Source organism: Rhyacophila brunnea, unplaced genomic scaffold (genome assembly GCF_057557595.1).
Source record: "Rhyacophila brunnea isolate RB1 unplaced genomic scaffold, BYU_Rbru_1.0 scaffold_66, whole genome shotgun sequence".
NCBI classification, from domain to species: domain Eukaryota; kingdom Metazoa; phylum Arthropoda; class Insecta; order Trichoptera; family Rhyacophilidae; genus Rhyacophila; species Rhyacophila brunnea.
In genome coordinates, this window is record NW_028233335.1 from 1,751,537 (window position 1) to 2,039,894 (window position 288,358).

Genomic DNA, 288,358 nt, shown 5'->3' on the forward strand with positions numbered 1-288,358 from the left:
TAGAAATTAGATAATTTTGAGTTTCCTTGATTATAAAAAGATTAAAGAACACCCAAAGCCGTTCTTTAGATAAATAAACTCACATTGTAAATTCTATAACTGTTTTCACCATAAAACTAATTAAAAATCTTTGAATGATATTTTTTATAGTCAATAATTAATAAAAGAACCGTATATACGCTATTCACATAAAATTTATGAAAAAAAAAACAATATAAAAACAATACAATTTTTTTTATATGGTAATATAACTTTTGTTATTCGAACATTTTTAGGTAATAGGATTTTCATACTCTATCTAATTTATAGTCTAAGGCAAAAAGATCTGCTTTTTTGAGCGAATACGATAACTGAAAGAATATTTTTAGTATCGTATATTATCTAAGCCTAAAGAATCATTATTTCTGATTTTTTTTGTTTTAAGAAAACACAAACACTTCTGGAAAATGTAGCCATACTTTGTATATCATATATTTGAATATTATTGTTTATACATCTATAAGAATAGAATAAAAAAATATAATTTATTGCTGATATTTTGAAATTGTTCATTTAAATATCGTTTTATAACAAATATATTTTTTAATTTTTTGTTTTGATATTTAGTTATTTTCTTTGCTGTGTGGTGTGTATGTGATTTTTTTAATTTCTTTTATCAGTGAGATGCCATTTACGCCAATATAAATTACATGTATTTCAAATTTTTTTTTAATAGAGAAAAATCTGTTTATTTTTTTTTATTTTGTGTGATGTTTTGGGTATTTTGGCGGTGTAAGAGGCAATAAATCATTCAAAAAAAATGAATTTTTATTATATATACGTATTTATCATGCAATAAAAATCTATATTGGTGTAAATATAATAAAATTGAATATATATAAAAGGTATTTTTTTGATTTTTAACATATCAAATTACATATATTTTAATATTAAGACACTTGAGCTCATCACATTTGAGAGAAGGCGAGCAGTGATGGATATATATCAGGAAAAGGTGTCAAAAAAAGTATCAAGGAGTTGTGGAATGGTCCCGATACGCTGACTACATCAAAATAGATGGAATTAATAAAAAGAAACTTAATCCCACAAATAAATAAAAATTATTAATATGAGCAGCAAAACTTCATTTACATCAAAAAATTGGCATATATGACAATTGTAAACAAAATTTATATATTGGTTTCAGTATTGTATTTCTGGTTTAATTAGATTTTCTTGTTAAATAATACTATAGAAATTTTATTAAATCACAAATGAAATTCATAAACCATAATATAAATTTCAAATTATAATATATGCCAATAAATTTTGAAAGTAAATTTAGTGTCATGATTCTAATAGATTTAAGTAAATTAAATAGTCAGAGAAATGAAATTAATTAAAATAGAATATCACAAATTATGTGGTGTATATGATTTAAAAATCAAATCGGTGATCAAAAAAAAATACAAGAGCGTATCATAATAATAATTTTATCATGAACAAATGGCTTAAAATAAATAAAAAACCTAGTAGAGTATGTTATCAACCAGAAAAAAATCAAGAAAAAATATAGAAATTCAATACAACTTACAGTTTTTACAAAATAAAAATTATTGATCCAATATTTTTCTAAAATTAATAAGAAACTAGCGTTTTATCACTGAATAATGTACATAAATCACAATAAATGTTGTATATAAATTCACATTACCTTTTAAATATATGCTCCTATGTTCGGTAAAGAATTGCCTCTAAATTCTGTTTATTTTAATTGTACAAATTGGTGTGATTCAGTCTTACAAGTATTGTGATTGTCAATAAACTCAGTTTTCATAATATTTTTCACTCTTTATACATAAATCTATCCTTTTGCAATATATTATCTTCTATTTAACTTTTAAAATGGGCATCTGGATCAGTACACTCACACAAAATTGTTTACAGACCGCACATTTCTAATTGTCGTCTATTTAATTTGCGAAAACATTTTTATAATTTCAATATTTAATATATTGATATAACTTTGTATTTAAAAGATCTATACATTTCAAGCATTAAAATCTTTCTTTAGATCTAATTTAATTTAGAGCCTCTTAAATTAGCTGGAAATTCATATAATATTGTCTTATGTCTATCAATATCCCAAACAGAATATTAATTACATCACACACTTGATTTTTTTGTAATAATGTTAAAGATATACTATATTTTAATGAAATAATTTACAAATAAATGACAGTTGTGAATTTCAAATTTGCTAGAATTTATATTAAAAAGCACAGTTTATCTATTATCTTCGTATTAACAAAGATATTAGGAAAAAATTCATGTGTTTTTTTCCAATATGTTTCATCTTCTATAAATATATTTTTAATTACAATTACTCGATATTATTGTATCACATAAAATCCCAACATAAATGACATATTATATATCCAGCAATTTTTCTTTATTACAGTACACATTTATAATTTATATATGAAAGGCGCACTTTATTTTAGAATATCTTTTTTTGATGAAAAAAAATGTGTAGACTTTTCAAAAAAAAGAAATTCAAAATAAGTAGGCTTAAAATAAATTTATCAAAGTTTGAAATGAAAAAAAAATTATATACATTTAATATTTGATTATTCATATGCAGATGTTCCTTAATAATTTATTAGCTCTGAAGTATTGCTATTTGAACATTTTTTATATAATTATTTAAATTTCTGATTTTATACATCATCTAAAAATCTTATAGTGGAATAAGCTGGCGTAATCAAATTAATTTAAAAATAAAAATGAATCGCTTGACATGACTTTATTTTTATATTTACTTCAAAAATAAGGAAATAAATAATGAGTTGATTATCTTTTTTTTATATTTACTTCAAAAATAAATGTAAGTTCACTGAATTATGAATCGATTAAGGTTTTTTTTATATTTACTTCAAAATAAATGTTCGTTCGAAAAAAAATAATGAATCGATTAAGGTTTTTTTATATTTACTTCAAAAATAGGGGATGGGTTGAAAAACAATAAAAATAGTTTAATTAATCTACGATTGTAAAGTTGAATTTCGAAGGCTTGCGAAAATAAAAAAGCAAGGTTTTAACAAAATTATTATATTGTTTCTGATCCGAACGAACGATCAAATTCATTTTCAGCCTCGATATAGTCGTATGATTTAGCACCATCAATATAAACAGAAATTACATCTTGCATTTCCGCATAACTTATCAGAAACTTTCCCCATCGTACAATCAAATTATTATTATTTTGAGCAAACCTTTCGAATTCGATTGATTCGATTTTCTTAGGACTCAAAAAGTTAATTTTATTGACAATATTTTTAAGCCTGAGTTCTTCACTATATTTTTTTGGATCAGCAATAATTTGAGCAAAATCAGTAAGAAGGGGATTACAATTTTCTTCTCTATCATAAATAAAAATACCTTTCCCACTAAAAAGGTAAATAAATCGATTACTCATGGTGAAAGATTCTATTGGTTTATCATCAAACCATTTTTTAAGATTAATAATATAGTTATCAGATGTTATTTTATTTGAGCTTAATATTACTATTTGATTGGTCTTTTCTTGGTACCAAAAATCGATATTCTTCCTGCCAAAAGACTCTATTCGTTTTTCACAAACAATCTTTCCATCGCTATTAAATATAGAAACAAGGTCGTTCATTAATATTCCAATATACTCGCAATTGAATATTTTGAATTTCTCGAAATTATATGATGTTTCTATTTGATTATATTCATTAAAAAAACACATTCTATCATCTTCATTAATGCATAACATTTTTCTGGTTTTTAAAATACAGGCAGATCTACATTTATATACTAAAATATTGAATTCCATTTCTGTAGTAAAAATATTATAGCTTATACAAAATGTGTCTGATACCACCATAATAAAATTTGTATCATAAGAAAATTCTACAGATTTTATGTTTGACTCTATGTTCAGCCTATTTATAAAAGCTAGATTATTTAAATTGTGAATGTTTATAATTCTTTCGTCTGTCGTGTAAAATGCTATATACTGTGATTTTCTATCTATAATGAATTCCTCGAAGTCTGTTTTGACTATAGCTAGTTGCTCCATATTAAAATGGGGCCTTCTGATTAAATAAATTCAAGTATATTTTTAATTAAAAAATCTTGATATCATCTATGAATTCAAAAAGGTGCTGACAGAACTCGAATCACGAACCAAATCGGTGCATATATCAAAACTATATTATTGAGAAGAAGCATTTAACAGAAAAGAGGATATAGCCAAGAGTATAGATACGGTGTACCTACGGAAATTAAATCAAGTGTAGTCAGTCGAAAAAGTCTAAAATTCCAAATCAACCTATTTTCAAAATTACTTATGACTTCAAAGATACATTATGAAATATTTTAAGATGATGAGGGTGAAATAAGATACAAATACAACATTTTTATATAGTATTTCAAAGTTTTACTTGAAAAAACCAAATGCCATATAGCTTATTTGACCAGCTCGAAGTCACGGACCAGATTGATGCATATATCCAAACTATATGATTTAGAAGAAGCCTTGAACAGAAAAGAGGGTATATCCAAGAGTATAGATACGATGTACTCATGGAAAATCAATAAAGCATAGTCAAAAGAGAAAATCAAAATGAACCCATGATAAAAAGATATAGTGCTAAAAATTTTAGATCTTTATACTAAGTTAATGAACAAAGAAAATAAAAATTATTTGATGAAAGATCTTTTAAATGATTCGAAATTTAAGTAATTTTATAAAATCAGAGTTTTCGAGGATGATTTAGTTTCTTCGAAACATAAGATTTGCACGAATCTCAACCTTTCAATTTTTTAGAATGTAGGGTACATAATTTCATTAAAGTTAAAATAAAATTATAATAAATTAATAACATGGTATAATCACAAAACACCAAAAGATGTATTTAAAAGGTCGAAATTTCAGTAAAAGAAGTTCAGGCACAAACAAAGAATAATATTTTGGAAAACAATTAGGCTAAAGTCTTGAAAGAAGAAGATGCTTTACGGGTTATAAACGATGATGAGATTGAAAGAAGTATCAAGCAAACATACCATAAATAAATCCAAAGTTCTGCTATAATAAATTTGTATAGGTAAAAATCAAATTTAAAACAATAAATAAAGAATTATTAAAATCCATGTTAATATTTTCCAAAGAGCAATCTAAATAGCTTAAAAAAGTATTTTTTATTTATGGGCTTTATTTATAGTCGTAATTTTAGTTTTTGTTCTCTGACACAGCTTGCTTGATTCTCTGTACGCACAACGTATTTATACTTTTGGCCATCTTCTTCCATATCCCACCTTCTAAATAGCTTAAAAAAATTAATAAATAAAAAAATTGTAAATTGAATATAAAAAACAACGATGTCATTCCCAAATAAACTTAAAGATAAATAACAATATTAATTAACTGCAATTTATAAAATCTTGGATCAATTTCAATTTCATATCCAAACATTGTAGAGAGTTTATCCATTATGTTTTTATCATCTCTTTATTCTTATACAAAAAATACATATTTATGGTCGTTTTAAATTATTGAAATCACAAATTATGTATGATAATGCACTAAAACTGTTCAATTTTAATAAATTTATCATATAACGATATTTATAAACGTATTGCTGACCAGAACATATCGCATATTTTTTTACAATATTTATTATGGCCCTAGTACTCATTTTATTGACTTGCATATAAAATATTAATGATTATCAAGTTTAAAAAATCAAATACCCTAAACAAAAGTATATTAAAGTATTTAATTTATTAATATATTTCTTCCTAGAAATAAGACATATATAAATGATATTCTAATAGAAAAAAAGTTCTATGTTTAGTTTTATTAAATTTTGAAAAGAAAACCGTAATTAATAAAAAAAAATACACCGAGATATTTTCAAGAGATAAGTGTTTTGGGACTGTTGTAAATTAAAGGATTTGTAATTATTAAAGCCATTTTATTATAACCAAATAAAAGAATTTATAGAAAATCAATTTTTTTCGCTATATACGTTTAATAATAAAAACTAATCAAAGTTTTAATATTGATTTTAGATTTGTGTTTTAATTACTTGAATTTTTTTTTCAGAATAAACTTTGAATATCCAAAATACATTATACATATCGTGTCATATTTTTTTATTTGCAGTAATTTATCTTTCACAAAAATAAATCTATCATCTTTTATAAATATTAACAATATAGGCACATTTTTTTCATTTGAACAGCTTATATAAGATAAAGACATTATGTATGCAATCATATGTTAGTATTACTTCCTCGATGAAATCTATTTTCCTAATTTATTCGGCGATTCTGTGCCTTTAATGGATCATATTTGCTGGTCAAATTAGTAACAAAATCTTATAAATCATAAGCATATCAAATTTATGCTACCTATAAGTAGATTAAATGAAAATAAAAAAGCCTTTTTCTTATTTTATTCAAAAATTATAACATATAGAAGAAAAAAAGGCTAGATAAATAATTAAATAACAATAAATTCGGTTAAAAGATATTAACGAGCCTTCAAACAATAACCCAACCGATCTATTATTTATAGTACTTCTGTATAAATATAAATTTTTTATTGGCTCTTATTATATGTTTTTCGCCCCTTTGAATTTTAATGAAATCATGTCTATAAAAATTTAAAATTTGCGTATCTTAAAAAAGATTTAATGCCAAAAGTATTAAAAATGTAATATGAACCATATAAAATTACAAAGAAACTATAAATTTTTATGATACTGTCGGAATTAGTTTTGCTTAAAAACATACCCAAATTTATAAAAAAAATGTGATCTTAACCATGGAAAATTAGCGAATTTTTGTCAATAAGTATTTCTTTGTCAAAAATATCGATTTTAATATAACTTTAGACATCCAAATCAAAGAAATATGAACATAAAACATTTTAATAAAGTTTACATAAATATAAGCCATTAAACTAAATTGTATCAGAATCACAGAACAATTTTACTTCTTCCAGTACAAAAATAAATAAATTTTCTTTCTCTTAAAATGCTATTATTTGTAATATAAGTTACGCTGATTGAAATAGGTATAACTAGCCTTGATAACTTGACTGAAGTTGAGAATGAAAAATATAGGAAGTATGACATCTTGGCGAATGAACTTGGTTTAATTTACAAATGCAAAACAAGAATAATACCATATGTGATATTTTGGGATGGGGTTGTCACAAAATATCATAAAAAATATGTTAAGAAGAAAAATCCCGGACGAAGTAGAAGCATACATGCAAGCTCTCACACTCCACAAGACACTTGAACTCATCTCATTTGAGAGAAGAAGAGCAGTTGATGAAGATAGATCAGAGGAAGGTGTCAAAAGATGCATCAAGGAGTTGTGCAATATTCCTAACACGCTGAACACGTCTAAATAGATAAAATCGATAAAAAGAAAATTAACCCATAAATAAATAAGAATTTTATAATATAAGTATGATAAACATTTTTTTTTATGCAAGCGGATTAATACCCTGATAATCCACAAAATACAGAATCAAATATCCAAAGAAATATAAATTTAAAATATAACAGAGAAGAAACAAAAAAAATGTACACATTTTTTATTATTCTTTTAGCACTTCTAATATTTGATTTTGTTTTACCATAATCAAATATTTTATGATCACTTAAAATCTTCAAGTATCAAACGCATCCTAATTTATTCCACTTTCCAATAAAAACTTAAACATATTTAGTAGGCTGCCATATATATTCTTTATAAATTTTAAATTCGCATCGATATCGATATTATCTTTTTTAGTTTGAAGGCATAATATCAATCCAAAAACATTTTAAATACGGGATTTTAATGGTTCAATATAATTCTAATATACTTTGATTTATATGCATACAGAATTTTTTTCTATTTTTACCATTCGTATGTAGATATATAAATAAATCCAGTCTATAACTTATTTAATCTTTATCTCCATTTTATCCGCTTAAAACTATGCTTAAATATAAATTTATTGTTAATAAATTTTATATTGTAAAAGAAATAAATCTGTTTCAAAACTATAATTCATTTTAAATTTAATTGCAAAAAAAATTGGTAATTTTATTTCTGAAATCAAGAATAATTATCTTAAAAATATAAAAATTTTCAACATTTATACAGAATATATATTTATTTAGAAATCATTTACCCAATAAAAAAAATAAAAATTTCCCTTGCTTATTTGAAACTCCACATGAAAAATTTGTCGAATATACATGAATTTTAGCGATAATAACGCAATATTACACGCGCATTGTAGTAAAGACTTTTTGATACTAGCTCTGTTTTATCCTCTTGCAGTGATATAGTGCATATATTTCACAGAAATTATCCATTTTATTATACTAAATGAAAAGGTATGACGTCACAAAAAAAATTTTTTCAATGACATATTCATGATTAAAAAAGATTTATTTAAAAACATTCCTAATATAAAGTTGCACTAAATTTAAATGAAAATGTAAAGTAGAAAATTTTTAATGCAAGGATTGATATAAAAAAGAATTGTATAGAAAAAAAATATCTACACAACAAAAAAAGGTTTTGATGTTATTAATATAAGAGATAGCGCTCATGCAATTTTTATCTATAATCATGTGCTTATTTAGATAAATTATTTCTGCGGATTCGTAATGTATATTTTTAAATTAAGATAAAAAATAGAAACCACCATGGAAAACTATACTTAGAAAACAAAACAAGAAGTATTAAAAAATTGGTGCATTCACATTTCTCAATGTATTTTTTTTTATCAAAATTTATCCGTGAAAAGATTAAAAAATTTTTGTGAACCAAATGAATTTTTAAAGTAGTCTCGCTGCAAAATCCTTTAAAGATATTCGTTATATTCGATTTTACAGGATAAATATAATTATCAGTCCTTTTAAGAATATTTGAAAATTTAATTTCATATAATTTTGTTTCTTTCGGCTCAAATCCGAACAGTCCGCATCCTGTTGTTTTTACCTAACTAATTGTATTTTTATGAGCCCATAGATATGATAGAAATAATCAATACGCCAGATGACTGCATTCTAATGGGTTCTGATAGCTATATATTGGGGGGTTTACCAGCAAGTTGCTCGAATTATGACAAAAAAATTACACGGTAAATATTTTTTGGTTTGCAATGCATCTACATTGATTCCCGATGCTTCAAAAAAAATAAGCTGTGAAAGATAATAGGTTAAAAACATTATAATTTGCAAGAAAATAATGTTAACCTTAAATATAAGGTTCGGTTTCTTCTTACTATTCGTTTCGCCGCATTCTTTTGTTTAATAAAATCTATTATTAGATTTAAGTGAATAGAGATAGAAAAGCATATTTAATGGAAACTGAGAGTGATAAAGTTCTACTTAGGTAAAAAATCCATAGGCTATATATTTACAATTATAGACATGATCATGTAAAAAAGTTGCGTTATGCTATAATTTTTTTAGTTCGACATATGCTTTTGCTAGAATAAAATTTTAATTTTGTGAAATGTTGAATTACTCGCTTTATAGTTAAAAAGAACTATAATATAAAAATATGAGCCTAAAAAGGAAATAAAAATTTAAATAAAACACAAGTAAATAACGTTAACCCAAGATTTATAGTGTTAATTTAGTAAAAAAAACAACAAAAATAAATTTAAAATGCTACACTCATATATAAATTCATAAATTATCACATAAAATCTGTAATCCTTTTATACATCATGATTTATCAAAAAAAAACTTACGTGTCAATATAGAGTTATTTGAATCTTTTATAGGAATTTTGTAAGGGCGTATTTCTTATACAAAAAAACGAGAAACTAGACTAATGAAATTAATAATATCATCCATATAAAATTTAATGAACGTCAAGTAGAAAAATTCGTAAAAACTTTGAATAGACTAGATTAAATACAATTTTTTTAATAAAACTGATGGTTTGGGTCTTTTGAGATTGATAAAATCTTTATTATGAAATAGAATGAAGTGATGTGAAATAATTTCCCTGCTATTGAAGAAATTTTTTTTTCAAAAAATCAACGGCTATACTTAAACTGTATGAAAAGTAAAAAATATTACAAGCAGATATATATAATTTGGAAAATTAGAAAATGTAATTCAAATATTGATTAGATTGTAAAAACACACTAAAGAAGTAAATGATTTAATAGAGAATGTGATCTCAGAAATTTACATACTGATATCTTTAATAATATTAAATAAAAAAATAATTCAAGGATAATTTTATGTGTAGAATAAATACATGTTTACCCTAAAAATATAAAGCTATTCTAGACAAAAATTGATTTATTTGCCCTCCTGAGTATTATAAAGGCTATAATTTAACTTTTTTGTATTATTTAAAGTTTTTAAAAATTTTAATTTGATAAAGCCTTTTGAATACATAATTTTAAGCGCAAAAATGAACTTGTGGGATTATTACTGTAAGACAGATAAAAATGGTTATTTATCGTATAAATATTTGACAAAAAATTATTTTTATGTAGAAAAAAATATTATATGGCTAAAATAATACAAAAATTGCGTTACGACGACTAATAAATCATATTCTTCACTTAATATTATCGTTTATACTATTTGTGTATTCTTATATGTCACCCTATTGTATTGTGCATAAGTTCCTTATTTAAGGATAGTGAAAAATTTTTACCATTTACACATTCATACGCGTATGCTTATTCGAGCTGATTGAATTTTGGCGTTATATCTTGTTTTTTTATTTCTTTAAAGACAAATTTCACATCTTAAGTGAACTATTTTTAGATGGTTTTTTATTTTGGAAATTATTATTGCTATCAACAACAGTATTTTCGGTATGAATTTAAGTAATTAATTTTTATTAATATTCTTATTCACAGCATTGATCGTATTTTTTTAGTCTTCTATGATTTTGTAACTCTAGAAAAGTGTTTTATATATAATAACACAAATATAACTTTTTTGACCTGTAATTCGTATAAAAACCCCCTTCAGTGACATCTTGTGTAAATCCCCATCCTTATGATTTTTTTTGTGTATGTAAAACTGTTTTATTCAAGTTTACGCCTCTTTCGATGCTTTAAAGATGGTATGATAATGAATTTTTAGATTTATCGATTGTATGGATTGAAAAACCATTTTTTCGAAATACAATATATTTGGTTAAAGTATATTCAAAAAATGCATTCACAATCTATTTAAAATGAAATTAGGTTATCCAAAAAAGTAATATTTTTGAAAAAAATTGAGAATAGATTTAGAAAAGTATAATATCTGGGTAAGAAAAAGATAATATAATGTATTCAAGCTATTGGTTCAATTTATATGCAAGAAATGCTTATATTTTTACCCCTTAGTCAATTGCTTTTAGAACAAATTTAAATAATGTATGGGATTTTTATCTTCAGCACAGCGTTTCTACAGGCATATTTTTTTAAATATTTGTATTTTGCCGCTTTTCTTTATAAAAAAACAGATTATATATTTTTTACGGTAGAAAAAATCTGCTTATAAATGAATAAGGAAACTATATATACCTCGAAGTTAGATAACTTTTAATTTTAAAAAATATTAATATTGAATTTTAATTTTAAAAAATATTGATGTTGTATTATAATGATAAAAACATATTATAGTATGTATAATGATTATTTTTCATTTCATGATACTATTTAATGCAAAAGCTTATGATTTGAATGTAAAAACATAAGAAAACTAAAGTTTGCAGTTTCGTTTGAAAATAGATTGTATTATAATTTGAGTGGTATGTCAAATATTAATTTTTACTGATTTTTAACTTTGCAAAACTTTGAAAGATATAGAATAGGTCCTTTTATGGCACCTTAGTTGTAATTATTTTCACATTTTTAGCATGCGTTAGTTCTTCTTATAAGTCGTATTATTTCAATCAGAAATCTTAACTCTTTTTTTGAATGCTATAGTAACACTGATATAGGTTTTTCAGACTTTTTATTGTACAACTTATAGAAATTCAATTATAAATTATGGTAACATTGCCGCTAAATCTTGAGGACATATAATACTTCACCATATTTTTTTAAAATAAATAAATAGTTTAATGTAAGTAAAAGTAATTATAAAATATCTACTTACTTTTGGGTCACTAATATTTTGTAATCTTTAAATATCTTAAAACATAATATATCAAATGAGCACATCTTATCAATACTTTTGACAATATTCTCTTGTCATACATCGGCCTCTATATTTTCCTACCTTATATAACCTCCTTTCTAGCTTTTGTTTATAGGATTTGCTCGATTTTACTGTGTAAACTGTGAAAATACAATTTTTTATAAGCTAAGTTTATTTTTAGCTTTTCATATTTATTTTTCAGAACTTTAGATTGTCCTATAGAATAGATATGGCTGATAAAAATACCCAAAATAATAAATTAAAATTTTAATTAACGCATTCCTAGTCGAGACTTATGAGTTTTTGTGTTTTCCAGAATTCAGTTGTTTGGGTGTATGCTTATGCTTTAGCCGACATTATTAACCCCTAATAATACAAATTATGGTATTTTGTAACTAAAGTAATTCAAGCCATATCGTATTTCCATAAATTATGAATAATAGAAAAAATTATAGAATAATAATGAAAAACGCATTTGATCGAAAATCCATAGTAAAAATCCATATTTTTAAAACAATAATACCTAAGAACAATAATCTTAATACATATAATAAATATCTATTCCATTATTTTATGTAGATAAGGCATAAAAAAGCAGTTTTTATAAGCAAATTTACTTTTAAAATGTCCAAGGTTTGATTTTTTTTATTTTATGCAGATTAAATGTGTTATTTCTTGATTATTACATTTTAATTTAAACAAAGCCTCTATATAATATTTTTTAGTGTTGAAATCGTAAAATTTCATGCTTTATCGGTCCAAGCTAATTTTTTTATAAAAGCTGACTTTATGAAGAACTTTTTAGAACAAAGGTGATTCTAATGCGTCCCTATAATTATAATCGAAAAAAATTTTTTTACGCATCAATATGAGGCGTATGAATATACGGATTTTATACCAGTTTTAATAGATATTTTTTTGGTGTTAAATTTTCTTTTTAATGTTTGCTTTGTTTGTAATCTGAGTTTGCCTTCTATGTACTATATTTTTTAAACATGAAGCTAAATACATTTTCGTAATTATGATTATAGATTGTACATATTATATAATTGATAAATGTGTGTAAATACATTATAATAATTGAAATTTTCAATACAAAAATTTTTAAACTTTGGTTTTTAAATTCTGGGAGAATAATCAGATAGAATCTATAAAAGTTTTTATAATCATAAAAAACCAATAGTTAATTTCATTTCAGTCATATTTTTATGTGTCATACAAGCGATTTCATCAAACTTTATTCAGGACATAAATTGTTTTTCGCCTTTATAATTCCAATTTGCAATAAGATTATCTTATTTACTTGTGTATGATATTTAATAAACATACACAAGTAAACTGTGATCGATATTATAGAAAAATACCAAAAAATGAATTTAAGTTTGCTTATATCTTCTAGTGATGTTGTTTACCTTGCAAAAAACAATATTTATTATTACTGTGGTAATTAATTCCCAATATATCCGATTTAAAACGAAAAATATAATGCAAAAATAAATCCAACATTTAAAAATATTTCGTGTTACAGCTCGGTTTAAAAATAATAAAACGTTTATCAACTATTTAATTTGTATATCTATCCACTGTTTAGATAATATACATTTATGGTTCTAATATATACAATTTCTATCTACCAATTCAATTGATTTTTATTGATATGAAAATTTTGTAATTTTAAAAACCAAATATAAGGTTACTATAAAGAACAGACTCGGTAGATACTGCTTTTTATTACGTCATTTTGAACTCTTTTCCATACACATACTCGTATAAGAAAATATTGAATTTATTTTTTTACGTTCCTGTTAATTGAGCGTATGACACTGTTTCATTTGAAATAAATCCTTTTTAATATGCAGCATGTAGAATTTTAATTTCGCTTTATCCTTGATATACTAAAATAGATTATTCCATCTGGCCCTTTACATGAGTGAAAATAAATCCTATTTTAATATGCAGCATGCGATCTTTTGAATTCACATTATCCTTGATATACTAAAATAGATTATTCCTTTTGGCCCTATACATGAGTGAAAATAAATCCTATTTTAATAAGCAGCATGCGATCTTTTAAATTCACATTATCCTTGATATACTGAAATAGATTATTCTATTTGGCCCTTTACATGAGTGTCACTAAATCTATATGCAATTTAATTGTTGGAAACGTCGAAAAAATATTATTTACTGAGCGGCTTACACCTATTATAATCGAGATTGATACAAAAAATGAAGAAGCAATTAAAATGCACAAAAAAATTATGTCGACATTTCCCAATTATTTGATGTTCTATGAATCATTAGAGAATTTTAAATGCAGACAAGATATACATACGATGACTGTTGATTATTTCTATAAAGTTCATTTATCCAAGAGCTTTGAAACTATAACTTTTGACTATGAGTCAGAATTAAATCCTTTAAAATATCCGACTGTTAATTCAACCGATCTTGAGTTAAATCTAGATTTTGCTTACCAGTATGAAAATATTGTAGCTAATAGTGCGGTATATATGGAAGAAACTAACAGAAGTTTTACATCTTCTTTTGAATTGGCTAAATTACATTTAAAACATAAAGATTTTTCAATGGCAGAAAAATATATCAAGACAGGAATTGAAATGAGCAAGGTTCAATGCATTCCAAGTGGTATAAAAATAGCAAAAAAATTAATTCTACATATGAAATCTGGTATTTTATTATATGAAAATTGAAAATGACTAATATTAAAATGAAAAGGTGTAAAACACGATATACCAATGTTTAATTTATTAAAAATCAATATAAAAGTAATCTGATATTACAATGGAAAATATTTTAAGGCATATAGTATTTCAAATACCAATCTCTTTTTATATATAGGTTAAGTTGGAATGTAATAAGCATACATGATTAATTTCTCATGAAACAATATATATACTCTTGGATATATCCTATTCTCTTACATCTTCATCGATACCTCTCGTCTTTTCGAGACCTATATGTATTCAAAAATTATATTATATAAAAAATACCGATATTTTGATGGAAAAAATTTAAATGGTTTTCTCAGAAAAAAAAATTAAAATAAGGTGAATAGCTAAATTAATAAATTAAAAGTAAAAAATTTATTTTATTAACAAAGAATTAAAAATAGGATAACCCAGCAAATGTTCCAGATTAAAGTGTCTACAAAATAAAAAAACTTAATTACTACTTTTAAATCATAAAAAGAATGCATAAATGGCTTAATAAAAAAAAGATTATAAATTTTTTTATCTATTTTTAAATTATTAAAACATAAAAATGCTATCTAGTATTAAGAAAATCATGAATACACACAGAAGATAAATTTTAATACAATTTGACCATAACATGGATTATCTATAAATCAAATAAACCATATAATCACGAAAAAAAATTCGGGGAATAAAACAGAACGAGATGTTTTTGTTCTATAAAAAAGCATCGAATATTTTTTTATAAAAAAAAGAATTTATTAGATTGTTATCAGATTAATAAAAAGGCCATACATGATTTTTAATTGTAACTTTTTAGAAATTCACAAAATAAAAATTTACTTCTTATTTTAAATGCTTATATTTAAGCTTTAAGAAAAAAACATTTTCTAATGCTTTAAATAAATCAAAAAAAAATTTCTTAACGCTAAAAAAAATTGTTCTTATATTTTTTTTGCGCTATGATTTCTAAATATGAGCAATACATCGAGCTTTATATATTTTTATTTAACTTTACGGATTGGCTTATTTTTCAAAGAAGCTAATAGAATGTGTAATTATTTATATATTAAAAAATACGTCTTCTTTAACAAAGCATCATGAAAAACCCCCTTTTTTATATATAAAAAAGCAAATTTAAAAATACGGATAAAACATAAATACATTTGTTTTGCATAAGACACTTAAAAAATTTCTACTCGATTCTATACAAAACCTTTTGGCACACAATTATGAGTAGATTAAATTATTTGTAAATTTATTTTATTCGGCATAAATTTTTTCATTATCTAAACGCAACGCAAACTTATTGCCAATTCAAAACCTATTTATATAAAATAATATGCTGACGCAAGGCTTTAGTTTGCATTTTAGTGCGAAAATAGCAAATAAGTCTGTCGTTTAGACCATATTATATTACTATTTTTATCCAAAAATCTTTATATGTAATTTTCTAACTCAATATTATTGTTTGTGGGCATTTTCTAACTTCTTTGCAAATCATAATCCCTTAATATTATTTTATCGTGTTTTTAACGACATTATAAAATTTGAAGATGCATCATTTATGTCATGTATTGTATATATTTCATTTTTTAAACCACTTCTATGAAAACTAGCTTATTAATATAGTAACTAATGCTTAAATGTAAAATTTCCTTAAGAATGACCCTGATATTTTTTGTCGCATATAATAATTTACAATTATATTATCATAAAACTTGAACAAAAAAATGTAAAAAAAAATTATAAGAATGCATTTTGCTCGAAAAAAGCATGCATCAGCCATACACTACCCTTAACCATATATTTGCAGTATTTTATAAGCTAATTCTCATACAGATTAGATGATCGAAAAATCCATGCATTTAAAATTATGATCTTTTTTATATTTCTTTTTTCAGCTCCTTAAACCCCTTTGCAGGTCCGTCTTTTTGAAGGAATTTGAATTTAATGGAATAAGAATATTTATTAAATAATAGTATTTCTTATAACGTTACCATAAAAATACAGTATAATACCATTGATACTTATTATATTAATTATTTTTTTATGAATTAAAATTAATCAGAGTAGCCCTGCTTTTCGGTAATTATTAATTGTTGAGCGCAAAATAATTTTTATAAAATTATTAACGTTTTGATATGATCATTGAAATTTTGTAAAACTATCAAAAAAGATATTCTTACAGATATAACGATATGTAATTATTTTTAATATTTTATTGTGTGATTGATTTGTCAAAAAACAGCTATCGAAAAATTAAAATATTAAAAAAAATAAGATCCATTACTTTATAAACAGTAAATAATTATTTTTTATTTTAGATTTAAAAATTTTTTATATCTTCGAGACATAAAATAATAGCTAAAAATTTCAATATCTTCAAAATGTGGGCTTTAAAATAAAAAGATTTAAAAAATGTATTGCGTTTTATATCATAATTCATTGAACATTAAGTATATTTCTAAAAAATTAAAAGCTTATTGGTAGATTCTAAAGCAGTTTAATCGTTATTTGCATTAATACTTTATATATTATCTAAAAATATGTATATAGTTAATGAAATTTATCAATATATAAAGAGAATCGTATAAATATATTGTTTATACTATTTTCAATCCGAGTTTTAACTCTAATATTACTATGCACAACAGATATAATGTATTTTTTTGTTCTAAAATCAAAAAATGGTTTATAATAAAACTATAGAACATCCACGTTTTATTTTATAAAAGTTGCATCGAACAAAAAAGTATTCTTACGAGTAATTTATTCTCAAAAAATCCAGATGCATATATTATAATCTGAAAAATAATGAAAACTTAATTCATTCTAAAATATAATTTATGAATTAAAAAGTATTTTAAGCCTTTAAGCGCATGTCTATAAATAATAAATAAACAGTTTATTGTATTGAATAAACAATAAATACTATAGCGTTCTATTTTCTTTATTCACTGTATAAAAAGAAAGCTTTCGTCAGCGTGTATTATCCAAAAATTTACAAATTATATTTGTTTATATTATTTTATATATCTATTTGCAAATATTTTACGGGTAAGGTTTTTTTTCATATGAGAAATAATGATATGTATATTCTGTCTTGTATGTTGAATTAAAAATGTGTATTTTAGTATATATACATTTATATATTAATAAGATGATCGATCAAAAAAAATTATAGCTGTAGATTTAAATATACTTTAAGTTAATAAATCTTGTTTTCTACTATTTTACACCTTTAAATAAATTGAAACCCATATTATACTAATATCTAAAATACGTGCTTTACATATGTCTTTTTTTTAAGTTCAAGAAGAATTTACACATTAAAACCTTTAAAGACAATCAAAAAAAAAAATAGAGAACTTCAAGTTTGTGATTTTTAAAAATTATATTCTAGCTTGAATTTTAATAGATTTATATGATTTAGTGCAAATAAAATTATTATTGCAGAAATCAAAATTTTCTTGAATATAAATTCTTGTGTTTTAGTTTTTTTCTGTTTCATAGCTAAAAAGCATAGTATTTTCATTAGAAAATCATTAAAATATATGTAATTTTATATATCAGCCAAGACAATACATCATAACTTGAATTTCACTATTATTTAGGTAATTGCGTATTTACATTTAAAAGTATTTAAATCATATCTAATTTTTTCATCGTTATATTCTATTAATATAAATTATTTTTAGTTTTTTTATGCTCTTATTCTCTTCTAAATGTCAACTTTTTATGATATTTATCCTCAAAAAAACACAGATAATACCCAAGTTATTTTATAACTCTTATTATGAGGCTGAAAAATTCTGAAATCGTTAGAGTTTTTTAACGATTTTATTTATTGATCATATTTTTTCAAGCAATTTATATCTAATGACAATCTTTTAATTCAAAACAAAGAGTTCACATTAAAAATGATGTCAACTTATTAAAATCACATAAGTATGAGCTGTATTTATTAAAAATAATAATATAAAATAATAAAACAATTTATTACTCATCAATATTTTATATAAACCTTTGTATCATAAACCTTTTTATAACAAATCATATATTAGTACGAATTTAACTATTATTTGTAAATATATTTTCAGATCTTCTCTTAAAAATTCACCACGTTAAATCGAGATTTGTTTTCATTTTTTTGTTGATTTACTTATCCGACGCGATGAATAAGCTATGATTTTTCTTAAGATATATGAAAATATTACGAACATCATATCTACAGAATGTATGATACTAAAATTCAATATCTATTGATAAACTTTAAAGGTTTAATCTATCCTTTACCACAGTTTTGCGATTATCTGAGAGATTTTAAAACACTAGTTTGCAATTTTAGATATTTTTGGTAAATAAATTACCACAAATAAAAATTTATCATGTTTCCCTCAAACCAGATCTACAACTTTCGAAACACAGTTATTATTTATTAAATTATTCATTTTTTATTATCATGATATTAAAAATAGCAAAATTGGTAGAAGAAATGTTATCTTCAAAATACTAGGATTTCTTTAGCTTACAAATCTGTTGAATGATTGGTATGTACTCGCCTTGATTTTCATAATGGTGTCTAAAGTATTTTGTGAATACACAAAAGATCCACTAATAATATACTAAAAAATGTTTACCGTAAAAATAATGCGTCTATTATTTCACGAGAGTTATAAGTTACATTATACGAAATTAAACTAGACTATTTTTTTATCCTCGATGGTGTGAACTTTTCAAGTAATTCAATCATAATAAATTGCAGTAATATGTTTTGTGAACAAGAATGATCAGAAAAGGAATACTATACCCCAATAAAATTAATTGTAGATTGAACGGTTTGAAGACCACAAAAGCTTATGACTCAAAATCCATCATTTTTGGATTTATCAACCACTATTGCTAAATTATTCACGTAAAAGAAGTTTTTAAATTGAAAATTTGTCACATAACTGCAAAATATAAAAGTTTTTATTTGAAGTGATTTACATTTCACAGATATTGGTTCTAGAAACAAACTTGTGTATTATCACATCAAAATATTTTTTTATTCGCTTGAGCACAATAAAATTGATTTATTTATATGTAAAGTTTCTTTTATAAAAATTTTATCTATTTAGACGTAGTCAGCCCATTGGGAATATTATATAACTCCTTGATGCATCTTTTGACACCTTCCCACTGATCTGTCTTCATCAACTGCACTTCTTATCTCAAATGAAATGAGTTCAAGTGTCTTGTCAAGCTATTGCACATACAATGTATTTTATATAAACCTTTTTCTAACCTATACTAATATTTATTTATTTATATATATTTTTTTTTATTTCTAATTTATTTTTGTTCTGCAGTGTTTTTGGGAAAGGTCGCTCTTGAAATTAAGCATTCTTTTTTTGCTGATAAGCTTCTTCAATTTTTTTTATTACTGCGCTTTTCTAGGGAATATTAATCGAACATAAATAATGTAGTTACAACCCTTCGCTTATTAATAGTTCATGACCAAATTATTCAATTATTTTTATATCCCTATACCATTCTAAAAATTTATATTTAAAAGAAGTTTTTTAAAGATTTTGCACATATATTGGGTAACACCTATTAAAAAAATACTAGCCATGAAAGTTTCCCATGGCAAATAATGGCTCTTCAATATAATCAATATCCTTTATTTTAGTTGTTATGTTGAAATACAGATTATTTAGGACTGATCCCCTTAATTATCATTATATCCAACATTTCCAATAGCCTGCTTTCTAAAGGCATCGGCCTGTGCTTGTTTATTTTCAGCGACTTCAGCAGCAGCTCTAGCTACTCTTCTACTAGCTTCGGCATCAATAGCAGCTTCTTCTGAAGCTAGAGCATTCCTCCATCCCTCGTTGGCTTCTTTCTGCATTTCACTTGCAAGAGCTAGATTCTGTACGTTTTGAGTTTCAATTTCATCGGCGATCTCGTTTTCCAACGCTCTCTGGGCTACTAACCTTGGAGCTGGATTCAAACCAGTTGATGGTAAAAGCTCAATAAGAGACGAATTTACAATATAAGCTTTCAATATCAATAAATAAACTTTTAAATATGTCATTATAATTATTATATTATATTTCTTAAATTCTTAAGTAAAATGTGAAACACGATATGGTATCTTCCTGTTTGAAAAAATATAGCCCATCCTTTGTTTTATTTAGAAATCAGATGTGCTTATATTCGATGATAGCATGCATTATAAGATCGAAAAATGTATTTATGATATTTATTTTTTATCATAAAATAAAATATACATAGATGCTTTTCATCACATTTCTTCAATTTTTTTGAGATTTATTAAATATTGAGATAACATCCTCCTAAAATTTCAGTCGAAACTACCATTATTTTATAATGTTTATTAAAAGAATACACAAAATTGTTGTTTTTCAGGAAACGTCAATAATCTGCCAAAAAAATATAAATTAAATCCAGGAATCATGGAACAAATACATTCTGAATCTAATACACCATAGTTAGATAAAAACCTAGATACTTTAAATAAAGTATATTTGTCTTGCTATAAACTCTTTCCATTCATAAATAAATTTTTTTTAACGCCTAAAAGTATTTATAGAAATTTATTATGTGGTTTTATGTTAATAAAACAAAGAGATAATAAAATTATCGCACATATGCATATTTTACATACATGAGTTCAATTTTCTTCTTTCTAACGTGCGAGGAAAAATATAAAAATATATTTTAAGCTTAAATAATATTTATCAAATTTATTATTAAACTTTAAAATTCAGTTGAACAAAAGAAGTGCAAATTCATTGATCAATATATAAAAAATTGCATTTTTTTTATTGAATAGAAACAAATTCCTAATAACTGAATTTTAATTTAGTCCAGCATTTCTAGAAACCCTTTAATTATTTATAAAATGCAGTTACACTATAGGAAACCAGTCCCTATACCATGTGCAATTTTTTTAAAGATTGCAGGTCATTAATATATAGAAAATTTTGAAAAAATTTACATATTTTTTTATATAGTAAATACCCCCATATTTTCTGATCTATTTTTTGGTACATTCTCAAAGGCATTTTCATAAGCTTGGATAAGTTGTTCAATACTAGTTGTAAAAACTAGTAAGTTCATAATTCAATAAAGGATTCAAAAATTATGAGAAGATTAAAGCCAGTAAATGGCCTTCATTATTGTGTATTCTATATAATTTATTGGTCGAAAAGAAGTAAAAATTACTAAGATAAACCGTACCCTTAAACGTATATCAAAATCTATTTTTAAAATGTAATTAATTTATAGGCCACCTAAATTTGCATAGATATCCGACTTCATGCGTATTTATTTTTGGTGTTACGAAACCCGAAAATATTTTTATAAGCTGAAACAGAAAAAAATAAGCAAAGTGAGCATCTGCAAAAACAAGTAGTTTTTCTAGATTTGATAACGTATTTTTTAACACAAATTATATTCAAAAATTATTCAAAGAAAAATATAAAAGATATCTAATTATAGAAAATATTAGCACCAACTACTTAATATATTCTATAATATATACATATTTTTCTTTTAAACCTTTTCATCTGGTTTTATTGAAAGAAATCTTGTATCTCTTATTTTTCTAATTTAATAAAACAAAAATTTGTGACATATTACGAACGAATTATACATAGAAAAGTTTTTTAAAATAAGAATTCGGCTTATGATGAATCAAAAAATATTGAAAATTTTTCCAAAAAAAAAACTGGAATAATACAATCGACGTCGGCGAAAAAAAATGCAAAAATGATGTTCTAGAAATATTTTTAGTAAATTTATAGTTTAGTCCCTATTCAGTTTAGCTAAATAATTATTTCAGCAAAATTCTCTACAAGTATCAAACGAGACTTATATTTTTTAAAATTACAGAACGTAATAGGGTTATTTGCAAGATTTCTCCGATTGTTAATACAAAGTAATTTTTTGCTTTTTAGATATGTATTATATCAAAAGCCATAGAATTATGAATTATTCAGCTAAAAAATCTTTTTTTTCTTGAGAGTGTGACAATCTCTATAAATACAAGTATGTGGTATAATTATGTGATTTTTAAAGGGTTAGTCTTGAAACAAAATATTATTTCTGATTCATGGGTAACATGCTTATAGACTAATCAAAGAAATCTGCTCGTAAAAAATAGATAAATTTAAATTAGATACATTAAAGTAGAATTATTAATATGATCACAAAAATTTTTGAAAAAATATAAAAATTATTATAAAATACATTAATCGTATAATGAAAATACCATAACAAACAACTTACTCTGTATTTCAATAAAAGTTAAAATTAAGCTAGAGAAATCTTTTAAAGTACAGCATTCGAAAAAATATGTTAGACTTTACTACTTAAATTGTAAAATCAAAAATATATCATGCATACTTTTTATTTTTAAGAAAAAATCGTTCACTATTTTATCACGCCTGACGACTTACTATAAAAAATCACCAATAAATATAGATAAAAAATGCTGTATAGTTTAAGAAAATATTTTTTTAGTCTAAAAAGGTTTTAAACATTCCCAATGAAAATCTAATACAACATAAGGTTTTTTGAACCATTATAATGCTGCTGATTATAATCGGGAACCCATCAATCACATATATCTATGAAATCATCACACCTTCCTTGAATGATATGATTATAATGTGTTTCAACGCAAAATTATTTGGAAATGAGTTTTATAAAATTTAAAATGTAAAATTAAGATCTTAAGATAAGTAAGATCTAGATTTCGACAGTAAGAGATATATTTCATATATATAATATTCCAACCACAAAATATGTAAAACTAACTTATATAGATTGCATTTTAGCAGAGAAGAACATTTAAGTTTATATTAGGAAGCCAGCGTTTCTAAATAAATATTCATAAGCTAAAATGTAGTACTTATAAAAATAGTAATACAAATGGCAAATAAATAGGGTATCGTGTATCTAATTTGAAACACAAAACAGTAAAATATTTTTTTTATATTATGATATATAATCTTTAGATAAACAATTGAGTTTTAGAATTAAATATAAATCTATGATCACCTTAAAAAATTTATGCATACAAAAACCAGATATTTCCTTTCTTTTATACAAGGCTTAGTTCTTGTGACAACCAAGAGAGGCGAGAAGCCCAAGAAAGATAGGATATATTATCTCACCGAAAGAAGTGATCAAGATAAATACACACCAGAAATGCTCCTGGAAAAAATAGTTGAAGAGGATGTCAAAGAATTAAACAAAAAAATTCATGATAAAGCTTTAAAAGAAGCTTATTTCGATAAAATAGCAGATGAAGCATACAGGAACGTAGCCGTACGAGAGACACTACGGGATTCTTCTTACAGTCCAGCTTTAAATGCATATATTGTTAGCAGCATAAAAAAGAAAAAAATTGTTGAGGCTGCGATAAAAAGCAGCATCAATGAAGAGAAGGCAAAAAGCGACACTTCAGTGAGTTTAGTAATCTAGTAAAATAATAAACCTGATATATAAAACACCTCAACTGATTAAAATTTAATACCTTTTACATATACACCCCTTTCGCCGATTTATTTCTTAAATTATTCTTCATATATATATATTTAGAAAAGCAAAAAAAGTCTGAAATTATTTTTATTGAACAATCAAACACAATTTTATTCCTTGATTTTTATAAATTGATGATATTATATGTTGATGCGTCAGATTTTATGCGCTTCAGTTATTTAAAGCCAAAGAAAAATCATTTAAGCTAAATCAAAATATAAAAAAATATGTACTTAATTACTTATATTTAGGCAAATTTTATGCAATATAAAAGAAAAGACATGTTTTTTTTACAATTAAAATAATATTCAATATGTAATATCATTTTGAAAAATAAGATGAAAAGGTTTTTACGAAACCAGTAAATATTTTTCTTTTTAAATTATAATATTATACTATGATCACATTTTCATCTATTAACTGGATGGATAAATTTTTTATAGGATCAATTTAGATCCAAAAAAAAATAAACTTAAAATTATAGTTTTTATAATCCAGATGTAATAATTTTTCAAATTTTAAAATGCAAAAATCGTTATTACATAATGAAGGTTTTTTGAATTTTCTTAATAATAATACAATACATATAAAAAAATTCAATTATACAATTCCTAAAAATATGAATATTGTAAAATCAGAGCAATAATAACTATACTTTTAACCGTTATATCTTATTTTCGGAATTTTTTCAATATCCTAACTGACGTATTACAGATGATATAAAACTGATACAAAATCTAAGTTGTTGTTTTGTTATAATTAAACAAAATTACTTTCCATTTGGATATAAATTATTTTATCTAACCGCGTATTGCTAAATTCAAATTTTTTTGAAAATAGAACCATATCCTTTGAATTTTTTTGAGTGCCTATATCTATTTATTGATATACTCTATTTTTTTGATAACACAAATAGATGTCGAAGCTGCTATATGATAAATGTATATTTATATATTGTAATTAATATGCAAGAAACGCATGGATTTTGATAATTAAATTCTCTTATATGAAGGATTCTATTGAATCTAGTTTTTTAGAGTAACAAAATAGATTGGATGATGAGGCGTCATTTAACAAAAATTTATTTGATTCCTGTTATTCAAATATTTCTCTACAAGCAAAAGTTTATTCTTTTTTACATTTTCTTTGGAATGAATAGCATTCAGCTCTATTATATACGCTATTTATGTTTTCATGCACACGTCATAATATTCAGCAGTAAGATAATGCCTATTTTTAGTTACTGGGTTTAATCATTCATATTTATTCTTTCAACATCCTTTAGTACTTTACAAAGGCTAATTTATAATTGTTTGTAATTAAAAAAATTTATTTTGAAAAAAATAATCTACGGACAATTTTTTTTTTTATATTCTCAAATTACATATATTTAAAATGCAAGAATTATTAGAAATTTACACAGTTTTCTTTGAAAAAACTCAGTAGTGAACATATAAAAAATATATAACTTTACATTCTGCAGCTAGAATATCCCAATCATACCCTTTAAAGTCAGAATCTTCTACATTTTGCATTTTTCTAACAATTTACATAAATAATTATTAGTTTTTGCGTTTATATCACGGAATAAATATATAACTTTTTTATTGAAAATATATATAAATATTGCACGTTTTGCATTAAATTTTCAAGATAATGATTAGCTAGTTTATATGAATACTAGATGGAGAAATCTTTCTAAAAATACTAAAAATTTCCGTAAAAATATTGTATCTAAAATATTTTGGTAATTTTATTTGCTTTACATTTAGTATGATATTATTTTGAATAATTAATATCATTAAAATAGGTAACTCGAACCAGCTACAGTATAGGACTAACAAATATGTTTTAAACTGTGGTAATAAACATAATCTAAACAATATACATCGAATTCTTGATATAGCAGCAATATAATATATTTTATGAGATAAAATCGAATGCAATATGGTATAAAAGCTTCAATACATCACATTAGAATTAATTTTTTTGAACTACAATAATTTTAAAGTATTATAAAGATAATCAAACTGAATAAACAAATGAAAATGATATAAAAAAATATTTATTGGTTATTTCACAATAAAAATATTCCAAGTGTTACATAGACAATTAAAATTCATATAAACGGATATATTTTATTGTCATTATCTTTTATAACTTAGAAAAGCGTAAGATTCTGTCTACTTATGACATGAGTCAACTTATTTTTATCATATTACTTTCAAAATACTATCCATAAATTTTTTATCAGGCATAAGTACCAGGGCGTTGTTTTTGCGTATTGTTTCGCTTTTGTCTGTATTCTTAACTTTATTATGCGCCATGTACGGTGTTCAGGGACAAAATATAGCACTTAAAAAAATATAGTAATTACTTGTATGCATATAAAAAGCGATAGTGTATTCGTAAGTAATATTTAATTTTTCATAGTTCTTTTATACAAACTCCGGGTATCCGCTGTTGTAAATTCTGTTTTTAAAAATTTATCGTAGTTATTATTTGTAAAAAATACGGATCGATCATGCGAACCACACATGCCTAGTTTAAATTGCATTTCAGCCTAGAATTCTGGGTTTTGATTCCTTTAAATTTCCAGATCAATTTTTTTAAAGATTTTCTACATCAACGTTATTTCTTAATTATCTTAAGAGCCTAGGATACACAAGATGATGACTTAATATTGTCTTTACTGCAATAATGACACTAAATTACTTTGCATCTGCTAGCTAGGCAATATCCAATTTACGCGTCTCTATTACACATTTTAATTTCAAATTTTCTTAGAATTTGTTTTTTAATTTTACATTGAGCAACATCTCGAGTCTTTATTTCGATTTATTGTACAATATAGGACATTTTTTTAAAAAATATTCTTTATATTGTAATATGACTTTCTTTGTGTATTTATTGTATTTAAAATAATTCAAATCGTACAAAAAAACCAAATATTTCTTCATAAGTTACATGTGCACTTTTATTTCTTTACATATGAAATTTTTTTCTGACTAATTGATGTTATTTTTCTAATTAGTGATATTTGACTTAGTACAAATTAATGATATCTATAATTTATTTTTTTCTTTAGTTTTACATTTATTTTTTCTTTGCTAGAATTTTTATTGTGTGACTATAATTTCAATATGCATTTTAAATATAATAAAAGATCAAATATTAATTTATAAATTTAAATTGAGATAGTATGTTGATCGATCAATTATTATATCATAGAACAGATTTTATATGCATAAATTGATTATTCTGTAATTTTTTATTATTAAATTAAATATAATGATAGAAGTGTAAAAAAACCCTTTATTTGTACGTTCTTCATTATTTTTAACTATTTTTCCACCCTTTAGTTTTATTTTAGCAGGCAGATCGCCAGATAAAGATCCTCTTGTAAAATATTTCAACTCTTGGATTAACAAGTTTTTGATGCAACAAACACATGATTTTCTGAGTAAAAACGTCCAAATACTGTGACTATTTTGAGCAAGTCTAATATCAATAATAGAAACTAGAGGTAACATTTCATATGAATAGTCTGTTGATATAAATCTTTTAATCATAAAAAAAATATTAAAAAAAGATTTATGGAATCTTAAAATTAAAGGCACAAAAACTATTTACATGGAAAATTTTGAAAAATTTATTTTTAGTATTAAAATAATAAATTAGATTGATTTTTTCTATTTACGCTTCTCGCTTCATTTGTATTATGTTTTTATTAACTTTTATAATATCGTTTTGTAAAATTATACGTAATCATTTAGCCCACTGGTGTGCCTATAACAGTTATTTTTATGCGAAAATATACTGTTTTAAAACTTTGCGAGATTAAATCTTTGTAAAAAAGATCTTCTAAGATCTACTTTGAATTTAATCAATAGAAATCAGATTAATCAACTAGGTTTTTTTTTATTAATTAGAGTTATATAAACCAATTTTTTTGAAAACTTAGTAAAGTTATAAAAATATTTTATTCAAGTATGCGTTTTGATGACATTTAGATACAACTTTGTTTTACATAAGAGGGTTGTTTTTAGAAATATAAAATATTGAAATTTAAAAGGCCCTAAAAACCATAAATTATGATCTTTGCGTATTTAATTAGTATCTGTTGTAAAATTAAATTTTTTTTAAGATTATGCAATAATTATTTTTGCCTTTAGTAAATTTATATTTTAGGTTTCTTTTTATAATTCATTAGAAATAAATACATGTTGCAGCGGTAGTGGTATGAACTGATCATAGAGTAAAGCATAAATTTGATTATTGAAAGACAATTCTACTATTAACATGCTTATATATGGCTTTGTTTTAATAATATAAAAGAATAATTGCCAAAATTTTATAATATAAACTCATTTGTAAACAAAGAACTATATTTTGAGACATTTGAATGTTTGTAAAATCTGAAGTCAGCCGTCAATTTTTTTTTTGGGAATTCACTTTACATAGTATTGAAATAAAGTCTATAAATTAATATAGGCATCAGAGTGAGCAAATTATGACTCAATTTGCTATACTAAAATCATCATTAATTTAAAAGAAGTATAAATAGCGCTTAAATTTGAGTTCTTATTATTATAAATGGGTTTTAATGTTAGAACTCTCAAAATAATTATTGATAACTTATCTAATATGTTTAAAGGAAACTATAAGCGATTTTATTTTTTTTAAGCTTTTTCCTCTGACATAGAACAAATCATAACAAATTGCAAAGGATTTGGCGATAATTTTTTTCCAAATAAATTTAGAATTTTTGTGGATCCTAATAGTGATTAAAACCGGATGGTGAGAGTTGATGAATCACACGATAAAATATACAAAGAAAGTTAAAAGGCAGATGTTGTGGGTCTTAACGAAGAAAAATAAGATAAAGTGCATAAACGAAACTTTTTTATATATAAATGAATAATTTTTGAATCCTTTAGATATTTAATTGCATTTTAATATAGGTCTATTGCACGCGTGGTTTAAAATTATTGAAATGATTTACTAGATTATAAAAGTTTATAGCTTAGCTTTGTTTTTTTACTATTTTAATTAGGAATGAAACTATAGGATTGTATGTTTTTCGCAGAACTAAATTTTTCTCTTCAATACAGTTTAATTTACCATTTAATCCACTTATTCTAGATTATATTTCTAGCTAAATAAATACCAATTACGTTTATTCTAATCAACTAATCTAGTTTTATTACTATGCTTGTATTATAATTTGCATGAGTTAGTGCATTTTTATATCAAATCTAAATTTCTATATAATTATAATCATCAAGATCATGATTTTTATCTGAAAATATATAAATAAAGTGCCTTCTTAGGAAATCAAGAAATATAAAACAATATATAAATATATAATATTTTATTATAAAATTTCACTGTATATCTATATATTTGTATTTTTACGGTTTGTACAAAATAAAAAATTTTGAAATTTTTACGTCTCTCATAACACTGCATACTATTTGTAAGATCTAAAAATTTGATCGTTTGGAATCTAGTTCAGAGCATTTGTATTGCATTCATTGGCTTTAAAAACCTTTAAAGAAATGTATATTTTTAGTGATAGATATTATAGAAATCACCTGTTTTTAAAAATATTAATTATCGATGATATGGTTATATGATTACAGACTATTTTCATTTATGTTTTATACATTTTTTAAATTATTCTTGGCAAAAAAATATAATTCACCTAAAAAACAACGAAATACGAATTCTGTTTATGCTTTAAGTAAATGGAAAAAAAAATTTTTTTAGGTCATGGGAGAATTTAGCCATAAACCCAGATCTACTTTTATTTTTATGTTCTTAAGCAATATTTTAAGAATGTTATACGTAAAATCGTTTCATAGCTACTTATTATATATTTTTTCCTAGTTTTATAATTATGAAGGATGCTTTTTTTCTAAAATAAATATTCCATACCATAAAATATACACAAAAAAGATTTTCTTTGGTAATATGTACTAACAAAACTTTTTATTTTATCTTTCAAACACATTAAAAAAGCGATTAATTTCATTATGAATTAATTTTATGATTTAAAAGTAAGAATACTCATAAATACAATATCTGTTAATGATAATCATGAATAGTCCAAAAAAATATAAAAGCAAATATGTCGAATCAAATTATTACCTTAGAATACCTTTAATCGATATCAAATGTGCGACCTCTATTTTTATAATTAAAAGTAATTTTTCAAAAAGCATAAAATTACACCTAAGAGCCTTTATCGTATCGTTTTTCTAAAAATCTTGGAAAATATTGTATTATATAAAAAATACAATGTTTATTTTTTACAGAAAGACCATATTTATAGAATAATATCAATCATTTGCCTCTTAGCTTTATAAATAACGCAAAACCTGTTTTATGCATCTGATAGATCATAATAATACAAACAGAAACAAATTACAATCTAAATTATCTTTTGAAAACTTAATGAGTAAAAAAAAATATTTTCATTTTTTAAAGGGAAAAAATGTATGTTTGCTGTAAAATGGTTGTTTAAAATAAATTTAACCATTCAAAATTATTATTCATAAGAACCTTTTGTATTATTAATACAATATATAGAAGCAATAATAAATTTACAGGCCTTTCATAAAACAATCTATAGCGATCTAATAAATTAAAATTCTTTATATTTTATCTATCTAGATTAATATATAATTGTAATAAAACTTTCGAAGCATTTAAAAAATAATTTTTATTATATGTTCAATATGTTATTGATTTTACGGTACTAAAAATTTTTGATGGTCATTGAGTTTTCTTGTTTCATAAAAAAGCTAATAAAAATTCAAGACTACGAATAATCGATGTACATCTTTATTTTGTTGCAGGCTATGATGAATAAACAACCATTCGAGGATAGTCCGATGATTATAATTCCAAAAGACGCACCGAATCTAAAACTAAATTACATAAATGATTTAAAAAGCTTTGGATTAGTTGATTCGAGCCAATTCAGCACAGCCAACGATGTCGCAATAATAAGTGAAGCTACAAAAGACAAATACTATATAACAGTTGGGAATAATAAATTATGTTTCAGTTCTTCTTTTATGCAATTGAAGGTTTGTGAAAAGGATTATGCTAAAGGGCGAATATGGAAAATACAAAAGAAGCAAGGAAATTTTTATGTTATTTATTCTAAAAAAAAGATCAATCCAATAAAATCAGGAGAATTTTGCTTGACTTTTTCAGATAAAGTCAAAACAGGGAGATTGAAAGTAGAAGTTTGTAATTTAAAAAAAGTTAATAGTTCACAATTGTTTGAAATTCTGCCGTATACTTCTAAAGAAAAACCTAATGAGAAAAAAGTTGAAGATGTTACTTTTAAAGGTGTGCCACAAAATGTAGACAAGATAGAAGAGGTATGTATGAATGATACAGTACCGACCGAAATTCTGCGCCATACGGTTTCTAATTCTGAGAACGATCTACCAGATACAAATAAAGTGCCAGAAAATAAGGATGAACAATCACCTATGATTCAAGACAGAGAACCAAATTTTAGTAACTTCCCGGATGAGACTCAAGAACAAGAGCCTAGACTTCAAGAAGTTCAAAATTCCATGAATAATTCACCATCTATAAACCCAAATGAAAATGTAGATGATAGATGTGAGTGTGGTCGAAAATTTCCACCAGAAATTTTAAACAAGCTTAAACTAGTTGCAGATAAAGGTAATAACCATGATAATAGCATTAAAGAAAACCATAACAATCCAACAGTACCTATTAATTCAAAAAATATGGGTAACAATGATTTGGTAAATGATTTTGATCCGGAAGATTGGGACGATGCAATAAAAATGGAACCAGAAAATTTAAAAAATCTTGATGCGAAATGTGCCCTTGTTAAATCGAAGAATTTGAAAAATTAAAAAAAAAGAATTATTATATAGTTTTATGTAATGAATATAGAAAAATATTTTGTATAAGGCATCAACAAAAAAAATTTATTTAGGAATGTGATATTTTTGCCAGATAAAACTTGTATTTCATTATAATTTTAATTGCTCAAATTTAATTTTAATAAATAAATACACGAAAAACTACTCAAACAAGAAAGTTTAGCACCAATATATTTTTATTATATTTAATAACAGCAAAAAATCCAAACCATTGATTATATTGATTCTCGTGAACATTCTCATTATATTTATGTATATAAGATATGGGATGCAATATTAAACCCGTATAATTAATAGATTCATACTTTTATGTTTGTTTTTATATATTCATAAACCCTGAATCGAACTTATATGAGTTTTATTTTAATTTTATTCTGATTTTGTACTATAACTAGAAAATGTTGAAACTGTATCACAAATAAAAATAATTTTTTATATTTTTTAGAATTTTTTTTATTGTTTCAAATTAAGATTACTTGTGATTAACATTTTAAGCCCTACAATCGAATTCAAATACGCGTTAGTTCATAAATTGTACCTTTATATTATAATTTTGATGCATATGAAAGAATAAGCATTGAAAAAAATATTTGAAATGATAAAAAAATAGAACTTAGATCTAAATTTCTTTTTTTGAGAATTTCAATTCGTTCAAATTGTTTCAGCACATGTCTATCATTGCCTACTTAACAAGCAGTCTACCATACCATCCTATAAATATTAAAATTATAGAAAAATGCAATAAATTGTAAAATTAAAATTTATTAATTTTTAAGGAATGTATTCTACGGTTTTTTTTACAGAGTACGCATATAAAGCTTATTTTACCAGCTTATCAATGTTTATTTATATCTAATTCTATTCCAAACAATCATTTATACACGTTTAAATTAAAGGCATAATAATTTAATCCCAATGAATAAATAAAAATAATCAAGATTATCGTAAATAAATAAATTTTTTTCTATTTTCTGTTAGGATTTTTAATTATGATAATTTAATAAAAAGATGAATTTGTATTTTTTTTCACTAGAAGTACATTTTTAAGAAAATATTCGTTTTAAAAGCCCCAATAAGTTTGTTTTTTTATGCAATTGTTTACGTTTTGGAATATATATTTAATTGTGCTATATACATGGTAAATTTGGTTCTGAAAAATATGGAGAAGGTAGTTTTAAAAAAATTTTTTTATTTGCGTTGATGAGATCACAAGTTTTGAGAACATTAATTCATAGTAATAGAGACTTTTTTAACTTGCAGTTGGGTTTCGTGATTAAGTCGGCTATTTTGAAATCATAAATAAGGATCTATATGCCGAAAGCTTAATTTCACCGTGTGCTGGTCTATATTTGTAGAGTAAACCCTTGTAACTAGGCGTAAATATTACCATCTTGATAATTTAAAAATTTCCTTGCAGAGGGTTAAATTAAACTAAATAAGTTAATTGAAAAGCATAATTCAAAAGTTTTTGACACATAATTTTAGCAATAATGGTTTTAGTTTAAATTTGTTAAGCCCCTGGACAAAAAAATCGCAATAAAATGAATGGCATTAAAATTTTTAAAAGAAACACAAGGTAATCTTAATTTTTATATTTTATATATACAAATTATAAAAAGGCGAACCTTTTATGTATTATAAAACAAATATAACCTCAGAATCAATGAAAAGACACCATAATGAATTTTATCATGTCAAAATTATAAATTTTTGCAATAATAGACGCTTATTACAATTGATTTGTGTCAATATGCCTTTAACGTTAATTTTAGAAGCAAAAAAAAACATTTCGGTTTTTATATCGTTTCGAATTATAAAATAACAGGAAACCTAAAAGAAAATTAGCTAAAAGGTTTTAATCACGGCTTTTATGAAACTGAAAATATAATTTATGTAAATTTCAGATTTGAATACAATCCCATAAACAATAGCAAAATAAATGTTCGTGTTAAAGGGAACTGAAAAGTGAGATCGCGTATTTCACATTACAAAACTTTCTGTTAAATTAAACTATTTATTTTTAAATTGACACAGAAACTAAAATTAACTTTTTTTTTAAAAATATTATATCAATGCAAAAAAATAAGAAATATTAATATTTACATTTTTTAACATAAGTAATATAATTTTCACAATATTTATGCTTTTTTTTACATAAAAATACAATATATACCAAATTGGTGTTTTCCTATTATTTCCGCACGTATATTGATTGTTTTTGTCATCCGTTTTATAATAAATTAAAGCATGCTTATTTCCCAAATATACTATTGATAAATTTAAATTGGTTTATTAAAACACAATTTTTCTTTTGAATCGTTTATTGATTTGGTGATTTTTTGCGCGAAAAAATAGAAACTTTATTTAAGGTTTCTGTGTTAATAAATAGTCGCAATCTGGTAATTAAATTTAATTAGAAAAACATTTTATGTCTTGTTTTTTTTCTAACTAAAGAATTTGAACACTAAAATTCATTTTGTGTTATTATTATATAAATAGTTTGCAATTTTATTTCGGAATGGTAACGAAAAAAAAATTCCTATCCGATTATAATATTTAAATTATGTGCTAATATATAATTCTAGATAAACTACGCAAATTATAGAAATAAATTATAAAATATCAATCTTTAAACAATATTAAAAAAAAGCAGTATGGTTTATGAAATTATTCAATATTAATTTGATAAAAATTTTCTAAAGATATTAAATTTCTTTTTAAGAAAAAAATTTTCGATTTGAAATTTATATAATCTTGTTATATATTAAGTTATGTATCTAAAAGCTAATATTTAGCCTTTTTTTTATTTTACAATGATATATTTTAGTTATATTTATTATTTAAATTTTTAAAAATATTTAGATGTTATGTTTTTTTTTGAATCTTTAAACAAAATTCCGAAGCTATAACATATTTATATTATAAGATGAACCCGAGGATTGACTAAGATCATAGGACAATAATATGGGAAATTACATCTTAAGCACCAATTTATTTGGAAAAAAAACACGTTTAAAATCATTATAATTAGTTTTTTTTTCTCATATTAATCAATTTCCAACAATTTAAATATTTTATAAAAGTAATTTTACACGTAGAAAAATGTGTTCTTGTTCATTTAAAAATATAAAAACGATAAATTAATTTTTTTTTGTTTAAAAAAATCTTAAATAATACCAACATGACTGATTTAAAATCAGAATATAAATACTGTGTGTAAAAGGGCGATATTATATATATTAATTTATATAAAAGGTGATTTGGGCAAATCAAATATGCCTATAAAAAATCAAAAATACCCCATAAATCATATGTTAAAAATCCAATAATTGAAAAATTTAACACTGTTTTTTTATATGTTTATTAGGCTTTTTGCAATTGAATATTATTCAAGCAAAACTTAAGATGAAATTTAGGTCAAAATTGGCAGAAACTTCTTAAGAACATAATCTTTTAAATCTACTCAACGACCTTCTTGATTCTAGACTTATTAGTAAAAAAAATAAAAAAAAAATTTTGAATATGAAGAAAGCATTTAAGCCGAATTTTTAAAAGAAAAAATACAAATTAATCAACCAGTATAATATAGCTTGGTATAAGTATGTAATCAGATATTTAAGTGTAATATTATATAAAAAGATGGAACAATCGTTTCAATTCACCATAAAATAATTAGAGATTTTACAATTTAATGATAATTTAACATTAATTTATTGTTTTTGAATTTCTGCGATAAACATCTTCTCATCAATTTTTTTATATATTTTAAAATTATCATTGTCCACATTTTCTTTTTTTTCAGCAACATACATCGGAACATTATTTTTGACTGTTTTCAATGCCCACATTTTATCTCCAATTTTCAAAAAATAACTACCATCTTTGAATTTAATAATTCTTGAATTTGATATTGTCCCATTTGTACGGATTTCACGACAAGACACCTTAGTAACACCTTCTTCGTAAATTTCGTTGCTGAAAACTAACCATCTGGGAATTTTAATTATAACCATTATGGTGGGTTCCAAAATATCTATACTAGTCATTTCTTTTAATAGCCCTATACATCATTAACGGGATGGTGGGGTCAGAAAATATCACAAAATATTTATTGAAGTTTCTGGAATCTTAACAAGAGCATATATACACGCACAACATCGGGATTAGAATAAAATACTGCCCAATAAGTCTCTAAAGAAGAAGGCATATCGTAGAAGATCATAAATATGAAGAGGATGAAAGAATTATGATTTAATCCATTATATATTGCAGTAAATGACTATTTACATAAATTTAAATATCTAAAAACTATACAGTACCATAAATAAATACATTTCGATAAATAATTCCTTTTGATGTTATTCATTACATACATATAATATTCACAAGCTCATATTCATTAAAAATTTCAATTATATTCACGTTCGATTCGTAATATGTGTTTTACAAATAAAAAAAATCCTTTACTATTATATCCAAGAAGATATATAGGCTACTTAAGGGAAATTTATTGGACAGGATTTATCCATATTTATTTAAATTTTCTTGTATTCAAATAACATGATTTTTTTTATGTGTTAGTTTTATATTTAAACTGTGGATTTTTCACCAAGTACCAAAAAATTAATAGTATTATTTATGTGTTAATTTTGGTTTATAATTTTAGATTTTCTCTTTTGCGCATAACGGGGTTTATTTTCAGTGAATACATCAAATCTAAACTATTATCATATATATTCTCGATATTTCCGATCTTATGGCATTTAAATTTAAAAATTGATTTTTAAAAGGTTATTTATTGAAGTTTTATAAGGGTCTGCCAATTAAGTGCGCCTTTTAAACACCAATCAGCTTGTAATTAGCTATAATGAAATGATTTAAACCAAAAAAGCTATGATAGTAATTATTTATATCATATAATCGAACGAATGAGATAGGAAGATGAAAAAAACCTTTTCGTTCAGTCAAACTGGCAAATATAATTTAAATATAAATAAAATAATAATTTGAATTGATCTAATATGTGTTTTAATGACAAAAAGGTATTTACCTAGCACATTATAATGAATAACATAAGAAGAATAATTTTTACGAAAGGAATATCTTTATTTATTACATTTTTAAGAGTCGTTCAATGTTTTAGGATAGTAATACACACGGTTTTTTATTTAGGTATATTATAAAAGAAGTTATAATAAAAGGAAAATATGATGATAACGTTAGATTCAAATAGCATAAAATGCAATAAAAAAAGAAAAATATATAACAGAAGATAAAAAAAGGAAAATGATAATATAACATAAGATTCAAGTACCATAAAATATAACTAGGTGGGTCATTTATATGATAGAAGAAGTCTTGTTTCAAATGCAAATGATAAAAATCAAAACAAATAAATTTATAGTGATCTATAAAAATCTATTATGACAATAATCTAAAATTACAAGACTTAATATATTTTATAATTTTTTTACAAATACATTTGAGAAGCTAAATTTATATTCTACCACGAAAAGTTTTTATACTTTTATTTATTACCCCCTCATTTACAATCTTGAATAAAGCCAATAACAAATATTTCTGATTGTAATAGAATTCCCTTTTTTCCTGTATGATTCAGCTATCCGCTAACACCTTTATCTTTGAGTTTTAGGGTTTTGTATCAACAGAATTCCATGAAAGATAGACTTTTATTGCCTTTCATTTGTATTTATGCTCCTGAGATTATATAATATAGCATATATTTTTATTTGCAATTTAGTACTATTGACTAATAAGTTTGATGGTTCCTATTCCTAATAGAAAAAGTGGATTTAATTTTTATTATATACAATAATTTCTGGTCAATCATGTATAATTGTTGATATTAACTAGACGATGAGAGAAGAAGAGCAGTTGATGAATATGATTCAGGGGAAAGGTGTCAAAAGATGCATCAAGGAGTTGTACAATATTTCAAATGTGCTGACCATTTCTAAATTGAAAAAAAGAAAATTAACCCACAAATAAATAATAATTTGTAATAACACGTTTTTAATCGTTTGAGACAGAAAGGCTGCTTAATAATTATTATGATTACCTAATCTATGAACTTATATACTATACATATAGTATTTTAGAAAATCACATGGCGATAAAGATCAGAGTTTAAAAAATTAACTAAAAAAAAATAAAATTCGATTATTAATTTTTCGTGTATACAAAAGAAATGATGGTATAAAATGTCATATTAAAAACATATTAGGCGTAAGAAGATGATATAGTCGTGATTTTTATTCCAAACCATACCAATAGAGATAAATTTTTATAGAAAAATTTAAAGATAGATAAGAATATACAAGTTTTAACTAATATCTGTTCTTTAAATATTGATATCAAGAATATATGAAATATTTTATGCTTAGGCAAAGCATCCACTCACAAAAACAAATAAATTTGACTTCAATAGTAAATTTTAAGATATTTTAGTTTCATCTTGCCAAATTAATGACATCTAAAGGCGGTTTACTATTTTTTTATGTCATGATCCCCATTTATTTATTTTCATCTTATTAAGATAAATTTGATATATAATTTATCAGAGGAAAGTTGTAATTATATTGAAAACCAATCGATATACGCGCCAACCGATTCAATAAAAAAGTTTTATATATTAACTATAAATTAAAGAGAAAAAAGGAATCTCGATAATATTTTGACTTTATTCAAAGTTTTACATCAAATAAGACAACCATATAGTGTTTAACAAAGATATTGAGACAGCTAATAGTTTAAAAATGCTTTAATATCATATAATATGTAGAATTTTCAAAAAAAAAACAAATTTACCCTTGATGTAACATTTTCTTTAAGACTCAAGTAATCGTTAGCGCTTTCCTATAGAATCGAACCGCCGTTATACGCAGACATTTAGCACCAATTTACACATTATAAATGTTTATATTAAAAATATATCAAAAACACTTTTTTTATCATAAAATAAATTTTGGTTATATAATTATCTTTTGCTTTAAATAAGTTAATATGATAAATAAAATTTCCACATGATAGGAAAAGTATTAATCAAAGAACAAAATAGCACTAAGTATAATTTTCCTCAATAGAATATAGTCGAAGAAATTGAGCAGATTATAAATTTTATATAATTTTAAACATTTATTCAAAATCGCGCAAAAAAAAACATGGTTTTGATATTTTTTATTGTAAAGAAACAAAAAAAAATGCAAATTAAAAGTAAAACACACAATTAGTATATTTGCGCATTCCAAAAAATATTTTACAACATTAAATAATAAAATTTTATAGTCCATTAGCTTATTATACTGCCTTATAATGTAAATTATCTTTTTTTTTTGCCTAATATCCAAAATACATTGATATTTGCTGTTTTTATTATTATTTTTCACGTTTGTGGTATATTTAAAAGTTCAAGAAGTATCTAATGCAAAAAAATATGTTAAAAAAACTAAACACATATTTTTCTAATTAAAGGAATGATCGTTTTCATACATCACAGAAATAAATAATTAAATAAATGTTTATCTTGTAAAGATTTTTAACATGATAAATTGATTTTTTTATAACACAAAAACTTAACAATTCAGATATTATGAAACATTTACATAAAATAATATATTTAGATACATGATTTTTTATCGAATAATTCGTAATAAAGTTTTAAATGTCAAGTTCGCATTTTTTTATTTATCTATTAATTCCATTCTTAAAACAAAAAAAATATATTATGATAATAACGCACACATTTTTATTTGTTTTAGATTATTTATGCCATACAAATATGATGCACAAGAAAGATTCCTTAAACAAAATGGAACTGACACAGAATCGCTTTCATTCAGCAGGCGCGATTTATGGCGGTGGAATGCATAAAAAACATGCTGCTAACAGAAAATTCTATCATAAAAATGGACCTAGTGAGAACGACTCAAATATTTATGGTGAAAAAAACCCATACGACAACTCATCCTTTAATTATCGCCCATTCAGTAGTAAATCTATCGGGTATTGTCCTTTATGTGGATATGGAAGTGTAATGAATCGCTGAGATAAGAGAACGGTGCGCAATTTGTGTTATATCCGTGAAAAAATGTATCTGCTCAAGTTATATAATTTAAAAATTTTTATGTATTTTCTGTTTAGTTTTATATTAATTTTACAAAAAAAAGCGTCTTTTCCTCCCCTAAATCATACTTGTATAAAATTTGTTAATAGAATAAAATCTAGTAAACACCTTTTGATTTTATACACATAACTTAGAATTAGATACATCATAAGTTGATTTTTTGTAAACCTTTTCATAATAAAAAAACTTAAATACATATTATATTATTTCTTATATCTTGTATTTCATCTATGTAATCTAAAAAATTGTATGTTTAAGTACAGGAATTTGTCTCAAAATTAATTTATACCTAAGCATAAAGATTCGAAACAGTATTTTTTTTTGATGAAATAAAGTTCTGGTCAAGGAGTTATAATATTAAAAATAAAATTGCGAGGAAAACTAAATATAAAGACTGTTTTCATAAAAAAAATATCTCGAAATTCGTACTGACTATTATTCACTTTTTATAGCCTGAATATAATATAGTTTTTACTAAAAAATTGATACTTTTTATATATTTTTACTGAATTATTGACTGATATATTATACTAGAAAGAATGTATGAAAATGAAAGTCATATTTTGCAAGTTTTATGCACAATAATGAGTTTTATCGTGCAGCTTTTTTATATATAAAATATTGTTTGCATTGAACCTAAACAAAAAAACAAAATTACAGTATTTCTTGATTTAGAATAAGATAAATTAAATTAATATTGAAAAAGGCGTTCTATTGCTTTCCGGAAATATTTTTATGCAAAAAACATGAGAACAACCTAGATTATATCCAAGAGCATAAAATAAATCAATTAGTGATGGAGAAACAGGTAAGGCTATATTCCAGATAAAATAAGTAGTAAAGAAAAGAAACAAATCAAAAGTAACAAAATAGTAAAAAACATAGATTAGTGGCTGTAAAGGTATGCAGAAGTTTTATTAAAGATTATAAAATCTGCGATACAAAGCGGGCTCGATAGAATTTCAATACTACATAGAAAAAATAAAATATACAATTTAGATATTTAACTCTTATGAAAAATTAATCATTATTCCCATTGATTTCTGTTTGTAAATACAAGTATCACAATTATTCAAAAAATATATAATTATTCACAACATTATATCTGCTACTTTTTTTGAAAGAAATGGGGATTTCATGCTTTTCATATATTGAGAAAAACATATTTAAGAATCATTCTAGATGCTCTTAAAACGAGCCTAACTTGGAATTTAAATGATATTTAAATTAAATGTTTTAGGTTTCTTTTCATGATATTAGTGTTTAAGAATGATAGTTCGACCATGTATAAAACCAACATAATTCGCCCTTTTGGCAGTTTAAATTTTATTTTCTGCAAACAAACAGTATTATTTTTCGTATTAAAAAACATAAATCAATTTAGGTGAGTTACTTTAAATGTAATTTTTTTAGATATTAAATAAGTGGTCTTTTTAAATTTTTATATAAAGTTCAAAAGTAATTTAAAAACAATTATAACCAGATAAAAACAATGTAGATTAACAGAAATGTGATAAGATTACACAACCAACTCACGGTTTCATATCTAATTCGACCCTTTATATATTCTATATAAAAGAAATATATATCTAGTATTCTTTTTAAAAAATAAATTTAGAGAATTAGAATATCTTTCTTCACATAAATACATTAAAAGTTAAAGATTCAAGTACAGCAAAGAATCATAATATCGATCACCCTTTCAGATCAAGAAAAATTGCTACATCACTCGTAAATATATAACATGCTTATATAAATTATTAAACATCAGCAGAAATTTGTTGAAAAAGACTTAATGTTAATACACATTTTGCAATAGTTAAAACAATAAAAAATATCTTATTTTATTTAATTACGAACAAATAAATGAGTATATTTCTATAAAAAATCATATTTTTATTGTAATAATTTATTTAGTTGAGTACTGTAGATTTATAAAAAAAAACATCAATTTTTTTATAATGAATATTGAAATCTTGATAAATTGTTATGAGTTTAAATCGTTGCACAAGTTTTCATAAACTTTAATAATGTTGTTTTTTAGATTTTGTTTGTGAAAAAATAATAATATACACGCATATCTGGTAAAACAGTTTTCTTGGTTATTATATCCTACATTTTATATTTTTAAACTTGAATTTGTGCATTTTTCACTGTTGGAACTTAAATTAAGTATCTTCTAAATTATATCTATCCTGTAATTGCATAGAAAGTAAGCGTGAATCCTTTGAATATTCTTTGTTTACAGAAAAAATTCCTATTTTTTTTTAATTTCTGTTTTGAAATATCAGGTACACACCGAAAAATAAAATCATTGCAGGATCAAATATTTTTTTATGAAGAATATCCTGATACGAATCAGTTTAGCAAATTGAAAAATGTTTTTTTGTTAAGATCGTTGTATAACTTTTTTTAAATCAAACATTCGTCATATAGAAATGTTAAAAGTTTTACCATGACCATTAATTTTACCAACCTAAAATATAACTACTGTACATAGATATTGAATTGTTTTGAATCTGAAATGCACTTTTTATTAGAATTACAGCATATGAATCTAGAATCAATTCTTAAATTAAACACAAAATTATGATTTTTAAAACATAGATATGATTAAAATTTCGATGCATATATCCTCAAAGTTTACTAAAAAATAAAGAAGAAATATGAGGATTATTAAATAGACACAATGAAAAAGAGAAATAATTCGCAATATCTGCATTTTAACTCCACTAAAAAACCAATGACTCTAATAGAATAAAAGGCGTTATATCTTCAATTTTTATGTTTAGACTGTTATTTAAAACTGTTTATTGAAACAAATTTACTTTTAAGGGTGAAATATACAATTATAAATGCAAGAAAATTGTAAGTGAAAGGTTTAATTTGTGGATATTTGAATTTAAGATAAATGTAACAAAAAACACCCTTAAAAGCGATCAAGTGAAGTTTTACCTAAATATTAATTAAAAATTTATTACCGGAATAAAATAGATAAAGATGTTACGGAGGATTTTATAGATATTTATAGGGAGGATGTGAAAAAATTAATTTGAATAATACCATAATTAATTTCATGATGTAATTACATGAATAAATTTTCGCTTGGTTACAAAACAATAAAAATACCAGCTAAAAAATTTGTGTGTGTAAAAAGACAAAAAATGCAGGTTTTAAGGAAAAAAGATAGATTTGTCAGCATTTTAAAATAAAATTTATAGCGACATTTTTTTTATGGTTTAATTTTAGTTTTGTAATTTTATATTTTTGTTTCAAGCTCAACATATATGATATACTAAACAAATATCATATTTATGCTCTTATATATTTTTTTTTCTCTTATACTTCCTTATTTGGTACCTCTACTCTTTTCAAGACCTATTAGTTCAAGAGAGGAATTACTAAAATATAGAATATTTTTTCGAAATGAAAATTAAAGCTTTAGCTAGACACAGGTTATACAAAATCATGTACATGTTTACACTTCTAAAAAATAAAGAAGGCATATGACTTCTTAAAAATATAATTACACATACATGCAATTTTCACTTTTAGTAAATTTTTTTATGCAGAAATAAAAAAGAATAATCTATGAAAACTAAAACGACGAATGTTTATGCCTTAAAGAACGATTAAATACAATTGACACACATTTTTATATATAATCTAAATCATTGTGATCTCATATTTTTTGCTGAAAGCATTTTAAAAGCTTAATATTTTATAATACGCACATAAAGCTTATTTAAGTGTTCTTGTGTATTTTTTATATTATAAAGTTTATCCAGTAAGTTTGAAAAATAAACTACAAATAAAAACCGTGTAATATATAGAGGGTTTTTCGAAATAAAAGAATAAGAAAAGGGTATAAAAGGTTTATCAATAAAAGTAGTTGTACATTTGAATGTAAATATATTTTGCTGAAAGTAATGTTTACATAATTTTTGTGCATATGTTTTGGAAATGGTCCTGCAAGAGCAGATATAAAATTGATAAATTTATAAATATTGTCGAATAATTTCTGTAAAAAACAGCGCAATAGGCATACATATTATATAATAAACGTGAAAAATACAGTAATTATAATAAGAACTCTTTTAGATATAATTTTATTTATAAAATTACAGCTCACAAAGGAAAATTATTGGCTAATATGAGCCTGTGTTTAACTTTCTCAGTATATTGCAATTTTTTAATGTTTGGGATCAATATACATTACACTATTATGTGGGCAAAAATTATTAAAATACATAATCATCACAAACCCCATGTATATCCTATATATTTTATATCAATTATAGTAAATAAGAAAATTAATATAAAAAACAACTATTTACGATATCTATCGCCGATATATTTTAAGTGTTGAATGTATTTTCAAGAAAGTTAAAGTTATTCGAAGTGATTTGTGCAGCTAATACCAGAATTATATCATAAATTATATAAGATATTCAAATTTCTTATTTAATTTTTAATAATTTGGATATTATATTACCAATTATTCATGCAGAAAAAATTATTATTCTTTATAAATGTGTTAGTTGCATTTCAAATGTTTGCAATAGTAAATCAATTTTTTTTTGCATATATATGATACCTTTTTTATATATTTAACAATTAAACATGATTTTTAAAAATTTGCTCATATTCAGCCTTACACGAAATGCCTAAAATTGACAATAACCATTGATGAACGAAAATATAATGAACACAATAAAGAGTCGCAATTTTTTTTTAAAGTATAGAGAAACCATAATTTACGTTATAAAAAATTGTTTCTTTAATAAATGAAAATAGAAAATAAATATTTTACATTGTAGTATTTCCGAGATGAGTTGATCGGCAATGAAAATCGTGGATAAGAAATACAAAAAGAAGACATTAAAAATAAAAAACTACTTTGAACAGAACTCTGCATTGTTTATAAGTCAAGAAAGTAGTAAGTAGCAAAACAAAAGGTTTTAAAAAAATAGATCATATTAAAATTATAAAAGTCTATAAATTATGTAACTAAGTACACCAAAACATGATTTATGGAATAAAATTTACAAATTAAATATAAAGGTGTTAGAATGAGTAAAGGGTATAAGTAATAATTTCTTTACTAACAAATAAATAAATGGAATACAGTAAAATCAATAGATATATATTAAAAAATTTGATTTGAGTCTTGATTCTAAGATTCGATTTTTCTGCGATAGAAAAGTAAAAAATATCTTCACTTTTTTCTTGATCGTTAGACTAGAAACTAAAGTTATTGTTTTTTTAAAAAATTACAACCAATTAAGAACCATTAAAAAGATGTAATTTAAGACCATAACTACTATTTAAACTATAATCATAATGGTAAAAAGACAATTACGGGTTTAAAAAATATTATGCTTTCATTTTGAACTTTGAAAATTAGTTTTTATTTTGAAAACCGAATTTAATCATGTCATGATTAAATTATATGATTTAAAGGTCTTCAACATTACACAAATACGTTCTATAACATATCTTAATAGATTTTCTATAATATTGTAAAAAAATACATTCATAAGACCACTTTTACATGAAAATAGACTTAAAGGCGACATTTTAGATGTATCAAATAATGCTAGAAACTTAAAAGATCAGATTATTTTACAAATATTTGTGCAGCGTAATATCTATAATCATTTCCATCAATTATATTGTAAAAAATTTCTATGTAATTTTTAAAAAAAATTATTAAAGAAAAGATGCATTGAATAAAATTGTAAAATCTATGGTACTGTAAGTAGTGTTAATCAATATTTTTATATAGTGCAGTAAAAGAATTGCTTCAATATGATTAAATAGCAAAAAATGGAATTTCCCATAAATAAATATTATAGAAAATTTAAGGTTATTTTTTATCTATATTATTGTGATAAATATCAATGGATTTTGTTTAATTTTCCCTTTTAAATAAATTTGTTGCAATAAACAAATATATAATTTCAGGTGATTTTTATTTTCAATCTGATTTTTGCAATGTTTATATAATAAAATTTTAAGTACGGTTATTTTTTAAAATAATAGTAGTGATAATAAATCATAAACCTTTTATATGTAATGTAATTAGACCTTTTATAATAATAAACATTTATATAAATACAGTGAAGAGCGAGAATAGGGCTTTATTAAGATATAGTTCCATCAGAATTCACTTCAATAGGTAATCCTAGCACAGCAAACTCTTTAAAGAACCGACTTACATTTTTCCAATCAATAATATTCCAAAAACTAGAAATATAATCCATTCTCTTGTTTTGATACTTTAAATAATAGGCATGTTCCCAAACATCAAGCCCAAGAAAAGGAAACAAGTCATTTTGATACATAATAGGATTATCTTGATTTTGTGTATTAGTAACCACGAGTTTTTTGCTAGTAGTATCATAGCATAGCCATGCCCATCCAGATCCAAATACACCAACAGCGGATGCATTAAAGGTTTCTTTAAGTTGATCTAGACTCCCAAAATCGTCTTTTATTTTCTGGTGAAGAGAAGTAGAAATATCCTTTTCACTACTTTTTGGATTTAAAAAATACCAAAAAAGGCTGTGATTGTAATGACCGCCCATATTGTTATGTATTTTTATTAGTGAATCCTCTTTTGATCGACCTTTATTGTCTTTAACTATGTTTTTAAGGATATATACTAGTGTTTCGTTATTTGTGTAAATTTCCTTTTTTTTAATCTCGGCGTTCAAATTGTTAATATATGCTTGGTGGTGTTGCGAATGATGAACGTTCATTGTTTGTTCATCAAAATATGGCTCAAGTGCTGAAGTACTGTATTGTAATTGTGGTAGTGAAAACATTTAAGGGGCATACGAAATTATAAAAGTATGGACGAGAAATAGGCCATAATTATAAATATTATTTTTTTGTTTATGTGCTAAGTTCCTTTTTTTCAAAATCATCTATTGAGACTTAGTCAGCCTAAAGGGCGACATTGCACAAGTCCTTGATATAATTGAAAATATAATTAATGAGTATATAAATGTAATGACTTGCGATGAGGTGGTTACAAGATTCCATAAATTTATGCTAATGGGTTAAAAAGCACTGCTAGTAGAAGCATGAATGCTATCTTTCACATTATAAAAAACACCTGAGCTCATATTATTTGACAAAAGAGAAGCAGTTGACAAAGATAGATCAGGCGAAGGTAAAAAAGATGCACTATGGAATGAATAAATATTCCTAATAGGCTGTTACATCTCAGTATAGGAATAATAAAAAGGAGAAAATTAACCCATACACAAAAAAAACGAAATATATATAATTTAGGAGTGTGTGGGATAGCAATATAAGAAATATCATTAAATTTAGGATATATTAAAAAGGAATATAAAATAGATTTAATGGGATACAAATACAAAAAATGACATTTAATCGAGACCAGAATTAAAGGTTGGTACATAAATGCTGGCACTACCATTTACAACGTGATTTTATGACAATAATACCGGTGACAGGAAAATAAAGGAATATGTGTTATACTATATTTGAGACTGCCATACATAGAAAAAAAGGTTGATATGATAATTATCATGAAACCATGAGGTAATATCATTTATAAGAGAAAATTTTGAATTAAATTCATGAATAAAAATTATAGATCACGAGTAATTGTTTTCATGAAATTCCCTGTTCTATATAAGACATATGAAGTAAAAGATGATGAAATAAATAATATAATTTATATGATCTATAAATTAAAAACAAAATTTAGGAAAGGAAAAATTATAATATTACTTTTACAAAATAAGAAGATTTTCAATTAAAATTAAAATACACTCTATATTTAGAAATAAGTAATTTGTAAATTATTCTTTAATATTTTTATCGTTTTCGGAATTGATTAAATTCATAATGTTTAGGCTTGAAAATTGTATCATTTTAAAACGACGAACATTGAACTATAATCCCACATACTCTTTTATGAAAATTGCAGTTATATTGCATTAAAACATTTATTTTATGACAGGTAATAGTTTTTAATTTTGTGTCAGCCTTTAAGACTTATAATAAGCCGTTTGATTATGTTTCAAATCGAAAATTTATGAATGTTTTTTTACAATTTTTTAGAAGGTTTCGCATAACCAGCTTTTCAAGCAATCTTAACTATTGAATTTTAAGTAAAATACAAAGATACGACAATTTCTTAAAACCCATAACAAATTTTTTTGTTGTTAGAAAAATACATTTTAATTCTATGTTTCCATAAAGATTTGGTTACAAAAGTGTAATTCTATTATCTTCAAAGTATCTGGCGGTAGTAATTATCTTTTTTTATATAATATCATATCTATATTTAATAAAAAAACAATTACTGTAAAAATTGCTTCTATTTTTTATTTCCTTATTTTGCATAAAACAAAAAAAGATAAATATATATAATATACTAAGAATCTCATAAAAATTTGATAAAAGTGGCGCTATAATCAACCAATCTACTTAATATTGCATATAAAACTTACATATAAATAATTTTTAAATTTATATGCTGCTATAAGTTTATCCCCCTAAGCACGAAATCGGATTTCGGAAACGATTACTGTCTTATGTGAACCTTCAATATACGGCACAAATTTGTAAAAAGATAATAAAATTCAATATCGAGATTTTTTAATTTTTAAAATAATTCTAAACGTAAACAGAACAATAATATAACATAAAATTCTAATTGAATTTACTCATTTATATATGTTTTACTTCTATATATTATAGGAAGTTTGCATTATATAATTAATAAAAAATTTCTTACCTGCTGCGTCTCTCCGTGCGACTCCCCCAGCACTTCTTGTCACTATTAATCACCGTGGATTGGCCTTGTCTGATAGGCTGCTGTCGTTATGTGGAGGGAATGAGATAATGTTTACTGTTCATCGCTAAGATATACCCGCTACAACTCCACTCTACACTTATATATACCCTTGCTGAACGGTGTGGATACGTTTTCCATGCTGGAGGCACAGTTCAACGGCTTATACGGCAACCTCCTATTTCATGGCTTGCCAATGTCTTATGGTTTATCTTTTATTTATCACTGGCTGCCATCTTTGGTATGTTTCTTAAAAGTAAATATGTTTGGAAATCAGTGGGGGGTGTTGAAGTGGAACCCGCGACCCCTCACTGGGGCCCGACTTGTAAACCACACAACCATACCACCCTAAGATAAGATAACATAAATAATAATAATTATTATTATTTGTGTTACATTAATAACTGTGGGAAAAGAATAATATATGACACTCATAGGTTTTTAAACTATAATTGCAATCATTTTTGTTCAATTAGTTTTTAAAGCTAAAGATGGAATATAAAGGTATACATAATTTTATATTATTATACCGATTACAAGTAAATTTTTGTAAAAAAGTTATAATATACAAAATCCAATTTTTAGAATTATTAAGTAAATTTTTATGAACAAAACTTTCGCAAAATTATTGTTATTTATAATTTAAAAAGCCTAAATCATAAAAAATATATAAAGTATTAACAGTATAATGAATTAAGTAAAATGATTAACTATACTAAATTATAAGTTCGTTTGAAATTCTTTAGTTGTTCGTTTAAAAGGGATGATTTGAAAACGATTTCGTAGTGTGAATTAAAATAATATATAATAATTTAAACATAAAAATATTTTTTTTTAAAATGAATACATATATTGTAACTTGGGACGGGGTGGTGACACAATATAATTAAAGGTAACTCGAAAACTCGTATTTGCGTAACCGATAATTCCATATATACAAACGTTGGGATGAAAAAAAAATCTTAAATTAATAGATCTTGAAATAGGAGAGGGTTTGAAGAAGAATTCGGTGATAAAAGATATGAGAAAGTATAAATACACTGTGTGCACAGAAAAAATAAGCAAATTATTCTCGAGATATAAAACCTAAAATAAAAACTATGGTTATATTATTAGTGAAAATTTGATGCAAAAATGTTGAATATAAATATAATCCTTCTGTTTTCGTATATTTAAAAAATAAGCATTTTTATTTACACTAGCAAAAAAAGCAAGATATGAAAAATATAAAAAATTAAGTATTATACGATTTTTTGATATATTAAAAGCTTTTTAACTCCTTTTTAGTGGTATTTTTAAATTTAAAATTACAAAATACAATTTATTTTAGTAAATGACTTGGTAAACAATGGTTTCGTAATATTTTTTTATCAAAAAACATAATGATAATATATTTTTTTAAGTCTATTGGTTTTTAATCTTTATCCATTTTTTACGCTATTTGAAATATCACAACAGGTACAAAAAATTAAGGTTCTGAAAGATAAAATATACTCTTTGTGTCTAGTAAAACAGGTGAAATTTTGTCGAAACTTGATTTTATATGTTAGAAATGTTTTTTTGAGTAATTAAAAATAACATGAGTGAAAAACATAACAGTAAGGATTTATATTTTTGATTTGATCACGCTTAATATTATAATACATACAGTATTTGTTTATATCATATTTTATACAATATTGGATTATCTTTAAGTCAATCTTAATAATATGCTAGTATTCTAATATTTAAATGTATTTATAAAACTATATTAATTTATGTAACAAAAAAATTATCATAAACAGCTAGTTTAAAAGCGTGATAGAATATTTATCACACTAAAAATATATAATTATTTTTGATTTACCAATCACATTTATAAAATAAAAATGATGCTGCAGCTGTAACAGAATTTATGTTATCTATATATGAGACAATATTTGACACGATTTTAACAAAAAAATATAATTGTTTGATATAGCACAATTGTAAGCAATCTAAAAATTTTTTACGATTCAAATCTTTAAATGAATATAATAACACATACTTTATCCACATAGTATATATAATATGTTAAATATATAAATAATACCAAAATATAATAGCGAGCAAATTTTTATAGAATAAATAAGCTCTAATGCATTGTTTAAGAAAAAATTATTATTAGAAATAAATAAAATTATCAATTCAATACAAAAAAAAATACAAAAAAAAAATTATTTCACAATCAAAAAAAACGAACCTTTGATTTTTTTTAAAATTAACTTTATCACTCTTTAGAAAATAACGTGAATAATTTAGTCAAAATCTAAGTTGCGATTTTATTATATACAGGTGTTTCGAGGAAGTCACTCATTAGATAATATGTAGCTTTAAATATATTTTTTAGAAAATTTTTATAATCAGCAGCCTTAACTTTCTCCCGCAATAAAAAAATCTGTAATAGCGGAAAAAATCTGTAAGTTACATTTTAATAGATTCTTACTATTTCTTATAACAAAATATATTGTTTTTTATTAATTAGGCTTCCGGACGAAAAAACTTAAAAAAAGATGAAGAAAGTGTGAATGAAATTAATAAGCACATTTGTTAATTTCAAATAAAAATTTATTAAAATACAATAAACATTATAGGATTAAACGCATATTTAAACATAATTCTTAAAGCCAAAAAAATCTTATTAAATGCTAGCAAATATTCAGAATTTATGTATTTGAGCCGCATATCGATTTTATTTATCTATTAATATACGAAAATCGTCATAGATGCATAGATCATATCAGAATCTAAAGACAAATGAATAATAAATAGGATAAAAAATTTAAACGATCAAAAATAAAATAGTGAATGTTTACTCTTTGACAAGAATATTTTATCTAAAACTATATATCTTAAATTATATAATTGTTTTTTTAGTGTCAAATTTGGATGTTTTGTCAGTATATATTTTGAACATTTTAGTGTTTTTTTTTGCATGAAAAATTTATGAGGGCTAACTCTTGTAAATATATGTTAAGAATATAATACATGAAACGTATTATTTAAGCGGAAAAGGTGTAAAACAACATCTACGCAAATATACTCATGCGCATATAATAATGATAATGGAATAATGACAAATTCAGAAAGTAAAAACACTTTTTGATTGATTTATATATGGGATCTTATGCTAAAAGGTGCAAAATTTACTTTTTTTAACATGCCAGTCAAATTTAGATACTACAAAAATGTCATATTAAAAACACAAAGCAATATGATTGCGCATAGAAAAAAAACCCCTTTACATTTGCCTAAATTTTGCATACATTTGTTACTTATATAATCAACTTTTGATTATCGTGGCCTGCAATACGTAATAAATTCATTTTTACTGAATTATTTGTAAATTTTGTTCATTGAATAGATTAAGACTGATAATTTCACGTAAAAACCTTTTCTAATATCATAAAAAGGAAAAACCTTGTTTTTATCGACTTTAAGACTACAAATCAATAATATTGTAAATCCTGGAATATTATTATATATTCCAATGCAAGTAATTCGATTTTTACAGATATTTAAATTTACATGGTTTTGAAATCACAAAACATATATTAAAGCTTTTTCTCTAATATACAGTTTTTAGCGGGATGTAAATTAGCGAATGAAATGAACATAAAAATATATAAATTTTAATAAAACATTTTACCTCTAAAAATTCACTATACATTTTTATATTGCAAATAAAATCGACCTTTACAAAGTAATATTTTTATAGACAAGACAAGTCTGCCCAAAACACACATATAATAGGTATTATGCAATATGTGATTTAAAGAACTTACAAAAGGGCTATATATATTTTAAACTTTATCTGATACAAATAAAATGTATTTTATCATATAATAACAGTTAAAAACTATAAACGATAGTATTTTTCGTTAAGACTATTTATGCTCTAGATTACACAATAAATATATATTTATTTGTATTTGTAATATATGATGTTGAATATTTAATCATTGATTAGAAAATAAAAATATGGATTTTTTCCTGTGATTATAATATTAGATTTACATTTTAATTCATAGGAATAAAAAGTAGATTAATTACCTCTTTACTTTTTATTGGCGAAAAGACAACATAAACAGCTACAAAAAGCATTAAAGAGGTAAAAAAATATAAAGATATTATTAACAAAGTTAGAAACTGTATATAGGTATAACACAAAATTTAGTAAAATTTAAAATTTTTATATTTAGGAAAAAGATGTATAATTCGATACGAAATGTGTAAAGACACAAATCCACGAGAAAATTTTACGAATGACAAATGAATAAAAATGTGAAGATGTTGTAAAATATTGATTTTTGCATGGCTTATAATATAAAAACCTTTTAAGCATAATGAAAAACTACCCATTAAATTTTTTTTAATGAAAAAAAATGAGTATGCTGCTTAAACACAAGTAAAAACAAAAAATCATTATATTAAATGCAAAATAACTTCTTTAGAACAGCTTTTTTTTAGTTATATTACACATGAGAAATCTAAATGCAGACACTACGAGAAATTTTATATTTGATGCCATAACAAACCAAAATATAAAAAAATAATTTTATTATAATTAATGAAATTACCCTAATATACACTTTATTTAACATTAGTCGGCCTAAAAAACATCAAATTTATGAAAATCTAATGCGAATACTGACAAGATCACAAGACATATCACGGGAACTGATTTCTGTATGAAAATATCTCCAATATTTAGATACATTTATGAATAATCAGAATATTTAATAAAATCACGGACAAATAGTATCAAAAATATTATTCTAAATAAATGTAACTCTAAAGGTTAAAATATAAATGAAATAAGATGAGAAATGACTGGCATTTGTAACCATTTTTAAAAAGTGAACTCTAATTCAAATATTTTTATTTCTTTCGAATATTTTAGTTTTTGCAGAAAAGTTTAGGTTTTTTTATAATTTTAAACATTAAATGTACCTCTTATAACTGCCAGAAATATTATTTATTCGATTTATATTAGAAAAGAGATAGTCCCGTTTAAGTTCTAAATATATGTTCAGACAAAATATTGTGTTGAATTTATCAAAAAGATAACCTATTGATGCAAGTTTGTATTACACATATAAAATTGGATAATATTCTATTAAAAATTGAAGATTTTATGTGAAAAATAAATTCTTTTTTGCAGCACATATCATAATGCGATTTTTATTTATAAACAGTTTTTTTTTCAACCACAGTTATTAACTGGATTTTATCGATAAGAAGAATATCTATGACACAATTCTACCACTTTTTAATGAGAATAAAACTTTTTTTTTTTAGAATTTATTATTTTCACATTACAATTTTATATACAAAAATAAAAAGCTTTAACAAATATATACTTACATTGAAAAAATTCAAATATATTGCAGGTTGCATTGAATGAGAAAGTTTTTTTTCTCTTATACAGAAAATCATTTATATAGACTTTAACTTGTGATTAGTTGACATCAACTTTTATATCACATAGTAATTTAATAATTAGAAAATATGAAACACATAAAAGATTAGAAATAGAACAGAAAAACATTTGATAATAAGATTTCGCTTTATCTATCATAAGCGCACTTTATATCTATAATTATGATAAAAATTTTTTTGACGGTTTCAGAAATTCATCTTATAATCGATTGGCATCGAAACTGTGACTTCTATAAGATGATTTACATTACCGTATTGATTTTACATATGGGCTATATGGAATTTAAAGAACAAACAGATTTTCTTATTCCAATTTCAAAGGTTTTTCCAGGTATAAATTGTGATGGTGGTGCTAAATTGAAAAACAAATTCTCAAAAAACAATAACTTTACACCCATAGCACAGTCTCTCGATAAAATTACACAAATACGTGATAAAAAGGGAAAACAACGAATATATGGAAAAGTTTTAAACAATATTTTCATTTATAAGAAGAAAGATAACAAGAATAGTGACAAAGAAGAAAAGAAAAACATCGAATTATCACAAAGCGACCAAAAATTTTTAACAAATCAAGGTTATACTAAAATGGAAGATTTAGATGACCAAAAAAATATTTCCAATGAATCCGATGAAAAATGGAATTCAAAAAATGATTATGCAGACCAGATGATAAAATATGAAGGCAGGTCTAACCCATACTTTATTTCAGAAGATAAAAGAAATAAAAGAGAGCATTTAAAAATTATGGACATTACAAAAGCATACAAAAGATCGTACAAAGGTGATTTTCGACGATCTATGAATAGCGATAGACTTCTTTTAAATTTTTATAAAAATTCTTCACGCTATTATAGATATATGAGGCGTCAAGAAAGAAATTTAAGGATTCTTAAAATTATTTTCGATAATTTTCAAGATTGAATAATTAAATAATAAAACAAAACCTCGAAGATATTTCACAAACCATTATAAATTTATGCATATTTAGATCTCTTTGAAATTAGACCCTTCTTTATATTATTACTAAAAGTATTGTAAAATATATATTATCCTCTACGATCAGAAATTATTAAAGTATATTTTATAATTACTGAAAGTCATATAAAATCAGGTCTTTTGGGAAATTTTATAAATTTAAAAATATTTTTTCTGCCAGTAAAAAGATAATAGCTGCATAAATTGATACTAGCAAACATTATAAACAAATTAATATATTTAATGCAAAAAGCGCGCATTAAAAATCATTAATATTACGAGACAAACGATTTTTGCAAATATAAAGTGTTATATGATGTCTATATTTTTTTTATCTATATAATTTTTTTCTAAATTAACTGCTAAATTATCAAAAATTTTCAAGAGGGTTCGAATATTTGTTTTAAAACATGAAATGAAACTATATGTTATTTTTCTAAAAAAAGATCCTTTAAAAATTTAAATCAACAAATTATGTATATTTTTATCGTAAAACTATATCTGAGGAGATCATAATACACAAATTCTTCTTTTGATATACAAGTAAGGTACTTATTTTTATTTTTTTCCACGCTAAATATTATAAAGACAATTTAATATAATTATTCTAATTTGAAAGATAACAATAATTGCTGCAATATATGTTTCTAAAATTTTTACTTCTGAAAATATATAAAAAAAGATTTTAAAGAGGATGTGATCGAAGACTGTAAAATTGTTTGCATATTGAGATATACAACATATTTAAAATATGTTTACATGGAAAACATAAATATGTGTTTAAATATAAATAAAACATTATTATTCTTTATCCATTGTTTTGTTTTCCCAGATATGAGGGTTTTATATTTTTTTATACAATTTGTCGAGCCTTAAATGTTTTTAAAGATTTTTTACATATCTCAAGTTATATTAATTTGTATGATATAACATAAATAAAATATGTCAATTTTCATAAGTAATGACCAATCGATAATTTCGTATTTCGAATTGGACCTAGAAAATAATTTTCGAGTCAGAATAAGGAATGTAAAATAAAGCCGATGTACGAAATTATTTTATTCTTTTTTTATCTATACAAATAGCTCTCCAAAAAGAGGCATCATATCTTTGCACTTAAAAAAATAAGTTTTAAATAATATTTTAAATAGAGTGACAATATGGTAATAACCATATAAAATATATTTCATTTAATGAGATTTTCGCTTTATCATCTAAAACTTTCGTATTTTTGAAACATTCTGGATTCATTTATAAAACTTCGCCTTAATGACAAGATAGCATAAAGAAGCTTTATATCGCAAAAAAATATAAGCGATCGATTATTACCATTTAATTTTAGAAAAAAAAAATTAGAATATTGTGAATTGAAAGTTCTTACATCAATGAGTCATTTGTTAAAAATAAAATGCAAATGAAGTCAATTTAATATTTTAATTTGCTTAAATTCAAATAAAATATAGTGTTGAATATATAATACCGCAGTAAAATCTAATTTAAAAAAAGACCTTGCTACAAAGCATAAGAAATACAGGAAAAAGAAATCATCAAAGTCTATAAAAAAAATAAAAAGATAAAAATATGACGGGTAAAACGTAAATTATAACATATCTATAAGAACAAAAAGTCTTAGAAGTCGTAATCTAATGCTTCGAAACCGTTTTTTACATAAGTTTAAAGCAAAAAAAAACAAAATATGGCTATATTAATGCAAAATATAAAAGTAGATCTTAATAAATAGCAGAAGTTTTTATTTATGAAATAAATTCTAAAAAATAACAAGAAGACTGATAAACATAATTGATAGTTCATTAAACAAACCAGAAAAATTTAATGTTCAATCTATTGTTTTAATCAAAATAAAGTGAACTAAATTAGTTTGTTGGAAATTTACGTAGATTAAAGCTTTTTTATACTTAATTTGAAAAAAAAGCAGTTTTTAGTTTTTTAAGTAGAATAGAATAAATAACAAAATAAAAAAAACGAATATTTATAAAATAATATATACTTTTAGGATATAATATTTTTATGACTAAAAATCAAATAATATATTCATGATTCATTGATTTAAAATAAATCGAAACCCCAACAAAATAGATCATAGTATATGCTACGTTTTATTGGGCAATTATATAATAATCATTCATTTCAGATATTTTATCGGCGATATAATAAATAACAAGAAACTTAAGTGTTGTTTTTCATGCATTTTCATTATATAATGGCACAATGTGGATTTGAAAAGATTTTAAAAAATCATAAAATCCTGTTAACATGTTCAATTTGAGCATATTTTTGGTTTATAACATCAGTCTGATTCTTTCTTTTCTTTTTATTTTTTAAAGCTGTATTCTGTTGCTATTTCAATCGTTTTATCATAATTACACAGAAAATATGTATGATATTTAAAAAATATACCTAAAAAGATTTATAATATTAAATATGATCATATATTTAACAAAATCTTTAAGATTGAGATGACCTAAGTAGTATGATCATGTAAAAGCTTAAAATCTAAATAGTTTTCTAAAATGTGTACTAAATTTTTAATTTTTTTTACATTTTTAACATTACATCATATACTTTATAATATTAGCCATAAAAAATTTTATGTGCATGGTTTTAATAGTGAATTATTCATTGCATAATTGAATGCCAGAAAGAAAATACAGTCTTATTTTGGAGATTGAAATTCAAATAAAAGTTTAACTTTAACAAAAAAATGCATCGAAGATAATCAAAAAAGCGTAATCTAAATTAAGTTTATTTGACACTGAAAAATAAACAAAATACATCTATAAAAAAACTTTATTGATGAATATAAGACATTGAATATATTTAATTTACTAATTTGACCCCATCTATCGAATCACAGTACATGGAAACATTTCTATTATACAAAATATGGCTTAAAATACACACAGTTGCGTTCAAAATATATGTGTGAATTTAGTGCGCCATGATCAAATGTATGTAAAAAATCAGAACGTTTTTAGTACTGTTGGTCAGCCCACTAGTGTTAAGTGTTTTCTTTGCAGCAAAAGCGGCAAAAAAATGGTTTGATAATTAATGTGATGGGGTCTTCTTTTGGAATTTCAGAACCATACAAAATTTCTAGTGAATTTTATAAACACACAACTAATACCGCATACACAGGTAAACAGAACATGAAAACCTATAGACCTTACTATATTGACAATTATTTATTTAAAAGCATCATATGACAATATAAAAAAATACAGGTAAATTAACGATAATTAGAGGTTCCTATTTATTTGTAAAATAAGATATAAAGGAGGTGGAAACATTATCAATAAGCGGGTTTAACAGAGGAACTAATTCTAATGATTTTAAAGCGGAAAAGATAATTATCCATTTATTTTTAATTTTTTGGTCGATCTGATCTCAAAATGATAACTGAATATTTTTATTAGATAATAAGATTTGAACTTTTAATTACCCCCATTGATACTTTTTCAAAAAAATTGGTATTTTTTTGAAATGAATTCTACATTTGTTATAATTTAGATTATTTTAGTGCATTAAATTTCAATTTATTAAAGGCATTTTTATTAAGAATTAATATTTTTTTCTGCAAATTTCAATTTTCTTGTATTGTATGCGTTGATTTCTGCATCAGTTGTAACTAAATCGATTTGTAGTTTTCTTTATATAACCTTCATTTATGTAAACATCTTCTGTAAAATTGGATTTTTAGAATCTTAATAATAAAGGTTAAATAATCATATTTATTAGGCTATACTTACAGAAATTTTACATAAAAAGAATTTTTCATAAGATCTATATAGTTTAATGACCGGATAATCACCCAATAACTTTTAATTTGTTATTTATCTGCGTTCGCATATAATTTTTTGTATATTTTTCAGAAAACCAAGTCTCTTGCGATTAAATTATCCGGTAGCATATATATAACATTTTATGCTGCCTAAAAGAAAAATACGATTTTTATCTTATAAAAAATACGTTTGTAATATATATTATATTATATTGTACTGTATCTACTCACTTAAATACAGTTTTAAGTTTCCTAGATTGTCATAATAAAACTTATATTGATTTTAATCGTCAAATTTTACCTTTATCTACCTAAATCTATTACTTGCGTATGTCTATAAATTATAATAGGTCTTCATGTATATACATGGGCTAAGAAATATTTATAAATGCATTTTAGAAAATTTAATTTGTTAATAAGCCCAAAAATCTTAAAATTTTATCTTACACCGGCATAAAAAATCTTTTTTATTATTTAACGATATTAACGTAAATTTTTTGGTATAACCATAACCTCTTATTAAATATTTTAAGGCTTTAAAAAATATATTTTTTTAATTTTAGCTAAAATAAATATATATTGTTATATAAAGCAATTTTTTCACGTTTTGCACTCTTTGTTAATATATGACGGTATGTTGCTTTAATTGTACAATGATTCACCTTTCTCAAATTATAGTGAACTGCGAGAAGATTTAATATATCTTCTCTATATTTTATGTAATAGGGCATATTTTATTTTCTCATTCGCAAAAATTAGTTCATTTATATATAAAGATCTATGTGCGATTACAAATAAATAGCCTTGAATATGTTTTTATACTTTCATTGAAAATTTTATCAGTTTTTTTTTTGTAAATAAAGTTAATTTATGTTATATAAATTTTCAGATAATATATAAATCACAATAATTACATAGAAAATGCACTATAAAACAATTAAAAGGGGCCAAAAAATTTATATAATACTTTTAAACGAAACTATAGTTGTGATCTGCAAAAAAAATATATCAAGCTTTTATACATATAATGAAAAATAGGTTTTAAGCAAAAAAATAATTTTTTGCGTTATTTATATGCAATAATTTTTAATTCGATCTTATAAGTTTCATGTTCAACATTATCTATACTATAATGATCTCAAATCGTTCAAAATTAATATTTATGCAAAAAGCAACGAAAAATTATCAATAAAATTTATAGCGATTTGTATCTGTAAAGAGTAATTTCAGGAGACATATTTATAAAAATAGTTATTATGTAAGAATTAAATATATTTCGATTCTATATGCCAAATTTTTTTTAATATATAAAGGAAAAAGTGTATATATTTAACTTTTTTTAAAATGCTGCCTTATTAAGTAAATTCTGATTTGTCTCAGACACCGATACAATAAAATTTTTATAGTTTGATTATAGTAAAAACTCTATACATGGTTTTTTTGCTTGATATTTCTAATTTAATATTTATATTTTATATATATTTTTTAAAATTTGTTTACTTGTATATGTCCGAAATTTATATAAATAACTATAAATTCAAATTATTTAAGATTTAAGCACATGCATAATATTTATATGATGGCTAATAAAGGCTTTACGCATCTGCATAGGCAAAAGAAAAGGAAGAAATAAAGATTAGAACGGAATATAAGTATCAAAAATTGCAAGTATAAGTTAGACATACAACTGCAGGTATTTTTATCTTTAGTTTTTAAATAACGTTTTTTTACTATATTTAAAAAAGTTATGTAAATGGTTCTATAAGATCATAATTTTTACTTTAATACATTAAATGATATTAAGCTAAAAAAACCTTACCATTTCGAATTCCTTATTTTCTATTATAACATACAACTAATTTTAAGAATATTGAGGTGAAATAAATACAGAGAAACAAAATCATATAATATTCAGATGATAAATATCATAAACTATGAATTTATATGAAAAAGTCCTTTAAATAAAATTTCCAAACAAAAACATATTATTTAATTATACTATATTTTAGTCAATTGCACATAAGTGTTATATGTATGTCGGTTAATAAAATAATAAGTCTTTCATTGTAAATTCAAGTAAACACTATCGAAAAAATAGCGCCATAGATCATACAAATATATGCAAAAAAAGTTGATCTAAGATAGAATCTTGCTTTCTATTTAGAACATATAACATTTTGTAGTAGTTATTTATGTACTTAGATTATTTTCATGTGGAAAGGTTTTACTTGTGAAAACATGAATTTATTAAGCTTATTCACAATAAGATGCCTTAAAAAATTAAAATAATGGGCAAAAATAAATTAATCACTATAATTGTGGTTTTATGTTTTGGCTTGAAGGCAATTTATTTAAAAATCATATTTTTTTATTGCCATAAATTCAAATAAATATTTGCCCTCTATTTTTAAGGAAAACTAAAGTTATCTTAAAGTTATTTATTATATATAATTTTTTGCATAATCATATCTCTGTATGCATTACCAGCATAGTAAAGTTATCTTAAAGTTATTTATTATATATAATTTTTTGTATATTCATATCTCTGTATGCATTACCAGCATAGTAAAGTTTTTTATTTTTTTTTGCTTGTGTTTGCGATCAATTATAAAAAATATCATTTGTTTATGGACATTGAGCTTTTTTTGTTTTTTACATCTTTAATTGCCCTCGAATTCATTTAAAAAATTATAAGTTGGTTATGTGTGAATTGGGTTAAAACATAAACTGTTGAATTTTATGTTAAATTATAACTAAAAAGCTGAATCTTTGTCCCGAATTCATTTGCATTTTATTTGTTAAAAAAATCAATATCTTGTGCAGCAAAGTAAATATATATATTTAAAAAAAAGGCATTAAATAGAATATAAATCACAAAAGTGTGTATTTTCCGAATTTATGTTTGAAAGGGTTAGGCTTTTTAGTAAATATGTAGATTTTTAATTTGTTATATAAGAATTTATGTAAATGATTTTTACTATTTTTTTTTGATTATGCTGTATAAAAAGCATCTATGAAGCTTACTAGTTATTAATTTTGCATATTCTAATATTTTCGATACATGAACTTGTGCATATTCACATTTACTTTGATCGGAACATCATCTAAAAAAAGTGGCACATCTTGGAGCATTTATAATTTCATATAAATTAAGTTAGGTTAACCAAAATATATGTATTTAATGGATGAAACTTCATATCTATTCATTTGATATTCATTGTCTTAAGAGACGTTTTTCCTAAAAAAAAGAAGTCAAAAAAAATAAATCAATGTATTTATTATTACTAACATAGATCGAATTGTCATATTTTTTTTTGATATGCGTTTTATTGTTAGTATAGATTTTATTTAAAACCTATTGGATAATTTATATCTTTGTCTTAATTCTCAAATTATGATGAATTTTATCACAGCTTTTATATAAATATGTGAAATCTTTGGATTTTCCACTTGATTTTGATTGAGTTTATCGTGTTTGTAAGATATAATATGCTATTTTATAAAAAATTTATATCTTATCATGACTTATTAACACTCTAATATATATTCTCGTTTTTTTAACGATTTCTTGCATACATTTCATGGTTTTCAGGGCATCATTGCACATTAACTCTTTTATTTTCTTTTTACGATTTTAAAAAGAGAAATAAAAATTTTTAAAAGAACTTTAACATTGGAGTTAGACCAAACATATAAGGATAACTTAATCAGCTGGATTATTGTCAAAGATTTTTAGATGGAAAAATATATCATTTTTAATCAGTTTTTGTTGCTCAGATATACACTTTTCTTGTGCGAGGTATAGAACACCTATGAACGTTTGGTTAGAATTTCATTGGCTGTTATACAACCAAGCATCAAATTCACAAATATATTATCATAAACGCGGACTAAAAGTAAATATACGTGTAATTTTATTTAAAATTTTAGAAATGCCTAGAATTTTAACATCCATGCACCAGTGGTTAAAAATAATCATTCAAGTGACATAATAACTTTAAAAATTTTAAATTATCTATAAAATGTGCTAATGTGTAAGATATAAATAAAAAAAAGTGTAAATAGCCATAACCAAGCATTTATATTTGTCACACACAAAAATTATAATTAATAATACGAAAAATACAAAATATTCTAATATGTGTAAATTTCGTAAATTTAAATTTATTAATATGCTAAAAATATAATTGTATTGGCTAATGCCTTATTTAGTTTCATTATTTCAAAGCAAAATATTGGTCTGATATTACACAATTTAATTAGTTTAAATTTATATTCTGTTTCAAAGTTATTTTAAGTATGCATATAGTAAGGTTATAATTCCTAGAATGTACCCTTATAGCAGATTTATTTCGTTTGGTGCAATAGTCTTGTTTTTGAAAAAAATATATGGAAGTAAAAATACCAGTATTGAGAAAAAGCAGGATATAAAAGATCCCAGCGCAGAATCTGATTGCAAATACGCTCAAGGTAAATCTAGAGAAAATTCAAACTGTTGGTTTGTTCTCGATCCAGGCACAACCTTTAAAGGAAAAAAAGCAAAATATATTGAGCGCCCCACTGCAAATGATCCCGTTTCATTAGTAAAAGATCGAGAAAACTCGTTTTTAGGACTTTTACATACAAATTTACCTTTAAAATCTGTAATGAAAACGACAAAAGGTTCTGAAACTATAATATTAAAGCAAAAAAAATAAAAATTATGATCCTTAAAAATACTTAAAATGCTAAAATAACGTGATAATAAAATAAAATGTTAATATAAACATAAGATTTTAATATAAAAACAAAAAACAAATTCTATATCGCATACATTTTATATCACGAAATACATAAATCGAAATAATAATCAAAATTTAGAATATAACAGAACATTTAATTGCTAATATATTAAGGTTATAAAAAAATTTCTTTTAAAATGACTATAACAATAATAATTATGCAGTAAAACCTTATTTTTTGCTACTTAAATATATAAGAAAGGTTTCGGATATTTATGAAAATCAAAATAGGTACGTATGCGCATGTTTTAGATTAAATTACTGATAAAATTTAATATATTAAAAATGCATTTTTTATATATCATAAATAACCAATACTGGTTTTATTTAAAATCAGATAGATAAATTCTATCAATCAAACAATGTTATTTTTTTAGTTGTATATTTAATTGACATCTTATTTTCCTATGAATATGAATAATTAGATACCTATGAAGATACTTGCAACCAATATCAGTAAAAAAAGCTGAAAATATAATATTTTCCTAATTTATGAACTTATCATATAATTTATCTGCCAGAATCACATGATACATATATATTTAAATTAAAAACAATGTTGATAAAATTTACGGTTTTATTTACTTTTAATAGATAAAAAAACTATGATTCGAGTTATTTAGATAATATGGATTTGTTATAAACACATAAGTTTTATGCTATCAAGAAAAATTGACTGTAAAAATGAAAAAAAATCTGAAACCATACGGTTCAAGAAGAAATTGAAAACTAAAAGAGAAAATAAAAGTGGTACAAAAATAAAAACGAATCTTAAATAAATAACACGATCTATCAGCTATTTTTGTGTATGATAAGAAGACATTCTTGAACAGGTTATTAATATAAGGAATAATCTATACTGATAATCTGAAGAATATTGATAATGTCAAGCTAAGAAAATACAAAATATTAATATATATTCACCCTTATTATCAAACGTAGAACTCAAATATTACCATACGTCATAACTTGGGATGGGGTGTTACAAAATATTATAAGTCGTATATCTAGGAGCTAGAAATACTAACTGAAGCTTAAACATACGCAATAATAATAATAGAATCATAATAGACTCTTATACAAATAAGTATTAAAAGAAAAAGTTACGTCGAGGAAGATTTTAAAGATGATGAGGTGGAAATAAGCATCAGCCAGATCTGTTTAATAGAGCAATCCAAAGTTTATCTAAATCAAGCATAGAAAATCTAAACATAATAAAAAACCAACTAATGCAAATCAATGATTATCATCCCCTATTTATTTTTTAAGTCATAATGCATAGATTTTTGAAAAAAAATTATAGCAAAAGATTGAAACATATTGAAAATATTTTACTTTTGAAGTAAGGAGCAAAAAGTTAGAAAAAGCAAAAGATTATTTATTGCAGTAAAAACCCAAAGCAGAAGTCATCTTTAAGGCAGGAGCCGTATGAGAAAAAATATTGGGGCAGAAAACGGTATGACAAAAAAAAAAGTTACAAATGATTGATTGTTTGTTCTAAAAGGTATATACATGCTAGTTTAGTTTTTTATTTTTTTTTGATATATATTTTTAAATAAAATCTTTATATTCTAACAAAATATGCCACACGAGATCAGTGTATTATACAAAATAACAAATAAAAATATTCGAATAGTCTTATTGAAAACACAAAGAAATATAAAAAATATGATGTAAATTATGCCATAATGTACATAATATTGTTGTATTTTTTTAATAATTTTACAATTTTCTGATGCTTTTTTTGTCTAATTTTACCGAAAAATTATATATTTATAAATTATTACTCAAAATATTCAAATATAAGATTTTAATGTCAATATGATGATTTATATATGATTCAAAAATATAGAAATCAAGGTATTTATATATATATGAAGATGAACATGATATTAGCAAAAATTAAAAAACCAATTTATTATTTATTTCTGTCTTTAAAGCCCGTAATAACAAATTTTTTTAATTTTATATTTTTTGTAATATTATCTTTTATAAACTTTTTAGCAAGGAAAATATTTTACAACCATATTATAATACACATAAAATAGTTTTGATACTCGAAGAATAGCATTCGAATGTAAAAAGTCACAAATATCATACTTACATTAATCGTTCATATATATGTTTGAGGGTAATATAACAAAGAGATAAAATATTTTAGCAGAAATAAATCAGCCTTATTTACCAGTATTTTATTTATATATTTATCCAAAAACTTAAAGTGTGTATAATATATATGAGAAACTTATCGTTTCGGAGCTAATATAGGCATATTTGAATGCATAATAAGCCTTTAAATATTATTTCGCTACGTATAGTATTTTTTTCATATAAAATAACGTATTCTAGACGCTGATTTTCCAAGTTAGACTCGCGGCTGAAACAGGAACAAGAAATATATATTTTTTTTTTATTTGAACTTTTGACAAAACGAATAAAAAGAATGCTTTGCTTCATTTGATGTAAAACTAGTTTTTCAATGTAGAAAATATTATCAGCGTTTTTAAGTTCATATAGTTACCCTTTAGTTCAAATAATGACAACACATTTTTATTTAATTTATAGTAAAATTTATCATGCTTTTTCAATGATACACATAATAATAAGAAATCACATAAAACTCTTTATTATAAGTTTAATAGCATCAGAAAGAATTTACTCTGACTAGTTAATTATATAAGACTAAAAGTATATCCATCAATTTATTCACGTGGAAAAAATAGAGGAATACACAAAAATTACATATTAAAGCCCAATATTTAGAATTTACACAATGATGTATTGTATAATATGCATAAATTGTTACACAGCTCGCTAAATAGAAAATTTTAATGACATAATTTTTTATCAAAAAAAATCTAGCTTCATGCGATTTATATAAACTAAAAAAATAAATAAAATATCAAAAAAAAATTCATGTATAGGATGTTTGATAATGAAATTTAAATTTCTGAAAATTTTTTTGTTTATATTCTTTGGATAGAAAAATTTGTAAATTATTTTAAGGATAATAAGATTAATATGATAAATTTAAACACTATGGAAATAATTTAGTCTAATAATCATGAAAATCAATAAAAAATTATGTATAAAACGCATGTAAAATACAAATAGTTTTACTTAAATTTTTTTCTACGACGATATACAATTATTGCAGATATTTAGACTATGGTGAGATTCTAAAAAATACATGATCTAATTCAAAAACACAAACTAAACGAAGCCAAATATATAAAATTTAGGATTAAGATAAAAGAAATAGACAGACAGCTCTCATAAGACGAGGAGAAAATAATATAGCCAAAGTATATATATGATGCACCTATTAGAAAATAATGGGTACAAGCATGAAGATATAATAGAAACAATAAATTCAGAATTCAAACCACAAAAATCTGCTGAACTTTATTATGATTTTAAAAATTTTTGCGAAAACAGGATTATAGAAAGCCCTTTAAGCCATTTACTAGTTTTAGAGCCCGAAAATAAGTTTTTATGTGTAAATTTGTTTGGTTACATATAGCTAGAAAATTCCGTTCAAAAATTTACTTTTAGATCGATCTAAATAGAATAACGTTGTATATAAGTTAAAGGCTTAAATTAAAAAATGTCTGTCTTATTTTTACAAGATAATTCTAGTCAGCATTATAATTACCTATAAAATTCACACAATTTATTACAGTATTCATTGAAATAGACAGAAATATATATATATAATCAATTTACGTTAACTGCATTTTCATAAAACTTTCAATTGCTCCCGTATCTTGCGTCAGTTTTTGATATTTATTTTTTACTTTTTTCCATAAATCTTAATGAAGCTATTTGAACAGGTTGTTATCGAGTTCAATAAATATAGAAAGTTTAACAACACATCTTAATGTATTTGTTTAGCAAATTTTAAGTCTTTGAAATGCTAAGCACACAGCAATATTCTAAAAACATTTGTAATCTTCAGGTAATATAAATTGCCTAAAGTTTGAATTACAAAATAAATTTATACTTTTTCGAATAAACGCAATCATTTACAAAAATAAATAGCAGCAAATACTAAATAAATTACAAAAATATTTTCTGATGCAAAATGGCTTGAATACTTTGAATATTTTTGCCGGATCTTTAATGCAAAACCAGAAAATTCACAGCAAAAATTCCAATTTTTTATGTATTATATAGATCTATTCGATTTGGTACACTATCATTACCCACCTTTTTTTAAAATACATAAAATTATCAAATTATAACTTAGTAAGAAGAATGAGCAGTTGAAATGTTTTATTTATTTTTAATCCCAATCTAAACATTAAAAAAACGATTTTTTTTGAATAAATGAAATAAAAAGAAAAATTAAGAGTACATTACTAAAAAAAACTGTATTTTATCATGACCAAAAGATATATCTTTCGGAGAAAATTACTGTTTTTTTTGGTTTCTTTTATATCGAGATAGGCACCGTAATCTGATACACAGACAAAAACTACATATCGTTCTAAAAATATTATTTTTAATTTTACTAGGACATCAAGGATCAAAGTAACATCTATTTCGCAGTCTAAGACACATCAAAGTCCTAGATAATATGTTATTGTATATATTTTTTACATTGCATTTGAGCTAAAATATGAGCCATGAAATAAATTGATCAAAACAAATATAAGAGAAGAAAAAGAGTTTAGAACAGTTATAGCTATCATCATATGAAGATTTATTTCCTTACAAAAAATTTTCGATTCTCATATATAAAAAGTTTTAATTATATCTTTTGGTATATCAGTATAGGTAAAGTCCGTTCTAATTTATATAAATAGACATATCACATATACTGGGTAAAAATTTACATTTTGCATTTTGCTATTGTTATATATATATTTTTTACAGAACTTTAATATTTTTCACATATAGAAAAACCATATATTTATAATGTTGTTTCATTTGTGGTAATTATTATTTTTATCAAAATTTTTATCTGTTCATATAGAAAAATCATATGCTCATCAGACGTATCTTTTAATTTATGGATATTTTCTTTCAAAATTTTCATATTATGTTCATATATAATAACCATTTTTTAATCCGAAACCTTTCTATATATTTATATAACACAGTTTTTTAAAAAATTTCTATCTTTAATCAAAAAATCACATATTACGTATTGCTAGTTTCATATTGTTTTAATATTTTTTATTTAATTTTATGCCGTCTGAAAAATAATATTACCTATCAATACGTTTATAGTAATTTATATAATATTTTTTTACAATTTTTTCTATATTTTTCTCCAAGAAAAATCATGTGACCCATTAAAACCATTCATATTACTCAATAAGTATGATTAGACCCCTTTCAATCGATTTATCTAAAGTAGAATCAATTAAGCAGGTAAACCCTTTATTGTTTCCGCTATTTTTATTATATAGTGATTTACTTGTTTTATCTCAATATACTAAGAAAATATATCACACATTAAAACGCTTCTATTAATTTTATTACTGGTAAAAAAGACATAAAATATTTATCCAACCAAATAATATCCCAAACTTCACAAAAAAGAACATATTCTAAAATACTCTATGTGACAGTTAATGCTTTATTACAACTAAATGTATCATATAGCAAAATTTTAATTGAAATTTGAAACGATAGAATATTTTTAAATATTCTAGTGGTTTTTTGTAATAGATAAGCAGTATAACTAGATATTTCATTTTATCAAAACATATGAATATTTTACTTGTTATATCCACGGTATACACGGCTATTTTGCGCGAATACAAAGATCCTTTATACTGGAATCCAACACCATACGGGACACATCTAGCCTCGGATGCAAATATTGAAAGATCAAAAATGTCCAGGATGGAAAGTCAGGAAGCCAGATCGAGGGTTGCCAATATTGAATTAGCAAGGCTACCTCAATCCCATGAGAATTATAATAGTAGTAGACCATTTGTGGGAATGATATAAAATATAATAAATTGAACAAATCAATTATTTAATATTGAACGAATGCTTAAATATTTAAAAATAAAAAAAAATATATTTAATTGATCAAATGCTTAAGAGATCATCTAAAATTACAATGTCAAAATTAACTCTTAAATAAAAAGTTGCTCTTCCTTTAATTGATCAATAAAAATATTTTTATTTTTTATGAACCTATACATGATAAATTAATTAAGAAATTAATTCATATTGGAAGCTTCATGTTTCAAGATTCTCTTTATATTTTTTTGTTTGTCAAAGACGTAATGTTGTGTCTTTATTATTTTCTGAGTTCTTTTATAGAGTTATTTAGATGTTCTGCATTTTTTAGTTCGGGTGATTTACTTAAAACAGCATTTCCAGGTTATAAATCATCGGCCCAATACTCTATGAATTCAGCTGGCCTAGGAAAGTCTATTCTTGGATCGGCTAGTGGACTTGATTCCGGCTCATTGGATGAGGCTAGCAAGAAAATTATAGCTTCTTCCGTCGCTAAACAAGCGGCTGCACGATCAGCATATAGCAAATACTCGAAATCATATGGTAGTAGTAGTTCATCATCATCATCTTATGGAGGTGGATATTTCGGCCAGGGAATGAATATGGCAGGAAGAACATTCGGAATATAATTATTAAATTAACTAGAGTTTTAATTCAAGCATAAATCGTATTATATGAAATTTAAAAAAATACCAGTTGATTAAAGAAATTGTTCTGTTCATAATTACATATAAAACGAAAACTAAACATAAAATCAATTTAAACAGCTATAAATAAAAAATAAACGGAATAATTCATTTATTTATCTTTTTTGTCAATTTCATTGTTAATTCAGAATTCAATAAATTTTCATTTCTTTTTATGGAAATGTAATACTATTAAGCTTTTTGAACTTTATGGCACCATATAATAATATATAAAGGTACATAACTGTTACATTGCACATTTTAATTCAATATATTATTAATTTATAGGATGTCTAAACATAGTAATAGTAAAGTAGTAAATGTATAAATTCTCTGCCTTCTGTTGTAGCATGTTATTAATATTATTTTCACTTTTTATATTTACCTTAGCATCACAGGCCCTAAAAGAAAAAAAAATCAATTCCGATAATTGTATTAAAGAAACCCAAGAAGAAAAAGCTGGCAAATATTCTCATGACAATTTTATAAAGACCCATGGATTGAAGAAAAAGGCAGACGAAGATAAGGGTAAAAAAAGTGATGATTTGAATCAGAAAATCGTGATTAGTAAAGATTTGGACCAACAAGAAAATTCCAATCCGATTGATGAGAACGAAATTTTTTTGGAAAGCATAAGAGTTGCCCTATACGATTGCTTTAATGCTTTTAATTAAATTTAATTAAACTGTAACCTAATAATTTTTGCATAAGAACACATTTTAAAAAAGAATTTATTTAATAAAAATTAAAAATTCATTTTTCCTTTTCAGACTTTTATCATATATTAATTTTATTTTATATATGAAAATAAAACGTTTTTAAAAAATATCGATGTAGTTATAAATAAAGATATATAAAAAAAAGCACTTTATATCTAGAAGAGCTAATAATATAAAGTGTTACAGGTACAAATTCTAATATAAAATCCCGATATTTATCCAATCATTACCACATGGAGGCCTTTTTCCTAGTTTTTAGATTACAAATTGGAAGCTTCTCTTATAAACGCGGATTTGTAAAATTTTCTCGCTTCAGGTTTTTTTAATTCGTCTTTCGGAAGTTTCTGTAATAGTCATTCGTCATATAAGTTTAAGAGTGTAAAAAAAATTATATTTACGATATAACAATCCTTTTTTCCTTATAATTTATAATGCTTAATTATAGACATCACTTTTCCCGTTTACATTAATAACCAAGCTAAATGTGATAAATTGGTAAACATACTTAAAACGCAATCATTGTCTCAAGACAATTTTTTTTTGCTATAAAAACGGGATATATTCTATATTTTTGAATCATATATGTTTTCATCTTTTCTATGTAATTCAAAATATTTTTAAAATGTAGTTCATGCACCGGCGGAAATCGATTTTTATACTTTAATACATAAAGTCGATCGAATTCACATAGTTAATACAAAAAAAATTATTTAGATCTATATTTCACACAGAGATTATATATAATTGCCACGCACAGGCAAACTATACGGTTTTCGAACAAAATAACCCCACATATATGTTAAATCAACTACTTTAACCATGTCAATTAAATTTTCAAAGAATATCTAGTTAAAACTTATATATTTAGTTTTAGAGTCGATTTTTTACAATTTTTTTTTGAAAGTGTGATTCCTTTGATAATAAAAAATTATACTGTAATTAGTTTATTCGTGTATCTTATAATAAATTACAGAAAAAAACAATATTTGTTTTACATCGGGCAATTAAATCTGAAAAAGAATTTTCCTGTCATATGATACCATTTTAGAACCATTTTTAATTTCAGTTGGAATGTAATAAGTTAGTTACATGACACATTCATCATTTATATCTTTAAAACACAAAAAGAATTTAAATTTTATTTTTAACATGAATGTCGTTAATTGACAAATGAAATGAAAATAAAGTTAAAAAAACCATGGAATTGAAAAAAATAAATATAAAAAACCAACTAACACCATAAAAAACAAGCTATTTGTAGCACCGAGAAGAAATAGTATACTATTACAATACTAGAATCTTAAATTATAAGTTTTCATATTTGTATTTTTTTGGCTAATCCAAGTCAGAATTAATACGTCTCGATTTATTGTTTCTTTTGGTTTTTTTAGATGACATGATTATTTTTGGACAGTAAATTGTAAATCCTAATTCAGATTTATTGCGTTTTGAATATTTTTAGTTTTTTTTGCATGTTTCTTGTATTATGATATTAATTGCACCGAAAACGAACCAAATAAAATTCGGATTAGATAGCTATTGAATACGTTTGGGATGAATCTTTTGTATTTGTTTTATAACCAAAAAAATATAATGGATCGCAAGTTGTTGTCAATAATCATGCTAAAATTTTTCTTTGCACAATTATAATACATCTGTTTCTATAGACTTATAAACAAAGAAATTGTATGTATAGGTTGTATGTGCTAAAAAATATTTTTGAATACACATATCTTGTAGGAGTTTTTTTAAATTGTATATTTTTTGCACTTATATCGCGTTTTTTTTAATAAAAACTCGAAAATTTGTACATTTTAACAAAATCATATAATAATACTAAATATAAAACAATAAAAAAATCTATTCCGAGACAAGTTATTGCAAACAAACAAACTTAGCACTATATACGACACTTGAACTTGTGCCATTTTGATACAAGAAGACATCGAAAATATAGACAAAGGTCGATTTAAAACGATCTAAAGGATTTTGGAAAATTCCTATTTGGCTAAAACTGTCTTAAAAAAATATAAAAAAAGTAATAAAGGTACTTAACCCAAAAATAAATTAAATTATAATCTCATACATTCATCTTTTATAATTCAAAATCCAAAAACAACATATGCCATTATAAAACAGTATATATATAGCAATAATATTAAACAAGGTTTTATACAGATCAGAAAGTATTGCTATGAATTTTAGTGTATTTTTTATGCATACTCAATAGAAAATCGCAAAAACTATTAAAGTTAATGATTACTGCTTTTAGAACGAAATATATTTTGCATATGTAGTATAGTTTGTAAATGAATTTATATGCATAAATTTGTTGTTTGTGTAAAGACAATATAGTGAACGGTATTGCATTCTGATATCGTCAAAATTTACAAAAAGTGCTCCTTATTATATAAATATGCTTTGTTAATTATAGTTATAGTAAATTAAACAGAAAAGTAAAGTTGTAAATAACAATCATGTATGAAAATTCATAGAAATAATCTTAAAGTACAAGATAAACTTATATACAAGCTATTTATTATTAGTGAGAATTACATTTGCCAAAAAAAGATTGAATAATTTTTTGATAGAAACTATCTTTGCGTTATATTTTCTATATGAATGCACTGTTCTGTGATATGATTTATCAAAACAAAATGTATCAAAAAACAGTATAAAAAGATTTTAGACAGCATCAATTTAACATATTGAGATCTCCATAAAATAGATATTTAAGTCATTCCATTATGCCAAATTTAAATCAATTTGTACAATTTCGATATTTTTCATAATTTTTAACTTATTAAAAATATTTATTCCAGTCTGACATGCGAAAAAAAGTAATTTAAGAATTAATAATAGCGATCTATAAGTAAAACTAAAAACCTTTTTCATAAAAAAGGCTTGTAAAAGCATTTGCAACTATATTTTCAAAAGAAAGATATATAAAAGTATTGTATCAGAATGCACCCTACATTAAAAAAATAAGATAAAAACAAGATTATTGCCAGTCTAACCATACGAGAATTCATCTTAAGAAATATAAATCAAAGAATATTAAGGTCTTGCAGTATTTTCGAATTTAAACCTGAAATTTACGATTAAGGATGTTTTTTATATTAAGCAATGAATATAATATATTCACAACGTATCTTATATTAACTAAAATTAAGTTTGCTTTATATATATTTTATATTGACAGATATTTTCTTTTTCTGCTTACTTTTTTTAAAAACCTCAAGATTTGTGCTATTTTGAGTCCCGTCATTAATATTATACTTGTTTTCATCTTTCAATATGTTTTAAAAAAATCAATCCAATTTATACAAAAAGATGTTCTTTACAAATAATAAAATAACTTGTTATGTTAAAAAGCGCTAAGAAATCGATATCCATGGATATAAATCCTATGATCCTACGTACGCATTAGACCTAAAATAAATTTATTTTTGTAAAAATATAAAGATGAACAAAAAGCTTTTTATGATTAAAATATACTTTTTTCACGTAGTTTGCTATATAAGAAAGCATAAATAGACAACAAAAAAAAACAGATAAATGTCTAGGAAAGAACGGCACATATGAAATAAATGAAACGCGACTATTTAATCTTAATAAACTCAAATATACAATATAAAGTTTATTACCGATAATTATAAGTACCAAAAACCGTCCTACTAATGAAAATCTTATTCTTTGTATTAAGTTGTATTAAAAACAAATATATTAAAGATAAATATTTTTTTATTTATAGCACGTTCTAGATTCAGAATTTCAATATTGCAAACAGGCAAGAAAAATTATTCTTTTAATATAGAAGTTCGGTTATTTTTACAAATTATCAAATTACGCTAGGCTGTATTTCTAACTTTCGCCTCATTTTATTATTAAAAAACAAGCTTTTTTTATTTATTCATCAAATACTATTTAGGATGTAAAAACTACGGTATTTGACAAACATTTAGTTCAATAATGTTTATTGAATAAATAAACATATAAAAACGCATATAATATTGATATTTTTCTTAAAAATCTATAGAAAACTAAAAATACAAGTAATTTCTTTACTATTCACAGAAACACTAAAGTAAATTTAAGGTGTAATTTAAAGATAAATATGCAAAATACTATACTTTCTAGTTGATTATTAGGCATGTATTATTATAAAATATTATAAAAAATCTTTATCAACATAAAAAACTGCTATAACGAATATAAAACAAAGGTATATTACATAAAACACAATTTTATAGACTCGTAAATTTTTTTTTCATAAGAAAAAAGGCAAAAAGGTTTTTTTTTCATATAAAAATTCAGCAAAAACATGCAACAGGTAATATGCATAAACTATTTTCCACTAGATTTCATATAAAAGAGTTCGCTATACTACGCAGTTACCTCATATAAATATAACTTTCCATGTTAGTTTACATCTCTATATGAATGGTTTTTATAATTAAAACATCTTGAAATATCAAATTTTAACGAGACTATCCGATAAAGCTTTTGTAAGTTTGCATATCAGTTTATAATTATTTTATATGTATTTTAATATGCAAATTGTAATATTAAAATCTAAAAAAAATTTCAACAAATTTGGGTTGTTTATGATTATAAACTTATTTATTTATATTTAATACTTTATTTAGAGGGAAATTTGTTTTGTATGTTTAATTATAATAAAGGATAAAAGATTGCATTGTTTACAGTAGTTTTTACCTAAATATCCAAAAAATACAATGAACGTGGTTTAAAGATTCTAAGGAAAGAATAAAAGGCCTTTAATATAATTTTATATATGGTAGTGGGCTGGCATATTTTTGAAATCATTATATTGAGTTTAGTTCATGAATATAATTTTTTAAAACAAATTTGAGAAAATTTATGCGCAAACACTATGCTCTTAGAATCGATTTTAAATTTACGAAGTTATAACAATCTAAATAGATATACCTTAAAACAAAATCTGTAAATTCAAACTAAATTGAGATATTTTGAAACAAGAAAAAAAGGTGTCAGTCTATTAAAAAAATAAAATTTTATAATGGTAAATGTCATTATTTTAAATCAACATACTGCTAAAATTGCAAACAATTTTTTTTTGTGTGTATGATTAATAGCAATTATAGAAAATTATATGTAACTAACGCTATTTAATTTAACAAATTTCGTGTAATATAAATAAATAAACCTTTTAGATTTTTTTATATATTTCCTTATCTTTCGAACGGTAAAATAATGTCACTTATATAACTTTGAGATCATAAAGTAACCATTGAAAAAAAGTAAATATATTCAACCAAAAATCCTTTATGTGTCATAAAAAACTTATATTTTTTTTTAGTTTATGGAAAAATGAATTTGTTTTATATCGGAAAAGATTTTATGCGCTAGAAATAGAGTAAAAAATAACTATATTTTTTATCATATAATGATATATGGATAAATAATAAACAGGAAACTTGAAAATACAGTAAACACACTTGCATACGTAGAAAACAAGCTTTATTCTCCTAAAAATGTATGAAAAAGATAAAATTACGCCAAGTCTATATATAGTAATACTACTAAGAAGTATATGTGTTTGCTATGATGATGGTAAAATAGCTTTGTTAACCATATATAAACTGAAAATACAAAGATTTTTTGTGAAAAACAAGTTTTTCATACAAAAAGTCGCAATAATATGCATTAAAAAATTTAATAAAACAAATTAATATCAATTTGAGCAATATAATAATAAAAATTGGTTTAATAGATTTCTAGTAACACAAATATAAAAAAATTTGTAAGCGCAGTTTTTTGCGATAGACTTTAATTAGATTAAATTATACGATACACAAAAAATAAAAAATTACAAACCAAAGATATGGAATAATCGCTAATTATAATATAAACTATCATTGAATTGTGATTGAAAAAGAAAATTTTTTTAGAAATGATGAAATTCAATAGATTAATAAAATTTATAAAAAATATGTATTTTCGACAATAATCTATTTTGATAATGTCCTTTTCTATATTATTTTTATAGTAGAAAAACTACAATAGAAAGAAGTACATATTTCATATAAATTACAGAAATCCACTTACAAAAGCTAGCACAATTAAAGATGTAATTATAATAAGGATGCAAATAATTTGAGTCGGTAATAGTTACGAAATTTTCTATTAACATTATGCGTTTATCTATATATAAAATTCTTGAAATATTTTTGAAAATAATATTCTATATAATTATAAATATTTTAATGATCCGTTAAACGGCATTATTGCTATATATAAAATAAAATAACAAAAACCCTTACATTCTTTATTATAATTAAGCAAAACTATTCAAAAGTTGTCTCCTAGAAAATTTTATGATTAGATGCGTATCAATATGCTTTTTGACAGACATTATAGCCTATACATAGTGTTCTATCTAATTTAAGAAATAAAAATTGTTACTTTTTTTAAATTTTATTCCAAAAAACTATTAGTTGATTATAACAAAAACAACCGTATTTTAACTGCATTTCATAAAATAAATTCATCTTTAGTATTTTCGAATATCGAATTCTAATTGAGAATTAATGTTTCTAAAATATTTATGATCTAAATTGATCATATGTACTTTAAATTTGAACAACTTATATTTAAAAATGTGATTTTTACTGTCTATTAGAAATTACTCATGTAATTGAATCTTTTATTTTCTATTTTATAATTATGTTTTACAAAGGTTAAGCATTATAATTAGATAAAAATAAATTAAAATAAGGATATAAATACGTTCTAAATTGATAATAACTCGTGATAAATTCTTTTTTTATATATATAAATAAAGCTGTAAATAAATTTATTAATTGTTAAAAAATTTTCGACAAACCATAAAAATAATTCACAAAATTAAAAACCGCTTAACCTTAGGTTTTTGCATTTCATATATCAAAAAAAGATTACAAGATAATCTTCTGCAATTCTTATATTAAAAATTTATATATATATTATTTTAGTTCATTTAAAGATAATATGCGCACTTGAATATATTCATTTTGTTATATAAATAATCCATATCTGAATAAGGCAATATTACGCAAAAATGACATTGAAAAATGATAAGATTATGGTTTTTTACATTCATGTATACAAAAAAGTATGATTTCTGCACTAAAAAAACTCAAATCAAAATTAATATATAAAAATCGTTTTCTATGCATAAATTATAGGTTTTTGTAATTTGAACTATTTCTTTTTTGACAGCGTAAATAAAAAAACATTAAATATATTTGTTTTGCATGTGTGTATTTTATGAACAATTAAATTAATTTTGCTAATTCTGGTTTTTTTATTAATTTTTTTAACAAAATTTATATTAATAAATATTTAGACTAAACTTAATGCAGGGAATTTATTTGAAGACATTAATGAACATGCAACATCACTCATAAATTACCATATAGAAGTATTAAAATTAGAACCTGAAAGAATCATTAACTTTGATGATAAGATAAAAGATATTTTAAACGAATTTTCTATTCACCTCCAGCCTAGTAAAAACAAAGATGTTATTTAAAGAGATATGAACTGGGACGTAGGCTATGTAATATTCTATTTAAAGTCGAGAAGATAATCTACCAGCTAAAAAATTTGCTTGAAAACAGTAAAAACAGTTCACCGAGGAGGGCTGCAATTTAAAAGTAGAAAAAGATAACAAGAAACATCTCACACTAATTATAGAATATCTTATAAATAAATATCATGTTGTTATCACCAATTCCGAGACACCGGAGAAAAAGCAGCAAGAAAGTCTATTGTGTAAAATAAAAGGAAAACCATTACAGCAAAAACCTTTTTAATCCAAGAATAATGATATGGTTGATATTGTTGGATTATCAAGATGATTTAAAAATGGGCAAAATTAAACCAAGTGAAGAAAGAAAAATTCTTTTTTATTCAAGGCAGAAATGTGTTTTTGGTGCGAGGATAAAATGCCCACATTGTAACGAAGCCATGAAAAAAATTGATAATTTTGCAACAAAATGCGAGGAAATGTTAGGGCATGATACACGCGAAGACACAATGAAATTGTAAGATTTCTTCATTTCCTCCTATCAAGACGATACAACTAGAAGAAAACTAAGAAGATAAGAACTCACTCACTACAAGATATCTGCAAAACGAAAATGCAGAAGTAAAAGTTGACTCCAGAATAAATACAGATATTTTAATCAAACAAAAAAAAGCAGATATTTAAATCAAACAAAAAAAAACCGATATTTTTTTATACGATAAAAAGAAAATATGATTACGCTGATTGAAATAGATATAACTAGCCTTGATAACTTGACTGAAGTTGTGAATGAAAAATATAGGAAGTATGACATCTTGGCAAATGAACTTGGTTTAATTTACAAATGCAAAACAAGAATAATACCATATGTGATGACTTGGGATGCGGTGGTCACAAAATATCATAAAATATATAGTTAGGAGTTAAAAACCCGGACGCAGTAGAAGCATACATGCAAGCTCACACACTCCCCAAGACACTAAAACGCATCTCATTTATGAAAAGAAGAGCAGTTGATGAAGATAGATCAAAGGTAGGTGTCAAAAGATGCATCAAGAGTTGTGCAATATTCTTAACACGCTGACTACGTCTAAATAGATAAAATCGATAACAGAAAATTAACCCATGTATAAATATCTCAATAAATATTTATATAACACAACGATCCTATAACAATTCGAAAGAATGCCGAGATCTGGCTGGCAAGAGTTCCTAAAGAGTCACAATGCTATTTTCAACTGTGATATGAGCATGACTGAAATGTAAACCAAATCATCATACGTTCTATTGGATAATTATGGGAAAATAAGACAAACATGAAGTTACAAGAAATAGAAACGAAAAGAAGAACACAAAGCGATGAAGAGTAAGACTATAAAACACAATGCCATTATATTAGCCTCGAGAAATCCAAAAAAACATTTCTGTGAGTACTAACAGACTTAGAAAATACGGACATTACAAACCTCTCTAGAACAAGTAAAATACCCTATACTAAAGTTAAAAGCGATATAATTGAAGGTTTGAATGAGCGGTTAATGGGCATATCATTAACCATCGCCCCCAAAAATGTGCGATATACAAAGATCTTACAAGCTGTCCAAAAGAGTTACAAAAAATTAACACTAAAATCTGTCCAGAAAGATTAAACTACGCATTAATAAAGGAGGAAAAAATAAAAAGGTATGATTAAATGAAAACAATGCACAAATACTACGTAAGAAACATTGGAAACTACAGAAAGTAAAACAAAGTACCTAAGAAAAGTCATGAGATAACAAAACAAGATACTTGACAAAAAAATGATGTTTTTGAAGTGATAAGTAATTATAAAGATAGTATAAGGACAATAAAATAACAGATAGAGCAATATGAAAAACGAAAAGAATTGTCAAAAACAAACTCCCAGTTCGAAGTCAACAGAAGACAATTTTATAGAACATTTACAGATACAGTAAAACCGATAATCAAGACAGATAAAGAAAATATTGTAAATTTCTGGTCAAATATGTGGACTAAAAGCATAGAATATTATACTTCGATACTTACCTGCGCATAAAGCGCTAGAAAACACACCACAAATGGTTTTTATCTGTGAAACAGAATTCTTTCAGATCATCAACTACCTGCCTAACTGGAAAGCTGCTAGATACGATAAAATATACAGCTTCTTCATCAAAAACATTACAAAATTACACCCAATATCATATGAAACAGTTAAATCAATATGCCTTAAAAACAAAGAGGTAAAAAGTTGGTTTTACTCGGGGATCACATACCTCATACCCAAACAAGAAGTGCTAAATGGATCGGAATTCAGACCTATAACATGCATGTCAAACTTATATAAATTGACAACTAAAGCTGTCTTAATGAAATTACAGAAAGACGTCGAATCCCGAAATCTACTATCAGAAAACCAACTTGGTATGGTCAGAAGAGTACAGGGAACTAAATAACAGGCAATGATAAACGTTGCAATAAACAGTGAACACATTAATGAATTACACGTAACATGGTTCGACAAAAAAAAAGCATTTGACTCAATCGACTCTAAGAGTATCTTCTGTCCTGCTTAAAAAATCTTAACATACAAGAATGCATGATTGTCTTTATATCTAAACTAACAAAAAACGAAAGTTATCTCTAAGATTTAACAATGAAGAAATTTTATAGAAAAAAATTGAAAAGGGGATTATAAAAGGGGAAAGTCTATCTCCACTACTGTTTGTTCTTTGTACGGATCCGCTAGCCGCTAATTAAATAAAAATATTTCATTAATATCTATAAACATCAATACGAAAGGATTTACAACTAATCATTATCTTTTCATTGACGATTTAAAGATTTTGGCGCAAGAAAAAAGTAACTAGAAACTAATGTCCAATGTGGCAACACAATTCTTCAGATGTATCGGAAGATAAATAAACGTGACCAAATCAGCTACTTACAATGTGAATTGCAAAAATATAGCCACAGAAATAGAAGGAAAAGATGGATATAAATATCTTGGGATACTGGAAGATTCCAAATCAGGAACTAAACCCGAAACGATGTCTAAAATTTGAAAATAAATGCTAGAAAGAGTTAATAGCATATTTAAAACAAAACTAATTGGTAAAAACATAATAAAAGCCTAAAAGAATATGCAATATTACTGATAAAGTACCACGTAGGTTTATTAAAGCTAGAACCTGAACTCTTTAGAAAGCTAGACGATGAAATTAGATGGATGCTAATAGAAAATGTAAAACATGCAACCATCTAATAAAGAAAGATTGATAATTAATTGAAATGAACTAGGACGTGGATTATAAAATATTGATTTTATATCGAAAAGAATGCTCTACCAACTATATATAACTCTATGCCAAGAAAAAGCACCATCAACCAGAAAAGCTGCAATATTGAAATTTGAAAATGAAAATGGGTCCGTCTATCCGTAATAAATTTTTCCTCAGAAAAAAATACGACCTCCTTGACATAGATCTTTTAGCGCTTGAATTTAAACCAAAAGAGTCTTTATTGTGTAAAATACACTGCAAAACACTGCACTAAAAACTCTTCAATGTTCATAAAAATAAAACGCTTGAAATATTAGGATCCTCAGAGTGGCTACAATGTGAAAATATCAGACCATTAGAGGAAGCAAGTTTATGTATTATTCAGGATAGAAACATATTCTTTGGAGAAAGATAAAGATGTCCGCACTGTAACGACTCTTTTAAAACTGTCAATCACAGAGCAAGCAGATGTTAAAAAAGGCTTGGTCATGACTTTACAAGAATACAATACGAGATTGTACGATGTCTTCACTTTATGTTGACGAGAAAAAATCAATATAAAAAAAAACCAAGAAAATCCGCAGAGTCTCTGTACAAGAAAAAATGTAAAATGAATTCGCGGAGATCAAAGAAGATACAAGAATAAAAACGGACATCAAGTATTCAAATGACAGTACTGATATTTTTTTATATGAAAATAAGAAGAACTGCAAAACTCTGATCGAAATTGGTGTGGCAAGTGTTGACAATATAAACATAGTTGAAAACATAAAATCTAAAAAATATGACCTGCTAGCATCTGAGCTATCATTAATATACAAATACAAGACAAAAATTATTTTATATGTTATAACATGGGTCGGTGTGGTGATACGATATCATAGAAGGTACCAGAAGGAATCGTTTGTCACGAACCAGGTTGAGGCATGTATTCAAACCTTGGAATTGAGAAAAACCATTGAAAAAATAGGTCTCGAAAGAAGGGGCATTGAAGAAGACTTTAAATAGGGAAAAGATAGCCGAAAGTATAAATACGCTGTGCATACAGAGAATATAGCAAGCTGTACCTGAGAACTAAAACTAAAATTACGACTATAAATATAACCCATAAATAAAAAATACATGTATGACACAATAAAAAACAATGTACATAACTGAAATATTCTCCACTTTAGTTTCTGTGCTTTTAAATAATTATTATGAACCTAGAAACAGATTATAATTTCTACCAAAGATTGTATTTTTAGAGATCCTTCATTGTCATATTTCTCTAATAAATACATATAATTTATTTAAATTATAATATTTCTTTTATGTTTTAAAAGTTTTAGTCATTTGTAAATATACAAAACATGACAAAGATGCGTATTTTTTTACTATATTACAATATTTAATTTCGTTATTTTACTTTTACTGATAATATATTCAATTTCGAAAAAATTTATTTCGTAAAACTAATTTTTTTTGAGTTTTACAAAAGTGAGATAATACTAATTAAAAATTTACCAAAATATGGATATTTTACACTCGAAGCAAAGATCGAAAATATAAAAATTATAAGTTGTTATACACATTCATATTATTATAAGCTTTATGTCGCACCTATAGATGTGATTTTTTAATTTATATGCTAAAAATCAAATTTATATATTTTTATACTAAATGAACGTTATTTTACACTAAGATTGTATATTATATCGGCAATTTATTTCCATAAAAATTATTCAAATAGAAAGATTTGCTCAAAATGCTTTAAAATTTACACCTCAAAATTATGATTTCAACATAATATATCATGTAAAAATCGGTATTTCACAATTTATTTATAAAAAAAAAACTTATCGGTGTATCATACAACTATTTTAGCTTCTAACTTCTCATAAAAATGGTATTTTATATTCTATTGCCTCGATTAAAAATTTTTAATCTTAAAATTTTGCCTTAATCTTTATTTGCTTAACGCATAAAATACTATATAGGTATAACCTTAGCATATGTCAATGTAGGCAAAACTTAATCCTTTGATTACAAAACTCATACGAGAGTAGATTATAATGTTTAAAAAAAGAAGAAATACCAAAAATAGCATATTGACATTGTTTAGTATATTTTTTTATAAAAACAACTTAAATTATTTATTATTGAAAAGTTTAATATTTACAGTAGCTCAACTCGCCACCAAATATAGTATTTTGGCACGAAAATATAGAAATTTTCTTATGTGTAATTTTGTTCGCTGTTTTTATGTCAATATTTGTATTTTCTAATTCTAAATTATAAACATGTAATAATGATTTAAATACTTGTAACATAAAAGTTCTATTTAGAATACTTATATTAATATGTTTTGTATGGTGAATTTCGCGAATTAATATTTTTTTAATTTGTTTGACAGTATAGAAATTCTGTTTTATATGTTAAATGAATTTATACAAAACACGATATTGTTTTAAAATATATTTTAATAAAAACTTTGCAATGAAATAATATGTTTTTGTTAGTTTTGATTTTTTCAATTTTACGTTTATGTCTAACAAGGCAGTACGATTTCGACCATGCAGTTTATGAACCGCTATCCGGAGATGTTCTTTCAAACATTCCATACATGGAGGAAGATAATGAAAGAATAGGAAAAGCATATAAGAATGAATTAGAATATGCAGATGGTAAGATCAAAGGTGCTGGCGCTACAAATTATGTTGGATATTAAAAATAATTAGTACTAGATTTATTTTTTAAAATAATTATCTTAGAATAAAAACGCAAGTCCCCTAATTTTAAAATAAATACTAAATATCTATAAATACGTTTTATCTATGGTATCTATTATATACTAGACTTATTAATCACAGTCACTGGTATTTCATCTTTAATAAAGCTTGCAAATAAACTCAACTCTTGTTATTGTAAAAAACTGTATCAAATATGCCCACTAAAAATATTTCAATATATATAAATCAATTTAAATCTAGAAAATGGTTTTGCAAATGATTTCTTCGTATATAAAATAGATAATTATTAAAATTTAGCATTTTAGAAAATTAAAACAAAGAGATAATTAATATTTTTTCTAAAATCAATCAAAATGCGAAGAGGTCTATTGCACAAAATTTTTATTTTTATAAGTAAAAAACGCAAGATATTAGTAAAGATTGTGCTTTAGTTTGATATATAAGAAACATATCAGTGATAATATAACATCCATATTTCTAAATTAAAAACCACGCAATATGTATTTCATGATTGTGCTTTAGTGTGATAAATAAGAAAAATTGTGCTGATATTTTGACGTATGATTAGTACATAGAAATCTATGCAATAAATACAGCATTATAATAAAACCAATATTTTTCAATGAACACAAAAAAGTACACACATATATATTATTCCACATATACATATAATATTATATCTTTATGTGTTTAGCGATCCGAAGATAACACTAATCAAATTCTTAATTTATATAAAAATTGTAAAAACATAAATATATGCGGTATTCACATGGTCAATTTTATTTTTGCCGATAGTTTTTATAATTTTTTTGCAACTGATTGATTGTAACACATAACAATTATTAAAGTGAAAAATAATCATATTATGCATAAATAGAAGATATTTTTGCCATATGCGTACATATTAGGCATTTAAACATAAAAATTTAAAAAATAATTTACGGTTAAAAACAAGTTATATTAATAGCTTATTTTAAGGATATATAAAAAATATAATTGCTGTTCCGGACTTATTTTATATAGCGACATCGTTTAAAATAGAGCTTATTAAGCACACCAAAACAACCACTGTGTTTTTATTTACAATATTTAAAAATGCATTGTGATTTTGATCCTTAATTTAGTAATGCTTTACCCTGTATGTTTTTATTTCTTGATCGAATTTTCACACCTAGAACATTATTAATTCTGTATCTATTTTCAAATTTGAATGCATACAAATTCTTTTGCCGAAAACAGTATAAATGTAATAATATAAATTTTTAGGGGAAACATATATATAATGCTTAGACTAATTTATATAAATTCCAAAAAAACAGTTTCAAAAGATTTTTGTATGTAGATGGTGATATTAAAATTTTTTTGTAGAAAGAGAAGTTATAACAATTTCTAGATATTAGATATTTATATCTAAAATAAAGAAACAGAAATTGCAAATAAAATAAATTGATACAATTTTTTGAGTATAAATATTATGGAATTCTCGCTAGGGCAGTAGCGTACACACACAGTCTAGAATGTAGTATTCTTTGATTTAAACGTCTTCAAAGAATAAGATATGCATTGAAGGATAATTAGGATGATGATGCTAAAAGAAGTATGTTGGAAAATGTTCTATTATGTAACCACCATCTTTTTTTAACAAATATAATGCGAAAAAATAGGATAAAGTCAATGATGCATAAGCTTTTAAATTATCATTACTTTTTTTAACAATACGAAGAAAATCAAATCTATTAGATCATGTGATTTCTTATGTTTTTAAGTTACATAGAAAACCACTTCACATAGATATATAAAAATATGTTACAAACAGGCTTTTTATGGTATTTTAACCCTTTTTGATCATTTTATCTATTCGAAATAAAATATTTTTTATTTTAATATCCGCAGGACATAGGATTGAGAAAAACTCTTGAACAGATAAATCTTGAGCAAAAACGAAATCGATGTAGGTAGTGTAGAGGAGAAGATTACATAAAGCTTTATAAAGTTTTCTCTAAATATTTTATCACATAATCTGCTTGAGAAAAAAATATTAAAAACAAAATTAACCCATAAAAAATAATTTCTAATTATCACTGTAAATTTTAAGATTCGTACTAAATTATCTTTTCTTATTTTAATCCAGTGTTTATTAAAAGTTTTCATACTTAAATACATGATGTGGATGACAATTCATCTCTAATATTAACCAATATCATGATCTGAAATTTTCACCGTATCATGCTTTTAAAAATCTTTAACAGTTTGATTTTGTTGCTTTACATATGCAAAAAAAAAGAATGTTTTCTAAAATGTTTAAAAAAGTATAATGGATTGAATAAACTTGAGAAGTATATTTTATATGATGTTAAACTAGTGATTTCGATGCATTTTATCCTGTTGATTATATATCCGATAATATTTATCTTAAAAATATGATGTTAGTAATAAATTACATGATAATCTTGCTATATAATCTTGATAGAGTATTAATTCATAGCGAAAACGTTCTGCTAAGTTGGCGGCTAGTATTTTTTTAATGTCTGTTTAGAACTTATTTTTATAAAAAAATCATAAAGTTAATTTAGTTATGTATGTCTATTTTCTGAAGTGATATTTTTTTTTAACGGTTATGCTGAAAACTTATTTACGATCAAATTGAGAATTATTATTTTTTGTTAAAGGTAAATTTTATCTCTGCGTTAAAATTACTAGATCTACAAATATACATAAAATAAAACTTGTATAATATATTAAAAATAACAAATATTCATTTAGATTTGATCAGAACACAAGCTGTATGTGTTTTTTTGACAAAATATAAGAAGAAAATATGCAATAGTACTGCTTTTTTAGTAATTTAATGATTCGATTAATTTTATTTTTCATTAATTTTATTTTAAAAAAAATTAATTTATATTTTATGATGTCAATGAGAATAAAATAGAAATAAATATGCTTACATAACTCGAATATAAAAAATAAATAAATAAATTACATATACAGTTTTAGTGTATGTTTCTAGTTCAAATATGAATTATAGAAAACATATAATTATACTAAAGAGCTGAAAATCAAAAAACGATGTGAATACTGCTTTTGTTGTGCTAAAATTATAATGCCATATGCAAATTTGTTATGTGTTTTATTCGTTTTGTTTATCGTTAAAAACATGTTACACATTTTAAATTAAAAAAAAACAATATTATATGACTTGATGGATAAAACATAACAATGGCAATCTTGTTGAAGTATGTCGACCCAGATAAAGCAACTTAAAATTTAATAATTATTACTATCGCTCGGAAATCTTGGATATAAAAAAATGAAAAAGACGCTAATTCCAGAAAACAAAAATATTATGATTTTGCATGTTTATGATCAAATAGATAACTATATCATTGATAAAGAGTAAATGTTGCAAAAGAACATGTTTTTTAACATCTAATAAGCATTTAACTCTGAATATATTTAATATAGAAATCGCGTAATTTACAGCATTTTTATATTGATTTAATAAAAAATTTAAAAATTCAATATTATTACTACTAGAAAATTATCGGTTGTTTCAATAAATTTTAAATTCTGTTATGTAGGATTTTTATGCGTTTTTGAGCACTATATGTCGTATTATACGAACAAATATAATAATAAAGCTTTAATATGTTTTTTTTTAACATCGCATAAAATTTAAATTTTTTATCACTTAGAAATATTGATTTTCTCAACGTACCCCCCACATACTGGTTTCTATTTCGTACCTCAAGAACACAGAGTACAAATTAAAAATAATATAAAAATACTTTCAAACCACTGTATATGATCTACTTTTTCATAAGTGAATTTTTATATCTTTTCTGCAAAACTCTTTGTATATATTTTACATATAAAATTACAGCGTTTATTTTTTATTATTGTGACTATCTTTGTAATGATTATCAATTTTTGTACAAAAAAAATTTTATGAAAATCGTAATTTTCATTTAAAATAATTTCTAAGTTGAATATATTTCATTGGTGGAGCAAAATTTTAGTATTTTATTGATTATATTTAAATTAAATCATAATAATATATAGGAAAACGGTTTAAAATATCAATATAGCTCATGCTGTTTTATTACTTAATAATTAAGAGAAAAAATAATTTTATTTTCTAATATTCTTATATTTAATCAATCATTTAATAAAAATCGCGGATACTGCAAATGTACATAGGCTAAAAAATGAATAAAATAAAAATAAAATCATATACTTTTATTGTCTTAATACTATTAAATTGTAAAAAAGTGTATTTCAATGCAAATAAATTATGAAAAGATGATCACATCGATTTCGCCATATTTTAATTTAACAAGGCCAATTTATGCATGAAAAATTTATGTTGCTACTCATATAATTAAAATACAAAAGCTATCCGATCAAGAAGGCGTTCATATAGTATCATCAATAAATTGCCAGTATTCGCTATCGTAAAGGAAGTAAAATAATTAATAGAAAGAACAAATAAAGACACAAACACTACTAATAACAAGACGTACAAGGTCTTCAATAATAACGCTTTAAAAAAATTTATAATAATAAGAAATAGAATTTATTCTGACAAAGATCTTTGATTACAATTCATTTTATAGAGTAAAGAAGTTCTTTCCTTAGAGTTTTTTGATCTAATATTTATATGATAGCTTTCTATAAACATTAAAAAAATATAATGTGCATTATAACCGAATGCGAAAAATATTTTAAAAAATGGCAATAATTTAAGTACTATTATTTTTTCGTTATACCTTTTAACTCAGACATAAAATATGGAAGAATATAATTATTTAATTATCGGGTGAGCCCATTCGTAAAGTCTAATATAGTATGAGCTGAATAGAAGCTATGATAAATACAACTATTGCTGAAAGATAACTTTTGGGATAAATTTAAGTGTATTTTCTCCTTGTAAAACCCTTTATATATGGTAACAAGCAGTAATTTTTTTATTAACACCTTTTTATATTATTAAAGTAAAATTCTTATATTATGATTATATTGTAAGTGCAGTAATTTACCAAGCTTTAGACAAATTTAAATTATCTCAGTATAAAAAAGACTCGAAAATGCAGTTTATAATATATAAATGCTTATGCATAGAAATTGTACTCCTAAAAGCAATGCTATGCTTATATTTTTATAAAAAATTCAATTTCGGAAATCTTAAATATCAAAACACAAAATAAAACATAACACATAATAAAAACAATATATATTCTAATTTTTACATGATATTTCACAACAGAATTTTTAAAGCAAAAATAAATAAAAACCGATATTATGGGAATTTCTATTATATTTTTTATAATGATGTCTTTATAATTTTGTAATCTTTATATATCTGATTTAAATTTTAAAACCGGCTTTTTTTAACAATTTAAAAAAATACACCAAATAAAAAAAAAAGTTTTTAGTATACACGGGTATTGTTTTTAAATGCCTAAATTAAAACTGTACATCTTTTGAAAATAAAATTTTTCTGATAATTTGCAATTTACAATAAATTATACATATCGTATAAACTTAAAACCATTGAGAAATAGACTTTGAGTCAATTTGTTTCTATATTCAAACCTAACACATCCTACTTTTGATTTTTTAAATTGCACCACAAATCTTCTTCAAATAAATTTTCTGGTATATTAAAAAAATTTTTAAGCTGTAAAATTTTGTATTATACTGAAAATTTTTAGAGAAACGTAATTTTTGTTGCAAAAAAAATTAAAATGGTCTATTTAGTACAAAAATACGTTATATTTTTCTTAAGTAATAGTATATAACTTCACATGTTCACCAGATTTTTTTAAAAATGATTTAGTGCAGATTTAAATATATAATATATAAGCGAGGATTTCATTCACGAGTAAATATTCATATAAATGCAATTCGTATATTATTTCTGAATTTTGTATTTTATAAATATTTTTATGCTTATTTAATTTTAAAAGATACAGTGGTATATCTACCAAACTAAATATAAATCAACGCAAAATTTTCTTCACATATCGATTTATATTATTATCGTATTCAAGTTTAAATTTTACTTATTTGCATAAGGCTCAATTGGTTCATTATTATACGATAAAAGCCTCAATTAGTCATGTAAGTTGTTAGAAAGTCTAACGGAAAATCCTAAAATCAAAAATTTCTAGTTATCAAAGCTAAATAAGATTTTATATTGCATAAATCACCCTTATCAAAATCATCTTGAATATTAGTACTTTACACAGAAAAAATTTACATACTTTAAGTTTTTACCTTTATTTCATATTTTTTTTCGTTCTTCTGTTTCTATATTTACCATAATTTTGTTTGTTAAACATTTAGTTTTGTAGAATATCAAATAATTTTTTTTAATCAAAGTAAATAATAAATATCATAGCCATCATACTTTGTTATTTTTCAACTAAAGAATTTTTATAGAAAATTTTGATCAAAATAGATTATATAATTTTATGATAATTAGGATCTAAAATATGTGTAACTAAAATGTGCTATATTTACTAATAAAGAGATATGCTTTATGTTTTGACTTCTGACCTTAAAGCCTACACTTACTTGCTCATTATCCAAGGTAATCAATTGTGGTTCGAAATTTGTAAATAAACAAAGCACAGTAATTTTATATAGCTAATTCATGTTTATACTCATAGAATATCTTACTCAAATTTATTCATTTAAGCATTTATTGCCATATTTTTTTATACGTATGTATATTTTTTTACACTGAAAGCTATACAAAAATAAAACATTTCGAAAAAAATATTAAGATTTACAATCAGTATGGTGTTTTTACTTCTATAAAAATTTAGTGTAGGCAACATGCAATATTAAAATAATATAAAGTCTATATAAAACAACTTAGGATCATCTAATTATTTTGAATATAAATAAGCTAAACTAATGTATAAAAGATTAAAAAAAATTATATATCTTTTATATAAAACTTTGTATCATATTCGGCTTCTAAAGCAATGATTCAAACTCGATTTGGAAACTAATAATAAGTTCACATTCTTTTTATGTATATATTAGATTATTTTAATAAACTTTATGTAAAAGATGTTACACTATGCAATATATTAATGATTTATATTATATTTTTCGTTAAAATCATTCTGATTGAAGCTTGAAAACGAAATGATCAAATAATAGATCTGATTTCTATAAGTAATCGTTATCCAAAAATCGCAAAAATATAGATAAAGGTAAACACCCGCTTTTTAAATAAATTATATGTCTTTGTAAATAACTAATTATACTTCCGGTCTAATTTATTCTTTTTTTTCGCATATAATATATGATTAGCAGTCATTTCTGTTTTGTTTTTTGTTTCAAATAATTTTATGACTGCCAAAAACACAATATTATAAATATTTTCAAAAAATATTCAATGGTAGTATTTTAGCAGAAAAATATCTATAAAAATTCCATTTCAAAAGGCATTCGAATATAGCCTTAATTTTTTTCGGTTTTTTTTGCTAAAATTATTCCTTATTTTTTGCGTTTAAAAAATTATGTTTAATGGTAAGACACGGGGAATAAGCGTAATTATCTATTAACATATGATTCACAAAAATACAAGACATTCATATAATTTGATATACCTTTAGGTGATCACGTCGAAATGAATAACAAAACAAGATATTCTCCATATATTTTTGATATATTTCCTTGTTTCAAAAAAAACTGATAGCATCATTATAGTAATTTATTTCCGATACGTATCTTTAGATTTTGACTGAAGCGCGAGATAGAAAATATTCTAGAATGGCTATTGTTTCGAATAAAATATAAATAATATGACAACAAATCGAACATGAATTTTTCTAGTATTTTATATTCATTTTCTTTTATCGCATACATGAGCTTAAAGTCAATCCATGAATATATGACTGATGTTAAGCTTAAAAATAGTAATTTCATCGACCCATTATCCCCATTTGCTTATGATGATACTTTAAGATATGGTGCAAGGTATCCAGGTGATTTACCGCTTTCTGATCCAATTTTTGCGCGTGAACATCCACTGGGACCTGAGATTCCGGTGCCATTACCGTATTAAAAGATTACTTACACTAAAAAGGTGTTTTTTCTCATTATTTTTTATACAGAAACTTTGAATAAATTATTAAATTGTATTATTGGTTCATAAATAATCGTTTAACCTGTATCGCGAATTGTTGGAGTAACAAGTGATCAGGAATATTTTACTTTTAAGAGTTATATCAAAAAAAATATAGTAAATTGCAATTTTATTAATTCAAAAGTACTTTAACTTTTTAAATATAAATCATGGATAAACTGTATGTGCAAAATCCAAACTCAAAATATTATGACAATCGTTACAAAATAAATTTATAAATCACTGCAAATTAACTAGAATTTATGCAGCTCGGAGTATAGCTTTTTTTTTAAATTGCCTTTTATAATTCAAAGATCAAAAAAATCAAAAATATATTACAAATTTTTGAACAATCTGAACCTGCTTAGAAAAATATTTTGTTTTGATGTGATACAAACTTGTTCTTTTAGGATTATCTTAGTTCCAGTGTTTAGAATTGTTTGAAAATCTACTCCATTGGGGGCAAGATTATTTAAATTCAATTTATGTATTAAAACCAAAAATTTCAATCTTAAAAACACAAATAATGACAAAAATATTTTTTTAATTTTTTATCGTTGTAATCATCAATTCTATATGTGTTTTTTTGTGTTATATATTATTTTGTGAAAAGTACAGATTTATATTAATATATATTTATTTTGTTTTTTTTAACAGATATAGAAAAAAATAAAAAAAAAGAAGAAAACAATATTAGTTGCAAAAATTTTAAAACCTTTGTATTCTTTTAATCCCAGAATGCTATCTCAATTTGAAATCATGCATTTCCTAGTTTGTCTTGATAGCAGATTCATCTATATTATTTACAAGTCACGCCAGTTTTTAACAAATATTATGTTGTAAGTCATTCCTCACGATTCGAAGAGTTCAAGTTGGGCTTCAAAGAATCCAACATAAACTAAACTATCAAAAATAACGATTATGCCTTCGTGTTATACGAGGATGTCTAAATATGATTTTTTGAAGTGAGAAACATTTCACAAAAATCATCATATCTACATTTATCATTCATATCGACGCAATAAAAGATTTGCGTCTTCATTTGAAGCAATAAATTATAATTAATATAATGTAAAGGTGTATTAAAATAAAGATAATATAATTTTTTTACGTTCCTCGTTTCTTGTTAATTAATTTGCAATTTTTTTAGATCAATTGTGCACTTTTTTATAGAACTTATCAGTTGATAATATACAAATTTGTACATTTATAAATCGATCATTTTAATAATATATTTGAATAGAAAACATAAAATTAATATGAAAACATTAATAAAAAATTCCATTCATTTGTGAAAAAACAACTACTTTCTTAGTCAAACGAGATAAAGTATAAAATGATACATTTTACAATGGTTTTTTTACAAAAATTTATTATTAGATTTTGTTTTACCCTTTACGTTAACTTGTAAGAAATAACTATTTATCTCTAAACTTTAAATAAAATTATATATTAAAAAAAGATTTGTAAAAAACTTGCAATATCTATATAAACAAATTAGGCATTATACACCCATTTATAATAACGTTATGCCGCAATATAATAAAAACGAACAATTTTTATTTTTGTATATTTTATATAATTTCTATTTGACTAATATATAAAACACGCTTAAATTTTTGAATTCTCCATCTTTTTTTAATGTAAAAGTTATATTTTTATTTTTTCCGTTTCAATTATTTCATGTCAATAGGAAAATCGTCATTTATAAATATGAATCTATTATTTATTGAAAAAATATATTTTTGCATATAAATGGTGTGATATAAGAAAATATATTTATTGGTATTTTATTAATCGGTTTAGATAATTTCAGGTTTAATTTTCTTATAAAAAAATATATATTAAATCTAAAATTTCTACGACAAAAAAAAAATTATAGTATAAAAAGCCGTAGTGAAAAAAATTATAAACTGACTTATTTCATTACCAATTTTCTTCTTCGCTAACTATTGATTTATGAAATTATAAAACTAGGTGAATCTTACTTTATTGACATGCGTCAAAGATACATAAATATAGTATTCGTGGGATTTTATGCCAAAAGTAATAATTTTACGATATTTTAGGTCATCATTATGCAATATAATCATAAATAAGCCTTACGCAGCAACACAATAGACAAACGCGAATATTTTTTTCATCCTGTTCAGAACACTAGCAACAATGCGATCAAAGGCAACTTAAGAAAAGATTTGATATAAAAGACACTTTCATAAGTATTTTTTTGATTTAACATCTATATGGTTATATAAAATACATAATTTACGGGGTATTTTTTGAACCATGATAACACATACAAACCATATAAAAATTGCGTTTTCTTGTCTAATAAGTGTAGAAATCACTAATAAAAACATAAAATTTTATTATATGAGGATATGGTGTTTAAAATTACATTCCTAAATCTTTATTTACGTAAAATAATCATTGAATCATAATTGAAAACGAGATAACTTGGTAAGGAAGATATTTTTAGGTTTTTCAATACATTTTTATCTAGTTACGAAAATAAAAAAAAATTTATATTATAGTAACAAAACTTAATGCAATTATAATACGGATAATATGCAAAAACATACAATGATAACCTTTTTACAGTTAAATGCACAAAAATGAATTTTATATTTTAAAACTTACATATGATGCAAGAATAAATAACCTGCTTTGATATTTAACAGTCTCACAAAAAGAAATAAATATTCATAATAATATAGATGACTTATAAGGTTTACAGTACTAATAGAATGGTAAACAACTTATAAACGGCTATAGATTTTTTAAAGAGTTTTTTAAACAAAGCCCGTTTATATTCTTGACAAAAAAAGGTAATTTTTATATCGTACGATAATAATCAAAACGAAATCTTTTTTCTAAATATTAACTACAAAAAAAAATATTTCTAGCTTTTTACCCTGTTTAATAATCTAAATTTCTACAATTTTGCAATCATTGATGATAAATTGAGTTACCATATATATATTGATTGATTATAATCAAAATAAATTAAAATATAAAATATTATGACATGAAAATAGAATATTTTTACTATATTTTTAAATTTATATAGAATACTCTAAAAGATCCAATAATGAAATAAAAAAAGATTGAAAAGCATATTTGACCTTATAAAATATATATTTATATTTAAATATGAGTTTTTAGATTCTGTAAGAAGCGAGATTCTGCTTTATTCAGGATAGAAACGTATTCTTTGAAGATAGATCAAGGTGCCCGCACTGTAAAGACTCAATTAAAACTGTCGACCACTTAGCAAGCAGATGTAAAAAAATGCTTGGTCATGACTATACAAGAAGACACAACGAGATTGTAAGATGTCTTCACTTTATGTTAGCAAGAAAATACAATTTCAAAAAAACCAAAAAAATCCGCAGACACTCTGTACAAGAAATAATGGAAAACGAATTCGCAGAGATCAAAGTAGATACAAGAATTAAAACAGACATCAAGTTATCGAACGACAGACCTGATATTTTTGTATATGACAAAAAGAAGAACTGCATCACACTGATCGAAATTGGCGTGACAAGTATTGACAACATAAACATAGTTATAAACGAAAAATTGAGAAAATATGACCTGCTAGCATCTGAACTATCATTAAAATACAAATGCAAGACAAAAATTATTCCATATGTTATAACATGGGACGGTGTAGTTACACGATATCATAGAAGGTACCTGAAGGAACTAGATGTCACGAACCATGTTGAGACATATATTCAAACATTGGAATTGAGGAAACCCTTAAATTAATAGGTCTCGAAAGAAGGAGGGGTATTGAAGAAGACTGTGGAGAGGAGAAGATAGCCGCAAGTATAAATACACTGTGTGTACAGAGTATCAAGCAAGCTGTGCCTGAGAACAAAAACTAAAATTACGACTATAAATATAGCCCATAAATAAAAATTACTATTTAGATTCTGTATATTGCTTTACGCCCCAATAAGATATGTTTTATGGGAAGTATAGTCTTAATTTAGCATTTTTATCTTATAACTTTTTTTTTATATAAAAACTTAGATGTAATTTAGTTTACGTAAATAACAATTTTATTCGATGAAATTTTCAAAATTAAATGAAACAAAATGTGATTATGCAAAATAACAATCAAATTGTTTTGATATAGTTTTCGTCTCTTCTAAATATTCTCAAAAGCCATAGTCTATTTACAGTTTCTTTTTATTCTAAACTCATCTATATGCTTTCCTACTTCAAGATATATATTTAACAAAAAATTGTAAATAATAAATGCAATAAATTAGATGTTATGATAAGATATACTTTAAAAATACATAAGAATTATGATTTTTGGCAAAGAAAATCACTTCAACAGTTTATATGTACAAAAAATATGTCCAGTCTTCTTTATCTTTAAACTACAGCTTAGAAAAAATAAATACCATTCTCAGACAAAAAATCGAGTTAAATTTTCTTATGATTATTATTCAAATGCAATTTTAAGATTTTTTCTTTGAGCTTAACTTTATTGATTTTCGCCAAGGAACAGCAACTGAATTCTATTGGTAATATTCATTTCGCTTATCTATTATACAAAACATATCTCATTAAATTACATTAAAGTTCACTAGTTTTTCTCATTGATATGGTTTGGGTATATGCTTCGATTTAAGTTGTGACTTTCATATCTCCTAAGTAATATTTTTAGTATTGTGTTTTCACTCTGACGTATGAAAAATATAAAAGTATGAATTTTATCATTAACGATGTGACAAGCTGAAAAAAATTCAGCACTAAATTATGAATGGTTGATTTTAAAATTTAAAAATTCGAAAAAAATCTTAATAAAATTCCTTTTGAAATTCTATCCATTTTTTAGGATAGAAATATTACTATACAGAATATAAAAAAAATACAAAATAAGTTTCTATTATATATAAAAATAATATTATATTTTGAGATTAAGTGAGTAAGAAAGAAATAATTTAAACATAAAAAAAAAGAAATATATAATATTTATATAAGGACTGATGATTATCTGATTATATGAAATATGAAACACTTTATCTTTTCTATTGGTGTTACATGATTTGATTGGGCCTCCAATATCTGCAGGATAATTATGTAAAAATCAAGTTTTATAGAAAATAAACCCGGAAGTCACAAATTTAATTTTCTTTTTTAACCAATCTGACAAAAAAAAATTGTAAAATTATCAGATAGGTCTAGAGTGTTTCTAAATGGGTCTGAAAATAACCTTTTACATATAAAACTTGAAAGAGAGTTACTACTTTTCTTTTTATTTAAAAGCCTATCTTATATAATAAATCATCTGTACTGCCTTGATAAATACTAAAATAACTTTTTTTTTAAGTAAAGAAAAATATGAAATACGAATTTTCTTTTTTTTCGTGTGCTCTTTCAACCAAAATATACCAGCTATTAAAACCCATCCTATACTTCTTTTCAATCTAAAAAAAAAACTTTGTTTCGTTAACCCAGCTAAATAAATCTTTTGACTTCTTATACTCTAATAATCAAGCAATAATAAGGATTTATTAGTGTTAGAATGTCCATTTATCAAACTATTAGAGTTTTTATTTTCCAAAAATAATGACAACAATCAGCTTTTATTAATGTTGAGTAAATTTAGCCAAACAAAACTATATGATCTTTTTAAGATAATTCATTTTAGAGTGTGTAAGTCTATTCAAAACTAAAAAAAAATAAAGTGTAATATTTAAATTACCTAAATTATATGATTTTTTGGTTTCTATTTGCACTATCTCTAATATATTTCAGTCGTGTGTGTTTTATTGTACTAGTAGGTGTCCATAATTAAAATTTTTACATTTTTAAAAAATTTGTACATAAATATTCTTATAATAATAGTAGACAATTTATTTTAAATTTTTGTGCTATTTTTTAGGCATTTAAGATAGCCTTTAAATGTGGTTTTTACTTGTTTTCGATATTATTATATTTATCAAGATCCACGAATCAGAAGAAATATTTTTAAAATTTATTATATGAGATTTCATAAAAAAATTTATAAATCCTAACTAGGAATTTATGCCAAATTTTATATCGGTTTGCATCTTATATATTTTCAGATATTTTATTTCCCTTATACATAATTTCATGATTTAAAATATTTACAATTTTTTATGGACATATGTTAAGTCATGATTTTAGAATACAAAAAAAAAATTATATTGATTCATTTATGAAAAATAAATTGCGAATTATATATTTAAATTAATAAAAAACGAAGTACTTGCTGTTAATCGAACAAAATTATTGCAATAATTAAGATTATAAAATATATATAATAAATCATGAGAGCTATGTTTTTTTGCTTAAATAGACAAAAATAATTATATTCATACATGGAAATAACCCATTACAAGATATTTCTACCAGAGATATAAATAAAACCAATATAATATTTGATTAAGAGGTAAAAAAATATGAGGTTTGTGAAAATTTATGAATTTACCATATCTACATTTTTTTACACCTATAACATCTATTTTTTTAAAAAGTTCACCTATAAATTTCAGGAAAATTTGCTTATGAGTCCTTCATTTTATCCAAAACCCCTACGATACCTACGGTTTAGCTTCGTTTAATCAGGAGTTATTGGAATGGAGTTTGTGAGATTCTATCTACTTGACTTTGCGGTTATTAAGTATGATCACTCTATATTTATACATAAATTTTTGGATACTGCAGGCTTTATGTAATGTTAGGTGCACATTTTGGCGCCATGTACAAAAATCTCAGAATAAAAGAGTTGTCTAGAGTGTAAAAATAATTGCGCATTCTACTTTTTAGAGATAATCATGTGGGTTTTTTTAGATAATATTCAAAATAATTCGGGCTGCATTTCGGTTATAACACAGGCTACTCATCAAAGCTTTTCTAAACTAGTAGTACCGACGGAAGTTTGAAATTCTATAAATATTTATTATTTTTATAATGTGAATATTATTTAGAATGATTTTGTAGTTGTTTGATAGAAAATAAAGTCTGTATTCTGCTTGTGTCAGATTCATCTATGATATCTACATATTTTTAATACAAATATTTGTCTCATGAGTCCATAAATTGTGTTTTTTTATTGTTATAAACTTGACCAATTTTTAATCGACCGAAAGTCATTCAAAACGGATATTGTAAATGTAGATTGAAAATTTGGAACATGGTTTTCTTACTATATAGATATCAAATGCAATCTATCTTTTACTATAAATACTATATAGAATTTGTAATTTTTTAAAATTTACAAATTTTAAATAAGTTGTTTAATGTAACAGGTCGATATTTAACGGGATTATCATGTTTATTCATAATATTAATAATAAATTTGATATAATATTCAACCAATTTAAATTATATATGGTTATTTTTTGAATTTAAAAAAGGATTTTTTCATCCGCGCTTTATGTGCATTGCTTAAGAATAATTATATGAATATAATTAAGAAAGTATTTATTACTCATTATTACACATAGATAATCTCTCTTGTCAATCCATGTAAAGAATAAACTTTAATTTTATCCGAATTATTAAGGAATACCTTTATGTTTTCATTCTTATATAATGATCTTTTATACAATTTTATTAAAAATTTTCGTTTTTCATGACCATGATTGCAATTTAAAATTTTACAGAGATAAAAATTGAAATTATGCTTAAATCTTGTAAGTGGGTGACAAATATAGGAAATTATGTGAAATAGAGGTTTTAATAATTGAGCTTTATAATAAAATATATTCTAGCCTAGTTAATAAATAAAAATATATAGCATATAACAAATTAAATTCGGCAAGTAAATTCTATTTAAAAACGGCTGTGCAATATTGGTATAGGAATGAAAATTATTAATTTGAATATTTATTAGTAACATTGTTATATGGTTTATATATGTCTGTGGCAAAATTTTGGTTTGAAATAATCATTATTTGTTTAATAAAATTTTAATAATTAATATTTATATAAATCATATATCACATCAATCTACAATTTATTTTCGATTCCTTATGTGATATTTTATTCATGAGTTAATTTTTGATTTGAAATTACTATTTCATAAGCTGATTGTATGATATAATCCTTTAATAAAACCTTTCCAATATTTTTCACTATCTCTTCCTCTGCTATTTTCTCATCGATAAACCTTCTTCGCACATGACTGAACAGTTCAAGAGGCTTTCAAAATCCTATATTTTGCATTTTCGATGCATACAAAAAAATTATGCATAAAATTTAAATGTCACATATATATTCTCAAGATTTAGAAGCAAGAAAATATGCCCAATAATGTATATTTCAGACGAGCATATATAATTATTTACGTGATTAGAACCATTTAAATTCCATTAAGCTTCATTTTTGGGCATAAATATTTAAATTTTAAACAAAAATTTTTAACAGGTGTAAAAGTTATAATTATGATATTTATAATTTTGATCTTTTATCATCAAATACTATTTTATTTCTTATATCACTCTTGTAATAAAGCATAAAGAAACATTTATATCACGTAAATATATAATAAACCTTGTAAAATTAACCGAAAATTATTATATATTGTTTTTAACATATATAACAACTATATTTTATGCGAATTCAACCAATGAGGAAACCGAACTCATTATATTTTATAAAATCTAGGTTTTATTCTAATATTTTTACCAGTGAATGAATATTTCTTAATAGTAAGCCCATGCCTTAATACATATTGGTGCTAAAAAAAGATCTTAACCACAAGATTTATTCACAAAAAATAAAAACAAGAAACAAAAAAAAATTCAGAATCGTCCTATATTTAAAATTCCATAATTAAAAAAAATCTTTATATGTTATACTATTTTTTGACAAGAAAGTATAGAAAAAACAATTTATGTCTATTATGTTCCTTAAATGGCAACAAAAATAGAGATGTATATATTCATCTGAAATTGCAATTCTCAATAATATGGCATATAATTTTTATATTGAAATTAATTGGATTTTTCATTATCTATGGTATATGTTAATACTTAGAAAATGCATAAATAGTACTATGATTTTTATCAACAGGAAGTAAGATATTTACCAAAAAAAATTTAAGAAGAATATATGTCTAGTATGTATAATAATTCAAAATTCTTTTTATTTTTTTTTTGATCAAAGAAACGAGTTTTATGTTTTTAGTAAAAAATGAATGAACAGCAAAAATCAAATGTATGTTATTTTTATCCATTTTTGCCGTAACTTAAATAAACTTATATTTGAAGCTTAGTTTCTAACATGAATTGATCTATATATAGTACAAAGTTACAATACACGATCAATAAATGTTAATTACTTTTTTATTTCATGTATTATAGGCCCCAATTGTATACTTTTTTTTGTGATGATATTTGAAATGATCTCATATATGCCGAATAAATTTTTTTTTATATGTTTTACTGCAATCTAAAGATTTATGAATATTAATTTTGAAATTAATCAAAATTTGATAGTTCAAATGAGATCAACAGTTTCTATTTTTTTTAATTAGTGGATATATGTATTCTTGCTTCTTAATGATTAATGAGTTTACAATTGATCTTATATTTTGCTGAAATACATATAATGATAAAAATGTAAAATTAAATACACTAGGATGTATTAAAAACATGAAATACACAGAATAGGAAAATTTCTAAATTATCAAATTATATTGTATTTATATATAATGACAACGAGAAGCGGATAATCTATAGTAAACATAAACTAAAATCAATATTTTTTGGTTGTTTATAATACAATTAAAAAATGTTTTGTGAGAGGAATATATCTAATATTCTTGAAAAAAAAGTTAACAGTGTTATTTATGATATAGAAGTGTTTATGAAAATATAATTTTCGCTTTGTACAGGCATAAAACGTATTGCTATAAAAGAAATTCAAAAGTCATCCAAAAAAATGATATATAAACAGAAAGATATAACAAATATTTATACTTGTAAAATAAATATTAGGTTTTCTTTAAAATCTCACATAGATATGGTCTTAAAATAAATATATAAAGTGAGAGAAAGTATTAGCGAATGCACACAGATTGTTTTTAATATAAAAACAATAATATTTTTGTAGTTTATAATAACTTCTATAAGTGAAATTGGATTTTTTTCAACGTTGATTTGATTTTTTCTATTTAGAATAATTCAAGCAAAACTGTTTATTACACATAGAACAGATTTAGTCAAAGCTATATAAATCTACACAAATTATGGTCTTTAATGCATTTTGCGCAAATAAACAATAGAATACAACAATTTTTTTGTTTGATCGCATTTTTTATACATATGATATAATATTTATGTTTTATGGGTAGTCTTATTTTCTGCGTACTTTTTTTTGGTAAAAATTTTTATTGCACTATAAATAATTCCGTCAATAGTCCTTGTGGCTTTAATATCTGGCAAATCACCGAAATTTATCTTCTCCTATTATTTTTTGTTTCGAGAATTACTGATGTTAACGCTTATATTTGCTCGTATTATATTAGTTTTATGTAAGACTTATCATATTTTGTATACAATTTTGCGTTAAAAGATCTTATTCTGCTTTATTAAATTATTTTAAAAATACAAATATGTGTTAAATATTTGTTTCTTTGTGGGTTTGTTCTTTTATTATCTTATTTACGCATGTGTAAAACTCATAAAGACTCTGTCAACATATTTTATTTCTAATTTTCATTTTCATCTTATTTATAATCTTGAGAAATTTATCTTCTAGGTAGAAAACCATAATATTTATATATACATATATTCTAATGATTGAGTATATGTTATAGATCCGTTGTTCTCTTTAATTTCTTTAATTCTAGCTTGATGTATTCTGTGAACACAACCTTATTTAGGACCTATTATACAAGACTAAAACTATAATAATTTATAAACATAATGAATCGCAAAGCTATAAAATAAAACCAGTTTATAGAAACTATCTTTTATGTATAGAAATTTAGCAAAAGGTTTTTTTTTTAATTGTGAAAATAAAATCAAAGCTGTCATTTTTTTACAAATAATTTAACAAACGAAATTCTTTAAATTAAATGTACATGAAAATTTATGGGGTTTATGATGATTGCATGTATTTTGGATAATCTTCAATAAAAAAATGTGGGAACCTTAGGCATAATTTATTTAATTTGATCAGCAAAAATAAGAATACTGTTTCTAAAGAGTTGTAAATAACTTATTTATTTTATTCAATTTATTTTTGATACATATTATCGAGATAAAATAGCGAGCATATGATTTACTGAATATAATCATGAAAAATGAATACCAGTGACATGTTGTATATATTTGCAACTTATTATTTTTGATCCTAGTTCGGTATTATTGGATCAACTATAAAAGTGTGTAATTTTTATAGAGAGGTTATAATCATAACTAAAGTCAAGATAAATGGTTTAATTTGCAGCGGAATCCCTGCAAAAAAAATCTCTTAGTATTGATCTAAAAATAATTTATTTTTTTTGTTTGATTGCCGAATGTATAAATTTTTTTTACTTGATTTTTTAAATATATTTCGCTGTTCTAAGATTAGGAAAATATATGCAATAAATATTCAAAATTTTTAGTTATACTATATTTTACCTATCTGCCGAACTAAAAAACGAATTTATATCTATACCATGTAATAGCAACGTAGGTGAACTATCGTAACAATCGTTTACAAGTCATATACCTTATAAGTAAACATTTTCTAGCTTTTTTAAAAATATTGTAGCTAAAAATTCAATCATCACCAGTAATTATATATATTATGTAGTAATAATGTCTGTTTTTTCTTCTTTAATATATTTGCTCTAATTTTATTGATGACTGATGATCTGCCAAGAAGTTATGTATAATAATGCCACATTGTAAAATCAATGTGTAAAAAATTTATATTTGATTTTTATTTTCTATATTTTGTATCACGCATAGGTCAAAAACCATCTTTAGTGATATAATTTTTTAATAAACATATGTTTTAAAAAAAAATAAACGCTTTTAACATTTTATATTTATTACAGGTTTGCATTTAATAACGTTAATTTATTGTTTTTGGGGTAAAATTTTTTTAAAAAAAAAATAAACCAAATTCTTATATAGATTTGCAATAAAATATATAAAAAAGGATTTATAGTAAAATACTGATATTCTCTTAACGAAACTTGTAAATAAATATTTTATAATGCGAAATGTTTTTTGGAGCATTGCCAATTCTTGATAAACTAAAAAAAATATTTGTGTTTATTATTTTTTTACATTTTTAAACTGTTTAATAATTTACCAAGTAGGGTAATATGACTAGCTTCGTACGAAATAACCTACTAATTTTTTTCTATTTTATTCATTTGTTTACAATATACATTTATCTGGACTTATTTTGCTATTCTATGAGTGGTTTAGTTTTATGACTTATAATTTATATTTACAAATTAGTTACATATCTTTTACACGAAAGGCATCGATCAATTACCAAAAGAGTAAATAATCACGCCTACTGCAGAGGATACTACAAACACCGTTAGGCCGACCAACAGTATAAGAAAGGTTCGGTTTACACCAAATACTTGATTATGGCGCTAAAGATTTAAATTATTTTTCGAAAACAAATAACAAGGCTAAAGTACATAAAAAAAAGATTGGGATGTTCTATAGCAGCATTGACCCTAAATGCGTGCTCTAACCGTAAAAATATATGCTATGTTATATGAAAAAAGAAGGTTTCATGTAAAAACAATATATATTCTATAAAGGTACGACTTCAATACTATTTCGATCTGAGACATGAATTTAGCAGTAAATTATATGATGTGTCTGCATTCTGATCTAAATCGATTATACCTTTGCAAATGCCATATTTAATGCTCCAAGAAAACATATTTAAAGATAGTAAATTATCTCTTTTTGTCTACAGCTATTCAGAATCTTATAAATTATCCATAAATTTTTATTTTATATAATCTTTATAACATTATTGTCCTTTTTTTTGTGAATTTTATATTTTCTTCTTTGATATTAACGATATTATATACAAAATGATACATAAATGATCAATCATATAATTTCTTATTAATTTAATCGTTTGAATATAATTTTATAATGTCTTATAAGATAAATTTTAACAATCCAGATTTTTATTGTAAAAATTTATGTCAAATCTCATATTTCAATGGAATTCTATAAAGTGAATCGTAATATTTATTCAATAGATTCAGGTAGATTAGAATCGTAGTATAAATCATCTAATTTTTACATGGCTTGATTATAAAACATAGAAAAAAACATATTCAGGCTAATAGCAATAACACAACATCTAGTAATCATTTTTAATTTAAATATTAATATTTTATATTTAAAAAAATAGAACACGCTTTAAACAAAATTCACAGTTGTATTTTTTACATACAAAAATGACAATCTTGAAATAAATCAAATAAAAACAGCGAATACAGAATCAAGAAATGGTAGTGATATATTGAAAAAATATACAGAAAAGCAAATTCGATCTAAACAAATTGAAATAAATAAATTATAATAAATCTTGTCATATATAAATCAGTTCTGCCCTTAGATTACCATATGAAATTAAGTTTTTAATGCCGTTTAGTATGTATATACTTGTTTAAACCATAATATAAGTACTATATTCAGCATGAATATTAACAGTTATTTTTGTAAATCTCAGAATTTTTCACGATGAACTAAAAATATGAAAAATTTTATTGTTTGAAGTGTTCTATATATAGATAAAAAGTATATCTAATATAATTATTTATAGAAACAGGAGTGTAACTAAGGAAATTAGAAGCATAATAAAATAGAGGTATTTCACGTTTAGTCGGAAAATGATATACATCACGAATTAAGTCGTAATTTATTTTAATTCCAAACTAAAAATCAATTAAAATTGTTCTTATTGCAAGTATTTAGTACAGTTGATTTAATTTAAGAATCAAAAAATAATTTGTATATTCTGCGACTTGAATGTCATAAATTTGGAAGAATTTCATAATTTATGAGTCTGATTTGTCAAGTATAAAAACTGCTTTAATAAACCAAAAAGAATAGAGTAACACATAATATGTGCCTTTCATGATTTGAAGCTAGTAAGACATGTGAACAGGAGTAAGAAAAAATTATTCTAAAAAGACTTGATTAAATAAGTAAAAAAATTACAAATACATCTTTATACGAATGAAATCATATTATTTAAATTTATAATCTTCAAATATATTTATACACGTTACATACACCATTTACTATACTTAAAAGTATAAATCGAAAAATAATTAAGAAATTTGTGGCTTAATAAATGACTTGGAAACTAAAAACGCGAAGTTTGATTTTTGAGCAATGATATATGAAGTTTTTTTTTGCTTAAGTATATATATAGTTGTATATATATAATGATATATGACTTTTTTTAAGATATCGCATGAGAAATAAATAAATCTAATCATTTATATAAAGGATTCGTTATAAATAAATGCTTTATTTTGATTAATACCTATATAGTAAAAAAACAAGAACAAAGAATATAGCTGTGATTCAAATTATTTCACCACCAAAGCCGATTTAAATCAGACTTCAAGGCGTTCTAAAAGGTTTTAAGGATAGATTGGCCATTTTTAAAAACATAACACAAGTCTGATTAATCTGAGACTTTTGTAAACCAGATAAGTAATGTTTTGTAAATGATTTTTAAAAGCTATATAATGACGTATGTTTTTTTATGTTATTACATAGGCATATAAATTTAAATTCTATATCTAAAACTTCTATAAAACAATATGTTATGAGAATGATATCGAAAAATCTCGATTATTTATAATATCAATTTAAAGGTAAATTTTATTTGCAATCATAAAGATTTTGTCATAGGAAAACAACACAGAATATTTTGAAAACCAAAAAGTTCTCAAAAAAATGTTTCTCATAAAACCGTATTTTAATTTATCAAGTAATCAGTTTAAAGTAGAGATTGATAATATTTGAGATAATTAGAACTAGAACAATTTATTATCGGCGATATTAAAACATAAAACATGATAGTTGAATCTGACGTTTCTGATGGTAATAAAACGACAATTCTCAAGTTTTTTATGAAGATTTATTTTTTATTAAATATACAATTAATTCTATTCATCAATGGTAATTTAGCATACTTCAAATGGCCATTTTATAGTAAATCGAAACCAGAGAACGCGTCACAAGAGCCAGAGAATAATGGTGATTCTAGCGAATCTAGTAGCTTTGCTTCCGAACTAGATAAATCAGCGAAGAAGTTCAGAGCTAAACAACTCGATGAAATACATAAAGCCAACAGGATCAATGAGGGTATGCTGGGTTAGATTATATCTGTAAAAAAATCGAGCAACAAATAAACATGTAATATATTATATTTGTATATCTTCTTTAGGTTTTTTTAAATTTATGTATGGTCTAATTTGTTTTTCAAAATTTGAGTTCATTCATGTAAAATCTTCGTGTGTGCTATAGGACATATTTTGTTGATATTTCTTCATTTCGATCATCTACATATCTTTCTTGCAGTTCAGATGGTTTAGACTTCTTATATTTAAGAGTGTTTATGCATCTTATTTTTTATTTGTATTTTCCTGGTTTGTTGGTATCCCGATTTATTACTGTACGAAATTTTGTTTTTTATGTATATTTCATTTCTTTTTTCGACGAACTTCACGATTTTTGCACAGTTTTTACGCTAAAGGCATTTTAAATATAAGAGAATATTTAACTCATTTTTATGGTAACAATTTTTATTTATTTTACGGATAAATTTTATATGATCAAAATAGTTTTTGTTCAAACACAACTTTATTGTTTCTCGGTCGGACAGCGTATTTATACTTCAACTATTTTCTCCTCTCTGAAGTCTTCTTTAATATCTCTCTACCGTTTAAGTTTTATAATTCAAGGGTAATTCCCATTCCCTATGTTTGTATTTATGCCTTAATCTATAACGTTACTCAAGCCTTTTCTGATACCTTCTATATTTTTGTGTTACCACACCATCCCAAGGTATAATAAATATTCATTTTATGATATTTATCAAATATATTTATATCTAATGGGACTTAAAAAAATTGCATCGATGTAAATTATCATTCTTTTAGTTTATTATTGTGATTTTAGTTTGATAAAATACGATTTGAAACTTTCCGATTTAGAACAAAAACTGTTATGTTTTTTTTAAAACCAGTTTACTAACATAGAACGAGATAATTTAAACAAAAAATTTAAATGGGAGTTGTAAAATATTCAATAAAGGTTGTCTAGGTCTCAAAAGATAGTAAAAATAAAAAAATGAAACTGAGATCGAAAATAGAAACTATATTATTCAATCTCTATACGTTATAAATATCATATTTTAGATCAAAATTAATTCTTACACGAATTTCATAAAATCTAATTTTTATGTAGAGAGAAATAAAAATTCGATATTAATAACCTCTGTAATCTATCCTGCTTGATGTGGTTCCGTACCAACTATAAATTTAATAGGATATAAAAAATGTTTTTCTATGATTTCTACAAATCCATAGGATTTTAGGAAGCATAGAGTATCTCTTAATGATTAAATAAAGCAATAATTTAGAAGAGAATATGATTTTCTAGTTAATATCTCTATTCTATTTGCGAAAATTAAAGCTATTTTTAATTGAATAAAAAATCAGTAAACAAAATTAACTGTCAAAAACTAGGAAAACCGTAGATTAAAAACTTTGTATTTACCAAACAATATCTTACAAAGTGATATTTAATGTCTATAAATCAAGCTGGATTAAAATATAGTATAGGAAGGTATGCTTTTATTTAAAATTTTTTTGTCTATAATTTCGATCACTGAAAAGCACATGGTGTGTTGTTATTATTGATTCAACTATGCATAAAATAAACATTCATATTATAAATGTATATAAATATTTTGTATTTAAATCTATATTAGATAAATAATATTTATGATTCAAGAGAAGAAATATAATAGGCTAAAGTCTTTTCCACACATTTTCGAGAAAGAAAACAAAACAAAATTACTAATATATAGTCACATTATTTAAGCTTCGAAAAAAAAAAATTTTCTTCTTTTTATTTATGCGCGCTATTATAAAATATGCGTCAATGTATGTAATATATATTTACTAAAATTTTATATATATTATAAAAATTTTTAAAAAAAGAAAATAATTTGAAAAAAGTACAATGTATTCAAAAGCAATCTGTAACTTTTTAGTTATCAATATATTTAATAAATAATGTAATTATATTTGATTTCACATGGTATATTCTATTGAAAACAGTGGTGTATCCTTTATAAATACACCGTTTTGTAACTGCTAAAATATATGAAGACAAATCCCAATTCCATGTTTGTTTGTATTTTTCTGCAAAATAAATAGAAAAATGTGATTCTATGATAACATTCTAGATTTTATAGTAAGGTTATGTAAACCCTAAAAAAATAAATGTAAATTTATGTGGATTTTTATGTAAATACCGTGCAAGTCAATTTCATTTGTGCATATGCAGAGAAATTAAACTAATCACACCAATTACAAAAAATACACTTACAGATGGTCATAAAAAAATATCTTTTACGATTATAAATGAATAATCTTGTAATTTTTTTATTAAATAACAGCATATACAGTATTTTTTTTTATAAAAGATTCGAATATAAAATTCGTTCTATAACCATTAAAAAATCTTAAACTGTTTTTTACTATAAAAAATAATTTTTACGTTTCATAATTTATATAAATATGAGATCTTATAAAAAAACGAATTTATTAATCAATTTCAGATTTTCGCAATCAAATTTTTTTTTCGAATGATTTTTTCATTTTCCGCTCTGAATTTTTGTAGTATTTTATCGACTTATTTTGCATTTTTTAAATGATTTATTTCCTAGAATTCAATAAAAAAATAAAATCATGAGAAATATATGTAGATTATTTACATATCATTTTTATGATCTTTAAAATTACAAGCTACCAAAACTAACAGAAATTCTTACAATTAAAAACCATTAGACCCATTTAAACAATATATGTGCATACAAAAAATTCCGCATTTTATATAAAAAAGATAAAAATAGATTTGTTTATTATTTTTGTAATACTTGAACATTGACTTGTATATTTTTTTGTGTTAAAATCAATATAATAATCAATAACTACAGAAAAACTTGTTTAAAATATTTTAAATTGTAGAAAAAATATTTATATGTTTCTAAACTCTTAAAAACTCAATTTTTATAATTTCGTGTGCCTATATGATTAAAAGAAACATTTCGAAATAGTTTTGGTTGCTGATGTATGTATAATAGGGAATTTAATTATAAATATAATACGTAAGATGTTTAACTAATTTTATAATTTAAAGACGTTGTACTGCCGTTTCTAAACTATCGTAAAAATTAAGAAAATATATAAAATCGGTTTTTACTTTTAGATTTACTATAAAAAAATTATTAAACCTACCTTCTTCAAAATGACTCTAATAAAAACTTACAAAATACATAAATTGTTTGCGATTTCTATTTTGTCTGTTAAATTTCAATTATGTATATAAACCTACATGTCTATCAAAAGTAAAATAATGTAATTTATATGTGCTGCAGATTCCAATACCATATGAATTTTTTTTATAAGTTGTAAAAGCGCAAGACACCTTTACCCACCAATTCTAGGAAAAGAAGAGAAGTTGGTTAAGATAGAGTAGTAGAAGGTGTCAAAAGATGTATCAAGCCGTTGTGCGATGTTCTAAATGGGCTGACCACGTTATAATAGATGGAATTATTAAAACGAAACAAAATCTATAAATAAAAAATTATATAAGTTTTTTAAGTATATGATACGGAAACAAATTAGATTAGTTTAACAGTTAGAAAATATTCGTAACAAAAAAATGGATTTCCGGCTATGCAACATGTATTAGATTAGTATAAAGTTAAAGAAAAACTGCATTAGAACAATGTCTAGGTAAATTCCTCTATAATATTTTCGTATTTTTTTGAGCTGAATTTCCATAAAAAATACCTTTGGTCATTTTAATTTGTGATTAACATGTTATTTAATATTTATCTATTATGTCTATTGTATAACTACTATTTCTATAGTTAGGACTTCATAAGGTTTTATTCAGATATTAAGCTATTGTAAAAGTATGATAAAATACATATTACTGCACATTTTCGATGTTTGTTATATTATCAAATAATTTTTTTGTAATTTATGCTTACATTTTCTTCAATGAAAGATTGTGTGGCATGGTGACAATTTGACTGAAAACATACGCATAAAAAAAAAATTAAATTCTCAGTCTGATGTCGCGCAATTCCATGTCAAATATCCTACACGTTGTTTTTTATGAAATAATATGTTTCACTATATGATATTTTGTTTCATATTTCTATCTAATATAAATCCAAAATAAAAAGTGGTATATTGTTTTTAGACGAATTATCTTAAATAAAATCTTGTTATAGATATTTTTAAATATTTATATACAAAGGAAGGTTTTTTATATTCCATGTTAGTAAACAAATCCAACTAATTTTTTTACTATTTGGGATTATAGATTGCTTTCAAATTTATAATTTGAATCCAACAGAACAAATAAATATGTATCACAATGTTAATTGTATTTCATACCCTAAGAACGAAAAATAAATTAAAACGTGCATATTTTATAACTATAAATTGATGAAACCCAATAACTTAAAGGTATTGAACAATAAATAGGTACCGAAGAAGATTCAAGAGAATGGAATATAGCAAAAAGTATATATATGATGTACCCTTGGCAACTTAATCACATTAGGGTAAGAGAAAAGGTATTAAATATACTGCCAAAATTTAACTAAGAAATATTATTTTGAAGTATTTACTATATATGTAATTTATGTTACATTTATGGGTGGACACAAAGACCATCGAAATTTTATATTAATGAAAAAATATTAAATTTTTTTTGAATATAGTAGATTGTAAATAACAGAAATAAAAAAAATGCAAAAGACTGTATGTAAAATGCTAAATGAAGCGAACTTAAACTTAATATACATAGAGTGTTCGCAAAAATATGCTTATTAAATAGGCTTATTTATTTCATACTTAATCTTTTATTAATTCAACAATATTCATTTTAAATGAATTTAAGAACAAAAAAATATATGTTATTAAAGACTAAAAGACTTAGTATAAAAATATTTTGTTATTAGAATACAAATAATCAACAATAAAAAGCATAACATAAACTCATAAAACTACGATGAATATTACGATCGAAAAATATTATAAGCTGAACTGAACAAAAAAAAATGTACTAATAGAGTGATGATATCTATAGTTTTGGTTATTTAATAAGTTCTTCATAACATAACAGTCTATATTTCTTTAATATGAATAAATATTTAGTCAAAACTATATAAAAGTGCTGTAGAATGCAGTTGTTTAAACTCTGTATATGAATTTTCGTTTAAAAAATTTTGTCAAATGCTCTTACTTTGATCCTATATATACGTCGAAATTTTCATGAAAAAATATTAATCAATGCGCAGATAACTTATAAAATATAATCATAATAATTTGTATTAAACTATGAAAACATTTTATGAAAGAAAAATGAATTCTTTCATTATGGAATATGTTTATTAATTCTTTGCACATAAAATTTCAAAAATAAAAGAATTTTTATATCATAAATTTTAGGCATATAAGTATTCTTCATTTTTTTTTGAGTTTTTAAATGAATTTTTAAGTATAAAATTAGATTCCTTATAACATAAAAATTACAATCCTAATGTGGAATGATTGGTGGCATTAATGGCTGAATAATACAGAATTTTTGATTAATATCGATAGCCAAAGTTACAGAATAAAATTGTTAATTTTATGCTTCTAAGTAAATCTATTTAAATTTCGTAAATTTTTAGTGAATAGAAACTTATTTATCATATTCCATGCATGTTTTATTCATAGTTCCTCATATTATCTATATCATTTATTACTATTAGTGACCTTTTTTATGTATTTTCATTATAAACTCGCATAAATTATTGTATTGAATACAACACAATTCCTATTTTTCATTCATTTTTATTTAACCATAGTATTCTAAACATGCCCCATTAAGGAACTCGAAATCACGAACAATCTCAGGCATATATAAAAAGCTCAGGATTCTTATAAAAAATAGAATACATCGATCTCTAGACGCTGAAAAGTATTGATGAAAACTTCGGAGTGTAGAATAATGTTATAAATCAAACTATTCTGCGCGCACGAAAGATCAAACAAATTGTGCTCAAGAACAAATACTGATTTAACCAAAACATTTGGCTTAAAGATAAAGATTTGAGCGTTTTGGTATGCCTTTTATTAGAAATTCACGTCAAATGTAATTTTTGGAACTATAGAGAATGTAATTGAAATTTCATAAAAAGAAATATAATAAATATATTAAATATAGTGCTTATTTCGTAGACTAATTTAAAATTTAATTATCAAGAAATGATTTAAGAAATTTAGAGATTGTAGAAACCATTTTCTTATCTATTTTCCCCTTGTTCTTATATTTCTTTTTTTCCTTTGATTTTTTTTTGTTGGTTTTCTGATTACGATTAGTAACTTCGTCTTTATCTAAATTGCCGTCCGATATTTCTTCTATTTCACTTTGACTAAAATTGCTTGATGTGTATTCTAATTCGGATGAATCCATGGATTCTAGTGTTTCCGAATTGTCTGTATCGCTTGTTTTTGTAGAATTTACTTTTACTGTGTTATTTTTTTCATTTTTCGTCTGTGTTTGCTTATCCGATATAAGATTCTCACTGTTATTACCATCTTTCGTTTCATTATAGTCTAGATTCTTCCGATTAATCTTTTCTTTACTAAAATCAGTTTCTTTGATAAGATTGATCGAGTTCTTATCATTAAGTTTCTGTTTATACGTGTTTTCACTGTCTATATTTGAAAATTCAATATATTCATGCACATTATTCATTTCTTTTTTTGGATTGAAGTGGTAAATTTTGCCAGAATTGCCACAGTATCTATGATTTTTATGGGATTCTCTAATTTTATAATGATCATCACACATACACATTCCCGTATTTTTTCTTTTGTAATGTCGCTTTTTAAAAAAATTTGTGCATCTTGCATTATGTTCATGGCTGTTAATATTTTTTTTATCCATTCGTAGACGATTATAATACAAGGTATTTTCTCCATCTTTATATAACCTGCAATTGGTATTTGTAAGTCCATTATTTCCAATGTTATTACGTAACCCATCTTTCTCAAGAAAATCACCATCTGTAACTGAATAATGCGATCCAACTTTGCAATTATTGTAATAAGTATTGTTAACGCGATTTGAATCTTTTTGTGTTATTTCTTCATGTCCCCCATATTTATTTAAAGTTGCACCGATAATTTTCTCAGATAAACTATTTCCCTCAACGTTAAAGCTTTCCAATGATGCTCCTGATCTATAGTTGTATCTAGGTGCATACAACATGGGCCAGTTGTATCCAAAATTTTGTGGTGCCTGATATGCAGCTGTTTTACTTACTAGATTGTTTTGAATAGTCTGTTCATTATTTATAGTTTTTTCGCTCAGTTTAAAAGCCATGTCGGCGATATCAAAAGGGCCGTCAAGTGAGTTCCCCGATACTAGAGCTGATTTATAATTTTTATATTTAGTTTGAAAAGCCATAGTTGATAATTCTGTCATACTAACAAAATATAAAAAATCAAACGTGTAAATCATATATATATATATTTTGATTCATTACGTACATTCAATAAAAAGAAGCTATATCTTTTTTTCTAAACAGATTGAGATAATAAAAAAAGATTAAAATTTTTGTTATCTTTATTAACTATAAAACATTTTAGAGTTTCACTATGCTTTTATTGGTCATAGATTTTAATAAAGCAAAATCAAAAAAAATCTTATCATAACAAAAACTACTGATTAAATACAGCGAATAATAGTATATATGCTACAATTTAGGTCTAAAAGAATTTTTTTATTTCTCTAATGATTATTTTATTTTGAGATTAAATAAAGTATTAAGCATACTAACAATAAAACAATATTAATCATTTATCAGCAGTTAAGGTAACAAAAACATATGCAAAGGTTCCACAAAATTTAAAATAACACTATTATATAAATTTAAAAAAAAATGGATTAAAGATAGTATATATTTTATAATTAAAAGTATATCAGTGTAAAGTTAAATTTTATTTTATGCATCTTATGAGGATGAAAATAACATAGGGTTCGGTTATGAGGATTAAAATCAAAACCGCAATGACTTTTCGATCACAAGAAGTACTTTTTGTGTATTCTAAACGTAATTTTGTCAAAACAACCTATTAGATGCGTGTTTTTTATTTAAAAAAAACACCTTTCAATATTTCTATTGTATATTATTTATTAAAATTCAAGTATTTTTTTTAGAAAATACATCATGTATGAGGATTAAGTGCAAAATCTATATTTAGAAATATATCCACGTTATAAAAATTTTAAACCTAACTAATTATATCTCGTAAGTTTATACTCATTTGTGTCTATTCATTGTTTGATGAATTCATTCTATTTAATATAGCAAATTAGTCTATGTTAAATTTATAGTATCCGGTGTATCTACTGAAAATAATTAACACTCTATGTTTAAATTAAACATTAACAAGTATAAAAATCGTTTCTTTTTATACAAGAAACAGCTATATATTTGTTAGGGTGTAAATAGCAAAAATCTTTATTATATATCTAGTTCTATTTATGTAATATGTGATTAAACTAGTAAAATAATTAAAGTAATGACAATAAAAAAGTATAATCGCAATATACAATCACATTTACAGAAGAAAATTCAAATCATTAAGCTTAAATATGCAAAAAAATAAAGAAGGATAATAAAAACATACAGGGTTTTCTATGTCGGTGAGCACAATTTGTAATAAAAATCTATAATAATATTGTAAAAAGGGGATAAATTCGTCTTTTATTGCTGGATAAAATTTTCTATATCTTTTAAAACTCGAATTAAATAGATTATTTCTGATATAATGGGGAAATAAAATGAAAATCCCAAAGCCCTAAATTATACATGTTATATATCAAATATTCTAAAAAACATTTCAAAAATAGATTTAAGCATGTGGATTATGGGAATTGTTAACTGAAATGATCGTATGACCTGTAATCTATAATTTTGGTTTTTAAAAGTATATATTTACATGCTTACGTATTGCTAATTTATCGAAAATTTAAATATGTGGACTAGCTGCAAGAAATCATGAAAGCACAAATAATTCTACCCAAAATTACATCTTTTTCAACCTAAATTATTCAAACACTTAAACGTGGGCTCTCTGACTATGACACGATTAACAGACTTAATTTGTAATAATAAAATATAAAAATTCTTTTTATGTTTACAGATAGTCATATTTTAATTTATAAAGGATAAAAACGTATTTTTGAAGAAATATCAAGGTGTCCTCACTGTAACGACTCAATAAAACTGTCGACCACTTAGCAAGCAGATGTAAAAAAATGCTTCATCATGACATTACAAGAAGACACAACGAGATTGTAAGATGTCTTTAATTTATGTAGCAAGAAAATATAATTTCGAAAAAACCTTGAAAATCCGCAGACACGTTGTACAAGAAATAATGGAAAACGAATTTGCGGAGATCAAAGTAGATACAAGAATCTAAACAGACATAAATTTATCATATGACAGACCGGATATTTTTGTATATGACAAAAAGAAGAACTGCATCACTCTGATCGAAATCGGCGTGACAAGTATTGATGAAATAAACATAGTGGAAACGAAAAATTGAGAAAAAATGACCTGCTAGCATCTGAACTGCTATTAATAAACAAACAAAAGACATTTTGTTCTCATATGATATAGCATGGGATGGTGTGGAGACACGATATCATAGAAGGTATCTGAAGGAACTAGATGTCACGAACCAGGTTGAGGCATATATTCAAACCTTTGAATTGTATAATGACCCTTGAATTAATGAGTATAGACAGAAGGTGGGGTATTGAAACAGACTTTGGAGAGGAGAAGATAGCCGAAAGTATTAATACACTGTGCGTGCAGAGAATCAAGCAAGCCGTGCCTATGAACAAAAACTAGAATTACTACTATAAATATGGCCCATAAATAAAAAATATCTGTTTACAGATTATCTTATTTTTTTATCAAACAATTTTAATTTATCATACATTTTCATCCCAAATGTAATTAAAATAAAAATTTATATAGTGTAACTATATTCTTGAAATATGAATCTATACAATTTTTGAATATAAAGCAATAGACATTTAAAAGCACAAATGAAGATAAACTTAATACAAAGAAATGAAATGGTTCTGTGGTCATGATTAAAACAGTTTAACTTATATCAATAACAAGATAAACACAGAAGCCATGTAATTAAAATATATTCCATAACCATGCGCTGATACTTGAATTTTGAATTCAGGATGTAATAATCATATTAAAATCTTTTTATCTCGAATTAAAATATCATTTAAAACATATAACGTAAATTTTATCAATGCCATCAGTTTGTACAATACATATATAAATGTAGATTCATTTTTTAAATATACTTTTTTTATGATTTATAGACATTATCTTTGCAATTACATAAACTTTAAATTATTATTAGATATTTTTTCTACAAAAATAATCTTTGCTTTTAGAAACAATTATGATATTGAAATTAAGGTAAATATACACCATTAAATATTTTTCTATTTATATATATATACATTTTGATTAAAAATTAACATTATGAAATATAAAGTTAAATTATTAAAATTGATAAATCTTAGTTATGCAAATTGTAACGTATTTATTGTTTTTATACTTGATATTCAAGTGTAAAATTAGAATAAGGATCTGAATTACTGTATATTTCTGTAAAATTTATTTCTTTAGACCTTAAAGTTAAATTTGTTTTTCTCTATAGTAATGCTCTAAATAGTAGAGATGGTATAAAAAAAAGCAAAATATTTTTTTTTTAGTAAATGTTAAGAAAAAAATCACTAGCTAGATATAAATATCATAAATAATTTTTTTTTCATAAGTTTTGAAGTTTAAATATATATCATTTGAACTTAACTCATTTATTTTATAGCATAAAAATTGGTTTTATTGCTGTTATCACAGCTTTTTGTAGATCGTCATTGATTTTTTCATAAAGATCAATATAAATTTTAAATTTTTTTTTGGTAACAGGCAAGAACAGCATGCTAATATATTTATAACAAGATTGGATGGTCAAAATTATATATAAAAATCTACAAGTGAACTTTTAAAAGCAATAATGTTCTTAAAGGCAAGAAATTTTAATTCTCAAACGGGAAGTATTTTTCAAAAATTTCTTAATTATAATCAAATCAAAATTCAAACCGATAAAAAATGACTTTTTATGAAATATTTAGCATAAAATCGACAAGAATAATAGGAATATAATAAAATAATTATATAAAGATATAAAAAACATTGTTGGACCGTCTTAGAGTATTTTATTCTACATAATAAAAATTCGAAAAGTCAAATCCTTAAAATTTATTTTGTTATATTATATATATCTTTGTAGTCATGATCAGTTTTTTAAAAGCTTTTATATAATTATTAAATTTAAATATAAAAAATCCTAATATATTATAAAATTTTGCAGGTTTGCATAAAAATTAAAAAAACCTTAAAAATCATATATAAATATTTTTATATATTTTTTTTAATCAAAATAAATTGTAATTAATAATGTATTTAATCTTTAATAAACCAAACTAATCTTCAGGCGCATGAACTTCTAAGCATGAACAAGATATGATATATATATATATTACACCAGAAAATGATTTCTTGTGGCGAAAAAAATAGATGGAATTTGTCGTATTGCACATAAAAAATGGCATATGTATAATAAAAATCTGCAATGAACTACCAAACATTTTTTCCCATAAAAATAGGACACATTTATTTTATGAGTAATTTATGCAAGCATCTATATTATAGATAAGAAAAAAAACTATCTAACGTGATCTTGAAGCAATACTGTAACTCTTTATCGTCAATAAAGAGTAATTGTTCTTTTATGTCAATATCTAAATAAAAAAAAAGTTGGGGATAAAAAAATAATTTACTTTGGATTATTTATAATAGTATAAATAGAAATATCACGATACAGAAAAACTAGCCCATAAAAAAAGACAAACGAAATATAAAAAAAGTGAATGTTTTTTATAAAATGTTTAATCTATGTTATATAAATCTATATAAGTAGAGTATTTTTTAGGTTACAATATTTAGTGATGTTTAATAAATTTAAATGTTATTGTTTTGTATATATATTTAAACTGAATTTATATTCGGTTTTGCGACACTAAAACATGGAAAAAATTATAGTATAAAAAAATTTATTGTTGATATATTGCTCAGAACTTATGAATCTTTATTATATATATTCAAATATATGCATTTTGAGTTTTATATATTACCAATACTTGTATTTTTCTATCAATTCTATCCAATATGAGTTCTCAAAGTACTATGACTATCACAGTACGTCTTTTATTGTTTAAAGTTTTATTTCACGTTCCATATTCTTTAAGCATTGTAAATAGAATATAAATCCAACTCTAAACTAAAGATCTGTGGTATAAATTTTTAAAATATAAATTATGCAAATTATGAATGCTTATATAATCTGATCACATATTTTTTTCTTCATAATTGTGTTTAATTTTTATTTTTTTTAAATTGTGCCTTTTAAATATAAAATATCTAAAAATATAATCAATTGTATTTAAAATAGCGAATCTATTGTAGTTTTTCGCATCAAATAGGTACTTTTTTAAAGTAACTGATACAAGTAAAAATTTTTATTTCATTTTCATAAAGACCAAAACTAATCCGATGTTATCCAAACATGTTATATTTGATTATAATTGTAAAATGTTGTTTACAAAGCAAAACCTATGAAGCAATATATTGAAAAAAATCAATCGCAAATACGTATCTTGGGCATATTCAATTTCCTTGGCGAAAAATTACATGTATTATTATATACAAAATGCAAGATAACTAATAAAAAACGCAGAATATTTGTTTTTTCAATTAAGAATGATCGAATAAAAGCAAAAAAAAAATAATAAAATTCCGCCAAAAATAATATAAATTTAAAACAGAATAGTAAATAAAATTTTTTCGAATATATTAGCGTTTAAATTGTTTTCTTTCCAAAAAAATCTGTTCTACACACATTAGTCTATTTATTGTATATAAATAATTATATATTTTTTAAAAGCCTTAAATAAAGCCTCTTTAAATAAAATCGTCATCGGATCTATGTTGATAAAATTATAGAAAGTATGAATATTTAGAAGATAAAAAATTCTGAAGATCCTCGTTGGAAAATCACATAATATTGTAACACTTGTAGAACTATCGACTAAACAGATATTTTGTAAATTATATGGTATATTATATGTATTTTTACCCCATTATACATCCTAATAAAGTATTTATTAAACATAAGAGCATAAAATCAAAAGGATAAAGAATATTGTCTTTTATGATGCATAAAAACTATTAATCATTTTTAAAAATTTAGAAACAATTATTTACATATATATTTTATTTTACGGCTCTACGTATTAATACATGAATATATATAATAATAATTTATATTACCAAGCCCCTTAAATCACAATAATTTTTATTTAATATTCTATTGATTGGTTTTATCTATATTTATAATGCAAATAAATGCGTCATGTTTGCGAAAGCACTTCTCAAAGATTTTATTATATAGATTTTCGGCTGTTTATGATTTGAAATTTCTTAGTTTTATACTATTAAAAAAACAAAGTTTATATAAGGCTCATCATATGATGCAACTTATACTTCGCTATGTTTTTTTTTCTATATTAGTTTTTATAGCATCAATAATCATTTTCTTCTGGCAAAAAAATAACCGTTTTTTTCTAGATATTGAGTTAATGTATCAATATTTTTATATTTTGAATAGGATTTTTTTTATAAAGATGATATAAAAGAGAAGAATTGATGTAAAATTATCTAAAAATATAAAATATATGCAAATTTTTTACTTTTTTCAGCCTCTTTTTTAATCATATATTTTTTAAATATATTGTAGGTATTTTTATAATGCTTAAATAACTTAAACCTTAAATTTTTTTAAATACAGAAGGAAAACAAAAATAACAATCACAATACCGCAAAATAAAATTTTAGATCTTAATCGACATAAAATGCACAACAGATATGTAAAATGTATTCTAGTCAAATTGTATATCAACCATATTAAAAGACCTTGTAACACAACATTTAAAAAAAAATAAAACAAGCGAAAGCCAGTAGAGATCCGTTTTTGACGTGAAAATACAATATACAGTTCATAAAAATACAATGATGCACTAATTTATTTTTCAATAGATCTGATTTTTTCTAATCATAATATGTTTAAATAAAATATTCCTATACTTTGGCCTATTTTTATTTTCGTATGTATAAAAATGACACAAAAAATATCTTATATGCTTTTTGGGGGTTCTGTTGATAATAGACAGATTCGAAATATATATAAGAAGATAATTAATGTGCCGATATTGCACAAATTAGTATCGACTAATATTTTAGAGTCGAATTTTTTTTATTATACACTAGGTTGCCAATATTTCAGTTTTTAATATTTTTTTGTTAGATTAAATATAATTTAAAATAAATCTTTGGGTTTATACATTCTTGTGTGCTAAAAACGTACACTTTCTGCCATAGAAATTATAAATTTAGGTTTACTAATACTAAACATTTTTAGAATTTATTTATGATAAAGCTAAGTGTCAAAACTTTTAAATTTTGTTATATATTTCTGTTTACCTTGTTGTTATCATATTAATTCGCCATTTATATTTTTAGTTGTTGCAAAACCTTTATATTTATATTTATGATATTAGCCACACAACGGTGCATAACTAAACTCCTGTCTTTTTAAAAAAAAAATTGCGTCATTATAAATAATCTACGGATTGATATGTTTCATTTATCTTGTAAAATTATAACCGGTAATAGTATATGTATATATTTTTTGTATCTTGTACAAAATATATTTTAAAAAGAGAATATCATGGTTTATACTATCTTAAATATCGCAATATATAATTGCTTAAAGATGATGTCAAAAACTAATCCCAATACTTTATGATATATATTCTTTTTTTTCATATTTTTACCCAAAATAAAAATTCTATTCTTTTTTTTATTTTTCTCACTAAACAATAATATTAAAAACATCTTAATATTTTTTTACATACATTTTGCGCTCAACTATAACCAGATAATTGTTAGAAAAGATATATTTTTTATGGATTAATAAAATAAAATAAAATAAAATAATTATCCTATCTAGATATAAAATACCAACATGCATTATAATTAGAGTTTAAAAATTTAGTACACTATTTCTCATATAAGTTCCGATAATCTTAAATTTTTTTATCTTGAGGGTGGTTGATTTGCCGCAAAATGGCTAAATTTTTTGACGTTACAATATTTTATAAATCAAAAGGAACTTTCGTAGATTATTTTGGTCTGTTTCATGCATTTTTTATGTGAAATATGCTCTAATGTTCTTTTATCATATTGCTATGTAGATTATTGGATTCTAATTAATTTAATTTGACTAGTTTCAAATGTTTAAGCACCGGATCACATTCACGAGCAAATAAATATATTTTTCATTAAATACGTTTTATTCTTTGTTAATATCTAAAACCCTAACCTAAGTAGGAAATAGATGATTAGTATTTTATACTACAATTATAAAAAGGCATTCACCTGAAAATAAAATAGGTAAAGATTTATTTAACACAACTTTTCTTTGCCTTAAAAATTTTTGGGATGCTAAAATTATAAATCTTCTAAGGAGAAACTTGTGTAACATTTGTGGTTTTGTTATTAGATAGAATTTTACAGTCGTTTAAATTTAAATTTTATATTCGAGTGATTGTATAGTACTCCAAACACGTATGCTTGCTAGCTTTATATAAAAGATAACAGAAATATAGTATTTTTTCCTGTTGAATACATTTTTTGCATATAACAAATCTAGTTTGATTCTAAATTAAACACATTTTAGAATCAATATTTTCGTACAGATTGCATTAAAAACATGATTGAAATCTATTTATATTCGCGATCTAATAGCACTTTTATAAAAAATAATGATAAAGATGATGGTGCATAGTTTATGAAACTCACGGTAAATTGTTTTCAGGTTTCATTTAATCGTTGACATGGCAAAAAAAGCCTTAATAAAAAAATTATTCGATATACTATTTTAAATTGCATATGGATTTAGATGACTGATTTTTCAAAATAATTTACAGATTCCCAATATTTCCATTTTAATGACTTTTTGTAAGTTTTGCGTCTTACTTTATAAACTTCTCGAAATGTGCGTTTTAGTATTTTTATGTATGATATGTATCTATAGATACATTTAGAACATTTAGAACATTTAGAACATATATAACAGAGAAAACTATAAATATCGTTGCACGAAAATGTAAAATTATAATAAAAGTAAATACAGGGTAAAAAGTCCAAGATTTAGATTTAATTTTGTTCCCTGAAAATGTATAATTATTCTGATAATATTTGTTCCTGTATAAAAAATACAAAAAATTATAAGTTGCATATGTCTAGTGGTGTGAATATCAAATTTTATATATGGGATCTACAAAACATATTCTACTTTTTATTCAAGTTTACTGCATCGAGGTGTAATTTTTGCACCCCTTATAGTAATTAAAATGGTTAATATAGCACGAATATTTATATTTTATTTATTGATATTTTTTTATAAAATGTCTTTAATTTTAGTTCTTTCTTTATGGCCTTGTAATCATGGTAGAGTATAATAAAGTTTTTCATATGTTGAATCCTTTTTTGCTCTATCGTCATGCTTTTATCATACTAAATTCAAAAATTTTAGTATTGAATTTACTGCTTTTTTTCCACTATTATCATCTTCATCACCAACTTTTTGTTTATTATCTTCCTGTTCTTCCTGTGCATTATTAGTATCATTATTATCATCTTTTTCTGCTAAAGAGTTAGAAGTGTCTTCATCAGTTTTTTGATCCTGAGATTGTGATATTAGATTATCATCTTCCTTTCCCATAATTTTAGTTCCGTCTGTTTTGTCATTGTTTGTATCTTTTTCATGATCTAGTTTTGATAAATTTTCTTGCAAATCAACGCCTTCTTTATGATTTTTTTGCCATGAATCTGGTTCTAATGGGTTTTTTTTTTCTACTTCTTTATCTGTACTTTGACTTTCATCACTTATATTATCCTGGTCACGATTTTCATGCTGTCCTTGTTTGATTTCACCACCAGAAAATTCAATATCTTCTGGCGGATTTTCTTCCGATCTATCATTAGACTCATTTGCGTTTTTTGTATTTATGTAATTGTTTCGATCGTTTTTTGTATCATGTTTTGGGTGTATATCAAAATGATTGTTTAACCCCTTGTGAATTTTTACAAAATTTTTTTCGTGCCTAAATTGATTATATCTATAGGAATGATGTTTATGATAGGTCTTTTTTTTCCAAGTATTGTAATAATCACGCTTTTCAGCACCACATATTCCACAGTCTAGGTCGCATTCTTTGTCAGAAAAAAGATTAAAATAACCAGAATTCGCTTTTTCTTCGTTATAATCCATTAAAAAATCAGAATTATCTTTTGACTTCATTGATTGATGAGACAATCTATATAGCGGGGCATATGTAATATTTTTCGTTAGAGTATTTTTACTATTGTGATAGTTTGTCGACGCGTTGCATTTTTTAGTGATTTCTTGATTTCTGTAAATAGCAGACCTAAAGTATCTCGGTTTATAATTCATTTTATATGCGTAATTTCCTCGTGGCGATGAAGTTTTGTTAAAATATTGACTTTTGTCCCCAAAATTGCTCCATTTATAAGTCATATTAGAAATATCATATGGTCCATTCACAGAACTCCCGGAACTTAGAGCAGATTTATTTTTTACGTAGTTAGTTTGAAATGAACGACTTATGTATTTTACAATAAAACAAAGAAATAAATTGTAACTCAAAATAAACATTAAAAATTGATTAATTCTTATTACTATCACATATGAGAGAACTCTTATACGATATTCTGAAATTCTGTATTAAAATTTCGATAGTGTTTTTTTAATCATAAAAATTTTTAAAACATAAAAATCTTTATCTGCGTTTTATTTGTCAGATTATATATAAAAATATATAATTCAGAAAGAAACTTAAAAATATAACTAGGATTTAAAAATCACAGACGAATTGGAGGCTTACACGCTAACTCTCTCAATTACAAGACACTTGGAGTTATATCATTTGACAAAAAAAAGGCAGTTGATATACATAGATAAAGAAAAGGTGTTGAAAAACGCATGAAGAAGTTTTGAATAATTATCTATGCACTTGTATACACAGTAGATAAATTCGTTAATAAGAATAAACTAAAAACATACATAAAAAATATTATTTAATGATAAGTTTATTTACTGAGGATAGTATATTGAAAACCGAAAAAAAAATCAATAGACATTTATAAAAAAAAGTCAATTTATTACTTTGCGAAAAAAACTATTGCACCAAGCTAAAATATGTAATCTAAATTCATCAGATGAAATTTTAAATGTTCAATCTTTTTATCTGCTATACTATATAAAAAAGATCGCTGAAAAGCAATTTTTACATATATGAAATTTCTAATGATATACATTTAAAAAGCATATCTAAAAAAAAATTCGTAATCAAAATTGTGTTTTGTCTTCAAAATACCACCTTAAAAAAAAACATTATATTTATAAATAATAACTTCTTCTTGTAATACAAGGCGTCTAAGTTCTCATAATGTGTAGAATAAAGATTGGTCAATAAATATTGAGTTTCTTTATTATATTATGCGTATAAAAATAAAAAGAAAAAAATAAAACGTGCAAAATTTTGTTATTGTGATATATTAGAGACCGCATTTTATTTTTTATAAATTTTTTTATATTTTATTACACTCTCTAGATTCTGTTGTTTGTATGGCGGCATAACAAACAAAATTTCATTGATACCGAAAAAGTGTGTTTTTAAAAATAATTGTTAAATTAAGACTGTGAATTTCCTGATTTTTTAAATTAATTGCAAAAAAAACCATCTGTCATTATTATATAAAAGAAATTTACAAAAATTATTTATATTGAGAAATTATTTAAATCCACGAGCTTACATACCTCCAACAACATGCTTATAAAATAAATTATTTGCTTTTTCTTGAATTTAAAAATGGTTTTATTTATATCAAAATAAACACTATACATTTATTCATATATCAATTCAGCTTGCTTGTTGCTAGGCATATAGATTCCCTATTTTATTTTTTACCCGTACAAATGAAAATCTTAGATTTAGTAGATCGAAAAATTGTAGTATCATAATTTAAGAATCAAAAATTTATAATTTAACCAAAAAAAATTAAATAGACTCCTAAAACGTAATACTGATCGTTATATATTCTGTAAAAAAAAAATAAAAAAGCTACAAAAATACTAAATATGACTACTTAGTTATCTATGTATGGTTTACGGTCAGTGATTATAGCAATAAGAAAGACTTGTTATTTTTTTAGTTATTAACACACATACATTCGATTTTAATGGAAAAGGGTTTCTTATATTTATAAAAAGAAAAAACATGTAAAAAAGAGTTAACGAACTTCGAAAGTTAATATATGAATTTAAATTTCGGAGGTATTTATAAACTTTTTTAATTTATAAATTTACGCTTTATCCTTATTGCAGGAGGAACGAAGTTTGTGAAATATAAATTTAATATATAATTTTTTAATGTCAAGGATTTAAAAATTCCGGACGAAGTAGAAGCACACACGCAAGCTCTCTCACTCGCATACACTTCTAATTTTTTCATACGAGAGAAGGAGAGCACTTTATTAAGATAGATCAGGTGAAGGTTTCAAAAGATACATCAAGGAGTTGTGCAATATTCTCAACACGCTGACTATGTCTAAATAGCTAAAATCATAAAAAGTGAATTAACCCATAAATAAACTAATAAGGATATAAGGCATAACGTTTTTTTATATTAAATATAGCGATAAATAGAATCTGTAATATGAGAACAAAAAACAGCTGTAAAAGCGAAAAAAAATTCATTTGTAATATTTATAACTGTGCAGCCGCTATGTAGTTTCTAAAAAAATATTTCTATAAATTTTTAACGTGTTTTTATCCGTTTTTATTATAAATAGCAATTGATTTCCAAGATTCTATTAAGATGACACACTTAGCTATATAGAACGTGATAAATATTCCAGAAACTTTTATAAAACAGTTTTCAATTATAAAAATATAGCAATAAATGTAAATTATGTGCTTGAAACGTTAATTATAAATACATTTAAAATCATATAAAATAAAGACATGTAATTATGTGAATATATAATAGTGAACATAATTATAAATAGTAATCGATTGATCTAGATTTTAATTCAAACAACGAAAGAAATGCATTATTGTTGAAGAAAAGAAGAATTTATTAAATTGTAAACAATATGCCTTATATTTTTTTTAGAATTCAAACAAAAAAGCAATCTTGCATATAAAAAAAAGTTCCAAAAATTAAAATTTAAAATAAGGTAAGCCTAACACAGATTGAAAATAAAAACATAAATAATTCAAATAGTAGTGGAATCCAAATATAATTCTCTACTTGATATTATGTGTAATTAATTGATAGATAAAATATAATATGATTTGAAAAAAGCATAATTTTATGTTTACACAAAATGCTTTGTAAAGCCTTTAATATTATATTTTGTACATTTTATAGTTTACTAAGACACAAATTATATTCAAAATCAATAAATTTTTACACAAAAAATAAGACCAACTGCAGCATAAGCAAAAACAAACGAATTAAGTTATACAATCGAATTGAAAAACTTATATATAGAACCATTCTAAAGAATTTTAAACATGGTTTTGTCCAAAAGAAATAATAAGCAAAGTTTATAATGGCGCAATATATAGTTTTTATCAACAACTTAAAAAATCTAAACAGTGAATATTCTATTAAATAATATAAAATATAAAACTCACTTACAGATAAAAAAATACTATTAATCACAATTAAATAATGCATTCTGTAAAAAATTTTTTATTTAAGGCAAATTATTCAAGTTTTCTAAGCCTAAAATAATCTCATGTGTTTATAATAATGCTTGATCATTTCATGTTTATTTTTGCTTTTGTTGTGCTCTATCTTTTGTATATAAATTTTAATTTGTACAGCGGCTTTATATGGTACATAAGAAACTAGATTGATTAATAATTTTTTACATTGTTTTTTTTAGAGTTAAATTTAATCATTTTAAAACAAAAAAATGTAATCCCCCCATAAATTACAATATAAAATAAACTATCTTTATGCATTATATCATATAATTTTCTTGCAAAATTTATAATCTTTTCTTTAATATTTTCAAATCTCATTTGTTCCTAAATATTAGTTTTTATTATAAAAATTACATAATTGCAGTTTACAATAATAAATTCCATCTTCAATATATTTTTAATATATTTTTCTGCTAATTGAATAGTAAATTTAGAATGTCAAAGTTTATATCTGAAAAAAAACAAAGATATAAATATATAATTTTTTGTTTTTTATGGATTAAATAATGTTTTATTATCTATAAAATAGTTGGCTTTGGATTTTAAAATTAAATTAATATAAATAATCATGTTTCCATATGTTAAATTCTAGCTATTGAAAAATTTAATTCAGTTATGAGCTATGAACAGGGTCAAAAGAAATTTACTTAATTTGGATATATTACATATCATGAAGAAAACCTTTAATGATAAACATGTACCATTAAAGCAACTAAAAAATCAAGAATATACACTATATTTAAAAAATTACAAACATAAAATCATGTAAAAAGTAGTCAATTTTCACGTTCTAGATTATTTTCCATATCTCAATTATGTATAAAATTTCCATATCTCAATTATGTATAAAATTTGCATAGCTGAATTTTATGACAATTTGATTCTTAAATTTCAAAGCTACAACAACAGTAAAGCGTAACTCGATCGTTCTACAAACATAATCAGTATATTTTGAAACCATCACGATAGAAAATAATATACAGTTTCAAAAACATGCCACTATAACATTTTTGCGCTAAAAAATCGAATTTACACATCTAATTTCATAGTCTATTATTTATAAATCATATCGGTTATTTGGTAAACTTATTGATAATTTTGTCCAAAAAGAACCAAAAATTTTTTTTCGCAATCCCTTTTTTTTAATAATAAACCTTGGCTTTTTAATTCTAGTGCTATACATATACAATATAACTACGTTTTAGATCACGAACTTTGGTTTGAACGATCTTTTTGTAACGTTCAAATTTCAATGTAAACAAAAAAATTGGAATAAAAAATTTATCTATAACATAGTAAAGCACACATCGTAAAAAATCTTTAGTCAAAAGATATATTCTTTTCTATTTAGATTATAGTCTTTGTTATTTCTTAAAACAGTTTTATTACTTTTTGCAAATAAGCTGAAAAATATAGAGCATACAATAAACTTTTGAATTGTAAAAAAATTTATTTCTCTTTCTTCACAGTTAGAAAAAACTGTTAAGGAATGTTACATTCATATAGTAATAAGTTTTTTTCAAAATTCATCTTTTTTGGTTGTAATATTTTGATATCATGGATGCGGTTATATTTTGAAATTCCATAAATAACATATCGACGCTTTTTTGCTAATACAGTAATTGTATAAAGATTGTATATTAAATTACTGTATGAAATATTATCCATTATACTATTTTAATAGAATAGGTTTTGAATGAGAAGAATTTACAAATAGCAAGATTTTAGAGACAAAAATGTGCAGTAAACTAAAATATATTATGATCTAATTATAATAGCCTTATTTAATATAAGTGTGTGATTTTTCATTTTAGTCACCTTCAACAACGCATCAATTAAATAGCCATATAAATATTTTTTTAAGGCGGTTTGATAAAATTTCAAAACTAAACCGATTTTAGTAAATGTAATATAATCGAGACTTGATTTCATAAAAATAATAGAGCACTTTAGTCTTTTTCTACTTTAAAAATATTTTTTTTAATGAACCTATCAACCATTTAGGATTGAGAAAGTTGTCATTAAATAAATTCGTATCTATATTAATTGCGAAATATTGAATTTTTCAGAATGTCCAAAGTCTGTATAAATATTTGCTTTTGATCACTTTATGTTATTTTTCACTTCATAATATTTATAAAAAGTCATTTTCATAATTGTTATATATTTTATGGTGAAAGGATGATAGTGTAAATAAAATTTTTAATATATAATGCATTTATAAAAAAATATAAAAGACCGTACTGATTAATATATAACAGGATTTAAAAAATTTATTATAGAATTCTGAATGTATACAAAAGTCTTGTTAATAAGACTCTAATACTTAATAAGCAAGAATTTTGGTAAATATCTAATAATTGATAGTAAATTGTAATTATAACTTAAACTCAAAAATCGATATTTTTATATTAAATCATCAATTAAAATTTACTTTTTTATAGACATTTAAAATGATTAGAATCATATTTTTTTGATAAAATAAGCGCATGGCAAATATAAAAGTATAGATGTTAAATCTAGCTCTAATCTCAAATCCATGCATAAGCTATATGAATTTTGATTCTAAATTTTCACATACTTATATTCAAGCTAAGAGTAACATTCCCCTATTATAAGAAATAAAAATCAAATTCGAACTAAAACATTTTACAATTTTTATTACTCCAAGTAAATTGTAAATTATATTTTTTAAATGCGCAATGCATTTTTCAATTATAACAAAAACCGAATTTCCGGCTTGAAATATCTCTAACAGTCTTTTAAGCTTAAAATGCTAATCTAATTACATTTAAAGGTTAAGTGCTAATTTCGAGCTGTTATGTTATAATATCTATATAAAAAAAACAAAATACACATTTAGGATTAATGTTCTCAATATGCATATAATTCATGCGCACCTATAAAATTTACTTGGCATATTTATAATATAATCCATGTCATCGAAGGCGCTAAGTAAATAACTAAAAAACATTGTCTTGATTATATTTATAAGTTTTGCAGGTAATTTATTGCATTTTTAATGATTTATTCATTCTATTCATAACCTTTTGTACATGAAGTTAAGCATTATAAATTTATTTTGTTTTTTTTGTGCGAATTACGATGTTGCTATCTTAATATGAAAATTTCTGTATCATAAATTGCTACTTATTTAAAATAAAATAGATTCAACGTTAATTGTTGCAAAAAAAATATCATTTTTTATGCCTTGAAATTATATTTCGGTTTGCATTGTTCCTATCTTCTGCCGTTGAATACTTTATTTTTTCTTGCATTTATTTGGTGCCAAATTCTCAACATGAATTGGTATAATGCATGTATCATTTAACATTGTTAAATTGGAGCTATCAATATATCTTTTTTTGTGTTTTTTAATTCTTAAATGACGAATTGTGTATTATTAAATAATAAAATATATAAATTATTATAATTTCAGCGAAAAAGAGCCCTAAATAGTTGTTTCTTTTTATATTTTTTTTTTACTTTTTCATGATTAATTACAAATAAAGATTTATAAATCGTTATAAATTCTGTGAAAATTATCCACCAAAACTTTATTTACAGCCAATTTTTATGTCTGCTTCTATTATAAGATAACATAAAAGATTCTAGTTATATCATATGTATAAATTTTTCTCGATTTTCTTTTTATTAAATAAAGTTTTGCTTATATGCATATAAAAAATGTGGTTACCATGTGATTTTTTTATTTAATATTTTTTATTGCTAACTAGAGGCTGTATTTTACATGTTAAATCCAGAAATAATGCAATAATTTATCATTCAAAAATATTTTAAATTTATTTTTTAGTACCTACCTAATCTTATTTATAATACGCGAAGGTGAAAGGCTAAAATAGACGATTTTATTAGAACAAAGAAATATAAAAAAATCCCAATATAAAATCTGCGATTCAATTGAATTCATAAATATTATTTTAGTGGATTTAATTGCACTAAGAATAAAGGAAAAATAAAAAAGTATATACCGGAAAAATTTTAGGTTGAATGAAAACACTTTTATGAAACTAAGACTAATGTCTTTTATATGGGTATATAAATACGTTTGATGCGATTATTGTATCAATAATGCACCTTTTACATTAAAAATATCAAATCAATGACAGTTAACCTTTTTGCGGCTTTTATTATGATTGATTTCTGAAAAATCACAAGCATTATATTTTTATATTGTATATAAAATAACGCAGAAAAAAACTGTCAACATATAAAAAAAAACCAATAAATACAATTATATTAGTTTAAGTAATGTTATTCTTATTTATAAAATAACTATAATTTGTAAAAAAAATAAAGTTTTTATGATTTTTTTTCTTCGTATTTTATTGGTTAATTACTGTATAAATGCAAGTATTTATATGCGTGGGACAGTCAATTCTAGAAAAACATATATAAATATATTTAGACTGTTGTTCTTTGCGTATTTTTCGCTTCTCAACAATAATAATTTTTTTATATAATTTTTGCATACTATATTATATAATCATAAAATTTCAAATAGTTCTATATTTTTTAGATGGAATACCAAAGCTTTTTGTCCAAAAAAAAAACAATTGTTTAATTTTTACAGGTGATAATTTTTCAATAGTGTATCTAATAATTATATCTTCATTCTTTGAGATAATTTATTCTTCAGTAAAAATATCCAATTTTGTGCTAAGATATCAATAGAAAATCGTTTTATGACATATTACATCTGTAACTCATAAATATTTTGATTTACAATAATTTTGTTTTATAAAACGAAGATTAAAACAAAAAACAAGTCTATTTTGGTTTATTCATATCAAATAAAGTATGTAAAATCAAGGATTTAGGCGTTAACTTTAATATCGTTGTTTTTATACAAATAAATTATATAAAACACGAAAAATAAATTGCGATTGACTATTTTTAATGGGGTATTATATGTTCGAATGTCACAAAACAATATAATATTATATTTTTACAACATAAAAAAAGGTTTCGCAGTCAATAGTCATGAGCAGGTAAACCCTAGTATAAAAATAAAAATGTAATAAGTTAATTTTTTTAAGTCTATTGATGAAATTAATATGAATTTTACACAATGAAGAAAATCAACAAAATTTCTTATTATATTATCAAGAATACATGCCAGATTTTATTGATGCGTCATTATATGGTTTTACCATCGAGTTTGCTATAAAAACAGACTTATCGCAACTAATTTTATTTATTACATGGCTATGTTATATAGATGATTTTTACATCTTAGGTATTTTTTATGTAGACAGATCTATGATTTTATCGTGATTTTACTGTAAAAAGATCTGAAATAACATTTTTAGTAAAACTAGTTAAAAAAGAGATCACAACGCCAAAATCCAACTAAATATGACAGTAAAAGATACAATTACTATATTAAAAAAAGAAGGACTTGAACTAACATGCGACATTTAAAAATTTGCTATACTGAAAAAAGGAACAGTTTCTGAAATTCATGGTGTAAAATAAAAAAAAAATTCACTTTTAATTTATAATTTTATACTTTCTTTTTGCGTATTTATAGCATTTTTATATTGTTTTTGGGCTATTAAATTAAATTTTGTAAGCTTTATTATGTTTATTTAAAAATTGTTACGATGCAATATGAAAACACATTCGTTTATATTAAACTTTTAAAAAAATTATCTGATAAAATTCTTAAAATGAATATTTCATATTTTGTAAAAAAAATGTCAATATCTTCGTAAAATATCAGCAGATTATTTGTATTAAAACCAAATAATTACGAAAATACGTCATAAAATGGGATGAATGGTTAAGATATAAAACAAGTTACATATTTAAAAGTTGTGATCTCAACAGATGAAGAAGCATACACACATAAACAAAAAAAAAATGATATAAACAATTAAAACAAGTTGCATATAAAGAGAAGATGCATTAAAAGATTGTAAGTTATTAGGGTTGCAAAAATAATTGCCGAATATGATCATAGAGCAATATAAAGTTTTGCTTGAGAAATATAAAAAGATAAAAATCAAATTAACCCATAAAAAAATATTTAAATAAATTGTATTTGATAAAAAAAATTTTTTTATATTACAAATATTCAAATAGCCATCTGAGATAAAAATGTACTATTAATTCTAACAATGTGTGTTCTAAAAGCCATGAAGCAGTGAAAAAAAACCTTTAAATTATATGTAATTTTGGTTATATATGTGTTTTTTTAGCGGATGCGTAATTTGATGCTATTATTTTGAATCTATGCTGTAATAGATGATTTTCTGCTATTTTGTATAATGTTGTATTTTTTACATTTAGAAGCTCGTTATGTACGTAATCTTGAAGCGCTGGATTTCTTTGAGATATTAACAGCCTCAAAAACATTATTTTTTCTTATTCTTTATTTTTTATAGTAAGATTATCGTGTGTTATTTTAGTGTTCGATAATTAGTCACTTTAATCTGGTAATCATATTGGTACATCATTTATCAGTAACTGAATTCAGAAAAATTTTTAAATCTATTAACCTGATCAAAATATCTCTTAATGATATTAATCTACAATATTTCAATTTATTGTTCAAAAATATATTCTGCAGCGACTTTTTTTTATTATCATTGTAATTATCATTTTAGTATATGTTTTCTGCTTTTTTTAATCAAGAAAAAAATATTTTTGATCAATTAAAAATGCATAAAATACCTTTATGCATCCATATCGAAATATTATACAAGAATTTTTATATAAAGCTTAAACTAAAAAAAAATGAAAGTGAAATCAAAGATAAAATTATATCGTAATAAATCATATTAGTGTGTTTTTTATCTATAATCCACGAATTTATTTTTATCTGTTATGCTACTTACTGTGAAAATATGCAACTATATTGGGCAATAATTGTATTGCATAATATAATAAAAATACTAAACTGATTTTATGGAATACTTTTAGCTTTAAAATTTGCATTTCATGGTATTTTTGAACTGTGCATTATTTTGTTTCACTTTAATGATAGTAATAAGGTATCGATAAAAGACATATATTTATATATAGGTATGAGTTATAAATTACATTTATATTTCATAACGTTGAAATTATATAAATAAGCTTTTTTATTTTTTAGATCAAAATAATTTTTTTATATTAAGATTCCAAAATATTATAACCCTTACTAAATTCACTTGATTTTTGATGTAAGCGCAACTAAAAATTTGTTTTCTTTTAGCCTATAAATATTTATCACATTTAGAGGAAACATTAAATTTTTTTTTTACGAAATAAGATTTTATCTACTTTTTTAAGCGTATAATGCAAAATAAAAAAAAAATATGACATAAGAGCTTAGAAAAAACGACTTTTTTATGAAAATAAAACACTTGTGTGCAATGTATAAGATTGAGTATATAATATTTAGGTTTGGATGTTTTTACACTTTTATAATTATTTTTTGTGGGGTATTTTGAAACCTCTATATATTTTTATACCAACCTAACCTTTTATAGCCTTAAAATTACGAATTATTGGATTTTTTATACAAGATATAAAATGTCGTGTTTTTACGCTTTTTACATATATTAGTTTTACATTGGATTTTTTTTTCCTTATTCTTTAGATAACTTGTGTTTATGTATGGTTATTATTATTTATATAGAAAAGGTATAATTTCTGTGATCTGAATGAAATATCTTGATGCCATCATATACAAACTCTGTTGTATATTTTTGGATAAAAAATCTTTTAATTTCTTAACGGAATTTCGTTTAACATGAGATACCAAATACACCGCACTAATTATAATGTAACTATAAAACTCGAACACATGCCAGATTCAACTTAATATAGATAACTGCAAAAACTAAATCTTAATTCGCAAAATTTATTCGTTTATAAATATAAGTTTTTATTGAAATATAAAAAAAAATGTATCGTCTTTCTGTATTATGAGTGAAAAACTAATTCTTCTATGTAATTAAGAAATATTTTTATCATGACTTATATATACCCGTAATTTTCTTTATGTGTATGAGATTTATTCAAAAAATTATGAATTTATGAGTTTATTGCGATTAATTCACGACCTTATAGCAGAAACAAGATAGAAATCCTTCTATGTAGTTTATTTTAGTTTAATGTATCTCGATAAAAAACGAACGTATAAAAAAGAACAAATAAAATAACAACATAAATATTGCAAATTCAATGTATTTTTCGATCTAATAAAAAATATATAGCACAAAATAGAGATAGCTGCATTCCTTGGTTTAAGAATAAAGGATGATAATTATTGGAAGCTTCGTTTGTTTTATTGGCTTGTAACATTAGACCTAAATAAAAAATTACACATAAATATGCAGGATTACGTGTAATCATACTTTTTTTGCTTTTTGCTGCATAAATATTTTTATGTACATTTAACAGAAATGTATAGCTATATTTGATTCATTTGACCAGTAAAATTTTACAGGCTAAAAAAAAGTGCAAAACATTGACGAAAATTTCAAAAAATCTTATATGAAAGATCGATACTTATCAATGTATGCCATATATATGCTATTACGCATTTTTTAATGCTCAAAGATTGAAGAAAAAAACTTTCATATATATAATAGTAACTACTTCTTTATCAAGAAGTTTCTTACATTTATATATCTTATTTGTTGTAAGTACTCTAGTAATTACATATACAATGGTTTCGATATTGAATGTTCTAGGCTATTTTATAATCAGTATTATATTTTAATTTGGTTTAAAATATTCTAGAACTAATGAATTATGTTATTTTACGATCTGAATGTTGATGATATTGATTTGACAATTTTATGCATATTTATATTGCATTGAAAATGCTAAAAGCTAGTTTTCATCATAGTAATTTGCGATATAATAAAAATTAATTATCTCATGGATCTGCTCTCCGGAAAATAATAATTTAAATGTATAAAAATAACCTTACAAAGTTTTAATATCACATATAAATTTTACTTATTTCTCCCATACAATACACAAAGTATACATTCCCTGCAAAGACTATGAAATTGCAAATGTTTTTTGGTTTTATATAACATTTGAATGGGGTTTTCAATTTTTTCATACTTACATTATAACTTTTTCTTCTATAAATTACGCATACTAATATTTTTAAATCAGTAATTAACAGATTCACACGATCTATAAATATCATTTTTGCGTTTAAAACACATAAGATTGTCTATTGCACATAAACAACAAAATAAAAGCTCTACTATATTAATCATCTATTTTTGTTAAAAAAATTTTGTTATAAATCTATTATCAGATGATATTAGATGCAATTCTTTCGCCGCTAATTATATAATAAAATCTCTATAATTAAACGAAGAAAAAATCATATATATGAAATAAATATTAATTCTGATATAGTACATTTATTCATTTTTTCATAATTTAAGAAATTCAAGATATTTTTTACAGTATTTCTTATCCATCTTTGCTTTATATGGAAATTTTTTATTTTTCTTTTCTTTTTCTTCGCTAGATTTTTCATCCTCATCTGATTTGGTATCTGGTTTTTTTTTGTTTTTTCGTTTAGGCTTTTTTTTCCTCTTATTACCCCTGCTTCTTTTTGGTCTTTTTTTGTTATTAGGAGCATTTTTATTTTTGGATGGATTTTCAGATGCGTCTTCATTTTCATTTGAATCATTTTTGTCCTTAGATTCTGGCTCCTTATTATCATCATCATTCTGGTTATCGTCATCTTCAATATTATCATCTTTGTCAAGGTTTATTTTCTTTTTCTTTTTATCATGATTCTTTTCTTTAGGACCATGCTTTTTCTTCCCTTTTTTTCTTTTACTATCTTCCCCTTTATCTTCTGTATCCTCTTTCTCGTTACTTTGATCTGGTTCGTTATCATTCGGGTCATTATCTTTTTTTTTCTTGTTATTTTTGGCATTTTTATCTTTATTATCTTCTTCTTTACCATCATTATCCTCCTCATCTTCCTCATTACCTCTTTCGTCATCTTTATTGGGTTTGCTGTGACTTTTCGGTTTTTTATCTTTTTTTGGTTTTTTTCGATCGTTTTTTTTTGCTTGATCTTCTTTCTCATCATCGTTCTCCATTTCATCATTATCTTCTGGATCAGCAGAATTTTCACCTGGATTTGATTGATTTGGTTTCTTATCTTTACCACGTTTTTTATCTGATTTTGGTTTGTTCCTATTTTTTCTTTTCTTATTTTTTTTAGGTTTACCATCGTTTTTATTCTGTTCGTCATTTTCCTTTTCTTCGTCTTCATTATTACTTTCATTAGACTTATCGATATCATCTTTACCTTGTTCCTCATCTTTTTTATGTTTATCATGATCTTTTCCCTTTTCCTTGTTATTTTTTCGCCTATCCTTAGCTTTTTTTCTTAAATCATCTTTCAAAGCCTTTTCTCTATCCTTAGAATTTCGTCTTTTAATATTTTCAATCTCGGCATCCCTTAATTCGAGGCAAGTATCACAATTCTCATCGAAATCACTTTCTGAATATGAAAAATGGGTATCAGCATCGGAAATCTCATCATTGAAATAAGGCTCATTGTATTCATCTTTACTTAACGTCATATCTTGTTGGTCGGAGTCTTCGAGTTGTGGTTCGTTCAAATTTCCTGGTGAATCTTGTTTGTTTAAGTTATAATCATCCATTGAGTCGCCAGTTCTGCTCTTATATCCAGGTCTATACAATTGTGACCAGTTATTTCCTGGATTTTTAGGTGTGTCATATACTGGTTTGCTCTTAGGTTTAACCCAGTCGTTTATAATTGGATCATTGTTTGCATCTTGACTTAATTTGAAGGCCATGTCATCGATATCATACGGAGAATCTATTGAATTTCCAGAGTTCAAGTTGGATTTGATGTTAGCGTATTTTTCCGGCAACGATAAATTTGGTTTTTTGGCCATAATATCCAGATAGAACATATATGACAAGGAAATCATAAATATTTTTCTTATTAATTTTGATATTTTAAAATAAAAGAGGCCATATCTAAATTTCTAAACACTGCGTTAAAAACTCTGATATGTATTTATTTGATCTTTAGATGTTATAAAACAGTTATGAACTTTATCAAGGTTTAATTTGATATATGTTATCATCTAAACCAAATTTATTAAATACATTCAGGAATTCCATCTTTTATTTAATAAAGAGAAACATGAATGAATAAGTTTTTTTAATCCATCTAATTTTATTTTTGGCATGTTTTTATTATAAGTAAGTACATCTTATGTTTTTTCTCATATATACTCACAAAATTGCATTTAATTATATTACACTGTCAATTTATTGCATATGTGTACTAGGCTGCAAATAATTTGATTGCTAAAGAAAGTTTTAAAATAATACAAGTACTTTTGATATGTTTTATATATCTAGATATGAAAAAGGAAGATTTATATTTAGATATAAAATGAGTTACCCGATCGAAAGTAAGAATTTTTTCCGTTTGCTGATTTTATTTTTTTTAATAATTTTGTGCAATCATAATTTTTCACATTAATTTGGGTGCATAAGGACTGCTAGTATAAAAATGCAAATATTAAATCCCAAATATTTTTTAAAATCTAATATATGATTTACGTGTTTATTCAAAAAAAGTACAAGAATGAGACCTAGCATTTCGTATTGTGGATGATTTGGAATCTGAATTTTAGTTCAAATGGAGGTAATTATATATAGTCATTTATGATAACATATGTTTTGTAATTTTTTGCTTTTAAAATCTAATTTTTTCTGAAATTACAGAAAAATATGAGGCGCATCTTTGGAATATGTTTTATTTTCAGTCAACTGTGATTACGAAACAAATTAAATTATTTTTGTGAAAAGGGATAGAACTAAAGGTAGAAGTTCTTGATCATACCATGTATAGGTTTATTTAAGTGATTGTGCACTTTTTTACATTATTTAATATTATTCATAATGTTAAGTTTTGCTTAAATGTACTGTCAAAAGATTGCAGCACAGTTTAAACTCTACTAAAGGCCAATCCAAACGATATGCATTATATATAATTGTTTATGTTAATCTTGCACCATTAATATTTTGAAGAGCATTTCAGTTTAAATAAAAACCACATGAGATCTATATGTTATAGAATTAAAACGTTAAATAGTGAATAATAGTGGTTAACAAATAATTTAAATAGATATAAAATATTGATCATGATATAATACCCTTATCAACGTATTTCATGGGAAATTATATATAGTTTTTTAGAAATTTATGGTAAAAAAATTATTATTAAAAAAGCATCTTCATGCATAAAATATTGCGCAAACATATTTCACACTATTTATATGAGTTTATGAATTGGAATATACTAAAATCATAAAAAAAACTTTCATTGTGTGTATAAAAATAAAAGGATTTGTTGTAAAAAAAAATAATATATAGTGTATCGAATTTATTGAAAGTTTCACAAAAATACTAATATTTACTTAAGAAAAAATAATAGCAGTTTTATAAAAAAATACTATTAAAAATTTTAGATTCGTGCCATCAAAAAAAGAAGAACAAGCGCGACAAAAATTATTTATTGCATATGTTTCATAAAACGTAGGGGAATAAGAAGATTATACATCACTTCTAAATTTTAATTGTGAAATTATTAAAAAAATATATGTATTTTGTGTATTTTTTTAATATATAAATTTGCTAAACAACGTTCTTTTCTATATATTTAGTGCAATAATTTATGTAGATTACTTACCTGCACCAAGTTTAACTAGTAAATTAGCGTTTATTTTGTTGTGGTGCTTGATTTATACTAACATGGTTTTTTACTTAAATGAAATTTAGCGGCATTTGTCTTAAACATCTGTACAGATTTGAAAATCGCTAGCAAAGGCTGATTTTTAACATGATTTCCTATAATCTTTTATATTTGTTCGTAAATTTAAACTAATCAATTTTTTCCAAACTTCTATATGCAATTATATGACAAAAATGTATATTCAGATAATTACACTGTCAAATATTTATATTTTTTTATACCATAATATATGAAATAATTAGAAATAGAACAGTTATCACGTTTTTTCGTAACATTATATGTGTATATGGTTTATAAATTCAGTTATAGTATATTTTAAAACAGAAAATATCAATTTCATCTATTAAATTGTGTGCTTATTTTTTTTATTATAATAGTATATCATATTTTTTATTTATTTATTTAAACAGTATAAAATAGATCTACATGAAAAAAGTACAAGTTTTATGCAGACTTTTTGTAAAAAACGGATTTGTGAATTAGTTAAACTTTCAGAATTAGGCAAAAAAATACGTTTTAAAAAAAAACAACAAAAAATGCTAAAATGGTATGTTCTTTATAAAAAATAAGCAGAAAAAAACCCGCCTTCGAATAGAATTCAAAATAATATTGATGTAATTGTAGTTTTTCACTTATTTAAAACATAATTAATAAAATAAAATATTAATCTAAAACACCAAGTTTAGCTTTATAAGTTGACGAGATGTCGATTTTATCTTTTCTTTGCTTGAGTTTAATAAGAAATAATTATTTCTTAAAGCCAACCTGAAATTTAAATTAGACTTGAAGATTATTTGTACATAAGCATATCAATAAGCGAGGATGGTCATAATATAATTTAAAAGCAGACACTATACATAAAAATAAATAAATATATAGATATGTAAGTATGTAATCAATTGATTTTAAAAAAAAAAATTCTAGTATGAGATATAAAAAAGCTGAAATCAAAAAGATTATAAAGAAATATATGTAAGGCAAAATTTAAGTTTTAAAAACATTAATTTATTTTTTTAACCGGGAAAATATTAGAGAATTCACAAAAATACATCCTTTTTATTATAAAATATTTTTTAAACAATTTACTCTTTTAATTATATTATTATAAATTTTATCATTTATTTTCTATAATTCTTCGAAATAAACAATTTCAGTTTCATTTTTAAGTGAAATGTAAAATTTTTGAATTCATTTATAATAAATACTTAAAAATAAAATTAGAATTTATGTACCTATCAGAATCATTTAAAATCAAAGTCTTCTTTTATATTTTTTTGTGATGAAAAAATTAGGTATAAATTATAAATTTGCATCCTAGATAATACTAGTATTTTTTTTTGATTTGCTTGTTCAATTTTATATCAAGCCTCACTTTTTTTTTACCAAATTTGAATTATGCAAAAAAGATTGACAAAGGATTGGTTATTTAAACACTACTTTCTAGCATAATTGAATTGGTTTGATTCATTTCTGCGCTAGAAGGGATGAAGAACACAAGCAGAGACATATAAAACGGCTTGGGAGGCTCACAATTAGTAAATTCTATTGAAAACATAAAATATCTAAGATCTTATAGTAAATGATGCCTAAGTGTGCGGTATTCGATTAGGTTATAAGAACGAACATAGGCTTTGATTATACAATATAATATGTAAAAACAAACGAAGCTTTAAACGAACTGTTATTGGCAAATATAAAAGCTGAAGCGCCCAGAGTAAATTTAATGATCGTCATTTTTATATAAGTAGATTTATTTCTTTCTAATTTTAAATTATTTTATATTTTTTTTTCAAAATTAAGCGAAAATTTTAGTGGGCATCATATTTTACACTTGTAACACATTCTTTTTTACCTAAATTATATTCCAAAGTCTAAATTATAACAAAATAAGCCAAGAATATTTTAGACCTTTATTCGATTGATAAATATAAAAAAAAGATTATTAAAGATATTTTTTATATTTGTCATAAACTCATAATATATATGATTTGGTATACGATTGGCATGAATATAATATATAGACATAAAATTTATCAATTTGAAATTTTTGTTTTTGGATTCTTAGTTTCTTATAAATTTTATGTACAAATTCGAGTGTTTTTTATGTTAATTAAACGCCTTAAAGTAAACACGGTGCTTTTTTTTTACTATTTACATATATAGAATCTTCTTTTCACATGTTTTTATGCATATAGTTATGCAATCTATTCTTTATTCGCATAAGTTTATTCTTTTAACAAATTTTCAATTGTTTTTTTGTGGTTTATTTTTAGAAGCAAAAAAAAATGACTTTAACAGCATACTAAACAGCTAAGAAAATATGTGCACATTAAAGGTTTATATCACGTAAAAATTTGATAAGTGTTACTTGGGCCTAATTAGCATATTTTTATTTATTTAAGTATAAAACGTTGCAATAATAAAGCTCAAATTTAGCCTTCATTTTCTTTTTTTTTGCTAAAAAAATAATGTTATTTTGTATAGATAGCTCAATAAACAGATAATTTTATTTAACTAATGTTATGTGTTTAAAAATCAAACATATCTGTGGATATGTTTTTTTATAAGATCAGGTTTATAATGCATAGTAATCTATATTTTGTTGTTATTTAACGAATAGATTTTTAGATACAAATTTTAATAATTTTTAATTTAGTTAGTAAGTCAACAAAAGCCATACAAAAATGTTGATTTTCGTTTCGATATTTTCATTTCTTGGAATAAATTTTTTGATTTATTAGATAAAAAGATATACAGCCTATAAACCCATATAACATATATTAAATCTAATATTAAAGGAATATTCTTTTCTAATATAATAAAGGCTATTATAAATTATAAATGTATCTTAAATATTTAAAATATATGGTGAAAATAGTAATAATCATGAGAAATTCAAGTAAAGAACATATATTCTATTAAAAATCTTAAACGTGGTTTAAGCTATATCTACAATAGAATCCATTATACATTGATCAAAATTCTTATTTGTCATATATAATGAGATTAATTTTTTTTTAGACTAATTAGTATCTTAATTTACATAGTATTTTTATGCTTTTAAAACCCTGCATTGTATACAAACCTAATTATTTTTGATTGCACATGTAAATTTAAAACTTCGTGTTATAAAAATTTTTGATACTTTTATGTAAAATAGATCATTTATATTCAAAATTCACCTAAAAATAATTCTTTTTACATTCAAATTTAATCGTGACATGATAAAATACCATATTGTTTCCCATGAGAACAAGACTTGTTTTATTTCTTACCCCTGTTAAATATATTAGGTAATTAAATCGTGTACTTTATATAAAGTCTAGTGTTTTACAGAGTTTGCTCTGTATGCACACACATTCTTTTAAAACACTAAAAACTAGTTTAAAATGTATTTATATTCGAAAATAATTAAGTTAGAGCTTTTATTTGTGCTCTAAATTGATGATACATGTTTTTCTATTTAGATATAGTTAAACACTATTTTAATGTCACAACATCTAAAATATATGTAATTAAGAACCTTATTGTCATCAATTAGATGATTACTTGTAATGGAAAGTTTAAGTTCATTTTAACTTTAAGTAAAATGTGGTTTTTTCGCAGACATAAATGCATTATAAATCTCTATACTGTATTTTTTTAAGATTTTTATTTTTGAAGCAATTTAAATTCATAAACATAGTTGACCAGAAGATTGAATCTAAAAATTTTATATATATTATTTTATAACTTTTTATATTTATTAGGTGTTAAAACCAGCCTTTTTTGAAAATTTCTAAAACATTGATTTAAATCTATTGTCTCACCGAAAGTGTTTTTTTTTGTCTTTTGTTTTTTTCTAGGATTTCATTTAGCTTTCTTGCATAAATAGGATCTATTCGAAGAAATCTATTGTTTTATGACTTTGGAATATTTATCACCTTTTTCCTTTCCATATTCAAATGTTGTGATGATTCTACTGAATTTATTCATTGATGAATCTACTAAATTTAAGTTTAGTTTCTTCTCATAAGCACTTGCAATAGATTTCATTTTTTTCTGTTTGCCAATCTCGCTGCTAAACGTGCTTCTTGCATTTTCGAATTTAAACATTTGATTTTTTTTAATTTCTTTCTTTTTATTTTCATATTGTAAACTTAGCAGATAGTTTTTTGTGAATTTGTTTTCTTGTGGGTTGCTCATAATATGTATGCATTTTTGTTTATGTTCAATTCTATTATCGATTTTTAAACGAATTTATTGAAAAACAATGCAAGAAATATGAAATTTTTCCTGTATTATTGTTTTTTTATTATAGATTTATGTTACTCGAATGCTGATTTAAATATGAAAAAATTTCTTTTGATAATAAAGATATTAACTTTATTATGTAAATTCTGTAACAATGATAAATTTGTCTAATTTCAATACAATTATTTATATTTTATAATCCATTATTAATATAAATCACAATAAAATTCGATTAGTAGAATACTCATGAGTCAGAATAATTATTTTTTTTAATAATATTAACTCCCAATTTATTATATATCAAGAAAATACTAGATATCTAAATATTATGCAATGACGGTAAAATAATATACAACAGACACAAAAAAACTTTATAATATAATTTTATTAAACTATTTTATTTTTAATTATGTAATTAAAATATTTGTATATTTGTCATATATGTAAATAAATGGCGTTTTTAGAATTAAAATGTATTTAATAATAATCATTATTATTATTCCTCAAATTAGATAATGTATTATAATATATATGTATATTATTATATTATAATAAATAGCACTTAAAATAAAAGAAAATATACAGACTCAATAGACAGCAAAACTTTTGAATATTGTAATGCCCATATATGCACAAAATTGTATTATTATTTTTTTTATAAGATATTACCAAATAATCTATCCATTTTTCTTTAAAACATTAAATCTACCTACATTATTGTTGTAGGTAAATGCAAAAAGAACAAATACTATATGTAATTATTGTCAAATATCATAAAAAAAAATTATACTGTAAATAGCTGAGTTTCCAGAAGCTAAAAATCATATGAATTTACCAAATTAAAGGCTATATATCTTAGATATTTCAAGGTCTTTTCTACATCAAAAACAAAATTTCATGCTTTATCTAGGAAAAAACAAGAAGGTCTATTGTCGCAATAAATCGTTCATTTCGATCGTTTTGCAATGAAAAAAAAAAACTATATAGGATATGATTTATACCAAAAAAATATTTTAATTCATTAAATCTAGCCTTATGGGAAAAAGGTATATGAATTATAAATTGTGAAGTTTCTGTTGAATAGAAATAACGTAGATATTTTCATTTATAACGCAACTAAAGGTATAGAAATATATTTAGATCGAATTGTAAAAAGATTAAAGTAGACAATTTTATATGATTAAAATTTATAAAGGTCCAACCAGGTTACCATTATTAAATATGGAGTACAAGAGATATTAAAAGTCAATATCGTACACAGATGATCATAAATAAGAATAAGTTGCATATATTCGATGTATTTATTATGTGTTTAAGAATACACCATAAAAACTCCACAAAAATTTAACTGAAACGCAACGAAAGAATACAAAAATTTTGTTTTATTGTAATTATTATAGCTGAATAAAAAAAACTCTTATTTGAACAATGAATTTATTACAAAATTATAATAAAAAGGCTTTTTTACTATAATAATACAATATAATAAAATAGATATAAAAACTTATAGAGGAAAATTTGGTGGAAAGTCTCATTATTGAAACAAAATAACCAAATTATCAAAACAATAAACTGAATATAATCATACAAATTAAACTTATAAAAGTTTTGAATGTGCATGGTAATATTTTTATAGAAGAGAATCTAGATATTTTAAGTTAAAATATACGATAAATTATACAAAATAAAGCAACAACCAACAAATTATACGAATCGAAATTATAATAAAATTACAAAACAAAAATAAATGATGCATAAAATACCGTTCTTATAGCTATATAATTTTTTCTATACATAAATTAAAAGTTTATGTGTTTAATCATGGATTTAACACAAATATACAAAGCTATATTTGACATTAAGTATGTTCTAAAAACAATGCAAAAAATGAAATCTCATTTTTTTTCTATTTAATATTGTTAGTTCATTATTAAACCATACATTTATTCTTTTTGAAGCTCTAAAATATAATATATGTGTATCTAATCTATTTGATAAAGTACCGAATTCCATAAAATTCTTGTCTAAAAACCAAAGATAATTATATTTCTATGGATTTACATTAATATGTCATCTTTAAGTTCATTGGTAGAATTTTGAAATTAAAATTTTCCGTCTATTTATCAGAACATCTACTTACCCACTTTTCAGATACAGCTAAGTAAAAGTTATGAAAAAATACAAAATTTCAGATTCTGTAAAAGCAACTTATGCTATATTTTACATCGCAACAAACATAAGGCATTTAAAAAAAAAATTTGATGCCAATAAAAACAGAATAGATTATAGAAACAGAAAGGATAAATAATGCAAACCCAAAAACACATACTATTAATATACCGTAGCATGTCTCAATTAGCTAAAAAATCTCATTTTTACAATTTGTTTTTGGTTATTATAATCGTACCTTTTTTAAGGAGAACATATGTAAATGTCTACTTTTAGCTTTTATTTTCTACTTTAACGTCTAAAAAAATTTGACTAATACAAGACATAATAAAGATAATTTACATGCATTATAAGGTTTGTCTTTTTTGTTAAGAAAAATAAAAAATGTATATAAATAGACGTGAGTAACGGATTTAAATATTTGGTTTTAAAATTATTATAGAAAAATGTAATTTTTTTCTAAACAGTAAATCTTCAAAATACACAAATAAGAATTTTCAAGATTACATTTTATACACAAAGTCTATTTGATTCATATTCGGGCTGTGACTTTTATTTTGGTTCAGAATTATAGCTTAGAAAATATACGCTATATTTAAAACGCAAATTGTGTCAGTGAAATTTATAGCTAAAATCACAATTTTTTATATGCATTTTACGCATGAAAAGCAGCCCAAAATATTTTTATAATAATTCACTACAATTCCAAGCTAAAATTAAGTCATTCGTTTTTCTATACAGAAAATTAATTTGAAACGAACTATAATGATCAGATAAGAACGCAACTATTTTTAAATGAAATAAAATACACACTGTATCATTTTAAACGCGCGTAAAATCTTTGAAAATATCCTATATATATATTAAAATACAGTTCATGTGATTGAAAGAGTTACAATCAACATTTAGAATAAATATAAACATAAAATAACTACAAAAAAACAAATATTATGTATCAGGTTAATGCAGAATCACAAAATATATATATATATGTAAGAATAAGTATAGATTATATAATAAAATTTTCAATGCAGAATGTATATTTAAACTTTTGTCCAATAGAGTAATATTCATTTATTGAAAAATTTATGTTTGTAATATAATCATGGATTTATTTTTTATCGATATATATACCACATTAGACTTCATATTATTGGAATGCATCGTAACCGCATATTTCTATGATTAAAAGTTTCTTTATTTAATTTATATTATTATTTTTATAATCCTATATAAAATTTTTAAAAAGATAAGCCATAGAAGAATCTGTAATAGAATAATATACAGCAGACTTTTTGTATAAGATATAAATAGAGAAAACTAATCAAGCGCGCATTTTTTTAAAGAAAAAAACAAAGCTATTCACACGATTAGACTCAAAATAAGATTATCAGCCTTTTAGTTTGTGTGATTTACATCAATTTTATACGTCGTTTTTCATTCCAATTTGCATATATCTACCTCAAATCAACACTCAAAAATTATAAAAATATTTATAAATCATGGAATTTTATTTATAAATTTAAAAAGAGGAAAATTTTAGGCGGATCATAGATTTTCATATTATTTAGAAAAAAACATTTGTCAAAAAAATTAAAAAGCCGATTTTTATATATATATAAACTATCAAATTATCAAAAAATAAAATTTATTTTGATAGAGGTGTAAAAATTTGTGACTCTATATAGGGTTTTAAACATTATTATCAACCTTGGATTCTATAAAAGATGGTATTATAATATATATAATATTCGCTTGATATTTTATCCACTTATATTACCATATTTTCTAAATGGATATTGTAATCACATAAATTCATGCTTCTTTTAAAAATTTTTCTTAAATATAAATCAATCTTTTAGAAACTGTAGGGATAAATTTATTTATGTTTCTCGCTTTCTGATCCGATAAGTGATTTAATGTTGATTTTACCGCAATACTAAACGTTCGATAGCGAAATTTTGATTATATGCATAGTATTGTAATAATATGATACTTTCGATATATGAAATGTGTTTATTCGTATCACTATATAAAATTCATCAGATATATCCCAATTGAAATAAAACCTTCATTGATGATTATTGTTTAAAATTATGTTCTTAACTAAATGTAACAACTAGATTGTGGCATTTATATAAATTTGACTTGTAAAAAACCATTGAACTAATAAGCCTTGAACAGAAAATTGCATTGAAGGATACTTGAAAAAAGAAAAAATAGCCAAATTTGAAAATAAAAAATACGCAAGAGAAATTAATCAAGGGTGCTTATGAACAACAACTAAAATCATGAAGATAAATTTATCGCAAAAATAAAATAATGTAAATTAGATTCTTAAAGCGAATAAGCACTGTAATATCAAGAATTATATATATGGCATATGAAACCTCTCAAATAAATGAATGAATAGGAATTTTTCAGATGCAGATTTTGAATAAACCACTGCATTTAGAATAGATGTGTTTAGGTAAATTAATCAATTGTTTGGCTTGGAATAATTAGTATCTCTATTTTATAAGAATCATCCTAAAACGTGATTTTTCCTGCCTCAATATGCAATTAAATATAAGCTCAACCTCACAAATATTTTATTGCTGCTTATAAAATAAGAAAATTTTATAAACCTTAATTTATATACCCTGTTGTATAATAGTATTTTCAGTATGTCTTTTTGCAATTATTGTATCTAACGGATCGAGTTAATGGTAGGTCTGGGAATTAAAGACATATAAAATAAATATATGGTTGATTACCAAAACTTCTATAACGGCAGCGTCAAATTGCATTTAATTTTTGTATTCTCATGTGCCGTATATGGCTAATCCGCGATTGATAATATGGGCTGTACGCATATTTAAAATTATATTTTGAAGTTTTATTGAAAAAGAAATTCTGATTTACCGCAAATGAACGATAATAGATTTTTATATTATAAGATAAAATATATAGAAATTATAAATGCAAACTATGTTCTACTTATAATCCAGCAATTGAAAAGGATAAAATTCAATAAATCTTTTTTATCCATATAATGTGAAAAATACCATGATTTTCATATATTCAATACAAATAAACATTTATCATTAATAAAAAACAGACCTCATTAATTAAATTTTTTGTATGCTTTACAAATGCATTCGACTTGTAAAAAAACTTCATCTCTGAACTTATTTTAAAATAAAGATACGTGAATCTAGATTCTTATAAATATTATTTTTTTGATCATTCTAAATATGTAAAAAGTGGATTATTGCGTATTATCTTATTATCGGATCATATTTCGACTTTTCAGTTTAAATAAGAAACAGAAATTGGCAATATACGAAATAAAAACGAGAAATATTATATTATACCATTTTTGTATGTTTTTATATAAATTACTTATACATGATATAAAAGCATAAAAATAGCAAGATTATACCTTTAAAAAATATTATTATGGAATACGTATAATTTTGGCATTAAAAATATTTTTAAAGTTCCATATTTTATAAGTATTTATACTCTTAGTATAAACATGAAGTGTGTTTCTCTGCTCTTTTCAAAATAAAAAAAAAGTGATTTTCCTCAAAATATATATCGAGCCTAATATGCTTTAGAAAGATGTGTAGATCATATTCTAGAAAACGGATTTTTTATTTACCTTCTAAAACAATATCAGATATTTACACTCATATGTTTTTAAGTGGAATGGAATCTATCTGTCTATCCATCGCTAATTATAAGTATTGTTATAACAGTTGTAAAAATAAATTCTGAAAGGATGGCATGATTTAAATATTTATTTAATTTTTTAATTTCTAAATTTTTACATTCAATATACTGAAAATTTACCTCAACATAAAGCAAATTCATTAGTATTTTTTTATCATATGTATACTATTTTTTTTATGTATTTTTAAGTTTATCTTCTTCGGATATTCACATAAATAATGGCTAAATCACTTTATACTGATCATCTAGACTTGCCACTTTTCCAGATTTTTCTGTGAATTTTTTGACTCCGAATATTGCATTTGATAATAAATACTTCAAGATATCTGCTAGTTTATAAACAATTTGTGGTTTTCTTATTTAGGCGTCTCAAAATTTTTAATTTTAGTACTTCTATGAATAGGTATATATTTCTATCTATTTGACGAGAATATGAAGTCGAAGAATCCTTTTGTGATTTAAAAGCACGAAAATTCTTGGTATACGAATATGTATAAATACATATTCAATTCAAAGAATAAAGCAAAATTTACAATATTTTATACAATAAAATGTTGAGGTTATAATTATTATATATCTTTTTTAGATTAGCTATTAATATGATTACTGAATTGATTTTTATGCTTTAAATAGCTATATATTTTAGTGCTTATTTAATCTAATCTATACTATAAAATGACAATTAAGCGTTTATCACAATATGGTAGTCAACATGAATGGGTCTGGATTGTATTCTCTTGTTTTTCTACTAATATATTTACTAAAATGGTAAATTTGCTATTAAGAATCAATCAGACATAATCCCTAGAAATAATCTCTTGCTATTTTACATTCTCTTTTGAAAACCTTTGAAATGCAAATAATGTATACTTAATCTTTTATAATCATAAATTTTTTCATTTTTTTATAAGAAACCTGCATATTTAAATTATTAATAAAGCAAATGCATAACTAAATTTTTATTCTTTTAGATAGTATGTATCATAATTTCTAAAAAAAGATTTCTTTGCAGTTGGTTTTGCGTGCTCGATAATTTTGTCATAGAAAATACTTCAAACCCATTTCAATTGAAAAAACTGAAAATCCAATATAAAAGCAAATACTCTATTATTTACGAATGTACTCCTTTGATTATATGCTTTTTGGAAATTCTTGGCTTTATCACGAAGAATTACATTTGTTATAAGAGATATATAAATGATGCAATATTTGTTTTTGTAAACATTAAAAATATTTTATTCATAAATTTTTTACGAAACGATCTATTTTGGTACAAGCTATAATTAACATAAATGAATATAGGTACAAAGACATATTTTTCATTAAAACCTTGTTTTTCTGTGTTTTTCAATTTTCATTATAATTCCGTTTTAAAGACCATATTATTTTGAAACATGTAAAAGGGATAATAAGCTGTTTCAAAAAGGAATAAAGATTTTTTTAGAATTTTAAATGAAAAATTTTTCGATAGTCAAAAAAGCCTATTTTTTAAGTGTTTTAAATATAATACAATTAATATTATAAAACTTTATAATACAAATTGAATTGATTGACCATTAATAAAATTATATTATAATAATTTTGAACCTGAAACAATTGAATAATTAATGAACATTTTTACTCCTTTTAAAATATTGTGAAAATATAAAGAATGTTTGCATAATTGTCGGTTTTTAACAAATATTAGCCATTTATAATTAAAAATTTAAGATTAAATATGTATTTCTATATATCTATTTTTTCTTTAAAAATTAAGAAAAGATAGTAAAGCTTGATTCAAAGGCGATATATATGATTTTCAGCGGTTTAGGCGAAATTATTTTTATTTACATACTTATAAATCATTTGATCTTTACTAAAGCATCCGATAAGAATATAATATCTGCCATAACGAATTTCAAAAGTATATTAGAATTTTATCGCATGATTCCTTAAATCATAATCCAACGAATATATTTTCAAATATCATCTATGCATGATTTAATTTCTGCATTTCGGGGATTTCAGATTTATTTTTTAGAATGCAAAAAGAAAAATTATATAATCTAGTAAACACATTATATGCCAAATTATATTATAAAACATCTTAAATTCGATTTTTTTTATTCTTTCGTGGTTATATGGGCTTTGTTTTTTTTATCACTTTAAAACGAGCGAAATAACTATAGTTTAGTAACAAACCTCTATTTATAATATAGATAATGGCGCATTTCTAAAGAGATTAAGGTTTTAAATTGTGACTAGAATATACAAAAGAATGTTATAATATTTAAAAATGTGCTGCAAATTACGAATATAAAATTAGGTTTTACATAAATTGGGTTGCTAATTTTATAGATATTATTTAGAAAGAGGCATGAGAATTTTCAAAAGAACGAAATAAATAGATTTTTGTAAAAAAAATATAAAACGTTATGTTAAAATTTTGATTAAGCTTAAAATACGCTTTTCAAATACGCGCTACATTTTTTTACCCTATCATAGCAATTCTAGTTTAAAAATAATAAAATATCCTAGACATAAATCATATTTACGTATAGATAAACGTAAATCTGCGAAAAAACAGAGCATCTAATACTAAATTTCTAGCTATAAAGTAATACTTGTCACAAAATTATATTTTAAAATGCTAAAAAAACTATAGAAATGCTAGCTTTCTATTTATTTTATATAGATTTAATTTTTTTCATAGCTTATTTCTGTGAAAAAAACCTAGAGTACCATAATTTTATAATTATTTTAATATATAGAATCAATTTCAAATATTTTCAATTTAGTAAAAAAAAATGTTGATTTATTTTGAAATTATGTACAATACTGATATTTTAGGTAATTTTAAGGTATTTATATGTTGTCATTCTATACCTATTCAATTTTTTTGTATCATTCGCTGCATTTAATTCTTATACTTAATCTTAAAAATTTTGATAAAAAAATGTTAGTCTTGAAATTTTTATAAAAAATACGTCAAATTATTATAATCGATAGTTTTTTAAAAATCTTTCAAAAAAAAGGCTTGATATCTTAATCCCCTCTAGTTCTATCAAATCATAAATTTATTACATGCTATAAACTTAGCTATAACTTCATCTTATCATGTTAGTGCTCGGTATATTATTTTTTCTTGATCTTTGAAATACACCAGAGGAAGTGAAATTTACATAAAAAAATCATATCTAATTAGGCCTACAATTTTAAAAATATCTAAAAATAATATATAATATTTTATATTTATTTCTGTTGTCTATTCATTGGATCCAAACATTTTATTTCTTCTAATTTAGAAGAAACTTACAGATCATAAATTTAATAGGATAAATAAAAATTCATTGGGTATGCGTACACTATATATTCTTGGCTATAAACTTATATTAAACAAAGTCGTTCCGATATTAAATGAACACTTTTTCTATTTTTTTCTTGTCATATTATCTTTCTTATCTTATTTTTAGATTATAAAGGGTGAAATATTCGAAAGTGAAAAAGACTTAAAATACCATGTAATAATTGAACAGTAAATAAAAAATATATTTGATTTTGATTTTATATGAACTACGCTTACTTTACCGCATGATTTTGTTTCATTGTATTTGAAATGTAAAAAAATTAGAGTTGTCACTTTTTAATTATTTATTCCCAAAATTTTGTCTTTTTTTGATAAATCAAAATAGATCTAAAAATCTTGCTGTCTCTATCAAAAAAAATACGAATTTTATTTCATTAATAAAGATATAGTTATTTTTAGAAGAAATGTTTGCTATCCATAGAAAAGTGTAATATAAAGGTATAAATTTGTTCTTACATTCGATAATCAAATATAAAAAAGATAATTTCTTAATTTAATTAAATATCTACCTCTTTTAATTTTATATTTTCTCATAAAAATCCTGGCCTTCATGCACAAATATCAAATATCAGATATTTTATATGACTTTTAGGTTGGCTTTATTCTATTACTTTATATTAATGCTTTTTGCAATTGATTAATGATAATTAATTTTTTCTAGTATGTTAAGACCATATTTTCAGTTATATATGACAAAAACTTATTCAGACTTATGAGTATTATAATCAATAAGATTTTAATCAAGATTAAGATCAATAATGTATTATAAATTATAAAAATTTTAGTAAATATAACAAATTTTATATTTATTTGATCATTTACATAATAAATATGTACTTTGTACAAAAATATCTTTTTTGAAGTTTTGCTGCTTATGTATTATTTCTTTTGTAAAAAAACAATATACAAAAGATTCCCTTTAAGCGATAGAAAATAGTCGTATTTCTTGCATTGTTTTTCAATCAATGTGTTTCAAAATTGAGAATAAAAATAAACACAAACAAATATGCATAAATATTATGAAAACCACACAAGAAAACCAATTTCTAAATAGATATTTGCTAAGTGTACAAAATGTACAATATACGTATAAAAGGGAAGAAATTATAGTAAATCGAATGTATTCATTTGATGATGCAAGAAGCAAGTTTGGCGGTATGATTGACAACCAAAAAGACGTGAAATTATTTGTACGTGCTTATGAACAGAAGCTTAACTTAGATCTAGTAGATCTATCAAAGAACAAATTTCGTAGAATTATGAAAATCTTTGAAGACGACGAGACAAAATTTCAGGAATATACCAAAGTCAAAAAAAACGTCGGATTTCTTCGAATAGATCCGATTTATGCAAGAAAGCTAAATGAAATCATTGAACAAAATAAAAGGCACCCAAAAAATATTTTCGGTGATACAATAGATTTAAATCAATATTTCTGCGATTTAAGAACAGCAATTTTCAAAAAAGAAGAAATTACAAGAATAAAAAATTAAAAAAAAGCATAAAATAAAATATTATTGATTTTTTGATTCGATATTTTTGTTCAACTATGTTTTTGAATTTTAATTGCTTTAAAAATATAATTGTTTATCTATTACTGCATAAACTTTATATATGCAATTTTTTCTGTGAAAAACCTTATTATCTTATTTTAAGGATAAAGTCATAAAATTTAAGTCTCAAGGTTTCTTCTAATCTATTACCGAGCATCAAATAAATAACCTATATGTTCTTACTTTGCAATATTATATTATATTATATCATATTGGTAAGAAAAATATAGATTTAATTAACATTATTGCAGATTTTATCCTAAAAATATTTTATTTTGAAACGATGAGCAAAAGGCGAATATATACCTTGGTTAATAGGAAGTTTATTTAAAAAATATTTATCTATAGAAAATATATTCTCAGGGGCTTTTTATATCTTTTGAAAGTCTCTAGCTTGATGTAATCATGTGTTTAATCTTTAATTCCAAACCAAAATATCTTTCCATAGCAATAATCGAAATACTTTTTTTAAAGATATAGATTGCATATGTTATTTTTATTTTTTTTTTCATTTTTTTGATTAATAATTTTTTCCATATCGCCTATCAATCTTAACTAGAAAGATAATTTCAAAAATAAAATATTTTCATAAGGTTTTAAATGTTTTAAGAAACTACAAGTGCATTATTTAAATATGAGTAAACATCCTTTTTGCACTAAAAAGCTTTTATAATACAATTGTAATTTTTTTAATATAGATATTATTTGCCAAATTATTCATAGTACCAAAAATACGAATCAAAATCATATAAAATTTTAAATGATTTTATGCAGTGCAAAAAAGTAATCTTTAGATTGTGTAACATATATATAAGCTCTCATACTTCAAAGACACTCTAACTTATAATATTATATAGGAGAAGTGCAGTTAATAAAGATGAATTAAGGCAACGTGTCAAAAGATGAATTATAGGTTGGTGCAATATTTCATATTGGATTTTATATCTCAAGAGATCGTGTTCGTAATAAGAAGAAGAATAATCAGAAAAAAAAGTTTCATATCTATTATTAAAGGTAAAGTATAGATACGTAAAAATATTTTACATTTCAATAGTGACCTAAAAATAAAATTTTTATAGCACAAAAATCATACTGGTGTCTTATTACAGCTTGAAATTTACTTTAGAGCGACCAGGTATAAAATTGGAAGCAAAATAAAAGACTTTTACTAGCCGAAAACATTAATTATGTGATCTACAAAGGTTTAAAGGCATTAAAATTATATTATATGATATATGTTAAAAATATATGACATATATTGATACGATTCTATAGAAAATAGTCACAGAAATAAATTTTATAAAAATATTTATAAATATTTATTTTTTTCTGTGTACGTTAACATGCTGCAAAATTTAATAAGTAAGGATTTGTTTGCGTGTAATTTATAGCCTGGGGGCTTTAATATATTATGTTTTTAAACATGTTTTATAATTTTCAATATATGAATATGCATAACCTTTTAAAATAAAATTTTAAACAGATAGTAAATTTCACATGATAGCAGTATATATGAATAGATAGATAGACGGCAAATGAAGAATTTGTAAAGCATAAAAAATTGTTAAAAAAATATAAGTATGTTGAAATTTACTATTATATAGTGTAGAAACCAGCATAAAGTCTACTATTTATAAGTAATGTTAGTGCATGAGTACTTGGATACATTGTACCTTTATTAAGTAATTTTTAGGCTTTCTAATCTCGTTCGGATTTTTTTTCTAATTTTAGATCATATTCGCTATATTTTATTAATACAATATATAAAGAAATATTTTCTCATTGTTGGTCTTTCGAATACACCATAGATATTTATCTTGATGATCTCTATAATCTTGTTTTATTTCTCAATTAAAACATAAGTTGTATGTTTTTTTGGTCGATATACTTAGAAAGTTTTTATACTGATTATAACCCGGAATAAAAAAAGTAGATCATTTAGATAAAGAATATGAATTGAAGGTATTTGCATCCTCGTAATATGTAATAACGTTATTACAAAAAAATTAGAATAAACTTTTAATAAGTTTGTGGTTGTTATAAAAGTTTGAGGAATTTCAGATGTGATGAAAAAATATTAGCAACCTATTCATCGGATTACTTAGGTGTTTGATAAACTTATAGTTGATTTTATATATAAAATGGGTAAAATATAAAACAATTGAGATAAAAAATGTGTAAATATATATTTATTTATATGCTCATCTTTAACAATTATGCTCTAAGTTTATAACTTTTTATAAAAGCCTGACTTATAAGTATTCCACTAACAGCTTTTATATTTTATGTACAGCCCTAAGTAATATCAAATACGATCATTCCATGCTCCTTTTTCGCAAATATTATTTTTGAAGGACTTTTTTTAATGGTATCTTTATAGTGAATTTATTTTTTTTATACATAGCTGATGTCTAAGCTTTTTATATAGAAATGTGAGCAAAAACATATTGAAAATGTTAATAATAAACTCTTATTCTAGATTTACTTTGATCGTAACGCATATGTTGATTTTTTTATTTTGCAATTGTTTCTATTGCTTTGATATAATGAAAATATTTTTATCCCACAATTATGTTGCAAAACTAAACATTCTTATTTTTTTCTAGTTTTTCAATCCATAAACTCTTTCTTTTCTTCATATAAGCTATTTTAAAACGGTTTGTAAAAGGTTTAATATAGTAAATAAATTTTTATGGGTAAACTCATCAATTTTAGATTTATTCGAAAGGTTTTCCGAGTGATGTTAGAAAAATAAAAATGATTTCGGAATCTATAATCTAAATCATTTAAATTATTCAAAAATTTAAAGCATTGTAAATGGCGATTAAAAGATAAATATCATAGAAAATCATATTAGATAATCTCAAAAATTCAAAATTTATAAATAAACTTTTTTCTTGAAGTTTTAATGAAGAATATACGAAAAATAATATATGTCTCATCTTTAAAAAAGTCACAAATGTGCATAAAGTTTCTTATTACGCATTCATATTATATACAATCTGTGGAAGATTCTCGATTTCGAAATAAAACTTCAAAGAAATTTAGATCTAAAATATTGATAAATTTATAGTTTATTTTATATAAAAAAAATGCTGGCGATATAAACTTGCAAAAAATTGAGTAACGAAAATCTTATTATTGTTTGTAAACTTGTGCTGACATATAAACACGAAATGCAAAAAAAAACCTCTACTTTTGTACCAATATTTTGCTTTTTATATCAAAACCTTGATTTATGTATAACCTTTTTGATATTTTTTAATTTTTTATAGACATTACATTATGCAAAAAAAACCTTCTGAATCACAAATATTTTCTTCTACGATGTTATATTTATAGAAAAACACACAGTTATAGTGCAATAAATGTACTCATAACAAGGTAATAGGAATTTTATTGATTATTTTTGCTAGAAACCTTTTTTTTCGTATTAGTTAAGCCCTCAAACAATATTTTATTCTAAAAACAAAGGGTAGATAGTGCAGCTTATTGTAAATTAAAATGTAATATACACCTTGAAATTTTTGCATTTTATGGAAAGAAAAATCGACAGAGTTATTTGTTCACAGGTACATACTCTTGAGGTTCGTCTTATGCAGTAAAAATCTGACATCATCAAAAAATTATGTTAAAATCACTACTAAATAAAAAAATATGATGCTTATATCCATAAAAAGTTGGGTAAGTAATTCAAATTCTAGATACATAAAAAACAGACAAATGTGGTTATCAAATCATTTTGTGAGAGCCTTTATATCATAAAATCTGATTGAAGTTAATGCTTGAAAATTTAATCATTTAATTCCGAGTTAATAGGATTTTGAATATCCCAACAACATATCTTTATGAATGATAGAAACTGCTTACAATTTTCGTTCAGATCTTTTATTCTAAGTTCTTATTACTGCGTTATATTGATATATTAATATGATTTATTATATAAAAATTCGCTTTTTCTAGATATATAAACCGAACGATGAAAAAAAGTTTTATTTATTATGATAAAAAAAGCTTATCACTACTAATTTCTCATTTTTTTTTATTTATGGGTTAAGTTTCTTTTTGTAAATCTTTATTATTGAGACATGGTCAGCAAATTAGGAGTATTGCACAACTAATTTATACATCTTTTGTAGCCTTCCCTCCCGATCTATCTTCATCAACTGCTCTTCTCTTCTCAAATGAGACGAGTTTGTTTGTCTTTCGACGTGTGAGGACTTGAATGTATGACATACTGCATCCGGGATTTTATACTTCTTAAATATTATTATTGAAATTTTGTAAACACACAAGCCCAAGTTATATCATATATATTGGCTATGTGTTGTGTTTTTGCAAAATAAGGTTCTTTAGTAAATTGATATAAATTATATTATAAATTCGATCGCTAAATTTAAAATAAAAATGTGCTAAAAGATTGAATCTAGTATCAATTTCTCGTATAAAGTGCTTTAAAAAAAACGACAAATGTGTGGACTAATCATACAATAAATTTATTTATATGACTTTTTGAAAAAATAAACAGAAAAAATCTATACTTCTGCTAAAAATTAGCATATATATGGAAAGGTTTAAACTTGTGCATAAGAGCAAGCAAATTTAATTATTTGATGTTTATTACGTTTCATCTAAATGAAAATCAACCAATGGTATGTTATGTGCGTATAAATTACATCAGATGTTTATATGGTTAGAATTGTTATTTTGCTGGCAACAAAGCTGTATAATCATTGAAATGAAATTATATTTGTCATGTATTTTCGCATGAAATATTCAAGAATAAAATATAAGTCAAATGGATGCATAGAAAAAAAACGTAATGTTTGTATTTTCTCTATTTATACAACAATTAACATTGTTTTTTTTTGTTGAAGCCGATTTTATAAGTTTTCGTGATAACAAAAACATTGAAAATTTCTTGTATTATGAAAATCAGTATTTCATTTTTTTATTTGTTTGATTGGAAATGGGCTTAATTTGGAAATTTTCTTGTGAAGTCTGTAAAGTCTGTATATTTGATCTCTGTCTTAATTTATGTTACTAAATGCACAAATCCATCTGATTCAGGCTATAAATACATACCAGAACCGATCTTTAATGCCTACTTAAGCATGCGACGCAGAAAAATATTGAAATTAACATATAGTAAACAATAGCTATCGGATTTTAATATACTTTAATTATGAATCTATAACAAAATACAACGGCAACAGGACCTAAGTGCATGCAATCAAGTCGATATTGGCTCGATAGGGATGACACCCCAATATGTTACAGAATATGTCTACAAATTAAAACAGAAAATTTATCAATCTTAATGTGAAATAGAAAATAAAATAAAATCGGAATGAAAAAATACTAGAAAAATTACAAAAATTCTTTGGTTTTTATATAATTTTTTATTTTAAATTATATATTTTATTTTTATTCAAGATATCTCTCTATAAGCTAAGTAAGACTGGTCAAGTATAAAATATCGTGGATAGAATAGATAAAAAAAAATATATTTGATTTCGATGAATTTACATTAAAATAATAGATGTGAATACGTTTTTATAAACTGCCCAAAATCACAGAGATTTATATTGCATATATAGTTGAAAATATCATTACCAAATTATATGTATATCTTCCTAGAATTTTTACTAATACAATGATCCTTTCTATAACCTTTATCTGTAATAAATATATATTACGTTGTCTATTGCCTATTTTTCATTTCTGAAATTTTTTATATCAGACATCAAGCATCAATTTGAATCTATAAAAGTTCATATTTTTCGTTCTTTCCAACTTATCTGATCTGATATTAAAATCCCACCTTCTTTTTTAATTTCGGTTACAGCTATAGGGATTCATAAAGATCTTTTTATACGAATTAAAACCTAAGTAATTTTGATGAGTAAACTGTAAAAGATCCATGTGAAAAAAAAGGAAATTTCCAATGAATATCAACTAATAAAATTTTAAATTTTCTTAACTGTACCTACACAAATATTCTTACCCACAATATTATTTTTTCAGAAATAAAATTTTTAGAAATTTTAAATCTGATATCTAGATTTGCAATTATTTTATGTAAAGAGCTTCAGAATTTTACTTGTATAATTTTGGTTGCAAATATATATTACAAGGTCAACACAAAAATTATTTTTTTATTAAAAAATGAAAAATATTATTGAAATGTTTTATTGTTGCTGTAACCATCTAGCTTCAAAACGCCAAACCCAATCGAATCGATTTCAAATGTATTAAATGACGTATGAAACTTTTTCTTTAATTACAAGGTTTTATCTATCGATATTATTTTTTGAATAAATTATTTTATTAAAAGATCAAAAACTTGCTAAATTAAAAGAAAAAAATATTGTATTTGTGGCGGTCCTTATAAAAATGATTGGTTTAATTTGATAATAACCGCTGTTAATTTATTATAGTCAGTATTAAATATAATAAAATTCAAAACTAAATTACACAAGAGAAATAAATTATTTTCATTAATCCACAAAAATCAATTAAGGCATATTACACTGTATAACATAAGATTTGTGCATTTCCGGCACATTTTTCATGTTTTTTAAGATATACAGGCACTTTGAGATTAATCGTAAACATATATTTAGAAAGTATTTCATTAAAAAAACCTTGCAAACGTTTTTTACGGATAATTCACGTTTTGGAACGAATTTTATGCCTTAAATGTCGCTTATATACAAATATTTGATAATTTAATGTAAGGATGTTTTAAACGTCTAAGACACAGGCAGATAATATCTTAAGACAATGTTTTAAAAGATAATTTAAATAATTATCTGGATCGTAAATCAATGATAATCTTGGAAATGTTATTTAAATCAATTTATATCCTCAGCGTACCATCAATTTTAGAAACACTTCCATATCCATCTGGACCCGACTGTATTTTAAATGGTTTGTGTCATATGAATCTAAACCACAATTCAACTCTTAAATCGAATGTCAGCAAAAAGAAAAAAAACACATCAAATTTTTATAATATGCATGATAGTATATTCGAAGATGTTGCTGATCTAGGTAAATACGAAGGCAGCACCAGTAATATTTTATCGAACAGGAGTCACCGAAGCGAAGACGAAAAAAGCAGTGATATAGTTAAGCCTTGGAAAATATATTATCAATTCGACAGAGGTCACAACTATTGGCATTGTGATTGTGATCATTCCGAAAGTTCTTTTCATCACTAAATATAAAAAAATCGTATGAATTTATATTATTATTACCGATTGATAATTGTTAAATAAAAAAATTTAATATATTTTTTTTTAAAAATGGCATTAAATATAGTTAAAAATGCACTTGTTTAATATTGTACTTAAATATATTTTACCTGTTTTTACCATTTATTAGGCAAACTCTATACTTATAAAGGCTTTTCTACTTCGATGATGATAGTACGTATTTATTTTTTATTTATGAGTTATGTTTTTTTTCATTTCCATCTATTGATACATAGTCAGCCCGTTCGGAACATTTCACAGCTCCTATATGCATCTTTTAACACTTTTCCTGATGCATCTTCTCAACTACTCTTCTTCTCATAAATGAGATATGTTTGAGTATCTTGGGAAGTATGAGAGCTTGTATGTGTGCTTCAAATTTTTCGGGATTTTTAACTCCTTTACATATTTTTTATGAAATTAGGTACCACCATATATCAATTTATTGCAAATGGTATTATTTTTGTTTTGTATTTGTACATAAAACTAAACTAAGATGTCGTACTTTCTATATTTAACAATCTTATTAATATATATTTTTATTATATTTATATATATCATTTTTAATATAAAATAAAATCTCAATTCTATCAGCGCTGACAAAAGAAATGAGAATTTATATGGTTTTTACATTTCAATATTAAATTTCATTTGATTACAAATACAAAAAAAAATACTGTATATTAACACAGTTGTAGAAGTATTTACAAAAACTTTATATTATGGAGCTAGTATTTCATTAAATTCGAAACTGCGCACAAACAATCATATGGGAAACCAACTTTATTTTATAGAGACATTAAAATAGTAAATAATGGAAAATAGTTAATATGGGGCAAAAATATTTTTAAGAACTCTAAAAAGAAAATTTCTAAACTACAATTTCGAATATAAACAATACGCTATAAACATCCAATGATTTACAATAATACAATGATATGCTCAGATATATTTATCTAAAATATAAGTAAATTGTATTTATACTGAAAATATCTTGCTCATCATTGTTTTTACAACAAAAAATATCTACTGTAAAGATTATTATAGGCATATTATTCCTTTATATACTTATTATTATTTATTATCATACAGAAAATTAAATCATTTTAAAGAAGAATACTTTTTTTATAATAAAATGAATCTTTTTTAGGTAATTTAGTTTTGTCGATAATTAAATCATATGTGTATACATATGAGACATAGTTTTATTCCTTAAATATTTTATTGGAAATCCTTATATCATGTTAAAGAATTAAAACTAAAAGGTTAATATATCCTTTACATTTTCGGGCGACTCGAATGCAAATAAAAAACACAAAATGATTGGTGCGAGTTCGTATATTTATTAAATTTGTGTATTTATTTGTTTTCGATGATTGGAACCATAAATATACTGTTGGTCTTCAATATTTATTGAACATTTTTTGCCTTCATTTCGACCATAAAATTTTTTGATGTAATTATATCTGTTTTTATAATAATATTATATACGAGGCGGTTTTAATGTATGTAATTATAACAAAATTTTTATATATTTTTTTTGTCGTATGCACGATTTTATTTACATCTTTGATTATTAAATATCACACTAAACAAAAATATATTTCACATTTTAGCAAAAATAGATCTGAAAATCGCCTTTTAGCCTATATTTAAAAAAAGGATTTTATAAAGACTATTATACTTATCTTATATAATATCATCTATTTATTGTGTTGAGGATACAAAAACTCGGTGTACAGCTGAAAGCTGGCAAAATTCACGATGACTCTATGTGCTAAAAAGAATGTTGTTGGAAAATATAAAAAAAAGTTATATTACATTTAAATTATCTTCCCCTGCTTAAATAAATATATATACATTATAATATTACAAAATTTAAAAAAAAATATTAATTCAAGGCTAAAATATTTCCTATAAATCAGAAACTCCTTATATGCTCATATAAACGCAAAAATATATAAGTGAATGCTGAAAATTTTTTATTTTTCAATCCTGGTTTTTTTTTTAATTAAATGATTTCAAATAAAATAAAAAAATCATATGATGGATTTTAAATATAACACAACACTATCAATATTCAAATACGGGTTTATATATATATACAACGAAATTAAATATCTGTAAAACTGTTAGTTATTCACGAACCATTTTTAAAATATTGGTTGACCAATATATATGTTTTTCTCCTTTCGGGACAATCAAAAATATACTAGTCTTCTTTATAAAAAAGAGTTTGAGCATTATAAATAAAAATTTATATGTTTCTGAATTTTTCTTAAAGAAGTAAAGCATATATGCATTACAAATTATTAAAAAAAAAATTTAGTTTTTTTTTAATGATAAGTAATATATAAAATAAAAAAATGCGTTTATCTCTTGAAATTTCTCCATGACAATTTGGATAATTTATATATTGTGGTAATTTGAAACTATGAGATATTCTATAAGAATTGTGTTTTTCAATCATTTATAATATTCTGAAGTATACCCCAAGTAGAAACAACTATTTTTATCAATGAATAAAGTTTTAATATTTAAAAATCTTTTAAGCGGTTAAACTTCATATTACATAAGAAAAAAGAACTTTACATCTGTAATATACGCTTTGCAATTAAAATGAAATATTTAAAAGTATTTATTCTGTATAAGTACGATTTTGAAATTATATAATTGATTTTTCTGATAGATGCTGAAAAAATATAGATTTTACGGAATGTGGTGCATAAAAAACAAAGTAACTCGCAAAAATTATATTTTAATTGTAAAAAAGCACAAAAAATCATAAAGTTTTATATATTATGTACAATATTTCTAATAAAATATGTATATTTTTCTGAAAAAAAGTTAAAAAACATAGCTAACGCAACAAAACTTAATTCTAGATATTTTCAGATAATTTTTAAAACCATTTAACTAACGGATGTCATTAAGTATCACTGAGTAGACTAAAAAAACCCTCCTCACCACTGAAAAAATATTTAAAAGTATAAGGCGTAACTTTTACAACCAGATAGCAATTTTCAATTTTTGTCAATTAATTCCTAAAAAAAAACAAAATCAGATTTAATTTCTCAAAATATGATATCTGAAAATTTCTTAGTTTGTGCGATTAATATACTATTGATAGAAAAAATCGTAAATTGTGTCTTTTGCATATAAAATAAAAAATTTGAAATAAAAACAATACCTCCGTTTGCACAAAAATTTCGCTAGGAAAGATGGTTTTTTAAATACTTTATTTTAAGAATTTTACTTTATCCTAGATTTTCTGTTAAATATTAATTTACGTGTATGTTTGTTTTTGGTCATATACTTTTGTTGCACCAAAACTTTAGATCTCTCATAAAACCATAATAATTGCTTATTTTTTCGATCGCTACACCCTTAGAATCCATCTGGACTTTTTTCGAACAAGAGATCTTAACTCTTTATTTTTTTCTCAAAATCAAGGCTTGTTCTAAAGCTTTACTTCGACGTGCATTTTAGAATCCTTAATTTCTGACGTGTGGTATAATTGATTCTTTTTAGGGGATCGATTTACCAATTTTAAGGCACACATGCGATAAATAACTTATAAAAGAACTATAAATTTATAGATACAAATATATTGGCTGTAACTTAATTTATGCCAAAGTGGTCACTTCAAAATTATTTTTTACTAAGTGGTTTTAAAATTTTTATCGATAAAATTTCAACTGTGAAATATATATAAATTTATTACATTTTCAGAATAATATAAATTAGAATTGTTCAATTACATTTACATAAGTTTGGTGTTTATCATTAGAGGGTTGTCACTTTAATTGTACAAAATACGATATATTTTATAATTTATGAGTTGAACAATTTTTGGTATTATACGGTTTTTCTTAGGCATTATTTTTGCATCATAGCAAAAAATTCTTTTATTTATTATTTTACATTATATTTGTCATTTAGCAAATCTCTTCGCTCTTAAGATTCAATTTAACTAAAATACGTGTTTTTTTTGAATGGCTAAAAGGTAAATAAATATCGATTTTGTTACTACGCCTCAAACCAAAAGTTGATTTCGACATTAATCAAAAAAAAACTAAAGTGGATTACAATGAATGCGTACTAAAAAAAATTAATTTTAATTTGTCACTAAAAAAAGAGGTGAAAATCAGTCTTCAACATATAATTTAAGGATTACTATTCTATTGTGATATAAACTATTATAGTAATAAATACATCTTGATATTTTATAAATGTTTTTATTATAAATATTCATCTTTTTTGTGTTAGCAGAGACTATGCTAGCGCAAATAATTTTATTTATTCTTATGGCTATATAGAAGGTGTTGCTTATGACATGGAATGTATCATCATAGATATAATTATTGTATGCATAATGTTTTTATCTATAAAAAAATTCATAAATAAACTACCTTCTATTTTTTTATTGTATAAAATGCTTTAAAGTTTATTGATATTGTTTAGTTTCTTCGTGATAATTTCTTTGTATTTATATCATTAATGCTAAACGTTTTCTAATATTTTTTTGTGAATATTAAAAGGCGTATATTATACTACTAATGAAAAAAATATATAAAACGTGCTGGATGTAAATATCGATTCTTTTATTTTTATGCGTTTAATTTACGATAGCATTATTAAAAAAATCTGAAACATGAAAATATGATCGATGTCTAAATCATCTACAGTAGTCATTAGCTGTGTTTTGTAAGTTGTAAAATGTATTTTGTATGATATGATCAGGTTATGTTTAGTTTGTATGAAGATTTTATTTCAAAAAAAAATTAATACTGGATTTTTATAAATTTTCTTTATAAATATAGACTACACGCAATGAAGAACACAGCAAAAAATGCCAAAATTTATCATATTTTCGTATCTAAATATACTAATGGCTAAAGGCATCAAAATAATTGTCACGTAGGTAAAGCTAAAAGAATATTAGAAAAGTGAAATTCGATTGATTAGTTGGGAGAATTACATTTGCAATGTCTAGATTACAACAATTTATTAAGTTGAATATAAATTCGCTGTGTGTTTAATATTTATGATTATAAATCCTTGCTTTTTACAAGCATTTTCATCATTCTACTGTAATTATTAGACTTTCAAAGTCTATAATATCATATCAAATTGTGTATAAGATACAACAAGAATATAGCAATATTAATATAAGCGGTATGGGCTGAGTTTTTACGGAAAAATTTGAAAAAATATTTTTAGAAATAAAAATTTCTTATATAAAATACAGACATTAGCATAAAACCTTATAATTTATGCATCTATATGCAACTATATGCATTTATTTATAAGGAGAAACTTAAAAATGTGAAAAAAATTATGTTCTTACTTCTAAAAAATTAAAAAAAATAGTTATTGATAAAAATGGCTACAAATGTAATTATAGTGCTTTTTGTATGAAGTGAAAAATAATAGAATTCTACGTTATTTATATGGATTTTGTGTGAATAGAAAATCTATAAATATAAGAATTAAAAGGAAATACTTAACTTACCAAAGTACTAAATGAGTGATAAAATATTCTTATGGAAAAAAATTATGCATAGGGAAAAAAACTGCCTATATATCAAATTTGAAGGTTCTCATCTGTTATTATTTGCAACCCATACATATTCTTATATACTAAAAATATAATTACATAATTATAGATGTAAATTATTTTTAAAGATAAAATTTTGATTTAAATACTATATAAAATATAAATTTGTAATTTTATTTTCTTCTGGACTTAAGATTTTATAAAAACAGATACTAGGTTGCATTTTTTATATTGTGATTTTATTTTAATATACATCAATATTCAATTTAAGACTACATAAGATATTATTTTGATGTAGGATTATAATTACATTTTACAAAAATTTTATGAGGTACAAACTAAATCAAATCTTTCATGAAGTAATAGTTGAATTGAATTATGCTCTCTTCATCTATCAGTAGATCCTGTATTATGTATTTCAGGCTGATGAAGTTGTTTTATATGTTTTTATTTTATTATTGTTTGATCAATAAATATTTTAAAATAATATAAATAATCTATTATTATAACTGAATTACACCGATTTTTTTATACTTTTATTTTAATAATTTTTATATTTTATTGTTTTTATTTATTTTTGAAACCATTAATTATTTTAGAAAACAACCTATTAACTGCATCTATACCAATCTCTTTATCAACAATGTTATTTTTTCAACTTAATTAATACAAATCTTGCCGGTTTAATTCATGAAAAAAATATATTATTATAATGAATTACCATTATAGGTTGAAACTTTTTTGGGATTTTTTTTCTATATACCATTTTCAAATACGTTTTTAATTTTTACTTATTTGATTTAAAGCGAGAATTATGTGAATTAGATTATAATTCTGGTAAATTCCACTTTCTTATGGTTTTTTTTTTATTATAAAAACAATCGTTATTCAACTAACTAGAATGAATGTCGCTTTCGCAACTATATATTTTAAGGGATACCCCAGGTTTTAGAATAATTTTTCTAAAATCAAAAAAAAAGATGACTTTTATATAAGAAAGTTCCATTATTGTATTATTTTTTTAAATTAGAAATTATATAATGATTAATGTTAATATAACGTAAAGAAACCCCAGACCAACACGGTTCAAAAAAGTTTTATCACGTTATAATTATTACTAACCAAAAAAATTTCAACCGGATTGTTTAAAATATACTAAAATACCATGTAAGAAATATTTATACACAGATATAATCGTATTTTAAAAATGAACAAGGAAAACAGAGATATAAAAACTAATATATACTTATTCAAAAAGTATGTATTAGCATGAACATGTACTAAAAATGCAACAACTACGAAGTATTTTTCTGCCTATTTAACTTTTATTTGCGATAAAATGAGATTTTACCCTAGAAAGCTTGCAAAAAAAATCATTTTTGTTATAAAACTGTGTGAATATAGAATTATTAGCCATATTCATTGTTCAAATTCATCTCAATATGTTTTTTTTTGCATAGCTATCAATATCATTTTTTTCTAATAGATTATTTTGTTTGTTTTTTTTACTTCAGTTAGTATTTTCAAAATAATGAAATAAGACAATAATATTAACAATATTGGCAAATATACGAGTTTTTGTCTTTCAAGGGTTTATTTTACTTTAGCTGTAGATTCGCATGATAAAAACTATAAATGACACCAAAAAAACAGATTTGATGCATACTTTTGTCCCCATCTTTTCATTCTTCTATAACGCATTTTCTGTGCATGAACAAATATACGTTAGATCACAAAAAATTTATATTTTTGTAAATAAGCTCTACTTCTGACGGTATTTTACAATTATTCTTTTTTACTATAAAAAAAATTACCAAAGTAAATATAGCAAAAGTTATTTATTATACCGTGTCAATAAATTATAATACTAAAACGGATTATTTAATGTAGAAAGTTATTCTATTATGCTGCAAGGAATATAGATTCTGGAAGCAAATAGATATCGCAAGAAACAAATATATCAATTATTGTATGAATTTTTACAGTTGAAATATTTTTAAATCACATAACCAGCGTAATTTTATTGAAAAATGCATTTTTCCTTTTTAATGAACTATAAATATATATAAGTGAAATGTTAAATATAAGTGGTTTGTTTTTCCCTAAGTATTAGATCGATAAATTTTTAAAAATTTGCACATAAAATACATATATTTTTAAAAAACTAGGATTTAACAATTAAACATTCTATGATAATATAACAAGCATTTATATGTTAGATCGCCACTTTTATAATATTAATATATCGGAACAGAAATTTATTTGTGATTTGATCCTGTATGTATAAAAAATAAAGTTTTTATTGATGGTATATTAAATTTTATAGATTATTGATGTTATATCTTTATTTATATATTTTTATGTTTGTAGTGGTTTGTGTGATATACTAGCTTGTTTATTCTAATATCAGAATATAATTCTGTGTTTTATTGAACTAAAAATGGAAATCATCGTTTCTATCATTTAAAAACTATTCCCAAATTTCACAATTCGATTAAAAACATTTTATTATTTCAATTTTAATAAGCTATCTTAGTTTTTTAATAACTTTATGATATATTTTCTTATTACTCTTTGTATTTTGTTTCTAATTTCTATATTTTACCGTGCTTTACCACCTTATGTTGGTATAAAGATTATTAATAAGCTTTTATTCTATTGTAATCCTTTTGATAATTCTTATCCTTTGTAACAATAATTTTTCACCACCCTGCACCAACGAAACTTTCTCTTAATTATTTTTCTATTAATATAAGGCAATAATCACAATGAAAATATCCTTTGCATATTTTTTAAATATTTTAATATTTCAGAGTAAAGAATATATTTTTTGAATTATTACTCTGTTAACATTGATTTTTCGTGTTTATGTAGTGTTATGGTCAATTACTTAACAAGTATGCAAAATCGTGTTTTTTTAAACAGTGATTTTATAGAATATCCTACAAATTGATACATATAAGGCTTTATTTATAGTTCTTCATGCTATAGTAGGAAGAAAAATTATGTTAATCATTTTCAGGATAAATAAATCAACTGTATTTTTATTTTAATATGAATATCAAAACAATCTCTATGCGATTTATTCAAATCGAAAATAAGATAAGCAGTTTATATATTATTTTTAAGAAACACTAAATACAAGTTTTATATTTTTCTGTATCGAATAATTAGTAATAAAAAAGAACCATATCAGCGAAAAATATGTTTAAAAATATAAAAATCGGGATATTAAAAAATTTAGTAAGATTTTTCATTTCTATAAAAATAATTATTTTAACCAATGATTTTTTATTGTTCAAATTTTTTCTTATGATCATCAAGATAACACCTGTTTTTTACTATTACCCTAAACTTTCTCCAAAATTTATTAAATATGTATATAAATCTCATAATATACTATCAAAAATAATTAAGTAAAAATTTAGTTCTATTTATGTATATATTTACAAATTTTGAAAGTTAGTTTATTTTTTTTTATTCTATTTAATAGGTAATTTACAAGAAATTTTTCATCTGACGATTTTTTTTTACAAGGAAAACGTTGATTTATCTATGAACTTTTTTAAGCAGTATTTGATTAAAAAAATAAAACTGATGATAATGTATCGATAAAAACCAAATGTTTTAAATGTCAAATTTTTATCTTTTATGTATTGCAAAAGGTTTGAAAAAAAAAGTTCAAAAATTATTAATATGATAAGAATATACAAATTTTTGTTGCTATTGATCAAAATCTTCCCTGCCATAACTTTAAGAAACAAGTCATTCTTATCTGAAAATAGACAAGAAAAGGCGCTTCTCCGTGCTGCTGGAACAATTTCACATAAAGGAGCACATGAAAAGAAAATAGCGAAACGCTCAAACTTGAGCGATAAAATATTGGGTAATCACAACACAGCAAAGAAAAGCGCAATGCATAGAGCTTCTAAATTGATTTCAGTGTATCATACACGTCATGATGATCCTTCTTTTTATTGCCCACAATGTCGATATGATGATGTTATGAATATTGGGGGCATAAGAAGATGTTATGGTGGTGTAAATTAGTAGAAATTTCCAACATAACTTAAATTTAGCATGAATTCTAAATATTCCAAGAAATTCTGTTTTCTTAAATGTCCATACAAAACTAATAAAAATTGCTCTTAACTTAAAAACAAAATTATTATGATAATAATGTATTTTATTTGATTTTTTTGTATTTAAATAGCGTTCACATTCGTTATTGAATGTATGATAAAGGAAAAATACATGATCATTCCGTAATTAAAATCATATTATTGGATCTTTTCTCATATAATTTTCTAAGTTAAATGCATTTTTATATTATGTAAGATTTTTATTTTTAGTAATTGAACGATATGGTAAATGTAAGTAGTAATAAGCTTTACGAGCCTTGGATATAACAAATAATGCACGTTTATATTATATAAAAATGCTAAGTACTATAAGATACAGGCGATATATTTATTTTATATATGACAAAGCTATAGAAATATATAGAGGCTTAATTTGGATTTTTTGTAAAGTGGCAAAATTTTATCTATATCACTTCGCTGCAAAATAAATATGGTCAAATCATACTAGTCATAAAAAAGATCCAAAAAAATGAAAATCTTATTATTTAAGACCTAAATAAGGCATTTTGAAATAAAAATAATCTTTAAAAACTAACAGAATTATACTTCTATATAAAATTGATTTTTTTAAATATAGCAATTCATCATAAATTTGATTATAATGCCGAAAAAGCGCATTGTGCATCAGTTTTTGTATTTCTATTATAAATCTAACACAAATTGAACATCTATTACCGTATAAAAAATGAATGCGGATTAATGTATTATAAAATAACCTTAAAGCGTAAAATACAAATGGATTTAAGATTCTAAAGGATATTTATTTTCCATACTTATACATTTGTAGTTATGGTAAAGAATATAAGGCGCATACGAAATAAATTTTATCCTATTTCTTATAGGCTTTTTAATAGCTTTAAATATAAAAAGAAACTAGGAGCGGATATCCTGTGGATGTATTTATTCTATATATGTGTCCTCAGATCATATGGAATCATAGGATCGTTATACCATAAAATTTCTAAGATTAGATGCGACTTTAAAAAATTTTCATATTAAAAGATAAACATACGCCGCTAATATGATCTTTGTTGTAAATATTTATAAGTCTTTTTTACGACAAAAAGCTCAGTAACAAGAACTAAATAGCATAAAGGTTTTTTTTATTTCGCTATGTAAAAATAAGACTCTTCAGAAAAGAATCTATAATATAAAAAAAAATATGTTAATTAAAACATATGCAATATTTCTTCGAGAATGCAGAGACATATTTTAAATGCTTCATTGGCAATATTAAATATAATTTCTTTGCTTTGCTGTTTTAAATGTCATATAAAGGATTATAATATATGCTAAAAAGGTAATACATAACTTTTTTCAACTAAAAAAAAAACTTCATAAATTTTTAAAAAACCAATTAGACAAAAAAAGACATATGTGTAGGTTAAAAGGCTATATAGAGGAGCTAGAAAACATATAAGCTTAAATAAAAAACTATATTAATTACATTTTACGGATCCAATCTGACCATAAGACTTCTAAGATGTTTCGATGTCTGAAACATGAAAAAAAAACATTTTTTAGGTAATTTTAAAATTAAATTATTATTTAAAGTGAATTATTGAAATATCTATAAATTTACGTGATTTGAAGCATCATAAAAATCTTTATAAAAGGTCTATAAAAAAATCTAGATATACGTATTTCTAAAAAAATAGGAATGTCTCTATCTCTTTTTCGCTTTGAAAAAATAAAAAACTAATTATGCATATCAATATTGATATATACTGATTTTGGATTTGAAAACAGAAATTTAATATAAATTAATTATAATTTTTACCTTTTAAGTGCAAAATTTTTTAGAAAATTCTTAAATATTCTGTTAAACAAAAATGATAAAGGACCTTGAATATATGGACTTTTTATTAACCTCTATCTTGTAATCTAAAGTCAATTTGCAAGATTAAGATGAAAACTTTTATTTTGAATAAATCATAGATTTTTTTATTCGCTAAAAATTAAATGTTTTTAGAATATAAGAAAATATTATAATTGGATTGCGCACGTCGTAAAAATATTTTTTATATCTTATAGCTTTTTTTGAAATAAAGTTAAAATTTTTTGACACATACAAACTAGTTATAAAATATAAATCAGAAATGTAGCTATATTAGAACAAAGCAAAATTTTCTAAAAATATTATCCATGAATTTCTCCTTGTTTTTTTGCACAAATAAACTTTGAATAAAAAACGTTATTTAATTAGAGGGTTCATTTATGCTCTAAAATTATTTAATATATTATTATATGGGTAATATTACTGTTATTTTTTTTTCAAGCTTGCCACATTTATATTTCATAATAACGTCTTATGACTGATAAGATGTTCTTCGTATCTTATGAATCTATACATTTCTAGTTTTAGCTATACTAAAGTTTTAAACTTTTATTTTGTAGTGGGTTGAAGTATATATTGTTATTTTATAAATTCGAAGGTCATATGAATTCTGTGTATAATTTGTGCTACAAAAACATTTTAGTGTGGCATAAAAATATTTTATCTTATACTATATTTAGATATAAACTAGATGCAATCGGATATCTTTCTGGTTTTTATTTGTATTTTACGTTATTTTCACCTTTATTAGTGTTTTATACTTCGTATAATATATATTTCTTTTCTATTTATACATATCTTATGTCTTTTAGGGCTTTAAATTTTTTTTTTCTGTCTATTTAGCCAAATTATAGTTATATTTCAATGTGGTTTTTATATTTGCATCGGCTGATTTTTTTTGTATTTTAAAATATTTTATGCATACCGCCATGAAATACAACAATTTTACTATTTTAAAATACTATGATGTCTATTATTGCCCTATCATCATTTCGCAATCTCGCCCTATTTAGGGCTAGTTTTTGATTGATCATAGTTTTGAGTTCCCTGTTTTCACTGAATAAAATATTATATTTGTGAATAAATTATAAATGTTATATATTTAATCTTATATCTTATATCTAGATTTTTAAACTACTACGAGCATTTTCTGATTTTATGCCTTATAATTTGGATAATTTTATTTGTTATGATATAGCTCCTTTTTTTTATTAACACAACTTATCTTTTTTTGTTTTTATAATGGTTTTTAGATGTAATATTATAATTTTTTAGTTGTATTGGTCTTTTTAGAGCAAGTAGATATTGCGTTCCTTGATTATTAACAGTTTTACTGCCTTTCTGTCAAAGTGCGCCTCTTTCACTATAAATTATTTTTGTTTTTTCAAAGTATACTTTTATCCATTTACCCATAACCTATTCTTATCCATTGCCAATTAAATTTAGTTATAAGCACAATATTTCTGTTTTTATGCGGTTTTATTTTGATTATTTTATTTATGGGAAAATTTACGATCATACTAACATATTTCTCAAGCATGGCGTGTATTAGATAACTTTGTGAAAATTTCATCAATAATTTTCATGTCTCTTCCTCTGTTATATACTTATCTATAATAATCTTAATTGGTTATCACTTTTCAGTTCGAGAGTCTATAAAGTATGATTTTTAGTTGAAATTTAATTAATACTTAAATAGATTTACTTCCTATTTCTATTTGATTTTTTTAATTATCAGATTTCCAGTTCTACGAACCAACATGAAAATTCATTTATATGAACGCAAATATATAAATCTATTTAAATTGTCTGATGGCGCTTGGCTTTCTTACATAGAAATAATGTCCTTGTTTTAAAATTTCATATAAAATTTTTTAAATTATTTCCAACTTTGTTCTAGAGCTATAATTTTCATTAACTTGTTAGCATATATATTAATGTTTTCCCCTATAAATGTAGCCTATATACATTTTTTGTGATAATTTGTCTGTTTTGATTTCGAAAATCTTACTGCGTTTTAATAAAACCTTTCTGCTGTTTCTGTAATTTATTTTAGCATACTATCTTTTTCAATAACTATATTTGTCGATACAAAAAATTTGGGATTTGATTTATTATATTGTAAATATTTGATTAAAAAAGCAACAAAAATACATGTGATCTTTTCTCGGCAAGCTGGATATATAATTTTAAAGGTAAGCATAAAATATTCAATGGTTATAGATATATAGAATTTCCCTTGCATTATTTGTTATCTATTTTGAACCATATTTTATCATATTTTGTGTGTATACTATAAGAGAAACCAATCTATTCCTAAGAATTTGGATTTAAAAATCTCTTAAAGTTTCATTGGCTATCAAATAAAATCAAATTCTAGGAATATCATATGTTGTATATACTGTTATTGGTATTTTTTATTAAAAGGTTTTCCGTGTATTTTTAAGCACATTTGACTGTTTCAAGTTATACATCAAACAAAAAAAGTTTAAAATTTGTCAGTATTGCACAATAAAATTTAGAACTTACTTTTTTTTATACAAATAGGTAATTATATCTAAATTTTATTATGTTTCACGATGAAATATTTAATAAAAAGGTTTATTGTTTTCAGATAAAAATTTAACAAAAAGGTTTATGTTTTCAGATAAAAATTTTTTTTCTAGACATATCATTTCATATATCATTCGTATATTTGATTTCAGTTTTATTATGATCTTTATGTTTTAGTTCTTAGTTCTCATATATCTACCGGCTTTCTAGTCAGGGTGATATGATAAACGTATTCAGAACCATAAAACCGAATAAAGCTGTTTTATCATGTTTATTAAGGCATATAAACGTATTGCAATATATAATCTATTACTTTTTAAAATTTCTTGACACTATTATTCGCAAAATAATAGATTTTTTTCTGTCTCCCAATTTTTCGGCCGCGTTTTTCCTATAGAATAATGTAAAGGTTTTTTTGTCGACGTTAAGCTTGTATTATTTGGATGATATCTTTTCAGACTCTTTTGTGTTTTATTTTCAATCATTGATATCATTTATTCTTTTTTCTAACATTATGTACAATTTTTAGTTTGTTCAGGATCTTGCCGTGGTTGTTAAATTTTTCTGAATATTGTGTCTTCAATTTATTAATCTTGTATTTAATACTTCAATTTGATAATATTTTGATATTTCATTAATTCTCTTTACGATTTTCCGCACTTGATTTATGTTTTTATAAAAATTACATTATTTTAAACTGTTCGAAAATTTAATTCTTAGATTAATTACCCAAACAATCATCAATTTTCTTATTAATTTTATGTAGTTGTTAGATATTTATAAATATGCTAGTTTATTTATTTATAGACGGTTAGAAGCTTTATGCATAGCAATATTACAAACTTTAAATTTTGGGCTGTTTTGGCTATAGTATTGGTCATTTTTATCGAACAAAATGTTTTTTATATATAATTTTGCACTATACGTTCTATTGAAAGACTATAATTGTTTATCAGTATGTCGTGGACATTTTTTTATATAAATTGAATTTTTTTAAAAAAAACACAGTTAATTTACACATGATTCTTTTTTTATAAGGACAAAAACAATATTTTTCGCCTTTATTAAGTTTGGCAGTTAAAATTTCGCGGTTTTATCAAAAAAAGATTATTGTTTATTCTATTTATGATACAAACTATTGATAATTAATATCGATATGAAAAGAGTATAGTTATTTTCCAAAAAAAATAATACCACCGATATAGTTATAATAAAAATCAATTCTATCTACAATCTCATAAGTTCAAAAAAACATGATGTTTTTCTATTCAAGTAAGTAAAACATTATATTTCAGAGTGTTTTTTGTCTTTTCTTAATCTTTTGCGTCCATTTTATAGCTTCTTGCTAATATATAGGTATAAATGATGTTTCTATACTTAAGATTTCTTTGTTTTTTATTCTATATGGCATTATCAAGAATTGGATAATATTAATGCACGTTAAAATTATTTATGTTTACATATTTAGGTTAAATATATTAATTTATAGTTTCCTTATTTTTTAAATATTTAGTACTAGTTTATTTCATACATTTGAACAAAGAAAATAGTAATTACTGCTTTTATTGCAACAACTATTAGGCATCAATATGTTATCTTGTCAATATATTTGACAACGTGGTTTGCTATCATTTATTAAACTAATGGCGTGATGATGAAGTTTTTGTATTTTATAGCATATTTACCCTATGAAACCACATCAAAATTTTTTTTAAAGGAACAAAATTAGCATTTAAAACACGATTTTTGCATTCAAAAAAAATATAACGATGTATTTAGTTTTCTATACTTATAACTCAATGATAGATTGATTGTATCATTTTTTGTATGATATTTTGACCATCATTAACCTAATTTAAATGTATACCTGCGTTATGTTCCCATTTTTAATCGCGCTATTTAATGTCTTTTTTTATGTATTCTGTTTGAATATCAGATAGTTGATCGATAAAAAAAATTTTTATCATACTACAAAGACTCCCTTTAAAAGATCACTCAGATCTAACAAAAAAAAAATTTTTTTACGATTTAAACTCTAAATACGTGAATTTATTCTAATATATAATGATCAAATTATATAAATAATTTCTATCTTATATTATTTCCAGAAAAAATTAGGCTGAATAATATTATTTTAAAACTATGGGTGTAATCGAGTAGAAAAAGCTTTGGAATCTTATTTGACACATTGATAGTTGCATTACTATATAAAACATCTTTATCATACTAATTATAACCCACCTACATTGTAAGGAATTGAGTAAATTTGTTTCAGCGACATGTACGTGTAATTGTTTAAAGCCCCAAGCTTATTTTTTGTTGGGCGAAATCTATCAATTTTTATTGTATTGATTGTGCCAAAGAAATCTAAATTACTTGATAGTGATTTTAAATTTTCTTAAGTGAGTAAAATTCTTACCTTAGAAAGATAAATTAAGGTTATTAGTCGAATGTTTAAATTACTCAACCAAAGATTTTTGTGGGTTTTGTAAATTTCATATATGTTATGTCTTAAGAGCTGATGCACGTATCGTTTTCCTTATATTTTCGAGCGTATATAATGTTAACTTTTAATAATTTTTGTACATCTCTAAACCATAAAATACGGCCTCATAATATGGAATAATGAATTCAATAAAGCCATCTATTATTCTGTAGCTTTTCGAAACATATATAAAATAGTTATCTTATAAATGAACTAGAATATATTATGAATTATGCAAAAAAGTAATTTGTTTTTTTTTTCTTTTATATTTTGCAAAAAACATCTAAAAAGACTACAAAATAATTTTAATGATATTTAGAAACACTTCGCTACAAATGTTCTGAGATAGTTTGAAGATAAGTACTTTTAGACCAACCATGAGTTTTATCATATACAAAAACAATTTATATCTGCAAAATTTTTGAATCGTCGAAATATAATAAAAAAAATTAATTATTATAGTTTTTGGTATAAATTAATGCAAAAATTCATGACATAAAGAATGAGTTTTATTTCTTAATATGATTTTATTATTTAATTAAGATGATGAAATAAATAAAAGAAATATCTTAAACAAAATTGAGCTGTAGTCTAAAATAGTTGGCAAAAAAATTTATTCTTATTTAATCTTGAATAAAAAAAAATTAAATACTTGTTGCGTGATGTATTCGAGTTGCAATGCCCATTCATGCTTCAAAAACAGAATTAAATATTTGTTCGAAAATTTGATTGTTGGTTTTTTTACTGCAAAAAAATGAAAATCAAGCTCTTTTCGGGCATTTATCATATCAGGAACAAATATAACCTCAATGTTCTCGTTTATCATATTGAAAGCTTTTTGTAAAGTTACAAGAAGAATGTAAAGTGGCTCGAATAGCGTTTTCATTGTGGGTTCAAATAAGTATTCTTCCATTAATTTATTATTTGCTTGTATATTTTTGATTTCGTTGTATATTTTTGTTAAAAACTCGCTATATTGTTGAGGTGTTTCAATGCCATTTTTTTTTGCATAATATGGAAGCGAGTTTCAACTAATGTTAGATCGATGTGAAAAAATAACTTCATTTTGTCATTTATTTTATTATTTTCATCGGAATTGACACTTGGAATGTTTATTTTTTTTAGAAGATTCTGTATCATAGACTTTAATATATTTTCCGAAAAAAATTCTGGAACATTATTAGCATCAAATTCCATATGTTTTATTATATCCAAATCAAAGTATTCATATTGTTGTGTTCTTAGATTTGAAGAGGCAATATCGACTTTTGTAAAAGAATGTTCCTCTAATTTTGTTTTAAGCAACAACCAAAAATCAGAATACATAAATTCTCTAAGATAAGCGTATATATTAAATATATTCTGGCAAATCTCCTCTTTATTCTTTTCTGATAATTTTTCATCGATAAAAAGTGTATAAATACTTTTAATATCTAATTTATTACATAATAGAGAATAGATTTCATAAATTCTGCATCCTAAATTATAGAATAGTATGTCGTATTTCTCTGTAACATAAGGCAATTCAATATTTCTTCCTCTCTGGTGTGAATTTTTAATTAAAGAACTATAACAGAATTCTATCAAATAAATCACCATGCATTTATTTTCTTCTGTATAATCCAATAAATTCTTATTTGGAATGGATTTAATTGAACTACATATAGAGAATATATTTTGAACTAGGTAACTAAGGATCTCAAAATCAACTATACTTCATTGTGGGGAATCTTTCTTGTACATGGTTTTATTGTAGGCTTTCTCTTCAAATTTAAAAGTTAGAATATGTTTATCATCTTGATTCATTTCATTTTCTGGATATGTAATCTTCAACAAATATTCTTCTGATGCAATACTTTCTAGAAGTACCAAAAAGAGATAAAATTTCTTGTTTCCGATTACTGACGTATTTCTTGGCTCAAAAATTTGCCTGATCATTAATTGCATGGTCATAGGATATAATAAATTATTGGTTTAGCTTAAGAATAATATTATAATATTGGAGATAAATAAATAGCAACATTTGAACTAGATAAAACATTTAAAACTGATGTTGTAAGATAAATTAGAAAAAACTTGATGAACCACCACAAGCACACGAAATCGTAACACGAATCTACTATAAACAAATTTATCAACAAGAATAGAATTTCGGATTCAGACCAATAAATCTTAGAGATTAACGCGTCAAAAGTAAAATGCTGTCAAAGAATAACGACATTTTATTGACAATAATTTAGAAACAGCACAGTATTATGCTTATATATGAACATATTTTTTATTTGTGGGCTATAATTATGTCGTAATTTTAGTTTTTGTTCTCAGGCACAGCTTGCTTGATTCTCTGTACGCATAGTTTATTTATACTTTCGGATATAATCTCCTCTCCAAAGTCTTCTTCAATACTCCTCCTTCTTTCGAGACCTATTAATTCAAGGGTTTTTCTCGATCCCAAGGTTGTTTATATATGATATAAGTATTTTAAATATAAAGGTTACGTCATCAAATAAACCAAAGAACAATGAGGGCAACAAAACAAGTCCGAAAATTACAGCAAATAAATAAAAGAGAAGAGAGCAAACCAACATAGAAAAGAATTTTATATTTTATAACCTAGTTAAAATCAAGATAACGGTAAAAAAAACTGTCTGTGAAAATAATGGGGTAAGAGGAATAGAGATTATAAGCTTCTATGGAGTAAGAAATTAATGTGCAAATAGATTAAAATATGATTCTGATAATATTATAACGTCTATCACTGCATATATAACTTGCTACAGCCCTATTAACATGTGTTATAGAGTAAGGAGCACAAGAAAATCTATAAAGAAAAAGCAGCTGATCCAGTAATTATTTAGAAAAATTATAGCTCTAAATAAAAATAAAAACGGGAATGTGAAAACGCTTAAAACAAACAAACTGTAATATTACACAGAAAAAAAATTTAAAATAGATAAAGCGTGATAATTATCATAATAAAAGTCTATAATATCGAAACATCATCTTCATTGGTCAAAGAGATATGGTTATAGCAGCAAATATAAATAGTGCTAAGATACGAATATTCAGAGAATGCAACGAGCATCATGTAATGAGAGCAAATTTATAGTAATAAATGATCAGTATATATTAGACAATGGAATCTTTCAAATATTCTAACTAATAAATCACAACATATAATTAAAACGATAGAAATAGGTATAATATAATTTTGTTCAAAAATTTGATCAAAATTAACGCATATGGATGTTTCTTAAATAAATGCATGCGCCATAACATCATGGAAAACACGTAAGAAGTTACTTTATTTAAGAAACAGGATTATATGATGCTTTGATTTTCCTATCAAATTTGGGTTTCCTTGAATTCAGCAGAATGTATGATTATTTTAACAAGAAAATGACCAACCTTTGCTCAGTATTATACGCGATGGTAAAAACAATACGCCAAAAAAAAAGAATAAAGAGAATGTTTCTATTCATGTGTATGATGCATGGTATTAAAAAAAGTGTTTTCAATGGATTAGCGTTCAGATATAAACATATATTTTAAAAAGATACAAACCAAAAACTAAGGCTGTGCGGATTATTCTCTAAAGAGAAGTAGCTTTTAAAATGTCTATTATCTAAAATCAAATCCTAATTAGTCATTAGAGTACAACGCGCAAAGATACAGGCGATGATAAAAACGCAGTAGACACCGACTATTGTGACTAATCATACTTACATGTTTTGATTTAAAGAAACTATTTAATTCAGTAAATATCTGAATAATTACATAACTTTAAAATAAACATTAAATACAAATAATGGTTTATCAAAAAAATTTCTAAGCCCATAAATACTAGAATTTATTTTAAAAGCTTAAAAAAAAATGTTAGTGTAAAATATTTGAAAAGATGCTCTTCAAGTGAATGTCTATAACCAAACCTGTTTTTGGTTTTTATAGAATCGGTAAATAGAAGAAAATTACCAAATTATACGAAGTTTATATCTAAGATGGCATACTAAAAAGATGCAACCATGTTTTTATATATATGACTTCCAGATATTGGCAAAATAATGATCAAACCTTAGATAAATGACACGAATAGCATCCCTGTTTATCTAACATGGGAATGAAGATAAATCAAAAAAATTACATACAAAAAGTAAAGCAACATTTTTGGACAAAAATACTATAAAGTTTACCTTGTATGAGCTGAGGATAAAAACTCAAAAACAACAACCCAAACTCACGCAAAAGTATAAAAAAATTTCTAAAAAGATACAAAGCTTTGTGTAATGCAAAAATCAGCTGTAAAAAGGAAATTCAATACATAAATAAATTTAGAATATCGCCGATTGATGATATGCATGATAACTGAAATTCGGGCAAGAATATTTATAGAAAATAAATTATGATCTAAAATCCTATTAATAAAAACAAAATAGATCTAGAAGTAAATAAAAAAAATTGATTGTATTAAAAAGAAATTATCTCCGACGCTTATTTATAAACCTTGATTTTATATTTGAAAAGCTACAGCTGCTGTTAAAATATATATTCATCATAGAAAGAATGACAATAACCCAGAAAAGATTTAAATTTAAAATACAAAACACGTATTCCTTTTCTTGAATAACATTAATTGACTTTATAATACAACATTTTAAAAGTGCACATTTAAGTATTGTATCAAAAACAAAAAAAAAAGGTTTATTGTGTAATATAACATTACAGAAACTAAAACAAAAACTTTTCTGCGTGATAAAAAATTCAATCCTGGATTATATTTGTATATTAGTTGATTGCAGTATTGGATTAAAAAAAGCATGTCTATGCAGCATCTAGGATATTGGCATATTTTTAATGGAAAAACTATATTTACTTACGCTAAAGTTTCTTTAAAAACTGTTGATTACATAAAAACAGTTTAAACAGACTAGGCTAATATCACACAAGGTTTTACAATAACATACCTAGACGTGCTCGCTTCATGCTAGTAAGAATACATGGTTACTAAAAAAAATTCACATTCTGTACAAGAGATTATAGTAAAATTAAGCTGTTTGAAAATAAGTAGATGCTGATTATAGACAGACATTAATGTTTCTTTAGGAAAACCTTATATGTTTAATATGAAAAAACACAAAAAAATAATTAATTTAAAATAAATCAGTGTAACCAGCTTGATTATATAAACTCAGTAATAAAAGATAAATAATAAAACATGATTTTCTAGAGCTTGAAATGTCTAATATATACAACTGCAAGACAAAGATAAAGCCTTCTAAAGTAGCATGTGATAAATTAGTAAAATAATATCATTTAAGTATGGTTTATAAGAAAAATAGAAGTCATATAAATATCTCGGTATTTGTTCGCACCATAGAATAGGAAAACTTTGAACTAAAAGATATTGAAATTAAAATGCATCAAAGAAGATACAAGTTGAATTGAAATTTTTCCAATAGAGATGCGCAATTTATACGCAAAATAATGATTTTATTCTTACAACAAAAATCAAAACTGATAATCGCAATATCAACCGTTAAATAAAAAGTCATTTATACGTTTATTACTAACGTATTCTATATAAAATTAAAGCTAAAATCAAAAAATAAATTTTTCCTCATAAATTATAGTTCTACTAATATCTATTATAGTATAGTATACATACAAGTCTTACACATCTTAAGACGCTTAAATTCATAATATTCGCCAGAAGAAGAGAAGTTTATGTGAATATATCTGGTAGGATATCAAAAAATACGTTGTGTGTTTTAAAATATATAAAATCTGCTGACTATCTTACGGGGTATAAAATTGATGCAAATTAGATACACCATATCTCACAAATAAATTCGGTTGTTCTTTCATAAAATATATAATGATCATTATATCAAATTGTAATTTTCAAAATATTTACTTTGCTTTTCTTTTAAAAAAATACAGCAAAATGTTGCTTTTTATGCTGTAATTATAATTTGCATATGATATTTTCGTGGAAAAAATATAAATAGTTTATACAAAAACTAAACAATCAGCTATCGACACTGTGAAGCTGATAAAAGCATATGAATATTATTTTTTTATGTGAAGTAAAGTATATTTCAATGAATTGTATTGATTGATTAAATTTTAATTTGATATTTTGTCAAATATATTGTGAGATACAATCTTTGGAGAAAATTTTATAAAAGATTTTTATTATTTCTATATGTGCTAAACCCTCATCAGCACCTCTTTTTTCTCTCAATACTTATCAGTTAAAATTGTTTATCGATCCTAGAGTTTGAAAATATGCCTCTACTTCTTTTAACATCTTAAGCTCATTTCGAATACAAAGTTTGTGTATACTTTATTTATTTGTGGGTTAATTTTCTTAATATCATTCTTGTCTATTTAGACGTAACCTGCATATTGGGAATATTGCACAGCTTCTTGATGCATCTTTTGACACCTTCCTTTAATCTTTCTACATCAACTGCTCTTCTTCTGTTAATTAATATGAGTTCAAGTATCTTACCGTGTGTTAGAGCTTGTATGCTGCTTCTGCATCTTCCGGGATTTTTAACTCCTTAACATAAAGTTTGTATAAATATTCTATTTCATATAAAAAGCTGAAATAGTAGAAAATGTATAAATATGCACATATTTAAAAATAAGAATGAATTAATTTTGTTTGCCAATTTTGCTTGAAATAAAAGGTTTGATCTGTTTTTTTTATTGAATTTATACTATAGAAGTCAATAAACTATAAAAATTCTAACTAAATACAATAATATCATTGTTTGGCGGTTAATAGTTAGTGTGCATTTTATAAAAAAATTTTGTGGATTAAAATAAATTTGTGCAATTTAAACTAGTTCATTATCAACTGTAGATTACTCTAATAAAAAATTATTTATATGCTTTATCTGCCTGTCATCTTATAAATTCTTCTTGGTAATCTTTTATATTAGAAAGATCTTGAATTTAGTTATGTATTAATTCATTTTTTTGCCGTCTAAATTTTCTTGCAAAACTTAAAAATTTATCTTTTTAACTTATTTTTTGAAAGTCTATTCAATACATATTCTGTCTCAAGTTTTATTCTTTTGTGTGTTTTTTTCGTTTCTATCGTTTGTGCGTATTTTTTCTGTCTGTTTGTATCTCTAAGCTATAAATATGCAGCTATGGTATCTTGCAACCACTGCATCTCATATCATGATGGGAAAAGGTATTTTTGTTACCATTCTATTTGCTGAATAAAGAAATTTATTCATTTTCTAAAAGGCTTATTTTTAATATATTTTAAGAATTTTAAAAAATATCTGCTGAGAAAAATCTTAATATATAATGTCAATGGTGTCAACACTTCGGTAAAACATATCCCTCATGCTAAAAACTTACTTGGTAACTTGCGCTTGAATTGTGTAATAAATTAAGTTGGTTCAGCCCCAAAACAAGGGTATTTTTATAAAGCAAAGGCTTTCTCTTGACATGTGACAGCTTACCTGTTTTTTGTGTATTTTTATAAGTGGTATTATTTGATAGTTTTTTAATCTGAAAATACCAATGGGCGTGGTGAATTCAAAACTTCAATAATTTTACTAAGATTCGAAGTTGAGTATTTTATAATTCAACCTTAATACTGCTTTAAAAGGCATCAAACATGGATTATATTGCATAAAACATTATATATGTTATGTTTGTAATAACATGTGATGGGTGGATACAAAATTCCACAAGAATTATTGAAAAAACTTGTGATATCCAACGAAGTCGAGGCATATCTGCAAACCATGGGATTGAGAAATACTCTTAAGCCAATAATCTCGAGAAAAAAAGCGGTATCAATGCGGACACGGCAGAGAAGGTGTTAGTAAAAGATATTGATGAAGTTTAGCACACGTATTGTATGGCACAATCTGTTTGAGGAAATATAAAAGTCAAATCAAAATTTTACCCATAAATAAAAAATAATATTTTTCGAATGTTTAATCTTAATAAATCCTATAAAAAACATAATGATATGGTTTATGAAACGAAATGTTGACTAAAAAGATACTAATGAAATTAATAATAGAAAATTTATTGATCATTAGGTGTATCAGTGTTTGTTTTAAGATCTACTCTGCGATACTTCTTTCCTTTTTTCAAACGAATTTCTTTTAAATCTTGTTTCTCCAGATGTAATGTTCCAATAGTGTCTTTGATTTGATTGACAGATATATTCTTCTTTTTCTTAACATCTTCTCTTTCACAGGCTTTATTGAAAATTTCAGTTGCACAGAACCAAGAACGACTGATGCCTAAATTTATTATTGGTCCTGTTCTTATTAATTCATTCTCTTTAATCAAATTCAAACTTATTTCAATGTTGATTTCTGTATCATTATTAGCTATATTAGCGGGCTGTCTCTCTGGATCATCAGTTATTTTATTCTCTTCAGACACAGTAGAATTTATTTGTTTAATAACCAAAGCATAATTAATGAACTCAAGACAAACTTCATTACTCTTTTGAGAAAAGATATCTGTCAACAAATTGACTGTCCGTTCATTTTCGACACCAACGAAAACAGTAAAATATCCACAATTCGATTCAGTTGCATGAATATTTGGTTGTTCTTTTAAAATCTGGAACATACTTTTAAACTCGTTGATCTTAAATTCTATTAAATCTATTAGTTGTCCATTGTATTGTCTACCCATGATTATTTTTTGATCTGAACCAATTTCACTATTATTTATTGTATTTAAATTCTTTTCAATATCACCTTCAATTTTATTCAAATCGTTTGGGGCCTTATCCATATTTGCATTTATTTTCTCTTTGGCTCTAAGCTTTTTCATTTGATTCTTGCTTCTAGTGGATACATACTGGATAAATAATGCACAATCTCGTTTTATTAAAAGATGCTCAGCTGATATTCCTTCATCAAAGTAATTTGACTTCTCTTTGGTGTGGCATACGAATGATTGTGATCGAATTTTTTGGATATCTTTGAAAATTTGTGGCGTTTCTCCTGTTGATTTAATTAATAATAAATTTTTTCGTGGCTCAAAGTTTTTCATTTTGATTTGATGGGATAATTAATTGAATATTTGAGTTTTATAAATTCGATTTTAAGACACTTAAATTTTTGGTGTGAAGAATTTTTTATTGATGTGCTGCATTTCAGTCACCAAATAAAATAATTTTAAATAGTAATTTTTAAATTTATCAATATGGTTAGATTGCTTATTGTAACTACTTATATTTAAAAAATTACAGGAAGACTATTGAATTAATAAGTCTTAAAAGAAGTTAATACCATAGATCATGTGGATGAACGAAATATTAAAGAATATGTTTAGAAAACTCTCTTAAGTTTTGCTTGAACAAATACAAAAAAACCAAAATCTTTTAATCCTTGATAAAAAAAAAGTTTATATTTATAAAATTCAATCCAGAGTTTTGGTTGAATAAATTTAAGTTGCTATAAATAAAAAGAATAACAGCGCAATAACAATGCAAAGCTGAGTTTTGGTTGAACAACTTTTGGAGCTAAAAATAAATATCCTGTAAATAAATAAACAGCGTTATAAAATCCAACCCTGATTTTCGGTTGAACAAATTTAAGTGTCTAAAAAATAAATCAACCTAAAAATAAATAAACAGCTTTATAAAATCCAGTTCAACGATTAGTTTTAACAAATTTACGTTACTTTTGAAAAATTAACCATAAAGAAAAAAACTGGTTTATAAAATTCGATCTTTTTATTTATTTCTAAATTCTCGTGAAAATTAAATAATTTGAATGTAGAGTAATTAAGCGAAAAAATCTGAATCTTGATAATATCTTATTTATTAAACGCTAACATACATTCTTAATATTTATACATTATTTAAATTAAATTGGTAAATAAATTTTTAGTTGGAAAAACTTTGAAATGAATTTTCATAAACTAAAAATTTCAACTTTATAAATTATTCAAAAATTTTCTCATGCAACAATCAAACATATAATTATTTACATTTTAACTGTATTTATTAACGTAAACTATGGTAAGATCAGAAATTGCGGGGTATTGTGTACACATGGCAGATTATATTGATATTTCGTTATAATATAACTTTTTATAAAGAATTTATTATCTCAAAAAATCTGTTTAGATAATTTATAGTGTTTTTAAAAAAATACTGTGATTTTATTTGTAGAGAAACTTTTAATTATCAAAAAGTTAACATATACCGCCTATCTGCAAGAGATTCTAGGATGACATCAGTAAAATAAATCTCCTAACTTAAAAATACACTAATTAGGAGGCTGAAACAACTGAGTCTATTTCTGGTGTATGTTAAGTAATCTTTTTTCCATGTTTGCATAGTATGGATGTTTCTTCGTAAAATTTAAAGCTCTAAGTGGTCAAATATAAAACGCAAATCTTTTTTCTTATTGGTATAACATGAATGTATTCTCCTAAAATTAAAATATTTAAAGTTGTTATTTTTTAACTATGATCTTTTACCCTTTATTGATATTTGCACCCTATAATTCACACACGGAATAAAATTTTTAAACTTTTATTTAATAAACTATTGGTCTAGACGTCTTGTCTATTAAATTTATTCAATAAAATTTTTAAGAAATATAAAACATAACAATAATTATATTCACATGATCATATAGTACAATTTATGTGCTATGGAATCTGAATTTGTGTTTATAGTATAGAAACTTAAATTGTATCATTTTATTTATTACAAATTATAGCTATGATTACACTCTTTTTTATACCATTTCTATTTTTTAAAGGTATTATGAAGTAACTATATTTTTTTTATAAAATTACATTTTTTGGATTGAATTAATGTCACTTTTTGCAGTATAAAGCTATCAATGGTCAGTAATTATAAAAAAAGGTCTTTCCATAAATCATTTATATTTCTCGTTAGAAACTGTAATTAAATGCCTAATGTTGCCAATACAAATTTCATAATACAAAAGTTAAAATAAAAAAAGGAACTTATTTTCGAAATATTTTTAGGTGTTGTGTTGATTGTCTAATGCATAGACATACCTTGGGTTGATCATATATTACCTATGAATATGCTTTTCGTATTAAATACGCCGAAATCAAGGATTAGAGAATTCTTTTAACAATAAATTTATTGTATGTAAATGTGTTCCGTATAGATATACATAAAAGTAATAAAAGAATATATTGAATTATAGGGATATAAACTACCGAATATACATATAACAAAAACAACCTTTAATTCTTATAATTTATAAATAGAAAAAATTGATTAAAATTATACGATTAAAAATTCAAAAATTATTTTTTGTATATAAAAAAACAAATTTGTGAAAATTGAAAATACAGAGCTTTTTAGTTTCTTTTATAAATCCTTTTCGTTATTTAAGAATTCAATGATCGAAAAAATCGTATTTAAAAAAAGTAAATAAAATTCATTGTTTTTTCAGGTAAGAACCTATTCAGATGACAAATAAAAATATGTGGTTAAATCGAAAATAATTGCAAAAATATATTTTATTACATAATAGAAACATAAAAACAGCCATTAAATACAAAATTTTATGGATGGAACGATAAATTGCCCAATCCTATAAATTTAAAGTCATGTTCAAATTATAAATATATTTAATGAATTGAAAATATTTATGTATATTCTTAAAACTTTTAGATGTTCATAAAATATTATTTATACTTTGATACCACTGTATCTTTTTTTATATTTAAATATTAAGCTTCCATGTAGAGCAAAAAAAATATAATGATAATATAATCATAAATTTATGGAAAACATCATACATTATCGATAAAAAAACATATACTATAAATAAAATATATATAAATCAATTAAACAAGTAATTATGTTTTATGACAATATCAAAATCTCTACGATGGAACAACTACATTTGTCGACAAGAAATTGAAAGAAAAAAAATAATTATTACATTGCAAAAAAGTATTCGAAAAAATTATAATGTTGCGAGTATGAATATAAATACTTAATATGAGAATTAAAAATAAAAATGTAGTCATATTTAATAAATATAATAATCTTAATTTATCGTATTTAATAAATGTAATAATGTTAAATATAAATTTTTATATTTTATCTGCAAAAAAAGAAATTTTTTTTTAATACTTTATATTTTAAGCTCAAGTTACAAATACAAATAAATTAATGTCTAAAAAATTAGCATAAACAATAGAATTTGAATGATTCCCTCAATATATAGACATATATAATATACAGGAAATCCTTAAATTAACTTAACAAAGCAAACAAAAAATTAGGGATCATTAATGTTTAAAATAAATTATCATATTGTGAAGTTTTTATCGAATATGATAGTTGAAGCATTATAGATGAAAGTATAGCTAAATATAGCATTCATTTCAATATATAAAATGTCTCCAATGCATAATTTACCTTTTAAAATATTTTTACTAAAGAAAATGTCAGATATGGTGACTAAATACAATCGAAAGAATAAAAAAATAAATCTGAGATATCTATATTAAAAATAATTATCTAGATAAAAACATAATCTAACTGCTACATTCAAAGAGACACACTGTTAAAATCACACTGTTTTTTTATTAATATAATTTATGAAGGTAAAGAATTGTACCAATTATTGCATTATTTTTTACAGCTATGATTTTATGATGCGACAAAAAATTTTCAGTAGAGAACTTAAACGACAGTAAGAAATTGAATCACCAATTCAAAAAATATGCGTTTTGAACTTTTATTATTTAACAAATATTGGATGTCAAAAATATAGACAGAATATGGATTTTAGATACAGTTGAAGGGCAAAGATTAGGCAGGCGTAAATCTTATTCAACAATGATGCTGGGTCTTTATAATGTTGAAAGTTTAGGACTACACTTCATATTTTTTACGGTGTTTTTAGTTTAAATTCTACATTTTTTATTTTTATGCTTTATAATTATGGGTTAAGCAAGAGTTGGGCCCTAAGATGCGTTTTTAACGACCTGTCCTGAAATATTTTTCTAAAACCCATTTTTTATTAGACAAAAACTTATAATTCGGTAACTATAAACAGTAAATAAAAAAGTAATAATAATAGAATAATGAATAGAATGTAATTTTTATTTCGTGTTCATAATTTTTTGTTATCAATGATTTTAATTGCGACAAAAGCCTTTAATTGTGTTATGTTGCTTGTTTACATGAATCACAAGCGTAAAGCTATGATTTTCTGTTTTATGATATAAACCATATGCAGACAAATTTTTATAGCCTCTCGGGATATCAATACTTAGTTTTGAACCTTGAAGAACAAATTAATATTTGTTATTTGTTTATGTTTTCGTATTTTGTATTGTGATTTATACCCGTACAAAGTCGTATTTTTCTTATTTCAATTCTCTCTCCCATACATAGCACCAACATGAAACCCAGTCTGTTTCCTCTACTATGAATATATTTACTTCCATCGGCTCTATAATCGTATTATGGTCACTGATATTATTTTTGCTTCCCGATAAAATTATTCTTACCCCATTTCTATCAATAATTTTCGCAAAACACGTTGTTCTTCTTATCAAAGCCAGAATCTTTTATGCCATTTTTTATTTATTTACACCAGATAAAATACAATCAAATAAATTATAATATTTTGAAATTTTAATATGGGGCATATTTTTAGTGCTTTTGATATAAGTACGGGTTCTTTTTTTTGCCATTTAATCTACCTACATTGATTTTATTTTTACAAGGCTGGATTATAAGATTTTCCGAACGAATGTGGCAGAATACTTCTCCGTATTATCCTCTAGTATCTCATTGGTTTTGGTTTTTTTTATCTTTAAGAGGGTAATCTAGACAAATTAATAGCGAAAATCAGACACGAAAGAGTTCCGCTAGTCGATTGTGATTCAGTAAAGGATTAGAAACGTATAAATATTAATTTTTAAGAATCGAATTTGGGGATCATATACGATTTTTTTTTTATTTTATAAAAATAAAAAAATGATTTGGGGTGGCTTAGCTAAAACCCTGCAATAGATGCTAATATACACATTACTAAAGTAAGAATTTATATGTTTTTAAATTTTAGTATTATGAAATAAAATGTATAAATTGAACCGATTGAATTTCAATCATGTTTTTGGTTTCTATATTTTAGTTCGTTTGTCCACATAAACAAAAAGGGGCAGTAAATATATTTTTTCATTATCGATTTTTTGGTCTATATATAATTCTTTTTTCATTTCCTATACATTTATGATATAGATCGAATACGAATGTAGAATATGTTTCTATTTTCACCTAAAATATAAATAATTGTTGCTATTGGCATAATTGTAATTTTAATCGATATTAATGTTAATAAGAAGCCTATATAATACACCACTTCACTAAAAAAAAATTTTTTAGACTTTTAAATGATAAATCAATAGATTTCTATTCTTTTTATGTATATTATATAGTTTGAATACTTGGAATAACATTTTAGCGTGAGTGTTCAGAAATATCATAAAATATCGCAATTAAACAATTGAAAATTTTTAGTTTGAAGAAAATTAAAATAGTTATTGTGAATACCATAAATTAAGCTTATAATATAAACTGATAAAGATATTTACAAAAAATATGAAACTACATAAAGCATAAGAAGACCACATTCATCAAAAATTGTAAAATCGATTCATTGGCTAATATTATAAAATATATAAGGTTTTTTTGTCTGATTTTCTGATTTATTAAGCTATTTAAAGTTTTTTATTTAGTTTAATATAATAATAGATAAGATTAACAGTAAATTCTTAGTTGTTTATAAAAAAAATATGCATGATATAACTACTTTATGGAGTCATCTAAAGTTTTTCTTGGTTATTTAAATATCGATAAGATAAAACCAACTAGTAAATTCACATATATTATCTTGCATACACATTTATGATAACACTCATTTATAGAATCATCTAAAGTTTTTCTTGATTATTGAAAGATTAATGTGTTAAAACTAATTAATGATTTCTTTATTTTTTTTTGGTGGGATTTTCGAAAATAGTGATAACATAAAGGGCAAAAATAATTCAATGAATTGTTTTAAAATGAGTATGTCTTTTCTGAAGTACTAACAAGACATAGAAACAAATAAATTTCATGGCTATTTTATAAAAAAGGTTTTGCGATATAAGCTTGAATCTTAAGATTTATGATAAATATTGAATAAAAAACATCAATAATACAAAAGAATAATGAATTTAAGGTTTACTACTGACGATTTTTAAAATAAATAAATCAACAAATATGCTAGGAAGACTTCAGAAATAAATTTTTATATTTTAGTCCAGGCTCAAATCAATTTTGCTAATTTTTACGAGCCATTGGATATAATTTATAATATACTAAAAACCTTTTTCTCAAAACAATGCATTTTATTCTAATATTCGAGAAATAAATAATTCTCATTATTTATTTTATAATTTTCGCTGCTATTCAATGTCCGTTTGATTTAATGGTTTAACATAGCAACTATTTTATCCTTTCCTTTTTTTGATCATATTTAATGATCGATTCGAACATGGTATTCTCTATTGCCATTTTTTAAACGTTAAGGAATTATCAATATTGTTTTCAAAATTGATAATTATTTTATGTTATATAAAAAAATTTAATCGGTTTTTTCTAAACTGTAAGTCATTTACTTCTCCTATTATTATTTTATGCTATATTTAAATACCTGCCTATCAATTCATAAAAATCACATATTCGATTGGTTATAAATTAATTATTATTTATTGTTTTTTATCTACACATATAAGCTGGCTATTAAATATTTTTTGTATAACTATATCTATAAAATAATAATATTTCACTGCTATCATATAATCAATTGGTTTAAATTTTTAATTCCGTTTTTAATATCTAATATATAAGTTCGCATTTAAATATTTTTTTGTATAACTATATCTATAAAATAATAATATTTCACTGCTATCATATAATCAAATAGTTTAAAATTTTTAATTCCGTTTTTAATATCTACAATTTAAGCTCGTTATTAAATATTTTTTGTATAACATCTTCAATAAAAATAATATTTCGCTGCCATCACATATTCAATTGTTTATAAATTAATTATTCTTTATTGTTTATCTACATATATAAGCTCGTTATTGAATAATATTTTCAAAACTCTGTCTATTGACTCGTATCTATTCGTTTATACCGTCATTATTTTCTTTACCTTTCATTGGTCCATCAACATAGAACATTTTAGGCCTATACTCTTTAGATTCGAACATGATACTAGAATTTCTAAACTTTCTAACCAAATTATCGATACCCTGAATACTAGCATAAGTGAGTTTGGCTATTTTATTGGATCTAAATTTTTTCCATCCTTTATTATTAATTTTTTTATAGAATGAAATGACAGATTCGCAGTCTACAAAATTGATGAAAGCGTAACCAACGTTGCATTTATTTTTAAAATCCATACGAAGGTATATGAAGTTAAAGCATCCTTCGTGGTGTTCATTTATCATTTCTATTAACATTTGTTGGGTGTATTTGTTTGGAATATTTTTTATCATACATGTTGTTCGTGTGTCCATATTGTTTTCTATGTTTGATATTATTATGTTGAAGTCTAATTCTTTTTGGGGTGGTGGAAATGATGTCATTTTTTCGACGTATGTGTTGTTTATTGGGTTGTAAATGTATTTTTCTTTGAAGATTTGTTTGGTTATAAAAGGCATTATTTGCGATGTAAATACAGAGGCAGGATAAACCTTACTTATCATTGTCGGTGGGAAGTTTCTATTTTCTTTATTATTATCACCAATATTAATCCCCTTTTCGAACTTATTTGAATTGTCATTGGCAGTTGTTATGGTATTATTAATCAAGTTTTCAAAATTAACACTATGATCATTTATAGTCATTCTGGTATTATCAATACTGCTTTTAAAATTAGTACTGTGGTCATTTATAGTCATTCTCGTATTATTAGACATGTTTTCAAAATTATTACTACGATCATTTGTAGTCGTTCTGATATTATTGGTCATGTTTTCAAAATTAGCACTACGATCATTTATATTCGTTCTGGCATTATCATTCATATTTATAATTTTTGTACTACGATCATTTGTAGCCGTTCTGGTATTATATATCATGTTTTCAAAATTTCTTGTACTACAGTCATTTGTAGTCCTTCTGGCATTATCAATTTTAGTTTGAAAATCAATATTACACTCATCAATGTTTGTATTGGCTCTCTTCTCGAAATTATTATGATATTCTTCTATAACACCTATCGAATTGGTTTTTCTTAATTTTTTTTCATCAATATTTCTTTCCTTGTCCATATCATCTATAGGAAAATTGTTTTTCTGGTTATATTTATTGTGAAGATATTCCTCGTCAAGCAGATCCTCATTTATTATGCTGTTTGTTTCTATATTTTTTATTTTATCATTGATGTTACTTAAGTTTTCTTTATACAAATGCACAGTACTCATTTTTTCTAGCCTAGATATGCTCTTATCAGTATCACTTTGATTCTCAATATTTATAATTCCTAGCTTACTACCATGAATCTGGTTTTCTTTGTTGCAAACTATATATTTTTCATCGTCCGGTATTTGGTTTATGTTATCAGTAGAATATTGAGAAATCTTAGTCTTTTCTTTATTAGATGAATCATCATATAAACCCATGTATCCATCTTTTATATGCATCTTATTTTCAATATTTTCTTTATTTCTAGCCAGTATATTTTGTTTTTCTCCATGTACATTTTTATTATTGATTTTCTTTGCATACTTTCCTTTTTCTTCTGTATTATTAATTATATCATACAGATGTTCACTCATATACTTTTTATCATCGTCCTTAATTTTCCCATATTCAATAAAATTCTCATCGATTTTATATTTTGACTCTTCTTTAGAATATATATCATGGTTTCTCGTATTGGATTCTATTAGATTAAAAGTACCAATCTTTCCTATTTTTGTCTTGAAAAAAGATGGGCAATAAATATTATTATCGGCTTTTGCATCCATGGTGTTGTGATTTTTGTCTTTCATATGGATAAAACTAGGTTGATTTGTAGTTAAAAGGCCATTTTGATGTGCTGGTTTGTTGTAATCAATATCAAAATTATCCTCTTTATGATAATTTGATGGATTTGGGTGTTTTAAGTGGTTTTTGTGATCATTTGTGCTCATATTATAACTATTATACATATCAGAATGGTATTTTAAAGGATTTGGATTTTCAAATTGATTTTCCTTAACATTCGTGCCCATTATATAACTATTATACATATCAGAATGGTATTTTGATGAATTTGAACTGAAGTGATTTTTCTTATTATATGTACAATCGATATGATTATTATTACTATTATTATTCTCAGAATGATAACATGACAAATACGGATTTTCATATTGTTTTCCCATACAATTTGCAACATTTATATCATTATTATTGATTGTACTATTTTCTTCAATAGAATATTTATCTTTTATTTCAGTAAAAATACTTTTTAAATACTTTCTATCAATCACATCATTATGATATTTCATGGTCTTAGGAAAGAGTAGATCAATAGAGGTTCTATTATCATGTGAATTATTGACATTGGTATGGTGTTTATCGTTAATTTTATACTCGTTACTCTGGTTTCTATGTATTAAAGGTTTAAGATGTCTGATATTCCTTTTTAATTCATCAGCGCAACAATCAATACTATTTATAAAATTATCAAGGGCTATTGAATCTTTTTTCTTTGTATTATTAAGCAAGTATATATCGTAAAAGCTAAGTACTTTATCTATATTTTCTTTCTCTTTCTTGTTAACACCATCGTTATCATATATATTTTCTGTTTCAAAATTTGTTGATTCCGTGTCACTATATATAGGTTCAAAATTACTTCGTTTTTTTAGGTATCGTGGAAAACTAAATTTGGTTTCCGAATTGTATTTTTGTTTTTTTTCATACCCAGTATCATCATGTATGGTATCATCATGTATAGTATAGTCATGTATAGTATAGTCATGTAAAGTAAAATCATGTAAAGTAAAATCATGTAAAGTAAAATCATGTAAAGTATCTTTTTTTGCTGGTTGAATAACTTCTTCTTTGCGATTTCTAGAATCCATATCACATATGTTTGTTTTACATGGAATACATTTATCGATGTTTTCAAACCCACTTCCATAATTTTTGCATTCTCTAGAATCGACATGACATATTTCTGTTCTTTTACTTTTAACTCGAATATCGATGTTTCCAAACCTATTTCCTTCATTTTTACATTTTCTATCTGTTAAAAGAAAATTAATTTCATTTATCTTGTTCTCTACATCAAATGTACTCATATCATCATCAAATTCCCCGTTCAACTGTTTCTTTGAGTACAAAATATGCGAAAAATTATTGCCGTTATCATTATTTCTCATATACTCCAAACCATAGATCTTGTGGTTATTGAAAGCCACAAACAAAAAATCATGGTTTAGTGTCACAAATCTTTTACAAGCATGTTTATCTTTCATGCTGTGATCTATAATGGTGTCGATTGTGGTTTTTAAATTTTTTTTTGTTAAATTTGTGCTAGAACCACAACGATTTTCATTATTATTTGATAATGTTTTTTTAGATAGCCCCTCTTTATAATTACTGCTTCTCAATGGAACTATGTGATGAATGCTACCATTATTAGTGTTAAAACGGTGAAAACCTGTTTTATTGCAAGTATCGCGAGTTTTAGGATTACATGTATCGCGAGTATTAGAATTACATGTATCGTTATTATCTGGATTACATGTATCGCGAGTATTTGGATTACATGTATCGCGAGTATTTGGATTGAATTTAATGCGAGTATTAGGATTAAATACATCATTGTTGTTTAAATTATACATCTTGGGACAGATATTATATTCAGAGCCTTGCAAATCTTCATTATTATTTTTTAAATCATCATGGGAAGCTGATTTAATGTCATAACCGATATTTTTTTCTTTATATGTGTTGTGATCAATAAGGATCTGTGTGGGATTACTAGTAAGTTCTCCATTTTCATATTTACTTATATCTTCTTCTCTATTTTTTAATTCACAATTAGTTATTTTCATGCAATCATATTTACCTATATCTTCTTTTTTTTCCGAATTAATGGTCATTCCCCTATTATTTATAAGTTTTGTGTTGTTAATTGTTTCGTGAGGATGAATTGTTTGTCTTATTTTAATGTCACTTGTCGTTTCGTCATTATTGTTTATTTGCCTATCATTAATAGTTCTATTATTTACTTTATTATTAAGTATTGGTCTACTATCAATATTATAACCAATTTCTTCCTTATTTGTACAACCACTATCATTTAAACTATTGATATTTAGAAGATGATCAAAATTATCTGCTAATGACATATTATTAGAGCTAAGATCAATCTTATTTGGACAATTGAAATTATTACCTGATATAGTATTATATAAATCAAGATCAATGTTATTTAAACCATTAAAATTATCATCTAATATACCATTCAAATACATTCCCCCAGCAGAATATATTGAACCACTTCCAAAATCATTATATAAATTACTCTTAAAGTCATTCAAATTCGATTCCGTCCCTAAATTTACCAAACAACCATTCTCATTCTGTAAAGCATACCTATTAACTACATCATTCATGGTTCCATCACTTTTATCTAAAATACCCATCGATTCGAATAATCGGCTACAATCTTCTTCATATACTTTACTATGCTCTGTTTTGTCTAAATTGGATGCTAATTTCGTGGATATATTAAATTGGATTTTTCGGATTGGCCCTTGGGTTGTGGTTGATGGTTCTGTTTGCTTTTTCTGATTATCACTGGAATGGTTGCTCTTGCTATTATTGATACTCTTGCATGTGTATATAGACTTTCTATCTTTATTCTGGATATTAGTATATTCGATTGATTTACCGTGATCTTCTATTTTACAAATATTAGTACATTCAGATGTATTTGGGTGAAAAGATTCATTTTCGTGTTGTATGAATCTTGCATCATCTTCTATTATATTGAAATTTTTATATTTACGGGCATCTAAACTACAAATTTCATTTCCATGTTCAATAGTGCCACTGTTAATATTCTTATTGATAAGTGTATTTGAATTTTTAAATTTATCATCTAAAATAGAGCCACTATTAATATTCTTTTTGGTAAGTCTATTAGAATCTCTGACTGATACTTCTAAAAAAGGCAAATTATCATTAGCTTTAGTAGGTACATTAGTATTGGTGAATGCTCCTTCACAAATAGATATACTATTATTATGTTTACTAAACGTAATAGAATGTTTCGATGATTCTTCTAAATTCGTGACACCATCACTATTTTTTTTACTATGTATGTCAAAAATTTTAAGTGATTCGTCTAAACTAGAATCACCATCATCATTCTTCTGTATTAGAATATTTGGAATGTGTTTTCGGCAATAAATATTTGAATAAGAACCAACTTTTTCTTTGGTACTTTCTTTAGAAGAAGATATAAATTTCCGTGCGTCTTTTACCTCCTGTAGATCATAAACCTGTTGTAATTCATTTTCAAACATATTTGACGAATTATTCATTGTATGTTCAGTTTCTGTGGATCTTTTAGATTTGTATTCATTCGTCTCTTCTTCAAGTACATCACCACTTAGTTCATAAAAAATACCGTTCTCATGAACCAAAAACTTTGAGATTTGACTTAATCCTAAATACCCACACAAAACATCATTAGAATGTGAACAGATGTTTGTAGTAATAGACTCATGGCAAAAATTGTGTTTTTGAATATTTTTGCAAATTGTATTAGGATCTATAGAAAATAAAGATGATGGAAGATCATTTTGCTGAATATTATTTGAAGTTAAGTTATATTCACCTTGATTTTTACACTGCTCACCTTTTTTTACTAGATGTGAATCACGTGAATAATTTATATCTTTACTTATGCCTTTATTGTATTCGTTGTTTTTGATAAGGTCTTTGTTCAAATCTAGAATTCTACCACGTTTTTTAACATTGTTCTGTTTAAAAAAGCAAGCATCTATTTTGTCGGATTTTTGCAAATCATCTTGTGCTATTTTTTTCATTTCATTTGTATGTATAGTGGATATACTGCTATCTTCGTCCACGGATTCTTTAGTCTTATTATTATCCTTTTCCACTAAGTAATTCTTTGAATCTATTATACCTGAAACATGATTGGCTTTTGCTTTCAATATCGTTTCTGAATGTACTAAATTAGGTTGAAAAACTGAATTTATAATTCCATTATCTTGTTTTTTATCTATAAAATTGAAATTTTCTTGGTTTTTAGCATAAGATGTTATTTCTTGATCTGATTTTATATTTATTCTTTTACTATTTACAGTGTTGGCATCTTTTATGTTTTTGACATAAGATGTTATTTCTTGATCTGATTTTATATTTATTCTTTTATTATTTACAGTGTTGGCATCCTTTATGTTTTTGACATAAGATATTATGCCTTGGTCTGATTTTGTATTTATTCCGTTATTATCTATAGTGTTGGAATCTTCTAGGTTTTTTGTATAAGATGTTATGGCTCGATCTGATTTTATATTTATTCCGTTATTATCTATAGTGTTGGAATCTTCTAGGTTTTTTGTATAAGATGTTATGGCTCGATCAGATTTTATATTTATTCCGTTACTATATATAGTGTTGGAATCTTCTAGGTTTTTTGTATAAGATGTTATGGCTCGATCAGATTTTATATTTATTCCGTTACTATATATAGTGTTATAATCCTCTAAGTTGAATAATTTGGCAATATTATACTCAATTGAACTTTCTTTACTACACAAATAATGAGTATCATCAACAACAATAAACTTACACGAATACATATTGCCTGTCTTTTCACATAAACATTTAAAGCTATTATTTCCAAAAACACAACCACACTTACTACAAAACAAAAACTTATCCAAAAATAAAGCACGTTTACTGAAATCTCGCTCACACAAGATCTCACTCTCAAATAAAAATCGCGCATACACACAATCTACAAAAATATATAAACTGAAGTCATTCATGATTTATTCTAAAAAAAGAAACCATATTTATAGATACACTAATTTATTAAAGACAGTCTTAGATGGTTTTGGGATTTGTTAAAATCTGTCGTGGTTTATATTTATTTGGATAAGATTGCTTAATTTATTTGTGTGAAATTTGGTGGTTTTAGGAAAGGGTTAGTATAGTGATATTGCATAAAATTGTAGTACTGGTGTTTTGTTTGGGTATTTGATATTAAATGAAATGGTCTTTTAATTAATTGTTTTGACATATGATCCAGAAATAATATTAAGTTTCTAAGGGTTGATCAAAAATACAAAAAATAATGGAATCTTTGATAATTAATTCGATAAAAAATTCAATAAAAATATTAATTTTTGTCAAATTAAAGAGAAGTTAATATTATCATACGTGTTGATTTGTTTCCGCAAGTGAAATATGTTTCTTACAAAATATAATGTGCTCTAATAACTTGAAAATTCTTTCTTCTAATTTATAATTTATTTAAATATAAAGGTACTCACTGTAAATGATTCAGAATCTTTTCATTTTAAAAAACTGGTTTTCTGATTTATAAATACATGGCTTAATCTCATTATTATTAGTTGGATTAAAAATAAAAAATAATAATTCTTTTTTGAAAAGTAAATATATTGCAAAAATTGTATAATACTTAAATAATATTATATTTACATTAAAAATTTTGGCTGATGCGAATTTTGCAACAAGAAAATTCATTCTTACGTGGACAAAAAAAAAGAAAGCTTCATAACATTTATCTAAAAAAATTGCTAAATTATATATTTTAAAATAAGGATTGTCCCTATATAATTATTCGAAAATTTGAAATAGTAAGTTGATGTTTTAAACTTATCAGCAATTAAAAAATTCATCCTTTGCCAAATTTATTTTATCCTAAACAAAAAAAAACCTTAACTTGGCTAGACAATAATTGCTATTTTGAGTTTTTAGAAAGTGCGATTTTTTATTGATCGACAAATTCACCACAAAAAACTATATGATTTTTTGTTTCAAATATTATTAATTCACTATAAATTATTATTGTATCCTAAATATTAGTAATTCTATTTAATCATGTTTAAATTCACCATACTTTGTTTAATAACAAAATGATCGAAGTTTATACCGTTGTATTTAAAATAATAAATATCTTTTTATTATGATGAATGGTTGAGTGGTTTACAAGTCGGACCCCAGAGTGAGGGGTCGCGGGTTCCACTTACACCCACCCCACTAATTTCCGAAACGAATATACTCTAAAGAAGAAACGAATTTACTCTTAAGAAAAATACCCAAGGGGGCGGCCAGTGAACAATCTAAGATAAACCATAAAGCATTGACAAGCCATGAGAAATAGGAGGTGGCTGTGTAAGCCGTTGGTATGTGCCTCCAGAATGAAAAAGATCCCACACCGTTCTGCAAGGATATAGGTAAGTGTAGAGTGTGGTTGTAGCTTGTAACTCTTAGCGATGAATATTAGACAGAATCTCATTCCCTCCACATAATGACTGCCGCCTATAAGAAAAGGCCCAATCTCCCTTCGATTACCGGTGAACAATTCGTGCTGGGGGAGTTCCACAGAGAGACGCATCAGTTAAGCAATAGTTCCTATTAGTATAAAGCGAACTTCCTAAAAGGTAATAGAAGTAAAACATAAATAAATAAAGTAAATTCTATTGGAATTTTATTTATGGTTAATACGGATATTAGCACGCGTTATAACTTGGAATGGGGTGGTTACAAAAAACCATTTGTCTTTTATTAAGGAATTCGGGATGTAAACCGAAATGGAAGCATATGCTCAATAAATAGTACTGAAAAAATTTAATTTTTAATGCAGTATAGAATGATTATTTTTTAAGATTGTAAAGATGACGAGATGGAAAGAAGTATCAGCCAAATCTGTTCTAAATGCTATTTTTAATTTAGTGAACAAGATAATAGCGCTATATATCAAATTAACCTATAATAAATATAATACCTTTTGAATTTTTATATTTCTGTCCCATGTTCACTATTTTTCAATAAAAGCTATGATCCAAGATATCCAATTTGAGATATGCTTATGAATTTAATGATAATATTTCTATAGTCGTGTTTTTATTTAGTATGTTTTTATGTGTTAATTCGTTTTTTTGATTTTTCTATTAAACAAACCTATTTTATACCGCTTTCGATCAATCATCTATACATTCCAATCAACTCAATTCTTTTTGACGCATATTTTTTTTTTCAATAATCCTATTATTCGTGGGTATGTTTCTGCTTTAGCATACATTCCTAACACCTTAATACATATGACTTAAGTTTTTTATATCCACACTATCAAATTTTTTACTGTGACATACTATCGTGCTATTCTTTTGTAAATTAGAAAAGGTTCTAGCTATAATAAATCAAACTTTCATATCTTCTTATTAAAAAAATTAGTTACGTTATCAATATTGGTATTTTCTTATTAATTATTGAAGTCAATTTTCTTCTTCAACGAAATGCCATTTCTTCGTGTTATTCTTTATTCCGTGTTTATTCTAGTTTTTTTTCACCACAGTTAGTTTATTTTATTTTTTTTTATTCTGTTGCTTGGATTTTATCTGACTTTAGAAACTTGTATTTCGCACGAATATTATAAAGTCATGTCTTACCACTCCATTATTTCTCTCTTTTTTAGTTCAAATAAAATTTTATTTTGTGACTGAGATATTATCTGATTTTTAGAGACTTTTATTTCGCACGAATATTACACGGCATATCTTACCACTCCATTATTTCTCTCTTTTCGTTTTAAAATTTAATCTCTTTATTTTGTTGCTTAGGTTAACCATTTTAAATGCTTTTTTACTATGTTGCAAAAATGACTTTCCTGTGAGGAAGACCTCTCTATACTGTACAGGTAAAAATTTATTACTTCTTTGGTTTTTTTATATATTTAATCATTTAGAAATCCAGCGATATAAATCATGTAGTTGCAGTAAAAACGATAAGATTTTTTATTCAATTGTCTATCTGATTTTTGTAAATACAACTTTGTTTTATATAGCCAATCAATTAGATGTGACTTTTTTATTCTGTACATTGTCATATATCACTCTTTCATGGAGATGTTTTTTACCTTCTCTTAAATACAGAATATTGATAGTTTTCTTTCATCTATTCTTTTTTTGGAAGTTCAATTGTATTTATAAAGAAAAACGGCTGTTTATAAAACAAAATTATCATAGGTTCGTTCTGTTTGATTTAGTTTACATATAACCAATCATCGCTTGTTGGGTGAGAATGCAATAATTCATACTAGGCTAAAACTTTATTTGCACAATCAAACATTTTTTTGAAATTTTACAATTCGGGTATAAGAAAAACATATATATAAGTTTATAAATGCATATTAATACTTGTATAAAGTTTTGAAATGCATCGTGTAGGTAAATAAGTTTAAACGGCGTGTGAAATTCTTAAATATTTCATAATAAATTTTGTACAATTTTTTTCACCATGAAACTCTATCTTTCAAGTGTATTAAATATTCATATATATTATTGTTTTTCGTAGCTAAATAATTATAAAAATACTAAATATTCACTGTGCATTCTATGATTTCTGTGGATAAAATTTTTAAGGGCTCTATCGTGCATAATATTCAAATAAAATTATATTCAATATTTCTAGACAAGATAATTCTTTAAATTATTATAAAATAAATTTATATGTGCATGTAAATTTAAATTACTAAATTTCACCATTACTTCTATTTTTTATTATTTTGTATTACAAGAAAGATGTGAGCAACAATTAAAATATGCTTTAAAATATTATTTTAAAAATTATATGACAGATCTATATACTTCTAAAATAAAAAATAATGTCAAAACAAATTTATCATATATTTCATATTTTATTCACAAAGTAATATATTTTTATGTATCGAATCTAATCTTTTTTCCACACAAATTTTATGGATTATTGCAGATAAATTTATTTTTATGTTTTATGGGCTTAAAAAAAAAATAAGAATGTTGTAATATATGTAAATAACTATATATAGTTATGTATATTTTTTTTTATAATGAAAAAAACCTTTCTAAAATTAATTTAAAATGCTTATTGCACAAATATTTTAATTTGAAGCATCATCTTATTTTAAGATATCGAAATCAAAAGTTATATATAGATTAAACACCTAAAAACCTATTTAAAAAATCATATTAAAGTTGATGAATATATATAGAAAGTTGTAAAATTATATAATCTATCATAATTTTTATAATCCAATTACTATTTCATCTGATTGAAGAATAGGTTATATGAAATTCTTTTGTAAGACTTAGACACGTTTATACAAAATTATGTTTAAAAATACATTATTAATGCGTTTATATAGATATATGAAAATGTGGACTCCTTAGTAGCAAACTTGATTGGTTCGGATTTTGCTGAAATCTAGTTAAAAACAAAACATAGACCCCCATATCATAACCAAAATACAATCTCGATTAGAAATATTAAAATGTAATTTTTATGATGATGTTTTCTATTCGATAATGATCTAACTTTTCAAAACTTTTTATGTTCCTATTTTTTTATTTATTTTTAATGGTAATTTTATGAGGATATATACTTTTTATGTTTATACTTATATTTTATAAAAAACGGTACAAAGAGAATTATTCTTAAGAATTTTTTCCCCCATCTTCTACTACTAAGATGTGGTTTTTTTCATAATTTAAGTATCTTTGTACCCAAACGACCACCTGGCCATGAATTTATGTGTATAAATTTAGAACTTAAATTCAAAAAATCAATTTCTCTCATATTAAACTGTAAATACATACCTGTCCTAATGCACCTGCTGAAATAAAGGATATTATACTAAATTTATATATTACTGGTGCGAAATCTTAGATTCTAACACCGGTGTTTTATTTGCATACATATAAACAATTTTGCTTTAGAAAATATATTTGTCAAAATAGCAAATTTTTCTTTCAAAAGCACACATAAATTAAAAAAGGATAGACTCGGTTTGAATCTTAATTTTGTAAAATCTAATATCAATTAGAAACAAGTGACCGCAGTAAATCATATTTTTTTAATATATATTAAATGGAAATAATTTTATTTATTAAACTAATCTGTCATCAAATGCTTTCTGAAATTTATGTAAGAATATATAATACATCTCTTGCTAAAAAAAAATAAAGGTTAAAAGTAATAACAAATTTGTGTGATGTTCTAAATGCGAATTACCTAAAATCTTTAAAGTATCAAATCCAAAAAATTTTTAGAGAATAAATCTTCAAGCAAAATTCTTTGTATAAGCTTTGTATCATCTAAATCTATTGAAATAAAAAAAAATATATTGAAATTGTGTAAAAATTAATAATTTTATTGTTTCAGCTTATATTATCAGCATCATATGCCAGAAACCCACGATATACGGTACTATCTAGTAAATATAATATATTTAGTTATGAAAAAGCGTATTTTTTAACCTCATATGTTATTGTAAATGATATCTATTTAAATCTAGAAATATTTGATAAATTATTGTCAAACTGCTATTTATAAGATCATATCATTATTTTTATTCATCAGAAAGGTGATTTTTTTAATCATTTATGAATAAACTGAGAAAGAATTCATCTTGTTTTAATTTATGCTTTAAATAATGCATCAATTTTTCTACTTATATTTATCAGTATCATAAACATATTTTTTTGTGAATTTCTGTAAAGTTGTAAAAGAAATTGAGGTAATAATTACAATTTTATTCGTATAAAATTTTTTTGGAAAATATATTTATCCAAATTTGTTTTAAAAACATGGAATTACTATTTTCTAAGCTTCAATCCGTAAAAAAATTGAATTTATGGATCAAATTATTTTCGGATATCGATTTTACAATTTGGACGACAAACAAGCATATATTTATATGCTTGATGCTGATCTGCTAAACAAATAAAGTTCAAAAACAATAATAAAAGTGAGAATTTACAGAAATGACTTTTTTTCTCCATCAAATTCAGTAAATAGTTGTTAAATTTCCAAATGGCATCTAAATAATAAGATTTTCATTTTCAGTCAACAAGAGAAAAAACGAAAATGTAATCGTAGGATTTTGTTGGTATATATTGCATTGCGTCTACTAAAGTTAATGTGAAATTCTTTTATTATTTAATTGGAAGAAAAATTAAATATTTTAAACCTCTAATCATTAATAAGGTACCGACAAAACCCGTCAAATTTAGCCTTTGAAAAGATTTTAATTAGCTGTAATTGTGCTTAATTTTTATATTCGACGCATTCATTAAAGGAAAAGGTTTTTAATTCTGTTTTTTGATAGAGGCAGATGATCCATGATTTTATTATAATAATGTTTAAATAATCTATAAAGATGGAGGGGCTTTTGCCATTCCGCAAGCTGAGTATTCTATTTTTAAAATATAATATCTTTTTTTTGCTAAATATTTCCTGTACTGTTATTAAAAAATGTTATTTTTTTTACCAAAAGTAGAGAAACTCTAAATTTACTATATAGGGTAAATAGATGACGATATGTCAAAAATTGTCTAAATCTTTATAAAATATGTTTAACATTGCAAGTATTTGTAAAATCTAATAAATAAAAAATAAATTTAATGTGATATTGAAGTTCTAAACGATACTATCACATTGAGAAACAGGTATAAATTTTCTTAGACATATATAAAAGAAATTTTTCATCTTAAACGTACACCAATGCATGTCATAATAATGGTAAAATTTATATAAAATTATATGTCTATATAATTATATGTCTTTTATAATATAGAAAAGGCGGTACTGGGTTTTAATTAAAGGAAGTTTTTGTCTATGATTAATGTATAAACATTTATATTTATATTACTAGCCTATTTAAAATTTAAAAATTTATATTTTTCTATATATAAAAATCTGATAAATTATATAGCGTAATTGGTAACTTCCCTGAATTTTTCTCATTTTGTTAAACATTTAGAAGCGATAGCCCAAAATATAAAATACGGCTTGATTAAATTTATACATAAAAGATAATCACTTTTGACTCAAATATTTTCTTTTTGAATCTTAAAATTCTAATCGATAAAATATAAAAATAGTGTCTTCTTTGCATTACAGTTCTGAAAATATTGTAAGCATGCAAATGTCGAATATAAAAATATCAAATATAGCTGAGAAACGATCTACCTATTAATTAATATCGATAATTTAACATGATGAATTTTTATCTTTTGAAAATTTATTAAAATTTTGAAACACTGAAATTTAAATTTTTTATTCAATTTAAAAGTAATATTTATATTATTAGAATATTTAATCAATTATTTATCCAAAATTTATATATTATCATCAGGTATATCGCATGAAATAGTTTACAGAAGGAAATCAGCGAATCGTAACTAATTCTTCATAATATTTTTTAATTCATTTTTATTTCAAATTCATTTATTCTTGCTGTGATGCGATATTATTTGGCGCGAACAGCCCACCTTGTTTCTAATTTTTTTTGAACTCTTTAAATACTGGCTTTATGCATAGTGCAACGTGCAGTTAAAAAATAAGTGAAATTTGTTCAAGCCATCGAATCTGTATCGCATATATAACCAGAGTCGAGTTTTATTCCTGGTCTAAATTGATTTGTTATATTCCAAATAATTAATTTCTAAATACTTTATTACGAAATTACAGAATAAAGTTTTGGGGAATAAATAAATGAATATATGTAATAGAAAACTAAGGTTAATAATACTATTATGCATGCCCTAGAAGTTTGGATTTTATTTAGATATATTTTATGGCGGCTTTGCATTTCTACGTTGAAAATGCATATATTTAAGAAATTTCCAATACATTTAGCTAAACTGTTGATAGATATTTTATTTCATTTTTGTTTTAATCACGCATATTAATTACTGTATTTCAGCTTAAAATATTATTACGCATATATAATTTATATGAAAAACTGCGCAAAATTTTAATAAAAAAAACCCAAAAATAAAGTTATTAGTACGATGTTCTTAAGAAAAAGAATAACATATCTTGTATGATAAAGAAATTATGCAACGTTACTTTTAAAAAAATCAATTTTTAGGATGCTTAAAGTTTATTTTTTGCGTTTTAAAAGACCTTTTTATACACGAAACTTTTGTATAATACAATTTTTCTTTATAAACACTGCCCATGAATTAATAATCTATTAACGCAGCCCTTATTTAAAATAAAAAAATAAATACATAAAAGTAAAAGAGTCACATTTATCTATCTAACCTGTTTTTTAATTGATTTCTGATATTCGAATACAAAAAAGACTTCATTAATAATAGGGATATGATCCCGCTCTTATTGCAGCCGGATCTAACTTAAATGCTGTTTCTTGGTCTGGGGTAAGTCCTGGATTCAAGATTGTATTTGTAAAAGCATAGTTACTAAACAATATAAGTGAAGTCACAAAAAAATTCATTCTCAACAATTTTTATGCGAGATTTATTCTTTTTTATAGATCATGTTTCATGTCAATCTTGATGCCTATTTATCGGATTATAGTATCCAGCAACCGATATGGTATTGATAACATATTAAAAACCAAAAATAAACAGAAGAGCATTTTAATCGAATTAGGTGTCTAGATAAAGCCATAATTCATATGAAAATGAATATTTTATACATTGATAACTTTTAAAAGCTATATATCAAATAACCAAATCTACAAAAATAGATTTTTTATTATGAAGCATGTATGATTATAAGTAGCAATTCTTTTAAACGATTCTGATTTTTTTTAATTTAGAAATAATATGCAGATACTATCTGTTATTATTTGAAATTTATGAACTAAGAAACAAAAAAAAACATCAAGGCACAATTGTCTGCGTTTAATATATAGTCAAATCGATTTCTAAAATTAACTGTTTTGAAATTTAATTTTAATCTATAAAAAAGAAATATACTAAAGATAAATTCGGTATTTATTATAGCTTTACGTATTTTTGACTATATTAGTCTCCATCATGTAAATAAAATCAGGGTAAGATATTCGAAGTAGTAAAATCATTTTATGATGAAAAAATTAGAAAAACTTAAGCTTTATTTTGCTTTAAAATGATTAGGGACAAAAAATAAAGTCTGATTTATTCTGTTACTGCGTCTAAATTAGAAGATATATGTCTATAATGAAATATGATTTGTATACCAAATTAGCATTCTCTTTTAAATTCAGGTACATTTTTTTAGATGATAAAGAGCAATGTAAAAAACAAGAAATAATGATTGAATAGGTAATTTTATAGATTAAATAAAAATATATCAAGCTCTGGCTTACAAAAAAATTAATTTTTTATATTTGATGCGGCTGATTATCTGTTTTCTTTCTTTATAATACAAAATATTATATCATTTGTATATCTTTTTTTATTTGCATATGTGGAATAAATTGAGAATTAATAAAGTTCGAGGCTTTTAATATTTAAAAATTATTTTTGTTTATTGCTAAAAATACGAATATTAATTAACTTTTTGTATTTTTATTTATTCACTTTTCTGCTTTAAATTTTTTTTAAACCAGAGGCTGTATATGCACTTAGTACTCGATTCGGGCATATAAATTAGGCCTGATTAAATCATATTCTTTTGTGATCTAATTATTTAAGAAAATCATTTGCCTCGTAATAAATTTATGGATTTGAGGATTCAATAGACGCGAGTATCTAAGCAAAATATATCGATAACATGAAATGTACTTAAGAAAATTATTTATTAAGGTTCACAAATAATATCAAAAAGCACCGTGTATAAATCTAAATAAATTAAAATAGATTATATATTTTCAATTTGTATATTCTAAATATATATTTTACAATACTTAAACCATTTTTTATATGACCCAATATTTTCTCGAATATAAATTATAATATAATGTTTATATGAGTATACACAAAAAAAATGTTTGTTTTTTGCATCTTACTAAATACGATGCATTTGAATTGTATTATATCCATTTTTTTTTATGATAACATGGTTGAAGATTTTCCTAAAAAGAATATAGCATGCTGTAAACGCGGCTTAAAAATACTATGTAAAAACTGCATATAATACCGTAGTTTATCATGAAAAAAAAAGAGATTACGCGGCCTTTATTTATGTATATATGTGTGTTAAATGTGATTTTTTGATCAGTGGCTAACCTAAATTTCTTAAACAAGAAATTTTTTGTAATTTTGTGGTTTTTAATTAGAATTTATAAAAAATGTACATAAATGAATGACTATCTATAATCATTACATAAAAAATCAATGGATATCATTTAAATCTTAATATTTTTGTTATTGTAGGTCAAGATGTAATTTTATATTATTAATCGTACTAATTTTGCATCGATAATGCCATTTAATTGCCAATTTTTGATTTTTGTAATCTATTAATAAAATCAAAACAACACAAACAGTTTTAGACATCATCTTCTAATTTTATGTTTATGATAATGATTTTTCAAATTAATGATTTAATTTATAATATAAAAAAATCATGAAGCTAGTGATTATGATCCAGTATTCATACATACCACGTTTCTGATATTCAAATGAAAAGGTATAATCTAAAAATCTTCAGAAAGAGCCGTTAAAACTATCAAAATAACCCGAAATTCAGATTTTCTTACCATAAAAGATAGATGATCTTATACAGTGTTAGTAGCATGCCGTTTTAGTATTATAATATTCATAAATAATATGCAATTTTTTGGATACTAGCAGAAATAGTTGATGATATAAATTTTACATTTTACAAATATATATTTTGACTCGGCTAAGCAAGACACTTAAACTCATCTCATTTCAGAGAAGAAAGGCAGTTGATGAAGATAGATCGGGGAATGTGTCAAAAGATGGATCAAGGAGTTGTGTAATATTCCCAATGGACTGACTACTCTAAATAGATAAAATTGATAAAATAAACTTACCTATAGATAAAAAAATTGTTTTAGATTGTTTATAAAAATGAAGGTAATTTATCATATTGGTTTATTTACGATTTTTTCGTTTCTTTTTTTTTGAAATTTTAGTTGTTATTTCTTTATCTAGGAGCACCTCTGGTTTTGGACCCTGGAAACAAGGCGGATAAACCTCATAATCGAAATAGAGACCAAGGGCTACAAATTTTTATTTTTAAATTATGAAAAAACTCTTGTCATATGAACTTAGAGATTTTTTAATAAAGAAAAAAACGTAGTTCTCCCTCTCTTGATGTTTCCAATAGGTCATATTCCGTGATTTTGTCTTCCATAAGTATTTTTTATTTATTAGCTAAATTTTTAGTTATAATTTTAGTTTTTGTTCTCGAGCATAACTTGCTTGATTTCCTGCGCGCACAGCGTATTTATACTTTAGGTTATCTTCTTCTCTCCAAAGTCTTCTTCAATTTCTATTATTTTGAGAACTATTAATTCAAGAGTTTTTCTCAATCACAAGGTTCTTATATATGCCTCGATCTGATTCATGACACCTAGTTTTGTCTTTCATATATTTTTACAATATTTATATATTATGATGGTGACAAATAAACAAAATAAATTAATTGAACCTATCTGGAAAAACATGAAATAACCAATGAAATTGATTTAGACCACCATTGCATTATTAAAATGCAAGAAAGTACAAGCTTTATTTTTGTTCTGATCAGACCGGCGAAGAAAATAAATCGGGCATAGTGACCGGTATTTTATTTACTAACGCAAATTAAAACCCTACATGCAATGGTGATTCGTTGTTTTTTGCATCACCCACATGCCATGCAATGATTGGCCCTTTCTATTTTAAGGTGCTCGATTCGGTTTAAATCTTCTGGGACTCTTAGCCCCTTCCTTCAATGGCTTATCTGTAAGTCCATAACTCTCTTATGGCTCACGATTCTTCATTGTCAAAATCATATAAATATATGTGACCAACGATGCGATATTGAACCCCAAAAAAAAGGTCTGATTGTGTGTGGTATCGAAGATGCATTCATATGCAACTAAATTACCTGAAAAGTTCAATTTGAATACGCTACTATTGTAAATATCACTCTAAAAGGGGTTTCACTTTGAACTTGTATAAAGTGCATTTCTATTATATAATATTAAAATGGAAAGTATTTATTCTTTTGAATGTATAAGAATGATCTGTTTTAAATGCATCAACACATGCCAAATGTGGAAACTTTTATATTGAATAAAACAAGACTGTTTTTGAACGCCTTTAAATCGATCTCTTCACTATTTTTGAGGGGTAAAAAAATATAGTAATAGTCATAATAAACCGCGAAAAGTACACGAGAAATATGTGATAAATTATAAACATCTAAATGTATATACTAAGTGAAATTTTTTTCTATTTTTGAATTGTTAATTTTATCTTTTTACAACGATATATGTGTATATTTTTATAACGCTCTTATTTATTATCCAAATCGCTTTTTGCTCATGAAGAATCTAAATAGTGATCGCTTGTATTTTTTTGATATGCCAATATATCTAAAATATATTTTAAATGTAGCTTGTCAATTTATAAATTTTAAATTTCTAATTTGGTATAGAAGATAATCACTTAAACATATTCAAAATAAATAAAAAAAGAAATCAGAAAGATCTCTAGTGTTAAACACTCTTCTATATATGTTCTATTTTTTAACACTTATATAATTATTAAAATAATAAAACAGCAAAAATTTGTAGTATAAGTATTTATAAAAAATAGCACTGTATAGATGTTATCGAGTAGGAATAGAAATATAAGTTTAAAAACACAGTTTTTTCCTTATTTTATCCACTATTTTACCTAAATATGAAATTACTTGTATAATAATAACATTTAAACCTTGTAGAAACATAAAATAGAAATTATGTAACACAGCTTAACTGAGTGTTTGAAGATATTGAAAACAGTTCAAAAAGTGAGAGATGCTAGCTTTAAAATATTCAAGTAAATAAAATTAAGACAAGTATGTTGCATTGAAAAAAAATTGTGTTATAATTAAACAAATGTATGGGGGCGACATGTATATTTTTAAAAACTTAAAAATTGATTGAAAAAAAAATAACAATAATTTATAATTCCGTAGATAATATATCCACAAGCTAAATTATGCATCAAATTTTATTTGAATAATGCAATTTTTTTGGTCAAAGAAACGATAATTTATGCATATCCAATATTTTATTTATAAAATGATCTTCACTCAAAAATTTTGAAATTTTTATCATCAAATGCACGTTAGTACGTGTGCAAATATATTAAAAAGAGAAATTTTAAGGGTTTTATCCCCTTATAATAGCAAAATTGTGTGATTCAAAGGTACATATTTCTGATGATTCCTGGTGCTTCTAATATATAATTTTCGAACAATATGATCGTTGAAAAAAAAGCAAAGTCGTGCAATATTTATTGCAATAATTAGAAAATGACAGATTTTGCAAATCTAAGTATCTAATGGAAATAATAAGGAATGAGATAAAAAATAAACTACATTATATTAAATATAAACTAAAAATAAGAAACTAATGTTTGTTCAGAGTAAAACATTTTACATTATTTAATCATAAAATGCATTTATTTTGTAGGTTTTCTTTGTTGTGTGACTCTATTAGCTTGGTTTTTCATTATATATGATAAGAGCATCAGAAACATGTGTAAAAAAATATAATGGTATAAATAAATTTGTTTTTAACTTTATAGATTAGATTTTTTTTTGGTTAATAATTTCTTGTCTTAATTTTAAAAAACCAGTTTGTATTTCTAAAAGATAAATATGAATTTTTTAAGAAATATCGTAGAAAATTCCAAAGGATCTATATGTATATGATAAGAGATAACAAAGAATAACTGTGGTTCTATATATTCTAAAAAGATATAAGAGATGTTTTTTTGTGGTTCAAATCTTTCCGAAATTTCACAAACTGTTTTTAAATCGATAAGAAACTGGTAAACTATTAAAAGGGTCACTATTAATTTATACAGTTCAATTTTAGCTCTTTTGGAATTTCAAATATATTTTTACTATTATTAAAAAAACCCCAAATATATGACAATTGGTATAATGATAATTGATAAAGGGAAGTCCCTATAAATTTGAAAATGCTGTAAAGGTGCATGGTTTAAATTGAAAAGGATTCACAATTCACTTATTTTTTTTTAAAATATATTTATGGAAAATATCCTCTAGTAGAAATACTAATCTTTAATTATTCTATGTTGGACCTGAATTAAATAAATAAAAACCTTTTTTATATAATATTATGTTTTTGAAAAACATTAAAGGCATATTTAAAAAATTTAAATATTTTTTTAATCTAATAAATTATTTTAAATTAAATTTTGACTGAATCAAATGTATCTTAAATATAATGGCAAATAGATTACAGACACAAGACAACAGAAAACATTTCGATGGTTAGAAATAATTTCAAAGTCTAGAATAGTAGAATTTATAACATAAAGAGTTCATCAACTTATTTCTTATTTGTTGGTATAGATTTTTATTGTAATTTATTAAATGAAATCGCATTTTTTTGATTGTTTTTATGATTCAATTTCAATTTAAGTATTTCTAAACAACTAACGTTTTTTTATTTGAATATAAATTATGAGTTTAATTCTATCTTATATATATTAGAATAATTAGCATTTTATTTTCGTGTTATTTCAGCAAATTCACTATGATATACATATTTCAAGATGCTTTTCATTCTTTTTATTATTAAAAATAAGATTATAAAGAAATTGCAGGTGTAAAAGAGTATCAGCGAAGTCTGTTCTCTAGTGCAATCTAAATTTTTACTTTTTCAACTATAAAAACCTAAAAATAAAATCAATCCATCATAAGTATCCGGTAAAGATATTACAAAAATAAAGGGAAATGGAAAACCTAGGAAAATAGAACTACGAAAGTAAAACAGCACAACTTATTCACGTAAAATCGAAATAGAAGAAATAAATATCATTTCATAAATTTAGACGGATATCGCTTGAACAATGTCCATCATAGACTCTATCTATAAAAATTCACTATGTTGAAAGAACCATACATTCAAAAATGCAGTAAATCAAGTCTCTTGGGATAAATTGTGGCTTACGCGTCGGTTGGAAAATAACTGGTAACTTTATAAAACCCAAAGTTCAAATTTATTTTGTCTTTATAACTGATAAAAATATCGAAGGCAAAATTAATGTAGATAAGCAGTGGGTTAGACTGCTCTTTAGATTAAACTATTTTACTTTTGAAAAAAAAATTATATGTAACAAACCATAAACCAAAATTCATATTTGTAAAAGGCGGAAATTGATATAATCCAAATGAATGTATTTTAAAATATTCGAAAAATTTTAAGATCAAAATAAGAGTCTTAAAGAAATAAAGAAGGTGCCATTATACAAAATAATAAAGCAGATTTTAGAGGGTTAAAACCGAGTAGGTAATAAAATCATGACTGAAATCGCATAAATCCTGGAATATGCACAGCTAGGTAATGATGAAAACACTAAAAATATATTTAATTATAAAAAAAGCTACTTCTCAGTATTAAAAAAATCAAATATTTATAAATTTATTTATATTTACTAAGATTTTTTGCCCTATAGTAATTCATTTTGCCAGTTTATATTAAAATTAAAATATCAAGAAAAATATTCACACTGCACAAAACAATTATGAATATGGATTGTTTTATTTTGTTTATTATTATATAATTGGCCTTTAAAGAAAAAAATAAATGAAAAGAAATGCTTACAACTACTAATACCCATTTTTGCAAATAGAAAAATATTCTTAAAATAAATTTTGCAGGAATAAAATTGGGATGAAGACCATTATAAAGCAGAAAGTGGATTTTATGGTAAATGTGGTGGGAAACAAATGAGACATCATAAAAACTGTCTCTATATGTTATTAGGAAAAAAAAGTGTTATATCATTCGATAAAATTTATAAAAATTGTACGATAGATAACTAACTAGAAAGCTGGAGGTCTGACTAAAAACAGAATTACTTATAAAAAAAAGTATAACTTAAATACACCAGTATATGAATATTGTCGAAATGTTTGTCATAGGATTAGAGCGAAGTACAATGTCTCGATCTACGTGCCACATACAAAATCAAAAAAATTAATTGTAATTTAATTAATTTCCTAGGTAGTAACCTGCATATATAATCTGAATGGGATTAGCACCTTACAGACGACGTACTATATACAGCTAGAAGAAATAAAAAGCAATTTTTAGCAGAAAAACAGCTTAGGATTGTACGCTGGGTACATAAAGCTAAAGAGCAAGCTTATTTAAACACGAATTAATATGTGAATTAGCCAAAGACAAATTGCCACTTGGATTGATCTAAATAAAGAACAAAAAGTCATTTACTACGAATTTATATTATTAGTCACTTGAAAATTAAATTTTTAGAGAAGAATAGGTAATTATTTGGGTGTTATAATTTGTAAACTGATAATTTTAGTATAAATTAAACTAACGAGATTATCAAAAAAAGTATGAGCGAAGAATACAGCGTATTCAAATTATTTTCCATTTTTCTTTTCTATATGTATAAGTCTACTCGACATATTACTAAATAATATGTATATATCCGTCAATATTGTATGAATAAATATTAGAAACTGTAATCTCTTTTTTATTGATGATATTTAGATTCTCTCATAAATTACAGAAAACCTTTTTTTAGTAATTATAAGAGTGTTTATACCTTAAAGCATGGAACACGAGTTCAGTAGATAGAAATACGATGAAATTCTATTGTATGGGAGAGGTTGCAAGTACAGTCGAAGTTGTATAAATAAATAAACATTTGGATATATTAAAGATGGATTTTTTTCAATCAGCTAGATTTTATTGTAAATATCAACATTTTTACCTCGAGGGTAGTGAATATGATGTTTAAAGGCAAAATTTATAATATTTTTCATATCAGTCAACATGCCAGCAATATCACGCTTCGACTTCCAAATTAGTAGTCTTCTAACATAACCGAAATAATTAAAAAAAATTTATGTTTTTTGCATAGTGTACTAGCAGAAGATTCAAACATTGAATAATAAGTATTTGTTTTTTAAAAGAGATGATTTAGGAAAAAAAACACCCAACATTTAATTCTTCTGAAAAAAAAAATGATAATCCGATTCTAAAAGAAAAAGCAAATATAGGTGTATCGTAAAAAGGGGCAATTTTTATAGAAATAAAACACATAAGTTTCCATAAATAACTTTTTTATATTTATAAAACAGCGAATCGTGGATGATATTATGTTTGACGTGATATGGTTTATTTGGGATTACTATAGATTCATAACAAAAGATTCTTGGGAATAACCATCAACGGAAGATATTTGTGATTATTATTTTCAGACTAAAAACTCATGCTGTCTCTATTAAGAAAAACACTGAAAACGATTATATTGAAATTTATATAATTAAAACAATATATAACCAGCATATATCACATTTAGATATATTTATTTCGGAGCAATTTATGAATAATTTTCGTTAATTACAAATATAAATAACAAGAATAATGCCGCACAATCAATAGTTATTTTATGTAAAAAATTTCCAAGTATATGCCAAAAAATGTTACACAAGATATTTAAAAAGCAAAAGAAGCATTTGGATTGTATTTTCACTTGCAAGTCTATTTTATATTGAACATATAAATGAAATTTTCATAAATGGCCAATATATTATATGTGCTGTGTGATTTAATACGGTGTTAGATAGTTTTTATTCTCGATACAATGATAGTAGATAAATTTCCACATATAAAAAAATATATTTATATCGGAAATAGGTTAAAATATCGTATTTTTTGAATTTAGAATGTTTCTTATTCATTCCAATGCATCGTAATGATTTTTTTTTTCAATAAATGGTAATTTTGCAATCTAAAAATTTATCTGATTTAGGTTTTTTTTTAAGAAAAATATAATAATCAAAGGGGGTTTTATTCATTCGTAATACATTTCAATGAAGATAATGAATGACAACTCATACTAAAACAAATTAAAAGTTAATAATATTATTATACAATAATCAAAGGGTGAAATGTTCATTTGCAATACTATTCCAATAAATATTTATAATGAAAACATATAGTAAAACAAATAATAATTCCATGATATTATTCTACATTAATCAAAAAGGTTTTTTTCATTTGTTATCTTATTTCAATAAAAAATAATGAAAAAAACACACAGTAAAACAAATAATAATTCAATGATATTATTCTGAAATGATCAAAGTGTGTTTATTCCTTTGTTATACTTTACTAAAAATGATGAATTAAAACAAATAATAATTCAATGATATTATTCTGCATAATCAAAGTGTGTTTTATTCATTTGTTATACTTTTACTAAAAATGATGAAAAGAAACAAATAATAATTCAATGATATTATTCTGCATAATCAAAGTGTGTTTTATTCATTTGTTATACTTTTACTAAAAATGATGAAAAGAAACAAATAATAATTCAATGATATTATTCTGCATAATCAAAGTGTGTTTTATTCATTTGTTATACTTTTACTAAAAATGATGAAAAGAAACAAATAATAATTCAATGATATTATTCTGCATAATCAAAGTGTGTTTTATTCATTTGTTATACTTTTACTAAAAATGATGAAAAGAAACAAATAATAATTCAATGATATTATTCTGAAATGATCAAAGGGATTTTTTTCATTTATATTGCTATTTCAATAGAAATAATGTATAAAAACACATAGTAAAACAAATTGAAAGCAAATAATATTATTTTGAAATGATCAAAGTGTGTTTATTCCTTTGTTATACTTTTAATAAAAATAAAGAATTAAAACAAATAATAATTCAATGATATTACTCTGAAATGATCAAAGTGTGTTTATTCCTTTGTTATACTTTTACTAAAAACACATACTAAAACAAATAATAATTCAATGATATCATTCTGTATAATAAAAGAGCGTTTTATTCATTTGTTATCTTATTGCAATAGAAATAATGAAAAAAACACATATTAAAACAAATAATAATTTAATAATATTATCATACGAAATATTAAAAGTGGAAAAGTAAAATTTTGGTTTGACTAAGCTATAAAAATCTGCTCGGTCTGAAACTTTCTAGGTTTTCATCTCTGAGGTAATCTTTATATTTTTCCTCTATTCCTAAAGCATAGATTCTTAAATTGCGGCCCTCTTTTTTCCCAAGATATACTTTTTTACAGGAAGCCAATAAAATAGAAAGGATGCTTTTATCATAATCGCGAGCAGGAACAGAATCTTGTGGCTTTATGGGCGAATTACATTTTATCTCAATTTTATCAGGAAAGTTAAAGTCATTTAATTTTACTCTAATATTTGGCTTTTTAGATATAAATTGTGGATGAAACTCCGTATTATTCTGAAAGTGCCTTTTATCAACATCAAGACCGGAATCTTTTAAATTGATGTTCATAAAAGAAAAATTATTTATGCGTGTGGCAAATGTATTTTCTGGAGCTTTATATGTTCTTAGCTTTTCATTAAGAAAACGATCAATTACATTTTTTTCGTTTTTTATATTGTAAAAAAAGCTTGATTTGAGGTAATTATAAAATTGGTTGAGGCTGCAATTCATTTCTTCGAAAATAGAAAGAAGCACGGGCGTATGCGACAAGAATTCAATGAGTGAAGATTTTGTGTTTTCGAGTGCTTCAAGTTCAATATGTGAAGTCAGAAGAACATTTTGGTGACTTTCCGATGGGTTATGCTCTTTTGTAGTTATTAAATCTTCATTTTCATCATTCATAATGCTTCCGCTTTTCAGACATTTTTTCTGTTTTTCTTGTTTGAAAAATAAAAAAGATTTGAAAAAATCTCGTATTTGTGCAGTCTTAAAAATTATTATGAAGTCTTCTTGGGTTACTATTCGTAAATAGAATCTGTTGTCTGGTGTATCCTTTGTTTGCATCTTGGAAACTTCTTCTAGTATAATATACTTTGTGGTTGTTGGTAGATTAAGTTTAAGTCTTTTACCTTCTATTTCTATCGTTCCTCTACAATTTGAAAACTCGATTTTAATACCAAAGTTTGGCACCTCAACCATTTTTGAAGGGTCGATTTTAATTCAAAATAGACAAACCTTCTAAGCTTTTCCAAGTATTTTTAAATCAAACTAAAAACCTAATACAAGAATTAAAACAAGCACAAAAATAATGCATAAATTTTTTTAATTGTATGTGATCTGGAATCTTTCTAGCCTATATCAATATTTTGCAACTAAATTCTATAATTTATGTATACACAAGCAGGACAGATCTTTAGAGAAACGCTTGCAAAATACTTAATTTGTTTACCTTGTGTTTGTTTAGGTGCATTTTGCTTTCCAGATAAGATATTTTTATTATGGGTTTAATTTTGTCAACCATTTATTTCTAGAGCCTAAAAGTAGTTTTACAATCAGGAATATTCCAAAACACCTAAGCCATCTCTTGAAATATTCCTCTGATCATTTTTCATCGGCATTCTCTTCTCACGAAGATACAATTTCAAGTGTATTTTTTTATTCCGTATAAATATTTATATGTCTTATGATAAAATATGGTCGTAAAATTATATATTCGTATATTAAGGAATTAGCAATGCCACAGAAGCAGAATTATATGTGAAAAAAATAGAATTGAATAAAACACTTGAATGTAGAAGATGTATTGAGGAAGACTATATGGATGATGTTGTTGAAAAGAGCATTGAGAAAATCTGTGATATAGAGCAATCTAAAGTTTAGCACCAGCAAACATGAAAAGTTAAAGGAACAATTAGCCCTTAAATAAATATATTACGGGGATTATTTTTTTTTGGATATGTTTTAATTTTGTATTAATATTTCCATGACCCGTTTTTAGGAGATATTAATACTAACTGGTGCAGAAGCGTTCACACAAACAATATAATAGAGGAAAACACTTGATTAAATAAGTAATAAAGGAATAGGTGTATTGCAGAGAAATGTAAAGATAATGTGCTAAAATATTTATCATGCGAGTTTGTTCTGTAGAATAATACAAGTTTTTCTAACAAATTTAAATACGAGTTTTTCTGAACAAATTTAAATACGAGTTTTTCTGAACAAATTTAAATACGAGTTTTTCTAAAATCAATTTAAATACGAGTTTTTCTAAACAAATTTAAATATCTTAAAATCAAATCAACCCATAAATAATTTTGTTATGTTGAATTCATATATGACTTTTATTATATGAAATTGTTATTTATATTCATAGTCGAGAAGAATAAGCTTATTTTTCAAAACTGAAACATTTTCATGATCATCAATTCTTTTACCATCACTAGAAAAAAATATTTTCCTTCCCGATATATAATTCACATTAATATAATCAATAATGTCGCTTACATTCTTTTCAGACCCAATTTTCACACGTGTTCTTTTATTATTTAAAAGTATAGCAAAGGAAATAGTATCATTCTCTCCGAATGTGATATCTGGCGGTAATTCGAAATTTTCTGTTGGCCTGTCACATAATTTTCTTCCAACACCTAATTCACGTTTTTTTTGAGGTGGTTCATCATTTTCATCCACATAATCTTTATCCTTAAAATCAAAGAATGCTACTTTGACATCATCACCTGGTTTTCCTCCCAAAATAGTAGCATCGAATTCACCCTTCTCCACCATTGTTTTTAGTCTTTCGTTTCCTGGATCACTAAAAGGATAAAATTTATCGTCTACTTTTACTCCATTTTTATATAAGAATAACTTTTTTATGCGGTTTAGAAGTGATTCGTCTGGTGCTAGAACTGCAAGTCCTGATGAACCACCACCTACATATAACTCGTTTGTCTTTAGATCTTTAGCTATTTTTATTGCCTCTTTTGTATTACCATTGGCCTTTTTCAATGCTTCCTTGGCGATTAACTCTGTGCAACTGGCTAGTTTCATTACATCTTGGACATCACGCCAATATTCATTGTTCTTTTTCATCTGCAAAATAAGGAATCAATTATATCAACACAAAATAAAATATAAGAAAAATATGTAAATTAAAAATATCGATGGAGATATGGTCATAAATATAAAAATACTTATGTACTAACAAAAAATTACAATTAAAAGGACTGTATTTATAAAATGAATCAATATTTTAAAATTATAATATATCGATATTAAAGGTATCTTAAGGAATTCGAAGTCACGAACCAGATTGTAGCATATATACAAGCCTTAAGATTAAGGAAAACCATTAATTAAAAGGTCATAAAAGAAGGTGTGATATTGAAGAAGACTTCAGTGGGTATAATATAGCCGAAGGTATAAATACACTATGCGCACGAGAGATCATTCAAGTCTTGCTTACAGCGTAAAATAAAATTTAGCCCTATAAATAAATAATTTATGCTACATTAAGGAACTCGAAGCCACGAACCAGATTGTAACATATATACAAACCTTAGGATTAAGGAAAACCATTAATTAATAGGTCATAAAAGAAGGTGTGGTATTGAAGAAGACTTCAGTGGGTATAAGATAGCCAAGAGTTATAATACGCTGTGCTGACGGGAAATCATACAACTCGTGCTTGAAAACAAAAATTATAACCATAAATTTAGCCCCAAAATAACTCCAATAAATATGTAAAAATAGTTGTATAAAATAAGATAATCAGATTAAAATAATAGTAGTTATGCACATAAATATATGGTAAAAAAAAGATATTTCTAAGAATTAAATAAGATTATACCAATAAATTCAAAGAATATTATTTAGGTTTTATACAAAACCCTATTATTGCTAACTATAATCAAGTAATTTAATTTTATAAAAAAATTTTAAAGAGGTTTGTAATGTCATGATATGTTTATATATAGCCAACGTACCCCAAATTTTTTAATTAAATTAATTAAGGGATAAAGGTAAATATAAAAATATATTACCGTCTTTTATTTTTTTCCTCAGGTACCCGAAAAAACTCGAAGTCACAAATTAAATCGAGACATGTATCCAAACTACATGATTGAGGAAAATAATTGAAATAATAGGTTTTAAAATAGGATATGTATCTAAGAAGATGGAAGAAAAATGAAAATAGTCAAGAGTATAGATATGATGCGCCCACAGTAAATCAATAAAGTTAAGCTTCTTGAAAATCTAAAATTGTATTACCAAAGTTAACCGATTAAATAAAATATTATATTTTAGTTCCTGTCATATCAATGACATATTTAATAAATTACAGCGAACATGATCAGGCAAAATTAAAAAAATTTAGACTAAACATTATTGTTCTTTTTTATGCCCCACAAGACATTTTCAAATCAAAAAATAAACTTATTTGTCCCTATATTCACCATTTTCGATATTTTTAATGATATACGGAATTTTAACAAGTTTATATAGTTCATTTTTGGTGAGAAACTCGTGAAAATTATTTATATTAAAGGTTTTATGATCGAAGATGCATAAATTTATTTTTTACTTGGTTATTTTATAAAAAAAAACTATTGGACGGAAGCCAATATAAAATTACTACATTTATGAAATTATCTGTTAAAGACCCTTTAATTAAAAAAAATTCATGCAAAATCAAATACAAGAAGAGTATCAAAGTATTATACTGGATTTTTAACACTAAAAACACCATAAATCTTATATTAAGAAGTTTAAATTCTATATTACATCACACAATCATATTGCATGTATAATAAACTTCATATTCTGTTTTAAAAGGACAAGAATCTTTCAAAAAGGTTTTGGATATAACAACATTGTTGTTGGGATTAAAATATTACAATTTAGAACCTCTAAAAAGCTTAGATTTAGGCTATAAGAAAATAATTAAAAAAACTACCTTTTAAATTAAAATCATTTATATTAGTCCCCATATGTTAAGGAGTAAAAAATCCCGGACGAAGTAAAAGCATACATGCAAGCTCTCACACTTCGCAAGACGCTTGAATCATCTTATTCCAGAGAAAAAGAGCAGATGATGAATATAGATCAGGGGAAGGTGTCAAAAGATGCATCAAGGAGTTGTGCAATATTCCCATAGACTGACCACGTCTAAATAGATAAACTTGATAAAAAGAAACTTAACCCATAAATAAATCATGAATATTGGTCACCATATACCTTTTGGTTAAAATTTATTCACTTAAAATTAATTTAATAAGTAATTTAAATTTTATATACACTATTTTTTGTGCAAATAATACTTTGAGTATCGAAAAATGAATGTGTGCCTGATAGTATAAATTTGCTTATACATATGATTATTTACAATCTTATATCATTAAAAAAGGGGAATGTAAATATTTTCGATCAGATTTTGTGGTATGATTGATTAAGATAATTAATGACATGAATACATGGTTGTACGTCTAATTTTTTGTGATTTGAAAGAAAATGTGGTGAGATTCTCCCGCATCAAACTTTCATAAAAAAATCAACATAGTACAACTACCTTCCAAATAATTTGTAAGTTAGTATCAGATGTGAGAACTCTATAAAAAATGGCAAGCGAAGTTTTTCAATTTGTCTCCTGCTCTAAGCTTGCCAATCATTTGATCATGTGTGAAATGCAATGTATAATTTTATGGAATTGGTATGTCAAGTTAAATGGTCTTGCTAGTAAAATTTCTATCTCTATCAAAAATATATGATATTACAATCACTCGGAAATATTTTGATTTCTATATCAACAAAAAAAGATTTTTATATGATGGTTTTTACTTAACAATGGATTTTAATTAGAATATAGGTGGACTTTTAGTGCATTATTCTAATATGCTACTTGGATTTAAATAAATTAATACTCTAATTGCAAATTTTTTTTTATTATTCTATATTTTTTTTGTATATTACTGCTATAGTTTTGTTATTTTTCACAATTTACATGATTAAAAATAAAACTGAAGCTTTAGAACTCATATCTTTGGACCACTTTTTGATTAAATGCAAATGCAAAACATCTAAAAAAAAAATTTTTTTTCTAATATGCACAAGCTGATATATACAAGCATAACTAAAAAAAATCTATATTTATTAGGTATAAATAATTGATTTGGCTTATGAAAAATTACTCTTTTAGAAAGGCTTTTGATTTCAGAACGAATTGTATTTATTTCATAGCCCTCTGAATTCATTATTAAATCTGTAAACTATCGAGCTGAATTTTTTCTATGCCACAATTTTTTTTTTATTTTAGCAAATTAATTTGTTTTTGATAATTCTGAAAATAAAAAGTAGGGTGTATCAAACCTTTGATAAGTACTTCTATGTTTTTAGGTAAAATTTTTTCATATTTATATTATATTATGATATGTTTAGCGATTTAAAATCATAGGCTTTTGTTCAATTTGTTTAAAAAAATATGATTAAACTTTAGAATTTTGACGGAAAAACTTGAATCTATATTTGTAAGGTTATATGTTATGCTTGATTGGTCTTGTGAAATGCATTTTTATGATTTTTTACGTGTATAATGGTTTTAAAGGATGCATTATGCTTTACTAGAACTATTGGATATTAATTACAAATTAATTGTTCTATTAACTATTTCACATGGTAATATTATGCTATATTAGTCTTGTGAAATATATATTCAAGATTTTTTTGTATGTATAATAGTTTTAAAGGATATATTATGCTTAACTAGAACTTTCGGATATATTTTAGTGATAAATTCGTTTGCTAGAAATTTAAATGGTGATATTATGCTGCATCGGTGAAGTGGATCATATTTTTAAGATTTTTTTGTATGTCTAATGGTTTTTAAAGGGTCTATTATGCTTAATTAGAACTATAAGATATCATATAAAGATAAATTTATTCTGCTAAATGCTTTCTGAAGCACTTAATATGCTTAAAGCATATAGTATTTTACTTTTTAAGATTGCTTTAAAATCATTTTTACTGTATGTGCTAAAAACGTGATTGAATATAAATAATTTTCAGAAATAAGTGCGCATTTTTTTTTCACACAAGAGAAATTCTATTTAATTGAAAATAAAATTATATTCTTCTTAGCATTAAAAACTTAGAGCGTTGAATATTTCAATCATAATAAAATAACGAATGGAATTATAATTAAGGTTCAAAAAGTTTTATTTAATATCCAAAAAGTATAAAATATTTTGAGACTCTGATAGAGAAACCAAAATGCAAAGTAAAATAATTTTTAAAATATTTTTTTATTTCCATTTGATATGACATATTTATTCCGTTTAAAATCCTTTTTTTTACAGTAATGACCTTATTCTTTGCTTCTTTAGTATTATATACTTCTATATATTCATTTATCTTTATTTATTTCAATTACATAAATTTTTACTTGATATGAAAGCTATTTTTTAATTTATATAAAATCATGGCGCTAAAAATGCGAAAATTTATAGTCACATTTCTTAAAATCATTTATATCATCAATTATTATTTTTATTTCAATTTAACGGATTTTTTCTTGATATGAAAGCTATTTTTTAATTTATATAAAATCATGGTTATAAAAAGGGAAAATATTATAGTCACATTTCTTGAAATTCATTTTTATTTTCTGCGACGAGAATATAAAATTTAATATTTAAATTTCCTGTAAATAAAAAATAAATTATTTAGTATTGTGCGACAAGATATAAAATTTAATATTTAAATTTCCTGTAAATAAAAAATAAATTAAATGATTTTGTTAAAATATAAAACACTACATAATAAATATTTCATAAAATCAAAAAATCAAAATAAATTTTTTAATTATTGGATTAATATTATCTTTGATAGTTATCAATTATTTTTTGCGACATAACGGAGTTTGTAATTATTTACTTTTAAATGATCAGAATACCGCTAAAATTCTTCGTTTATATTTATCTATAATCAATCACATTATAATTTTTATTAATGGCACAATTTCCTATTTGATAATTATAATCCGATGAATATCTTTGCAATATTTTAATTGTGAATAATAAATATTATAATTTATTTAAATATATACCACTCACTATTTTATTACGTGATTTATTATTTTGTCTTAGATTAGAATCGAATCAGAAATATATATAAATAATCTAAGATATTGCTGATTTCATATTCAAGCCCCTGAGCAGAAAAATGATAAAGAGCACAAAAAGAAAATGCAATAAAAAGGTTTTGATGGCATATATAGTTTCTAACGTAACCTTAATATTTCTAAAGACATTTTACATACCAAAAATGACACCTTTGTATTATTCAGTCTATCTAAAAGATGCTGTAAACATTTTCCTTCCAACATCGATACTCATAATGCTACTAACTTTTCTGTTATTTTACATGATGCCAGTCTTTACCACAATGATGGCTTTCTGGATCGGCCCGAATCTTTTAATGCTTATGGAATATTATGGTAGATTCCCCCTTCAATCTGTTTCCTGTTTCATCATTGCTTTTTTTCTATTTCTGACTTACTATCAAATAAGCTTCTGTGTGCGTATTTCAATTAGAAAAGCTATTCATGTTATATTATCTAGAATATTTCAAATATCTTTGGCTTTTGTTATTATTTTCTATGTATCAGTCTCAAGCTCTTTATTCTTGATTTATTATAATGATATGTCCCTTATGAATGAACATGTGCGGATTCTCACAATTGTATTGACAATATTTGTCTTGGTATTTAATTATAGACTTTCTAATGTCTTAATTTCTTATTGGGTCGCTGATATAATATTGTCTGATTTATTCGATGGTTCAAAACGAAATGCTATGGTTGAAACGTTTAAAAATATGTTAAATAATCTCGATGGATTAAACTGTAAAATATTCCATGGAAGGGCTATTGAAGGTGGCTTAAGGCGTCTAATGATGGGAATATTAACATGTTTTACAACCATTGGGGGAATGTATCTAAATAACACATCAACCGCATATTTCATGAATGATATATACGATGTTTCAAAAATGGCTTTACACAGAACCTGTAAGTGCAGGCTCATAAATAGAAAAATTCGTATCGGTCGAAGAGCAAATAGCCCCCTAAGCTTTAAAATGACATCCGAAGCTATATTGTCGATAAAAATGATTTATATGTTTATACTAAGTAATATTCTTGGTCTGAGATCATCGATAAACGAATCTTTCACACTCGTAAATTTCTTGAGAAGAGACGCTTTATCTCGCATTTGGATTTTTTACACCTCTTATGTTTGTATCTCTATGATGTCTAATGTATTAGATATTGCATGGAAATGTTTCGCTGTGGCTTTTGAACACGACAATAATGTTATTGCCAGATATGACAATTGTCTTTTTCACATGCTTGTTGGAATACAAAACTCATTCTTCGACCCTTAAAGGAAAAAAATTATAAAATTGTAATTAAATGCATTCACTTCTTTGTAAAAAGATAATCAAAATTACAAAAAGATTTATTTTTATGTAAATTTATGAAAATTTTTAGGCCTCTACATAATATTAGAATTTTTCAAAAAAAGACTACATTTTAAATGATAATTTTATGTTTTTTTAATCCTTAACATAACTAAAATCCCGAAAAATCAAGATTGATTTTCTCTATATGTATATTTTTGATTGTTAAAAGCTGAACATAATATTAAAATATGAGAAAAAAGGATTATATTTATATGTAAATTTTTGTTTTTTTAAACTTTAATATATTAATTTCTTATTTTTTCGTATATTGATGATTTTGCCCAAATTCTCTTCACATAAATATTCTTCTATAACCATACTTTCTTTCAAAATTTATAGATCGGTCGGTTCCTTCCTTATTAGTTCGAATATATCCTCTAATCTGTCAAGAAACTTGCAATTCTTTCAGATACTTTTAAATAATTATAAAAATATCAATTATGGTGAAAAAATCGTTGAAATATTATTTATAAAATATTTTAATGCGTTAATATTAATAAAACTTGTGTTTCAATTTTGTTCTGTGATATTGTGTGTAAAAAATTCTGCGATAAACTTTAATATCAATTATAAGATTTTAGATTTTTAAGGCTTATCTAGATATACATACCTATATCTTTTAAATTATAAATTATAAATATTTTTACTGGTTTATTCATATAATTCATAGTCGTGTAAAAATTTATTATTTATACACATAATATCCTGAACAACTGTATATATTTAAACATCGTTTTTATTTATACTTGTTGTTTTTTTTAGCATGAAATTCTAGCTCTTATTCGGCTTTTTAATTTGGCCTTTGAATTTTTTTTTATAATTATTTTTTGCATTTCCCTTATTCTCGAAAAAGATAACTGATTTTAAAATATATGCTGATACATAAACCGTTCCAGTCTGAAAATAAAAATAAATAGAGCATAAAATACTGATACAAATAAATGAAAAATATTTTCAAAATATTATAAAAATATTAAAAAATACATATGTTGTAAAAAAGGGAATTTCATATTATTTATATTGCAATTTTACATGGGAAAATAGTTCTGAAAATGGAAGACCCCGATTTCAGCAAAAATTAATGCTTACCTTTAGGAAATATCAAACATAAAAAAGCAATAAAGGCGTTCAAATGGAGAAAAAACAACTAGAATAATGTACAGAGGTTCTAATATTTGGTTACTTCGTCCTTTATTATAGTTTACAAAGATGATGTAGATATAAAATATTTTATCAGTCAGTCCAATTTTCGTAAAATTTTTATAGAATCATTGTCATTCATCCATTATTTATTTGTTCTAAAATAAAAAATATTAATCAATCCAAAAACAGCTATTTTTTATACAGAAAGTACCTTTCCAATAATAAATTTGATATCATAGAATAAAACCTCAAATTTCTGAACACATAAAAATTCTTATAAAATATTTAAAGAAAATTCCGTAGGCTAAAAATTTAATTACAAAGTCTAATACTATTTAATACAGAAAAAGCTAGAAAATATAAGGTAGTTTTATAAATTTATAATTTTTAAAGATGCAAACCATTATGTAAAATAATTTATAAAACCAACAGTCTTTGATGGTTATGAGAATTTTATGGATAATTTCTTAGTTTATTTGGTTTTGTGTTCCCATATTTTTTTAGTTGATGTTGCTCTATTATTCACCTATATGGGCTTTATTGAAATTCATCAATCAATTTATGATCATAACGTAAATATGCTGCAAATTTAATTTTTTTATCGCCGGAAAACCTTTATTTTTATAGCGCAGTCCTTATTTATTTTTTTAAACTATAAAAAAAACTTTTAAAATTAAAAAAGATTGAATAAAGAATATTTTCAAAATAAAAAATAGAAAAGACTTCTGATTTTTATAATTAAAAAAATTGTATTTTTTCATGAAAATACTTAAGAAGCTTCCTATTACATATCAACCAAAATCTTTTTAATTAGATATATTCATGTTCATATAGAATTGTTGTATTTATATGCCGTTTTTTAATCAATTATAGAATATACCAAACCATTGTAATTTTTTTATAAATATTTTATTATGTTTTCGTTTTTGAAACAATATATTGAATTTAAAAATATATATTTGAGTAATTTAAAAAGTTAATGGCAAAATGATTTTATGAATGCATTTGTCGATAATAAAAGTAAACGTGCTAATTTATTTCAATTATCTGGCCCTAGGTTCCCTAAAAATCTGATAAATAATATGCAATACTTTTCTCACTCTATTACATGAATGTTACACTTCAATCATACCTTGCTACTTCGATAACCTTGTTCATTTTCTGAAAAAATTCTCCTTACACAAATTTCTTTACATGGATATATTATAGAATACCTTTTATTTTTAATTTTCTTTGAAAAATGCATTCTTGTTTTATTTGGTGTTTCATATCTTATAGCTCTAAATTATAGGAGATATTATCTGAGATCTACTCATATATACAAAAAATACAAAAATCAAATATTTTTTTGAAAACTATTATAGTAGAAAATTTGCATGATTTTTGATACAAAAAAAAGAATTTATAAAATTAACAGGCATATTGATTTTCGAATTACTGCCAGAGATTTCACTATTAATATCCAATGTCCTAATAAATACAAGGTAGTATATTAATAATATAAGATGATGGGTAAAAAGGAGAATAATAACTTAAGTTAAAATATATCTAAAAATTTAACTGCTTATAAGTGCATATAAATTTATTTTTACCGATAAAAATATCCGAAACTAATAAAATAAGGCATAACATGTGTCAATTACTAATAAATATCCTTAATACCTTCTGATATTCTTTTATTGATCTATTAATTTCTGCTACTGCCTGTGCCAAGAAATTTTTCGCGTACCCTCAAAAAATCCAAATAAACAATTAAATAAAAAAACCATAATCATATATATTGCTAAGTATCCACAATGAATTAGGATATTGTTAATACATACTCCAATTCACAAAATTTTAAACTTTTTTCAATATATATATAAATAGAAAGCCCTCGAGCATTCGGATTTTTTTCTGGTAATTTCCTTGAAGCGATAATATCACAAAATGTTTAAAGGTATTTTTTTCAGATAAAAAAACGAAGGTAAAAAACCGAGTAATCCAGTAACCTAGAATTTCGCGTTTATCTTTATAAGCTGGAACTTTAAGTGTTTTTCGGTTTTTAAAAGAAAATTATAATACTTATCGTTTAATACAAAATAATTGTATCAAGTATATTTTTAAATATTTCATTTAAAAATTTTGTTGCTACTTTAGCATTTGAGACTTTCTAAATCACATATTTGGCTTTAAAAAATATATAAAAATATCCTTTATTCATGCGATAGATACCTAATAAGACATTTTAGGGAATTAGAAATCCATCAAATGGCACCTTCTTATCTGTTCTATGTATCATATTTACCATAAATTTTATATTTTGGATTTTGTTGGATTCCGTGGCAAAAAATAAAACGTCTGTGCCAGTGGTTCATTTTATTTGCTTAATTGAAAATTAGAAAAATTAAATCTCCATATAAGTCAGCAAGTTCAATAAAAATAAGAAAAAATTAATGTTTTATTTCGATGTATATTTATAAGATTCTGATACCATGTTTATTTTACATTTAAAACATATGTTGCTTTAGGTCTTAAAATTAGCACATGAACGCATATATTGATTCTAAAAGATATATAATTTCATTTAGACAAAAAGACGGTAAAATATAAAATAAATAACGTTTATACATATAAGTATGCCTTATAAGATATATGTAAAATAAATAATGTCGATTTTCTATTAATAAACAAAATATTAGGCCATTTAATTATATACCTGGGTTTCTTCACTTAATATGTAATTCTTTCTGATCATAGAAATATAGATAAAATTTATAGCTTTTAATTGCATAACATAAAAAAAACTAGGGACAGATTGTGATTTTGCGATCATTTTATCAACACCATGTATATTTATTTTAGCGATAAAAAATCACAATTTTGATCATAATTTTTCATTTAAATTTTAATATTTCAAATACTTGAAAATGGCATACATTTATATTCTAGTAGCCCGATCTCGGTGATTAGGGCAAGACATCGCCTTTGTATTATTTATATGCCAAAAAAAGGTAAACGCTTTAATTTGACATCGGCAACTGTGTCTCCGCTTCTATTAAAGATCTCCATAATGCAAATAAAAACTTTGATAACTTGTCCTTGCATTAGCAAATCCATTAATTAGTTTCTTGATATTATTCGTGTTTTTGATTATAGCCGAAAGCTTTCTTTTTGCAGTGGGTCGGCTATCAGTTTATGCTTTGGCGTTATGAAATCCAATAAATAGTTTCTTGATACCATTCATGTTTATGTTTATAGCCGAAAGTTTTCCATTTCTGCGGATCGGCTATCAGTTTTTCTTTGGCGTAAGCGAATCTATTAATTAGTTTCTGCAGTATCAGCATATGTATTTTTATGCCCAAAATTTTTCCTTTTCTGTGGATCGGCTATCTGTTTTTACAGTGGGTTGATTATCGGTTTTATCGTATCACCTACAGCGAGGTGGCTCTAAATACCTGTTTTATAATATAACTATGCACTTTGTTAAAGAATATAAGAACCATAAATCATTTAAATTGAAGATTATAGGTCGAAAATTAGCACCACTCTACCCTTAAAAACAGATATAATATTCTTAGAAAATTCCAATAAATATGCTATTGGAATCATCATAGTAAATGAAGCCGAAAGCCATTTTAGCTGTAGAGTTTTATTTTTTTCACCTGAAACGTTTTTAGAATGGCTTTTACCCGCTTTCCACTAACCTCGGGCAGTTAGTGGAAGTAGAAAGTGTCAAAGAGCCATTTTTATATTTATTATATTGGTTATATATTTTTATGATTGAAATAAAACCGAGAAAAAAAACAATCATTAAACTACAAAGCACAAATAAAAATTAAAAAATTGCTGTATTTTTAACTATTTTATTTCATAAGATATTGAAAACAAATATATTATGTAAATCAATAAAATTTGTGAACTGTGATGATATTATTAATAAAAATATGATAAATTTTTTCTAAATTATAACGATTTTTTTATATATTTTCCGATGAACATAAAGGTATTAAATATTCTTCCGCATAGATTTTCGTATTTAAATTTCTACAAATTATACATAATGTGATTTATAGCCATCTATTATAAATAAAACGGACGTTGATGCCTTATCCCTTTATTATACAAATATAGGTATTCAAGTATCGAGTTAAAACATTTTTACACTGAGAACTAGTTTAAATTTGAAACTTATTCAGAGAGAGATGTATATTAATCATTATTGAAAGTCGCATGGTTAATTTCCTGATTTACTCAATCCATGCAATTTTTTAATTGGGATCTTGACGTTATAATATAAAATGTTTTTTGTATGTTAATATTTTTTCTAAAATGGATGTAAAATGTTTCAGAAAGAGTAAGTATTTAAATATACAAAAAAATCAAGATCAATATTGTGAAAAGAAATCGATAAGCCTCGTATTTTCGGAATACAATTAAAAGCAGGAACTGGTTTTTAAACAACTCACTGATAAGTTTTTTCTGGGAAACATCACCATCCTCTCAAATTGTTGTTGAATTTGTTATTATTTGCCTTTTCTTTCGAGAATTGAGTCAAGTTGTATTAGCCCCACAATAAAGTGTTTCAAAAAAAAAATTATTTTAGATCCATCTAACATTTTGGGCATGAAACCTAGCATCTACGTGGCATTAATAGACATCATAATACCACGAGGACGCCTTACGGATTTTGAGTATTTAATTACTTTTAATGTGGGTCTGCAAGACACTTAAACTCGTTTGAAAGAAGAAAAGCAGTTAATAAAGATAGATCAGGAGAAGGTGCCAAAAGAAGCATCATGGAGTTGTGAGATATTTCCAATGGACTGATACCTCTCAATAGAGGGAATTGATAAAAAGAAACTTAAGCCATAAATAAGTAATATCATGTGAATAATTTATATTTTTATTGTTTGATTATATAGAAAGCCAAAAGAAATATGCATTTAATTATTACAGAGTAAAAAAGTTTCAAAAAAATTATTTCAAAAAAGAATTGGAACAGAGTAAAAAGGTGTTAAAAAAAAAATTATTTCAAAAAATAAATAGTCAATAAAAATGGGTTTTATGGCATAAATTTAAATGAAGATTAAAAAAGTATTTATAAGATAAGGACTTTAATTATAGTTCAAGCTGGCCTATGCCAAGTAATTTATCTTGAATAATACCAACATATGGGAAATAATTTCCTCTCAATTCAAACCGAACAATTTGACCCTCTGTAATCGGTGAAAACCTATAATTATTCTGGATAACCTTATTAAACACTTTATTGGGTGTTTGTCTCTGCACAATTTGTGACCATATGATTTCTTCTTTATCCGCATATACAATCTTAAAATACGTAAATATTTGTTTTAGTCCTGGATTCTTGAATTCGCTTCTTAAATCAAGATTAAGATTAAAGTTTACGAATGGATTTTTTTGACTTGATGCAATGTCTTTTATAATGATTTTGTTTGACATAACTGGTGAGTTAAGAGTTGCGTGGTATATTATGGCTGTTGCTGCAAGAAGAGCTACCGTCATGTTGAATGTAACTGAGCCAAGTGCTTGTAATCTTTGGGATGTATTGTACATTTCAATAAGGGATTCAAAATCGAATAAAAAAGTTATTGGATGCTAATAATTTTGAACGAAAGATGACAAAATCAATAATAAGAATTTTAGTGGGTATAATGATTGCCGATGGAGGTATTTAAAAAAGAATGTCCAATTTTTCAATAATGTGATATAAATGATGATGGTAAATTTAATAAAGAAGTGGGCCATGCTAAACAAAAGATGTTGCTAAATAAATTCAATGATAATTAAAAAAATGATATCACCAATTTGCAAGTCTTTTAATGAAGGTGTGAGTTATGTTAAGCAAAAGATGTTTCTAAATAGATTAATTGGTAATGAAAAGACTTATATCATGGCTTTATTAGTCTTTAATGAAGGTGTGAGTTACGTTAAGCAAAATATTTTTCTAAATAGATTAATTGATGATGAAAAGAATACTATCATGGTCTTATTAATCTTTTAATGAAGGTGTGAGTTATGTTAAGCAAAAGATGTTTCTAAATAGAATAATTGGTAATGAAAAGACTTATATCATGAGCTAAATAGTCTTTAATCAAGGTGTGAGTTATTTTAACCAAAAGATTTTTCTAAATAGATTAGTTGGTAATGAAAAGAATCATATCATGGCCTTAATATTCTTTAATGAAGAAGTGAGCTATGTTAAGCAAAATATTTTTCTAAATAGATTAATTGATGATGAAAAAAATGATATCATGGCCTTATTAATCTTTTAATGAAGGTGTGAGTTATGTTAAGCAAAAGATGTTTCTAAATAAATTCATTGATAATTAAAAAAATGGTATCACCGATTTAATAGTCTTTTAATGAAGGTGTAAGCCATGCTAACCAAAAGATGTTGCTAAATTGATTCGTTGATAATGAAAAGAATCATATCATGAGCTTAATTGTCTTCAATAAGGTGTGAGTTATGTTAAGCAAAAGATGTTTCTAAATAAATTCATTGATAATTAAAAAAATGATATCACCGATTTATTAGTCTTTTAATGAAGGTGTGAGTTATTTTAAGCAAAAGATGTTTCTAAATAGATGTATTGATAATAAAAAAAAATGATGTGACCAATTTAATAGTATTTTAATGTGATAAAAGTGATGTTGCGAAATATACAATATTTTTGGCAATGATTTTGTCCAATATCATCATAACGCCATCCATTATAAAATTTTAAAATAATGATGGTCGATTAATATTTATCGTAATTATTTTATCAAATATGGTAACGCCATACTAAAATTCGAAAATAATCTTGATCGAATTTATTGTTTTGTAAATCAAATTTATTTTTAGCTATATATTTAATTTGACCCATACTTAATCATGAAATATTTTTTATTTATGGGTTAAGTTTCTTTTTATTAATTCCCTCTATTGAGAGGTAGTCAGCCCATTAGGAATATTGCACAACTCTAAAAATGCATAAATATATAATTTAACCATAAAATTCAAACTAATTGAAAACACCAAATACATTATTATCCTTTAGTGGGAAAAAAATCCGTTTTATCTTTTAAAATCAATAAACAGTACACACAAATAGAAACTAACACCGTAAAGTTAGATCAAATATGATTTATTAAATTTTATGCCAAATAATGATCTTTATTCTTATATTCCCATCACCATCATCATTTTACTATTCATTCCGTTTTCTTAGTTCATGTGGTAATATTTTATTATAGTTCTAAAGGATACTGAAACATAGAAATCTTCCGTATCATAAAAAACATTATAAATCCTCAATTTGTAAAATACGACACATAAATAATATTCTGATGCCTCCATAAACTTTCAATGCTCAGCATAGACAATCTATAGAACAAAATATCGGTTTTTAAATGAAATTAAAAATATTCTCTCATGTATACATAAAAATACTTTAATTTATTTTTTGTTTTTCCACGTTAGGTTTGTAATTATTTGCTTCTATTCTGTTCCAAAAAAATATGTTTATTTTATTTGATAAATTATTTTATATTAAAAAATATTGTCCATTATTTTATTTTGGATATTAATATTTGCTGCTTATAATACCATATTAAAGGTTTGTTTTCTACAGTATGAACTCCCTTTAAATATATTTATATCTAATCTGCTCCATCCATATAGACTAATACCAATGGTTATATTTTCTTTATCTACCCATCACCCCTATTATTTTAAATTAGTTTATAAATTTGATAAAATGTTTAAACTTTTATTTCATTCGTTTAAAAGCCGATAATTTCGTTGTTTTTCCACAATTTTATTTTTGTGCTTTATTCTTTCAAATTTAATTATGCATTGTTTAAATTGATATTCAGGTTCTTTACTATTTTTTATTTATTTTATTTATTGACAGCTTTGAATAAGCTTGATTTGTTGATAAGTCTTAAACCCAGAATTCCAAGTAATTGACAGATAATTCCTCGAGAATAGATGGGTATAAAAGGATTAAAACGGATGTTAAAAAATAATTTATTTATATAAGAAATAAGCAGATGACCACAAAACGCCATTTGATTTTAGAAATAATATACAATATAATTTTTCGGTGAAATATAAAATATCTTTGATCTAGAGTAAAAAATACTTGTAAGTCAAAAAAAAGCGAAGAAAAGGAAAAGTAATATTTTATATTAGAACATACTATACCCTTTTATGAGAAATTCCAACTTTTTGGAGGATTATTATAAGTTTTATAGCCAAGTATACTATCTTTCCTTCAATTTAAACATTTGAATTGGCATTTTTAAATTTAATCTCTGGCTTTTTTACACTATGTTATTTTTATCTACTCCTTTGGCTTCCAATTTTTTTTAAAAAAACGCAGGTCCATAAACATAAAATTATATTTTGCTTCAAAAAATTAAATATTTTTTATGATGCGAGATCTTCATTATAGCTGTCTTTTGAATTACACATTATTAAATTGTTAGATATATAACAAGTTATATCTATTTACTAGAATTTAAATAAATTAAAAATAATTTTTCTGTTATAGATCCCATATGTTATAACATGGGAAGGTATGGTGACACGATATCATAAAAGGTACCAGAATAAACTGAATGTCACGAACCAGGTTGAGGCATATATTCAAACCTTGGGATTGAGAAAAACCCTTGAATTAACAGGTCTCGAAAGAAGGTGGGCGGTATTGAAGAAGACTTTGGAAAGGAGAAGATGGCCGAAAGTATAAATACGCTGTGCGTACAGAGAATCAAGCAAGCTGTGCCTGAGAACAAAAACTACAATTACGACTATAAATTTACCCCATAAATAAAAAATAATGTTTCTGTTATATAATTTACTTTAATATTATTCATATATTATAATATTCAAATATGGACGCGTTTTAAGAAATTCATGTTTTTAATGTATTTAGTATTTATCATCAGGTTCATCAGACGTATCATCGAGAACATGTTCTTTATCATCTTCATGGCCCGGTGGTGCATTTATAGGTAAATTGTTGCATAAATTTTTTGATAGATCACCTATTTGTTTCAGTTCATCCCACTTCAATTGTAAAAAAGAATAGATGATCGCATCGTCTTTATCATTATCAAACGCCCCCCAAAGAATTCGTTTTCTTTCATCATGTAGTATCCTCATTATACCATGTTCGTCACAGCCATGTAAGCTTTTTCGTTTTATAAAGTGCGCGAGACAATCGCCAATATCCATCACTGTCTTACATTGAGTTAATATTTTGATCTGTGTAAGTGTAAATCCGCTATTCTTTGAAAATAAATCAATAAAATCATTATCATAATTCCTCCTGTCTTTTAGACATTGTATCAAAAACTTTATCAAGTCTATATTAGACTCGATTTCAAGTATTTTTTTCATGTATCCGGTTCCCTTTAACTCGTACTTTATCAGAAACTCTTCTGCTAAAAAACACTTAAAAACATAATAATTCAGTATGTGATTATCAAAAAGGCTATATAAAATGTCATTAATCGTTATACTATTTTTTAATGGCAAAAGATTCCACATTTCTGCACAGTCCGACTTTTCATTTTTACTAAATTGAATGCTATAGAGCTCATCGAACAGCCCCAAAGGGTTTAGATTCTCATGGTTAGATCTGATATCCTGGTTCTGGATCTTCAAATTTATCAGAAAACTTAAATTTTTGAGTTTGTGTTTCATGAGGTAATAATTGACTATTAAAGGATGTGTTTCAGCCAAACGATCGCATTCTTTTAGGATTTGATGCGATAATAAAACTTCTATGTCTCTATAGCACAGTAAGCTACCACTACTATGAAATTCAATTATATTTTCATCTTGTAATATCTTCTGGAGTTCGTTTGGATTTTGCGCGCTTTTCAATTTATCCAGGACATTATTCTTTGTCATTTGAATCACTTTGTACATAATATTATTCAATACAAAATTTAAATTGAGCAATTCTTTCTCCAAGCAAACATCATTTCGATTCATAATTCTTGAAAAATTTTGTATATTTATATTTTTTTAAAGTGCACAATCAGCAGATTTTTAGATATTTATTGCCAATAAAAAAAAATTGAGTTTAATCGTAGATAAAATTGTTTGACGTTGAATTTGTTTCTTTAATGTGGGGATAAAATCGATACTTACAGATTTTTGCTAGTTCAAGATTTTCACCTTAACACACTGGATACTTTTTTTGTATTTTAATATCCTAAAGATGTTAAACATTCTCTATGCATCGTATTTATTGATTTCACTCGATATTCGTTGTCCACTTTTAAAGTATATATTAATTAAATTTGCCATTGTGTTATTTGTATTGGCACAAAGTTAATTAGTTGACTAGTTTATCTTTTTAAAAAGTATTAAACAGTGATTAAAGAAACAAGCGCTATTTTTTCGGGATTTATATTGGATTACAACTGCATAAACCAATGATACATCACACAAACTTTTAACGTTTCAAAACGAAAGCTAAAATTTTTTTTTATTTAAAATCTCTATTATAAACTGCATTTTTTTGCGATTCTGAAACCTAATTAGAGTTTAAATGTGTAGTATCTATACGAGACAATAATTTATATAACATCTAAAAAGCTCTTAACGTGATATACTTTATACAATATCTAATTATTACAATTATAAAAGCGTTTAAGATATAAAATGCACAAGTAACACTTAAAGAAATTTATAAAACTAAAAATTTTCTTGATTAATGGAAAGAAAGAATTATCAGTTATTTGCAAATAGAATTCTAGCGTTAAATAAAAAGAAATAATATTTTTATGGTATATTATAAAAAAACCTTCACTAACTGTATTAGACATATATAAAATGCGGTGGTTTTTCATCATGGTTATAGTTATTTTATTAAGATATTCTAAAATCTGCCCTTGACTATCCTATACAGTTGGTTTGAAGCGGCCATGCAATTGTTTATTTGCGGTATGAATTCAATAAAATGAATTTTTTGAAAAAGTTAAAAAATAAATACGGCTGGTTATCTTGAAGAATTTGTTGGTTTATTATATATCATAAAATCTACTTAAATTAAAATTTGGCGCTTCCCAAAAATTATTTGTGCTAATCACTATACTTTAGTGCAGATTCTTCAAGTATTTTAAGACTATTTTTATGGGAATTTACAGATTATTGCTTCTATTAATTTCAATAAAAAATAAAGCCATGGCCAGAATAATTTAAGAACAACACATAACAGATCATATTAAAATGAAGATAAAAGTATACCACTATTTTTAAACTCAAAGTAGATAATTTTATTTACTTTTTTATTATATAGCTATTGATTTTCTAAGTTTAATATAATCGCCCAAGCGAAGAGCTAAATTAGTATACAGGAATTATGTGATCATTAAGAGCTTTTCAAAATATTTCAATTTAAAACAGAAGTTGTGGTTTTTGCGAATCTGAAAAAAATTTCGTAAATGGTGCATATGATCAGAGATGCTATAAATTTTCTCTAAAGCTTAATTTTTGTCGCTACAACCATATTAACCATATATGATGGATTTATTTCATTTTTTAATTCTCTATACCAGCCAAACACGCACCAGTTTATTGTTCTTATTGCATTAAATGTACTAATTCATTTCTACAAAATCTGACCAATTCCGGTATTTCTTGTATTATTATTTTTTGCCGCAATATTTTAAATGAAGCATATAAATCTTTGACTTTTCAATCAAAAAATACTTAATTTTGTGTCTTAAATAATGTAGAAAAAAACAAATAGTTTTCAAGATTATTTACAATAATATTCATCATGGTTAGCGCAATTCAAATACAAATTTCTATGGCTCCATCTAATTTCTTTAATACATTTTTCTATATGCCAGACATTAAATATGTCTTATTTTTCGACATAGTAATTTGTTCATTTTCTTTAGCTAGTGCGAAATCACTAGCCATGTTATTTCATTAATTTATAACTATTCAACCAAAATTTGTTAAAAGATGTAAACACATTATGATCTAAAAAAAACTATATTCCTAATCTATTTTTAATTTTGGTCGAATTTTATAATTTTTTTGACATTTTTCTTATTATTTTTAGAAAACTTCGCCATAAGATAAATGAAAATAAATTCTACACGCATTTATTAAATAGTTCTGTGTCATGTTGGTTGTGAAAAGCTTTAACATGTGACTCGTGGTCCATTCGTAACGTAATGTCTATATTTATTTCAATGTACTCAAAACGAGGCAAGCCCGAAAAGGGTCGGGTATGGTAAAATACAAAAAAAAACCATGAAATTTATTTATTAATATTTGTGGTTGCTGTTTAAGGCGCCATAGAGTGCCTCGAAAATTAATAAAGCTTGCTCCTTTATCAAGGATGTGGTTAAGTGTAGATTATTTGTGGTGGTAGCATAATATATCAGAAACGGAAATATAGAGAATCAGTCATACTCTCTATATTGACTACAGCTTGATGTTATAAGTCTAATCCGCGGGGATCAAACTAGTTACTGGAAATGTGAAGGAAAAAACGCGGGGGTGCATGAGATCAGAAAAATTCCTGATGGTCTAAAGTGAACTTCCTAAAAAAAGATATATACAGGTTAATGAATAAAAAATTGACAAATTCGTCTCATATTTTATCAGAATGATCAATGATTGTTATTTTTTAATCTTAAAATGATTTCAGTTAAATAAAATCCATCATTTTTTTACATAAGAATTCAAATACCCATTTTAATACCTCTACAAAATGTGTCTCTAATATATTTTCCTATCGTATAAATAATGTAAATAGTATTTTCTTGGTATTATCGACAATTCCACCCTTACATTAGATATTAACTTGACAGGATAGACGCTTAAAGTAAAGTATTACGGTATTAAAAAATAAAGTGCAATTATAAAAATATTGTGTCATTGCAATCACTCGATTTTAAGAATTCGCAGAAAACGAGCTACGATGGTTTTGAATGTTAAGGACTAAATATAGAGAAATTTTATGGGTTGCAAAATAAACTATTTCAGCTTAAACACTTCAAAAAGCTTATAGTTTATCTACCCTTTCGAATTATTTATATTGTTAAATAATAGGTATTTAACTGGAATTATAAAAAAATTGCTTTTATATGGACCAGTGTGTTTTACACACTTTCGAATCATTTCATTTGTTGAGAAGAGGTAATTTATAGGATCGAAAACAATTTACTTTAATATGTATCCATGGGTTATATCTATTCTAGGCGAAAAATCACATTATAAAAATATCTCTTTTCGCGCCCTATTCTGGAGCCTATAAAATATTACTAGAAATAGATGTTGTATCCCTTTTAGAATGCACATTGTTTTTGTGCTATTTTTTTCTATTTACCAATATTACTCTAAATTAGAGTTTGAACAAAAATCTAGAAACATTTTTAGAGCTCATGATAGATATTTACTCGATATATAAACTAAGCCACACAAGGGAATGAAATAAATTTTTTAGATTTATAATATCTTTTGAGAAAAAATCGCAACATAAATATACATATTTCGAACGAACCATTTTATAAAAGACGCGAAATTATTTTAAAATTTTACCATGTAACGTTACTTAGATAATTATTTGTTAAATTCACTTTATATGATACCAAATAATTTGCCATGCGCGGTGATTTTTAATTTATCTGTCTTCTTCAAAGCCATAATGGCTAAAAAAATTTGCTGATGTTATAAGCTTTTAGTAAGATATGTACCAATGTTCATCAAAATTATGAATAAAAATTTATGATTTTTTATTAGTAAGATACTTGTTTTCAAGGTATGATTTATATACAATGATAAATAGATGTAGAATCGAAAATTCAGGCCAGAGTTCATTACAAAAGAATAAATTACAACCTTTACAAGATTGTTTCAAAAGAAAATCGCTTAGTCTCGATTCACCACTAGTTCGAATCAATACATCAACCCTTTTATCATAAAATGTTGAAATCTCGTTGTTCGTTCTCAATTCATCAGAAGAAGAGTATGCAAAAAATACATTTAAATTAATATCATTGTTAAAATTAGTTTCTTGCATTATATGATCAAAAGTTTCAATGATATCCTTTCGAATTATATCTCTTCTTCCATAGAAATTCACCTTGGGCGAGAATTTGTTCTTACCTTGAAATGTTAATCGATTCTTATTCTGAATTATAAGATTCATAACGTTATCAACCTCAATTTTTGAACGATCGAAATTGGCCAAGGAGAAAGCGAAGAATGATGCATCTTTTAAACCCATGTCCGAACAGAATTCTGCAATCTCAATCATCTTTTCAAAACCTATTTTTTTCGAAGATAAATCGGAAATGCGTTTCTTCTTTCCATATCTACGATTTCCGTCCATAATAAAAGCAATATTTGATATTTTGTTATCTTTGTCAGCATTACAATATTTCATTCCTATCTTTCCTATGAATTTGCGTAAAGCATTGATCTTAGATAATATTCTTAAAAGAATTGAAATTCTTCTTGAATTCAAAACCATTTCAAGGAAAATTATAAGTTTTAATAGAAGAAATCTCTTTGCCTTATTATACAGTAAGCCCATTTTATGGGATAAGATGAAAAATAAAATTTTCTTATCAATAAATTCAATTATGACTGGAATTCCAGGATTAATTTAGACCATAAATATATGAAAATTTTTCCAGATTTAGTCAAATAACGATTTAGTATAGCTTGAAATCTTTCTTTAAAGAAAAGAATAAAATGAAATACTGGAAATTTTTTTTAATAATGATAAATATAGTCATTAGAATTTATTGCGTTATTAATTTTTTATTTACTTATTATTACCTCTTTTAATTTCTTGGAAATTATTATTATGCTTGTTGTATTAAAATTTCCATATGGCCATGTCCTCTTAAATATTCATAATCACTTTATCTGTCGACATAAATCCTCTGAAAAGACAGTATCTTATTATTTTCACGCTGAAATTTTATTTAAATATACCCTGTTACCATTTTTTGTCGTTCAATATTTTTTACTATATATTGTTCTTTTGGCACAGTTAGATTTATGATTTCAGAGGCAGAAAATTTTTTAATTATTAGTTGTGTTAGATCAGATTAATTTGTTTTTATTTAAATACAGTTTAACCCGGTCTTTTATTATCAATTTATATATAAAGCGGCAAAAGAATATGTCTGGGGAAAGGTAAAGGATTGTATTTGGAAATATCCATTTCTTTTTAAAAAAAATTACTTAGAACGATAATAATACAAATTATATAACTTGAAAACCACATTTCGCACTTATAAATAGTGGCGTTTTCAAAAATATCATTTATGAATTATTAAATACTACATGTCCAAAAAGATAAAAAGGTGCAAAAAATATAGATTTACTACCCATAATTTTTTCTTGACTAAAATGGTAAAAACCTACATAATCCTTGAAAAAGAATAAGAACTGAAACTTTAATTGTCTAACAGGATTTTGAAATGCAAATTATCAAAATTAAATCATATATTATAAATATAAAAGGATAGTAGATCAAACATTCATATCACTTAGACGAAATTTTTAATTATCATCAAACAAAATTATAATTATGAGTTCATAACAAATATGGCTTATTGTTATCAAAAATTCGTACGATTTGGTATATTTTTGGTGTGATTGGCATTTGAAATATGCGTAAAAATACAGCCCGAAAAAAAACAATATACAAATTAAGAAATAATTTAGAAAAGAAAATGAAAAAATGAAATAATTTTGACATTTCAATGGCGCGGTTTATTTGATCCCGAATTTTACGGAAATAATTTGGAATGAAATGTAAAAACCATTTATTTTGCCTTACTTATACAACACTGGAAGCATCTTATACTTAAATATAAAAAATGTATTTCATTACTTTTATAGATTAGCATTAAAGTAGAATATTTCAATAAATTAATTGCCATCAATAATTGTTTGTGTGTATGATTGATGAAAATCTCATTTTAAAATGATGAACCCGTTTCATTGGCGTTCTTTTCTTTTAATTTTCTTCGATTTGTATGGTTAAATTTAATTTTTACTAATTATAAGTGTTCAAGTAGTGCCTTTATTTTCACTAATTATAAGTGTTCAAGTAAAGCCAAAGCCTTTAATTTTACTTTAGTGTTTATTTAGTTCGTTCTATATAATCACATTTGCGTCTTTGCTTTACTCTACACATCTTCTTATTTCAATATTTTCAAATTCAAGTGTTTTTGATGTTATTTTTTTGTCTCTGGGTTTCGTTTGTGACATCTAGCTCTTTAAAACACAATTAAGAAAATATGTATAAATTTATATATTGATTGATCGACTTTGTGCCCAATGCTTTTGAACGATTCTTCCTGCTCATCAGTAGAGCTATTTATAGATCTATCAAAAAAATTATAACAATATATATGCAGAGATTTTTTTTATAATTTAAAATGATTTAAAGTCAAAAATATATACGAATAAAATAGGGCTTTATTCTTTTCTATGAAATTATCGTGATTTATTTGGAAGTTTGGTTATCCTTGGTCGAATATTATTCAATATATTTAAAAATACATGGGTTATTTTTTATATTATTACTTATGATATAATAAGGCTTTAAAAATGAAAAATAAAAGTTTTATTAAATTATAACATATTCAAAAAAAAATTGATTGTAGACAAATGTAGATCAATTTTTAAACAAAATAAAATAAATCAAAAAAAATGAGCTTGTATTCCACATTGTTTATTGTTTTTAATTGAAAAATACCCGCAAACATACAAAATTTGGAATTCGTAAAGCCGAATTTTCGTTATAAACATTTAATAAAAATTTTAGTCAGATATAATCTTCATTTTCAGTAATTACTTTCTGACATCATAATTAAGAGGGTTATAATTTTTTGAACGGGAATTCGAATATACTTTTTAGCATATTTATAAATCTTTGTTGACAAAAAATATTTATGATGCTAAAAAATACTAATTGCATAGAAAATATTTTTTTCTTTACTTCTTGTTGCATGAATATATCATTAAAAATAACTAAATATATCAAATAAGTAATACCTTACATAAAAAATTTCTCAGTAAATATTCATCAATTATTTATATAAAATTCATATTACTTTATATATATTTTTGTGTGTATTAGACCCCTTTTTTTGTCAAATGCGTTCTTTAAAATAATTCATATAATTCGAGTTTGAATTTGTGAATATAAGCTATTTAATTGCTTAAAATCAACAATTATATCTAAAAATAACCCTATTAACGGTGATAGACAAGTCGTATATTAAGGTTTTCCGGGAAGCTAATGGAATCTGAAGCATATACACAAATAAAAGAATAATGAAAATACTTCAATGTATAAGCCTAGAGAATATAAGATGCATTGAGTAAGATTTTAAATTTGATGAAATAATAATATGCATAAAAAAAATCGTTTTTTCCTGCAAAAAAAAATTGGATTGCTCTAACATGAATAGCTAAAGATTATAATTTACCCTTTAGCGGGTAAAAAAACATGATGGTAATCTTTATATATCAGAAATACATGAAATCCAAATACCATAAGTCTTATATTGAAGTTTTAGGCTTCAAAATTGAAGCATACGCACAACAATAGGAATGAGGAAATTAGTTAAAATAAAAATTCCTAAAATGAGAAGATACATCTAAAATTATTTTAAAGATTATATAATAGAAGGTGGTATTGAGAAATATTAGTTACAAATATAAATCTTTTGTTTAATTGCACGGATTTAAATGACTAAAATAGACCAATTTATCATCAAAAATTGTTGATTATGGTGGTTTTTACCATGTTTTATACAAATAAATGAACTGGTTCGAAAAAAAATGAAACTCTTATATAAAAAGGTCAAGGATTTTGACCAAAGAATTAACAATATGTATATGCATAGTTTATATAATAGGATCTATTAGACACTTAAATCAGAAAGTATTAAGGGGTAATATAGAGGAGGTTTGCAAATATATTTATTGTAATAAATATTGTCTATATCTATATTAGTGAATTATTGTAATGCTTGAAAATATATTCAAAGAAATAAAAAAAACAAATAAAACTAAATAGAAAGATGTTTATAGTGTATATTATCTGTAAAAGCTCTATCACAAGCCCTACTCTTTGAATATTGCACACAAAAGTGTGACCAAAATGAAATTCTACAAAAATTGGTTCTTATATATGATAGAGATTATTGAAAGCTCAAAAAATTGCACAGAGAGCATGTTTATATTTCTGAACATGCAAAATATCACATAGCTGTAGAGATATAAAAAACAATAGTAGACAAATCTACGGAAAAAAATACCTTCGATTATGAACTTGAACAATATGATGATGTTTAAAAGACTCCACACAATTTAAAAGGAAGTTGAAGTAATTTAAGCCATGCTTGTATTGATTGGATGCTGCCTAGAAGCATTAACATGTTGATGAGCTCAAATTGAAACGTATTGACCTTTTTTTGACGTTTTTTAAATTATTCGAAATATATCAAGAAGTTTTTAGAATGTATACTTAAACTAAATAATTTATAAATTAAAATCGTATTGTGTTGTAAGTATCCTAACAGGCAGAATATTTTTTATTTTTATTTTAAAATTAATAAATATTAGAAATACAAATAGATTTTAGTACCAGATATGAATGATTAGAGAAAATAATATTAATGTGCTATTTTTTTCCGTTAATTTTTATATTTTTGCTTCACATTTGGGTTATTCTCATTCAATTATAAATAAAATAATATAAAAAAGGACATCTGAGCCTTCTGTTTTTGATTATTGCATAGAATGTATTTATTTGGAGATATTGAATTATATTCACGATGATAATATTCAAAGACATATATTAAATTACGTAAAATTAAATGAAAGAAAAAACATTTAGGGCCAATTCTTCTTTTAGGTGAAATGATTTTTTTCTTGTTTTATGCACTCATCAAGTATGTGTGCAATAAAATTCTTAAATTATAGAGTATGGCATACTAGAATATGGTAAAATAGTTAAATAGTGCGATGATGGTATAAATTACCATAAATGAAAAAACGTTTGATTTAAGGATTGGTATTATTAACATAATTAACGGTATTGGCCTTTAAAATTATAAATTTTATATTATTTTGTAATAAGCCATTTATTATGATTTTTCTTTAATCTATAATTTTGTTTGTGAAACGGTTCGATAAAGGATAAATTTGAAGTATTTTCTTAAGCTGTCGAAAATTAATGAATCAAAATATTGACCGCTTTTAAAAAGTCTATGAATATTTATAATATTGTGTAAATATGCAATGAAAGAGTTTCTTCTGGACTCATTTCAAAACTTAATGCCATGAAATAATTATGCCAATAGTTTAAATATACTCTTCGATGATAATAATATATTTTTTTTGGCTGAATTGTTGTGTTAAAATTAAAACAAGGTGTATTATAGACCATACAACAAATTATCGGGTTTATATTTGGTCATGAAACTTTCATCTTTATCGAACTGTATTATATGTTTATTTTACGGGCAAATATTTTTTTTATTGATAAATTAAATTTCTATTCATGATTTAAGTTTGTTCTTTTTATTAATTACATATACTGAGATGTAGACAACCCATTAAAAATATCACACAATCCTTTAATGCATCTTTTGACACCTTTCATTAATACATCTTCATTAACTAGGTTTCTTCTATCAAATGAAAGAGTTAAAATGTCTAAAGTTTAATGATAAATAAAATTGTACTATTTTTAATATTTTCGAAAAACTGATGCAATACATTTATATACCAAATGAAAATTCTATAGTGTATTTAAAAAAGAATTGTATGAAGATATCAAAAAAGTAAAATTTGCTTACAAAGCAAACATAGCGGAACAGAAAATTAATAACTGACAAGAACGGGATTCGAACCCGTGCCTCGAAAGACTACGATCTGAACGTAGCGCCTTAGACCACTCGGCCATCTTGTCATTTTGCGAACAGAATTATATTAAAATCAGAAAAGCAACAAAAAAATGCTCGTTGGTTAAAGATAAATAGATTCTTTTTTACTATTCTCCTGTTGAAAATTATATAACGAGGACGTTTTTTGTTTTATTGCTTCTTATTACGATTGTATTTTAAGTTCACTGAACTGAAGTCATCTTCAATATGAATTCTTATGGGCTAATTAAAATTTCTAAATTATAGCTTTTTTTTCATTTATGTTTATTTGTCTCAAAATATTGAGTCATTAGTTGTTATCTAAATAAAAAAACATGATTTTAAAGATAAACATCTCACCATGCTTTTAACCTTTACTAAATTTATATGATTAATATTAGAAAAATCTTTCTAATATGGAAATTAGATGTTAACGCTTAAGATAGGTATAATAGTGGATTGTAATTACGAATCTGATATAGTTTGTATATGTGTCTAAAGCATTGCTTGGAATTCCTCTTTTCAAAGCTATAAAAATGTTATTTCATAATCGCTTCCTAAATATATGATAGATGTACAATTCAATATTGAAACTTATAAAATAAAAGGCGATTATTTTCATATTCCTATTGTAATATGTTTATAACGTATTCATAAATATGTTTTGATAAAATCATTATGTTTAATTAACCGATATTTCCCCCTTAAAACTATTAAAGGCTTCCTCTTTTTATGATTTTTTTTTGGAAATTGAATGATCATAATCAACAGAATTTCAAATATTTCAGTGGATTTAAAATATTCTTAAGCTATTATTGCTGAATGTTAAAAAATTACAGATGTACAATTATCGATTATAAAAATAATGTTGTGTTAAATTTAGTTTATGTTTAATAGTGAAAGTTTAATTTCATTAAAATTATATATTTCCAAATTTCATAATGCACTAAGCATAAAAATTATATTAAAAAGGGTAAATAGCTAATTTCGAAGATGTACTTATATTAAAATCAGATATTTAGAACATGTCTTATATAGAAAAGGTTTTGCCACATATTAAAATATAAATATAGTTTAATTGTGTTAATTACCAACGGAAGCAGAAGAACGTTCACAAACAATGGTATTATAAATATAATTGAATATTGAAGTCTTGAGTTAAGAAGATGTATAAAGTATGACTATAAGAATGCTGTACCTTTAAATATTAAGCAATATAACTTTTTGTGGCTGAAAACATGAAAATTTAGGGGAAAAACAAATCCCTTTTATTATATAAATTTTTTAAATCAGATATTTATACATAAAATATCATAGTATGGGGTTAAAGCTGTATCTAATCTATTACTTTTATACAAAAAGTTTGCAGATTATTCAGGATAAATATAATTTAAATATGATATATATCATTTAAATATTATAGCACGAGTATAATTCTTATTAATTTATAGCTTAGTTTTATTTTTATCGATTTTATCTATTTAGACGTGTTCAGAGTGACGGGAATATTGCACAACTCCTTGATGCATCTTTTGACACCTTCCTCTGATCTATCTTCATCAACTGCTCTTCTTCTCTCAAATGAGATGAGTTCAAGTGTCTTGCGGAGTGTGAGAGCTTGCATGTATGCTTCTACTTCGTCCGGTATTTTTAACTGCTTAACAAAGCATGAGTATAAAACTAAATTTATCACAAAACCTATGTGGAAAAGTTCGCAAATGAATTTATCATATAACTATTTTTAAAGATTTTCGCAACGAATTTATCATATAAATAATAATAAAAGAGTTTTAAACTGAATGATAAGATAAACTAGAATATAAAGGGTTCACAACTGAAATATGACTGGTTTTAGTATATAAATTAATCATATAACTAATATTAAAGGAGTTCGCAAATCAATTTAACATATAACTAATATTAAGGGAAGTTGAAACTGAATTATAAGATAAACTAGAATACAAAGGGTCTGAAACTGAAATATAACTGGTTTTCGCAACTGAACCATCATATAACTAATATTAAAGGAGTTCGCAAATGAATTTATCACATAATTTATATGAAAAGAGTTCGTATTTAAATTAATCATATAACTAATATTGAAGGAGTTCGCAAATGAATTTATCACATAATTTATATGAAAAGAGTTCGTATTTAAATTAATCATATAACTAATATTAAAGGAGTTCGCAAATGAATTATCACACAATTTATATGAAAAGAGTTCGTATATAAATTAATAATATAACTAATATTAAAGGAGTTTTAAACTGAATAATAAGATAAACTAGAGTAGAAAGGGTTTGAAACTTAAATAATGAAGATTTTGATAACTGAATTTAATATATAACTAATATTAAAGGGGTTTTAAACTGAATTATATGATAGCTAGAATACAATAAATTTGTCATATAGCTAATATTAAATGAGTTCGCAAATGAATTATAAGATAAATGCACTTTCAAGTCGTACTATTTAGCGTATAAGGTAAATGAAAAGAGATTTTTAACAGTTTTTGAGATAAATATTAATTAAAATCAAACTTTTGAACATAAAAATGATCAGTAACACAAAAATGTACAAATAAAATTCATTAATGTGTTAATTTCATTTTCAGAAATGTAAGATTATTCTACTAACGCTTTGGTTAGCTCTTTAAAACTATTTGGCTAATACTTCTACTAAAATAATCACTTTTAGAATCCTATATTATGCATATTCTTCTTTCAGTTTTTATTGGATCAAATGAACCTATAAATTTTATTATTCGTGCATGTTTGCTGAAAAGATTTTAGCTAATGATTTATCTTGCACTACACTATTGCATAGCAAATGATTGTAAATCAGAAAAACCAACCCGATGAGGTATAATAATGTGGAAAAAAAACATTACGAGTAATCTCGATTTATTTAATGATGAGAAAATACTCAGAATGAATCCTTTACATGACAAATTTTTATTTATTATTACTAAAAATAAAAATCATTGTAAAGATTTGCTATTCACTTGCAATTTAAAATGGCAGTCATAAATTTTTGTCGAAAAAATCATTTTAATAATGATTGTTAATTCATTTCAGTTGATTAAATAGTAGCAGGACGATGTGCAACTTTTCCAGAAATTCAAATAATACACTGAAAATCATGCTTTTCTGTAAATTTAGATATGTTTTAAGAAAACAGATCAACTAAAAATCTTTAAGTTTACATTTCTATAACCAGATAAATAACCAATCAAATGATTCACAAAAAAAAAATTATATAAAATTAAATAACTTAACCCACAAAATTAGGTATAAATAAAGGATTTATTATGTTACGATATATTTTTTTATATTCATTTCTTACTTATAATAATGTTACTATTTTCCCCGCTTTTACAAAAATGTAAAACATTATGAAACAAAAAAATCATTTAATAAAGTGCTATTGTGTAATTTTAAAATAAATATATTCTCCAATGCTAACTTTTATCTAAAATTTCCTGTAAAGGATTTTTTTGTGTACTAATAATAAATTCGAATGTTTTCTGCATCTCCTCTTCAGCCTCACCGCAGTTCATTTTCTTCTTCAAAATATTATCAATAGTTTTTTTAAATGCCTTTCCATTTCGATCACCATGAAACGCAGTTACTAGTGGAAAAATATGGCTCATTTTCATCTTCTCATCTTTATCAAAGTTAGATATATATTTATTGATATATTCAATTTTCTCACCCACTGTAATTTGATCCAAGTTAAATTTTAAAGATTCATATTTGCCATCACCTTCGAAAATATCATATTTTGATATTTCATTGTTTTGAAGGCCAATAAATTCATCAACTTTTGCAATATATTTATCAAATTTAGCAAATACAAAAATATCGTTCTTAGCTTGTCTTCCAATCATAACACCATCAAGATTTTTTAAATGTTTAAGATCAGAAGGAAATTTAATTCCACCATTAAGATACACATTCATATCTGGGTACATATCCTTGATTCTATAAGCATAATCGTATCCTAATTTCGGTATTGTTCTATTATTCTTAGTACTAAATCCAGAAAGAATGCATTTTCGGGCATGGACATAAAGTTCTCGGCACGGTGTATTATAATAAATATCTTCCACAAATTCTTTAAAAAATTCAAAACTGTCTTGATCATCTACACCAGTTCTACATTTTATGGAAATCACAATGCCAGTTTTTTCAAATATTGTATTAATGATTTCTTTTACTAAACCTTTTTTTGTCATAAGCACCGCTCCAAAAGATCCTTTTATAACTTTTGAGCTTGGACACCCACAATTCAAATTAAACTTTGTGTATCCAAATAAATCTTTAATTTTATTGACTGCCAAAGCTAATTTTTCTGGTTTTGATCCACCTAATTGCATCACCGTGTTTCCATCATATTCCCCTATTTTTATTTTGAGCTGTTCGGGCGGCATATTTATAACGGTTTCATCAACTATCATTTCACTCCAAAGTTCGGTATTTTTGGAAGTGATTCGTACAAATCTTCTGAAATGCGGTGTTGTTACACAAAACATCGGTGCTAACACAATCTTCATTTTGAATTGAATATAATTTAAAGGGATGGGATTGAGAAATTTAAATATATAATAAATTTATTTTAGGCAAATTATTTTTTAAAAAAATTTAAAATCATGAAAAATCATTGGTTTTGAACCCCTAAAACCCAGAACGGTAAATTATGTTTATAATATTCAAGAATACACATGAAAACTCTTTAAAATATAATGCGAAATATGTTAAGCATAAAATGCGAGGGGATAAAATCAAATATAAGCAAGCTCTATCGTTCTAGCACAATGTTAACTATATTATCTCGAAAATTTTAAATTTTATTATGTTAGAATATCAAATGACGTTCAAAAAATGTGTTAAGAATGATTAGAATAGAATAAATATCCAGTGCAAAAAAATAAACAATATGGCAGCCGAAATTACTTTTTTATGAAATTACACTGCATTTTAAATCTTTTTAAATGTAAATGATTCATAAAAACATATATAAACCCACAAAGACAATGATAAAAAAAAATATATTCGCGTGTCATATATAATCTGTGTTTTTATATATTAAAAGATCAAATTCTCTGCTGTTTATTTCAATTTTACGAGGTTATGGATTTTTTATAATTTAAAATTATTTTTCGCTGTCTTTTAGATAATATTCATTAAAAACCTTTAAATTATAATATTAGTCTATATTTTTAAAAAATTTGCATTGGTAAAATATATATTATTATGAATCTCGGTATTTGGGACGAGTCATAAGCAAAAATATATACCATTTTGAGACCTATATTCTCATTCATTATAGTTTTTGGAATTATTAATCACAAGTTATTCAAATTTACATAGGTATAACATAGCGGTTTATGATTGATAAGGATATGTATGCATTTATTTGGTTTATACATATGTTTTAAGCAATTCATATAAATTTATTCAAGACTATTCAAGTTACAAATAATATTTTTTTTTATAGTTTGAATTTCATGTTCTAGCTCTGTACAAGTGAAATAGTAGAAGCAGCGGTCCTTTTTTTATGATTATGAAACAGATTAAAGTTAATTGGGTCGATAATTGTCTATTTTACTTATAGTAACCTTTTTAATCATCTAATAAATAAAAATACAAGACGAGAATTTGCTTTTTAACTCAAATATAATAGAAATTATCGCTCTAAATAACAGCACAAATATTCATAAACACTTATTTTTTCGCGAAAATCTATCAATACTTTACTGTTTTAAGATACCTTTAATCCATCGTCTAAAGTTTCAAAATGTAAAGAATAAGAATATAATAATGAAAATTTAAAATATAAATAATAATAATTATTCAAATGTAATGTTTTCGTCTTGAATAAATCATTATTTTTTATAAGTCTGAAAGAAAACAAATTGCCGAATAAATCCTTTATCGTGTATCAAAACCTTTAAGTACTTATAATTCTTCAAATGGTAAATTATATTTTTATATTCTTTTTTATTTATTTATATAGGCAGAAAACTATTTTGTATTATTAATGTTTTCTTTGGTGGGCGAACAGACATAACAAGTTTAGCTAAGGCTTGAATTATAAATTTTTCTCTATATAAATATTAAAAACATAAGTTTCTATTTAGTAACATTTTTATAAATTCTATAGTGCATATTTTTAAAAATTTTATGTACTTCTTTGAAAAAAAAAGCTGGACTTTACTTTTCTTTTTTTGGTAACTTAAAATTAAATATTCTGATATGCACTCTTATTTTTATACTATACAATTATAATATATATACATAAAAACATCAAATTTTTATAGAAAGATTCATGTGTTTGTTGCCTGTTTATTCCATGGAACAAAAATTTTGATCCATAACATTTGCCAAAAAAATCGGAATATAAATTAGTGACGAAATTTTTATTTTTTTTGATAATTATTTGAAGTAGAGTTGATTATTTTACGTTTAGGTGGAAAATATTTTCAATAAGTTAAGTTAATCATGAAATGTATGATATAACGTTAAAAGTCACCTAATTTGTTCCAAAGTAATTATATAAAAGCCTTTATGTGTTCTTTATGAAATATTAAAAACACAAAAATATTATTACTAGAAGTTTTTAAATGTCACCGTTTTAAGTTAAGTGACAGCAAAATGTATTTGGCCTTTACAAAAAAAACTACGTTACTTTGACTCAATACAAATATATTTTTATCGTGAAAATCACATTAATTGGAATATTCTAATAGTTTAGCGATTTTTTAATCATAAATATGCGGAAATTGTTTGTTGATTTATCATGGCCTTATATAAAATATTGTAAAGTTTAAACTTTTAAAAAATGAAGATATACTTATTTTTGTCGATTTTGCACTCAGATGTGCCATTATTTTCTTTCATAGTCATCAATAACACGATATTTAGTTTAAATTGACTATCATTGTATAAATGATTTATAACTACCAATGATTCATCTGAATTTATTTATAGTTTTAATATGAAAATACTCTTTTGTATATATTTATATTTATTAAGTTGGAGATTTTTGAAGCCTTGTAAAACATGATTAAAAAATTTAATGACATTTGAGAATGTGTTTATTATGTATTTATACAAAAATAAAAAATAAGAATGTAAATAATATTTGGGGAAATATAAGTATGTGTATTTTAATCGTCTTTCGAAATATTATAAAGAATAAAATACATGCACTAGAAAATCTTTAGGTGGATTCATGTTTTTACCTCAACATTTTTTTTAAAAAATAATGAAACTTTCTTTTTTAAGTCAAATTATCCTTTTAAACTTTACTTTCCCGTAGATATAGTTTAGAAGACTGCTTTCTTATTAGAAATACACTAAGAAGAATTATTATTTACAATATTTTGTATAGATATAATATCCAAGCATATATTTTCCTTTTCAGATTCCAATGAAACAGAAAAAAATTGTGTTTAAATATGAACGCTGATTAAGTATATAAGTATTTATGTCGGTTTATTTGTGCGACACTGTAAACAAAAAGTCGATTAAGTTTTGATGCAAAAAAACAAAAGGTTTTAATTTACGGATTGATTATTTACAAAATACAGAATACTAGAATGAAATTAAACAAGTTTTGGCATCCTTAAATAAAAAAACACGTAGGAAATTCAAATATAGGAATTATTATTTATAACCGACTTAACTAACGCAAAACCATAGAATAAAAAGTCGTTATTCAGATGTTCAACTTAAATATTATTTGTATAAAAAACGGGTGATAATACATAGAAAATTAACAGTGTATTGGTAAGAACAAAATACAATAGAATTACGCTCGTATTAATAGCCTTTAAACGCATCAAAAAGTCATTTGAACATAATATATTTGTTTATTTTCAAAGAAAACAGTATTGTTTGTCATACATCTAATATTAAGGCACAGGAATAGTAACGAACACGATGACATGCCCACAAATATTAGGGTATGAAAGATATATAAACTGTTGAGTTTTTATGGGATCAAAAAACACAGTAGAATAATATAAAGAGGGTGGGTTTGAAATGTATTTATACGATGAGTTTTTATGGGATAAATGCACAGTTATTATTATCAAGAGTGTGGGGTTTAAAGATTTATAAATACGGTCTTTCTGTAGAGCTATTAAAACATTATTTTGACAGACAAAATATAAATAAATCCGACAAATGAACCGAAAAAAAAATTGGATAAGGCAATATCTTGTATTATAATATTAATAATTTTGTTGGTATCAATTTATTTATTATTCAGAATCTTTCAAAAAGACACCTTTAAATTCCCAATATAATTAAAGTACTCATATTGGTATTTACATTAAAATTTATTTTTATAATCACTAGTTCCATTTCATTTGGCTTGGTTTACTGAGAATGCGCCAGCTTGAAATTTGTTAAACTGATCAGATACTTTATATTCTCGATCTAATGTATATGGGATTTTGTGTATTGATTAATCATTAATTATTATATTTTCATCAGTCTACATGTATGTAGGCTCTTTCTTATAAAAAAATAATGTTTTTTCAGTATCTATTATGTTAAAATTCAATACTTTCTTTATTTAAAATTTTTTTCACCTTTTTGTCTGTTCTTTTTTTTGCTATCTGTACGGTTTTATTATTTTTTAATTTGTCTATTTAGTTTTTTTGGATCATGATTCTTTCAATGGCTACGTACAGAATATTTAAACTATTTAATTTTATATATTCGAGTGACTTTTATTTGTTTATTGGGCTCAATTTATTACAAATAAATTATTTAATTGGCTATGTACCCAATGATTACTTTATTTGGTTTTGGTTTTTTGTATGTTGAATCTTTAGTTATTTGGTTTATGATTTTCTAATTGGTTACACACAGAATGATTACTTTATTTGGTTTTGGTTTTTTGTATGTTGAATCTTTAGTTATTTGGTTTATGATTCTCTAATTGGTTACACACAGAATAATTACATTATTTAATGCATCAAATTTTTTTTATTCTGTGTTCTATAATAGAGTTATGGTTTTTGCTTATGGCATTGTTATTTTTTGTTCATATTATTTTATCATGATAATTTTCTAATAAGTTGTTATCCCTTAAATTTTTCACTTATATTCTTAATTATATTATTTTAATGGATAAAATGTAATTAAAATAAATTACAGCTAATTTAACAAGAAAAACAAAAGTATCTCTACATTCTCGCTTTGATATTATTTTCGAACATTATATTGTGTAAAACGTGCGAAAATATATTGGCTGTCATATTTTGCATAAAAAAAGGTTCGGGTTCTTCGTGCATTAATATGGTAAAAAATGAATGAATTTATCCGTATATGATACTTTTACCATACTTTATTAATAATAATAATTGAAAAAAAATCTTGTTTTTTAAAATATTCATCGTCAAATGTTTTATAAGCCAACATTAATTTCAAAAAAAAGTAAGGGTGTTTTAGATCGACTTTTTAGCTTATAGAAAATAAATATTCGGATTTCGCTTAATAAAAAAATAGGTGATTAAAAGAATTGAAAGTAACTCACTATAACAATTGCATTCAAATACTTCTATATAATCTAAAACAGTAGTTCTAGTGTATTTCATACTTTATATCTGAAGTTTTATTTGACATGCTTAAAAATAAGTCTTTAATAAAATATATCAAATAAATACGTGGTCTATTAGAACAAAATCACATATATTAAATTAATCTATGATATCAATATAAATTAAGATCTTAATTTCCTTTTTTATTACTATATAATGCAGATTCTCATAATTATATGATATATGAATTCAGTTTTTTTTATAAAAAATATACGTAGTGCTTGGCTTGTTTTTTCTTTATAAATTCACTGATAATTTGTTATGTGTTATATTTTTTTTCACAAAACACCATAATTCATATATTAAATAGTTAGAGATGCTAACTAAATCTGAAGTACAAGCACAAAGTATTTGTTATGTGTTATATTTTTTTCACAAAACACCATAATTCATATATAAAATAGTTAGAGATGCTAACTAAATCCGAAGTACAAGCACAAAGAATGTGCCTCGAAAGAAGATGAATAAAGAAATGTTGTAAATATGATTTAGTTAGAAGAGGTAATTTAAAAGCTGCACCATATAACAATCTAGAGTTTTGTTTAAACAAATTTAAATAGCCGAAAATCAAATAAACCACATTAATTTTTATATTTATATATAGAAGATATATTTAGGATGATTACAAAGATGATGTTGTTTAAAAGGTGTTTATCAAATATATATATAATACAGACCAATGTTTTTCTTAAACAAATTTTAATAGAGCCAGAAATAAAATTAGCCCACAAAAAAATTATAGCGAATTTACTTACTTTTTTATTTACTTGTATATATCTTCTTTTTATTAAGTTCGCTTATATATTATAAATCTTTGCTTATCTGATGTAGCCCCGGTGGTGTTCTTCTCATTATCTTGTTTAATAACCGCGGATTGGGCCTGTTTTACAATGCGGTTATCGATTTAAAGTGGGATGTGATCTATCTACTTTCTGTCGCTGGTTAATTATATAACCACCTTTTTCTACACTTGCCCATATCTTTGCTGAACGAAGCAGGTTTTATTCAATGTTTAGGATGCATTTGAAAACACCTACACAACAACTTCCTAATTTATTCTTCGCTTATCATTCTAACCCATGAAAATATTTATTTATATATAGCCAATAAAAAATATAAGCTAGTTTGTAAAATATATGATAATTATGTATTTAGCCTATATTATTATAAAATCAAGCAATTTGTGTTTTTTTTATAAAAATTTAAGATATTGGACCATATTCATTTAATAACTTTATTCTATTCAAAAAGACTGAAAAATTGATAGAAAATTTCACAATAAATTCATGTTCAATCAAGTTTGATTTTACTGTCTTCTTCATACTCATCAGCCCCAGTGATAACCCTAATAAATATTATTATTATTATAGAAACCACAATTCCAATAATAATACTATATCCCCATGAAGGAATTTTATCGAATAAAGCATAAAGTCCATATAATACTTTAAAAAAAAGAAAACCGCCAATAGAAAATATACGAATAGCCAATGATCCAGGATTATTATACCATCTGTTACATTTAGTGTGGTCAATATATAAATTGACATTTTTATACTTTTTATCTTTATTAATAATATAATCTTCAAATATATCCGTATCAATATAATGGCATCGTTTGTGTTCATACCAAATTATTGTAGGATATGTAAATGCAAAAAATCTTGACGCGAGATAAGGATCAGAAAAGAAATTAATTTTTTTAATATTAACTATGTTCTTTTCAGCACAGGATTCTATAAGTCGATCAAAAAATATGCAGTATTTGCACTTATAATTGGGTCTCTCATAAAAAATGTATATAAGAAATGTTTCTTCGCTGTTTAAATCTTCTTTTTTAAGATATACTATATCGTTTACTGTAAAAAGTATTATCTGAAGTAAATACAAAAGTATCTGGATAAAAACCATATCTCTAATTAGGGGTGATTTTTCAATAGTTTGTAAGATCAATACTTTCTTTTAAAAAGAAATCATAATTATCATAAATAAAACATTGATAAGTCTCTATTTTATAAAAAAATAAATCCTTTTAAAAATTTAGAATACCAAGCAAATAATCAACTTATCTTGTGAAAATATTTTTGAATAAAAAATTGTAGATGCACATATAATCAAAATATTGTATTATATTCTTTCTATTTTAAATATGGTTTTGTTTCATTCATTCTGTAAATATATACCTAATCTGTCGTTATTTGAATGAATTTATAATATATCTGAACATTCTAAACTAACTTATGTATTGGTTTAATTCGGATATTAAATAAAGTTTATGAACAATTTAAAATTGATGCATACAAAAAAAAATAACCAAAATAAATTTAAAAATGATTATTTAACCTTTAACTTATTTTATTAGAGATTTTTCCTTTAATTCTTGTGATCACAATTAATGGTTCATATATAAATAAGAAATTCATATAAGGGAAGATATACCATTCTCACAATTTATCTAAAAATTTAATCATTAAAATGATGTAACTTAATGTGTTTTCAAACAAATCTAAACAGATATTGAAAGCGAGAGATAATTTATAAACAAAATTTAATCATTTAAATGATGTAATCTAAAGTGTTTTCAAACAAATCTAAATGTACATTGAAAGTGTGTGATAATTTATAAAAAAATTTAATTATTGAAATGATGTAACTTAAAATGTTTCAAATGAATTATAATATATATTGAAAGCGAGAGATAATTTATAAACAAAATATAATCATTTAAATAATGTAACTTAAAGTGTTTCAAATGAATTATAATATATATTGAAAGCGAGAGATAATTTATAAACAAAATATAATCATTTAAATAATGTAACTTAAAGTGTTTCAAATAAATTTAAATATATATTGAAAGCGAGGGATAATTTATAAACAAAATTTAATCATTTAAATGATGTAATCTAAAGTGTTTTCAAACAAATCTAAATTTACATTGAAAGTGAGAGATAATTTATAAACAATTATAGTCAGTCTTTAAAAAAAATGTTATTGTTAAATGTGGAAAATAAATAAACATATTTTTGTGTTGTTATTAAGAAATTATACTTAATATTATCATCTCAAAAAAATATATTTCGACGTATAAAATATAAATCTAAATAACTCGCTTGAAATTTATAAAAAATTATTCTATAAATATTCAGATCTGCATAAATTTATAGTTTAACAGTGATGAATAGTCTTTGAATCAAAAAAAATACATTAACCTTATATCACATTAAAATCGGCTTAAAAAATGTAATTATTCTCAATAGTGGTTCTTGAAAGTATATTTAAGTACAATTTTCTTATTATATACATAAAAAAATAAATTCGTTTTTTTAAGTCTTCATTTATCACATAAATTTATGCATGAAAGAATATATATATTTACACAACGAAATTAATTTTAAGAAGGATGTTAAGTCATCGAAATAAATTTATAAATTGTACTTTCTGATTTTCGTTGAAACTTACTTATTGTATAAAATCATCGATTATAAGTAAATCAACATAAAATATATTTTTTTCTGCAATAATGACAATTAGTTTTCTATTTTTTATATTTAGATACGGTATTTATCTGTAGTATAAAATAATATGCCGGTTATAAAATTTTAAAATCGAAACGAACTTTTTGCATTTGTGCCTTCAACCAATATCAATGCCACATTACCTTTTTTTTAGCTCATATAATCTACTCCCCATTATGATACTCTTTTTGCATCTACGACAATACATTGTGTTTCAAAAATATAGAGATTAATATGATTTTATAAATAAATTACATAATTACTATTATATCGTATTTTTACATATAATTTATTCTTATTTTATCGTATTTTAACATATAATTTATTTTATATCGATTAACGTATTTTACATATAATTTTTTATATATCGATAAATGTTTTTTGTATTCCAAATATTTAAAATAGAAAAATTATATTATTAATTGCCTTTATTAAATATAAAAAAACTCGCTCTGTCTAATTTTTTTAATTTTCTCTTAATATAAACACTCACATAATCAACAAAATTCCAAAGTAATCTATATTTCTGACAAAATGGATGCTAGCTTTAGTGGTAGGTATAAATTCATAAAAATCCAATAAGCTATTATTTTTATATCTTTATAGCTCTGATAAAAATAATTTACTTTATATCTTTAAAAATATCCAAATCTAAATATCCATATTTTGCTAATTATATAAATCACAAAAATAAACATGTAAATATTCGAAATATTATAAAATATCACTTTTTTCAGATGGTAATGCTTACACTTACAAATATATTCTAGTAAAATAAAAACTATAAACTCATTGCATTACTGCATTAAGCGAATAAATATTTAGCGCTATTCTATTACTTACAAATATTTTCCTGTAAAATAAAAACCATAAAATCATCGCAGTACTGTATGAAGCGAAAGAATATTCAGCGCTGATCTATTACTTATAAATATATTGCGCTAAAATAAAAACCATAAAATCATCGCAGTATTGTATGAAGAAAAGGGGATTTATGGCTGTTTTATTATAACAGAAAAGAAACTTAAATTTCTGATAAGAATCTTTTATTAGATGATGCTTAAATATACTCAATAAGAACATAATTTTCGAATTAGAGTTTTTTTACACAGTGTTCTTTCCATGATGTTGTATGTTTAATGTATTCCTATCGAAAAATTTATATAAAAAATAAAAAAAATTATTATTTTTGCTAGAAAATAAATATAAAGAATTTATATAAAAAAAAGATGCCATTTTCTTTTTATTTGTTTTCCTATAATCAATTTATATAAAAAATACAAATAAATTATTATTTTTGCTAGAAAATAAATATAAAGAATTTATATAAAAAAATAGATGCCATTTTCTTTTTATTTGTTTTCCTATAGAAAAATTTATATAAAAAATACAAATAAATTATTATTTTTGCTAGAAAATAAATATAAAGAATTTATATAAAAAAATAGATGCCATTTTCTTTTTATTTGTTTTCCTATAATTAATTTATATACAAAATACAAAAAATTATTATTTTTGCTAGAAAATAAATAAAAGAATTTATATAAAAAAATAGATGCCATTTTCTTTTTATTTGTTTTCCTAAAGAAAAATTCATATAAAAAATACAAAAAATTATTTTTTTGGCTAGAAAATAAATATAAAGAATTTATATAAAAAAATAGATGCAATTTTCTTTTCTTTTGTTTTTTTGGCAAATAAATTGCTATATTACATTGTGAACAAGGTTTATTAATATATTTATAAATTACATCATCCAAATCGACCAAAATAGAGTTTTTCTATATAATATACGTCAACGAAAATAAATATATGAAAATTCGATTTTACCATCTAAATTTGTTTTTATAAGTCTTCAAATATTTACACTACAAAAAGGCAGTTTTAAAAATTAAGTTGTTGTCTGTTATTAAATTGATGAAATCACGCGTAAAAGATACATCCATTACTTGTTTTTAAATGATTAAAATGTGTTATTTTCTACTCTTACTGTTTTTTGATTCTATGCGAAAATTAATCCGTCAAATATAAAAAATTCAAATAAATATTTTTTTGTAAAATATTATATCGTGTTTAAACTTCTATTATCAGTGATCTTCTACACAAGGGACACTTTGAACTATTTTGAGTAAGCCACGGATCTATACAAGCAGTATGAAAAAAATGACGACATACCAGAACTCTTACCCCATCCTGATTTGTGTATTTTTCCATACAAATTAAGCACATATCATGAACTTTAAGATTCTCATCAATATCTTTAAATTTGTATGTATTCATCATATCAAGCACATTTTTAGAAACAACAGGCTCTGTAGTTGCCTGATATCTAACCCATAATATCCAAAATTTATATAAAAATAGAATAAGAATGGTGGATATCATACATATAATTGCAAAAAGAAATAAATCCTTTTCATATATTTTAGAAAATTTGCATACATAGATTGTATCCGGATTATATTTATGTCTAAAAATATTTGAGGCCTTTGAAGGCATAATGTATAATCTCAAATTTTTGAATTTCTCTTCAAAAACATGCTTATAATCATATATTGGTGTTAAAAATCCGCCTCTTAAAATAATTACGTTTCTAACATCGTAAAAGGCTGCAAATAAATTTATGAGATTACTTATATTTTGAGCTGAAACACTTTCTAAAACAAGGGTTACACGTTCTTTTAGGCCTATAATTGACGTATGATTTGTTCTAAATACATCTTTATACGGAAACATCAACCTGGTCACATCTGTATGGTCTGTCTCTCGTGAAAAAAGGCAATCTATTTCAATGTCTGGCATTGTCTTATCTTCGTTTATCAGTAAATATTTAGAATTGTTTGATAGTTTGTATAAAATGCTGTACAAAGAGATTAGGAACATCTGTTTATTTATTTTGTCCTCTTTTGTTGGTTTTTCATTTGTATAAAATGATATTATCATGTAATTTAATCTTTAATGTCGAAATTATTTATATGAAATAGATCATCTACTTTTATAAATAAAATAATTTAATATATAGCTTTAACATACATAATTCAATATTAAAAATAAAATATTTATTTTTTATCGTTTTATTGGGGTTTGGTCAAGTTCGAAAAGATAATATCAGAGCAAGAATGCTATATGCAATTTCACGATATAATTTTTATAAAGCTAGAATCAGATAAGTTACATTCCTCATTAGTGAACCATATATATAATAGAAACCTGGAAAATATATAAGATTATTAAATAAAACATAAAGGAAATCGCATAAAATGCATTTACCATAAAGAGCTATATATCCAATCAGGTTGCATTCGGACTTCTAATAGAAATATAAATTTTAATGTAATAATGTCAAATAGTTAATTCTAACAGATCGCCATATATAATTTGGAAGCATAAGGATTTCTTATAATAAAATCTAAATTTTTAAAGTAATAATAAAAATAGCGTAATTCAAGCAGAAGCCCATAAATATAATTTGGATGCATGAGGATTTCTAATAATAAAATCCAAATTTTTTTAGTAATAACATCAATTATTGTAAAAAAGCATATACCTATATATTTTTGGATACATTCCGACTTCCAATTTTATTTCCGAATTTTTAAAGGTAATAATATCAATTAGAGTAACTCAAGCAAAAATAATTTATTTGCGATGAAATAGGACTTCTAATAATAAAATTCGAATCTTATAAGGTAATAATATTAAATAATGCAATTTAAGCAGGAATAGGATATATTTGAAAAGCTATTTTCATATTATATATGGCCATATTTGATCCTTTCACGTAATAAAACCTCTTAATACTGCTTATATCACAGGGATTTTTTATTTTTCTATCTGATGTTTCTGGTTTCTTTAAAAGCTCTCTTTGTACAAGAAACTAATAATTTCGCATCTAAAAATCACATTTAACACTTAATTAATCCTTTTATAAAATTATAGAAAATTCTTTTGGCAAAATTTACAATTTTGAGGGAATAATCACACTTTTATTTTCCGCTCTTAGATTCGCAATTTGATGATCAGTAATTATAAATGGCAGTAAATACTTATTTATCTTCAAGGATAAAAAAACAGATGTATTTGATTAGTTATAATTGTGAATTTTATCATAAATTTTATGGATAGAAGATACTTGCGCCAATTAAAAAAATATGCAAATAATAAGTTCATATATATAAAAAGAAGGTGGAATATAAAATGAAGAGATCAATTAAAAGCAATTTTTTGATTTTAGTTTTCGTCTTGATGCCAAACCAGAAACATAATTAAAATTATGAATCACGGTTTCATTGGTTTAAAAACACAAAATTAAAACGAATATCATAAAGTTTGAAGCAAGAAAGAACTGGCACCTCAAAATATAAATAAAAAAATGGCAAACCTGATTATAATATTTACTTCTATTATCATTGCCAAAATCGTGATAGTAGATGATATTGGACTGACACAAGAGGAATTAGAAAGCCTTAAGAGCTTAAGAGATAAACATGTTGTTGCTAAAAAAGTTGAAATGGATGAGCCCAAGCGAGAAAATAAAAAAGATGATGATATAGATAATAAAAAAAGCCCAGAAAAAAATAATAGAACTAATCCTGACGATGATTCCAGGAAAGATGAAAAAATTAGGGAATCCAAGCCTAAGAAAGATAATTATCCACCACCTAGAAAAATATTGGAATTTCCTAGAGACTTTATAAACCAACAAAAGAATAGAGACGATGGTTATAGCGAACCAAACACTCGAGACAGACAAGATTATGGCGAACCAAACACTCGAGACAGACAAGATTATGGTGAACCAAACACTCGAGGCAGACGAGATTATGGTGATGATTCTAAAACACCACCAGAGCAAGGCAAAAAGGATTACAAAAATTACCCACGTGACTATCACAATGATCAAAAATCTGGAGGAGATCCGATATTATCAGATAATAGAAATAACACTCGTTTTCCAGAAAATGACGCCTTCAACCCTAAATTTAGATCGAATCCGGGTTTTTCCGAATCTGAACCGTGGTCACCAGCCCTAGACAATTTCAAAAATGATCATATGTACCATGGTAATCCAAAAGCACCAGACAAGGATGATATATATGATGGTATTCCTTTGTTTCCTACGATCGAAGACGAAGAAAAGAATCTAGTTAGAAAAGAGAAGGATAATATCAACGATGCAAATCGAGCCCGAATACAATTTCTAGATCTTAAATTAAATGAATCTAGACAGAGATATGAAAAGATAGAGCATTCATTATTTGATGTCGAATCAAGGCTAACTTCAATTGATCAAAAGCTTACTGATCGTAGAAATGAATATGAATCAATTATACAAAATCAAATTATACTAAAAAATAGGAAGCTCAATTTAGTAAATAACCGCAAAAAATATGAAATTGAACGAGACAAAACGGATGCAAGTCTTAGATTGATAAATAATGAGATTTCTCATTTGTATAAACAACTAGATGATCTTAAATCCCGTGCAGTCACAGCAAAAGAAGAAAGAAATGTGTATGAGCTACGGCTGAAGAGTCATGAGTCCCAAGATAACGATGTTTCTAAGTCATTGAATGAAACAGAGGCTAAGATAAGTGAGTACCAAAAGGAATTGAATAGCCTCGATGATTTATTTACCTCGTTGAAAAACCAACTGGGCGATCTGGATGCGAAGAAAAGCAAAGAATCCTCTCTTCAAAATAAACTTGAAATGGAGAAGGAAAGAATAAGTAGAAACTCGATGTCTTTTATATAGTGGAATCAGATATTTTAATATGTTTAGAAAGTTCTTATCAACAAAGACAACTTTGGTCTGTATTTTATTAATGCTCTTTGGTGCAAATACCTTATCTTTATAGAAGATATAATTTTTTATTAAATTATGTCTGTAATTCTTTTATAGCATTTTGAGGCATTTTCATGTAATAAAAACGCTTTTTTATTTTTTAAATTCAATTTAATGTTCTAAAATGAAAGGTTAATAATTTCACAATCTAAACTAGAAAATATTTGAAAAAAATTAGCAGTATCTTTATATCTTTAAACATAAAAAAATCAAATATGCTGAGTGGAATTATCCTATAAAGTTCTGGTAATTTGCAAAAAAAAAGATATATAAAATTAACTATGAAAAATATCTTTGTGCTTGAGGAAAAGGGGATATTATTAATATATACATAGGCTTTTTGGAGGTAAAGTGTTTTTTTTTTGAACACAAATATGTGTACTACATCTTAGTATACTATATTTATAGCGATCATAGATATAAATTTAATTTCGATAAAATTATATGAATGCCGCTTTTATTTCTCCTTCAACTCATAGAACAGTTTAAAAATATTTTGAAATCTATAAAATTATATGAATGCCGCTTTTAATTCTCCTTCAGCTCATAGAACGATCTAAAAATAATTAGAATTCAATAAAAATATATAAACCCGCTTTTATTTCTCCTTCAGTTCATAGAACAATCGATAAGTATTTTGAATTCAATAAAATTACATGAATGCCGCTTTTATTTCTCCTTCAGCTCATAGAACAATCGATAACTAATATTTCATATTGAAAAAATAAATTTGATGTGTAAATTCGGCGACAAAGCTATTAAATATGAGAACAATTAGTTTTCATAAAATTTATAGTACATTATATAGTTTATAAAATATACTTTAAGGGTCTGGAATAAATTTCTTTCTATGATACAGATCTAAAACAGAATTTTTTGTTGATAAAACACCAAAATAAAAAAACACTTTGTTTTTTAAAAAAATGCTAGACATTGAAAAAGTAAACCTAGAGACAAATTTTATTTAAATTTTCAATTTACACAAAAATTAATAAAAACCAATACAGTGCTGTTTTACGTATATATAGGAAGATTTAATAAAGCACAAGTTTTTAATGCCAAAAAGTACAAACCGATTATAGAGTTAGAATAAAAAACCTAAAAAATCACTTAAAATAAACAATTTATGAACAGCAATCATAATCATTGCAAGATTTTGATTCGTATATGTAATTATAAAACCTAAAAACCTATTAAATGATAAATAATTGATTTCAAAACAATCATAATCATTATAATCATTCAAATATTGTAATTATTATATGTAATAAAGAAAAAAACACTTACTCTTTTTTTTTTAAATAACTAATCATTTTGCTTATTTTCTTTTCTATTTCGTTTATTCAGAATACAAAAAAAATAAAATTTGATATTAGGTAAATTTAAAATTACCCCAGGATACTAAATTTTTTTTTGATTATTTTAGAATTAAGCGAATATATTTTACACAATGTAGACAGAAATGAAATTACAATATCTATCATATTTTTTAAACATATTTTTGCCGTAAATAAAATAACCAGATATATTAAATACCTTTAGTTCTTCAAAATAATAGTCAAGAACTGAATTTAGCACAAAAAATTTATAATCTTAACATAAGACAAAACCTAAAATATTTCCACGGAGGTTTTATGATTTCGAAATCAAGATAATGATTTTTATACTTCTCATTTGTCACCATAACAAAGTATTGCATTTAAACATTATATATTTTATGATTTCGAAATCAAGATAATTATTTTTATGATTCTCATTTGTCACCATAACAAAGCATTGCATTTTTACATTAATCATTTTATGATTTCGAAATCAAGATAATGATTTTTATGCTTCTCATTTGTCAGCATAACAAAGCATTGCATTTAAACATTATATATTTTATGATGATATTTTTCCTTTTAAAATCAAATTGATGAAGATTAAACTATTAAATTATTCGTGAATGATGAATACCCAACAAAAAAATATTTTTTCATTAAACAGTGTTTATTGACCATATATAGAAAACAGTTATATATTCTAAAACACATGGTATAATAATCCCGAATTATTTTATAAATATTTTTTATTGAATGTTGAATCTTGTGTTGCATATAATCTATATTAAATGTTTCCAAATTACAATTAAGATTGATTTATTTTTGTTTTTGTCATATTTCTGATATATTAGATTCATATAATTTTTAAAATACTTGTTTTTTAAGGGTTATAGGTTGATCAACATCATCACAAGAAAAAAAAATGATTTTTTTTGGAGTCAATTTTTCATACACTATCATGAGATTACGAAAAAAATTATTTAAAATATAATTCAAGGTTTATAATTTATATCATAATTGACTTTCATTATGGTTTTAAACCAATTTGGGCGCTATATAATGTAAATACATATTTTTTCCATCTGAAATTGAATATTGGTTTTTAAATATAAAAATTATTGTGAGTGGATTATAAATTAAGCATATCCCAAATTTTTTTTTTTAGTAAGTCAATTGGAAACATATTAAAAAAAATTATGCGTCTACTATAAAAAGCTGTGTACGGAGAAACGAATTATTTTATGGTCCAAATACAATTTTTTTTAATTAAAAAATCGGCTGTATTCAATGATTTATGGTGGGCTTATACATAAAATTAATAAGTTAAACTCAAATTTTGTCTATTATATATATTGAGTTGTATAATGAATTGAAATTCTTAAATTTCTTAATTACAATTTGAAATATTGTCTTGGTTTTGTAGTCTGGATATAATATTTTTTTAAATTTATTATTAGAAAATTAATGAAATATTGTCTTGGTTTTGTAGTCTGGATATAATATTTTTACGAATTTATTATTGGAAATTGTATTTTTCGGCTATTTTTCTTTTTATTTATAATTTTTTTTTTGTAATTTAACATTCATTTTTATTAAAATAATGGTTGATGTATATACTAAAACTATTTGTACAAGCTTTTATTAAGTTGAGCTTTATTAATATTCGTTTGTATTTATATAATTCTAGATGTATTCACTAACATCCTTTGTACAAGCATTTATGTAGTTAAGCTTTATTAATATTCGTTTGTATTTAGTTATAGTAGATGTATCCACTAACACTATCTGTACAAGCTTTTATTAATATTCGTTTGTATTTAGATAATGGTAGATGTATTCACCAGCAGTGCTTGATCAAGCTTTAGATAAGTTTATTTTATTAATATTTGTTTGCATTTAGATAATGGTAGATGTATTCCCCAACATCTTTTGCACAAGCTTTTATTAATATTCGTTTTTATTTAAATAATGGTAGATGTATTCACCAACACTATCTGATCAAGCTTTAGATAAGTTCAGTTTTGCCCTCTTAAACTTGTTCGAATAAAACCTTAATTTATATGTAAAAATAAATGATAGAGGTACTATCTAGCTTAATTAATTAAATATTTTGGTATGTTGATTTTTTACTTATAAAAAAAGTTGATTTTACTTATTAAATCAACTATAAAAAACTTTATATTTTGACATAAAAACGCATTATAGGGGTACTATATAGACTGTAGTTAATAAATTTTTCGATAAATTTAAATCCCTTGAATTAGTAATAAAAAACTTAAAATTTTCTATAAAAACAAATTATAGGGGTAATCTATAGGTTGTAATCAATAAATATTTATATAAAAATTGATACTTTATTTTGTTTAGAAACTGATTATAGTTGTTTATAAAAAAAATATTCTTTTTCTAATTTCAGATTATTTCCCTATAGTAGATTATTAATTTTTTTTTGATAAATTTATCGTTATAATTTTTTTTGTTTATAAGCACAACTTGCTTGATTTCCTGCGCACAATGCGTATTTCAATTTTCGTCCATTTCCTTCTCTCTAAAGTCTTCTTTAATACCAGTCCTCTGTTCAAGACCTATTAGTTCAAGGGTTTTTCATGATCACAAAGTTTGTATATGCCACAATCTGGTAAGTTACTTCGAGTTCTTTGAGACAACTTTTGTTATTGTGTTACTAAACCGTCCAAAGTTATAACATATGTTTAATTTTTGTCTTGCACTTGCTTCTAAATAAACATAAATAAATATTAAATTAGATTTTAAATCCATTTTTGGTAATTTTTAGACAAAAAATATAAAGCATGTCGTGGCATGAAATAATGTGGTAGAATTATAATAGCAAAGTTACCTAAAAGAACACGAAACAACAAACTTAATTGTGGTATATCTTTAAACTATAGAAAAAAGGACAACTGCAAACCTAAAAGAACACGAAACCAAAAACTTAATTGTGGCATATCTTTAAACTATAGAAAAAAGGAAACGTTAACTAATATTTCTTGAGAAGAGTAAGAGAAGATAAAAGTGTTAAGATTATATATATTATGTGCACCATGGTAAATCAAAAACGTTATACTTTAAGAAAGTCGAAAATTATATTATCGAAAATAACTTATAAATAAGAGGTCTATTATAATTTTAACTTCTCTATGGATCAATTAAATGATTTTTTATCAAAACTATATTTATCCCGAATACGTATTTTATAAATTTTTAATATTAACTTCTCTATGAACCAAAATACAGATGATTTATTAAAACTACATTTATCCCGAATACTTTTTTTATAAATTTCCAATATTACCTTCTCTATAGATCAATGAAATGATAGTTTATTAAAACTAAATAAATTCCGAATACTTCTTTTATAAATTTTCAATATTACCTTCTCTATGGATCAAGGAAATGATCATTTATTAAACTATATTTACAAAATACTTCTTTTGTAAATTTTTAATATTAACTTCTCTATGAACCAATGAAATGATTATTATTAAAACTATATTTATCCCGAATACTTTTTTTATAAATTTTTAATATTAACTTCTCTATGAACCAAAATACAGATGATTTATTAACAGAATACTTCTTTTGTAAATTTTTAATATTAACTTCTCTATGAACCAAAATACAGATAATTTATTAACAGAATACTTCTTTTATAAATTTTGAATCTCAACTTCTCTATGAACCAATGAAATGATTATTATTAAAACTATATTTATCCCGAATACTTTTTTTATAAATTTTTTATATTAACTTCTCTATGAACCAAAATACAGATGATTTATTAACAGAATACTTCTTTTGTAAATTTTTAATATTAACTTCTCTATGAACCAAAATACAGATAATTTATTAACAGAATACTTCTTTTATAAATTTTGAATCTCAACTTCTCTATGAACCAAAATACAGATAATTTTTTAAAACTATATTTATCAAAATACTTTTTTTGTAAATTTTTAATTTGTTCCTTTTATAACAATTTAAAGAAATTCAACACGAATAAATTTAATCTTAAAAACCAAAATTTTAGAATCCATAAAAGAAGATGGAAGAAAAGCCGCGAGAAGAGCAAAGTTACAAAACATTATATCCAGGTCTATCGAGTTCACGCAAACTTGATTTAGATGCAGAAATAACGAAAGAAGATATTATAAACCATCGAAAAGATCTTTTAGAGATGGAAATGAATATATATCAGAGAAAGAAAGATTCAAAAGAGGATGTTTTTAATAGGCGTAAGTCCAATAATCATCGTAGAGGGCCAGATGGTAAATTTGTGCCGAGATCTGTTCTTGAGCAGAAAATTTTTGATGGAGTGAATAATGGTGATGGTATTAAAAATATTACTGATTTAGGAAATGAAAATTGTGAAAATAGCTATAATGGTGATTGTATTTCTAATAATGTAAATTTACATGGTGATCATGGTATCAATGATGGTTGCAGAAATACAAATCATGGTAATAAAGACTATACTAACCATATTAACATTGAAAATGACCAGATTAATAAGGAACTTACCAATATGAACCAAAGTAGCATTAATAATGATGAAAGAGAATGTATTGACAATGGTAATAGACAATATATTAATAATGGTAATAGAGAATATATTAACAATGGTGAAAGAGAATGTATTGATAATGGTGAAAGAGAATCTATTAATAATGGGGATAAAGAATATATTAATAATGGTGAAAGAGAATGTATTAACAATGGTAATAGACAATATATTAATAATGGTAATAGAGAATGTATTGACAATGGTAATAGAGAATGTATTGACAATGGTGATAAAGAATGTGATCATGGTGATAAAAAATATATTAATAATGAAGAAGGAAGTGCTAAGAATGCATCAACAAAGAACTATTCACGGATTAGAGACACATTTGAAGCATTATTAAAAGAATCAAAAGCAGAAGTCAAGCTAGACGAGAGACAAAATCGAAAATACAAAGAGTCGAATGAGATAAATCCCGCAGATCCCAGATCACCTTTAAACGATCTAGACCGAATAGATTATTGTGCAACACTAGACGATTTAACATTTCTCGAGAAGTATTTAATGAATAATCCATCATTTAATACAATTTATGGGCCGTTGTGTATTGATATCTATGAAATAGTGATGGATCGAATTTGGAAAGAGTGGCGCTTTTACCAGATCCGACTTATTCATGAGTATTACAGGGATGAATATTCTTGTGAGTTATACAGTACTAAGTATGAAGATCCTGGTGTTTACTATAGTGATTATGTTTATTATTTGAATGAAGAGAAAAGTGTAAAGACTCTTGGTGATCGGTCAATTGCTATGCAGGAAATTTTAGATAAAGAGAATTTGCCTGTAAGGAAAGGAAGAGGGAGACCTTCAATGAAAAATTGTGATAAAAGAAATGGTGTTAGTCAAAAATACTATAAAAAGAATGGTTATGTTGTAACCAATGCTAATAATAGTTTACATAGAGGTAATAAAAGTGGTAGTAACAGTCAAAATGATACTAACAATGGGGGTAACAATTCAAGTAATATCAGGGGTAGCAATTTAAGTAATTTTCAGACTGCTAAAAATGTTAATAATCATATAGGCAATATTGAAGATATTGGTAATAGTAATATAGGCAATGATCTTAATAGTACCAATAATCTGACTAATAATACAGACAATAATACAGGAAATATCCAGAATAGTACTGATAATCTGACTAATAATACAGACAATAATCTGACCAACAATACAAACAATAATCTGATTAATAATGCAGAAAATACTCTGACTAATAAGACGGACAATAATATAAGTAATATTATGAACTGTGCTAATAATACAGAAAATACTCTGACTAATAATACAGACAACAATATAAGTAATATTACAGACAATAATATGATTAATAATACAGAAAATAATCTGACTAGTAATATAAATAATAACTTGGATGAAGCTAAAGATTCTAACAAATTAAAGAATGGGGGTAATAATACCGAACCCAAATCACTCATATTCTGTGATATATGCACATTTTCCCATGAAACACCTACAAATCTAATAATACAATGCAACGGTTGTAACATAGCAGTTCATCAGGATTGTTACGGAATCCCAAATATTGATAATTATAGCACAATAGACATGGTAAACCATTTATTTTTCTTTTTAAATAAGCTATGGTTCTGCCGAAAGTGTCTGTTTTTTGGCGATGTCATGCCCAAATGCAAATTCTGCCACGTGACAGGAAATGCTTATAAATTTGTATACAGAACGAGAAGATTCGGTCATGTAATTTGCGCCAAGTTTCTGGAAAATGTTGGATTCGCCAATACCATTTTTATGGAACCAATTGAAGAATTCAAAGAGATTTCTATTAAAAATGATGACGCGCCCAATATTTCAAAATTATTGGAAAAGGATGTCTGTAGTACAAATACGGAAATTTTAAATAAGGAAACCAGCAATAATATATCGTGTAAAGAGTCAGACAATCGATCCAATAAAGGTACCAAAGCATATAACAAAAGAAAGACAGTTAAATACGCATCTAGAGGCTGTTACCTCTGCTCCGCTCAAAAAGGTCAAACAACAACATGCGCATACCTAAAATGCACTCAATATTATCACGTAACTTGCGGAATAAACAATGGATACTATTTCGATCTAAAAAATGGAATTTCATATTGCTCAACACACGACCCTGAAAAAAATACAAAGCCAAGTTCTGTATACGGAACAGTAAAAAGTGTATTTAACAGCAATATAAAAGTAGAAAGATCATATCCCATTCTCAAAAATACCCCAATCATTCGACAAAGAATTATGGTTTGTGAAACTAACTCCTCGTTTATTCTAAAGGTACGTAATATGAAACCAAGATTTTGCGATTTTATGTTTAACAGAATAATAGCAAATGATATTTGTGACATTATTGATAATTTAGAGAATCTTAAAGTCTGTGACAAGGATATAGGAATAACAAAAAAAATAAAATTAAAAAAATATAATTTACAAAAAAACGTAAATGATATTACTGGTAAATCACAAGATTGTAATAACAATGAAAAAAAGGATATATTTGAACCCAGCAACGACACTATTAATAAAATAAAAAACGACGATATACCAGAAAATACAAACGAAAGCCACAAAATAATGGCTAGGAATTTACTTGAAAGGTTTGTTCATGATGTTGGAATGTTCTTTAACATGATAAGTAACAGATTTTACGATACTCTAGGGCTATTAGATATGCCTGAAAAGGATTGGGTGTCGTGGGACAGAAAAAGACAAATATGCACCTATAAATCAAAATTCGACGAATCTTTATATATATCTAAATTTCACTTAAAAGAAATGATGGAGAGATATAATCAAGATGTAAACGAAAGGGAAAACTTTATAGAAGATAATTTAAACAATAACAATCTTGTGGAAAAGACAAGTCTAATAAATATTGATTGCCTAGATACAGGAAATAATGGTAATTTGTTTGATGAGAATATTAACAATCAATCCAAAATTAATGAAATTGAAGTCAATGAGAATAAAAATAGCAATACTAATATGACAGGTGATAAGACAAACAAAATATTAGAAGAATATGTAGATAATGAAAATAATTATGCAGATAATGAGACAAATAATAATATGGGTGATGAAATTAATAACATTGACAATAAGACCAATACTATAATAACAGAATATTCGGATAATGAAAATAAAGATATCGATGAACACTATTCTAAACCAGAAAATGAAATCAACGATAAGAAAAACGAGGAAATAAATAAAATCAATAACAATTATTCATTCACAAACCTCATCAAATCCTACAAAACATCACAAACCCCCAAAAAAAGAAAAACAGAACCTTCAAAAACTGACAAAAGGATTCTAAAAACAGATTATATCAGATTCTCAAAAATACAAAAACTAATCAAAAAGTCTAAAACACCACAAAACATAACAAACGACCCTAAAAGACTAAAAATAGCTCAAAACACAACAACCGAAGTAAAAAAAATAAAAAATGAATACACAATACACAACATAACATTAAAAAACATAACTGAAATCAAAAAATCACTCGAATACCTCAAATCAATAACACTAAAAATGATCCAAATTAAGACCAAAAATATAGAAATAAAAGAAATAAACCACAAAACACTATTAATGCTGCACAAAAAAGACACATACAAAAAAATATTTCTCATGGAATACCTAACATCCGACTCCGAAATCCATTATGTATTTTATTACCCTGTAACCAAAGAAATAGCCCCTACATACCACAAAATTATTAAAAATCCCATGTCTCTAAGCAACATCGACGAGAAAATATACGAAAAAGAGTACTCTATGGAAATATTTATGTCCGATTTGAATTTGATCATAAGTAATTGCAGAACTTTTAACAAGGAATGTAAATATTTTCTCGATATGGCCGATAAATTCGAAGATATGGTCTCAAAAGGACTCCAAGCCATTGAAAAATGGAATGATAATTCTGAATACGCGATAAAATTATCAGAACTTATTTTTAAAAAGGATTTCTAACTATCTAAAAGGATATAATAAAGTACTTTAAGAAAAATTTATTATTCATATTATATATTTTTTGAATCAATATAACATGATTTCAATACTTTATTTTATTTATACAAATTTAAAGAAAATTTCCTATTCATATTATATATTTTTTGAAGCAAAGTTAAGAAAAATTTAACATTCATATTATATTTTTTTTGAAGCAAAGTTAAAGAAAATTTTAACTTTTCATATTATATATTTTTTGAAGCAGCATAACATGATTTCAATACTTTATTTTATTCATACAAAGTTATAGAAAAATTTAACATTCATATTATATATTTTTTGAAGCAGCATAACATGATTTCAATACTTTATTTTATTAGTACAAAGTTAAAGAAAAATTTAACATTCATATTATATATTTTTTGAAGCAGCATAACATGATTTCAATACTTTATTTTTTTGAAGCAAAGTTAAAGAAAATTTTAACTTTTCATATTATATATTTTTTGAAGCAAGGTTTATATGATTCACCACTTGATTTTGTATAATATAAACTTAATTCTCACCACACCAAGACTTAATCGTATACATACAATGTAAAGCATTATATAGCATAGAAAAAATATTTTTAATGTCTCAAAAAAGCTCCTTTTTTATTCCAAAATCAACCTTAAACGAAAACATTACAGTATAAAATCATTTTACATGGTAAAATATGCACATTTCCATATTTTTTATCATAATTTTTTAATTTTTTTATTGACATTTCGGTGTATTTACTTCATATTATAAAAAGACGGAAACTCTAGGAATTTCAGCAAAAAACATTAAAAATGCTTTTATAACCCAGTAATATATCATAATGATATATATTATAGTGAGTAGGGTTGATGTTAAGTTTATATTTCCAATATGACTTCAAGGCCGATTAAAATAAATTTATTTTGTAACCGAAAGTTGATAATGAATACACGCCACTATAAATTAAATTCCTTATTTCTACTTTAATGTATATACAATATTCTATTAATATAATAGTTACAGCAGCGAAAAAAAGATGATGAATACACGCCACTAAAAATTAAATTTATTATTACAACATAAACAACGATATAATAAAAATATTTTTCATTGTAATTATGAATAATTTTAGTAGAAATAATGAATTCTAAAATGATTGATCTTATAAAAATAGTGGATTATTTTTATTATAGAACTAAAAAATGACTTCGAAGCATTTCATAATTGAATTTTTGTTAAAGTAAATGTTGTTTTAAAGAAAATTAAGTGTAAAAAATTGTATATATGCACGATCATTACTATGCTAAAAACATTTGTAAAATCTGGCAAATATATTTTAATAATTTCAAATTCGATATTGAAATAGATTTATATACTGTTGTGGGAATATATAAAATTTCAAGATAAGTTATTGCAAATATATGTCGTCATGATTGTAAGTTCATTTAGTGTGGGCATAAAACTCAGTACTAAAAAAGCAAAAACAAAAAGGTTTTCACTGAATTAAATGAAAATACTGCAATAAAATTTATAGAATACCTCGATTGAATATAATATCATAAAACTTTGAGGGCATTGTTTACCTTTTGAATAATATTAATTATATTGTTCAATTATGCTTATTAACGTGTTATAATCATGTGATTCTATCAGAATCGGTTTTTTATACGAAAATCATTTAATTAACCAAAAATACCGCGTTATATAATTACTCTATCTGTGATTTCATATATTTGATTGTAATCGAGTGAAACACAGTATAAAATTATTATATGAATTAAACGATGAACAAACATATAAAACATTTTTTCTGTAAGAATATCGAATTTTTGAAACAATATTTTATGAACTTTTTTTTTTAATTTGTAATGGATTTTGTTCCCAAGAATAAAAATCTTAATTTGAATCCTTATCCATTAATAAATACGTTTTAAATTGAATTTGTATTGAGCTACTCCCATCTGAAAACAAAGAATCACTGTTTTTCGAGTTATTAAATATAAATACAAAACAATAACAAAATTCTAAATTACATTATGATATTTTAGATTGTGGTATTTAAATTTTATAATCAAATATAGTATATATGTCTACTTTTTCAATTTTATTCTTTCCGTGAACTTTGAAACTTTTTAGCGATCTACACAATTTAGTTATTACTAGACTCCTAGATATTAAAAATTGCAAAAAATATATTTAATTAAAAATACGGCCTCTCAGTGATCTTCGTGCATATTTTCACTATTTTTGATACCTTATCCTTAATTACTCTTGTATAGAAGAAATAAACTTCTGTATTTTATATTAAATAGTCAAAAAAATAATTTATTATCAAAAGCTGATCAATGTAATGAATGCATTTTATTAGATAAAAGATAACCAAAATTATACAAAAAATTGGAATGCAGGTAAAATTTCAGGATATAAAAAAACACGAATGCTTATATTTTATTTATAAAATACAATATTTATTTTGTATTTGGGAATACATTATATAATATTGATTGTTAAATTTAGCATTGACAATATTATAGCTAAAGATATGAAGTAATTAAAAAAATTGCAATTTTTTAAGTGTTAGTGGAAATAGAAGAAAAAATCATATAGTTTACAAAAATTTATAGTTTATTACATTTATTAAAATATTAATCTCGTCTTTTTTACGGTAATTTGGGCCTGTTATTGCATCTAAGCCAACATTATATGCACAGGGTTACACTTAAAAACACAAAAAACATCATAATTTCTTATTATATTCATAAAAATATTATTACTTTATATAAAACTGTTCAAAATATATCATTTTCAAAAAAAATTGACAGTTGAAGGCTTGTTTATACAGCTAACTGTCACCTAGGAACTTATAGATGTTTTTCAGTTATGCTGCATTGACCATATAAAAATGGCATCTTGATTATTTGTATCGCGCGAAATTGTACTAGAATGAGACATATTATAAAATAGTGGCGTTAATTATTTAGATACTGCATTTATCAGAGGAATTTAAAATATTTATCGAAAAATACAATTGCATATTATAAATCAATAAAAATTGTTATATTATTTACTTCTACGTATCAGGTCCTATTTGAAACTTCTTTTTTTTTTGAATATATCGACTCAATTAGATATAACAAATTTAGCATAATGTAACCCAAAAATACATCATAAGCAGAAACATAATAGCTTAAATTATGATTTTAACACCCATTTACATTTGTTTCTATATATGCGCACCTACCGCTTCTTTTTTAGTTATTTTTTTCATCTATAATTACCCTCAATTACCTTAATTTATTTTAGACTATAGCACAATAATATGTTTATATAACATAATTGAGAACTTTTTATGCATATATATGAGGATATTAGGTTTTATGATAAATTTAAAGATTATTTTTTGCCATAAGAGAAGTCTATTAAATATAATTTCAAGAAATTAATCCTAACTAATATTTCAAAACTAACATTTAATTTTTTTTTGATGAGACAAGTAAACATGATTTATAAAACGACCAACCAGAATTATCATATTTTGGTGGCAAAACTATCAGGAAATAAATTGATTCAAGAAAGTGGAAAGCCATAAATATCTTGGAAGAGTTATGTGTTTAATATAGATTAGCAATAAAAACAACTTATTATCTAGTATAAAAACGCTCATAAGAGTGAAATTAGACTCTAAAATCTAGAAAATATTGATAGTGGAAAAATACCGAAATGTTTTTTCATTAAGAGATATATCATGATAATGAATATAAATGCAAAATTTAGATATATGCCTCAGAATCACAATTTTATGGATTGTGTGTCATTAATGTATGAAAGATTCATATTAAATGGTGTATGAAAATAATTTTTTTTTTGCCCGATTTTTATGATCAAGAATAATAAAAAATTAAAAATACTTATAAATAAATCTGAAAATTTAAATTACAATCAAAATTAAATTTATTTGTAGGTTAATTTTGGCATTATAATATTAATTTTTTCTTTAAGCTTAACTTGATTGATTTCCCGTGCAATAAAACTTATTTGACCCTTGGATATATACTCTTGTATCTTATCTATTTCTAATCAAGGATTTTAACAATCTTATAGCTTCAAATTTTCTAAATTTGTTTGTGACTTTAAGCTCTATCATATAACTTATATATTTTTGTGTTACCAAACCATCCCATGTTACATAAAATGGATAAATCTTTGTCTTACACTTGTATAATAATTACAATTTCTACGCTAATAAAGCTTAGTATCTCGTTTTCAACTTTATATATAATTTATACTAGTTACACCTATTCTATCAAACCATTTTAATTTTCTTTTTGCCATATAAGAATATTCAAGTCTGTCACTATTATGTTTAACGCAGTCTTAATTCTTGCTTCTAATTTTACCACAGCATTTTCATTTTCCATAATCTTTTGAACTGAGTGCCTGCGATTTTCTTTGTTTTTTTAAAGCTATATTTTCTTGTGGCATGAAGTTAAGTCATCTCACTATCTCATTGTGTGAACGTGGCCTAGAATTTTTTTGAATCTTGTTGCAAGATCATCATCTGTTTCTAAGGATTCATTATAGTGATTGCACATTATTTTATCCCCAAAAATATGTTTCATCTTGTATTAATCATAGTCTTCCTCCTTCTGATGGTCTATTATTTCCGTACTATAGCCACTTCACGAAAACATAAAATAATAGTGTTGAGTTTTTGCATGACGTGCAAATTTTTCGATCTTATTTACACACAACTATTTTTTTGTGAATTTAATGTGTCCACTTTCCAAGGTTTTGTTTTCCCGAAAAATATTCGTTGATGAAAACCAAGTATTTTGGGTTTTTATTTTTCATTGTCAGTAAGGCACACCTTTTAGGAGATATTTCTTCTTCCTGTGATACTGTTTTAATAATTGCCGCAGTATTATTTCGGATTCATAATTTAAATTTTCTAATCCGCGTCCAATTTTACTTTTTTAAATACAATCCAGGTTTTTATATTTGTTGTAGATGTATGTTGTTTTATTAATAGAATTCTATTACAATATATATATTTTTTTGTAAATCTTCTGGTTCTAATTGTCGTAATCCTTTATAATAATTAATAAGTAATATTGCATATTTACCTATGTACTTTTTTACTATTCAGTATAATTTAACAAAAATTTTGTACTATTTCTTGCCTTTTCAAAGGTTTTCAGTCTAATTTCACAAAACCTTTGTACTATTTCTTGTATTCGTTTATACCTTTTCAACCATTTCCAGTTTAATTTCACAAAACCTTTTTACTATTTCTTGTATTTATTTATTT

General features: G+C 24.1%; 1 non-coding gene across 1 annotated transcript; it reads right to left on the bottom strand.

Annotated features, from left to right (window-relative positions):
• Positions 1 to 254,138: 254,138 nt before the first annotated feature.
• Positions 254,139 to 254,218, bottom strand: TRNAL-CAG (transfer RNA leucine (anticodon CAG)). Its single transcript has one exon. It is a non-coding gene; the product is annotated as a tRNA-Leu (tRNA).
• Between the last annotated feature and the right edge of the window lie 34,140 nt (positions 254,219 to 288,358).